At 36.2% G+C, this 228,288-nt stretch overlaps 5 protein-coding genes across 20 annotated transcripts; 1 reads left to right on the forward strand and 4 right to left on the reverse strand.

Annotated features, from left to right (window-relative positions):
• Positions 1-2,993: 2,993 nt before the first annotated feature.
• On the forward strand, positions 2,994-185,758 carry LOC139123449 (colorectal mutant cancer protein-like). 11 transcript variants are annotated; one of them, XM_070689582.1, is made up of 16 exons: positions 2,994-3,331; positions 48,535-48,824; positions 50,107-50,264; positions 166,173-166,286; positions 166,626-166,768; positions 167,631-167,737; positions 169,203-169,372; positions 177,655-177,894; positions 178,460-178,780; positions 179,056-179,449; positions 180,189-180,384; positions 180,811-181,045; positions 182,055-182,243; positions 182,447-182,697; positions 183,712-183,814; positions 184,221-185,758. In XM_070689582.1, exons 1-16 carry the CDS (start codon positions 3,147-3,149, stop codon positions 184,305-184,307), a joined length of 3,183 nt encoding a protein of 1,060 aa, XP_070545683.1. In that variant the 5' UTR covers positions 2,994-3,146; the 3' UTR covers positions 184,308-185,758. The 11 variants fall into 11 exon arrangements, with proteins under 11 accessions (XP_070545683.1, XP_070545682.1, XP_070545685.1 ...); XM_070689581.1 differs by having other exon boundaries at positions 3,002-3,331; positions 48,535-48,848; XM_070689584.1 differs by lacking the exon at positions 2,994-3,331 and adding an exon at positions 41,635-41,789.
• A 2,098-nt stretch (positions 185,759-187,856) lies between these two features.
• On the reverse strand, positions 187,857-195,021 carry LOC139123451 (uncharacterized). Its single transcript, XM_070689593.1, has 3 exons — positions 194,892-195,021; positions 191,041-191,650; positions 187,857-190,664 (listed from the first exon to the last, which is right to left on the reverse strand). Exons 1-3 carry the CDS (start codon positions 194,955-194,957, stop codon positions 190,423-190,425), a joined length of 918 nt encoding a protein of 305 aa, XP_070545694.1. The 5' UTR covers positions 194,958-195,021; the 3' UTR covers positions 187,857-190,422.
• A 2,284-nt stretch (positions 195,022-197,305) lies between these two features.
• On the reverse strand, positions 197,306-204,762 carry LOC139123896 (uncharacterized). The gene is made up of 3 exons (XM_070690046.1): positions 203,585-204,762; positions 201,208-201,818; positions 197,306-199,424 (listed from the first exon to the last, which is right to left on the reverse strand). The coding sequence occupies exons 1-2, from the start codon at positions 203,666-203,668 to the stop codon at positions 201,216-201,218; spliced, it is 687 nt and encodes a 228-aa protein (XP_070546147.1). The 5' UTR covers positions 203,669-204,762; the 3' UTR covers positions 197,306-199,424; positions 201,208-201,215.
• Positions 204,763-210,523: 5,761 nt separating this feature from the next.
• Positions 210,524-217,266, reverse strand: LOC139123897 (zinc finger protein 883-like). 5 transcript variants are annotated; one of them, XM_070690049.1, is made up of 4 exons: positions 217,109-217,261; positions 216,311-216,410; positions 213,613-214,222; positions 210,524-213,232 (listed from the first exon to the last, which is right to left on the reverse strand). In XM_070690049.1, the coding sequence occupies exons 3-4, from the start codon at positions 214,028-214,030 to the stop codon at positions 212,004-212,006; spliced, it is 1,647 nt and encodes a 548-aa protein (XP_070546150.1). In that variant the 5' UTR covers positions 214,031-214,222; positions 216,311-216,410; positions 217,109-217,261; the 3' UTR covers positions 210,524-212,003. The 5 variants fall into 5 exon arrangements, with proteins under 5 accessions (XP_070546150.1, XP_070546148.1, XP_070546152.1 ...); XM_070690047.1 differs by lacking the exon at positions 216,311-216,410 and having other exon boundaries at positions 217,109-217,266; XM_070690051.1 differs by lacking the exons at positions 216,311-216,410; positions 217,109-217,261 and adding an exon at positions 216,777-216,897.
• Positions 217,267-219,783: 2,517 nt separating this feature from the next.
• On the reverse strand, positions 219,784-225,805 carry LOC139123899 (gastrula zinc finger protein XlCGF57.1-like). 2 transcript variants are annotated; one of them, XR_011549783.1, is made up of 3 exons: positions 225,626-225,805; positions 223,417-224,039; positions 219,784-221,631 (listed from the first exon to the last, which is right to left on the reverse strand). XR_011549783.1 is itself a non-coding variant. In XM_070690053.1 (2 exons), exons 1-2 carry the CDS (start codon positions 223,703-223,705, stop codon positions 220,403-220,405), a joined length of 1,518 nt encoding a protein of 505 aa, XP_070546154.1. In that variant the 5' UTR covers positions 223,706-224,039; the 3' UTR covers positions 219,784-220,402. The 2 variants fall into 2 exon arrangements, 1 of the variants encoding a protein (XP_070546154.1); XM_070690053.1 differs by lacking the exon at positions 225,626-225,805.
• Between the last annotated feature and the right edge of the window lie 2,483 nt (positions 225,806-228,288).

Consider the following 228,288-nt stretch of genomic DNA (forward strand, 5'->3'; position numbering starts at 1 on the left):
TACTGCCACCATAAGGTAAAATTGGTTACAATGATGTAGGCCTAATGTGTCCCATGTGTTGCATTTTTAACAAACACTGGAGTATTTGCTGTAATATACCATACCAAGAATGTAAAAACACTAAGATTTTGGCTCAGTATACATTTTACTGACCAACAGGGCATGAGGTAGACCTGACAGTATGTATTACTCATTATTATATTTTAACTCTAAAATGATAAAGTTGTGGAATAAGCTTCCACCAGATTTTTGTTTTTCACTTTTATATGGACAATGAGTCCAAAGTAAAGTCTATAATAATATTATAAGGGTAAAGATGCAGTATTTGTCTTATATTTTCTGTTTTTTTGTTCTCTTTGTAAAACTGACACAAATTTGTTGTCAATGGCAAGGGAGAACCAAGTAGTGTTAACTATTATTAGATCAGCAACTCATATTATTCTGAGTAAATAGTTGTACTTGACAAATCTTTCACTAAGCACTTGATATTAGTTTTGTCGTGCATGTTTGATAAATATTTTGCACAAAACTATTGAATGCTTGTTTCAAACAAATAATTAGGAAAGGTACAATATTCTTTTTTCATAATTCTTTAAGGAATGTAAAACATTTTATTGTTAATCTGTCTTGTTTCACGGCAATTTTATACTTTTGATGAATGTGGTATTTGGGCTGTCAGAAATACATTACAAATAATGGATTCTTGGATTCCATTTTTCACTGCACAGATATTTGAAATAACTTGATAAGTTGCATTGTCAGATTGAACATTGCACATTGGATATATTCAGGGTTTGGTTTAAAACAAGCAATCTGTAGCAGCTCTTATCTGAATTTTGCAAAATAAATTACACATGTAGAGATATCAAAATTGATATGATTTTAATGAGTGTTCATTGAATTGCTTTTTACAGCTGGTACTATAGAGACAACACAATTTATATTTCCATCACTGATACTCATGACAGAATAGTTAAGTCTGGGACTAATAATACAGCACTAGGTATACTAGTCCAAGGTCAAGTATAAAGATTTGTTTATGTGGAAATCCCATGTATTTGAATCTGTTCACAATGTGAATGAGAATATAATGTGAACAAAGGAAAACTTATTTTACAATCATTTCAAGGTGCTACCAATCAAATGTGATGCCCAAGTCACATTTGTTTTTAAAAAATATAAATGTATTTCAACAAAGTCTCAAATAAAACAAATCTACATAACTGTGAATGCGTTAAAATTACAATGCAACTTGTCTGAAAAAAAAAATCAGTCATTCAACTACAAAGATCATCAAGTCACATCACTGTCCATTGAAATACCATCAGCGCCCTCAAGTGTCAGCCATTTCAATAAAAGGAGAGAAAGTTCAGACCATACTTGCAGAGTATATGAAAAGGTTGTAGAAGTGATACAAAAAACTTACTTTATCAAAATAATTTAGTTACTATTGCTGGTATTCGCTTTATGACGACTCACAAAATTATGTGCAGACATCAAACAGATTCTATGATAACATCCAGTGCAGTGCTTGACAACTGTCGTATCTGTGATGATTTGCCAATTTTTGCCACCTTTCATACAATGTACCCATGTCAATTTTTTTTGAGATGTTTGCTAAATTTTGATAAGAAACTGTAGCCAGCAAAATGTGATATTCATTTGATCCAAAATTATCACAAAAATTATGAAAAATTCATAAAAATTGGTAAAATGTTGCACTAAAATTTTCATGGGAAAAATTACAGCACTCAAAGGGCTAAGGCTAGTATGCTTGGTTTTTACTGGTAAGTCAATATCAGTTTGCCTGGAGACTGACTTTCCACTTTTCACAAAATATTGCAAAATTTTCTTAAAAAAGGATTGTGAACCATCACTGTTTTTGAAAATGATTCTGAACTTTTTTCTGATAGTATGTGACTTGAAATTGAGTTTTTGTTTGCTCAAACTTTCCATGAGGAGAGTCTGAAGCATTGCCTTTTGAAATCAAGAATGGAAATCTGGGGAAACAGGTGCAAATTTGGTTGCAAAGAAACTCATTAGCCAATATTTTCTGAATTCAAAATAACCACACCCTTGTGTTAATTTTCGGTAAACAAATTTTCATTTTTTTAATAAAAGTTGATGGAAACTTATTGAGTTACTCTGTCAAACTTCAAAATGAACCCCAAAAGTGACAGACTTAAAATGTAATGCACATGTTTTGGAGTCTGAAAATCTGTTCTGTGAGGCACTTTCTACTCTGAGACATGATTCTCAATTTCCTAAATGAATACATTCATTTACGCCAAACATATTGATTAACATTGTTCATGTATGCAATGCAAATAACCGTGCATTTCAACAATACAGCCGCAGTATTCACAAACCATTACAGTAGATGTGTCAATATTCTTTGCCTTCTTTGCCTGGCAGAACAAGAACTTATATTGAAATACTAGTACAAAAAAAGACTTGTGAAAAAATCTTCAAATATTACTGCTACCCGCCCTTAATACAGTACACAGACAGACAAACATACAGACATACATGGACAGACAGACAGACACAGACAGACATAGGAGACAGACAGACATACAGACAGACAGATATATATATATATATATATATATATATATATATATATATATATATATATATAACCTGGAGGGCACATTGTATACATTTTGTGTATATATATATATATATATATATATATATATATATATATATATATATATATATATATATATATATATATATGCTAAAAGCAAAGTTACAAAATAACACAAAAGTACTTCAAGTACAAAGTTTTTTCTGAAGTTTCATGCATCCTGCAATGATCTTCAGTCAGATATAAAAAATTAGCTATGTAATTGATGGACAGAATATATAAAACCATTATATTGATACAGAAATGCACATGGTGAATGAAATCTCAAATCAGAGCCCTTGGCAAATCGTGATTTATGTTATCCCCCCCCCCTACGCGTGAGGTCAAATGGTATAGTCTGTGACCTCTGACCCTATTTGAGCGTCTGACACAGTAGTAGAACAAAGCAGAGGAGTGTCGGGTTTCTCGCTAAAATCTGTCAATTTTGGAGCAATTAAGTGACTTAATGGCGATTTCGAATTGTGCGGTTTGTAGTCCTTGAATCTGGGAAGCTATGGATGTCGGGAGGGCCGGCTCTCAGCACCGGGAGCGACCCGGTAGCATGGAAAATAATCACCACACGACGACGAGCGAAGACGACGGAAGCTCAAGTAGTGATACTGGGAGTACATGTGAAGAAGAACGACTTAAACGGCTATTTGAGAGTTGTGATAGTGATGGAGACGGATATATTGACAGGTTAGTGTCACGTGGACTGTAAAAATGAATGCTTTATGTGCAAGAATTATGTGAATTATGGCAGACGATGCTTTTCGCCAAGCGAGCAACTTGAGAATGACTCAAGTTAATCGCAAACCTCAAGGCGTGAATTGGTCGACTCCATGCTGGATATTTGTCAAACGAGTGGAGATTTTCTCATCTCCTTTTCGTAGACCAATTCCATAATTTTGCCGCAGTACTGAAGTATAATTGCAGGAAGAGCCAGTCATATTATTAACGTTGGCTTCGAAACGATTTCAACGCCCATGGTTTGAGTGAGTGTGTCTGTGTGCAAGGCGATCCATGGCGAATCATGGACTGTTTTGCAGAATGGGCGAGTCTGTAGAATAACATGTGTGTAGGTTGATCGTTACCTCCATGGTTCAATATTGAGATTGCCTGCCTAGCGCATTCACGTCTTCACACACGAAAGAAATCACACGTTTCTTTTCTTTATCGGCCAACTTATCGAAACAAAGAAATGCGAATCGATCGCTTCTCGTGTCATTTAACGAGGGTAGACCACAGCGTATGTGACAGACGGCGACGGTTTTGTGACGTCACACTGTAGTTTTCTGAGTCCCCATGTCAGTCTGAAGTCCGCCAACAAATTGGATATAAACAATAGTAAATTGCTACCCAGCCTGTCGAAATTCCAGCGTATTTTTCGCTTCATTGAGTGCTAAGCATCACCGGGGGATAAAACCACAATTCTCTCTAAGTCCAGGACAACAAATGACTTGTTTAAAATGCGGGAATGTGTATAGTAATAGTACTATATCCGAACATGGTATACTGTTTGAGTCCTTTCAAAGCTTTTGTAAGGTTTCTCCCCACAATCTGTTTACGTGACGGGGGAGGGGCAAGTTGTTTTGACCAGCACACATGCCTTTTTAATCAGGATTTTCTGTCAAAAATGGTGAAAGGCAGAGTGCTACTTCAACAGTCAAACCAGCCAAATAATTTTGAGAATCTAGGAATATATCCAATGTTATGACAGTTTTTACAATAATTTACAACTTTTACACTGCAGATTCACCACAGTCATTGATGTAGAAAATTTTGGTTCAAGGTGGCAAACATGACAAGTATAGGCACTTACAAGCAGCATGTTTTTCCCTGATTATCATTAATCCTTTGAGTGCTGCAATTTTCCCAACCAAAGTTTTAGTGCAAAATTTTACCAATTTTTATGAATTTTTCTGTAAGATTTTTGATAATTTTGAACCTAATGGACATCACATTTCATCAGCTACAATTTTTTATCAAAATTTTGGCAAAGATCTGAAAAAAATTAACTGGGGTATAGTTTATAAAGGCAACACAAATTGACTTAGGTGTTCAAAGCGTTATAAACTGATAATTTTCACAGCCAATGAATTGGAGGCTGACAGCCGGCTGTTTTTGCTGGTTGGCAGTCATTTTCTTCATCATTGATAGCCATACCAATTTCATCACTAAGAACTGAATAAGAAATTCAAGAATGAAACTAATAATAATAACAGTAATTCTAAATAAGTAGATAATTTAAAGCAATTATTTGTGTAAACGACAGAAAGTTTATAGTTGATAATGATGTATGTAAAGTTACTGTTTCCCACAATGCAATTCTCAGTTTGGTCGTTTACCTCACGGCCATGAGCCAGCAGGAGGCTCCAGTGGTTTCAAAAAACAAGTCAGGAAATTTGTCACTGAGATCAAGTAAGCTAATTGAGATACTCACAAAGGATGTAATGTAGTGAAGAAAGTTTGGAGTACATGTAACCAGTTAAGGAACAAGTTTTTTGGGGTTTTTGCAGTCATTTTAACTAAGTGATAGTTTACACCTGAAAGTCACTGAGTACATTTTATTGTACAAGCCATTTAATGCATATGAACTCCCCTTGTACCTTTTTTTAGAAGCTTAGAACCTTTTCCACATTTCTTTGGGTTAGTTGTGAATCTTAAAACATCAATATTTTTTTTTCTGTACTTTCACTCTTGTGCATGTAAGAAATCTGATTGGATGTCAGATTTGAGAAGAGGCAGAACAGGTGTTGGCAAAGTAGAATTGACATTTTTCGTGGATGAGTTCTGGATGAGTTGTAAGATTTTTGTGAAAATTTTCTTGAAAAATCATTGAGACTATTGTGTTGATAAGCATGTCTGCGAAATCCCCCCCCCCCCATCTTGGTGTTTAGTCAGTCACTCATCCTTAGGACCAAAGAGAGATTTATCAGACCATGACATTGCTTGTAGAGTTGTCTAAGTAACTTCATAGTGTCTTGCTTTTACTTAGCAACAGTTACCATAGTAACACCAGTCGCCAGGATACAAGCTATTAAATGCCGGATTGTCTTTATCCCAAGTACTGCAATTTAACTTAACCAGACCATTTGTCCTCATTTGAACTTCCATGACATACATGTACTTTAAAATTGATCACATGACCTCATATTCACTGGAATTGACCACTTTGTATCAACAAATGGAGGTGTATATAATTCAAAATGGAAGACGAGTTGTTGATTTTATCTTCATTCATCATTATTCAGATATTGAAGTACCCTTTTGGCACTGGGCCATGACTGTACTGCCTTCAGAACAGTTTTGGTAGGGAAGTTGCAGCAGCTGCAAACACAGATTGGTGAATGGGACAGTACTGTAGCTGCCATTCACAATGAACATGCAGCTTTATTTTTATAAACAACCCTTCCACCCAGATTATTTACGCAATACAAGGCATGCATTGAAAAATATACCAGTCATGATATATGATATTGATATATGATTTTGAGTTAATTAATCAACAAAAATAACAGTGCCGGTAATAGATGAAAAGATTTTATGTTCCGTGACGGTAAAATCTCAATATGCAGAATATGTGACCACACAAGTGTTATTAATTTGTTTTACAGATGCTCTGCTTTAATACATTCTTCTGCCATGTTGAAATATTTATTTACATATTTCACCGATACTGTAATGTCAGTCTTTCTCATCGATACTGTAATGTCAGTCTTTCTCACCGATACTGTAATGTCAGTCTTTCTCACTGATACTGTAATGTCAGTCTTTCTCACCGATACTGTAATGTCAGTCTTTCTCACTGATACTGTAATGTCAGTCTTTCTCACTGATACTGTAATGTCAGTCTTTCTCACTGATACGTAATGTCAGTCTTTCTCACTGATACTGTAATGGCAGTCTTTCTCACTGATACTGTAATGTCAGTCTTTCTCACTGATCCTAGCACTAACTGATAAGTGCTGAAGCAGGCTTCAAGTTTGGATTGTGATCCTTTGTGTGGAATGCTTGCCACCATCTAGTGCAAACAAAAACAAAAATTACCTTTGCGTGAGATATCGTTACCTGTCCCAAGGTTCATGTTACAATGTACCGGTATAAACCTACCGGTACACACACTCCCCTCCACATTTAATGCTACCTTACAAAATACCAGTATACACAATATCTGTTGGTCAACACATGAGTATGAAAAACAACCTGATACAAGTATTGAGATGAGGCATTGCACAATTTTATTTTTTTTTTAGCTCCCATAGCCATATGTATATATGGCAATGGAAGCTATTCTTATAGGCTAGGGAAATGTCTGTATGTATGTATGTCTGTATGTCTGTATGTCTGTGTGTCTGTATGTCTGTATGTCTGTATGTCTGTATGTCTGTCCGTCAACATCAAAAACTCCAAAACCGCTGTACATTTCATCTTGATATTTGGTGTGTATATGGATGATGGGCTGTAGATGAGATTTTGTTCAAATGAAGTTGTCATTGCCAAAAATATGCAAATTAAGTGAAAAAATGTAAAAAACAGTCAAAATTGAAAAAACTCAATAACCACTGAGCAGATTACATGAAAAATTAGCATGTAAGTACTTTGGGCTGACATGAAATGATTGTGCACATCTTGGGTCAGTATCTTGGACTTGCTATTTTTCATGAATTTTTTTGTAATTTTCTCCCATTTTTGGTCAAAAAATCTCCTGCTCTGAAACCACAAGTCCGATTGATTTGAAACTTGGTATGGAAGTGCATAGGAGTGACTTTTCCCAAATTTGGGCAAATCGAGGTGAAATTTGCATATTTTTAGTTTACACGTCCATAGACTCCCATGTATAAGGCAGATCTCCATAGACTCCCATGTATAAGGCCACGAAAAATAAAAATTTAGTTTCTCATCGTATTCATATTGCAAAAAGGATGCAGTGACACAATTTTTAGTCCCCACGGATGAAGTCCAGTGAGCTTATAGATTGGGTCATGTCCGTCTGTTCGTCCATCCGTGAGTCCATCCGTTCACGCAGATATCTCGGATATTTTGACAAAATGTCATGTGACCTTGATGACCTTTGATCTCAAATATACATATTTGTCCATAACTCAGTAACCACAAGTGCTACCACCCTTCATATATGGTATGATGGGACAGCTTATGACGCCACATATTGTACTCATTAATTATGCACATATCTAATTTTGAGCGAGCCAATAGAGCTAGAGGTCTGATTTTTGGTATATAGGGATAACTTAGCAAAACAATTTTTGACAAAATGTCACGTGACCTCGGTGACCTTTGACCTCAAATATACATATTTGTCCATAACTCAGTAACCACAAGTGCTACACCCTTCATGTATGGTATGATGGGACAGCTTATGACGCCACATATTGTACCTCATTAATTATGCACATATCTAATTTTGAGCGAGCCAATAGAGCTAGAGGTCTGATTTTTGGTATATGGGGATAACTTAGCAAAACAATTTTTTTGACAAAATGTCACGTGACCTCGGTGACCTTTGACCTCAAATATACATATTTGTCCATAACTCAGTAACCACAAGTGCTACAGCCTTCATGTATGGTATGATGGGACACCTTATGATGCCACATATTGTACCTCATTAATTATGCGCATATCTAATTTTGAGCGAGCCAATAGAGCTAGAGGTCTGATTTTTGGTATATAGGGATAACTTAGCAATGCAATTTTTTTGACAAAATGTCACGTGACCTCGGTGACCTTTGACCTCAAATATACATATTTGTCCATAACTCAGTAACCACAAGTGCTACAGCCTTCATGTATGGTATGATGGGACAGCTTATGACGCCACATATTGTACCTCATTAATTATGCGCATATCTAATTTTGAGCAAGCCAATAGAGCTAGAGGTCTGATTTTTGGTATATAGGGATAACTTAGCAAAACAATTTTTTTGACAAAATGTCACGTAACCTCGGTGACCTTTGACCTCAAATATACATATTTTTCCATAACTCGGTAACCACAAGTGCTACACCCTTCATGTTTGGTATGATTGGACACCTTATGACGCCACATACTGTACCTCAATAATTATGCGCATATATCATTCTGAACGAGCCAATAGAGCTGGATGTCTGATTTTTGGTATATAGGGATAACTATAGGAGAGAAATTTTTTGACCAAATGTCATGTGACCTCGATGACCTTTTACCTAAAATATATGTTTATGTCAATAAATAAGTAACCGCAAGTGCTATGTCCTTTGTATTTAGTAGGATGGGAGACCTTATGACAACACACGCTTTACCTCATTAATTATGTACACATCTAATTCTGGGCAAGCCAATAGAGGTAGAGATCTGATTTTTTGGCATATAGGGATTAATAAGCAATATAATTTTTTTTTCAAAATGTCATGTGACCTCGATGACCTTTGACCTTGATTATACATATATATGCATATTTCAGTAACCACAAGTTCTATACCCTCCAATTTTGATAGGATATTAGACCTTATGATGTCACATCTTGTACCTCATTTATAATGCGCATATGTATTTCTTGGCTGGCCAATACTGCTAGAGGTCTGATCTTTTTTCCCGATTTAGAACCATAACTTAGACATGCCTCATGTGTTTCAAATTGGGAACAACGACATAGACCTATGTGCCCATAGATCTCAACATATACACTCCAGTGATACTTCTTAATGACCAGTGTTCCCGCTAAGGCTTATTTGCGCGCTAATTGCGCAGTGTCTCCGACTGCTCTCGCAGTGAAATTTCATGTTTTGCACAACTTTAGTCTGTCATTTCAATCGGTATTAGTTTTGGAAACAATAACTCAGGGCGAAATGTGCGATCTCAGCGTAGATTTTACTTCCGCGTTTTGAGTTTAGCGCCCGTTGGCGGCGCAGTTGCCACCAACGTTCATTGTACGTTGTGACGTACCTCAATAAATTAGCATATACATGAACGGACCCAGCTGTGAGGCAATCAGGCGTATCTCAAGTTGCGCACCCTCTCGAAACCTTAGAGGGAACACTGTTAATGACCACATTTCCTGCCCCATCAAGACTAATACTCCTATTACAAGTGGGGACTATGTCATTGTAAATGACTTGTTGAGTTAATGGTTGTATCACAGTATTCGATATATCTAATTCTGTATTTTTTCCATTTTATATTCTGAATAATTACATTAAACATATTTCACTGTACATTTCATTTAAGTATTTTCACTTCATGCACTTTATCCCTTTCACACATGTTCAAATATCTGACCAGAGAACAAACACTAAATAGTCCAGGATGGGAGCTACAGTGTCATTGACGCTATTTTTTCTGTTCTTACCCACTTTCTATCCATCGTCGTAATCCACAGGCCTCGTTACAACATCAGCTTAGCTATCTGTTAAAGATTTTTGCAAAGGTCAGTGGAGCAGAAATTTGCTCTGGCTGGCTTGCTAGAATGCTTTCTATCATAAGCCATATAGATACTTTGTTGTCTGCCCAGTTGATCATTAGATCATGGAAGTTTAGGGAGACGGCGTGGCAGGGGATGGGCAAAGATGAAAAAAAATTACAGAAAAAAAATATTGCAATAATATATCTCAACAAGCATGCTGCTTTTTTGGAAAAAAATATATTTGTGTTAAGGTTGTACAATGAAAAAGTGTGGAAAGTTGATGTTGTGCAAAATTTAAAAAATAATATTTGCAAAATACTGCATGTCATCTTTCGGACTGCCCCCCCTCAAGATGTAATGGTATATTCCTTATCTACTATATGACAGGTCATGGTGTAATTGTTATTTCCGGTATTGTCAATAAATGAAAATGATGGCACTGGGTCCAGGATAAATGTACGGACACATCCATGCACTACACTGCAGTAGACACAACAAGTTGAAAACTGAACAACAACAAAAATCAAGCAGTATTTGTTTAGCTCCATTGCTGATTTGACATGGCCTTTCAAATTCAAATTTACGGAAGACCCTGATTTATGTTTTGTTGTGTTTTTGTTTGAAGAGTGTTGAGTCGTAAACACTCATTTCCGACAGCAAGGTCAGGCCAGGAGATACCAACACACTGTGTAATTCAAGTAGGGGTGTCAATGGTGGACAAACAGCTGTAAATTAGACACAAGGCCATTCTAATGACATATGGCTACATCTTAGATTGACTTGGACGTCTCTGTTACTGTCAGGCACTATGCAGTGTCAGGCAATACAGTTATGGCCAGTAGTGTATCTACTGCCCTAGAATGTTGTAATACAAATCTCTTTTAATGCCATTTTATACTTCATAGAGCCATAAAATCCATGTAAAGCCATAACACATTGTCTGCTGCATAGTACTGTTATGTGATATGCAGAATAGGCAGTTGATGTACCGGTATGTACAATGCCTATGTACATTACTGTTCACAGTAAGATTTTTTTTGTCTCATTTCCATTTGCATCAATTGGCAAACTACAGTCAAATGTCCAGCCCTCATTTCAAACTCAAAACTATGTTACCATGGTTTCAGTATGGGTTGAAAATGAGGGTTAAATGCTAGACTAGTCAACACTTAGCATTTTAGTACTGTGGCGGAATATCTCATACAGTACTGCATTGTAGTACTATGGAAAATACCTCATACAACCTGGTACCAGTAGTTCTGAAACAGAATACAAATGTAGTGTATCTCAGACAATGCCCAGTTATGCTGTTCAGAGTATCTCATACAGCCTTGTACCCCTGTATACTACGGTAGTTGTAATAGAATATCTCTCACGGATACAGCCCTGTTGTGTATACTGTAGTCCTGTACAGAATATCTCAGATATATGCCTTCAGTACTGTACTGGTACAGAATATCGCAAAATAAGGCCTATATTACACTGTACACAATATGTCAGATACAGACCTGTAGTATGTAGTACAGTACAGAGTATCTCAGATACAGACCTTCAGTACAGTACAGAATGTCTTAGATATAGGCCTATAAATATTACACTGCATACATGGAATATCCCTGGAGAATATCTCAGATACAGCCCTGTAGTATATAGTACTGTACTGGATATCTCAGGTACAGCCCTGTAGTACATAGCCTAGACCCTCTTCGTCGCTTTTGGACGTAGTCCCTACTCCTAAGTGGAGTGGAGAGGAAGGCCTAAAGCAACATATAGGGTCTAGGCTATGTAGTACGTATAGCAGAGGCAGATAGTAGTATGTGTCCCGTATACAATACTTGCAATCAAAACACAGCAGTCCTGGACTTTAATGATACATGTACAAGTACTATAAAAGTCAAGCATGATAACACACGTATTGGACCTAAATAGTGTTGTACAGTTGTCTGTACATATCACAGAATCCTGACTGCAGTAGAACTAGAAGTCAGGTTTTGATTTGAACACAGTTCTATGTTTGCATTGACTCAGATATTCTACTGCAGGCATGTTTTGTAAAGATTAGTAACTGTTTATCCAGTGAGAGTTGTGACCCGTGATTTGTTTTCATTGCTCTGATACTCTGACCTTTCTGAGTGACCCCAGTGTCAAACCTCTCTGACCTTTCTGAGTGACCCCAGAGTAAACCCTTGCCATTGGTGTAACTCTGGCAGACTCATGTCAATAATATACTGTAACAAAGTTATGCCAGGAAATTAATACTTTAGATTTTCAGTATTCACTACAAGTATAAGTTACATTGTTGTTTTCATAGCGCCATGAAATCACCGTATTCAGTTTGTCATCCTTGACCAGTTACTGGAAGGGAATTTAATTATGTCCAGTATTGCAATACGAGTGCACATATGATGATGAGAATATGCCTTGGGGACAGATATTCAGCCTCTCAAATTTTGTCAGTACATTTCTCATTGACACTTGTGGGGATCCCACCCAGGGAACTCATTTTAAAGCTCTTGCTGTAAGAAAAATATTCACCGTCATAGTTTTTTTGAAAATTGAAAATCTTACTTTTCCCCATAGAGTTGACACAGGGGTGGCAGCCATTTTGAATTTCAAATATTGGTAAAAGTTAGGTAACTTGTTTCTCTCGTACCAAAATTTGCACAGTAACTTCTGACTTTTACTCCTGATTTGGTAAGGGATTGGTTGCAAGTTTCATAAAGGAAAGTTTGATCAGAGGTTTTAGTCTTTCACATTGAGGCGTATATTACCTTAACTTTTCTTGGCCAAGTGCACTGAGTGATTTTGATAAGATATTTTTGTTTTGGCCACAATTTGGCAATTTAACGGTTCCTTTGGATTTAATCATTGATGATAAAAATGCTTCAATTATAATGTTTCCATTTCAATGATATTGAAAATTTAATTTTGAAGTAAATTTTCCTCAAAATTGTATTAGCAGAACTCAATATTGAAGTCACAAACTGCAGTAACACAAGCTGGTTGCTTCCAAACCAGTCGTGGTCTTTCAAGAAACAAACAATTGATGGTAGATTGAAAAACATGCAAGTAACTCTGACTGTTGAAAGATACAAATTACAATTCAAGCGAGTGATGAGTCAGTACTCATGTAGAGAGTCAGATAACCCCCATTTTCCCAATGTACCAGTCCAGATTAGCCAATGAAGATAGCAGGATTGTATCATTATCTCTGTAGTACAGAGGTAAACCCAGTTGAATTTCTTCACCAACTCTATACAACCAAGTCACACGGTGACGACTACCTGTCTTGTGGTATGCATGTAATGACCTTCATTTCAAGTGCACATCTGATTGGTAATAGTGTAGGACAGTAATAAAACTCAACCACCAAATCCTCACTGACAATATTCCATTTACTTTTATGTTCCTTTAATTAAGGAGCCATGAAGTTTATTGAGTGTCATAAACTTAACAACCGTGGTTTTATCTTACTTGTAAAATGGCAAAGGAATTCAAATGGTAGTGTTTGAATGGCTGTGGGAACTCCTTTACAGCATTGCAGGGATTTCAGAGAGATGCTACCGGGCTACACACATTTTTGTGTTTCATGGTATTTGTATGTCTACTTTATTTGTAAGTCTACCACCATGGATCCCATCTACTTGTCAATCTTTGTCTCTTGTTGTATATACTGGTGTCCATTCAGTCTTGGAATCCTGGAACTCTTTGCCTTGAATGGCAAGCTTTGAAACCAGATATTGAAACATCAGCAGTGTTTAGAATGAAGGCACATTGTATTGAATTGGCAGAGATGTAATATTGGACAGAGTTGCTGAAAATTATGGATTTTTTCAGCGTGGTTTGTGACTTGCTTGTCACTTTGTACTGCTTTATACTGAAACTGTGAATCAAACCTCCCGCCGCCCCAATCGTGTATCACAAATAATTCAAGTCAGTTTTAATACCGCAAATTGTGATATTTCGCAGATATGACAGATCCTGTATATTATTAGACAACAAAATTCTAAATTTAGACAATTCTCAAGTTAGACATTGCAGTTCTCAAGTTGGCCACAACAATTCTCACATTGTCTAATAGACTCTGCAGTTCTCGAGACATAACAAATCAAGTTAGACACCACAGTTCTCAAGTTAGGCATCACAGTTCTCAAGTAAAACAGTTCTCAAGTTAGGCATCACAGTTCTCAAGTAAAACAGTTCTCAAGTAGCAACACATTTGGCTGTCAATCCTAATACACATGAGATTTGTATTTCCAGGGAATATGATTTTCAGCATGGTCATCAACAAAGTTGAGAAAAATGTACAATAATAACATTAGCAGCAATGTCTTTCCGACTTTAATAATGTGGTCAGTGGAAAATGAAGTAGATGATACTACAAGTACAATCTAACAAAAAGAGAGAAAAATGCTGTGTCATTGTTTGATCCTGACTTTTCCTGAAAGATTTGATCAAGGAGTTAACCCAACAGAAAATAAATTCTAACAACTCTAACAAAGTAGGGTGTTCTAAACAGTGAGACTGTACATACCGGTATGTACACAGAGTGTTGAAATAGTGGCAGTGCCACTGTTGTACTATTTACCTAACAGTGGTGGTTATCTCTAGGTAAATATTATTGTGTGTACAAGATTTCCTAATTAATGGCTGCAAGTAGGTCCTTCTTGTCATGACTACCACCTATCACCCAAGGACTCAGGTCAATCAAAATACCAGTGTCTACAGTCTCGTCTGGGTACATTGCAGTAATCAGTGTCTGTTGATCAGCATTTGTGATTTATTTGCTCCAGTGTAGTTGATTCCAGTATGCAGACAAACTATCTTCATCATTAATTAAAAAATTCCTTTCCAAAAATAATCAATTAAGTGAGTCATCTGCAGCTGTCAATCTACATTTGAAATAAGTGATGAAATACAGCATATACCTGTATGAGTTCTGTCATAGTCAACAAGAAATGCCATTTAAAAGTGAGGAAATGTATTATTGATATCAATGTAATATTCATATAATGTGGATGTTACAGAACAAAATCATAATCATATGAAACTACCATGTTACTGAATGTACACTCTATTTTCTATGCATGCTACTACAATCTACATGTATGCATTGTACTAATTGTAGTAGCTTTGCCACCAGTCTCTGTGACGATGGAGTTCCTGTACAGTCAAAATAAATCCTTTATTGGACATGTCAATTGCAGTCCTGTCTCAATGCTAGTTATAATTAGCAGGTCCAATTGTAGGGCTTCTGTTTTACAACGTGTGCCTGCATCATTGTGAAAGGTCTCTTTGACATATTCTTGAATTACAGAATGTGCAGGACACTATTTTGGTCACAAATTTATTTCCACCCCACTCTCAGGATACTAAGGCAACTCAAATACACTGGATTTTCAGAAAAGTGATTTGATGATATGTACATGTATGCCATTATCCACAGAACAGAATACAAGTCCAGCATTTCCATTCAGTATGCTGACCCAGATATGGTGGCAAGAAATGGAAACAGCTAGTCTAAATATAGGTAATAGTTATCTCAGTGAATGAACCAGAGATTTTAAAATTCAAAAATAACTTTTCAGCAACTTTAATTACATCTGGTGTCAATGACCCTTGACCCCAGGGTACAGCATTTCCCATGGTCCTCTTTGATTTCAAACCAGTTGTCTGAATTGTTCAGTTTACATGATCCAACTGCTCGCAGAAAACACTGAAATTAAAACAAAGTCTGGTGGGAGACTAGTTTATAGTGAGTAGGCATATGCCATACTCTTTGAAAAGGTAAACATTTTACAGAACAAATTACAATACAACCCTACAGTTTTTCAAGTTATTGTTATTAATATATAAGCTTGATTTTAGGGGCCAGGGTAAGTGTACTGAATTACAATGTTATAATTTCTTGTTTGGATTTGACCTAAGTTCACTGGGTGAAGACATGATACTTAAGTGCAGAATAAAGTTACAGATAGAGGAGATGTGGATGATGTAAATTCTCTCAGGTTTGCATTTCACATTTTCATTGAGAATAATCACAAAGTTTAGGATCTGTGTTATGTAGTAGTTACTGCACAGTGTACACACACAACAACCACAGTCAGGTGACAGTGTACACACAACAAGTCTGGCTACAGACCTGCAAGTATTCAATTAGAAATGTCACGTAATAGTTATAGAGTTACGTGAGAGTTATTCAGCCTGCAGTAAAATACCGCAGACTTTTTGACATTGTGGTTAGCCTTTTCTCAGTGAAATTAAAGTCTTCCACATCAATGGATTGCCGTGGTTTGGTCCAATGCTGTTGTTTTCAATGGTCAAGCTGGACCTGTACAAAGAGAAACAGACGGACAGATTAAGATCCATTGTTTGGGATAACTTGACTTGCTGAGTGTCTGTATTTGTGTTATAGGGTGTACCACACATGTAGAGTACGTGTGTCTGCCTGTGTGTGTGTGTGTGTCTGTCTGTCTGTCTGTATGGTATACCATGTGACTGAGCAAAGAGTTTCTTTATGTACAGTACATATGGTTACTGTAATGTTTACATCTTATCACTTTTTCTCAGCAAAATATCAGTACTTGACCAATGTATGGAAACTAGAAGAAAAGAAATAGGACTTAATGTCCCTTACCAAAATATCCTAATGAGTTCAAATCCATACAGGAATGGGATTCCTGTAGACAATTACTGAGCTTCGGTCATGGTTTAAAAACTAATCACATGCATGAGCCCATATGTCCTGTAGCAATCCAATGCTAATCCTATAGGACACAGATCTCTGTCTCAAGGTTATCCTATAGCATTGGATGCAAGTATGGTACTTTGTACCGATGATGGCAGAATCATTTGCATATCAGTGTAACCCCTATGTATTTCTGATCTCACTTTTGAGTTCATTTTGAAATTCTTGATATTTTGATCCAGGCATCAATGTTATATTATATAAAACATTTTTTCAGTCCAAGAGAATCTCTAGTTAGCTGTGCATCATATTTGAATGAACACAGTGTCAGCGTTCAAATGTCTATAATTCACAACAGCCTTTGTATGTACTGGTTTGTGTCAAGTCCAATGTTATTGTTGACAGTTGAATTTTAGTCTGGAGTTGAATGCATTTGTAAACAATATGATACCCAAGCAAAAATACAGGGATGTTTCACACAGTCCATGGCACGTCTAGTACTTTGTATAATAAAAGTATTTATTCTATGGAATGATATGAAAATATCTAAAATTGTAGCAATTTTCCGGTGTATATTCACTTGCAACCAGACTAGTAGAAAGTCCAATTTATGCTCTGGCTCCATCCTAGATTCCTACTGTATCAAATAGAATGGTAGTTCCTGACGTAAGATATCCAATTGGTACACATGCCTTAGACATGTAACAAATAATATACTGGTATGTCACTATTTTTCTAAACACATAAAATAGTGGTTTTGTAGATGTGCAGTAACCAGTTCACACACCTACTCTCTGAGTGAAGTATTCCAAACATTTCATTATAATGACAGGATCTAACTGTTGTAGTCTGACAGTAAAGATAGTTAAAAACCTGTCACTTGTCAGTTGACAGGCTGGTTACAACAAAGATAAACGACACAGAAGTCATCAAACTTGATCTCTTTAAAAGGTCAATATGGTTGTAAATTACTTTTATCATTGTCTGAATAATTGACATTGCTTTGTGACATTAAGAATGCAACTACATTATAATGTGTGTACAGTGTCTACTGAACCTATTTCAATTTCAGCCTGTTTATTACTTGAATATATTTACATTAGAAGAAATAGCAAATAATTTCTAACAATCTATGCTTTATGATGATCTTTAAACATCAATAGTACCCATACACCTGCCACAGCTTACGGTTTACGGTTTGTTGCAAATATTTGAGAAAAAGGTTTTCCTTTGTTGTGAGTGGATAGAGCTCTCACAGTAACTGTCAAGATATTTGACAAAAGTCAAATTAACAATTTTAATTTCTAATAATTAAGTAGCTGATTTGTGTATGGTTTACTTGATTCATGATCTAAAAATTGAAGAAAATAATTTTGAACTATAATTTGTGGACTAGGGGCAACTCTTCAAATTGTTATTGAATGAAGAATATTTAAACAGAATGGCTTCTTATTATAAAATCTTTGACTGTTGTATAACATGTGACAATTTCTATAGTTTGTCAATTATTTGGAATCAAATTCCGATTATGGTGAAGATTTAGTTTCCCTAAATACTGCTAGTTTAAATGATAGCACCAAAAAGCCCTTGTTGTTAAAATAATATTGTATATCTATTGATGGTGTTTACAAAGTTTGATTTATACTTTTGAACATAAATAGAAAGAAGTTCAATATTTCTCAGATGATTAACTTTTACGGTGTCCATGCACTTATTGAGTTTGAGGTTGAACTGTCAATTGAAAGTTTTGTGGCAATAATCTTGAACAAGGAGAAATAGTGTATTTTGTACCTGTAGTGTTAATTGTATTTGATTTGTCCATATTGATCTACAAAGCATTAATGGTTATCTGTATCCATGGTGATTGTCACCATGTTGATATTTGTTTTCAGTACAATTAGCGGGCCACTTAACACCCATCTGTCTGTTTCCATGGCGACAGGCAGGCTACTCAACAACCATCTGTTACACTTCACATCATGGACACTACTTGACACAGATTTTAACCAGCCATACTTGTCAGTCTGCTTCATGACCAATTACTTCTAGGATTAAAGAACCAGTAACTGCAGCTTTCTTTGGATACAGGCAATGTTCAGCTGATATTGTGATAATGTCTTGTGTTATTGTTGACAATGCAAATTTATTCTGGGCTTGAATTCATCGGTCAATAATAACATTGGCTATACTGTGCACGGTACTTGAATTCATCGGTCAATAATATCAGGTATACTGTGCACTGTATTAGGATGTTACTTGAGAACAAAAGTAGTGAAAATATTATCAAAAGTTAAAATTATGACAAAAGATAGTAAATTTATGTAAAGAACCCTAAAGAAGCCTTTGACTGTGAGTGCCCAGGCCTGAAAACCGACCTGTGTTCAAAAACATATTGATGGCAGCATGGAAGTTGTGTTGACAGACACACACTATTGAACCATTCCATTTTGAAATGGATGTGTACAGAGAGTCAGCAAACTAGAGAGACAGTCAGCCCATCGGAGAGATAGAATATCAAGACAAGAATGCCATATTGTAAACATCAGACATAGTTTGATCTAATCATAGTATCCATGTGTATGTCATTGTTACTGCAACTGTGTACCCTCAGTGTTGAACTGGAGTCAGTGGTCGATCTGACAAATTGAAACATAAAATTTAAATGTCTCAGAAAGGTCATCAATTATAACAACAGAGATTTGACATTATGAAATCATCAAATATTTATTTTATTCCATTTCTGAGTATTAAGTTGATATCAAGAAAAATATTGAACATCAGTTTTGAAAACATCAAGTGAATTTGGTGCAATATTCAGCTACTTCATACTTTCAAAGGAAGATCTACTCCATATTAGAATATGCAAACATGGATTTCATCAATAAAAGTTTTGTTTCCAGTTACCAAAGCTTCAGCAGCAATTTGGGATAATTGAAGAAGTAAAAACAAATTGCAAAAAAAAAGATTTGAACTATTTAATCAATCTACACACAGTTTCGGAATTTCTTTCCCATGACAAATATTAATAGAAATCAGGCCTTTCACAAACATGCAGATAAAACCCTCTGACCATTGCCTTGCATTGTGTTAACCCATTCACTCTATACAACTGAGGCCTTCAAAATCAAATATTGGCAGTGAGCATTGTTGATTAACCTCTTCCACCCCCATATCCCAGTATATAGGACCACCCATCCAATTGAAAATAATTGGGATGAACCAAACTTGAATGCTGAGAGGGTTGAAAGTGCTGTGAATGATCTCACTTTCCTGTTTTATTCATATAATAATGTGAATGGTTATGTATTCATGGTCCTGAAATGTATAAAAATGGAAATTTCGATTTCGCAAAAAAAAATTTCTGCTATATTAACATGCATCTTTTCTTAGCACAATTTCACCATTGGACTTTGTGAATAGCTGATCAAAATTTTTCAGTTTCATCTTGATAGTAGATTAGTAGTTTTCCATTTTGTTAATACCGTTACTCTACTACGGTCAAATTTTTTTTAGAATTACAATAATAAGTTGAATAACAAAATTTGTAATACTGGACTCATATTTCAAAATTAAAATTATGTTATACCAGTACAAGCAGTATATGGTTTATTGTAATTAACCCTTTGAGTGCCAAAGCCTATTTTTGTCCCCTCTATAAAATAAACTCCAGTCAATTTTTCTCAGATTTTTGCCAAAATTTTGAGAAAAAACTGTAGGCAATGAAATGTCATATCCGTTTGGTTCAAAAATATCCAAAAATAACAGAAAAATTCATAAAAATTGGTAAAATTTTGCACTAAAATTTTGGCGAGCGAAAATTACAGCGCTCAAAGGGTTGAGCTGTACAACGATACTGGTTGTCATAGCAGCATAATTCTAAATTTCTCCATCAATACCTCCCTCATTCACAAGAGGAAAAGACCCCCTCCATGAACCCCTCCCCTCCATGAACCCCTCCCCTCCATGAACCCCTCTCCCTTTCCTGGCATAGATTGAAAAAATTCAACATCCTTTAGTGTAGAATAGGTTTTGATGTCTTCATTGTCAATCTATCCCTGTCCATTAGAAAGAAGTTAGTCTTTTGTATTCCATTGGGGATTGTAATATAAACTGTAACGTTGTACTGTCAATGATACCCACCACATTGTGTTGGTAAAGCTATACCTCAGCCAAGTTCAGAATTAGGGCAAGTAGTAGCTACGCCTGGACTGGCAGATACCACTTGTCTGTAGGGGTGGGTAGAAAGAAAAGCCCGGTGTATACACTTGTATACCTTGATTTCAACACCAAGCAATTTTTCATAAACCTGTCAGTGGTTTATTGGTGTTAACCCTTTCACTTCTGAACATTGCTTCAACCTCATTATTCACTTTCAGGATTGTGGATCTTAGTACTAGGAAATAGGGGTGAAAGGGTTAAATCCATAAATCAGAAAAATAATTTTAGGTATGAGGAATAACCTTAACCCTTTGAGCGCCAAAGTCAATTTTTTGTCACCTTTAGAAAATATACTCCAGTTAATTTTTTTCAGATTTTTGTCAAAATTTTGATATCAAACTGTAACCAATGAAATGTGATGTTTGTTTATTCCAAAATCATAAAAAAATCACAGAAAAATTCATAAAAATTGGTAAAAGTGTTAAATTTTGGTGGGAACAATTACAGCACTCTAAGGGTTAATATAACAGGTATTATAGTTGATAATTAGTTGTTAAATTCATTGTATATACAATAAATTCTATTACACAAAGATACGCTACACTATGCTATACAAGGCACAAAGAAAAGTAATTTCACCGGTCCAAAACAGTTTTCTTACAACGCTGAAATAAATATTTGAAATTCTAGGATTAACATAGAAATACACCAGTTTGGCTGTCTCCATTACATCATAAAGGGTGCCGCACCAGACACTTGTCAATAGTAATGGATTCGACAGGAAATATGAGATGACAATTTTCAGGAGTCGATGATAAATTACACCAGTCTGTTATGATTTTACTCAATTTTACAGATATTGCTAGCTGTGTGTATGCTTCAGGCTTGTCTGCTGAGTCATAGGACATTGAGATAGCTTGCTAACTGATGATAATTATTGTGTACCTGGGATTAAGAAACAGATATGTTGGTAAAATGTCAAATTTCTGTGACTTGAGAATAAATGAAGCCAGCAGTTCTTACAATTTCAATGTAAAAACTCAATGCAATTGAAATGAGAACTTTACTTGTAATGGAAACAAAGTTGAGTGTAGCTTTCTGTATTTTATTATATATATTTTAAATGTTTGATCAAAGGATGATCATTTTAGTAAAATTTTAGTTTAGAAATTACAGAGATGAATTTTATTTGCTACTACCGCTATCACATTATTTAAGAAAATTATCTGTATTTCCATTCTTATTTTCAAAGCTGTAATACAAGTTGTATTATGTTTATTACATGAAAATAGTTTGATTACTGTAATTACAGATTCATAGAAATGCCACTGACACAGAAAATTTTCAAGAAAAAAGTTTACAAGTTATATTGACAAAATTGATTGAAAATATTCTGAAAATTGAGATACCAATCATTTTGATGTCAAAATAAAAAATTGTTTTCCAGTGTACCGGTATGTTTGCATTTTATGAGTATTCTGTAAGTAGTGAAATGGTGTACCATATAAAAATGTTTTTACTAATCTGCTACCTTGGTCTAATGCTCTCTTGTGAAGATTTCTACCATCAAGTCATTTTCGTGATGTGCAGCAAACAAAGAGGAAATCTCATATTGTACATGATATACGGTAGAGTGTGCAACTGCGAAATGGAAATGACACATGATGTAGCTGAGTCATTTTTTGATTCTGACTTTTGTGATTGCGATTGCAAATTTGGATCTCAGAGAAAATTTTCGACAGAAAGTGTGGATAATTGTGATTACTGGTTTCAATGTGATCCCAAATCAAAGTTTCTTTTACACTTGTTAGGTTTTGGGGAAATTATAGACCATGTATGTAACAAAGGGTAGTTATTATGTGAATCATTGCCATAAAAATCTTACACAGTCTCTGTTGTAGTCTTATTGTCGTTAAAACCCTCGTTTCACCATGATTGAATAAATCAGGCGTCCTATTTTGTGTTCATCCAGGAGTTTGAATTGTGTGGAATTTTTAAATGAACAGAATGCAGCAGAGCGCTGTGTTCTGGACAATGCTGTAATTCCTCAAATCAAACTTTATTTTTATTCCTTTTCAAGACTGAATGATGTTCATTGTCTGATTGCAATAGAAATGTCAAACTTTTTTTCCCCAGACATGGTTTGGCTTTTACAGGAATCTGTGCAGTCACAGCATGAAGTAATCATGAATGTACAAACAGGAAATTGAACTGTTATACAAAAATTTTATTTAGTCTGCAGAAAACGTCCAAGTTCTTTTAATTGATGGCGGACTGTATGAATATTGTTCTTGGTTTGTATTTTGGTAGTGATCAAATTGAAGCTAAGTAGCTTGACAGGTGAAGAGGAAGCCACATATATCAGGTTACATTGGTGGTTGCGGTGGGACTGTATAAACACTGCACTGTTTTCACAATTGTCGTTTTACTGTGCTGTAATATTTGGTAGTTTCACCGTTAACTGATGTATGCTGTCGTTCAGAGAAATTTTGGTAGCCGTGAGAGGCTTAACTTTAAGGATAAGAAACTACACTTACTGGTAATTTACCGGTATGTGTATCAGTAAATGTAACCGTCTTTCTCTTTCATTTAATTACTGGGTTATTTAGATAAAATGACTGTTGTTTCAACTCCAGAGTCCATGGAAACATCTTTGAAATTTCACAGTGCATTGTTGTGTAAAGGTGTTCTGCAGTTACAATAAGTGTTTCTCAGAGACTCTATTTGTACCAGTGTAATATGATGTGAGTTTGTCTATATTATTGAGTATTCAATAATGACAATGCTGGTACAAGTGTGACTGTCAGTTTGTATAGCATTTCTGATACCGGTAGATGTAGCCAAGTTTTATGATCCTACAAACACCTACTGGTATATTGCAATGTCTTGTACTGTGCACGTTTGAGTAAAATTTGTACCCTTTTGTCGAAATACTCCAGATTCATTCTCTTGTGTCTGGAGCTACATTGTGTACATGCACAGTACACTTACAATCCAATAATAGGATATTTGCAAACAGTAAGTATAGAATAGTGTAATTTATTTCATATCAATGTGAAAAAGTTCTGAAAACTATAATTTATAAATAGCTACCAAGGCGTTCACTATATTATATTTGTAACCATTCTTGAATTTTATGGTTATTTAAAGATCCATTAGCTGTAACTTTGGTCATTTTTTAAATTTTGTTTGTTCTGTGTATCATATGCAGTTTTTGGTTTGAATCCCTAAACCATGGGGAAATTCCTAATATTTAGCTCATAAATATACCCTATATGAGTATAATCTGCATTGTTATTGTTTAAATTTTGTATTCAGGTCCGGACTAGAATACATTTATCAACAATAACAATGGTCATTTCACATATACAAGCCGTGTTGGCAACCAGGACACCGAGCATTGGTCATGATGATCGAATTATAGTAAAATTCTGTAGTTGATACATTGAAACAGAGCAGTGAAAAATTAGTCAAAAGTTACAGCTAATGTCCCTTTAATACTCATGAACACTTTGTAGAATGAATTTACTTCTTTCACATCCCTTTGAATTGTTTTAACAGACCTGAGGGGTCTATTGATGTTACATTTTGATTGGTCAGAAGTATGTATCAATGTTCAAATTTACATAAAGGCCCCTAGAATAGTGTAGAAATATGCCAACAATCCCTGGGGTGTTCATTTGATCTACTCTTTCCACCAAAGAGAAATTTAATTGGTATTACAAAGAAAAAACTTCCTATATTTGAAATGAAGGTTTGAATTTCAGCAAAAAGAGCAGAATTTATTGATCAATTTGAAACGTGATCGCGTGTTCTCTTATGCCATTAGGTGATCAGCGGTTGTCTTGTCTGCTGTTACCAGATCAAGTTTCAGTTGTTAAGGAAGACATGCTTGTCATCAAGCCGGCATAGAAATGTAAAAGGCTTGCTAAATTTCCTTCAGACCTTTATTAACTCTACCATTTTGGTGAAAAAAAATTGTGTTTGTAATTCAGTAAATTTTGCATTTACCAAAGATATGCACCTGCCCCAAAGTTTGTTTGTTTGTTTGGTATGGTTGTCAGTCAATGCTTACCGGTATCTATGAAATTATAGAAGTTCTCTGTAGAATAAACAACTTTATTTCTTTAGATTTCATCATCATATTTCTAAGTTTTTCAATCTCAGAATTGGAATGTATAAAAGTAGGAAATCATTTTCTACCTATCTGACCCAGAACAAGTAAATTTTTGGCAGTAGAGGTGACATTCTCAGTTATCTGCCTGATGGTCAAGAGGAAATAGATCTGAAATCAGAGGTCCCATCTAGGTACTGGTACATGTATATGGAGTGTACAGTATACAAGACATAATTATCATGTCAGATACTAATATCCTTCAGAAGACAACTTTTCAAAGTAACCCTTGCTATTCTCTTGCTGTTATATTTTCCATGAATTTCCTGTACTGCTCACACAGAAACTCCAGACAGGTTCATTTTGTGTCAGACGAATCAAATCATACCATATTCAGGGGTGGATGGGAATCAGATAACTTGCTTTACATGAATGCAGTGTTTTATGCTAAGGGCGGTAAGTAGGTAAATGTTACCGGGGTTCCTCAGTCATTTTACCGGGGTTCCACTTGGTGTGTCAATGCAATCAGGTTAGGGGACAGAAGAAATGTTACCTGGGTTCCCAAACCATTTACCAGTGTTCCCAAACCTCAGCAAAAACACTGCGCAGGCACTGAAATGTATCAAAATATTGCCAAGTGCAAGGAAGATCAACAATTGAAGAATTGAAAATAAAGTCAACAGTGTGGGTTTGCATTGAACAGGCATCATTTTTACAAGTGAAATCAAATGTTTTTGTTTCAAACCATGATTTTTTACACTGGATCATTGTCAAGACGTTTATTCAAACCTGAATAGTAAACCACCACTCCATGAATGTTTTCTGGTCTGGGAAATTTCCGACAAAGTACCAGTAAGCTTGATGAAATGGTAAAATCTCAGCTTGCATTCCCAGTATGTTACAAAGGTCAGGTCAGGTCAGGGCAACAAATTCTCTCTTTTCACAGTCTCTATAGAGGTTCCAATGTTTGTCCTGTCAGTCTGTAAACCGATACATTGTTCAAGGTAGTGTTACTGTAAAGTATGAAAAAGAGGCATCTTTTGTACACAGGTGACCATGTGTGAACTGTTAGTTTTTTTGCTAAAACTTACAAGTGGCCATTCTTTCTGCATATTTCTGTTCTTGGTGTCAGTTATTCAGTAGAAGTGTTGGAAGTGGAATGTGTAATGGATTTCTCTACCGGCTAGTTCTTTGTCTGTGGTGACACCGAGTATGTTCTGAATGACTTAAAAGGACATGTTACACTGTGTGAATTTAGGTCTGTAACTTAACATTGCTTGCATCGGTCATTATACACTGGTACTACCGGTATGTGTGTCCCACCCAGAACCTTGTATCATATTGTGATAATCTGTTGATTTTCATATTCATAGTTCCAGAAAGCAGTATGATTCTTTTCCTTTTGTTAAGAAATGTATACAAAGCATAATTTTGCGGATAATTCGGCAGCTATCAGAGAAACATAACCATCGTCTGCTTAAATTTACCTCACTGTTACTCAACAACTTGAACATGCAATGGTACAGAAAAATCGAGTTGGTCAAGTTCAACACTGGGGGCGCTCATCTGGTTTAATTCAGTGACAATCTGACGTTCAGAGGACCCAGTTAAGAAGTGGTCCACATGTGTTGCGTACGTGCACATGTGTGCAGTATCAGCTGTCATGTAGATTGTAATGATAGGAGTATGGATGAGTGAACAAGACATGAATGTGATCAATCAAATCATGAATTGTGAAATCATGTACCGGTACAGTATCTAGATGAAAGGCAAATTTCACAAAGACCTGATATCTGTAACTGTCAATAATTTTACAGTGTTTCATTTTGTTCGCAGTGTACCGGTAGAGTTTCTTGCAGCTTCCAAAATGATTTCAAAATACCTTTCAAGTTTCATCGAACTTTTCAACACAGCCTGTTCAGTAGTTTTGTAACATCCTATGTTGTAGTTGATGACTGCACTTAAGTCCACATTAGAATTCATTTGTTGACATCAACGTCATTCTCTACTGGGTATGATTCACTGTATTTGCATGACACTAATACCGCTACCGCAAGGTGTTTTACAGAAATGTGGTGTGTTTTGTAGAATGAAGTAATGAAAATATTGTCAAAATTACAGCTTTTATCTGTTAAGTTCAATACATTCTGTTGCCATGCAACAGATAATCAGTAACATGGCAACCATTGCTATGGTTTTCCTTGTTCACTGTATAACTGCATAGACCTTGAAATGTCAAGTAATTCCACTGAAAATGCATCACTCTGATCACTTTTAATACTTTGCCGCTAGAACTACTCTCACAATTGTGTCTCTGTTCTATTGTCATGAAAATGCCAATATATATCACAGTGTGTAGCCATCGTGTCTCCTAAAAATGACAAATTCACTCAATCAAAATGAGCTTGAAGAAATATCGCATCAAGAGTGAAATGTTGGAAAGGGGGCAGTGACATTGTGAATATTGCATGCTTTATTGCCCTCCTACATGCATGCAATAAAAGCCATGAAAAACCTCTGTGGTATGTTATTGGCTTTCAGAGAGACATTGCACAGAACAGGGAGCATGGCATTCAATATTTCTGATGAAATTCTGTGAATTGGAAAAATCTCCCAGTACACTACAGGTATGATGTACTGCTGTGAAGTGTCATCATGGCAACTTTGATTGACACCTGTCAATCAAATACATCAAGCAATCTATGGCTATTGTAAACAAGTCAAGGTTAAATAACCTTTTGCATTGTCAGGGACGTGTTTCCTGCGTGCACAAACTTCAGACTATGAGTAGATGCATTTACATTCTATGCCTGTTGTAATGTGTACTCAATGAGATGGTTTAACCCTTTGAAAGCCGAAGTCAATTTTTTTTGCCTATAAAAAGTACATCCCTGTCAATTTTTTAAAGATTTTTGCCAAAATTTTGATAAGAAACTGTCGCTGATAAAATGTGATGACCATTTGGTTCAAAATTATCAAAATAATTTCAGAAAAATTCTTAAAAATTGGTAAAATATTGCACTAAAATTTTGGTGGGAAAAACTACAGCACTCAAAGGGTTAAAGGCTGATTTTCAAAATCAAGATTTGTTGAAATGTTTTAACCCTTTCTCTACCCTGTATTGGTTCAACCCCATTGTTTGCTGTGGTGAAGTTGGATCTCTGTACTAGGAAATAGGGATGATAAAGCTAATAGCTGTGACATTGACATTGAGATGCATAATACAGACTCCTCCAGGGCACAGTGACTCATTGCCATAGACACTTTATTTCAATAAAATTTCACTTTTATCCAGCTGAGAAATTGAACAAGAAAATCCACTCAGATAATGATTAATTAATGGATCCATAAATTGCATCAGACAGATTCCGCTTAATGGTATCAATTTTACCGATAGTGGGTTAGATCTCAACATGAATTGTCTTTTAATTTCAGTGCCTGATACAAAATGAACAGTCAATGGACTAAAAGCATAAATTATCCAAAGCCCTTTACCATTTTCATCAAACAGATATAAATTGATGAAGATATATGGAGCAACTCTATTGTTTCATTGCTGGGTTTGGAAAATATGGGAAAAATACCATGTGCCAGGTGTATCGTGTATGGCAGAGCTGGCTTGATTATGGAACTTGGTATTTTGTATTCTGACAGCACCCACATATTCTTGTGAGGTATAATCTTTCCTGGCTAAGATAGCAAATTTGCATCCGTGTGGATCTAAAATCCAATTTTTGAAATGGAAGTAGCAGAGTCATGGCCAAAATTTTGGTGTCATGGTCAATGTCTGGGGTCAAAGTCTGGGGTCAAGTCTGGGATGAACTGTACCGGTATAAAATTTTTGAGTATACAAGCAATCTTTTATGTGCTTGGTGAGGTTACTTGGACCGGCTAATATAAAATACACTATTGTGAACATGAATTAAAGTGGCAAATATCTTGTTGTATAGGAAAGTTTGTGTAGTTTTGGTCATTGTTTGGTTCTTTTAGATTTTCCAAAAGTATTGAAATTAACTCAGTGAACAAAAGTGCGTTTCCTTGTATGTAAATATTCAAAGATGGTTTAACATCTTCATCACAATGATGGAGGTGACGATGTTCAATCATCTTAAAGTTTGGTTTGCTGGAACCCATTGTTATCAATGATAATTGTGGAGATTTTTACAGGCAGGGTTTTCTCTCGACTGCGGAATTGCGCAAATTGCGCATTTCGAGTCATTGTGTACCCTAAAAAAGTCACTGACTGCGCGGAAATCGCGCACACAAACACAGCAAGCAAAGACGTCCACGTATACTGACATATGAGGGTGACCAAAGGGCATAGTACAACGAACTGTGTGTATCAATGATGGAAGTTGGGAAAATTCGAGCTTTAGCATTGTGTAGCAGGGTTTTACATCACTTTTAACTTTTGAGAGTCCCTGGGACTCCTGGTGTTAGAAAATGGGAGTCCTACATCAAAATATGGGGGTCCCAATTTATTTCACAAAATGTTTTATAGTTTATCAATGCCATGGTCTTCACTGTGTTCAATTAGTATTAAAACACACAGCAAATAGTTGCATATTTCTTAAAATAATTCCTAGATGAAATTCTAGTTCATACTGAGGGCCCTCATTGATCAATTCAAAGAACATTACCGGTATTCATGATATTATCTCATAACTTTAATGACAAGTTCACAACGTGAAATTTGAACAAATATTCAAATTGTCAAATTGACAAGAAGGTAAGAAATTTCATACTCTGAAATGGCATACACCTAGCAAGTCCAGTAGGTTTGAGTTCACACTCTGCCAGCAGCTCCTTCAGCAAATAACCTAGCAGTGTTCATGAAGTCAAAATCATCTGTGATGGGGCCAACCAGTTTACATTAGTCTATTAAGCCTTTGAGGACTGAGTCTATTTCGTGCCCTCTGTTTGATGGCATTTTGTACTGAAAAGCCCCTTTCACATGGGGCAGAGGACACTGGTATGACAAGAGCAATTTTAGCTAGGATGTCAAAATCAGGATACTCCTCTGTAAAATCAGTTAGCAACAGCTTGATATACATATCAAAATTCAGTGCCTCCCTATGAGATCTTGTGAAGTGTTTGTAAACAAGGAAGTGTGCCCTAGCTCTATCAGCATCAATACCTGGTGTATTGTTATAATGAATCAACAGTTGATCAGCTGGTTGACCCCATAGTCAGGTAGGTTGGCCACATTTTCAGGATATCTGTGTGGGTTGAGAATCACATCAAAACACTCCAGAATATTCATCTCATCATCTGGAAATCTGCTATCTAAATTCTGCAGCAGTTTGTTGATATAATTTTCTCTTGCATCACAGAACCTCTGTCTAAGTGGCTGATTGTCAGTATTTTGAATGTTTTTGTATGTGTTTTTCTGACCATTGCCAGGAACATCACCCAAATCATTAAAGACGTCTCTGACAGTGTGTGAATCATTAGTCATTCTATTCAATGTGTCCCTAGTAGACTGAACACTTTTTTTTATATAAGAGGTGACAATCTTTCTGAAATGTAAGGCTCAAAATTCCAATGACAGTAAGAACATCAATCAATAAGGCAGTGAATAGCAGACACAATGAATTAGAGATAAATTTCAACAGCTCATCAGCTTTCCCCCTTTTTACGCTCCCATATATGCATATGTATATATGCAAATGGGAGGTATTCGTATAAGGTGGAAAAATGGCGTCTGTGTGTATGTATGTAAGTATGTATGTATGTCTGTTAGTCCGTCCGGATCAAAAACTCCTAAACCATAGCACCTACTATCCTAGTATTTGGTGTACAGGTGCACCTAGGGGTGGAGATGTGAATTTGTTCAAATGAACATGTCAGTGCCAAAAATATGCAAATGAGGGGGGAAAAATCCTACAAATGGCTAAAACTCAGTAAGCATTGGTCAGATTTGGTTGAAACTTTGTATGCAGATTTCTTTAGGTATTCTAAATTATGTGTGCAAAAATTGGGATGAAATTTGCATGTTTGTATTTTTAGGGTATTTTTTCCGTTTTTAGTCGAAAAATCTTGTTCTCTGAAATCGCTCGTCTGAATGCTATGAAACTTAATATTCATGTTCCTCAGAATGACCTCAGTCATGCTTGTACAAATTGTATTGATATTGTCATATTTGTAATTTTGGGGCAATTTTCCCAATTTTTGATAAAAATTTTTTTAATCCAAAAACTGCTGATTTGATAGCTTTGATACATGTATTTGGTATACAGGTATTTAAGATTAATCTCAATATAATGTATTGAAGGTATGTTGAAACTGGCAATTTTTTATTTATTTTGGGGGCAATTTTTGCCTTTTTTGGTCAAAAAATTTTTCTCCTAAAACTTCTGATCTGGTAGCTTTGATATCTAGTGTACAGGTTCCTAGGGTTTATGTTAATTAGATATATTTAAAATTAGGATGAAATCTGCAATTTTGTATTTTGGGGGGCAATTTTTCTCATTTTTGGTCAAAAAATTTGTTTCTCAAAATTTACCAGTCTGATTGCTTTGATATTTAGTAAACCGGTCTTTAGGGTTTTTGTTAATAAGATATATTGAAATTAAGTTGAAATCCGGAATTTTGAATTTTTTGGACAACTTTGCGAAACTTACAGTTTTACTGGGATATCTTTCATTTTGTATTTTAAAGATTTTTTTGGTAATTTTATATCTACTGGAACTAAGAGTATATAATGTGGTGATTTAGTAAGCATTTGATATAGTAAACTGTATTTGGTGTTGAAATGCGGTAAAAAAATTCTGGCGGATTTTGAAAAAATTCCAAACAAATGCCAATAAAAAAATTCAGCCAGAGAAGGTTTGACAAAAAGAAAAGGTGAGAGAGTGGGGAAAAAAGAATGTACAATGGATCGGATAAAAAAGATAATGTACCTCATCGATCTTCCAGACACCATCCCTTATCAAATGGTCCACCCGATGTATTTTTGTGCACAATTAACCATGCAGTGTATTTTAGTTTAAGACGTCAAGTTAGGTAAGGATTTGAAAGGAATAGTCAAGTTCACCACAGTTTAACTTTATCTCTTGTGTTATCATCCTTGTGTAATTGGTTTGTAAGTTGTTCCAGATGTGGATGTACCAGCTGTTCTGGAAGAAAACAATGTTTATTTTTTCCTGTAGGGTTTCTGAGTTGATGATTGTATGTTGAAATTTCTCCATGTATCTGGTGTATGGGCAAAGTGTAAACATTGGTTGCATCTCATGTATTTCAGTCTATGTCAAATATTGTAAATGAAAAATCAAGAACAGTTTACTGTGTGCTTGTAAAAGATAACATATTTGTCAATACATAAACTGCCTTGCAGATTGATTGTCTTAAAGATTATCACAGAAGTAGAAAAGGAAAAGAAACTAATCAAATTGCTGTAACATATTCACTCTCAGAGCCTGTATAGGCCTATACTTAACTATTTTATCATTACATTCAGCTGTTTGTTATATCTTTATCACTCTACATGGGCCAAGGCACACTTGGGGTCAATGTCATCACTCTGTGCCAGTCTGTGTATGTCAGTCTGTCTGTATATGTATGTCCATGTTTCATACAATTGTTGACTTGTTTTGATAACTATATGGGAGCGAACAGTGATGTTGTCACTATTTTTTGTCACTTCCAAGTGCCAAGGCAATTGGCTCAAAACTGATGAAAACCATCTTGACAGCTGATTCGACCGACAGCCAGCGAACAGATGTAGCCTCAGTAATTTGTTTTGTTTTCCCATTCAACAGAGTTTGAATTTCCCTAAGTTTGTCATATCTCACACTAGATTCAATGAAGTATTTATACAATGAATGGATTATATTATGATATTCTTTGCAATATTCAATATCTCTGCCTGCTTGGGAAGCAGCAAGATTCAATCAATGTGCAACACAATGCACTTGAACAAGGTTGGGATTTCTGGCTTTTAATTTTGCACCCAACCCGTTCAAACGGCCGGTCATTACGGCCGCCCCGTCTGTTCCTAGTCCATATATTTTGTCCACGGCTGCGTCACAGATTTCTTTCCTAGTCAAAAATTCAATCAAGGCGTTTTCAATCTCTGCAGCAGTGGCATCTGTAATTTGCTGGTTACAGAGGAAAGAAAAATTCGCCTCGCCATTCTGAATATATCAAACATAATATTGCAAGTTTCTTATGAATGAAATGTCACAACACAAGTCTCATCCAACATTATACCGATGACGTCACTTGCATGTATACTATCAATCAGGGACTTCTCGATCGCACGTTGAATACACTCTTCAAACTCCATAACTATCTGAGGACGTTTGTAATATTCAATGTCTAAGCCGTTCAGATTCTGCAGATGAATGATGTCAGTGAATACATCGCATGGAAGGTCACGTTTAGCGATCAGGTAAACAGTACGTTAAATTGTGCAGCGTACGCCTCGAGTTCGTTACTCTTACCGCTACGTATCACTCCACTCGTAACTGTGCAACTGCCGGTCCTCATGCTTAGGATTTTAACACTTGTGAGACGACTTTTCGAGTCCTGAATGATGACGAGTGAGAGTTGAATGTTGAAAATTACAAAAACCTTCCATGAACGGGCATGTAACATTCGCTTTCAAACGTACACCGCATTCCATGACGTTTCGCTCTTCAGAATATCGAAGCCATTTATAGTAAATCTATTGAGTCAACTTCTGTTGAATGTTCGTAATTTTGCTGACTTGGTCGGGGGACCTGATGTATCAGTATCGCATGGCGTAGCTGCCGTTTCGGCCTCGACCAAACCTGCATGGTGCTGGTTGCTGCGGCCGCCGAAAAAACCTTCGCAGATCAGCCTGTTTGACACGACCCGCCATGATGCATAAAGATGTGTTACTCGACACAAACAAGAAATCGACCAATTAAGAATCAGTTTACATTTTGAAAGTAACTTTTTACAGCAATAGAATTTGTTTCCGCGGTTACCATTGGTTATGAAACAGTGGAGGCCAATGCACTATGGAGCATTCCATTAAAGTACGGGGTCGGTAAGGTTTACTGGGATGTGTTTTACGTGTTCAGCAGCTTCGAAAGGTGTACACCAGCAACAGATATTGCTGCGTCCCAAGGGACGCGTGGTTTAGTTTTTTAGGGGTCCTGCGTCCGGTTTTGCGTAAAGGACGCAGAAATGCGCGTCATGTAAAACCTGGTGTAGGCACGTGTATAACAATGCAACACCATCGTTTGATCGGCGCATGGGGATCGGTGCATATTTTCATGGATTTAAGCCCCCAAATTCGGACCGAATCGTGCCCGAGGGAACATATTGTCAAATCCTGAGTCGGGGAAACTGTGACAATTAGACAGAAGATAGAGAGCGACCGAGCACATCAAAAGCTGACAAACGTCATCATGTCGATGTTTGTGCATATGTGCTGCATACGACAAAGACGACCAACTGAACTGGGTGACGATCGTAATGATTATCGAGGAAGCGCTTCATAGGAAGGCAAAATCAGCATCAAGGTGACTGCCCCCCTAAAGTGTCAAGTCTGCCCCTAATTTTATTGAATGGGGCAGAAAGTGCCCTTTCAATGAACATGCAGAGAAAACACTGTACAGGGAATCTGAATCAGGGTGAAAGGAGTTATATTCCTTTATGCCAGTCTATCCTTGAGTTTCTACATGTTTAATCTTGATGTTATGTATAAATGTTTTCAGCAAGGAAATCTGTTTCTCTCTAGAGTGGATGAGTTTGCACAGTTTGTCAGATCATGAGATTGAGTTGTTTCAGTTGAAAAAAATCTTCATATTGCATGTGGTAAATTATCATCAACCCTTCACAGTGAAATAAAATATAAAAAAAATTTATCTGTGTTTCCACTAACCTGGCCTATTTAAAATTTAAAATACCCCCATCTCCACCCATAAGTTGTTTTGCCATATTCAGAAAACATATGATTTTGCCAAATATTTCTGTTTTCCCATTGAAAAAAATGTTCCTACCAACCCTACTTCCTGAAGGCAATTTAACGGAAATGTACATTATTTTTTGCCGTTATTTCATGAAAAATTTCAATCTCTGCCTGGTGGTTACTTCTACTTTTTAAGTTGAATAGAGTGGTTTATCTGAGATCCGTGCTTCACTTGAATTTAGTGGAAGCAATCAGCTAGGCCATTGTACTTCAAAATTGAACATGAATAATTTTGGGAGAGAGTTATATTTATCCCGGCATAATATATTACGTAAAGGAAGCCTTTTTATGCTCTCAAAAGAATTGTTGATGATCAGGTACTATAACTTTCAAAATTTATACGTAAATCGGATTAGGCTGGATGAATTATTGAAGATTCTGTAATGGCACCCACGGCGTGTTTCAAGTCGACTAATGAATTTTGCACCTTTAACATACATGAAATATGACTACCTGTAAATCAATTCAGCAGGCTTTGTGTGTGTGTATGAGTCACACCAAACAGTTATGCCATCACCCTTGCTGTTTCAGTGTTTTCACATTTGCAAGGAATGGACGGAATTCAGCCTCATTCCTCATCTCTCCCTTCACTGCTATTTCCATCTTCTACGGTTTCAACTAATCTGTGACTAACATTATATCCTAATATTCCTAGAATACAAGTTGGTTTAATAGATTTGCAAATATTGTTACTTTTTACTTACTTCACATCAACTCCATGAGTTTCTATACAGTGAATTGGTGAGATTTGCAACATTGTTACCATCTTGACATTTCAACCAGTTCTGATAATACAAGTTGGTTTAATAAATGTACAATTACTGCACTATATTTTACTTTGTTTGTCTCACTTGTTCATAAGTCTCTATATAGTTCCTGGTGAGATTTGCATATTAATTATTTTATACCCACTATATATGAAATCAATATAATTCTATTTTTGGATAAAAGTGGGAAAAAATTTCATGTAGAAATATTGCTGATATTTAAATTTGTAAAACACACAGTTTTATTCATATGCAAATGTTACAAGTACATGTAGAATAATATGCAAACATTGTAACCAATACTTCAGTTGAACTCTTGCTAACTTTGTATTCTATTTGCAAGCTTACCTGTACAAATACTTGTTAAATATGGTTTTCCCTCTGATATTTCTACCAACTTTCATAAAAGTTCCTGAAGCTGCAACTTTTAATGTGTTTTCTGTTTTTTCTGTCTGTGAAAAACAATGTCCTCAGCATCTCAACAAATCAGGCTAAAACTGCCTGGTGTTCAAATGTCAATATACCCACTACAGGTAATGATACCAGTATGTGTAAAATGTACAATTTGTTGTTGACTACTGAACTTTAGTGCAGACTAGAATTTGTTTGTCAACAATATCATTGTGTATGATTTGTTGGCAAAGCTAATACCTCATATTTCAACATTACATCATGAGGAAGATATGAAAATGAAGAAAATATCATCAGAAGTTAGATATTGACCAGTTAAGGTAGAACGCGTCTCAGAGACAGATATTTGGACCCTCAAACTTTGATAATTCGTTTCTGATCTACCACTTGTAGGGGGTGTAAGAACACTTTTCACAGTCTTAGTTTTTTGAAAATCAAAATTTTTATTTTTCTCCATAGAGTTGACACAGGGATGGCGGCCATTTTGAATTTAAATATCAGTAAATCTTGGGTAATTTGTTTCTCTGGTGCCAAAATTTGTACTCTGACACCCAATGTTTATTCTTGATTTTGAAAGAGAATGGTTGAAATATTTCTTAAGGAAAGTTTGAGCAAAAGTTTAAGACTTTCACTTTCGGGGCATGTGGTACTACCTTAATGTTCTTTCTACTATTGCTACCAAATTTAACAAAAATGCACCTTGAGTTGAAGTCTGTAACCAGTGTCAGACATTAGGGTTGGGTGTTATCGCTTTCCACAAAATAAAAATCAGAATTGAGATCAGGGACCGTGACATGTCATAAATTACTGAACTTCCAATCATGAAATTCCAACTCTTGGATAATTTATTGCTCACAATGGTGTAATTCCAAAGAAGTATATTTTTGATAATTTATAGCTCACATACCGGTAGGTATAATTCCAAATAAGTATTATATTTCACATCTGAGACTGAACAGAGCGTTAGTAACATCATCTGGGTGGTATCCAGGACAGGTACTTGAAAATTAAAGAGACAAACTGTAACTTTGATCATCTTTTCACTATCTTTTGCACCACACGCAGGATATTTTCTGTATTTTCTCTGTATCAACCCTTTGAGTGCCTAAGTCAATTTTTGTTGCCTTTCTCAAATATACTGCTACACCAGTCAATTTTTTTAGACTTTTGCTAAAATTTTGGTAAAAATTTGAAGCCAGTGAAATATAATGTACATTTGGTCCAAAACTGTACAAAATTAGAGAAAAATTCACATAATTGGTAAAATATTGCACTAAAATTTTGGTAGGAAAAATTACAGCACTCAAAGGGTTAAAGTAGAGTGAAGTATGAATCCAACAAAACTTACTGTATGCAATATTAGTGTGAGTTGAAAAATCAGTCTGGACTACCGTAGTTTGGACTAAAATTCAGTGATGAACAACAACATACCGGTACATGATCAGACTGTACAAGTTGGATATCAGACATGTCAACAAAATTTAGGATTTAGAACAAGCTGTGCTTAACAAACAGAACACTGGAAAGTACATCAAAAGTTGTCACTTATAGTGGAACTTTAAAGGTATAATGTCCGGTAAGTTTTGTAATAATGCTCTGACATGAAATTTCTTAATAGAGGGTAGAACTTCGACTCTATTGTTTAACACTGTCTATTCTGTCTTGAGATTCTGAACATGTTAAAGGGATACAGTTGTTGGAGCTGTGCTCAAAGGTTGTATGGGACCCATACAACCAATGTAAATACCGGTACTGTATCCAAGGTACGATGGTGATTGATGAATGTCTGTCATAATCTACATCGTATAATTTAAATGTTGCAGCTATGATGATGAGGTGCATCTAGATATCATGCACGAAATACATTGTTTGTAAACAAGAAACTCGCACAAGGGCAGTTGCCGACGCGGTTTCCCTTTAACTTACAAATTTGACAAAAATTAATTTCAAAGTCAGCTACAGTACTTTGTCCCATTCAAAACTTTGTGAATTTCTCACAAAATTTATGAAAAATTCATGAAACTGTAAGAAATAGCTTGACAAGATGTCTGTATAATTTCAAATGTAAAATCTGGTCCATTCATCTTACAGCATTGCAGTACCCAATATTTTATAAGGCTGATTGAGTGGTGAATTAAGCTACGCATGGAATACCTGGTATTCCTCCATGAAACATAATTCATTGAAAAAACAGGTCTTCAGGAGATGGAATCTCTCCAAGTATGACATTTTAATAAATTTATCACATCAAATTTACCCCATGTGATTTGGTGTCAATTGCTAATAAATCCAAAAGTTACTTCTAAATAGACCTTGGAGTGATGCATCTCAGTTCAAGTTAATCCAACGACATTTATCATTCTACAACTTCATTTTCTGTGTGGCTATGATTACTGTCATTTTAATGTTGACTGCACTGAAAGGATTATTGATCAAAATCCTGTATCTAATGGCGTCATAAATGTCTGCTGAAGATTTCAAACTTCTCCCATGCCGCTGTTCAGTCGTCAAATCTTCCCAATTTCATCCGGAATTAGTCTAGAATCTATAGCGCTTATCAAATTCAAAACTACATAGCATGGTGTTCTATAGAATGTAAATTTCATTTTGAAATAAGGGATAGATTTTAAACTAATTCAGAAAGCTTCACAGCCATAATACTTTACAGATATGTTGTGTATTCTTTTCAAATGTAACTTATTGCTTAACTTCCCGGCTTGAAGTTTGCAACTTTTACCTCCACAAATGTTTTTCTTCAGTTATTAATATTTCAGTAACGAATTCGTAATTGTTGTCTGTACCGGTACTTGTAGACTAGCAGTTGTATTATGTTATCAAAACAGATGAATTTTGCAGAAGACATTTGTGAGTTCTTACATTCAAGTGGAATTATTTGAGAAGTATTATGGTAGATATGGAGATGTTGTATCAAAATATGACACATTTGTTTTCTCAAATGATGAGTGACAGCAATCCTGGCTTTGACTCACTGCATTAATTTGGTAACTTTACCCACACTGAAATTTGTCACTTTGTGTCAATCTTGACTGGTGTGTCATGCTAGCAAGGTACACTTACCAATTCCGGACACTTCATACCACCACTAAGCAGGGGTTCAAGATGATCCTATTGTTATTGTCATTTTCTATTTGTTTTGGACCTGGTAAATTATTTATTTGCCTTGAATGATATTGATTATTGGACCTGTTGTGATTTCTGTTTGATATGGAGTATATTTTCCAGCTTACCTTGTAACCTTGCATTCTGTAGATAAATTGTTCAGTTCTTGCCACATTTACATGTACAATGTATCATCTGTAAGTTTGGATTTAATAAGTAAGTCGACAAGCATCACAAAATACGTACTTTAATCTTTGTTGCTGACTTTTTTAATTTTGCAAAATACCCATGCTTTGTGTGATTTCAAATGATACCAGTATAATGATTTATTTTCCACATGTAACTACATGTACCTGAAAATTGTTTGACTCAAAGTTTAATCCTGAAATGAAATTTGTCACTTGAATCTTTACAAAGCTTCTCTGAGGTCAAAACCCAATATCCTCTACCTCTGTGTTAATTTTGTAGCTACCTAGATCTCAATTTCTACCAGTCTGACATATTCATTGTTACAGCGATGGTAACCAAAATTACCTTGTAAATGAGCATTACGTGCCTTGCCTCAGCGTTGGATATAATGTGTGTTCCCAACAAGCAGTGCTTAATAAAAAGTTTAATCCGTCCTTTGAAACAGTAATGAAAAAATTCATCCATTTTGACGAGTTTCACCCCGGGGCTAAGCCAAGAACCGAGACTAATGTATCTGATAATACAGCTGGGCTTCCCGCCAATACATCATCAATTTCATTTCAAATCTAATGTAACCCGGGTCTGATTTTTGCTTTTCAAGATTAAAAACTATTAATGGATCTACAGGGACAGTGCTTTGTGTACGTTGGTGATTAATACCAACTCAACAATGGTTGACACAGACGTTGTCACTGAGACGTCATCTTACTGACAAATCACATCACCTCACTACGACCTTTGAACTCTTAAGGTCAGCTTTCCATATGAGCAATGTTATGGTTTCCCTGGAATTAAATCCCTACTTATTCCCAGTATTTCACTTTCCCTGGAAATGTTTACTGTAAATTCATTCTGAAGTGTCACAAGCAAAAATGTGAACTTTTGAGAGAAAAAAATGTTCAAAAATTTTCGAACAAGATCGCAAGACTGTAGAATACTGGACCCTTGCTATGCAAAAGTACACTTCAACACTATCTTAGGGGGCATCTTTGTATTTATTCACCAGTGAAGGCACCCTCAGGCAAGCACTGATTTTCAACATAAGGAAGATATGGTCCCGGGAAGGCAGAAATTCACATCTAGGGTGAATCTGTCCTCATGCAGGACAGAAACTTTGGAATATATAAAAAACAAACCAGCCAAATCAGTGAATAGCCAGTCAATTTGTCCGTGTCTGTCCAAAAATGGACATTCTTTCCTGTAACATGATTATTAACTTTTTGAGGGCTGTAGTAATTTTTCTCACCAAAATTTTAGTTCAACATTTTACAAATTGTTATGAATTTTTTTATGTAATTTTTTTGATAATTTTGAACAAAATGGACATAATGTTTCATAGGTTACAGAATTTTGTCAAAGGTTTGGAAAAAATTTCAAAAAAATTGACTGGGAGTATTTTTAAAGGTGAAAAATATTGACTGTGGTGCGCAAAGGGTTAAATGTACAAAGTATTTGACGTCATTCGAAATGTATTTTGTAAACTTGAATTTGGTAAATGCAGTTTGTAGGGTATGTTTTGTTGACTCAGTAGCAAGTATGTATATTTAGAAGTATTTGAATAATTGACCATGGCTATATGCAATCAAAGTGTTGACATAAGAGCAATAAATTTCAGAAGACGATATTTACTATATTTTTACAAGATGATTTTACAACAGCTCCTCCACAGACAAACAAGTTGTTGTCACATTGGCGTACATTTCATTAGAGCAATAGTTTTCACAAGATGAAATTCAAGAAGAGCCCATGTGAGATTTCATTGAAGTGTTACCATGGCGATTCCATTCATTGAAAAGAATAGATTAATTGTATCAAGTACCCTGTGATGTACATTTGACCCATTTTATTCAAGTGTGCAAACAATTGAAATTGCTGATATTTTATATGTAGGGTGTGTGTAATTGTTTTCTCAGTATCTGTAAACCTCAGAAAATTAGATTTAAAAAAGCTACGCAAATACATTTCTGTGGGGGGGAAAATGAAATTTCCAATTCTGCGTACATCCAAAGAAAGTGTTTTATTGTTACTGACAGTTCTGATCATGTTGGTTATTGAGTCAGTGGATTATAGCAGGTTGCATCATGGGAAGGTGCCGGGTGTTTCCTTGTGCATTTGGAATCAGAACAAATTTGCATAATTTATAACCTTCTGTTGTGAATCACAAGCGGCATGTGCCGTAGCAATCTCATTCCAAAGCTGGTTTCAGTAACGTACAACGTGCTTCACTTCACTGAGCGGTGTACCACTGTTGGTAGTGTAGATTTGTTGTGGACTGTGGATCTGGTCCATGCTGTGCTGTAAAGGTGTGGATGGTGAGCCGACAATTTCTGACACTGTGTCTTCCAAACACAAACAGAGCGAAATGTAAGTTGTAGCCTCTGTATGTTTTTATCAATTTATTTTGCTGTCTTTCTATTTTAGTATTTTGTCATTAATACCGTATCCAGGTAATGTTTGATGCAGTGATGTTAAGAATTTCTTTGGTCACAGTTGTATCTTTAAGTTTTTAAAAAAAATTGCAGTTTGTATGTCTCTTGTTTGATTATTATCAAAAGATGGGGGTTACGTACCGTGTTCTCACTACATTTCTATGTTTAAAAACCAGTATTGTGTCCAGTGTTAGCACATAATAACATTTGTTGCACCTTACTTTACGTTTGTCAGTGAAAATTTCACCTACACTGTAGTAGTTGAACCAGCACATGTTCAATGTGTTGGCTGCCTCTCATTAGAGATTTGTGATCATCTCACAGTTTACGGTACACTGAGACAATACCTGTCATTACCTCATAAAATGTATGAGTAAAAGTGAATATGTTGATAACAAGTTTTCTAAATATACAAGATATTTTAAAGACAAAAAATGAGAAACATTAAAAAATGTTACTGGGATTCTAACTCACAACAGAAGAAAGCTACTCACCAATCAAAGACACATATCAATTACAGATATACTGGAAATGGTTCATGGAGTGTGATTAAAATAATAACATTTCATTGACAATGCTTGTAGAGTACCAGTATGTACAGTCCCTACCCATCATTTGCAGTGCTTTTATTGTGTGTTGTACAATGTACTGATCTGTAGTGAATTACTTCGTTTGCTTGAAAGACCTGTATGACAATATTTATTTTATACTGCCAAAAGAAAACAATATAAAACAGCGCAGAAGTTACAAAAATTATTGCTTTGTACAGTGAAATACATGTACTGCTATATGTACAGATCAACATCTTTCAATTGATAATATAAATCTACAACTAAAGTGGATCTGGAAAGTGAAACTGCAGAAATTTTTTAATGAATTATCAGTGAAAATAATAATAATATTGTTCAAATGTATTAACAGTCACACTGGGAACTCTATAGAACAAAATTGCTATTTGGTTTCTGTAACATTTCCAGCATTAGCAAGATCATCAGCTAGAACTGAAAGAGTATCAAATGGTTTCATGGAAACTAGTCTGTGATCCAGTAGTTAGAATTATTCTATAACACATGAAACCTTGTAATGTAATATGTAGCCAGTGCTGTGAACTGTTTTAACAATGCACCGTTCAACTCCCGGGATGCAAATTTGTAGAAAACACTACATTTATAACCCAGGGCAATGGAACAATCAGACAAGATTCATTGTATACGTTATACTTGTACAAAGAAAAAATTATTGCTATGTCAACATTGAGTACACTCAGCTGTCCAATGCTTCAAATAACATTTTCTTTTGCATTTACTGCGTTGAAATTATGGCCTGCAGGCACAATCCTTGACGCCACGTTTTTGCATATCTTTCATTGTCATTGATGTGTTCTGTTGTGGTACATTTGAAAAATACTGCTTTTAATGAAGATAGATGAAGCAACATAGAAATTAATTGCTTCAAATTATCACTGGAGTTCATTCTCATACATGTACATTTGTCACTAGCAAAAGTGTTTTAAATTTCTCAAAAACACTTTAAAGTAAGTATAGCAAAGTCACAAACCAAACATAATTTAGAGTAATATCCGTGAAATTTGTACTGTTACACACTTTATTTTGTAGTCTGACAACCTTTTAAAAAAAAATTTGATCACAGTGTTCGATGTACCGGTACACCTACCGTACTGTAGGTGTCACAACCTAAGTACTTTGATCTGCTCATAATCAAAACTGCTTTCAATTTTCAAGAAATTAGCATGTACCTTGGTCTGTATATACATCGAGTAACCACACTGTATTTTATAATATCTACTTTCACACATCACCGCAACGTCACCAAAAGTTCAGACAGAAATATCAACATATGATGTGAATGAGTACAAAGTTTTACAAAATATTCCTTTTCTGCAAAAATCAGTTACATTGTAACTAATAGTAATATTATTTAGGAGAGTCATTATTATTTGATCATAATTTTACCGTAATGCCAGTGTAAAGGTTTAGTGTGAATCAACCAAACTTTAAATCAGTTCTTTTTCCAAAAAAACTTAGAAAACGTGTTAAATATGTGTACACGCAAAACAAAAAAATGGGTTTCATTGTAACACAAATTTTATGTATGCAGTAGCATTTTCTAAATGAATCATTATTAAAATTATGATTTTGAATACATTCTCAGTATTTTGGAAAAGAATGAACTCAAATTTTAAAAAAATTGTCAAAATAGCGGTAATGTACTGGTAGAGCATTCTGTACAAAGGAAGAGTTGACAAGAACTCTGAATGACAATGCTATTATTCTGCACCATTGCATCATGGGATGCCATCCTTGTATCGTCACCAGTGTGTTACTAGTATTAGGGTTACTTTGTGCGCATGCAAGTATTTTCTATCACACTAATTCGCCAGGAAATTTTTTCACAACACTACAGAGTCACAGAAAAACTGACAAAAAACATAATTCCTATGATCGACAGATAAACCATATTTTAAGAGAGAAAATTGGTATACCCTATCGTCTTTCTGTAGCTAGCAGATGACAATAGGAAACACACCATGTGCAAACATGTAATTTCCTCTCATTTTCCTGTCTCCTTGAAAATCTACAGACAAACATAACACTTTTAACCCTGTCATCCGTACTTTGAAGGTTCTGCTACACTGCAGAGTAATGTTTGATCAATGAGCTCAAACTATTATTTTGATGTACCGGTATAAAGAAAGTATTTTTGTTTGATTTCCGTACTCTTGCACAAATATCTATCTATCCTTACTCTAACTGCCTTTGTCACTGTACAAGACTTCACTAATCTACTTGGATATGTTGTGGTTCTTCTTGGACTTCATCTCAACCAGTTTGTTGGTCAAGTATCACTTTTTAAAAAAGAACGAATTTAACCTAAGAATGCAGTATTTAGTGAGAGTTTTTAGAGGTTTAAAAAATCCATCTTTACTGTTTAGGTTTGATTTGATAGTATTTGAATCATGGTAGGTGATTTTAGATTTGTATACAATAATTTAGACCTGAGAATACTTTTCAACCAAAGAAGCCAAACACAGGACTTGCCTTCTATGCATAACAGGCCATGCTAGTCCCTCAACAAAATGCTGTATTGGTACAGTATTCATTATAGAATAATTTTAAAAGAAACCCTGTCTTGATGCCTGATCTGCAAAAAGAGATTTAACTCACAATTTTTAATTAAAATGTCAGATTTTTATTTGTAACATTCACAATAGTGATATCAGTATTAGCTGATTATAAATGAGTAGAATTTGCAGGTTGTGTTTAGTCAAGCATTGTAATGAGTTATGGCGGCATAATTTTACACTTGATTTGAGTGTTCCATTGATTGCATTGAGATAGGCGGAGTCATTGTCAGTTACGGAGAAGATTTTAAAGAGGGCTGTTGTAATTCAATTTCCATGTGCAATTTGATATGCACAGGACTGTATTCATCAGCTTGAGTTACACATTGCTAAATCTGAACATCTATGGTACTCTTGATTTTTTGCTTTGACTTTGTCACTACCGGTGAGTTGAATTTCATCCGCAGTGTCTTTCATTTGGTGAATTCATGTCTTCACAGCAAGTTAGAAATGTGGTATCATTGGTGTTTGTGTCATTTAGTGTTGTCAAGATTTCATTGATAACTGAAACAAGAATTCATTATGTTGTCAATTCCTTTTCAGTTGTTTTTCCTTAAAGTTTGTCAATTTTGTTGAAGCATTTGTAAACCCTGTCATGAAGTTATTGTTTTGAAACATGCTGCTAACCTGCAAGTCAGACCTGTGTGTCTTTTACAGACAAACTTTCACCGTCTGTTACGCTGACAGCTTTGTTTTTTCTGCTGAGAAAATTTGAACATAATATCTGATATTTATAGTCTACAATATATTACTTCAGGATAAGTAATTTCACCTTTGTACCAGGTATTACCAAAATATTTTGTTTTTCATTACTGATGGAGCTTAATTTTGCTGGAAAGTTAATAGGTTTGACCAATTATCACATACAAATCGATATTAACGATAAATGCAGCAAATATTAGATTAATTTTTGAAATTGAAAATTACTCAAAATCTATAAATACGACAACTAATGCCAGTGAGTTTAAGCTCCGCTTGTGTAGACACACATTGTGTTCATAGAGCTGTGTTTATCTTTCTTTAACTTCATTATGACCGTAGAATAATCAGAGCCGTACATTTTGATGTCATTTTGTGAAAGAACAGAAACTTCTCTAAAGTGTTGATGTAAAACGTCTCATTGTTGCTGTTCAGTTATCAACCACAGTTTAGTTTACTCTCAGTACAACAAATTTACTGAAGACATCACTAAATGCATCAAATTTAGTACCCTGTTACTGTGCTTTGTCAAACTAAACAGATCTGTAAAAGAACATTTTAGAATGCCAGGCTTCTTGTAAAATGCCTTATGGACAGATATTCTGACTCTCAAACTTTGTCAATACATTTGTGGCCTACTGCTTGTTAGGGTTCATTTTAAAGCTCTTTGAGTAAGAAAACTTTTTACTGTCCTTGTTTTTCGAAACTCATTTTTTTTTTCCTGTAGAGGTAACAAGGATACCGACCATTTTGAAATTCAAATGTCAATAAATATTACCAGGTGCTTTATTTCTCTAGTCTAAAACTTTGTTCAGTGACCCAGGCTTTTTATTCCTGAGAGAGGTTGAAAGTTTCACTAAGGAAACTTTGAGAAAAAGATAAAAATATAAATAAAAATTATGGAACAAAGCTGAAGTACCGGTATTAAAATGAAGGGGAGTATGACATGGCCACAGTAAATTACTAGTTGGTGTTTATTAACTCCAATTATTACTGAACATTGTTCTATATATAACTGTGTTGGTGTTTAATATAATTAGTCTAAATTGATTAAAAAGTTGGTCCTTGAAATAATATAATTATCCTGAGATAATGAAATATCACATTCATCCATTGTTTGTGAAATCAAGAGATTATAGAGAGTAGAGGTGTGCTGTGTCAATGAAGTGTGTGCTTATTGAACCGATTGTCATAGTCAATGCCCAGGTGAAAAATGTCAATACACTGTACCGGTACATGTACCAAAACCATTGAGTCAAATTATACATGTACAGCTGTGCATGGACTCACGCTAGATACCAGTAGACAGAATTTTGTTTCTGATCAAAACACACATCACTTCACAACGTGTAGTTCATGGGACGTGTACTGGTATATTGACCCAAAATTTTGCCAAAGAATTCCTTATCAAATGGGTCTGCCAACACTGAGTCCAAATGTATATTTTAAAATTTTAAAATTAATGCTGAGAGCTGCTTCCCTTCACACCTGTAAAAGTTACAATGGGAGAGCTTGACAAATTTTAGTTTTATTGTGGCCAAGAGACAACAAAACTGAAGCATGCTGCAATCAATGAAGGCCATATTGCATTTCATCATAATGCTAGAGGGCATCAGCATTGGGAAAGACAAGCCGCCAATGACCACAAGGCGGATTGTTCTAAATATTCACCAGGTGTTGCTATTAAATGAATAGACATGCATGTACACTAGAATTAAGCATTAATTCACAAATGATCAAAACATGCTGAAAATTATTGAAGGTCTTGCATGCCCCTGTGACATCTCCAATAAAACTAGAACTTCAATTTCAAAGCAAACATCATATTCAGACTGTTGATGGAATTGAATAGATGAATTATCAAAACGAATGGAATTTGAAATAAGGTAGGCGTTAGAGAAATCTATTCCAGTGGTTTAAAATGAAAAGCTAAATTACTCCGACTATATCAGACTTTAACTGCCAAAATATAATGCTGTGCTATTGCTAATTAAATGTACCTGCGTCTTGATCAGTCAAATGTTTTGCAGAACTATATTATAGACACTTTGTAGAGGAGAGTCTCTGCAGTGAAATACAGTGATATTTCACAAAGTAGTACAATAAGTTGTATATTGTACATGATTCACAATGTGAATTTTGATGTCAATTTTGTCAACTTGGTGTTGTGTGAAAAGAATTATCACCGCACTGAGAGTGGAAACATGTTAGAAAACAGCTGGGGGCAAAACATGTGTACTTCAACTAAGAACAGAATGTGAAAAGTATGACATAATTTCTGTCATCCATGAGAAATCAATGCTGACAGATCAATTCATATTTGATAAACTGTAAGCTTCAGGGTCTGAAAGTTATTTCTGATAGGAGTAAAATAATTGCACCAGTCACCATTGATAGAGTAGCCTGGCAATTCTACATGTGGTACATCAATTCTACATGTATGGTACATCAATTCTACATGTATGGTACATCAATTCTACATGTATGGTACATCAATTCTACATGATGTACCGGTATGATACATATATCGCATGGAAGACTCCCATTCTTGTGTGTCCTTGAGTCAAATTGATATGTCACTGATGTAAAAGTATTCTCTGTGACTCAAAAACATACCGGTAACTCCTAAATTGAATAGAGAGGTTCAGGAATATTGTAAGTTAGAGGGCGCTGTGCCATTGTCATGGTTTGTATACACCATATATTTCAGTCCATCACCTGCTTTACCAAAATATATCAACATCTGATGTCAAAAAACAATGCTCCTAGACATGATACAGTATGATTACTGCCTGAGGTACTGACATCTCATTCTTTGTTTTCCATTGTGTTTTTACAGTCATGATTTACTGATGATGTGTAAACAGTTGAACATGGAGGATTCAGTTCAGGAAATTATGCATCAACTCGGAGCCGACGAGTCTGGCAGAATCTCGTACAACGAATTCGCAAAATGCCGCATGCAGTTAATGAATGAGATCAACTCTGCAGCTCAGCAGATTGATAACAATAACGGGAATGACGCTGATCCGGTTGAAACCAAATGTGATTCCACAAACTCTGGAAGTAATCCTAATTTACAAGTGCCTAAGATGACGTCATGGCCGACCAGTAGTGACAATAGCATGGGTGAGTTCTACAGCAAGAATTATGGTGAGATGTGTTTTTCCTTTTGACTCTTTTCTACCTTCAACCCTCTCACCCCCATTTCCCAATGTATAAGTCCAACTTGACCATAGGCAACAATGGGATTGGACCAAACCATGGTGGTGAAAGGGTTATAAAGAGAACTGGTTGCTTGCTTAAAGGTCTTTTGAATCCAAGAAGTGGAACAAGTTAACAATGAAGATGATCAAAAGTTACAAAACTTGTTTTGACTCTCTTCAAACAAATATCTAAGAATATACGGTATCAGTCAGATACAAGATTATTTGTGGTGAATATTACTTGTAGTGCTGGCCCTGCAAGCTGACAATATGTGTGTTCTGTTTATAAAATTACAAGGTGCAAGTACACTCATGTTGTGTTTATTATATGAATTTCTGAGTTGCCCCGATGGATTCTGTTAAAACAACATACTGTACATGTGAAGAAAGATAAGTGCAAGATGGGAATGTTGAATAGTTCTTTTACCGGTTCCATGATGCAGTGCGCGCCAGGGTATACAAAGCATACGTTACGCATAGAACTTTTTAGCCGTAGGGTACACGCAGGGTACGTTACTCATAGAACTCTATGGCAGGGTACATCCTGACCTATATTTTCGTCGCTGATGGTTAGATTATACACGGGGCATTATTTGGTATTGCAAATTTGTGTCATCATTCTATAACAATCCTTTGTACAAAACAAATAGGCATATTTTCACTGTTTTGAGCTTATATACAGTGTTTGATAAAGTCACTGCAATGCATTGTGGGATAACCGGGAAAAGGTCTATTTCATTTAAATATCCTCTTGACTACCGTGAATGCCAGTAATTGTGAGTGCCATAAGAAACAACACCATCTTGTATATCTGAATACTCCACAAATTTTCCTTAAAAAATCACAATATGTTTGTTACAGCAAATTTTACTACATTGTGTTAGTCAAGGGGTTAATAGAATGACAATGAAGAGGAACAAGATACGGTATCACATTAGAATGGTAGGGCACAGCTGCAGTTATGATTTGACAGAGACTTTTGTTTTTCAAAAGATTTTTCACATTGAACCCATGAGGGCGCACATCAGAAAATGCTGCACAATAACACATACAAATTGTATTTCATGATACTCTGTATCTTTATCACTTCTTAGATTTTGTTTCAGACTAGTCATCCAGTGTTAAAACTTTGCCTGAGTTTTGTGACATGCTTTGTACTTCCATTCCAATTTTCTGAAAAGTATTTTTTTTATATTTTACATTAGGTGCATGTTCAGGTGGCGTCCGAGAAAGCTGGGAGTATGATTCAGGAGCCAGAGACCTGAGCCCTGAACCCAATACTCTACAGAAACTCATGGATGGCGCCACCAGTGGTGGAGGAGCATCTGGTCAAAGTTCAAATTTCTTGGAATTAGCGAATACAGTAAGACAATGTTGTTATTTTCCCCTGCACACATAAATAGAAGGAATTGGCCATACATAGTTTGCTTTTTCTGTTCTATCCTGAACAAACAAATTTGTCCATAACTTTGAGCAAACAGATTTGTTTATAACTGAGACTAACAATATTTTAAAATGTGGTCTAACAAGATTCTCTTTCAGGTCATTGTCACAAGTTCTTGAAGTTCTTATGTGTGCCATAGAGGGCGCTGTTGAATTCAGTCTGCGATACCACTGCATTTTAACAGGGATGCTTGATATTGGCCAAGTGTCTGTATCAAGGTTTTGGGTATGGCAAATCATGTAACTGAGTTACTTTGTAAAACAAGTACCTGCTAATCAAAATATACAACTGCCTGTCTTTGTAACAACATTCATTCTGCATTTTCATTTATGATATTTTCTGATGTCGTGTGTTGATTGGTTGTTGGTAAATTTGAATTCAGTCACTGTCCTCTCCATATTCCAGGGCATCTCTCAACAAATATTATAGTTTTTTGCTTTGGCTGTGTTTATAAAACATCACATTGTATTGTTACAATTGTTCATATTTCTGCAATCTGTCTTCATCTCAGTATTTATGATGGTTTCAATTGTTGTGTATATAACCGGTAGATTGGAACTGTTGATCATGCTAACCTAACTAGATTGAAAGTTTCAAATCATACACTACCTGACTTCTAGGCAATGTTATAGAGATCTATTGGAAGTCGTTTCTGTAGAATAAGTTAAAGGCAAGTGTGTTGTGCTATTTTCAACTAGTGTGTGTGTAGAGAGATAGCCCACAATAGGCTGCAATACAAGTATAACAATGTGGAGTAGAATAGACTGAAAGAGATATACCGTATACTGAAGAAAGCTTGAATTTATTCCGAATGAAGTTCTGAAAGTTGACTGAGCTGTATGACTGTTTAGTTTGACTGATAAAGAACAATGTTTGTGAATTAGGTTGAAAGGAATATCACTTTTGACATCAGGGAAACTTGAGATGTCAATTTTTGTTGAATAATTATGAAAATAAGAATCAAATTCTGAATGACAGCTGTGGTCGAGTCAATGCAGAGTATTCTCACGGGTACCACTGAAACCATTAATGACATTACAGTCAAAAACAAAACAACTTTGGCATAGACATTTTTAGTGCATGTTTTGAAAGTAAACACAGCTCATGTAGAATGTCAATTTCCTGGTGAGATCTCATTAATCAAATGAAACGGGTCTAACCTTTTCACCCCCATTAACCAATGTAGAGGTCTGACTTTGCCATCGTAAATAATGGGGTTGTACCAGAGTCCTGTGGTTAAAGGGTGAAAGGTTTTGTTTTGTCAAATTTATCTGTGAGCCATTAGTATGTCTAGTAATTGCCATCAGAGTCTGTATAAATACTGTGTACTTTGTAAAATTTGGTTCACGTCATGGTATTTAGGAGGGGTCAGAGGTCAAAGGTTAGATAGGTCATATGTCAAGCGCCATATCCAGTGTATAAATGTTATCATATGTCTACCTTAATTGAATTGAAGAAATACTGCCTGAAAATGACACAGAACACACAAATTAGGAAGTAACTGACAAATTCTCAGTAAAATGTTTGTGAAAAATAGTCCCGAGGTTAACTTACCAGCCCAGTGATTTTCAACTCACATGTTTCATGTCATATGTAGCTTAATGACCGCCCACACACAACAAATGTTAGGTGGTCTTTCTGACAAAAAATTCTAAAAAAAACTTAGCCTTCATTCATATTCTGTACATGCACTGTTCTTGTTATTCAGATAAACTTTGTAAAGTTTTGTGATTTGTCTGTTATTGAACTCAAATTTTTTTATGTTTGTTCTTGGTTTGATCAAACAAACAATATATACGAAAGAAAATTATGATATGAAATGAATTTTTTTTCAAAGCATCATAAAATTTCTGATTTCATCATTAGTAAATTAGAACAAAATTGATACAGAAAGAGAAGAAATTTGTTTTCAACACTTTACCAATTATCTCCTGTCTTAGAGGCATCTTCTTTGGAATAATTTAATATGTTGCCACAACAACAAAATTTTGTCACTTTTTACACCTCTGAATTTTACAGTATAGAAATGACTTAGCCAGGGTTGTTTATAATTTGTTAATTTTCATGTATTTTAATTGACAGAAAATTCTGGTAGAAAAGTTGTGCAGGTATAACTGAAATTTAAAAGTAACTTATTATAAGTCTTCTGCCTGAAGTGACCTCTTGACCTCTAAGGTTACCCAGAATGCATTGCTATACATGAATGATGGCATGGAGACATTGGTTGTCATGCAGAGAGGACCGCTGTTATCTAATATCTTGTCAAAATATTCATAGTATAGATTGATGTCTTCAAGACATTGATAGAACAGTCTAGACTCCCTTCTACTGCGATGACGTGAACTTTTGATGTGTTCAGCATTTTGCAGACAGACAATGTTTCTGTAATGATTGAAAAGTCTGCATTCATTTGGTTTAATGAAGTCTGACACTAGCTGTGATGTTATGTGGGCTTTCAGTCAACTACTGTGAATTCCTGATTCCAAAACTTGTAGAGATTGTGAGAAAAGTAATGTCATGTAAACTGCTTGTTGGCAGCTTTCACGTTGGTGACAAAGAGTTTCTGCACATTGCAGATTTGTCACAAGTGTATACAACATTCATGAAAAGAGAATTATCTTGCACTAATCTTGATAGAAATTAGAATGTTTCAAACATTTATCATAATTTTCATAATTATAAAATATGAACTGCATTCTTCCATTCTGTGTGGATAAGGTATTTTCAACTGTAAGTGAAATAGCAAATTTAGAAATTGACACATCACTCAGCCTTCCTTCTGAATTCTTTCAAGAATTTGTCTTGATATGAATTCAATCACCTCAATAGAAATTAAGACACCTTGTGAGAAACAAGTCTCCAGGAACTATTGTCCTTACGTTTGACTTAAGAAACAAGTCTTGCTTATTATTATTGATGGTATTAAAGATGGCTAGGTCATCCTAAGTTCAGAGGTCAAATCAGTGGGGTTGTCATGACCACCAGTGACCTTCGAACTTCAGTCATGCGATGATGTAATTGGATTATCCTTGAATCATTTGAATATCTTCAGAATTCTCCGAGAATATCCACTTTCTGATGTGTGAATTTATGTCGGTTGATAGCAAATTCCCAGAATGCACCAGTTTCCACGGCCTGTAAGCATTGTAAATGTGTTATGGAGAATGAACTTCAATGATTTATTTTGAAAATGGTATTATCTATTTTATTATCATCATCTTCACATTATACTATCCAGATCTTGGTCATCAAAATTAATGACAGGGCTCTACTTTAACAGGTTTTATACTGTACTGACATGATTGATTTAAATTGTATCATTTTGAACCTCACAGTTCTGACAAAAATGTGCATAGACGTTCATAAAGATTGATAAATACCAGTATACCATACTAGGACTATGAGTTAGCACAGCCAGTGATAGACTGATTAATACAGTTAACAGCTTAGTCTGAGTGTGTGCAGACAGTTTTCTGTACATACAGTATTAGATCATACATTGCTTCAGCTTCTTGATTGTTTTTAATGTTTTTACCGGGTAAATTGATAAAAATAATTTTAATATCAATGATTTATTTTACTACAGACTTCTAGATTGAGGTAGAATTCTTTTGTTGGAATTTTCACACACATTATTTTGGTAGTGAGAGCAGACACAGTGGTTTGTGAATTCAAAATTGTTTAGAAGTGAGTCATTGTGTTCTCACAATAGTTTCCATAAACTGAGTGTCAACCCGCTTTTCCAGTCAATGTGTGTGTTTTGTGATGTGAAAACTGAAAAGTTGAAACTTTGAGATGTATTTATATCAGTGTGTTGGGTTAGCAAATGATATCTTGCATCAAATTATCCAATAAACTCTTCAGAATTATTTGTCAATGTCATTTAATGTACCTTTCCTTTTTGATTTAAAAAAAAATCCAAAACTCTATTTTCTCATAAGTTTCTAAGAATCTACCGTATTTTTGCATATTAACCCTCTCACCACCATGGCTTTGCCAAAACACAATATTTAGAATATTATCAATGGTGATTAGGACCAGTTTACTGGCAACATGTTTAAAAATGCATGTTCACAAAACAGTAAAAATTCACTGAATAGATAAATTGAAATTTACACAGAGAACACTTTAATTCAGGTGATGAAAAAATTTTAAAATGATAAAAATGTGGTATTTTTCAAATCTTTAGAGTTTCAGAGTTTACAAAGGAAATGAAAGCACCTTTTTAATGAAATAGGTTTTTGACAAAGATTCAAATTTTTGCTGATTATGAGTATAATCAGTAGGTTATATTATTTTGTTAGCACTGTATGTTGATAGGTTAGAATTGTCAACCAAAGTTCAATAAACTCTACTTGCACGACAAGACCTCCATAGCAGATTATTAAAATAATTTCTGTATGACTTGATTGGACAGGGCAAAGTTTGAAATGAAGTCATGCAAAGTTAAAAATGACACACGTCATGTCAGTGTGAAAAGTTCTCCTCAAAATAGCTGAGAGATGTTTGTGGTAATTTAAGTCGTGTGCAGTCACTTGTGATGATGGGTGTGGGGCTGGTTTGGTCTTTGGATGTTGGTCCTCCTGGGTGATTTCTCTGATACAGAACTCAGCTACAATGTCTCTGTTGAAACGGTCCATGTTACAATTTGATGTTGGAGACATTGTCGGGACGTTGCCAAGGGATAAGGAGAATGGGGCAAGTAAACAGACAAACACAGTGACTGGTTCTGTTACTAGCTGGAGACATATGTTCCTGAGATCACTGGGACATGCTAGACGAGGCGGTGGACGCAATGAAACTGTAAGTCTGAAACTCATACAGTCTGTGTTTATTGATTTCTCATAACAATGTCAATATTTTCACATCACAATTTTTATACAAGATTTTCACAATTTATTGCTGTTCTCTTCTTACAAAGAATTTCATCAATTCACAAATAATTGTGTGAATGACAACATCAGAATATTCCCATATCTTGTTTGGAATTTGTATGACTTACTTATTTTATAAAAATCAATATGGAAAGAAATATTTCCTCAGCAAAGAAATATTTCACCTTTGCTTTCATCTCGTCATATCTATCATTCTTTTATCTGATATGTTATGCTTTGTCTACCATAATATCTTAAACTTTATTATCAAAATTTTATAATTTTGTCAGCCTTATGTATATGGACAGACATAACAATAAAACTTACAGTCAGCAAAAGATACTTCACTGTGATCTATGATTTTGATTTAGCTTTAAAAACCATAGTAATCTAGTGGTTTTGTGTATCCCAGTCGGTGAAAATTTATGAACCAGTTCGTAAACACTGAATTAATAATGAAATCATCTATCTTTAACACTCTGTAGGAACTTTGTGAGAGTTATTTACAGAACATGTGGTATTATTTGCAGTTTTGTAATGGATACTGATTTCATTTTTCATCTCAAAGAAACTGACAAGTGTTTGCTAAGATGTCAGACACATGCTGGGCTGTCTGGATATTTCACAACAAGTTGTTGAGTTGGTCATTTGTCAGTTATTGATTCCTATAGAAGTCTGCTGTGAAGCAAGTGCCATTCATATCAAATATCACCCTATCAGTGACACCATCCCCTGGAGTAAACAATTAACAACAAACATCTGACCACGGTCAGTGTGCTGCAATATTTTTGTATCTTTGGACATTTTACAATTATTTCATGAAATTCAGCTGCTATGGCGTGGCATTGGATTCAAATTCCAAGATCACTGTTTTCAGGATCACTTCATTCCGGTACGTTTTCCGATGTTGTTATTCAGAAGTTTTTTACCGCAGGGACATGTGTCTTTGTAAGTATGCCATTGCATTCTCTGGATTCCCTACGCCAATCTTAATACAGACAAAAAATTTTCCACAACTATAACAAATTTTATTACCAGTTGTGTTTGCATGTTGTTCTGGCACCAATCTTCAATTATCTTACATGTATAAAAACATCCCTTGGTGACTTTGTCCAGAAAATCCTCAACTTTTTTATTTTTCTTTTATATTGTTATTTAAATCAACTATAAAAGAAACATTTTGAACAGTGAGTGAATTTAATTTGTCACAGCATTATACAAATATTTAAATTTCAAGAATTTGTTGAACTTACTTGAGCCATAAAAGAAAGAGTTTTCTGTTATACAGAGGCAACTAAAAAACTTCACAGTTTGAAATAATGGACTGTAATATGATTAATTTGATTGGGATTTAAACTTTTTATGTGAAAGCTTGTGTGATATCATTGCATAAATATTTAGCTATTTGAATTAATAGTTCAAATGACTGCCAAAAGAGCTGCCATATTTAGTTGCATAGCTTGTCTGAAGTCAGTTGCTGATCAAAGCCTTCATCACATTTTGTAGATTGTGAAGTTTGCACAGTTTGAAAAGTTTCATTCATTGAAACTGCATCATGCAATGTTTTACATCAGTCAATACAAATCTAGATGAGTTTTAAAGACTATTGCTAATGATTTTGATAGCTTTTTGATTTGAATAGAAGTTTGGTTATAGTTTCAATTAATGTGACAGTTACCCCATTGTTGGCTTTGATATTTTCTTCACCAAGTACTGTATCTGACACAACTCTGTAATTTTCATTGAAGCTTCCAAATAACAAAAATAGTGGTAGCGGCTTTCAAAGTAATCTTTTTTTTCGATTACAAGCCTCCTCTCGAATGAAACAAATATTTTCTTGCCTTTGTATCAACAGATCTAATGAAATTTTGAAAGTTTCCCTTTTGCATGTAATCTTCTGATCGCGTAGAGGTTCTTAGTTGTGAATCAAGACATGTGCTTCAAGTTCTGCATACTCCAAACCAGACTAAGATTCTAAAAGTGCCAAAAATTTTAAACAATGAAGATGATCAATCAGAAATAAGTCATGCCAAGTTTAGGCCAAAGGTTAAGGTCATCTGAGGTCAGACCATCTCTGATATTGTCTGGTGACATGATTTATTACAAAGGGTCAAAGTTCAACTAATCAACAGTCATAGAATTACTGTATGCAAAATCTGTCAACTGTTTGAAAGAGGAGATTTCTCAAATTAAAAGTTCATTTGTGGATTCCATGCGGTGAGAATCACAATCACAAAATTCTCATCAAAATGCGTCTGTATACCGGTATGTCGGTAAGAATGTCTTGTATTGAAGTGCAGACAGCCGCCAGTTCATCTGAACTCTTGGCCATTAGCATCGTTACTTGGTGATGTCACTTGAATCAGCTTCCATCAGAATATCTCAGCTGATAAAACAGCCTTCAGATAATTGTAAGGTACATTTTATGAAACAAGATGAGTAACCACAATATGATTTAGATTTAAAAACAGTTTATTGAAAAATAATAATTCTTGTTATCCATTTGTCAAATTAAATTGAAAGCAATAAATTTTCTTTGTGCCTTTCACTGACCCGTACTTCAACCTATCCGTTCCTAATTTACCATTGTATAGTTCCAACATCAGCACATCAGACAGTGGATGTCGACTACAAAATGCCTGTGGTGAGATCAGTCACAGAAACACAACTCTTGTCAGGTGTACAGTCTGGTCACCTTCCTTCTGTACTTCCTTTGGCTTCAGGAGATAAAGTTCTGTCCCATTCTCTAACACCATGCTTCCACCCCTATGTCAAGTGTAGTGGTCCAACCTGTGTCTAAGACAACAATAGTGGTTTACTTCAGTGTTCAGTGTTCCCTTCCAAGGAGGAGAGATACCTTCTACTTTCCTTGGATGAGGAACATTCTTTCCCAGTGAGGAAATGGCCCTTTCCATTGTAGGGACCCTGGTCTTTCCTAGCACAGGGGATAATCTTTTCAAGAATAAGGAAAACACTTTTCGTGAGGGAAGGAATTATCTATCATTTTCCAAGCAGGAAAAAGATTCTTTGAACATTTTCTAGTGGAATGTTTTGCTGGGAAATGTTGTCTGCTTTGATATCCACTGGCTTGGAGATGGAGAAAAAGATATTGTGACTCTGTTGTAGCCACTGATCATATCCTGGACATCGTATAGAGTTGTGTTTTATGAAGTACTGTACCATTTAGTGGGCTATCCAGTACTGTGACCTGGAACCTAACATCTAAACCTACTGTCCTCACTCCAATCAGATATATCAAGTTTTCAATTGATTGCAATAGCAGTGGTTAATGTTTACCCTAGGTCACGCTAAATAAAGATAGTTTGATCTTTTGCTACCTCTGTTGTAAAATACAGTCTCTCAGTGTGGAGATACAGTCTCTCAGTGTGGAGATACAGTCTCTCAGTGTGGAGATACAGTCTCTCAGTGTAGAGCTCAAACATGTCAGAGTACAGCATCTTCAGTTTTAATCATTCAGTTAGATTTGTTGTAATGTTGATATTCACGGCATTGGTAAAGGTAGTGTCATTCTCATATGATTTATTTACAACACAATAATTGAAAACTTTACCGGTGTAGTTTTTTGCCCCACATACCACCCGCCATACATATGACACAGGTAGTGTAACCATATTGATTTCTATTATGTAGTTAGGGGCGACGTCAAAAGATCGATGTTTGAAAAAAAACTTAATTGCTTAAGTTTGGGGGTGGGGGGCTTTTGGCCAAATTAATTTCTGTGCAGTCAAAAACGATTTAACGTCTTTTTGGCAAATTTACGATTTCAAGGCCGTTTTTTGTACGCTAAAACCGATCCAGTCACCCGTATTTTTGTTACTTTATAATGGTTTCCAATTTTTATTTAATTCAATGGTACATTGGTACCTCGTTTGAAAGAATTAGTACAGGGTATGAGTCCGCAATGTTTTTCAATTTTAGGTCAGTTAAGTTAGAAGGGGGGGGTGGGGGGGTCTGAGGCCAAACTTAAGCAATTAAGTTAGATTATTATGTTGAACTTTTGATGTTGCCCCTTAGAGCTGTGTACTTTAAATAAGGGGTGAGAAGGTCAGAAATTGTATCAGTGTATCAGTGAAGTAAGTCTTCTGCTTGTATAGCATGTTTCAAACCCCCTCTTGACTGCCAACTGGATGGTATCACCCCATTGTTTTGACTGGTGTGATTCAAACCATTTACAGACTGTAGGGATGAAACTGTTCTCAGAGTACCAGGATGCATAAAGCTTCATGTCAGGCAAGCTGTGATTGGTGTGGGTGATGGTACTTGACTACAGGACAGAAATAACATGACCATTTTACAACCAATGACAGAGTTAGTAATGAATGTATTCTTGAAACATGTTTGTATTTATTTATTCGTTTACTTATTTATTTATTTATTCGTTTATTTATTTTATGTTGTTGATCGTTGTATTCCTGACAAGGATGTTGTGGAGTACACTGCAATGATTGTGTGTTGCTTTTACAGTTGTTAAATGTCATTCACCTATTTAGTGCATTAATATTTCGTCGATGGCACGCTGGGACTTTTAAACATCTGATGTGATATTTTGTATTTGCTGCAGTTGTCAACAGCTGTTGTGTTGTGACTCTAGAGAACTGTAACTGACTCTCACTAAGAATTTCAAACATCCTCACACATCATTGTATTTCCACTCACCATTACACAGACCTTTACTGCTGAAGTCTAAACTTTGTTTTCTGGTCATAACACCATGACAACGCCATGGCAACACCAACATTTCTGTGTAAGTATTCTATCAAAGCTGCAATACTTGTGTTTCAATACTTGTGTTTCAATTTTGACATGATTTAAAAATGAAAGGAATTATGGACCCTTCAAAATGTGTGATTTATCTTGGCAAATACACTGAGAATTAGATGAACATATACATTAAAGAATCATAGTTTTCAAAGCATTTCAGTATATTTGTAAAAAGCAGAAAATGACTGAAAAATCTACCGGTAGTCTGACACTGATTTTGTAGAAATGCTTGAGTTTCTTATCATTTCCATAAGCATGGAAACTGTGACAATTTTTCATTAAGATAAAAGGAAAAACAAAAATCAATTTTAATGCATGGTTTTTGAAAGATGAAACTTGATCTCTGTTCTGTACAATATATTTACTGATAAAGTTGTCTTAAAAATGAAGTGCAGCCCAAAGCATATTGATCACCAAATCTACTAATCTTCATGGAACAATCTGACACATGCCCTAGTATTACATCTAATAGCTTCTATCTCCCGATGAAAGAGCCAATTAATTTCAATTTATCCCAAGAAAAGAAAATTAGCACCTACCATTTATTGATGAATTGTAGGTGCATTAGAAAATATTAAAGTTTAATCAACAGCGCTAGTCAAATCAATTGAATATATTTGCCTTCTGTCTCCGATCATCAGTTACAAAAAAAGTTTGTTTGAAGTTCTGAATGAAGTGGTGTCATTCATCAAATTTCACATCATTGTAGTAACAGAGTACATACATTTCAATTGACAGAGAGGTCTGTGTATCAATTAAGGGTTTATTTGAAAAGTTAAATGACATTACCGGTATTGTGAATTGTAACAATTAGAAGATTGAAGGTTTTATGTTTCCTGGTCACCAGGAATTACAAATTATCCCCGTATCCTGTTAATTTTCATGTGTAGACGACACAGGATGTATTGTATCAAATTTGATACAGAGTTGGTTTCACAGAAAATGGTAGCATTGTTAGATTCCTTTGTAACACTGGATATCAGGTTTAGCAGTTCAATCAGTCTGTGTACAAATGTACATATCAGAGTTACTAGTGCGTACTTATCACTGAGTGTTGGATATACGGTATGCCAGTCTGTATCAGCCTGTCTTCTGCATCAATTAAGGTAGACTGCACCTCGGAGACACATAGTCTAACTTTCAAATTTTTACAATAATTTTTGTCGACACTTGTTGGGTGAGGCTTATTTTGAAGCTCAAGGAGTAAATAAAGTTTTCATCGGCTTAGTTCTGTGAAATTTTAGAATTTAATTTTCCCCATAGAGTTAACGCAGGGATGGCGGCCATTTTGAATTTCAAGTGTTGGTAAATATAGGGGCATTTGTCTCCCTAGTACTGTACCAAATTTTGCAATGTAACTCTTCACTTTTATTCTTGATTTCAAAGTTGAATGGTTGAAAGTTTCTTACTTACAGAAAGTTTGAACAAAATTTTGAGGCTTTCAATTTTGAGGCGTGTACCACCTTAAAGGCGGAGCCTCCCTTTAAAAGGACGCCAAGTTATGGTGGCGTTCATCGTGTAAGTGGACACCAAACAGGCAACACGCAGGAACACGCTCCAGAAAATGCAACTTTTAGTTTTCCCCGGCCGCAAATACACAGACAGACTGCCAAGCGGTCAGCACGAAGTAGCTGCCGATCGAACTCTGTGGTTATATTCAAAGTCTAACGCGACTGGAAGACAATTTTTTAGGAAATTCAAGCGTTTGTGGTGGGGAATCAATGACCGTTGGCGATTTGAACCGACCGTCAATCAAAAGCTTGCATAAACTCTGTTTGCAGGATTAGCAAAATGTGACAAAAGGTTGAGATCAGTTTGTGTAATCAATGTTATAGAAATCAAACATCGTACTGGCCAAGCGTTTGACTGGGAGGAGAACTCCACTAATGCGAGAACCTGGGATTGAAAAGTGCGGCTTTAACATAACAGTGTAACTTTCAGGTTTCTTGAAAATATATAGGTCACTTTGTGAATGAAAACTTTAGGGTTAGCTCACATACTGAACTGTAAAGATTCCAATTCCAAGTGCATTTTTGTCTGTCTCTTCACCACATCTCAATAGGATTATAATTAAACTTCTTCTGATGCTCAGGCAATGTGCAAGCACAGCACAAGGTAAAACCAATATTCTGAGAAACTTTGTCACCCGTAACCATATTTTCCTCCTCAATGACATTATAACATGACAACTTTACTCTCATGAGAAACCCCTGTTGCATCCTAGCACTTGATTGGTTGAGATAACCACTCATGTTGAAGAGGCAACCAATCACTGAAAGTTTTACATCTACATATCTACTTGACAGTGATCTTTCACTGAAGTATGGCACATGCACGGTATACTGGTATAAGGCCCTCTGCATCCTAGCATGTGATTGGCTTTGGTTAAGCCCTTGACACTCCAAGGACCAATCAGTGAGAATGTATCATGTAAATGTTGACATGACACTGATGACCTAAAACAAGTGTGATTTGTTTTGCTTGTGAGTTTTGTTTGTAAGTGTGCTGGATGCTCTGCTGTTGATGTCTGTCTCTCCATAACATGTCAAGTTTCTCATCGCGTCAGTTCAACTCATAAATTGGAACTTTGCAGCTGTTTCTCAAGCTTCTCATGCAACACATCAGTGTAACGGAAATCTGAGAAGCACTCCTCTCAAACGGTCACGCTCAACCTTGGATGTTGGTAGTTGCCTGGCAACAAGTGTCAAGTGAATCATTTTAAAAAGTTTGCTTTCTACTCCTGTCTGTATCCTAGCAACAAGTGATGGGTTCTTATCAGTGATGTCATCAAGAGGAAGTGCTGGTTTTTCACTGCAGTAAGTGATTGGAGTTTCCTATTTCCTGTGCTGTTTCTAAACCTTGGTCCGGGCCGCTGCATCTCTGTTATGTAGAATTGCAAGCTGCAGAAATTCCAAGAATTTATTCCATTCACTTCTTCATTGCACTCCTTGAGCTCAGCTCCAGATCCAGCCAGTCCCTTTTTCTCCGGGTGCATCCAGTCCCATTCCAGCTGCATAAACATCAGGAAAGGTCTGATCCTTGTAGTTGACCGGTTCCGATGAGAATACGCTGTTTTTGGAAGAGTGTCACTTGAAATACCAGCAGCAACATTCCTATCAAGGGAGCCACTGCAATAACACTGTGGAGAGGAACTCATCTCTGAAGAATTTCAACGCAGACTGTCCAGGCAATCCTAGATCAGCAACACTTGTCTCCAATTATCTTTCAATTTGGCGATGACCAACTGCTTGTCAGTCGTGTCTCTGATGGACACATGACACTGCCAATAGCCTGAATTCACATGACCTTTGACCTGGCCCATATTTTGATGCAGTGGAGTCTCTCGTAAAATATTGTGTAGCAACATTATTTGTTAAACCCTGAAGGCAGTTGGATTCAATCGGCAATTGCTAGCATTTGAAAGTATATTTAATGACAGCAGCTCACTTCCGTGGACTCCAGCGTTTTCCATGGTTTCCTGGTCACATGTGATATCTATCCACTCCTGCAGTCTTATTCCGTACGACAACTGTGCCAGCTTCCAGCACCTGATCAGTTCTCCGTATGAAATTTATCCGGATGGTATTTTTAGCCGGCCGCTAATTCTTCATGGAATGTTTCCTGGAGATATGTTTATCCTTGTCAGCGAAGCACACCATTGCATTCGGAGCGGCCGGAAAGTTGTGTTTTGATAACGACAACTTTGAAGGCTAGCTTCCATTAGTAAAGAGAGAGAAATCCTTGTTGTGTTTACGCTGAGTCTAGAAGACAACCAAACAACACAGTGAATTGGACACCCAGTCTATCTCTAACGCCATGTTCTCTGGATCAAACACACTACAGCCTAGACAGACACGAACCAACGCTGATGTGGTAAGGCCAAAATATTCCACCAAAACGTTTTGTTAATACTTTATAAAATCAAATTTTAATATCTTTCACCTTTTTAACTGCCTTTGAATTCTATTTTGGAAATTTCTGTTTTTTTTCCTTCCTATAAATCCCGACAGTTTTATCTGCTATTGCAATATGATATCCACTTTGAAATTTCACCATAAGGGTTGTGAAACTTGTATATCTGCGGGCAAATTTTAAATTGAAAACTTCAATTTTTTTACTGGTAATCTCATTTGTCACCTTACAATCCCTAAATCAACACCAGAAACAGTCAAGAATAGAAGCTAGTGTCATTTAATGCGGATAGATGCTACCATAACAGTGTCATTTAATGTGAATAGATGCTACCATAACACGTGAATATCTAATGAGATGAATATTTTTATGTGTTCATGGGGATGTGTGAATTTATTTTCATTTCTTGTTAAGTTTCCAAATTTGAAAGTTTAAATATAGAAAGGTTCGAAGAATTAAATGGTATGAAAAAGAAATGAATGGATTGACCTTGCATGACCTTGCATGACGCAGTCAACAATTGGTTGAAATAGATTTTCTAAAATTAGATAATCAGCGATACTTGTGTGGCCAAGAAAACAAACAGTAAATCTTCAATGTTTCCAGCAATACTGTGTAATTCTGAACTGAATTTTCAAAAAATCTTCAAATTTGAAAAAAAAATATATAATGGCAAACAAAGGATGACTGGATAGATGTTCAATGCCAGGTTTAAATCTTGTTATTAAAATTCACAGTTATCAAACATGACAGTGTTCTTATCCTGGGGTTTGAGGACTCACACTCACCAGTTTCTGTCTGACAAATACCGTACAACATTTGTTTACATGTACGGTAATTGTGAACAAATTATTTGTTTATTATCAAACTTCACATGTGAGTACAAGCAGAGCACCTACATTACAGTTACACTTTATACATAGGTCTTGTATCAGTGAAAACTTCATTCAATCAGTAATGCTGCATTTCATGAAATTGTACACAAATATCAACATTTATTTCAGTTTAAAAGGTCAGTAAACTTTCTTAAAATTGCAGATAAATTTTTAGATACCAGGCTGCATTAAGGAACTGAACTGAGTGATATTAGTTGAGTTTCAGACCATGAAGTAATCTCTCATAAAACGTATGTAGGCTGTTATCAATCTCATAACCTTCTACGGGTGTTTTCTGACAGTTCATATATTTTACTTGTTTATACACATGTGGTTTTCTTAATGGCTCACTATGGAGTCTGCCTGCCTGTGAAAACACTGCCTGCGTTTCAAAACATGATTTGAAACCTTGAATTGACTTTTCTCTGTTGTTCCAGCCTCACTGTAGGATAAATTGAAAGATTCCCTTGTGTGTCATAGTTTTGAAGAGAATTAAAGTGAGAGAGAGAGAGAGAGAGAGAGAGAGAGAGAGAGAGAGAGATGAGTTTTTAAAGATACAATTCACTTGAAAAGTAACTTTACTGAACAAAATTTTAAACTTTACGCTTCCACAAACTCCATCTCTTTCCAAGATTTTAGTGTTTCCAAGATTGGTCAATGATTTGATTTCAAGATCTAGTGGTGGATTGGTCAATCATTTGATTCCAAGACCTATTAATGGATTGGTAAATGATTTGATTTTGTATCTATTTTAATAATGCATCCATGGAGAAAATAGCTGTATGAATTTTACTCTTACTTAGACACCAAGATTTTATGATGCTGATATAAACAAACTATCTGGTGAAGAAATAAACGCCAGAATATCATCAAAGTAAAAATATGTGAGCCTTAAACTACCGTACTCAGAGCAAGATTCCATGTTTTAACGCACAGTAGCAGTGACTGTGTACTAAACCAATGTCAAAATATCCTCAGTTTTCCAAGAGTTTTCTTTGAAGAAGACCCATTGAAGACTGAAAAAGTGTATAACACTGTCATAAGTGTCGAATTTGGCATGTAAATTCAAACATTTTAACCATTTCAGATTTCTCGCCATTTTCAAAAACCAGTCTTGTAGCTGAGAAAATAAATGTTACAGTAACAAAGTGTTGGCCATCCTGTGTTGTGCATTCACATAAATGGCATCTTGCTTGTTTCTTGTATGATCACAATGCACAAAATACTATATTTTTTGTACTTTTCAGTTCGGGCGTCATTTAATGAGTGCGGCACCCGTTTATTATTTAACTTGTTAAAATGCCTAGGCATGGTCCAAATCAGCAAGCAGTGATACTTCTACCGGTACATACATGTCCTTCAGTTAGCACATTTACACGAACCAACTTTGGTTTGAAAAAATCATGAAAATAATGCATGAAATTTGCAGCTATTGGGGCTTTAAGGGAAATTATTGGAATTATCTGAACAGAAAAACAATAGCATTGTGTAAAAGTCAATCACTGTGCAGACTTAACATGCAAATAAAGAATTGTGATTTTCAGGATTTAATGAGAGAATATAAAGTCAAAGAGGAAACACACTTTGAATTGACCAAAACAGATATGAGAGTATGAATCAGTTTTTCACAATTACTCACATTCACAATGAAAAGCAGTCATCTAATCAAAAGTTTGGTTCACAACCTGTTCAATACTTGCTCATTTTCCTCAAATGTACCCAGTGAATATTTCCTTCAACTTTACCCATCGAATACTTCCTTCAATGTATATGCATTAATCATTTTCACAGTGACGGCTTCAACGTGTTAAATGTCACATTTTACTCTTTATCATATCGCAGACATTTCAGCGTTATTAAAATTTTTAGCGAGCATACTCCATATGTGTAGGTTGCTAGGCAACATGACAGATGGGGACAAACAGCGTGTGAAATTAAAACCATGGATTAAAAAAGATTAGTTGGATTGTAATAAAATTATATATCTTGATATACCGTAAAGTGTTTATATGATAGTTTTATGACTGTGATATTTGAAGACTTTAATACTCTAGCAGATACTAAATTTTTGAAATCTTAGATTGAGAATGATGAAATATCTCTCGCTGTCAGTGAGCAATTTTAATAATTTTAATACTGCAATAATACGTGAAGGTTCCGTAAGTACCATGGTGAGAAACAGGAAATTCAAAGTGTACTTTTTTGAGTTCATAGAAAGTACCGGTACATCACCAACAAAAGGACTAGGATGTGCAGGTTTTGTTTATGTTTATGATATTTTAATTTTTTTATGGCACTAGGAATTGTCATTTGCACTGGTTGAAACTGTTGATTGTGAGGAATTTGAAGTAGGTCTTATTTTAGTACACATACAGAAAGTAATATCAATTTCTTGTCTGATCAACCACAGCTGTGTTGTAACTTAGCCATGTACATGCTGTGTGCTGAACACTTGATCATTTCAACATATATGGAAGAACAAAAAACTAAAAACCAAAACATAATAAGATTTTCGCAACTACCCTTGTAAATATTTCATTCCATGTCTCTGGACAAAAAGTTGACTTGCCATAGAACATTTTGTAGTTATCAGGTGTAAATGCAGAGAACAAGCAAATTGAGAATATCATATATAACTTGTGCCGGTATTGATGAGTATTTCATAGTTGTACCAGTATTTCTTACTTGGCATATAGCCATTATGATACAAGTATACTAATATAAAGTTGTAATATCCAGAATTGATGAGATATTCAAAGAATTTTTTGCAACATTCTCATAAATCTGACATACTGATAGGCTTAAAGTAGAATTCACCGTCGGGACAGATATGCTGACTCAAATTTGTTACTGTACTTTTGATGTACTGAGTGTGGCAGGTTAATTTAGAAGCTCTTGGAGTAAATAAAATTTTGACTATCTTATTTTTGTGAAAAAATAAAAAATGTGATTTTTCTCTATAGCAAAAACAAATATTGTAAACATAACCAAAACTTCTACCTCTGATGCTGGGAAGGCAGCCATTTTGAATTTCAAGTGTAGCGAAATCTTGGATAATTTGTTTCTCCAGTTCTAAATTTTGTAGGGTGACCCCTAATTTGAAAGTTTCCTTACAGAAAGTTTGGCAAAAGTTATCTGTCTTTCAATTTCCAGGCATGTACTACATCTTAAGAAATGAACAGATGGTTTCATTTATGCAGCTGTTCAACGAGTCGCCAAGATTTCCAGTAATTCATGCATTATTCAATGATACCCTTGTTGGTAAAGACATAAATTTGGTGAAAAATTTGAGAATTTATCGTGAGAAGCCGACAATGTTTGATTTCCAAAACGGTTGAGTTTTTCATTGCCATGCATTGTTAAGCATGTAATGAGAGCAAATCATGGTGGCCTTGTAATGTACATGGATCAGGTTCCTGATGAATGATTTTGTAAATTCAAACAAAATGTGTACTTTTATCATTTTATCAGATGTGATCTGCAACATTTTTCAGATCAGAGCCAGGCATTGTAATATTTGCTCTGCATAATGTGCAATTTTGATAATTTCCTAAGTGGAAAAACCTTTAATTTGTAAATTTCTGAGATAAAAATAATAGAAATTAGAATTTAAGGTTTTATATGAAACCAAGATCCTGGTGAATTTTAGCAAGTGTCTGCGGATCGTCATGGTAATAAGATATGATCGGTCTCATGGCAAGGTGACAGGTCAAGTTAAAGGTCACCTCAGTTCACCGATGAAATGTTTTAAACTTTGGAAAGACCATTCTGACACTAGTCCAAGAGGTCAAAGGTTAACATGGGATAAATTGTTGCGAGAAATGTTAAGTTGTTCTGATGTAATGGAGGAGAATCAATCCATTGTGTTATGGATGACAGCAGTCAGGGTCAAAGGTCATGAGACAGAATTTCATATCATATGATGTAATGGATGTGAAATTCGTAGGTACTGTAGAGTGAAGGACCGACTATCTCAGCATGGCTTGTGTTGCTATGTTATCAATCAATTGTGGAAATTGACTGTGACATACAGTGGCACTGTAAATCTACATAAATGTGAAAAGACAGCCGCAGATTTTAAAATGTTTTCACGTCTTGGTTTCTGATTACAGAATGAATCATGCAGATGGAATGAACTGTTCTTATTTTGTGAGCTCATGTTTCAGATTTACAAAGAGAAAGAAAAGTTTGAACAAATTTGACTGAGGTTATTGTATTCCATTCTGTGATTGTAAATCACATTGAATGTCATTTGAAGAGCGCCCTCTCACAAGCAGCTAACATTTTCTTTTGTCTCTACTGATTGATAGCTGTGCCAGAATAACACACACTCTTTCTTCAGACGTATTTTAACCTGTTCATGTCTGTGCCCATAATTATAGTTTCAACCGCACCATAGAATGCAAAAATTGTGGACCAAATTGAAGTGGTCAGCAGACATGATACAGAGTTGTTAGATTTTGCTCCCCAGACCGTGTTTAACTTTGAATACCAAAGTTGATTTTATCACCTTTATGAAATATCAGGTAGACAATTTTCGGCAGGTCTAAACAATTTTTTTCAGATATTCCGAAAATTTTGATCAAAAAGTGTAGGCTACTAAAAGTCTCATTCGTTTGATCCAAAATTATATAGAAAAATTCATAAAAATTGATAAAATATTGCACGAAAATTTTGGTGGGAAAAATTACAGTACTAAAAGGGGTAAATACATAATTTTACCATCCTGTACCAAATCCGCAGCCCTTGAAATTTTGAGAGTGTACAGAACAGTGGAATGGCATAATTTTATACATGTTTGACTCACGTAGCTGGATAGCAGACTGTAAGGACATAATGCATTATGCGTGTAAGAACCATTTATGAACACTTGTATTTTCAAGTACTGTACACACTGTTGAAGAAAAAAGGACCTTTGAATAAACAAGATGTCCATGCAGTAGTAGTATTGTAGCATTGCTAGAGATGCTGTGATGAAGCGATGTCCAAAAAGAATGGAATTGATGAATAGATTTTGCATGTGAGAAATGAACAGAGAAGAGTACTTACCATACATGAAGATGGCGTGAAAACAGTCGTTAGGAAAATCGTGAAAAACAGTGCTGATAAAAGGAATAGAAAACGCATTCAGAGTGTCACACGCAAACACATTCACTATTTCCGTGGATTTTAAAATTATGTGTTCATCAGCATTATCACAAGTAGACAGAATTCCTTTACAGTGAAATTTGGTCGTGTTTTAAGTTATCTATGCAAGAGTGGTCAAACAGCCAGAATACACCCTGAAAACAGTAAAGTGTTAGCTGTACACCACTCACTGTAACATACTTGTATTGCTGGATTTCTCTCTGTAGTGTTGTTAAAGTAGCTAGGGTCTACTGAACTATTAAATTATTGATTGTTGTGTATTTTACAAACAAACCTCCAAACTTCCTATTCCCCAGCCATTTAACAATGGATTTTGAGATTCAGTGACCTTGTCAATATGCTGATGGGTCATTAAAGTACCCCCTCTAGAGAGCCTGCCAGGCAACACAGCTAATGATTGACATTTCCAAATTGTAACAATTGCCATGGTTTTCTGATACAATTAGACTGGCTATTAATTTCCACCTTATTGGACTAGCCTAGGTTCTAATTTGCCTGTTAGCCATTTAAAAGGTACTTGTGTGGTCCCACTGTCAAGGGGTGATCAGTCAAGCGGAACCAATTAAGCTCTTAATTAGCGACAGTTATGCAAATTAGCTTGGCATGCCCTGATTGAGGATATTATCCTCAATTGTTTGAATACTGAGACATGATCTTCTGATAGTCTTGCAGCCTCCATCCAAGATTTCAAAAGATCAATTCTTCAGCATCAGTACTTGTAAATCTAGTCTGTCTAATGTCATTTACTTGTATGGAGCAAGTAATTGTTGGCATATGAATTTGATGTATTCAAATATCAGTTAAATTCTCCCATTCTGTGCAACACATACGGTAACAATCTTCATATCCATGAGCACATACGGTATAATTCTATTGTTCATAATTAACAAATTTTACAAACCACCAGGATATATTTTAATAGCAAGTCTGTATTACCTGGTTGTTAGAGTTCTGAATGTGTTCACAGATATCTTTGGTTGTTGATGTGAAATTAAATCGGTTTCCGGTAGTGAAAAGTAGATCACGGAAAACAGCCAATCAAACACTTTGAACCACAAATTAACCTAGGAAAAAGGGTGTATGGGCCCAGTGATAATGTTCAGCATTTGCTAAATCTCAAATCCTTGCCTGTCTATGACTATATGACTGGCACATTTTTACACAGTTATTCAAAACTGTGAATGCTTTCCACCAAATGGATGAGGTTTAATCCTTTCACCCCATGACCAAGTGCATGGTTTCACCCACCCTGTTGTAAACAATATGACTGTATCAAGGTCTGGTAGTTTACAGGTGCAGGAAGGACCATGACATATAACCTGGTACCTTTAATCCTAAATTAATCTTCAAATTTGTACCTGTCACCCAAATCCTAATAGTGATAAACATGATATCCTCAATCTGTTACATTAAACTCTGGATTGAAACTTCACATCTTGTTTCCTGTCATTGGAAAAATTTTATTAAAGCATTAGAAGAAGATTTCTTGACAGATAGAGTGTAGCCCTGAAAATCAAGTACTATGTACAGTACACATCTGAAAGTAAACCCTCAGCCAGTTCTAACAATTCATTCACTTATTGTGTTTGACATGTCTGTACTGTGTGTCAGCGTAACCTTCAACTGTTTGCCAACCGTCTGCAAACAGAGAAAAGCTTTCTAGGGCCTATGTTTTCTTCTCAAATTATGAACACATCAAGTAATTTCTGACTATAAATATTTAGTTACAGTTTTATAGAGGGAGTGAGTGTAAAAGAAAGAATAATCTGTCTGTCGTAGTTACTATATTTACCTTATGATTTCCAAAATTTGTGATGTTTATCGAACATTTTTGACCTGAAAATATTTTCTCACAGTTTTTACTTTTAGCCGTCAGTGCAGAAAAAGGAACTGTCATATCCAATATTCTGATTTAAATTTTTCTGTTTCGTGTTGTAACTTTGGTTTGTCATGTGTTGTGTTCAAAAGTCAATGCGCCCACCTTATTTCATCATCGTCACGTAAAAATATATACTGCATACATGTAGATCAAATCTGGAATGAACAGGTTTCAGTGACTGTGAGTAATGTAATTTGCATAACGTTGACATTTACGACACATTTCTGCTTTAACTTCATCAAAGCAAGTTCTAAACACTGAAATTTTCTTTGATTTTCAAATGTATTTTTGAGTATAAAACTACTTACTTGCAGAATGAGCGTATTTACTCTAAAATTCTTTCATGGTGAGTGATTTTATAAGATTATTGCGTGAATTTGCCACATTGTGAATAAAACTGTATGCAGGAGGGAAGCTTACAATGAAACAATATCTCTCAGAATAAATCCATCATTCAAAAGAGTGAAACCACAGACGGCTTTGTACAAATATCGGAAATGTAGAATGTTTGGCGCCAGGGCACTTATATAAGCATGATAGCGATATTGGGAAAAATCCATTCAAATATGTTTTAACAATTCTCATCCATTGAACTAAACTTTGAGTGTATCTTCCTGATATATCAAGTTCTCTTTTGATAGCTTTCTCATCAATTAGTTTTATTGCTGATGTATTTAAATAACCTATTACAATATACATTGGTTTTTTTGAAAGTCGGTGTTTGTGAAGGCGACAGTAGGTGTTATTTGCCCCCAAGCTGAAATTTCATATGAGTTATCGTTATTTGGTCACTCCAATGCTAATAATATACTCAATAAGAACTGCTATCAAGAGATATTGCACAAATCTTGATTTAATGCTCTCAATTTATTAGAACTCGTATCAAGCGATATCTTCTACCCTACTGACTTTTATTGCTCTTTACAGAGATACAGTGCTGCTATCAGTTACAGTCAAAAAAATGAATAATTTAAATGTTTTCGGTGAATTTCCTTGCCATATCAAACACTGAATAATAAATTTGTGCATATTTGGTTGTTTTGCCAGATTTTGGAATACTTGAGGTTTTCAAAAATTACTAGATAAGGAAAAGGCCTGATATGATAACTGTAATGTGTGTGACAGTGGCATTTTTGACTCCAAACTTCAATACAATCCTTGGAAATTTTTCTCATTCTGCATAAATTTTTCAACAAATTTGATGAATAAAGGAGACAAGAAGCAATATTCTTGCAAGGTGCACATCTGCAGTGCCTACATTTATGATGATTGATTTGCAGAAAAATATGGAAATGATGAAAAATGTATCCCAATGGTGACATCAAAATATGATATTGTTTATTTATTGACCAGTGGAATCGTAAAAAATTCAAAAATCACTCTGCATAACTTGCATATACGTAAGTATGAAAATTTACGGCTACTTAAGTTACAATCACTGAGTGAAACTTATGCTTCCTTGACAACAATAACTGATTATTTTTCACATTTCCTGTGAACTTCTTTGCAAAATTTGTCATCAGAATAGTTTGAAAATTGTACCATGCAGCTGAGTAGATGCTGACATTTCTTGAAATCCCTCTGCCCTCCCCCCCCCATTATCAATGCAGTAATTGTTTTAAAAGACACCAAATATTGGCCAACAAGAATTAGCTAAACTTTCATCCACAGAGACACAATACGGTAAAAACATAAAAGGGAAGGAAACACCCAGTGTGAGAGGTGTACTGGTACTGTGGTTGGTAGATACACTCTGTATCAGATACATGGTTGGATTCATAAAGATTTTCTACATTGCACGTTAAATTGGAATATATGTATGTACCAACAATCAAGACAAATTCAGGTGATATTTAACTGTCATATGATATACAACGTGATGATAAAACTACAATTTATGCATCTATTATGAGACTCACAGGACAGATTATTACAGTCTTTCAGCCACTTTGAAATGCTCATCCAACCTGTCTAATAACAGTCCTGGCTTTGACAGGTGTATTGCTTCACCCTGGTTGATCAGCCACCAACCCCTGCAATATAATGGTTTGTCTTGAAGATGGATGAATGAGATATTTAAATACTGAATACAAAGCTGAAAATAGTGATTCACCATGGCATAGTTAAATCAATCTGATTGTGAAAACAGTTTCTTCCATATGACACTGTCAGCTGACAAATATGTAAAATATGGCTCTCTCTAACACACATCTTCCATACATACCCCGGTATGTAAGTCCAAATTTGTAACACTTTCCAGTCCAATCCTCAAAGGTTTCCCTATCTAGCCATTCTACTATGGCCAATGATACTTCACAAGGTTGGAAAGTTTTTCAATGATAAGTGTAATCACCCAAATGGCTATTGCCGCACATCATTTTGCATATCGCCAAGGCAACAACAATCTGAATTTGACACAAATTGTCGTCTGCCAAGCACATTATATAGTTGTCCACTGGCATCAGAACATTTGCAGTATTGTAACTACATTGGTGACTCTGGTAAGATTCTTAATTTGGCGATAAAACATTTCTCAGCAGATGAAAAGGAGATATTTCCATAAAAGTATCTGTCAGCAGCTTTCTATTGGTGTCCAAAATAACTGGGTCAGAAAAAATTTTGTTTATTTGCAGTGTACATTATTTACTTCATCAGGTTTTGATTGATTTTAAACAGTGAATGAAGAGTTGACTTGTTGAAACATTCTTATTAAAGTACTTTTGTAACTCTCTAACATTTTGAGCTAAGTGCTGGAATTTATAAAATTCAAAGACATGAATAAATTCTGGTATCGCTTTTTTGTCAGATGATGTCATATGAATGCATGAAATTGCAGAAAGATTGCTTTTGATATGGTGGAATTTTGTTTGAAAGGATAATTTAGTCAAAACATTATACGTTAATAGTTTTGATGCATTGCTTGCCGACTTTGGCGCCAGCAAAATCAGTCAAAATATTCAATCAAAACTTAAAACCACAGTAACAATGTAAAACATTTTGAACAATTTGGAAAGCCACAATTGTGTATTTCAAAAGTATGTACGGCAGGAAAAAATGCTGGGCTGCAATTATTGGCTGAAAGAATAAATGGATGTACAGGTAGACATTACACAAATGTAGTAATGTCTGGTAGCTGGGCATGCTTATTGGTGCATTAACATTACAATAAGACAATGTCCAAATTGACCAATCATGATGATTGATGACCTCACAATCAACACTCCCCCTACTACACTCACTGATAGATACTCAAGTCCTCATGCCACTTGTAAGCTTTACACTGATCAAGCCTTGCCCATCTGAGGTGATAGAGGGCAGGCTTCATGATGAAGACAGCTTCCCTGATATTCCTGGGGAAACTGACTGTAAGGTGACTGGTGCCACTTGGAGCTGCTGGAAAATCAGTGTGCACAGTTTAAGTATTCCTTTCCAGAAAATATTGCTTGGCAACGGAAATATCTTTTCAGCTCATTCAAGGAAAGTTCTTTCCGTGTCATTTGTGGATGATTCTTGCGGATAAATGGATTTTCCTGAAAGACTTTACTCCGGACTGCATGAAGTGTAGAACAGGCAATCCAGCTGATGGTTTCCAGTGACGTTACCACAGCGTCTTGATGTGCCGGTATCTCATTGATATCAATTGGGACCAGAGTTTCCATCACAGAGGGTGAACAACTACGGAATTCTGAAGACTTATTTTCCAGTATGATTATTCCCAGTACATCTGTTCAAATTCCGGCAGATCAGTATTTGTGACTTGCCTTGGGGTTGTGTTTTCCACATTCATTCAGTTTTATGGCAATGATATAGTGCAGTAATTTGGAGTCTCAATGTGCATCGATCCAAAACAACCAGAAGTACTCCACTTTCGCCGGGATATTTTTCCACCGGATTTGTTCCTCCAGAACATGTGGAACACAAGTACTGGAACAGAATTTTCCGATGATTCTGACGAATCCAGCATTGATTCAGCTCCTGAGAGGGTAAGAACAGTCATTTTTGAAATATTGTCAAGAGTTAAATTGTGCTTGTTTCTTGAATTGTGTGTGTCATACCAGTACACACAAAGGCAACTTATTCTGTATTAGGGATACTTGCATACAAGACTTTTCAAATATTGCTTGATAGTAGTGGATTTTGTAAGCGTGTCTTTTCACTCCATCATTACTCCCAAAAATTCAAACAATTAAGTGACTTTTTTCTTGCTGTTCTGTGAATGTAAGATGCCAAACAAATTTATCAAAAAGGACCTGGACGAATAGTGTAGTTTTGAGTTGTAAAAGACAAACAACAGTCCAAGACTTTGTAAAGTCGTCATTTTTGGCATTTTGGAAAAAGAGTAAAAGATAAAACTTTGATATGAAGCCAGGTCAATACGCCACTGATAATGTGTAGATTTTCCGTGAATTGAATGGATTGTGAGTGTAACAATATTGAGGATGAAATTATTAATGGTGTTAATGTCTACCTTTTGGTTTGGTCTTCAACTTTAATCTTTCTGCTATTGTGTCCCTCATATTCAATAAATGCATAAAAACAGTTCAAAACCTATATCTTCATTGGATGCTTGTTTACAATACACTTTTTGGTTACAAAGGACAAAGCTACACCAGCATTGTTAGGCAGCTGACATTGAAATGAAAGGAAGAGAATGTATTCTGTGTGAGTAATTTGTCAGATGCTGATGACCGTTCCATGGGGACCACAATCAGCAGTATATGCAAAGATTAAATTAAACCATAAAACATCAGTCAAGTCAAGTCATTCAAGTGTTGTCACATGTATACCCCACTTTGATGGCTTTATACCAATATAGGCAAGTCATGTAAAATACAACCATGGATAAATTCTGCTGGTGGGTAGCATTTTTGTTTTCGCTGTGTGATTATTAAATGTGATAAATCGCTGTAAGTAATGATGAACTTCACTGAAATGTTGTAACGACTACTGGTAAATAACTACTGATTTAAGAAGAATTAATTCAGGCCAGGTCTGATTTTGACATTTTCATGGCATTACTAGGATAGAAGAAAAAAACAAATTTTGTTAATAAAAAGTTTGTTAGAGACAACCAGAATGTCTAATTTTACAAAAATTCCCCTTTTGATATAAAGATTGTTAAACATTCTGAAACTCTGAAGAGATGAACATTAGCAGTGATTGTAGAATATCACTATTTGTGGATTGAAAAAGAATTATCGTAATTTCATGCAGGAAGTTTCGGTTTGAATGCATGGTGTGAATGCGTCGTCTGTAAATCATTACTTTCACTGAGTACGTTTTCATGTACAGCACACAGACCGTTTAAAATGTTTTATTTGCATATATCAACACTATTGATGTATATGCAGATCAATACAGTGCAGGAAATGAATTGAAAGAAAATAAAACATGCTATTGTGCAGCTGTAGCAAGTCAATCTAAGATTTGACATTTGTATTGTCGCGTTGAGAATGATCTTTGGTTTTTCTGAGAAGCCGTGTCGAAATATTTCTTTTGTTGTAATATTCGCTTTGAAAGCAGCAATCTGCTGGAACCCGTGAATAGCAAAAGAGTCATCAATGATAATTTTGCCGTCACAAATACAGGGATAATTGAAACATTGCCATAAAAATCCATAAACATGGAGTTTTTGTGTTGCTTTTGTGCATCTATTTGTAGTCATGGAAACGGCAAAAAATCAAAATGTATCAAAATATCAAATTGTATACATTGTACGAAAGTGTATCAACAGCGTCTGTTTAGATACAGTTTTGTATTATTTCTGTTGTAAGCAATTACCATATGTGTAATTTGCCTTACTTGAGGATAATGAGAATTTATTTTAAAACAGAACTTTCTCTTCCTGTGCTGGTGTTATCTTCACTGAAATTTTTTAAGAAAAAAACACTTAGAGAGATTTGCTGATGTGATATGTTTATCAGAGATACTGTGATGTACCATGTGAGTCACATGCTGTAGTGGTTATAGGTTTAATTGTAGCCATTTCTATTCATTAATTGCTCTGAGCGTAGCAATATGTTTGTACAAGAATCGATAAACCACCGACATGTGGCCCAATCTGTCGTACATTGTTCGGTCGGATTGTACCTGATAAAGGGCGTATTATGAGCGATGCCAATCACGAAAAAGTTTCCTTTGCGTGCTTTTTCACTGGTATCACTCCCATGGGGTCAGCGTGAGATCAGAAATGAAGCTATCAGGGAGTAATCACGTCACATGTACAATCATTGATCAGATAAAGCCTTACATGCCAGCACAGTTGATGTAGTCACTCTAGCATACAATAGTTGAACTCAGTGCACACATCCACGGGGGCGTTGATGCATCCGCCAAAAATGTTCAAATGTCTCTGATAAGGAAATGCACTCTCAATGTAAATATATTGTCACTATCACTGACTTGCCGATGACTAAGCATACTGGTACTTAATCCATTTTTTCCTGTCAATATTTGAAAATTACAGAGCATTGTTTTTCTCTTCTTAAGTATTTATTTTAAAATTTCTTGCTGTTTGCTACTGTCCTTACAATACATTAGAAACTGAATGACTTTCATATTTTTCCAAGTCAAAATTGATATGAATCCAATCTGAGCATCTCATGTAAGAATGCAAGTCACCTTTTCCATTTCCAGAAAAATCATGTGTGAACAAAATACCTGATTCAAATAACTTTCATGGAATCATTTTGGTTAATAAATTCATGTTTTACATCAGTTTATACCAACCTACGGTAAATACAAAAAAAATCTAAATAAATTTATAGTGTGTTGAATATCTCACACTGATTGCAAAATATATTAGTATTAATTTATGCAAAATATGATAATGAGTATTGTAAGTATGCAAATATAGAGATGATGATTTACTGTTCATTAAGAATGTTCATTTATCTTCTGTGGTTCAGTACTTAGTAAGAGTAAAAAGTCGATATGAATGAATGGATGTTTGGTATTGACTTCAGACACTGATTGCAATGCTACCCTAGCATAGTCAGACATACAACACTTAGATCTGGAGTGTTTGTTTTTTCTGTCAACATCAATACAAAATTAAGTTACCTCATGTCATGTTTGTTTGTTTGAAGTCTCTTATTTAGTGCCTAGTATGGTTACCATGACAACTGATATAGCATAACAATCTCAGCTGAAGATTATCAAGGGGTACAGTCAATGGAATACCTGTATTGAATCTTCATTTGTAGGAAATGTTACAGCACCGTGACTTACTCTATAAAGCTTTTCATAAAATATTTTAGTATCGCTGTAAAATAAACCTTGCACATTCAGATTTGCAATCTGTCCACCACTATTGTATGTACCATACACAATGCAACATACTGATGTATACAATGTTGGTACAGTGAAGAAGCCAATCAGTGTCACAGTCATGTGAATACAAATGTTATAAGGTGAAAACATGTCAGAAATTGAAATCGAGACAAACTGGACAAAATTGAGACAAAGAAACCATAATGACTAGTGTCTGTGTGAAGTCATAAACGAAAACATCGCCAGACGTGTCTGTGCGTAACTTTCTTAGCAGAGCTCTTTTTAACTTCATTAAACTTTTGAATCTAATCTCCCAGGTTAGCTATCATTGGGGTGAAAGGTCACCAAATATCATGGTTGCCTAGATACAACAGTTTCTGGCACTCCACACTGACCTCAGCTGACCCCCACTATGTACAATGTATGTTACTGGAGTAACCCCATCAGTTGCACAGTACAGGACAAGCTATTTACTATACCATTCTAAGTGCCAACAAGTGTAGTGTCTGGATCGGCTTAATATTCAGTGAAGTGCAGCTATTATATGAATAGCTGACTGATTGGGCTTGGCTTAGTTTTTGCAACAGCTTTCAGTAATAGACAGGCCATGCTGAAGAATTGGTTTGTTTCTCTGAACAACATGTCACAATTTCTGGCTCAGTACTTTTTTTCTCCATTGCTCAATCATGTTTGGTATGAGTTGACAGCTGTGGCAATTTTGCATTCTGTTTATCAGTAAATGATCTCTACAAGTTTGGTATTATCTGATAAGTAGTGTACATGTATCGGTATATTGTCACTAGTTTGTACTGCATCCTTTACACTTTTTCCATTACTTTCATTTTGTTTACCAAAGTTTTTTTGTTTTCCCCACAAAATCATGTGAACTGTCTCATCTCCAACTCATGAACACAGCCACTCTGTGTGTAATGTCCCAAGTAAATGTTGACAACTGAAATTTAGTCCGAACTGGAATTATTTGTCAACAATAAAACTGCATAGTCTAATGTGTTTGCAAGGGTAACACATTGAGTAGGAGAAAAATATGTATTTCATTTCAAGAACAAAATAGATGAAACAACATTAATCATCAAATGTTAACACTGATGCAGCCAGAGTACCTGTATAACATACGTACTGGTATATTGTCAGTGTGACAGTATATATTACCATCAACTATATAATAATAATAATTATGGAAGCATAGTAGGAAAGAAAAAAGAACATTCATTTTTTCCATGCAAAATCTCAGTATCAGAATTTCCTATAAAACATATGCCGTATTTTATGGTTCTCCCCTCTCTTCAGTGTCTAGTGATAATAATAGGATGTGTTATCAGAGAATATGGTATGTGTGTTATTAAAATTATGGTGAATTATTTGTAAATGCCATCTGAATAGATTTTATTCATTTCAGCTGTGTGTAATTATGCCTTATCTCCACTGCAATGCATGATTGGATGTGTTCAGGATGATGTCTTTGTTTTGTGAAGGAGGCAGTTGCTAGGAGACCAGTGGTAAACTTTCCTCACAATGGCATCACATTATGAAATGCGACAAAAGAGCGTCAGGGGTTTGAATACTGCAAAGTGTTTTCAATAGAAAGATAAATCAGGTGAAATTTATGCCCAGATATTTTGCAATTCAAATTGCCATCTTTTCCTCCCGTACACTAGCCTTAAAAAAACTTTGAGAACTTTTATCTCTTTTCCTTATTAGTCCCCACGGACACCGTCCGGGGGACTAATAGGTTTGGTCATGTCCGTCCGTCCGTGCGTCCGTCTGTGCGTGCGTCCGTCCGTCCGTTCACGCAGATATCTCAGATACGCCTGGAGTGATTTCATTCAAACTTGGTACATAGATTACTTCATATGTCATACATATGCACGTCGATTTGTTTTTTGATACGATCCCATATGGCTGCCAGGGGGCCATTTTATTACGATTTTTCATGTACAGAGCCATAACTCAGGCATATCTCAACTGATTTTATTCAAAGTTGGTACAAGGACATTGACCTATGTAATACATATGCACGTTGATCTGTTTTGTGATACGATCCAATATGGCCGCCAGGCGGCCATTTTGTTATGATTTTTTCATGTACAGAGCCATAACTCAGACATGTTTCAACTGATTTTATTCAAAGTTGGTACAAGGACATTGACCAATGTCATAGACATGCACGTCAATTTGGTTTGTGATACGATCCAATATGGCTGCCAGGCGGCCATTTTGTTACGATTTTTTCATGTACAGAGCCATAACTCAGGCATATCTCAACCGATTTTATTCAAAGTTGGTACAAGGACATCGACCTATGTAATATATATGCACATTGATTTGTTTTGTGAAACGATCCAATATGGTCGCTGTGTGGCCATTTTGTTACGTTTTTTTCATGTACAGAACCATAACTCAGACATGTATCAAGCAAATTTATTCAAAGTTGGTACAAGGAGATTGACTAATGTCATACATATGCACGTCAATTTGTTTTGTGATACGATCCAATATGGCTGCCGTGTGGCCATTTTGTTATGATTTTTTCATGTACAGAGCCATAACTCAGGCATATCTCAACCGATTTTTAATCAAAGTTGGTACAAGGACATTAACCTATGTCATACATATGTAAGTCAATTTGTTTCATGATATGATCCAATATGGCTGCATGGCAGCCATTTTGTTACAATTTTTTCATGTCCTTAGCCAAAACTAGGGCACGTCTCAACCGATTTTATTCACCGATTTTATTCAAACTTAGTAAAAGGACATAACAGACCAACTTCATGAAGAGGACTCTATCCTTTCTGAGGACTTGTAATCAAAGTACCCATTAACAAGTGGGGACTGTGTCATCTACGGTGACTTGTTATCCATGTGTGATTATTATCACTGTTCATGATGTAGCTGCAGCATGCCATGACCTGGGTTGTTCAAACTGGGGCAATAGAAAACATTTTTCTTTCTTGTCTCATGTCACTCTGAAATAATTAATAAGGGAGGCTAAAGAGGAATTTCTTTCCTATGTTTGATGCAGCATTATTCAAGAAACCATTTTGACTTTGTAAATAGTCTTAGTATACTGTGAAATAAGCAATAGTGTCAAATTCAAAGTAGGATGTCAGATAACTGTCTAAAGTAGTCAACGATATATACGGTATACTGTACGAATTTATATGATATTGAAACCTATGTTGAAAATAATGTTGTTCAAAAGCTGTAAAAGATTCATGTGTCTAAAATATACATCAATAAGAATAAGATATCCAAAATGAACTGAAAATTGAAAACACTCCCTGACTGTATTGAGCAAAGGATGTCTGAAATAGTGCAATGCTTGATGAGGTTGGCTGTCATTTGAAAAGGATTGTAAAACTGCAATAAAGATGCCTAGAACAGACACATCTATTTTGACACTATAATGAATGTTACATCTGCCAGCTACAACTCAGTGTATCCATACATTCTGTACAGCCTAATGGTACATGAACAGCATACACCATTGTATTTCTGCTTGCAACATTAGTTCTGAGCTGTCTCAAGATTTATTGACATCTTACAAAGGCAGCGAGCAGTCAGGCTTGCACATCTGTTTTCAAAAAGAGCAGAGTGTGTCGCTAGCAATTGTCATCTTGACTCATAAAATTGATAAAGATCTCAATGATTTATATCAAATTTGATTACAGTTTTATCATGACTTTTATCAAAGACAGCACAGCCACTGATGGTTTTCTCTTTATACCAGATAAAAAAACGAAAAAAATGGAAATTTACTCGTCTCTCAGTGCAATTCTCAGAGTAAACAATGAATGTGTTCACTCTAAATGGGATGAGATACAAAGTACACTCTCATGGTTTACAGTGCATCATAATGTTTGCAGCATATTTTTGCCATTCAGATGAAAATTCCCAATTCTACATTCCTGGAATTCCCGTATATCTCTGAAGAGCAGGGATTATTTGCAATCTCAGCCGTAGACAGAGTGAAACATTGACAGTGTGCATTCTAGTTCAATCCCATGGTTGTATTGTGTGGTTTGACCTTTTACTGATGCACAAAAAACAGGTGGATGTGAATAATAAAATTATAGCCAGCAATAATTTCATGGTGATTTCAAAGTAATTAATGTCAGACAGATCGACCTTTGACCTTGCCCATGGTATTTGCCAATTGGAGAAGTAAATTATCTGTAAAGAGAACGCTTCTTTAAATATTTTAAGGTGTCAGAGAAATAATAATAAAACTTGCAATACTGTCATGGCTATATTTTTTCTGTTAAAGCTTTATATAGTAAAGTTCGTAGTAAGAAAATTGAAAAAACAAATTCATCCAAAAAAATCAACTGTCAAGGAAAGTCTATAGGATTGAAAACCACAGCACTGAACACTGTGCTGTCAATTCTGTGCCTCAGACACCAATTCTACACCTCAAATGTATTGTGTCTACTTTTGTGGAAATCTCAGTGACTGTGTTTGTCTAGGTGGAAATCTAAATGTGGCAAATTTGTGTGCACTTTAGCAGTATTGTTATATCAAGGACATCAACGTTTGTTGAAATGTTTTGATTCTGATATGCCTGCAGCTACTGGGTAACACAACACTTGGGAAACTGGACTAAGAAAACCCAAAACAATTTTGATGTTTGTTTATTTGGTGGTGACGGAAACATCTTAACTCAGTGGGGCCTCCAATTATTTGACAACGCTCCCGGCGGATGCTGAATGGAACAGTTTAAGAAAACACAATTGTACAAAGCTGTACACACACATACATGTTGGTCCTATTATATAGGAAAGTTGTCTCTCCCCATTCTTACTTTATAAATCATAATCTAGATATCAGACAATGTGAGTGGACATTGACCCAGGGGAGTTGCAAAGAGGTAAACTCATGAATTTCCCATTTACATACCGGTATACATGTGACTTGTACCAGAATGTCCAGCATCACCATTGAAAAGTATTTTAATCAACACAAACACCATGGCAGTGGTTAACATCATCAAGGATTACCCAATGCTGTGTACCGGTACTTAATTGTACCCAGGTCGAAAATCACAGCTTATGAACACTAAACAGTAGTGAGCACTGTTTGCAAATACAGTCAGGAGATCCACAAAGAGAACAATCTTGAAATTTAAAGCAGGAGACAAAAGTGAAAAGTATGAAAAATGATACCAATGTGCAAGTACCGGTTGTATTGTATTGTTGCAATGCTTACAGATTATACAAGATGTGCTCACTCTTTTCAAAATACCAGACACAACTTCTTACTTGATAATGTTGATGTCTGTATCCACAATTTTCTTTCACATTTTTGATTATGTCTTGTAAATGTCTTTTATACACTCCTTTCTGTTGGATTTCAACCGTGGTAGAAAAACACTTGGATAAGACTTTCATCAGGTAGATGTCACTTCACACTCATCCTGTCCAGCTGAACATCTATCGTGTCAATACAGGTTTTATCAGAGAACTTGTTAGTGTGTTAGGCAAGCCTGACACAGCCCTGTGGGCCTGCTCAGTTCCTGGCACAGATTACATCCCCAGAAAACATTCACAGTATGATTACGGACACTGTACCGGTAGCTGCAGGTAGACTATGGAAGTATAGCCTTTGAGACATGGTTATTTTGCCAGCTGCATGGAGTTTGATGCTCTATAAATATCCATGCACTAATTGCACACCTTACAGCAACAACTCACAACCTGACTCCCTAATCTTGTCACTTTGTGTTTTGATTTTATCAGGAGTCTGAAAAGTGTAGTCTTGCAAATATTTCATATTTTCACGACATTACCAGTAAGTTAAAACCATCTATTACAGCTCAGCAAAGAACAGTCTTGTATTTTTTACTTTATCAGACATGATCTCATGCAATGAAAATTTTAATGACTGCTTTTCAAAGTCTTGGTGGGTTAGTACAGCTGCCAGTGGATTGTCAGTACTTAGTGTTAACTATTAACTCACAACACTTTTCTGGCACTTAGTCACCCACCTGTATTGTAGTATTATCAAAAAAAATTATTGTTAGTCTAATAACTTTGAATGCATCAGCTGCTTTGAAAAGGCTGTTTTTTCCACCCACCATAATTTTATGATTCAATTTTATGATGTTAAGAGAATATTTACCAAAGACTACAAGAAGGAAAGTAAGAAATTAATGCAAATATATGTACGTATTGTTCATATTCTAAATTTCTATCAGGTTGTGTTTCACAGTAAAATAATTACCCTGGAATGGTTTTTGTACAGGAAAGAATCTGATATGTTTGGGGAATTCCAACTCTGATAAGGTAGTAATATCACTTTCAATGGAATGCCCTCCATCCCTTCAGGAGACCACTGCCTAAGGGAGCGTTCAGTTTTTACGGCCTGGGGCCGGCAAAATCTTGTCGCCGATGTTCAAAAAAATATAGACCCCCCTTGCATTTTTTGTGAAAAAAAGATGACCCCCCCTTTGTCAGATGAAAAAAATTGATGACTCCCCCCCCCCCCCCTGAAAAAAAACCAAAACCCATGTCAAATTTACCCGCATGGTTTGGATTTGAACTCCGGTACATGGCGCACTTTATTCGTGTAGCAGAGATGCCAGTGCACAAACTTCTCAGCCACATCCATTGAAACGTCTGTTAATTAGGACGTTTGTAAGGCAATTTTTAACTTCATTTCCATAGACAACTCATGTCGATGGACATTGTATAAAGTAAACTTTATTGGAGTTGTTCGCCAAAGGCAGCCCTTCGGTTAAGAGGGTCATGGGCCATTACGTAAAGTCAACTTTATTCTAGTGGGCCACCAAAGGTGGCCCGCCGGTAAAGAGGGTCGATCATGGCTATTGCATAAAGTAGACTTTACTGGACAGGGCCGCTGAAGGCGCGCAGCCATTACCATTATTCTGTGCGTGATCCCAGGGGTCCCTCAGAAATTTTTCTAATATAAGCCGCGGCTTCAATTGGGAATTTTACAGTAAGATTGCCGTGGGGTATTACATAAAGCCTATTTATTGTAGTGGGCCGCCGCAGGCGGCCCGCCGGTAAGAGGGTCGGATCATGGCCATTGCATGAAGTAAACCTGAGTGGGCCGCCAAAGGCGTCTGCCCGTTAAGAGGGTCATGGGTAATACATAATGTATATTTATTGTAGTGGGCCGCCAAAGGCGGCCCGCCGGTAAAGAGGGTCGATCATGGCCATGGCATAAAGTGAACTTTATTGTTGGTATTATGTTTTTGAAAATGTGGTGACCCCCCTTTCCTACCAGTGAAAAAGCGATGACCCCCCCCCCCCTTTGCGGATTCCAAAATTATGATAACCCCCCCCCCCCCCCCCCCCCCGGCCGTAAAAAACTGAACGGTCCCTAAACCAAACATCTTATTTATTTGTATCACCGCTTCTGTTTATTTCTGTATATATGTTTAGGATTGCCATGCTTTGTCCAAGCGTTTGAGTCAGCTAAATGAAGTGTCTTCTCACAGAACTACTTATTCTTTACTCTTTTTAAATCTTTTGACGTTTTTTTTTTTACTTTTTTTGATTATCAAAAGTTCCTCAGCATAGTTTTTTGGAATCATATCACCAGTGTGTATCTGAGAAGTCAATGGACATCATCAAAGCCAATCAAATTTGTGCTGAAATGTTTTATCAATTCTATAGAGATAGCATGTCTGCACTTTTGAAAACAATTGGAATCTTTATTAGAGATACTGTGACCAAAGCAAATAATGGTGTTGATATAACGGTAAAAGATCACAGGGGAATAAGGTATTTCTACAGGTATTACTCACATACTGGCTGTACAGATCTACTACACCTGCCACTGAGAATGAATTCAACATAGTAGCCATTTATAAACCTTCATTTGACATATCAAGTGTTAACAATGAGGCAACTTTCATGCATCAGATTAAATATTTCATTAAACCACAACAAACTTTGCTAATCCATCACACTGTAGGTGTTAAAAATTAATTGCTTAATGGCCCATGAACATAAAAGTTAATTGAGTTGGTTGTTATGACGACATTCATTATGTATGACAGAGATTATTGCAAAGTAAAGAGATTTGATGTCAAAAATTACAAGATTTTTTATCAGATGTCTGGGGATACACTTTGTACAGACTCAACTTGTCTGTTACACAGGATGAATTCAGAGATAGACAGAGAGACAGACAGATGCAAGTTATACATTGAACTACCCATCTATGTATCATAGGATCATTTGTATATTATAAAGACTTGTGTATAGTAAAGATTTGCTGATATCATCTGTGGTAATTCGACATATACAGATATTTCAGTAATTTTAGGTTCCAACATGCTAAACTCTCCACTCATTTTAAGGAGTACTGGTACATACCGGTACTATAGCTATCTCTATCAACTAATACAACAGCACAATGTTATTATACCGGTACTACCCATCCTTTGTATCGTAGACTTTCCATACTGTACTCTGAAGTGTTTCTCAAATTGAACTTAAAAAAACAATATTTGTGCTGAAATGTCATTATTGTGATATTTCATTTTCACTCCTAGAATTTTCATCTACCCAGTACAATGACTGGACTTTACTCTGTGACAGTTGTTGCATAATTAAAAGCTCTCTATGCACTTTAAGTAATGCCATCCGATTGATTATGGCTTCTATAATCCTATTGGCTGTTTATCAGTTCATGTGACGTTACCCAAGGCAATGAGTGGATAGTAACCAGATGGAGTGAATTTTAAAACACAAAATAAATATTTGGTGCTTTCACAATCAAAGGATACATTTTCACCTCAGTCAACATAGTATTAACTCTAATAAAAGCCAGCAAAGTTTAAAACTTTCAAACATAATCCTTCTCATGGCATGGTTTCAGTCATAAGTTTCATCAGATTGCTGGCGTATAAATGCAGTTACTAACACATGGTGTTGTTGGTTTTGTGTGTCATATTTGTACAAATACAAGTGGGCATTTTCTATTTCATCATCTGTCCAAATGGTGTTTTATGATTTGAAGTGATTTTCTGCAGGACACAGCATACATGTAAATGGTCTACTATTCCTTTATATATGTTACTCCAAATGATATTGTTGAGTTTTCTGCATAGCAATAAATACTTGCTACTTCATGCACAGCTATGAACAGTTTTACAAATCATTGAGAACTTCAAAAGACCCTTGAATATTTTCATGCATCAGGAAATATCCTAAGTGATCTCTTGAATAAAAACTGTCATTTTTTACAGGAACTTTCACAAACTTGATGTGAATGTTGCTTAAAATATTTCATGCCTGACCAGTCATTTTAATTAACTCATCAAAAGGGTTTCCTGTCTGGAAATTAAGCTTCCTCTAACCCATCACATTGCATTCACTCACCTCACTGTAAATACAAGCACACTTTCTACATGGCAAACAACCTGCATGTGCTTCAGTTTCCGAAGAGTAAACCGCTTTAGACAGCTCACACACGTAGACATCACCTTTCCGTGCAGTGTCGGTAAACATTTGTCACAAGGAACGACAACACCAACGTCATCCATTCAGCAAACACAGAAATCATGTTTTTCTTCAAGATGACCTTTTCATGTTCTTTGTAATCTAATTCACTTGTCTTTTGAAAGTGTCGAGGAGGAAACTTGTTTTGGAAATTGGATTTTCTTTCTTTGTGTCAACGTATGTATGCCTTGAATTCAGCTGGGATTAGTTCTTTATTCTGTCGTAGAACAGCAGGGAATCATGGTTTTTGTGTTTCCTTAAAAAGAATTAAGTTACACACCATTCAGTGTGACTCAATTTCCAAGCAAAAACAAGATTCTCTTCTCTTCCTGTTCCAGTGGTTCATACTCTCACTGTATCCACAATGTGGCTGACAAATGAAATGTTACCGAGTAAATTAAAAGTCTTATCTGAAGATTTTACCCATTTTACAGTCGTCCATCTGGTTTGTGATTGCAATCATCCCAAAAAATTTGATTCATTCTGAGCCACAAACTATTGACAAGTTATCTAGTTATTGATGCAGTTCTCCGCTTGATTCGCAGAACTTTGAAATTTTGTCAGGAAGAGTGATGTGTTTGTAGGCGTGTTTGCAATTTGCAAGTTTCCTTGAGATAAGTATCAGGAATTAGAAGACACGTAAGGACAGTTTTCAAGAACATTCAATGTGAGATCAAACAGGTTAGAAAGTCATCACAAGGGTATGAGTAGATTGAGTGCTGACTGCATTTAGATAAGAGCAGATATGAACCATGGTGAAAGCCATGGCTAGATGAACTTGCATGGTCTGCTGCTGTAGATAAGAGATGAAGAGGTGTTTGTGAAGATACTGTAACCATAGTAACAAGATGACACACAGATGGTAGGAGAGATTTCATGATGTTGTTAAGCTTTGTAAAGATGGTGGAACAGATAAAGGGGGGTGTGCAGATTACATTTATGTTTTTGCTGAGATCATGATGATGAATGGCATAGCGATGAGTGAAGGTTGATGCAGTTGCCATGGGGATCACGGTTTCCAGTGTTATTCTTTGTGTATGATGGAAGACCCTTGTACTCAGAGACAACTAACTCTGTTATGTGTACACTGTGGTGAGATAATACACCTATACCAGTGTGTATTTTGTTATGGGACCTGTCACTACCCTGATATCTGTTCAAAATGATGGAATATGCCAGATTTTGTTCCAAACCATACTCATGAAAAAGAGTATGATTTGGGATACGTCCACATGAGACCTGAACGCAACAAACCTAATCCACTTGTAGCCATCCCTATCCAGAACTGTTGAATTATTTTCATTATGATGCAAGTTTACAAAGTGGAAAAACACACAAATAAGATACCAGGTGAGATACAGCTGCAACAGAAACTTACTATCAAGTCTACCATATATCAGACAGTTGTACTACTGTTGTACTGCTGTTAAGGAGTTTAGCAATCCATGTAAAGTAAAAAGCTGATATCTGATATGTCAAAGAAGTGTCTTAATCCAAGCAATATGCAAATTAAATCACACAAGGGCTACATGAAAAAATGTGAATTTATTTCTTCTGAGATAATTTAAGTTAATTACAATATCTGTAAATAGTCAGCAAGAATAATAAGTTTGCACAGTGTTAATAGAAAGGAATGCTTAGATGAAATGAAAGGTGGATATTCAGTTTGGGGTACTTGATGGACAGGATGGATGGATTCTGAAAAATGAGCAGATGTGGACAGGATGAGTGGATTGTGAATTTGACATGTAAACTGATGTACAGAGAGGAAATGGATAGTGACAGTGATTGAAAAATTGATGACCAGCAATGTGAGAGAAGATCCAGCAGAGATTTGAATGCTCTCCGCTCAATGACGGGTGCTAAAAGGTATTATTAGTAGACAGCCATGAATGGATTGGATGTAGAAGTTTGTGTGCGTTGTTAGAGGAGAGGTTCAAGATGGTGACAGAGTTCAAGTAGATGGTATATTGGGAGTGGAGTGGACGCAAAGCAGAAAGATGAGAATGCAATATTTATTATCAAAGGATCAGATGGAACAGAGAGAGATAGAGTAGCTACACTACCATAGACCACTTGAAATGCTTTTTAAAACTGAATCATCGTGAAATCAGATCATATCAAAGGATTCCTTGCTTGGGGCTTTTACTTTTAACAACTACAGATGTGACTGTGAATATACAGCAGTGTACTTCCTGGACATGCAGCGTGAGTGTGCAGTGATGAGAGATGATCAGGGTTTCCTCCCAAAATTCAAATTTTTAATGATTCATTTCAACTCCAACTTCAGAATGTTTGTTACCAGTACAGTTCAGATTTGTATTCTAGAACTGAGCATCATTTCAGTCTATTGAGATTTAATTAAAACAAGATCAAGAAAAACATAGGATTTACATTTGCATAATGTTCAGTAATTAGAATTCAACATACATTTTTCGTAGTCATCCTCATTTGCTATGGTAATGGTTTATGCTTTCATGTGTGTTTAATTCAAGGATAGTGAATGGCAATCTTAGGCAGAGCCACAGCTGTTGGTGAAAGGCCATCATGTATTTAAGGTAGTATGTGACAGATATCCAGACTCTCGTTGGCAAACTTTTACAGTAGTTCTTTGGTCTACCACTTGAGGGGGACACTTTTGAAGCTCAAGGAGTAAATATAGTTTTCATGGGCTTATTATTGTGAAAACCAAAATCTAAACATTTCCCCATAGAGTTAACTCACAGTTGAAGGTCATTTGAATTTCAAGTGTTCGTAAATACAACTTGAAGTTAATTTGTTTCTCTAGTACGTCATTTTAATGGTTTTCAATCTTGATTTTGAAAAGGAATGGTTTTATCTTTTCTTGTTTAAAGTTGAAGCACAAGTGTAAGACACTGTAAGACTCAAGTTAGAGGCACGTACTACCTCAGAACATTTTGTAAAACTACTGGCATTGTTCTGCCAGTGGTTCAAAGTTTTTCTTTGTGTTTTGCATCAACATTGCACCTATCTGGCACATCTTTATCTATATTTTCTTCCAACTAATACTTCTTCAACTTCATAGACAGCGCTGCTGGTACAATTATACAGAAATGCCAGGTTTTCACTGAAAACATTTTCTTTACATTCACATTTCTTTAAAATGCAACCCCCTTAATTCAGCAATGACATTGAGACAGGTGACCTTTGACCTCCAGTGTCTCATCCACTTAACCTTACTTTGAAAGGACGTTTTCAGGTTGTTTTCTGGAACATAGTACTTTAAAACATCTTAGTTTGCAGACATCTGCAATTGTCCTTTCAACTAGGTACCAGTGTTAATGGATTTGGTCAAAGGGACTGGCCAATCATGGTCTTTTGCTTTAATTGACAATGTCCAAATAGCTCAACCTATGAGAGCTGAATTTGAAATCAACCAACCATGATTGTACATGCTACATTTTGTATGAACTTCACTATGCTGCCAATCTCAGATCCTGATCTTCTCATGAAATCATACATACTTTTAGCCAGGCCATTCAAAATATTAAGCTTGACTTTAAAGATTAACAGTGAAAATCTTGTTTATCTTACTGTTTACCACATGTCTGACCTGCATGAAAGACACAAATTATTGCATGTATGAAGAGTTCTGTTGGCTTTGTTTCTTGTAAGGTTTTAAGCCAGTAAACACACTATCCCAGTACATACCAGTGTAGGGAAGATGTACCACAGTAGGTACTTAGAGTATGGTAATGAATGCAAAAAATATATTTAAAGATATGATTTTGCTCATAAGAAAATATGCAAAAAACAATAAATTGATCATTTGGGCCATAAACAATGTTTTGAATAGTCAGCTGTTCTGAATAATTCTGATGGAACAATTATTGGGGGCAGACAGATACAATTATTGTGCTGACTGTAAATGCTACACTTCTCCCTGAGAAATTGCTGCCAGTAATTTCAATTACACATTGATACATGTATTTGGATACATAACCCGGTCCTATGCAGCTTGGATAAATTACTGTATAAGAATTCATGTATCTTACTGTCAAATTTACACCAATATTTGCCAGGAATGTTTCACACTATCGGTATACCGATGAAAGCATTACTTTATGTCCAAGTATACCTCAGATGGTAAACAAAATTGAGTGAAATAATCAAACACATGTACCATGATATGTCATTTCGAAATGTTTTAGAGTTATTGTACGCTGACAAAAACCTGGACTCCAGAGGCTGAGCTCTGTGTCGTGTGTACCGGTAGCTGTCTTTTATCACAGATGTGTCAGTTCAGAGAAAACCAACATTCATTGAATCACTCCAAATTATCATTTTGTACTTCCATCTGATATCAGATGTGGGTAAAGACATTTCCACAGATTGCAAGTACTCGTTGAGGTGAATGAAATGCTGAATTCATCATCAGTCTTACGTTTTCAGGTGTATCGTCAGTGAAATCAGTTGATGAATACTGAAACTACTGGTTCAGTTTTTGTCGAGGAACAAGAAGTTTCATGTTTTTTACCCAACCGTCAAATTCTTGAAATAGATAGTTGATCTCTGAATGAAAAATAACTCTTCATCTGGAAGTGAAATTTCCACTCTCCATGCAGGTTTGGTTTCTCTGTTAAAGTCTGCTTTCAGGAAATTCAAGAGATACATGTACAGCTGGTTAGGAAAATTACTTAAAGAGAGCGTCACTTGCTTTGATTGACAGTCTCAAGTACCTGGAACATACCATTGGAAGAATAGGGGTGCAATGTCAAAATGGAAAACAAGTTCTTAAACCGGAGATGTTTTCGCCACATTGTCAACAAAGTTGTCATAAACCTTGTCTCCAAATAAATGAATTGTGTTTGTGGCATAAAGGTTCATAAATTTTATCATGATTAAATACCTCTTGTGATACACAGGCTATTAGTATCAATAATACCTGACACTCTGATTCAAATTTAAGCAGAAATTCATAAAAAATTAACTGTAAAAAACAACATATTCTCTTGATAAATGTCAGTGGTAATGTGAATGCAATGTATAATTTATGTGTTTGAAAATTAATTACAATTTTTTTTGTGAAACATTTCTCCTTAATGATAGCCTAAAGATTTCCATCATACGTCATAAAAGATTTATAATTCTGTAGTGTTTTGGAAGTTCAAAAGGCATTCAATTTTAATAATTACAGTAATGTTCATAAACGGAGAGTGTGGGCTGCAAAATTGTCGTATAGATGTACTCAGCATATATGAATCACAAGAGTCAAGTTGTCTGATGCTGAGATCAACAAGGGAAGGACAATGACGTCAAGCTTACACAAAAACTGCCTGCATTTCTCATCAAAAATGTAGGAAAAAGGAATATCCATATTGTGAGTGATATTTTGAAACTTAATGCATCATAATTTGGACATTGATATCAATACAACCGAGTTTGCTTCACTTTTGTTGCAAATTTTCCCAGAAGAGAGTGTGTTCAGTGTCTTGACAATTGTGAAGAAGGATTATGATAAGGCAGGATGAATGATTTGTACAAGCTTGCTCCGTATTCGTGTGCTACACTCAATTCTGTCATGTATCGATATATCACAGTTATAGAAGTTTGTCCTCATACATGTAGGTCTTCTCCATGCCCAACAATGATTCAGATTTGAAATTTGTATTTCACGAAATTCCTTGGTCTTTTCTTTCATCTGTTCTCACCTTAAGTGGTTCAGAAGGCAGGTTATATTAACCTGCATCTTTGTAAGTTGTGACTACCGTATATGAGTGACTTGCAAATAATGTAATAGTGACAAAAATAATAACAGTGATGTCAACATTACCTTTACGTTATGAAGAAATATTCATTGTCAACTCTGACAGGTAAATTACACGTCCATGCAATATCTCATATCTACTCTTATGAAAATAAGAAATTAAATGTCATTTTTAGTCAAGAATTATATTGCCAGGTTTGTAATAGCAAGTATGTTTGTCAATGAAGAGACATGTTTTCATGTTGCAGTTGAACAGAAACAAAAAGTAGCCATTTTGCTGAATTTTGACTCTTCTATTAATTCATCCAAATCTGTTTGCATTACTGATATTCTTATAAAATCTTGTAAGAAAAGGCAACATTTTTTGGACCAATGCTTGTGTGTTGCTCTTTTTCTGGAGTAATTAAAAAAGGGTCCTCGACAAAAGGTTTTGAGATTTCTTTGCTCCATTCGACAGCATCTCTAAATTTCGTGACCTGGAAAGTATATTTGCATACCGCCCGTACATTCAAAACATCTCATTGCTACATTGTAGCCACTTCATGTTCACACATGTGCTTTGCTACATTTTAACTACTTAGTATCAAAAGCCTCAAAGAGTGAATAAGATGCTTTCTATGGAAAACCTGACTTGGAATTCATCCTAAACCTCTCAGCCTTGAGTATTGAACAAGATGAACAAGCAGTTGAAAAGTGCTTTCAGGTGATCCTACAACCAATATCAGATGATTAAATCTTTATATAGAAAATGATTGACAAGTGTGATGACAAGCCAGGCTTTTTGGAGTTTCATTTGTGCGTGTATAATGCATGAGTTGTAAAATACCTATCTCAGACAGGCAATGAATTATAAATGGATTGGCAAGACGACAACTCGGTCCATGATTTCTGATTTATAATAAGTAACAGAATGATGACTATTTGCAGTTGACTGGCTGTCATTTACGCTCTGAAAAAGATAATCTTTAGCAATTTCATTGCATGGCATTTTGCCCATCTCTGTCACCGCCAGACAGTTGTTCACCATCATATGAAAGTCTAATGTGTGTCTGTGAATCCCTATTGATGGTGTGAAGAAAATTATTGAAACGCATTCAGAGAGATTTTCCAATAATGTTTTAGTTACTGCATGTCTCATATCGCTAACACTAGTAACAGTAAATGAGTATTCTTTTGATATGGGGGGTACCACACACTATTCCTCAAAGCCAAATTGATGTGACACTGACTCAAAAAGGTTCTTTTCCTGAACTCAAAACAAATATTTTAGACATTACATATACTGGAAGATTTACCCATACGTACTCTTTGAATTCTGAGATCTTGTATTAACATAAAATGGCACAAGATAAATGTAGATACATATGTGTGTCTACATTGTTTTTGACAAATGTGATAATCCATCAATTTGGTAGTCGTCTCAGTGGTACCGGTAAATTCAACTGATCATAATACAGAATAACAGAGATGTTGCCGTGGTTCCCAAACCATTTAGCTATTTTCCAAAACAAAATAACACACTTACTGTGGGTGTGTTTTGAAAACAAAATGGTCTTGATCATATCAGTGTCACTTTAAATGTGTGAAGTTTACTTGGCTGCTGCATGAGAAACTTATTTGATGATTGTTTGTGATCACCTGTTCCTCTTCAATGTACACTTTTTAATTAGTGTACCGTGTATATTGTGAATTGCTCCAGATTCTCATATTGAGAGCTTATAACCCTCTCACCTCAATATCTTGGTACAACCATACAGCTTTCTATATCAAAGGTGGAACACCGTATTTTGATATAGGGATGAAAGGGTTGGTAATGTATATTTCACCACAATTATAATACACACTTTCAGTTTGTTGGTGTCATTCTATCAATAAGGAAACTCAAAAAATTTCAAGAAAATTTGTTGCATTGCTTTTGTATGTGTTGCAAGTATCAAAGTTGAATGTGAAATGATCATTTACAGTTTACCACAGCAGAGTTTAGATTGCTGAAATGGTCAAAGAAAATAAATGGACAACAAATGTGAACTGTTGGAAAGTAATACAAGTTTTGTAAGCGGTTAAGGAGCCTTGGCAGCTACCGGTATATCCATTTGTAGCTTTGTGATAAATATGCAAGGGACTGGCTCTAAGAAAGTGATGACATCTGTGGAGAATATCTATCTAAAGTAGCAACAGAATACAAAATGAAGGTATGTTAATAATGAATTCACCAGAATTTTGTCATTGAAAAGCTGGTTAATTATTCAGTTACCATGACTATTATGAAAAGAGGGATCTGTAAAGTGTCTTGAAGATTAATACATAAAGGTTGATTCTTGGATGAATGTCTGAGATTCTACTTGAAATGTTGCTCCTAGTTAAGAGTTAAACATAAATTTTCTGTCTTATGGCCAACAGCAAGCAGGCAAATTTTAGATCAAGGTTTATTACCGTAAGAATAACCAAAATCCATTTCTTAAATGAGGTAATTGCTTGCAGCCAGGAGCAAAGATTGAATTGTACCTGCGGTGTGATGCTGGCAAGTGAGAAATCTCTGATTTATTCTCTGCCAAAGTGGGGCTTGCTGAGACAATTAAACTAAATTAGACCAATTACTTGCCCTAATTGCCTTGAAGTTAGGTGTAAACATAAAGTTGTCAGCATACAGATGCTGATTAGAAATAAAATTCTGTATGTAAAAACTTTTAAAGTGTGATGTAAGTCGTATTCTCGAAATGTGATATGTGTTGGCAAATTGAAGATTTAATTTCATTGCTAGATCCAGCTCATAAATTTTATACACTTGTGAGCAGTTGAATGACAAATACTGTGTCTACACCAGATGCTGAACAGTCTATGACTATTGAGTTGTGCTCTGCTTTGCTGCATCCCGCTCTGAACTTTTCCCTTCCAGAACAGACGCTTTGCTAGTTTCAATAAGAGTCTGTGCATCTGATTTTGATAAATTGGGAGATAAAAACGCAAGTGAATTGTGTCAAGTGCCAAAAATTTTGTTTCATAGGATTGTTGTCGGAACACAAATGGCTAATGATTTGCCAGGAGCAATGGAGTGATCTGCCAGGTAGGAATTAAAGTGACAGTTATCAAAATCAGGAATAAATACTAGTTGCAGTTTTAGTGAAAGTTAATCCCCAAGGCAGGCAGTGAGTGTTTGATGACAGCACTGGCATGGTTATTGTGTGAAATCAAGCAGACAATACACAAATGCTTTGTGCCTGCAGAAAGTGAAGAAAGAATAGACTACGATGATTCATTCTGCCCTGAAAAAAAAAAGATATTCCACCGTGAATGTGAACACAATGAGGTCATCTTTTGTTGGTCTGATCACAAAGTGTGAAATGATGTCCAAAGACGTATGGTCTTTCATTGAATAAACGTGCCTTTCTTCTTTAGCCTGTATGAAAAGGTGGGTTATTAACTTGGCACATGCAAGAGTAGCATATTATATTTGATGATACTGTGATATGCTGCCACCATCTCATCTCTGCATTTGTGAGTTAAGTCAGACTGTTTTTTTTTCTCAAAGACTTACTTTAATCATTGTTGACCTGGATTCTGATTTTCTTGGAACGATTGTCTCAAGACGATTATCCTGTCAGCTTCATCATTTGCCAAGTAAAAGAACTTTACAGAAGAAAGAATGATGCCATCACTTTTTAAACTTTGCAGTTTACTGACTTGACGTAAAGTCTGTCTTTAGTTCGTGATGGTGCTAGCTTCTACATTTCATATTTTAAAAATACATCACTCTAGACATCAAAACTACATATGCCTGTATTACTTATTTTTTCCCCCACAGGTAAATTGCGGAATGTCAAATTGATGGACTGCTTTTTAATGCAAATGAATATATAAGTTCTTCTGGAAAATTTCAGTCACTTTCATTTCTATTCAAAGATGATGTCAGACCAAGAAGAACACATTTGTGATTTGACAGACCGACAAAAAAAAAGATTATGAACTCTTGTGCAACATAAATATTACTCTGTATGGCTTGGCAACATTATTGAAAATGGCCCTTAAGACTATAATGTGTCTGTGTTGAGTAATCAAATTACAAACAATCGCTAGTTTTGATGATTGATATCGGTTGGTCGTGGCTGGAGTGGCAAATAGTTGTCACATTGTATTCGTAATCACAAGCAGGCAGCGAGCTGGAAGCCCCATGCTGACTCAAAATTAGAACCAAGAAAGTCAACAATAGGAAAAGGTTTTTAAAACAGGAAAACTAGGTGATAGCCTGTCAGCATTTATTTTGAAAAACGTCGACTAATTCACTCTTGTGTGAAATATTTTCTCTCATGATCAATGTTTGAGTCACGCAGTTAATACCAGTAATACAACTCAGTAATTTTCCACCCATTTGTATCGTCCAGAAAACTGAGTTACAACATCACATTCATCAACCAGCAATACCTGCATCTTCTACCAAATCTCCACTCAATTTGTCTAAATCCGCTGTTTTCATCCCGCATTTTCCAGAAATTTATTGCAGCTCAAGATGAGATTCCTTGATAAATGAAAGCTCTTCATCAAATTTTATCACAATTTCTCAGCAGCGTACTTCTTGTGTCAGAATATCATAAATAGAGATGAAATATTTCCAAGAATATTTTTAGGACTGTGTATGCATTCACTGCTTTATCCCTTGCTGTTAGAATGTAATTTGTTAACGTCGATTAAAAATGCAGTTTCTTGTTTGGCTTTCAGCAAAACAACATAAATGAATACTTGTAGACTATTATTCTTGCTAACAATTTCATGTCAAGATTTTGTCAATTGATAGTGTAAAAACTAATTGTCATCTGGATAAAAACATTTATGATATTTATATCAATTTGTTGGTTTCTGTAAGATATATGAATATTTCTATCCAGTTACTGCAAAGAAGTATCTCTATCAAAATGTTACCTCTGAAAGTCTTCTGTTGAAAATTCAAGCAGTAATAAAGTGTTGCATATTTCAGGTATGGTAGTAATGGTGCCGTGTATGAAACAGTTCTTAAATATTGATCTCAATTGGTATTGTCAAAGTCAATGCACTGGTACAAGAAAAGAGTTTTCTGCTGTTGAGATAAAATCTGCCAAGAGCCAAAGTTGTGATATTTCAAATTTCTACAGTTTTCTGCTGTTTGTTTAAAAGATCAAAATAGCATTATTGCCCACACAAGCATACCGGTATAATATATTTATTGGCAGCCATTTTGAATGTTTAAATAGAACATTAATTGCATCTTGACACAGATTCTTGTTCTAGATTTTAAAAGGGAACACAGGACAGCAAAGTATGAGAATAATTTCAATTTCAATTTTTTTGATGTGCGTGCTACATTAAAGGGAGAGTAGCTGTAACTTTTGATTTTTTAACTATTTTTATTTTGTATGTTAATTTCAAGTTCTTGTTCTACTCCCTGCAGCTTCTTGTAACACCAACTATTTAGCTTTAGTATCTGTATGTGTCGATTAATGCACTTTAGTGTTTTGTTCACATTTGAATTCTAGTCTGGAGCAGAATTCACAAGTCAACATGACCAATGCAGTATACCGTACACATGTACAGACTTCAAGTTGACAAGCTATGCTAATGTTATGCTAATGTTAGGATGCAGTTAGAAATCATGTAACTTATTCTGCTCAGTGACCTGCCTCAGTGTTTGATAAATTGCATCAAAACTTAACTTATAAGATGAACGATTCATTCTCAGAAAGAGTGACACCGTATCATGGATTAAATCACTTTGGCTTGATGTTCAGTACCCTGGTGATGGTGTTTCGTCTCTGGGCAGGAGCTCAGATACACTTTAAGACTTACGCATGAAATTGGAAACAAAACTTAATTTCCGTCTTATTTGTAGGTTAACCGTCACGTCTTGACATTCAAAATAAATGAGATGGAATCTTGAGATAGAAAATGCTGACGGACCCGATCCCTTGCCGATCCCTTGTCGGTTAGGTTGAGTTTTATAGCCCTCATGGGACTTACCGTCGCAGGAATCTTAATAGCGGTGTAATTCAGTTGGCGGAGCATATGACAAAATTCCATCAATAAAAGTGCCAGCCTTCAGTCAAAATTTCCTCTAAAATTCTGTTTTATGAACACTAAAAGTGATGCTTGTCTAAAATTAAATATAATGCAAGCCATTAATGATGAAAAATATAGGAAGCATTTCTTTGTGAGAAAATAAAGTGCTTGTTCAAAATATCTATGTTCTTCTCAGAATATACAAGTGAGAAAAGTATATTCTTCAAGGGTCATTGTTTGTTATCCAGGCGCTCTTAAATTCCGTAAAATAAAGCAAGATGGAGTAAAATTATTTGATTCATGCAGTGTGATAGAAATATCCAGTATTTGCCTTTCAGAAAACATCAGCATTCAAATCATTCTGAGAAACATGATATTCCATCAGTCACTTTTTCAAAGAAGTTTAGAAGACAGTGAATTGAAGAAATTGTTGCAGTTTGTTTTTTTCAAAGAACAAAATTGTCTCCAATGAAAAATGTAAGAATGAAATTAATATGTAAAGGACAAAGAAATGCAACAAAAGACAGTGATGATCTTAAAAGTAATCGGTAAATGTGAAATTCTGACAAATTTGTGAATTCCCTAAAGTGCTGTTCACACTGATTGAAAACACAGGAGTTAATCCAGACGATGTTGTCATCGTTGCTGATATGCTTTCTGATAGACAGGTGACAGCTCTATTCACCACTCACATCAATGTCTTGATACAAATCTGCAGCAGAATCTTTTCAGGTCAAAGACACTCTGCTGCCTTCACAGATATTATCCTTATTTTAATTGAAAAATTTTTAATCACCAGCAAACTTCATGAAATTGGTCCCCTGTGTCTCTATGATGAGGATGACTACAAATTTGTCTCAATTTATATCCTTTTTACTAATGGTTGACACATAATTATCTATTCTAGGTCCACTGTATTGTGACTAAATACAAATAATATTTAACAAAGTATATCAAACTTCTGTATTGAAATGGATTAAAGGGACTCTGAGTTTTTCCGTTTAAAAATGTCCTGTTAAATGGCTAAATTTCTCAAATCGTGTAAAACTTATATTCATTTCTGGAGGCAACGTCACCGTAATTGGAAGTCAAATGCTTAATCCTGGTTGGTGTCAATTTGCATGATTTGACTACAGATTGCCTCGTTCAGTAAGTACATGTTCTCCAATTGGAGCCCCGGGCACCGATTTCCAGACAAATTAGTTAATTTTTAACTTGTATTCGGTGCTTCCCTTGGGCAGGATAACAACGAGGGGGAGCCTAGGAAAAAAACAGTATCTCCTTCGGGGAGGGCAGATCGCACGGTGCATGTGAATTCGTCATGTGTTAATAGTGGCCAGCAATCAGTCTAAGGAGTTGAATCGTATTGCTGTAAATTTCAAGGATAAGGACTTGCAGCACACAGCGCATGAATCCTACTGATAACAAAAAGTTGAATAAGTCAAATTGTACTAAAGCATCCGGGACCTTACATTGAAAAACACTGAATTGAAACAGCACTTCAATGACTTTGAAAGATGAAACGTGTAAAAAATGTTACTCCATTCACATATTGATCAGAAATCAAGTTTCACAGGTTTTATGAACACCTATTTATGTTCCAACATGATACAGTGTGACTGTACATTCATTATCAGGCAGGATAAGTTTGTTGGTGGACAGGATTAGATGTTGCACAGCCTGTTTAGAGTGGAAAGGAATGGACGTATCAATGTAAGAAGACATGCATGGTAAAAGTGAAGTCAGAAATACAGCATCTTTATGAAAGGGGAGGCAATGAGAGAGCACTAGTATGCCACACATTATAAAGAAAATGAATGTATGGATATTTTCAATGGACATTTGAATTATACCGGTAAGAATAGAACCTTTGAAGTAACTCAGTGTTTCATCCAAGATACTACAATGCACAGTTACAATGTTTATATGTAAGAAAGAACGTCTAACAGGGTATGTGTGGTTTGTTTCCATGGAGACCACAAAAACCTTCATGTGATAATGACACCAAACTTTGAAAACAAAACAAAAGTACTTGTATAAGGGCCAGATTTTAACAAAAATTCCATCTTCCGACATTTTATCGGGTACAGTGTATTGTGGAACAAATGTAGTTCTTTGATTTAAGTATGTATCAGCATGGCTCTGAATGTGTCATATATTGGTATTGGTATGTCTATTTATGGCTAAAGGGGAGGGAGAGAGAGGGAGAGAGATAGGGAGGAAGGTGAGGGAGAGAGATAGGGAGGAAGGTGAGGGAGAGAGAGGGAGAGGGGTGAAGAGAGTAGTACACAGAAAGCAACATTTAGTGTCCAATAAATAACTCACACCTATTATACAGGCTGATTTCTGACCGTGCAAATAAACCGGGCCACATTTCGCAAAGCAATTTCTTTGACTGCTGCTAATCCCCGGCTTTGAGAACTTATTTCCTTTCTTCAATTTGGAACCTGAAGGCGATATGTAAGGAATTAAGAGACAATTTGTCAGGATTTTCATTTTGAAGAGGCCTTGTAGACGATGTATGTTAATTAAAGGTACGTAAATCAAATTCACGATTAATTCCATTAGAGTTCTTGTCGGCTTTTTACTTTGCAGGATGTGTGCAATTCCCACGTTGCTTTGGAATTTTACAGTGTAGATTAAAAGTGGCTGAAAATTTATGAGTCCATCTCCAGTATTGCTGAATATATGAATTCATATTTCAATTGTACCGGTAATGTGCAGCGACAATGAGGCTGTTGCAGAGGATACACTATAAATACGTATCAGTAGTGTCTCAGTATTCAAAGGTTGCGCTTCACTATCTTCTCAAATTAAACCTAGTTTAATTATTTAAGTGGATTGCTTGTATACCTATATACACACAAACTACCAGTACGTACTGTCACTAGGAAAATAAGATCTCTTTTTGCAGAGCATTAGCTGAGTTCATCGTTAATTAAGGTTCAACTTTGAAATGAAAAATAGTAAAGACAATATGCAGAGTATTTCATGAATAAATAATGGTGGTTTGTTTGATAGGCTGACAAAATAGGCAAACTGCCATAGTTAATCTAAAGATTCATTTTTTGATTCAAAGCAGGGTTTCAAACAGGAAGTAAGGTTATTGACGGAGAGAGAGAGACTGGTTTACTCTGTGGAATGCTAAATGAATTTGGTTTCCGTATCCCTGGAGAGATGAGATGATAAGGATGTAGATCCTAGTATCATCTTTGATTTGGTGTGATTGATTTTACTCTCTGATTGTGTTTCCTAATGCCATTAGATGACACAAGTTTACTGTTTCTGAATCAAATGTTGGTTGTGAAAGTTTGAGGAAATAGCACAAAAATCTTCCAAAAACTGATTACGCTACTGGACATCCACTTTATTTTTCACAAGTTATTGAAATATCATGAGTTTTCATACCTGTAGTCAGTTGTAAAATAAAGTTACTCTAAAAAAGTTGCAACTCAAACACAGATATTTGGACATACTTTTACTGGAATATAGTCATAACTACAATGTAATCATCGTTGTACACATAAGCAATTCCTGATCAAATCTCACGATCTTGCATCCACCAAAGGGTCTGGGCTAACATCTACTTTCACAAGTAGCAAATCTCTCTGCACAGCAGAGCAAATTTTTATTTGACATTCATGTCATGCCTGATCATTATTATTTACGTTGATGGCTGAATTGGAAGTATTTCATTTCATACCGATAGCAAAATGTCAAATGAAGCTTTGGCGCTGTAATCTCTGTGTCACTATTGCTGTTTCCCCCTTTGCTGTCTAGTATAAACTACATAGGTACAGAGTTTATTTGGATAGAGCAAGTAAGGTATAACCCATTTACACCTACCGGTATTCCCAACTGCATAGGTCCACCCATTCCATTAAAAACAAATGGGTTTTCCATAATTTGACTGGGAAAGGATTAAACTACTGTTCATGCAACTATGAGAATTGACCTGTTTAACCAATTTGCTGTAAACAGGTTCTTAATCATCATTGATGATGATGGGTTTGCGATAAACCATAGAGATAGAAAGGTCAAATAATTTCCAGGAGTCTTCACGAAAAAATCACAAAAATATAGCAGTATTTAGTGTGTTACAGTGGATCTATGGATCTCTCTGATATGCATCCTTGCACCTTAGTGTGGCCCATATATACATCCACATTCTTAGTTTTAGAGTGCAGTGCAACGCCAAGTAGCATTTCTTGATCAAAACCTCAGGCAGTACGGTAGGGTAAAAGTTAAAGTCCATTGGCACTTTCAATCCCTGGACTTGAAAATTATAGCTCTGGAGAGAAGTCAAAGCAACAGAAAGGTCGTACTGATCGTCAGGTTAAAAAGTTAGAGTCCAGGCAGTGCGCACATAAATAAATCAGTTTCAATTACGGTGGCATGTATTCTCAATTGAGTCTGACCCAGCGACTTTCACTTGCTCAAAGACATTGTAGCTTTTGAAACGTCTCCCTTCGACAAATTAGTAACCTTATCATTTGAAAGCCACCGTGAAAAACTTTGAAAAGAATATTAAAGTTTGATGATTCCATTGGCTATGACTCACTCTTGATTGACTGTAGTTGCCAAGACGATTCAAGATGGCGGCCAATTACCGTGGCGACAACTATTAATTATTTCCTGATAGTTGGCTACATTGTGGGCAATTTTGGAGTGAATGTAATGGCATTGGCTTTGTCTCCACAAAGGCCTTTTATGATTGGCTGATAGGATGGTTGAAGTGAAATGCCAATCACATTCCACTAACAGTGTTATTATCAGATCACCGAGACGGGATAACTTGTCACCGTAGAAATGTTCGCGGTGTAAACTGATTCGTGATTAGCGAATTGAGTCCCCTCGCATTGTAGCCATCTCAAATGACTCAAACTGTTGCAGTGTGACTTTCATTCTGGCCTGTCAGTCATCCACATGTGTAAATCGTACACTGACAAGACAGACCAAATGGCCTACAATGGATGACTTTGAGTTTTTAATAGTCACTTTCTTCTCAGTGTTGAATGACAGCAGCAAATTGTTGATTACCTCATGTCAAACTTTCCATGACTTCACAAGAAAGTAAAAGAGTATACAGCTATCAATTGCTATATGCTGTGTGGAACACTTTCCAGAACACCTTATTGTTGTAGCCGAGAAGTCTCATCAACCCTTACTCCTCTATTTTCCAGGTGTTGAGATGATAAGTACAAGAAAATTATAGACTTATCCAAATTAAACATGTTGGGGTCAAAGTTTACAACATAATATTTCCAGATATGCTGTCACACATTAGGTTCATACCAAATGATAAATCATAAAGCACAGTCAACAGTATGAAATGGTCAAGAGCCAGAACGCAGTGATTGTTTCTTGTTTCAGAAGTGAGAATACAGCTATTTCTCTTGACACCGATGCTGAGCATATCGAACCCTGATTAGTATGAAGGAGCTTGCCTTGTCTAATTTCCCTCGGCATTCAACGCTTCAATTGGATTCATCTGACTCACAAACAAAAAACTTGCACTGAATTGATAACGGAATCTGCAGGCCAACCTGTAGGCAGACCTCACCTGGCGTAGCAAATCACACAGGTCAAGTGCTTCGCTTCATCGGCAAGTTTGTGTCTGATTACAAGGGCAAGAGTCCAGATATCAATGTAACAAAGTTACAGTTAGGGCAGTAACCCAGATAACAATGTGAAAATGTTACAGTTAAGGCAGTATACCAAGATAAAAATGTTGCAGTCAGGGCAGTATAAACTGTGATAACAATGTTACAATGTTGTAGTCAGGGTAGTAACCCTGATAAAAAATGTTTGAATGTTGCAATTGGGGCTTTAACCCAGATAACAATGATACAATGTTGCAATTGGGCAGTAACCCAGATAACAATGTTACACTGTTGCAATCAGGGCTTTAACCCAGATAACAATGTTACATTACAATTTTAGAGAATATCTCTTCAATGTACACATCCACTGAACTCAGTGTCAAAATGATTTTCCACAATCACATAGCTGTTTATGATCTCATTCCATCTACCGGTAACCTGTGCTGATGCTCACTTTTTGCCAGAGGACTCTGTTAATATTTGTGTCTATGTGGTAGGCTGTGTGACATGAGCCAAAAATCAAACCATTCTACAATTGCTGAAACGATATCAAAAATGAAAATCCAAGCTGCCAAAATCAGTTTTCATAGGTAGCTGAGTCATTTTGATTTGCACAGACAGTTGTGACTGCTGAATGCATCCTGGGAAGGGACAATTTTAAGACAATACCATTCGATTTGAAAGTCAGGGCACTTTGCTATGTTAGTGTCTTCTTGTCATGACTTCACACTGGAAATTGTCAGGATGTTGTTACATTTGATCAAAGGCATACCTTTAGCAGAATTCTTTGGTACAGAAAATATGTGACTGTATACTGTACTGGCATATTGGGCAATGAAACTTTCTAGAATTTAAAATGTTAATTTGACTCTAGACTACAACAGTAAATAGAGGTAAAGAATGCTCTATTGACAGCATTTGAAATACCGGGTATTTAAGACCAGAGCATGCACTGTGGTTGTTAGTACTATTCAAATTATTTAGCATTTATCATCCAAACACAGTGAAAAAATGGAATAGAAGTTGTGAATGCAAAATATAGGGTCATACTGTACATATAATAAGAATGATAAACAACTTCAAATTTTCTTCAAAAAGGAAAAGAACTTGTACTGTGAATAGAAATACCGGTACTTTTGAAGACGGCTTCAAAGAAGAAAATACTATGGTCTACTTATCACCAATACAACCATGTGTTTTCTGTAAACCTATTGATGAATTGATGATACTACGGAAGATGGATCACAGTTATCTGGGATTTTATCATTTGACAATAATCCATCATTCTCCCTGTCATTTGTTTTATTTTCATGAAATAGTTGCCATGGTGTTGTTGAATTATCACCTACACTCTGACATTGTAATTGCTTTTTCTGTAATTCCTTGAGAAAACTGTCCACCAGTTGACAAATTGTCGATTTGTCTCTCCAACAGCTGTATTTGAACTATATGTCACTGCAAATATTGCTGTATACCGGTATGTGGTTGTGATAAATTTCATTACTTTGTACTTTTGGCCAATATTTCATCATTCTTTTCAGATGATAAACAAAAAAGGAAATGAGTTAGTGCCGTTTTTACAGGCGCTTGTTGCCTTCATTCTCCTCGGTGTAAATATCTTATCAAATAAAGGATCTTTCCGTAAATTGTTTCTTTGCAGTCTGGTTAAGTACCTATCACTCAGCGCTTCAGATTAAATTGCAATTTACGGAATTTACTTCTACACCCAGGTACAATAGAATGAAGGTAAAAAATAAGGTAGAATTTTATGGTCTGCCACTTGTGGGGGTATATTTAGAAACTTGTGTTGTGAATAAGGTTTTCACACTGACACAGGCTCAGTTTTGTGAATTAAATAGCTTTACTTTTCCCCATAGAGTTAACACAGAGATGGCGGCCATTTTAAGTGTTGGTAAATATGAGGTAATTTGTTTCCCTAATATCACATTTTCCACAGTGATCCAACACTTTTATTCTTGATTTCAAACTGGTATGGTATCACGTTTCATTACTGAAAGTTTGAGCAATAGTTTGAGACTTTCAATTTTGAGGCGCAAAGCAAACCACCTTCATACGAAAATCACAAAAAGTCTTCATTGGAGAAAATACCTCATTAGGGGATTAAACAGCTGATTAACCTGTACCAGTATACCTCTACTTAGTAGTTCTCTGTGAACAGGTCAACAATCACCATTAATATTTGCTCTAGGCCAAACCATGCAGGTGAAAGGGTTATAACAACACAAAGATTGAAAAGTGTACGGTAGTGCACTAGAGGGTTAAAACAGGAAGGGTATTTGCATGTCCACAAAAATCCCACCCTCCTCCCATTGCGTTGGTTGATCCCTGAATCCTATCCTTGTATCCTGTAGCGATGGAGTAGAAGCAATCCATTGGATGATCAATTAATGTCAGTCCAGTACAATCTAATCAAGTGTGGCACAGAAACATGAACAAATGAAGGCCATGTTTAATGGCATTATGTACATAAATCATTTTCTCTTCCATTCAAATATTCCATCATCATTTATTGTAATAATTTCATTCCCATATGGTTATGTATCACCATGACAACAGCTCCTTGAAAGTAATCCAGAATGACTGCAAACTTGACAGGCAGTTGATCTTGTAATTTCTGTTCACCTTTGTCATCATTACCCATTAATTTACCAAACATTCATCCAATATTTTTTGCCCTTTTCATTTCTGCATATTTTAATATGCAAGCAGCGTAGTATTATTACCCAGTGGCTGGCTTGTGTACATCCAAGGTCAAATCACCTAAGTCAAGCACTTGATAATCCAAATATATTTGAGAGATTTATAAAATAATGAAATACCGGTAATCAATAACAGTATGATTTTATGTAAATTACACCAAATTTGCATACATCTATGATGTCATCAGTAATTCATGTAACTTTTACAAAGATTGTCAAATCAATGGTCCGACTGTCTTTGCCATTGACACTGGTCTTTCAGATCAACACTGAGTCTTAAGGAGGCAGTTTGGGGCAATGGTAAGGGTATTGGACTCGCTATTAGAGGGTGGCGAGTTTGAGACCCGGTAAGTCCAGTGTAACAGACTCACTGTCAGAGGATGGTGAGTTGGAGACTCTAGCACGGTGTTCTACCTTTTTAGTGAGGCACTTTACTCCTCATTGCACCATTGCATTGGGCAGTGGGTTGTCGGTACCTTTCATTTGGCGTTTGCCCATTGGATGATGGATTGAATTTTTAAAAAAATGTTAATTAATTGAAAGACTTTTTGCACATTAATGAGGTCATTAGCATAAACTAATCATATTAATAAAAAAAGGAGAACAGTTATCAGCGATGCAAATTTCAAATACCAGGCTGATAGTACCACAGCACTAGAAAATGTTCTCCATACTGATGTTGTGCAGTGCTTTGGATAATTTAAGACTTGTTGTAAATTGTCAGGGAAACTTGAAACCTGTTTTTACATCCCAAACAGCATTAAAAATTTACAACCAGCTCCAAAATTGTCAGACTTCATGAGGTTTAAGATCACCTGAAGATTAGAAAAAGAATTGGCTTGTTTGTTGGGCATTCATCACAATGTCAATCTCATGAAACAGACAGAGTCGGCCATCAGTTCAAGTAAATCAGTGTTTTTGTGGATTATGCATGTAAATTTATGGATAACAATGTGATCCCAGATAGCTGTGTGTCTAGACTCTACTGCTTCACATACTCCTGAACAGAATATCAACCTGCAGGTTTTGTATCAGATATGCAAATAGACAGCTATACCGTAGCTGTGCAGACTTATTTTCAAATTGTATGAAGAAAATATTGCTTTTCTCATTCATTTCGTTGATAGTTCTCAATTTTATACCAAGTGGGAAATGGTTAAAAGGAAGCTAAGAGTGAACTTTGGACATTTATCAGACCTAGAAATGTCACCATCCCCTCCCCTCCCCCATTAAACTCAAAACTGTGCACAGTAAGTTCAAATTAACCGTTTGAGAGCTAAAGTCAATTTTTGTCACCTTTATTAGCTCCGCTGTCAGCGACGCGGAGCTTATCAAATAGGTTGATTTTCCGTCGTCGTCCGTCGTCGTCCGTCGTCCGTCGTCCGTCGTCCGTCGTCGTCGTCGTCGTCCGTCAACAATTGCCTTCTCCTCTGAAACCGCAAGTCCAATTGCTTTGAAATTTTATATGCGGTTCACTTTGGGTGACCTCACTTAAGTTTGTTCAAATCGTGGTGAAATTTGCATATTTGTATTTTTGGGGCATTTTTTGGTGTTTTTGGTAAAAAAATCTTCTTTTCTCAAACCGCTTGTCCGATTGCTTTGAAATTTAATATGCAGTTTACTTATGGTGACTTCAGTCAGATTTCTTCAAATCGTGGTGAAATTTGCATATTTGTATTTTTAAGGCAATTTTTGTCATTTTTGGTAAAAAATCTTTAAAAATCTTCTTCTTCAAAACTACCGGTCAGATAGCTTTGAAATTTGGTACATATGTCCCTAGGGATGATCTATTTAAGATTTGTTCAAATTGTGAAGAAATATGCAAATTTGCATTTTTAAGGCAATTTTTGCCATTTTTGGTCAAAAAATGTATTTCTCAAAAAGTACTGGTCTGATAGTTTTGAAATTTGGTATACAGGTTTCTATAGATGCACTTAGTAATATATATTGAATTTCTGATGAAATCTGTAATTTGTATTTTTGGGCAATTTTTGCCATTTTTGGTCAAAAAATGTGTATTGCCAAAACTACTCATCTGATAGCTTTGAAATTTGGTATAGAGGTTCCTACACATGAACTAAATGATATGTATTGAAATTATGATGAAATCTGCAATTTTGTATTTTTGGGGCAATTTTTGCCATTTTTGGTCAAAAAATGTGTATTTCCATCTGATAGCTTTGCAATTTAGTATACAGGTTCCTACAGATCACCTTAATGATATTTGTAGAAATTATGATGAAATCTGCGATTTTGTAATTTTGGGGCAATTTTTGCTATTTTTGGTCAAAAACGTGTTTCTCAAAAGTACTGGTCTGATAGCTTTGAAATTTGGTATACAGGTTCCTACAGATGAGCTAAGTAATATATATTTAATTTCTCCTGAAATCTGTAATTTTGTATTTTTGGGGCAATTTTTGCAATTTTAGGTCAAAAAATGTGTATTTCAACAACTGCTCATCTGATAGCTTTGAAATTTGGTATACAGGTTTCCATAGATGAACTACATGATATTTATTGAAATAATGATGAAATCTGCAATTTTGAATTTTGTGGCAATTTTTCCCATTTTTGGTCAAAATATGTGTTTCTCAAAAAGTACTGGTCTAACAGCTTTGAAATTTGGTATACAGGTTTCTATAGATGAACTCAATTGATCTTTTGAAATTATGATGAAATCTGCAATTTTTATTTTGGGGGGCAATTGTTGCCATTTTTGGTCAGAAAATTTTATTCTCAAAACACTACTCATCAGATAGCTTTGGTTGACATGTTCCTAGGGATGATCCGATGTGATATATTCAAAGTATGATGAAATCTTCAATTGTGTATTTTTGCAGCTTATTTTAGCCACTTTTTTCTGGCCACTGCATTGAGCTATCAAAGATTTCCTCCTTCTTCATCAACATGTGTCAAAATAGTTATTCTCTACATAAACACAGCGGAGCTATATCGGCCGCTAGGTCGCTTGTAACATTTTTTTCAGATTTATTGCCAAACTTTGATAAAAACCTGTAGCAAATGAAATGTGATGTCCTTTTGGTCCAAAATTATCAAAAAACGTACAGAAAAATTCATAAAAATTGGTAATTTGTCGCGCTAAAATTTTGGCGGGCAAAATTACAGCACTCAAAGGATTAATCTGTTCAATCAAATTAAGTGCTATGACATGCTGCAAGTTTCAAGTGACAATGTTTATAGACACAACTACACCATGCATGTATTTTATGTATTAAATTTATATTTATTTATATTTTTCATGTAAGTACCATTTTATCATAATCTAATATTATCTTTCAGTCTACTTGATTTAACTCTGTATGTTACAAGGTTTTGTACCGTATTGGCAGTTCAACAATTATTGATCGTATCAGATAAGAGAATATCCAGTTGATTAATTGAAACAGATGAAAGTAATTAGGACAAGAACAATGTGTGTTCATTAGCGGAGAAAAAAAGACAAAAGTCTAATTGCATAGGATGCAGTCTTTAATTGTCACTTTCTGTAATAATTATCAAAACTGAATTGACAAATACAGAGTTGATTGACAACCAAGGTGGTTGAAATTCTGAAAATAAAAGTTAATGTTTGTGATTATACCCGTAGCTTGCAAATATACCATATGTGAATTTATTTGAATACTAATTTGGAGGCATTCTTTGCTCAAAATCAATGAATCATGTCAATAAAAGACCGGAGTCACGCACACACATCAAGTGCAGGTGATAGACTTGGTCATTGATGGCAAAGCATGGCGTCCTATGGATTGAAAGTAAGGTTTTGAAAGCAAGGTTTTGAAAGCAAGGTTCAACAGCGGCAGGAAATGTCTCAGTGACCCTGACAAATAAACTTTAATTGCTTGTTCACCTTAGTCATCTACTGCTACTCCTAATGGAAGCAAAGTGTGGTAACCATGGCGATATTCATGAGTTGACTGGTTGTCATGACAACTGCAAGCAGAAATCCACCACTACCAGCTACTGCGTTGAGGTCAAATCCTGAGTTTTTGTGGAGAGATTTCATTAAAAGAGTGAAGGACTGTCAGTTTTGGTATTAAAAATCTACCTTTTCTTACCCCGGTAATGTATCAAAAGTTTGAAAGGAACAATATTGAATACTGCTGGTAAATTTTTCATTTTAAATATTAAGATATTTTCACTAATTGTACATTACAGCGCATATCATAAATTCAATGAGATTCTTCTCAGCCAATCATCTCTCATCAAAAGCAGCAACAACCAATCGTAAATCAGCTTGAATTTAAAGTGTGCAATTATATCCATCCTATCAAATTCAATACCCAATCAGCAGCCATCAGCATTTCAAACTATCCAATCAATTGCAAAATAGGATATTAGAAATTAAAAACACATATCACTTGCTTTCCAAACTTCAAAATTCCTAATGAAAATTTTGAATTAAATTTAAAATGAAAATGTTTCAAAAGGTGGAGTCAACATAGCCCTGCATACGATGCTGCTTGTTCCCGGTGTTGTATGACCTTCCATCACAGTCGTATAACGCCATGAACACACAATATCATCCGGTACACAGGGCTAGATTCAAAAAAAAGTTACATTAAGCCAACATGTAGTGATTAGAAATGAATAGTTTCCAAAAATATGGCAAATAAAGGTGGTTTTTGGATTTGATCTTCATTTTACTGTTGCCCTAAACTTGTGTCGTTAGTGAATCCGTGCATGAACCATGGAATCGTAAAAGACAGCAGATGTTGAAAATATACTGTTTATGGTTGTGTGATAACAAAAGAGGCGTTGAGTGTCTGTCAGTGACAGATGGATGTTTGTGGAAACAGTAACTCATACCAGCCCACTATAGATAACAGGAGATAAAGTCTATGCCCTCAAGACAAGAACAGGAAAGATCGCTTAACAATAAAATAAAATTGCTTTTTCTGTGTGGACTTTTACGACCCTATAGCAATTACCAAAATTGTACATGGTATGGGTTGTATCAACTTTTAAAGAGAAGATATTTGTTTGCAAATCAGTCATTAATAGGATAGTGTAAATGGTATTTCCTTCAGAATTATGGTATTTTTCTCTTCATCTTCATACAACTGTAGAGTGCAAATTGTGTGTAAAAGTTACTAAATAGTGTAAAAGACCGTATCAAACTTGGAATTATGTAATGTATAAATTTATGAACTGTGATTTTCAAGCAATGTTTGCATGTGAATATTCATTTTATAAATGATAAACGATAAATATTCTTGTATCAGGTGTGTAAGAACCCAGATTAGTCATAAATCACATTTGTAATAACTGTTAAGTTGGTAAAGACACTACCATCATAGCATAGTCCATTATCACAGTGTAGCATTCACAAACACTGGGTTGTATAATCTGAAAGTGTTAAATATTTGTAAAGTACTTTGTCTGATGGCTCTGTAGCAGGTTGTGAAATTCACACTCCATAAACCGACGTCCCATTGTCAGGCTGACTGGCTGCTAAATCTATCTCATTAATATTCATGAAACATCAAAGCAATTATTGTACTCTGGAAATGGATAGACAGTTGGAATTATCTTTGTTTTCACCCATTTCATTCCCATTTCCCTGTAATGGTTTCATCCACCTCATTGTGAACAATGGGATCATTCCATAGTCTGATGATAAGAAGGTAGGGACAGCAGTTCTGAGTGTACAACAGAATAGTAAGGCAGTCATAGAGTAGTTATTTATACAGAAGCATTAACACTACACAGACCAATCATGAAACTAATATAAGTGTTATGAAAAAGTAAAATTATTTAAATTATTTGTCTGACAGATTGTGCCAAAAAGAGAAATGAAAAATTATTTTTGGGTTTTTTGTTCAAAAGATTACAAAAGAAAGGAAGAGTCTACAAGAGATTTATGGTGGATGTTTGGAAATGATAAAGTTGATCTTTGTTTGAACAAGTTTTAAAATGTAAAAGCTTGTTATACTGCAGACCATAGTGAAGTCAATTAAGAATTGCAACCAGCATAGTTTATTGTGACCTGAATTGACCTTTTAAAGATTGTAATCCATTGCACTTCACTGCAACTGACAGTTGTGTAGTTTCAGACATCCAATGTAACATTCACCTGAAGTAGTTGGCTACATTCTGACCTTGGTAGCCAGGTACACTGTATCCACTTCACAACAATGCTAATACCATCATTGTCTATGCCCTTAACCTTGACCTTGGTGTGCTCCAAAATCAAAGCTACTGAATGCCCAGGCCACAGGAAGAAGGGATTACATGATGGAATTTAGGATAGGAATGTAGCCTTTGACATCCATGGCACAGAAATTTCACCTCCTCGGAAAACGGTGTTTTAGATATTTTAGTGGCTCACTCACCGTACATTGAGGTGCACAGAAATGATGGCAAAACAACAGAACTCTGACCAATGTGTACTCTCCAGCGAAATCAAAACAAAAACCAAATGGTTCGCTTACACCATCACAGCTCTTTCATGTCAGGTCCATCCCTCCCCATCTGTAGGTTGCTAAAAGTTGATTCAAAACAAATTTTTCATGAAGTGTCTCTGGAAGCACGGACATTTGCAGCAGCTGTTACACTGTAAGGGAAATTGAGAGTTTCTCTGTGATGTACAACATTAAGCCAAACTATTAAGCCATTTCTGACAAACGGATGAATTGGTTTGTATGAATCTCAAAGGTGTAGCTTTAAGAGCATCTGTCATTCTCAAACGTTGATTGAACCTTGGTATGTCCAACAGTAAAATTTCATCTCATGGAGGAAATGAATTGAAAGAGAGAAAGAAAATATGCCACTGTATTAAAGATTGATTTATCAAAAATATCTGGAAAATGATGTAGCCAGGAAGCAAGTACAGAAAAATTGATCAAAATTGTCCAATTATCAGGAAATATCCATCAGTATGTGGTAGAGTGTTGACAAATGGATGCCAAATACTGCCTCTGCAATTTAACAGAAAAATGTAAAATGCATTTTATAGTTTGATAACAAAGTGGTTATGCTGATGCTGTTTCGGATTGTGGCAATTTACCCCATGCTGATTATGATATGTCAGATGTACATGCAGCTAAAATGTTCCATTTTACGCACAAAATTTGTATTTAACAGTCATTTGTGTGCCGTGGTATTGTGCTAGAGTGCATGCTTTTAGGTGTTTTTGGTCACATTGGAGAAATTTAGCAGTTATACGGTATATATTTCATCACATTTGCAGATTGTATTTAAAATTGCAGACATTGTTTGTATGTCTGTCAGTGTCAACCCTGTGATAAAACTTGTTACAATCTTGCATAGAAAAACCATGAAATGAAGACTAGTTAGTCAAATTCTGCAAATTTTTGTGAATGATAACCATTTGAAAATTTCCTTAGCTTTGCTATAAATTTTTCCTTTGTAAACCTGGTCAATTTTTAAAGAGACATTTTGAAAAGTTTCAATTTAACCCTTTCACCACAATGGTTTAGCCCAAACCAACTGTTATCAATGGTGAATGTACATGACCAGTTTTGCCAAGTTTCAATGCAGAAAACATCTGGTCAATAGGAACATCTCATTAACTTCCTGCACTAATTTGTAAATTTATGGGATGTCAGGTATCTTAATTGGATTATATCCAATTGATAATTTACAATCACCATGTGGCACGGTTTCCATGGCAAATATCAGAGTCTATCAGACAATGCCCCAACCTGACGATTAAAAACTATTAACTTGGTGTAAATTTTCAAATGGGTTGAGTTGACTGACGACTGGCACAAATGAATTACACTTTATGATCACTGGAACAATTGGTTTGTTTCTGTGATAAAGAGGTAACTTGCAGGTTTTTATTGTGGTTTCACAGTAGTCTGGCAGAGACCCTACGATTCGCGTTCTTCCCTGTTAGAACACGCGCGCGCCCCAGGGTCTGGACGTTCTTGCAAGCGACCGGTTGGATTTCTGCCTGATCCGGATACTTTATAGAACTCCGCACATCCGTTAATCAAAATAAAAAGACAAGTACCATAGCCAAATAAAAATGAAAATGAAAAATAAAAACATACCGCGTATATAAGTGTACCAGCTACTAGTATATATTCTCTCCGCCCAGTTAGATAGATGTTTCTTTTGACGTCACTGCCCTTATGAATATTCATATACTTGCAAAAACGGACAGTCGCTGTGTCTGGCAGCGCGTGCTCCTAGCTGCACAGCGTAGCCTTCGAATGCAGGCCCACCTTGGGCACGCACAAAACAAGGCACAGTGACTGTGGAGAGTCTAGTTTCACAGTAGAAAGCAACAAGAATTGCCAATATGCCGTCTGTATTGGCCACACTTCATCACATATCAGCATCAGTTTAGCAAACCATCAGCTACCATGCTGTAAAATATTTTTACGAGCCCTAGGAGATATGCACTGACCGTGACATACAGATAGATATGTTTGATGAAAGTAAACTGTATCTGGTAGTTTTCAAGTGTATTGACTGTAGTTTTTCAAGGACTTTACCTTCAGGGTCACAATGATTCAATAGCCTTGTAGCCAAGAGTTGAAAGTCAGATCATGTTATTAACAGCCAAACAGTATCGATTATGCCATTGTATCAACAGCCAAAAAGCAAGGTTCATATTCCGTTGTATCAACAACCAAACATTGTGATGTTAAATCAAGTGATGTTAAAACATGTATCTCATTGTTTAACGTTTTGGTTCATATGTTCTATTCTATTTTACTACACTGTATCAAGAGCTAAACACTGCAGTTCACATTATTACATTGTATCAACAACTAAAAAATGTAGATCATATTGCTACATTGTATCAACAGCTTAACATTTTGGTTCATATATTCTATCGTATTTTATTATACTGTTATACCGGTATCTACCATTGAGAACAATAGAATTCGAATTTTGCATGCACATTGCATCTGCAAGCTGACCGCTTCACAGTTTCAAGGAACCCACAGAATGATTGCCAGAATACTAGCTGTGATATGTACCATGCTCTGTCCAGGCGATACACTGCGAGATTGTCTTTGTGCATCCTTTGCGGTGCTTTGCACAATTAAACCTCATGGTATCAACAGCCAAACAGTGTGGGCCATGTTACAATTTGGTAAAAATATTGCCGTGATGCTGTCAACGTTTCATTGGAGTGATAGCTTGCCGAGTTTAATAAATGGCTTGCATGATATCAAAATATTTTTAAAACACCAATTTAAATAAGTGATATTAAAACATGTCTCATTGTTTAAGAAAATAACAAGTCAGACCTAAAACATTGAAATAATTAATGTCAAAAAGTGGCTATCATTGAAATTAAATGAGATGCTCCCTGAGTCATCATCGACATCATATTCTGAAATTTGCATACTAATTAGTGACTGTAATCAAAAGTTTGTAATTAACAATTTGTGGTAATGAGTCAGTGGGGAGGCCATTGTCTTGCAGTGGTAATGAAGCAATCAAATCAGGAAAATCTTTAGGCTGTTGTAACGGAGTTAGCGCAGGAATACGTCAAATCAGCAAGATGATGAGTCTTTTGTTCAATCAAATTGATAGTTGTATTTACAGATATCAGTCACTCAGCAAATATGAAGAGATTGATATGGCCATATCGATTAAAGCTTCTGTTGTATGGTAAAAGGTCAGTTATTTTGTGAGAAAAAAATGGCACACAGAGTTGCATTAACCTGTTCACCCCCAATTCCCAGTAAACAGGTCCACAATGATCATTGTTAACAATGGGTTTGGGCCAAACCATGGTGGTGAAAGGGTTAAATGACTTTATCTATCACCACGCTGCAAAAGTGACTACAATAATGCAAGGATGCTTTTACCGTGTTTTCTCTGTTTTGTATTGACTTTATCTAAAACAAGAAACACTCTTGAGCAGGAGATATTTGACACATCTCTCATCTCACATCCACCGTCTCCCAAGGTATTAAAATTCATAATTACGGTGAGACTCCAAGTAGCAAAACCCTAGAGCTCCTGCTCCCATAGTACCGGTACATTTTTGTTCCACTTTTTAATTTTAATAGACGACAAGTAGAAGTTGATATTTAGTGCATGATTATTGCCCAATCGATACCCTCTTCCGGTTATGAGTCATCATTTAATTTGCATATTAAAACAATGCATTATACTCTTTGCATAAATTAAGACGTGTGTAGGAAATGGAGAGTAAAGAAATTAAGGAAGTGTTTGGCAGCAACATTGTAGGTAAAGTTGTTTAGATTGCAGCATCTAAGCCCCATTCTGGCCTATCAATTATCATTGCCAACATTTTGTAAAAACTTGCGATCAAGACAAAGTGCGATCACCATTTATAGGGGCTGTGAAATAAGTGAAAATCAAAACAACTTGAGATCTATTTAAGTAGCAGTGTTAAAGAGTCCCCTATTGTGATTGGAACAACTGATGTCTGAATGGTTACCCTGGGACCTCATGTTGAGAGGTCGTTGACCCCGGCACACCAAACAAAACACTCTATCAGCCATAGCTTGTAATGCAGCTAGCATATCTATTGTCATAGACTACATTGAGTATCAATGGAATGGCAGTCCCTCCATGCTTCCCTTGAAAACCGTATGTACCTCAAAGGAGATTGTAGAAAACATTGAAAATTTTTGAAATTTTAAAGTTTTTCAAGAAGTCAATGAAGGTGTATGATTATAGTTCCCATTCTCTTTGGTACACACATCAAACTTTCGTAAAACTTCAAATTTAAATTCAAACCAAAATTATAAGACATGTTACAACTACAAATAGACATTTTAAATAATGTTATTTGTGCAGTGGCTTACTGTAATATTACACATTCCCAGTACAGGAAATTCATTGAAATAACAACCAAACATCAGGACATGTAACTTTAAAAAGATGCTTTCAGAAAAACTATTGTAGAGTTTCTGTGTGACAATATATCTCACATACTGCGTACCCAGCATATACTTTGTTTCTGGTCAGAAAGTATTTCTATACCTTCCACAGGGCAGGTAATTAAATTCTATCAACCTGGCAAAAAATTTGCCTTTACCAGACACTCAACAGGCATTTCCCATTCTGAATATTACTGAACTTTACCACCGAGCAGAAAATGACAGATACGTTAAGTTGTAAACAAGGAATTTACTAGGTATGGCCATGCCATCAATAGCGGTTCCATACAGACACTAGGATGAGAGGCAGTTTGGATTCAATACAATGGGATATGATTTGTTTTATGAGCTATTGTGTCAATAAATTCACTGACAGATTCTGATAATATTGGTCATTTTAATCCGGCAATGTTTGTGAAACAAGTGAACGGAATAGATAACAGAATGGACAACTGTTTTTAGAAATGAGTTGTTATTGAATTAAGTATTGATGACATCCTCTTTCATTTGGCATCCTTGTCAAAATTTAACCAAGTTAGACAGTAGTGTAATAAATTGGCTAAATGATGTAGATTCTGTGTAAACAGTTTAGGAAAAAACATTGAACGTAGGCCTTTGCAAAATATTAAAGCAAAAACATCAACATAAACCATTATTAGCTGATTTGAGCCAAAATTTACCAATTATCTGATAACATCAGAACAATTGATAAATGTGATAAACTTGTAACCATGGTTACTGTCTCCATATGTGAATACAAAATACATCACTGACCCACATTCATCAATTATTGCTTTCCTCCAATTAAACCCTTATCTTCAGTCACATTGAAGGCCATTGCCTCATAAATGAAATACAAAGACATAGTAAACAAACAAATAAAAATAAGTAAACAAAGATGAAAACAATTTGATCTGCATCAAAGTAAGCCATATACTTTGACCTGTTCTCCATATTTCAGGTGTATAGTTTGTATATGCCATGAAACAGTGGAATAAACAATCCCTGTGGTAGAACAGTCCCTTATGTGCGGATGGACTGTGGTGGTAGTGATGACATATGTATGTATGTATGCTAGTAATATTTCCCACCCCAACAAACTCCATTGTGTCTCATTATTGTATGCTTTCAGTAGGGCAAAATCATAACCTGGTTTATCAATAAGCTGCTCACACTAAGTTTAAATTGATGCAAATTTCAGCATCAAGGCAGATATCGAAATACTACAAATTGCAATTGTATTAAAATTGATATGTCCATCAACGACATACCGGGGGTAGAGAGATGTGTGCACTGTAGATATATAGGTTGTATGAATGTCAGAAGAATTGTAATATTGCACTTCATGGCCACGTACAGCCACAAGTACTGCAAGTGGGCAATTACAAACAGAATTGGGGAAAAAATGACTGCCGTAGAGGATGTAAGTAGTGTACAAAGGAAAAGCAAAGATTGATGTGGGCATAGTATTTGCAATTCAAGGTTATGAATAATTTCATTTGCCTAGCCAGAGGTGGTATGGTTGGGTTTTATACTTGATACGCTGAAGAAATGTGGGGAGAGAGATAGATATTTCCTGTTTTGGAATCCACCATTAGATCATAGGGGTTGTAGGATGAGAATGAGGGATTGGTATTTTCTCTGCCAGTACAGTAATTAATTTACTTCTTGTGTAGATTTTCAAAAATGGGTAAATTTTTCATGAAATTCTAATGCCTCCATTTTCTGGCTGTGAAAATATATTTTCTGTCATAAAAAATAACTTCAAGTTATAAATGCAAAATGTACCGTCCTGCTCGAGTTAAATTCAGGAACCATGTCGTTTTCTTGTTGAGGGAAGACATACACCACAGTGTTCTCCCCAGGATATTTTGACAAGAGGGCGAAGTTGTGGTGCGAAGCACCACAAGCGACCGCGTAAGCGGTCGCGGGGGGAGGTCAGGAGGGGGGTGTCCCCCCTCCTGCCGGTGGAGCTTTTAAAAAACAGAGATTAAAATGGTGTTATTTGGTGGCACTTGGGGAGTATTTTTTCCGATTTTTTTTCGTATAAAAAACTCAAAGGAAAAGAAATCTGAGACAGTGTTCGATAACTTTAATTCCAGTTCACTGATTTCAATGAAGATTACATTTTTTGAAAACGAAAACATAGCGACAGACATACATTTATTCATCGATGTCAAAATTATCACCATAACACTCACGTAATGTGACGTATTCTCATCCTGATACACGTCCGGCCGAGCCTAAAATTTATAGGTCGTTTTGCTTGGGAAGGAATACAGAAGCGAAATTCTAACCTCCTAAAAAACTAGTGTACTCTGCTGTCCTTGGTTACCCTCAAGCTCCTTGGCATGTTTACTCAGCTAATAAGTCAGTTACCTAATGCACGGTCCCTATGGAGGGACCGTGGATAACGTACGGCCTGAGCCATGCAAATATGGCTGCCATCGATGAGTTGCACATGGGCCTATGATCTCGGATGACATCACAAACTCGCGAGATTTGCAAGATCGATGAGAATTACGTTTGCAGCCTGCAGGATCGACGCTCACGCTTGCATTTTGCGTGTAAATCACCGTCAACTTTTTTATTTCGTACATTTTATTGTTTTATTTTTCAAAAAAATAAATCTTTTTCATTTCTGGCAAGGGGGCGCTCGGAATTTACAAGAGGGCGCCACGCCCCTGTTACCTTATTCAGGGAGAACACTGAACCAGATATGCATAAATGGGTGAGGATACCTTAAAAAGATCGCATTCTCTGCCTTGCAAAGAATCTTACCATCAAATATTTGTACAACAATTACTTGCATTACATTTCAGAATATCAGTCAATATCAGCTGATACCAATTCATGCACTTCTATGCAGAGAATTTTATTAAATCAGTAATTTCTATATCGTATCCTTAGGTGACATTTTACAAAATGTGTTTTATTAGTCCCCGCGGACGAAGTCCGGCGGGGACTTATAGATTGGGTCCCGTCTGTGCGTCCGTCCGTCCGTCCGTCCGTCCGTCCGTCATCAACAGTTTCTCAGACACTGCTGAACCAATTTCGTTCAAACTTGGCACAAAGGCATAGCACTATGACCTACAGATGCACGTCGATTTATTTTGTGATACGATCGAATTTGGCCGCTAGGCGGCCATTTTGTTGCGATTTTTCATGTCTTTGGACCATAACTCAGACATCCTTGAGCAGATTCTGTTCAAACTTGGCACAAAGGCATAACACTATGGCTTTCATATCCATGTCAAATAATTTTGCGATATGATCCAATATGGGCGCGAGGCGGCCATTTTGTTGCGATTTTACATGTCTTTTGACCATAACTCAGACATCCTTGAACAGATTCTGTTCGAACTTGACACAAAGGCATAACACTATGGCCTACATCTGCATGTCAAACTAATTTGCGATACGATCCAATATGGCCGCGAGGCGGCCATTTTGTTTGCGATTTTTCGTGTCTTTGAACCATAACTCAAACATCCTCCAACCGATTCTGTTCAACTTGGCACAAAGGCATAACACTATGGCCTACATATGCATGTCAAATTATATTGCGATACGATCCAATATGGGCGTGAGGCGGCCATTTTGTTGCGATGTACATGTCTTTGGACCATAACTCAGACATCCTTGAACCGATTCTGTTCAAATTTGGCACAAAAGTAAAGCAGTATGCCCTTCATATGAACACCAATTTATTTCGTGAAATGATCCAATATGGCTGACAAGCGGCCATTTTTTTGCAATTTTTTCATGTCTTTGAACCGGAACTCAAACATCCTTATCCTTGAACCGATTTTGTTCAAACTTGGCACAAAGGCAAAGCACGTACTATGGCATGCATATGCATGTATCAATTAACCTTGCGATAGGATCCAATATGGCTGCAGAACTGCCATTTTGTTCGAATTTTGCATGTCTTTGAAGCGTAATTCAAAGGTCATTACACCCATTTTGTCCAAACTTGGCACAAAGATCAAGCACTATGGCATACATGTCAATTTACTTCGTGACATGTTCCAATATGGCTGCCAGATTGTCATTTTTTTCCAATATCGCTGCCCGATGGTCATTTTTGGATTTTTTCATGTCTTTGAGGCTTAATCATATGCAAATATTCCTTAACCAATGTTGTTGAGACTTGGTACAAAGATAAAGTACTATGACATACATATGCATGTCTACTAATTTTGTGCTATGATCCATATGGTCAATAGACAGCCATTTGATTTCAATTTTGGTGTGATTTTTTTATGTCTTTGAAACATAAACATAGGTCACTGTCCCTCGATGGACTGATTTTGTTCAAACGTAATACATTCTTGTGCACATTAATTTGTTTCATTATATGATTTGAAATGGCTGATGGCTGATTACGACAACATACCCGATCCCATACCATTTCGAAAATTCCACCAAACCATGTGTATAGTATGTGCCGTCATGACACTAGAGGCAGTGAGGGCATCGTTATGTGTGATGTAATCAAAAGTTCCTTCAATGGTCATTACTGGTAGAGATGAGTCATTTATTGAACGTTCCTCAGATTACTTTATTATGCAAGTCACAGGCCTCAGGATGCACCCGTTGCATCAATGTCATTCCACAGCGACCTAGACCACAGCTACCTAGACACCAAAGATTATAACAAAATGGACAAGCGGGGACTGTGTCATCAACGATGACTTATGTTCTATTGTACATAGGCTGTGAGTGACATTAGTTAGAAAAGACGTTCATTTGAATAAATTAATATGTAAACAAATGAGAATCAATAAAACAAAATGTTAGTACACCCTGTTGAGTGGAAACACCCATTAGTTATGTCCTCATGAAACTGTTGTACATGGTTTTACATCAACTTTCTTTGCATAGCTGTGAAATGAAATGGGTTGTTTTGATGTGAAACCTGTTGATAATGTCCCTGGATAAACACAGAAACCCTAGAATGCAAGGATAAAGCTGGTGAGAAGCCCATCGGTAATATTCATTGCGATGCCAGTGCTGTGTATTGCTGTACAGAATCTAGTTGTAATACGACTATTGTCTGTTGTGATGTGTGATTGATGGATTCAATAGAACTTTGCGATGTGTTCGTTGTATGACAGGCCCACATGTGTCCATAAATCAAAAGTGCCACGTGCTGTGTCCTCATAGAGCCATTAAAGGTATCACTCTAAATCTATTGCTTTGCAGTGTCCAATTTAAACCATAATTTGTAGAATAGTAGCTGTGTTGTCTGATCAGTGTATGGTGTATTGTGTCTGATACATGCCATGCAATGGCTAAGCTATACAAGTATGTACTCAGGGCAAATTTCGTATTTAGAAGATGTGTTCAGCATGAATCGCTTCGAACAAGAGAGCCATCACAAAGACCAAATACAGCTAATTGCAGTAATCTATTGTTTAAAACTAATCCATCCAAACAAAGCTGAAAACCCCCTTGAGTGAATGGAATGGACCGATTACTCCTTCTGAATACATAATGAGTTGTATCCTTTACTCCATGAATGTGTGTGGTTTCAATGAATACAATAGGGTTTCACTGAATCAAGTTTACCCAGTGTGTCTACACTGTGTGTTTAACCAATGGCGGTGCCACGACCGTTCCCTTAGACTGTCTATGATTTGAGAGCTTACGTATGGGTGTGTGACCAGGGGTTTGGTAACACCCCAGGGGGATGGTCCAAGTGATGAGCGTAGACAGCAGTGACCAGCACCAGGTTTGTAGTCAGTGTGTGCACATTGCGTTCTAAGTGACTTGTAAGATTATCATCACCCTGCATACAACTTGCTTCACATATTTCTCATGTGTAAAATCACCATTTACAATGGCTGTCTTAAATCTATAGCATTGCGTGATCACTGGCTGTGTGTGATAGATGTCTGCATCAGTGATGAGGATAGGCAAAAAACACAGGAGCAGTGATCATAAAACACACATATCACACAGAAGTCAACTTAATATTCAGATTACGGACATGTCTGGTTCATTGCCACTGAAGTATCCGCAAGTACGTCTTTAAGATGAATCCATGCCTGGCTATCGTGTGTCTGTGGAGCATGTAATGAATTGGTTTGTCCATTGACAAATTACTCTCAGTGAAGTGCGTACACGGTCAAATGCATGCATGCAAATGTTGTGATGTGAAATTTGAACCCCTTCCCCCCTAGATGTTGACTTCTTAGATGCTAGTACATCCCAGTGCTGGCCCCTCTTTTCAGAGAAACGTCACCGAGTGGAAACAAGACTGCCAGAGACAACCGCATAAATTGTCTGATACCCAAACATCAGAATCAATTAGATTTTGTCACATACGTCAGTCTCTGCCTTGAGCTATGTAAACTACCTCAGTGTGACATCAAGCTTTTACACAGATCTATCAACTCGGTTCAAACTCCAATTTCTCTGCATTGACGTATCTGATGGAGGTGTTCAATAGAGATGCAGTTAATCTGACGGACAAAACTGTTAATTAGATTATCTTGCATTGAGTCAATTTCCAACGCCTCTATCCCTGTCATCTATACCATTGTGTTGTAATCTACAAGCAAGTTGAGCTCTCAATGCAAACAAAGAACATGTCAACAGCTTTTCAAAGCCATTCTTTTAAAGCCTTCGATTTTTTCCCCGTCTCAAATCCCTGAAAAGACAACCAGACGTAAGACAGTGAAGATGGGTCGATTCCTTTCTTGTGCAGTACTGAGACAAGGCAATGAGTGTGGTAGTGACAGAACCGCATTGGTTTCCGCTTCATCTGTGTTATACAGTTCAAAGTTTAACTCCATAAAAAGTGCTTTTATCACATTCAGCAGCCTGGGTAATGGCCTTACACTATGATGTGCACCGTAATGTTATGACCAAATTCATTCATATGTAATTTGTGAGTAATTCTGTTATGGGTTTTTGGTTTCAACGCCTCTGTCTCCGGTGTGTGTATGAAGTTATGGATGACTTACAAAGCTTGGTTTGTCACGTTTATACCCTCAAGCTTTGATAATGCTGTACTTTTCTTTAATTGGTCAATTAAGCTTAATTGTAAGACATTTCAGGTGAAAGTACCTGACCTTGGTTTCTGGTGCACATATTGTTGACAAATTTACAATGTGTCATCTGTTTTGAAAATTTATATCAATTTGTCTTTAGCTCGATCTATGGAGACAGAACTTTTGGTCAAAATTTTTGTAAATTAGCGTTATAATGGAAGACGATTTCACAGGAGAGTGTGTACATCTTTACGTAATGTGTATTTGCCATAGTGCCTTACCTATGCCACTTACCGGTAGCTTTTATTTTCTCACACATGAAAGATTTCTCAATGTTTAATCAAATACACAACTTTAATTTGACTAATTCATGGGACAGTGTACTAAATTGGAATGGAGTTAATTGAATCATCCTCTATTGTTTCAGTATTAATAATATTGATAGTTTAATAAATCGATTTTCACTGTTTGTTAAGTTATGCAATTCATTGCTTGTTCATTGACACGCAATACTCAATGATTCATCCTACCATTAGATTTCCATTCCACTTCAATTTCTACATCTCAGAAATAAAATCCCAATATGAGTCACTTAAAATATAAATTAATTAAAAATATAAATGTACCTGGTATGCATTTTTCCCATAAGCAAACATCTTTTCTGAAGTTTCTGACAAATTAATTTTTTCAACTGAAATGGTGCTACAATGCAGAACACAAACATTTTAACTTTTCTATTAACTGTTACATGATGTAAGTGTTAGATGAAATTTAACACTATTTTGCAGTCAATGTAGCAAAAATGAGAGCAATAAACTTTTCCATATGTCACCAAGGTTTTGATAACTACCTTGATGATGGCCATATCTCTGCTTTCCATGTTTCTATAACCATGGCAACATGGTAACCATGGTAATTCTGGGCCACAGTGATAAGTCTCCAAAGATTTTACAATGCATAGAGGACAGGAATTGCCTGACAGTGTTCAACTGTACAGATACTTTGCCCATAGCTACGGCATGCTAGACGATAAAAGCTATTGAAATTGGTCTTCCAACAGTGTCACAAAGTTTTATCGCCGACCCCTGGAGCAAGGTTGTGTGGTTTTATGAGACTCCAGTACTTGTGTTCAGGGTATTTTCCCCTTATACCGGTACATGGCATGTAATGGTAGCTTTACTGCCTGTAGAGTTACATGTATGTCCATGGCTTCAGGAGATACTGTACACCATGTATACTTGTCCTATACTCTAGATCAAGTATATTCAAAGTATACCGTACTCTCCTTGATCTAGAACATTCCATGGTTTCAAGGTCTTCCATGGATGTACATGGATGAAGTGCATCCAGTATTATAAATTTCCATGGATTGCATTGTGATCACTGCATACTGTATGTGTTCCGGTTCCATCATTAGCTTGAAATAAACTAGATTTGAAAGTCAATTGACAGAATCTGTTAATTTGAAGTAAAAATCAACGAAAGATTTGGAAAACAAAACTCTGATTTGGAAGTCTCAATTCCAGGGTCTTGGTATCAAATTATAAAATATGTATTATTTTCTTGAATCAAAGAAAACGCTCTCTTGTCAACACATCAGATTGGCTGAGGTGACAAACTGATAAGAAAACGAGTATTCTTCAAGAAATTAGTGGTGAAAAAACATACGTATCAGAAAAACTTTCAACATTATGAGCAAAGTACTGATTTTGAGAGCAACCTTGAATTGGACAGAGTTTGTTTATTGCCTCATATCAGGGCATACAAATCAAAGTAGCGGTAGTTTTCTTTGCTAAGGGGAGCAATAGAATTGCCTCCATGGAAACATATTTTTGCTTTCTCAAGATTTGATGGAGATCTTTATCTTGATGTTCTTAGATTTTTATCATTCTCAACAGAACTCGGGATTCAATAATTCAGCAAAACTTTCTGACAAGCCTACATTTTCCCTTAGGACAGTTTGTTTTTCATGTTCCCCCAGCTCTACCATTAATATTCAAGACTCTTCTTGTAACTTCTCAATGGTATGTCAAGTTGTCAGTGAGCAGCCATTTCGATTTATCAAATACTATTAATAATGATATGATATCTGAAGTGCTTTTTGCAGTAGTACTGTGTGAATTATTTATTTATTTATTTATTTATTTATTTATTTATTTATTTAATATTTATCAATCCATTTGCTCATTTATTTATTTGTTATTTATTCATTAATTATTTATTTATTTTGGCTCTTTTTCATTTGTGCCTCCATATATTTTGAAATGCAAAGCTTGGTTAGAAAACAAAATCCTGAAACACACCATTCAAAATAATTACTTTAATAAGTATTGCTGTTAGGACAGACATCCATACTTCAGTGAAACAGAACCGTGTTTGTTAAAAGTTGCAGTCTGATTGGTGGCAATGCAATTTTCGGTTTTGTTGTATCATATATACTACCTGTAGTCTGTTTCTAGGGTCTGTGGGTGTGTGTAGTGTTTGATATAGAATTACAAACGAACACAATAAACACAAAAATTCCAAATCCTATATATGCAGTGGCTTGTTGTAAGAGACAGTCATGAGGTTCATGTGACTGGTGTTTCAAATTGGTCAGGCCGCAACTCACAAAGAGACAGTAACTCACAAAGAGACAGCAACTCACAAAGAGACAGCGTGAAAATCACTGTTGCTCCAAACATACTTCTCTCTGCTTTCAAGACAAGTACTCAGGACAATTCAAAAGTTGAATTGCACTATTTAGACTGGCAGTTGTGTTGTTCAGTACCTCACAGTCATTAATAATACTGTATTCAATACAAGTACAAGAGAAAAATGTACATAATGAAATACACTGAATGAGGTCTGGGAATAATTAGGCCACTTTTACAGCTTCCATGTAGTTAAACCGACCAATTTTGTCATTAAAACTAAATTTTTCTGAATGATATATTGATTAACTCAGTTTTAGTGTGATTACCCTATTGTAACTTTATTTCTGTGAATATTTATTGCCCTGAGTTATGTACTCCGGGGATAAATTTGGCCAGGATAAGAGACAGCCTGATTTATTGTAGTGGTCAGAATCAGATCGTAAAATCTCGGCTTGTAATTCGGTGATTTTCTGCGTGTCCCGCGGTGTCCATTGGCTTTTACAGTGTGGTCAGCATATCTACTCTTTCTTCTCACGAGACTCGTTTCTTGACTTCGGCGAAAAGAAAGATATCCGTGCTTTTCTGACAGACTCCAGTCATAAAACAGCGCAGGGATAAAATGCATGCAAGCGTGATTGCTCGTACGAAGATTACCGAGGACGATAGACGTCTCCAGTCTTGCGATCCCCGTGAGGGGCATTGGGCATGATTCAGTCGTAGACATGTAGGTGATGAAATTGACAACAGCTCATTGAAGTAGGCCTTGGAGAGTTGCATTAGACTTTGAAAAGCAGACTAACATGCCAGTAATTAACTGCCCTGTAAAAATGGAATTGTAGTCGAGAGTTTGCCAGGGCAATTTTTCCGGGGCATCCAATAGCTTCTCTAGGTGAAGGGTCATGCGTAACTCAACATAATCAAAGTCGCAAATTTTAAAGGTCAGTTTGCATCATTCATCCATCGCTCTAACAGGGTCAGAGATAAAAATAATGTCTTCCTCTGGGTCAAATTAAAGGTGAAAGGTTATCACTCAGGGTGAAAGGTCAGTGAGCAGAATCAAAGCTATGTAAATTTTGAAGGTTAATTTGCATCATCCAATCAGTATTGCTTTTGCAACATTAAATGCAAATCACTTTTTGTCACATTCTGTATTGATGAAATCTTATAATTGTAGGCACAAACATACTCGGTAGATGTTGGAAATTAAATATTGCAAACTTCAATTTATCTTTTTACTCTTTTTCATTTTTGTTCAACAATAGTGAATTTAATAATTGCATGGTCCAAACCATTAGCAGTGATGGAGGTGGCAGGGTGAGGATATCAAGTCAGAATGTTGTTTGCAGATGAAAAATCAATCTTAACCTACGTATCTTAGCATGGATCCATCAGCTATTCAACATTCTTTATCACTTTCAATAATAAACTTTTGTGCAACTCTGTTGTATAATGTTCAAACCCCTTGATGTGCAATGAAATCAACAGTGTATGATTCAATAGAAACATTAATAAACAGGATTTCCGTAAGGAATCTTATGAAATTATATACGGTAGTCCTAGAAAATTGATACCAGGTCAATGGTAAAAGACATCTGTTGGACTCTACCGGTATATCACTCGCACGGTAAAGCTGACATATTTGAGGTGCAACATCCCAGATGTATCCATAGATGCTGGCAGGCAATATGAAACGTGAAACTTAGCCAGGAGATTACCATGGCATTCAAGTTTCAAGTTTCAAGACACCTGACTAAGCTTATTGTAATGGTAGAACAATCGTAACACATGCACGGTCCACACATCTACGGTATATACTGAACACTGACCCTATCACCTCCGTGTCACAGTGCTGAGGTCCAACTGTGCCATAGAAAACAGGTCGTTTTTCAATTTGGTGCTCAAAAGGTAAAGATGACAGGTTGTTTCATAAACTGTTTACCCTCTACCTATCAGTTTGCTTTACTTTAATCTATTTTAAGTGTTCAAAACCAAAATAGATTCCCTTATCACAAATTACATGTCGTCAATATGATACTTTGCACCTCTATTTTATTGAAATCTCTCTCCCTGTGATTTTGGTACAATCCAATATTTTCAATTAGGTGGTCAGACCATTACACACAGAAAGTAGGGTTAGAGGTTGATTGCCTGTTCCATGATACATTGCATATCATATATATGTCAGTAAAAACCTGAATTGCCACACTTTGTCACCAATTTAATGAATCTTTAATTCTGTAATGATATTTTGTAATAAATGGTGAGAAAACTGCCATATGTGCATCACATCAGGGCTGTTAAAAGAAATTCTCTCTTGAATCATATTTGTTCTCTTTTGAAACATACCAAGGTATTCTCACACATACTACCATATCCTTTGAAGTTTTAGAGATAATCATTCCAGTGTCATTTCAAGAAAAATAAACTTTATTGACAAATTTTTTAATCTTCCACATATACAGGAGGGCTTTAACACTCAACTGTGTACTGGTATGATGTGAATTATTACTGTTCAGATTTGACAGGTATATCTGAGAAAAGCATTTTTCAGACCACATTCCCAACCCCCAACCCCTTCAAATCGCTGTTGTAAGTTATATGGGATAAAACAAATTCTTGCTATGAAAGGGTGAAAGGAAGAATGCGCCTTAGCATGGACTCTCAAACTTTTATAATTCTTTCCTGATCTACCACTTGAGGTGGTTCATTTTAAAGCCCTTGGACTAAGAAAAATTTTAAACGTATTAGTTTTTCAAAAATTAAATATTCTCTCTTTCTCCGTACAGTAACACAGAAATGGCGGCCATTTTGAATTTCAGTTATTGGTAAATCTTGGGTAATTTGATTTTCTTGTTCCAAAATATGCAAGGCGACCCCTAATTTTTATTGACTTTGAAAGAGTATGGTTGAAAGATTCCTTGAAGAAAGTGAGAGCAAAATTTTAAGTCTTTCACTTTCGGGTGCATACTACCTTAATTGTGACAAGATACACATTTTATAGATCTATCTCTCTGCAGTAAGCTAGACTGCCTACCGGTACAGTTGAGTTTATGAGAATTCACATCATCAAACATGGATAATTTGAATAGAGAATGTATTGGCAAATTCTGCTGAAGAAATAGTGACATTTAATAAATTGCCAGTGTTTGTGATGACTCTACCGGGGTAAGATGTTGATAGATATTACTTTCAGCAAAATAGAAATATTTCATTGTAAAAGGAATTGAAAATTGAGAATGCATAATCTGATATTTTTAATCAAACCAGCAATTCTGGAGAAAACCTTGGAATGAAATGAAATGGAATGTAGAGGTAACAGAATAAATGTTTACAACTCAAACATAAATTTTTATGATACAGGGCTTCATTTCAAAATACATTATATAAGAATTACAGTGAATGTTTATGAGAACACTTCATGTCTTCACCAGGAATAAACTTGTAACAAGGTTTGGCTGTATATCATTTTATCTACAGCTGGGAGTAAACTCTTCAACCACTTCAGATCTTCAAAGATTCATGTTTACTCTGCAATAAAAACTGGCTCGTGTTTCATTCTGCTGGTAATCTTCAGAAGAAAGTTAGTGAGTGTTTATTTTGCAGGCAGGTGTAGTTCTTGAAGACTTGTGAAGTGTCTTGAACATTGCTTACTGAAGGACAAACCCTGTCAAAGTGACATTCTTGGAATTTTAAATAACACATTAAAAAGAGTAAATTTCACAAATTGTTGTCTGCTAATAGTTTTATCAGTAACCGTCCAAGAGGAGTTAATTAATAGTCGGCATATTTTTAGCGTATTTGGATCAAAATTGACAGAAAATTCTCTGAATTGACAGATTTTAAGGTTTTGAAAGTATCATTGTATCACTATCAGGGTTGGTTGTTCAAACTGTTGACTCAGGATTGCTATCGATTTATCTTCAAATCTCATGCCAACATGTTAGAGAAACATGTTACATTTTATGTCATGTTGAGAGAGAACTGCAGCTGGCTGTACATTGAAACACTGTTCAATAACAGATCAATAGTGATCGTATTCCGGTAATGGTCAGTAAATATTGTTATTCCGTACAAAATGCCCTAGGGAAGTCTCACTTTCCTGGAAGTGATAGGCAATGGAGTTCTGGAAGTTTTCCATGTCACTAGTTTCTGAAGGTAAATTGTATCACAGCATGCTTGACCTGACAGTAAAATCTGGTAACTTTGAAATGGAACACACCTAAGGAACAGATACCGGTAGTTAGACTCACAAATCTTTATAATACAGTGCTTGTTGTCAGTCTACTTTCACTTTGACATTCTTACAACATATTAAATTCTTTCTTTTAGTTACAAATATGGGGTAAATTTCAAGTTATTTGTTTGTCTACTAGCAATATGTATTCTTGATCTTGAGCGACGATGATTGAAAGTTTCTGTGCGGACGGTTTTCGCAAATACTGGCAGTTTTCTGGCATGTAGCACTACCTTAGTCTTCACTCTAGGCCACTATCTGTACATCTTTTTTGATGTTTTCAGGGCCCAAAATTGATGTACTGTATACACACCCTTTGTAGAGTACAGACCTAACACCACAGCAGCAACTATAAAAAAACAAAAACCATGTAGAAATAAAAACAGTTGCATAACATTTGTCCAAAGTTCTATCAGCTGCAGCATGCAACATTGTAATTAGTAACAAACTTACCATCACAAAAAATAATTATCAGTTATACGGGTAGTTCTATAGCCAGTACCCTTCAAGTTCTATCTTTTTCAAATCTTCAAAAATACTCTTCTTCTGACCATTGCACTGTGATCAAGCACAACCACATATTCTCTCTGACAAGCTGCGCAATGACAAGGGTCTTTAGACTGATTACCTTTCTGCATATATTTGCATAAATTTTGAAATCATTTGCATAAATGTTCAAAGCAATCAGAGTTGATACAAGTGAAGCTTATCAGGTGAATTTGTTCCGGTCCAGTGCAAGCAATCAGAGAATCTGGGTCATCTTCATGAATTATACCAGATTTCATGAAAATTTGTAATGCAAATCTTTACAGAAAATGCACACGACATTGGCCATAGTTAAAGTAGAAAGTGCCTAAGGGACAGATATTGGGACTCAAACTTTTACAATTTTTTCTGATCTATCACTTGTAGAGGCTCATTTTAATGCTCTTGGTACAAAGAAAACTTTCACCATCTTAGTTTTTCAAAAAATTGAAAATTCAATTTTTCCTCCACAGAGTTAACACAGGGATAGTGGCAATTTTGAATTTTGAATGTCGGTAAATCTTGGATAATTTATTTCTCTAGTTCTCGATCTTTATTCTTGATTTTGAAAGAGGATTGTTAGGAAAGCTTGAGCAAAAGTTTAAGTCTTTCACTTTCAGGGTGCATTCTATCTTAAACTTTAACCCTTTCACCCCCAGTTCTTTGTGTACAGGTCCAACTTTACCATAGAAAACAATGGATTTGGGACAAACCATGGTGGTGAAAGGGTTAAACTGGACTTATGTTTGCTGCAGGTATTGGTACCGGTACAATGTTGATAGTGATAAATACACCCATAGACTTTTCATTTAATCCTGTCAACATCACATGATGGTATAGTCCTGTTGTTTTATGTCTTTAGGGGAAATGTGGGTGGAAGAGTGGGTTTCTCTGTCCATCTTCCTGTCATTTATCTTTTACCATACAAACCTTGAGCTTTGCCATAGCCTGCATGTCTTTTCAGCATTGTCAGATATACATGTATGTTGCAGTCAGCAAGTTTTCAATTTAGCAAAAAAGACATTCCACAGTAAATATAGGGAAAAGTTTTTAAGTGAGCAGCATCATAAATTAACAAACTGACAGACTTAGACCTAATTTGCTAAAAAAGGATGCTCGCTACAAAGACATGGTTTACAGTACAATGCATTAGTTCCAGCATGCTTGATCCATCTGCAATGTGCAATGTTGTTGTTGACAGAAAAACTTTGTTCCAAGAATTTATTTGTCAACAGTAATAACATTGTATACCATGCATAATATGTTGTGTTGGCATGGTTACATACTTCAACATATTTACAGGAGAAGAATATGACAATATTTGCTTTTTTGAACTAAAATCACAAACCATGGCTATTGCGCCTATAAGTAACTGATTTGCCGTATCAGCATTTGGGCTGTTGCTTCATTACGGTTAGTTTTATACCATATGGTAATTGACATCTAACTCAATCAAAAGACCCTACCTTTCTACATCATAATTTCCATGTCAGCGGCAGGTCTCTTTGACCTTTGACCTCTCCAATCAACGATATTCTCCATGACGACCTGCACAGTGAACCAATGAGAATAAATTTGTATCAAGTGCAAAACCTTTTTGACCTATGTCCTTCATTAATTTCTTATATTTGCTTTCAGAATCATATGGCTGATTTTCCATAATCTGTATACCGGTATGGAATTCTCAATCACAGGTTTTAAAAAGGTGTGCTTTGATAAATTTTACCGTATATTTGAAAACAAGTCTGTATTTTTGTTTTCAAAGTTGGAAATTGCGTGAAAAGATACCTTCAAAATTTATACATTTATGCGATAACTGCAAAGCCTGTCGTGAGCAAATTAGCAAGCTTGAAGTATTGTATAACGCCATCACAATGATTCAAGTCTAAATAATCTGATATTATTGAAAGGTGTATTTGAAGAGAAATGTCACACAGAAGATGTCAGTGTGCCGTTCTATCACATTGATATTTTCATTGCGTGTGTGAACATATTACGGCTTCATTCATGCAATTAGAAAGAGCCATCATCCCGTAATGCCCAACATGCTCCATTGATTCATTATTTTACAGTACCTTTGGAGCCCTGGAATGCTTTCATAAAATGAATATTTTGCCACAATATTCCTTTCAAAACACACACTCTCTGAAACTGAGACCAGAGCAATAATTTAATCAAAATACAGTAATGTCACTCGGGGCGAGGGCGTGTTTGATTTGTAAATTTGATCATATTATTTGCTTGGTGTATATATACAGCCAGTCTGTAAATTATATGAATATAATTTATCAAATTGTTATTGAATAATTACATGTAAGTCTCAAGAGTCAGGGAAGGCACATTCTCTGAATTAAATTATTGTCACCCTATACATCAGTTACAAAGTGTAGATTAGAAGGCAGGCAACATATAACAGTGGTATAAACTATAAAGTGTATTTTAATCCCTCAAATATTTCTTTGCAAATAATTCTTCTCCAGAAATCTCTGACCTTCTTAATCTGCCTTTTGATCTGCTCAAGCAACCCTCTCTCCCTCACACTGCCCCCTGACCTCTTGCTGCCCTTTGATCCTCTCCTGCGGCCTTCTGTCCTTCACACACTGCCCTCTGAACTCGTGTTGTCTTTGGATCCTCTCAAACTTGTGTTTAAAAAAAATCTGCAGCATTATTGGCACTCTGTAACAATATGTGTCATGTTATTCAGGCTGTGGTACAAAATGAGGGCTGCATCACTTTGTGACAATGTATATTTATGCTGAGATTGTTACACAAAACATCATATTAATTATTATAAAGACTGTTTGACAGAATTTGTGACATTATTTAGGATCTGTTACAAATTTGTCACAGAATAAACACTGTGTAACAAATAAATTGTATTTTCTGCACATCAATGGAAATGAAAGACCAATTGTAAGAACAACTACCATACTGTATGAACTCAGCCAGTGTCAATGTACAAAACAATGAGGTCAAGTAATCTGGCAGTACTTACAGTACTACTGTACCGGTACACTAGAGCTTTCAGTTTGCTAAAGCATCTTATGCCTCATAAGTTGTATTTTCCACTTGATACTACAAATAATATCATTGCCTGCTGTATCCATCCCTCTACATATACCAGTCAAGGTACCCATACCGTCAACCACCGTCCCTCCACCCACGGACGGTGTGTCAACATACAAAATAATGAGGTCAAGTACCATAATACAATATTTTGAACCTTGAAGCTTTCACTTTGCCATATCAACTTATGCACATTATATTGTAATAGCTTCATCAGATGCATTTCTGTATGACACCGGAAATTGTTATCACTTTCTGTAACCATCCATTCCCTCTGCAAGTTGCCCATCCCTGTACAATATTTGACCATCGGGGATATTACATCAATCCTGTAAATTCTCAGTCAGATTTGAACTCGCAATGTTTGGCAACTAGTCCCCTAGCAAAGATATCAGTGGTCAAAATCACTCAGCTAAATCCCCACCCATTCCTTCACTACGTCGGTAGATGCTGACCAATTAGAGAACAGAATGACTAATCAACAGATACAATGCCCCAAGATGCTGACTTTATCTCTTGAAAATAATTACTGCTGCTTCTAATTTTATCAATAAATCTTGTAAAATAATTATTTTGCTGTCGCAGAAAATTAATGACATAACATTTAATGAAAGTCAAGCTTTAGTATTTTATCATGTTTGCAAAATATCTGTCCTTTTATTTTTAAGAAAATTTATCCACAATATGTGTGCTTTATTTGCACTGATTATAATCACTGGTAATCAGGAATTTCTCAGATTTAATTAGATTTAATTTTGCATCATCCGTGCTGCAGCAAGGAAAATATAAATCAGCAAAAGTTGTGAAGAGTGGAAACGTTTAGCCGTTTAATCGCCGCCATCACCCTGACAAGTATAGTTCATGGATACGTGTAATCAGGAAATGTTTGTTTGGTTTATCTTTCCTCTTGAAAAGGCAAATGAACACTTGGACAAGCTGGACTTATCTGGCCATACTCAGGTAGCTTATTGTTGTACGTTCTCTTGTCCCTAAAAAAGTTCCATCGAACGTACCTTTGTCATTTTCTTGACTCTTTGAAGATATACAGATATCTGTCAATATTTTTATCCAATACAGACTCTGTATGAATTTTGTTTTTAGCTACTATAGACTATAGTCTATAGAAGCTATTGGGATGGGTATCAGTCCGGCGTCCGTCGTCAGTCTGTATGTATGTATGTATGTATGTATGTATGTATGTATGTATGTATGTATGTCCGTTTGTGAGGCGTCCGTCCACTCAAATATCTTGAGAACCGCAGTACTTACTGATTTGATATTTGTTGTGTAGATGAAAAATACGATTTTGAGAAACTATTTTTTTTAATTTTTTGATATTGTTGAAAATAGGCAAATTAATGCCAAAAAAGGTGTTTTTGGTAAAAAATCTTCTTCTTCATAACCGCTGGTCAGACAGCTTTGTTATTTGGTATACAGGTCCCTAGGGGTAACCCAACTTAGACTTGTTCAAATTGTGATGAAATATGCAAATCTGTATTTTTCAGGAATTTTTTTGTCATTTTTGGTCAAAATTTGACTTACATTGTATGTAATTCTTGTACTGTATAAACCCTATCAATTCACCCAGAAAAAAATAATTAATATGATTTTAAATAATTGAATTAATTAGGAAATCATCAAAGCCAAAATAATTAGTTCCAGAGACCAGCTCTGGAACTGTTAGTTTTTGCTCACTTTCCTTCTTTCTTTCTTTCTTTCTTTCTTTCTTTCTTTCTCTATTTCCGGTTTTACTACCATAGAACATGCTAGACACAAATTTTACCTTAATTACCCAGAATGCATTGCGACACGCTTATGACGTCATCGCTCAGCTCGGACGGGTTTTACGGGCATTTCTTGTGTGTTTATTTATTTATTTTTTATTTGGCATTGCTCAACTATCATATTGCGTTCAGTTATTAATAATTCTAGCTTTATTTCGCTTTGTTTTTTGTTGCTTTTGATTTTATTTTTCTCTAAATACTCGCCGTACGTGGCGCTATACTGTTTCGCCCGAATGTAACAATGGCGGCACATAAGATGGCTTCGGTCGCATAGAGAGAGAAAATTATAGCTTTCCTAAATTTACAAGCGCGGCTGGGTACATCGTGTACCTAGGCGAGGTGGGTGTGCTCGAAAACGAAGGTCAATGCAAAATTTGGATTCAAAATCGGCTGTTTTGGCGGAGAAACTGCCCGCCGTATTTCTGAGGAGCCACCAGCGGTTTTTTCCCCGGTTTTTCCTATATCAGTCTGCGAGGCCGTTAACACACAGGCCGGTAACACACAGCCGTCACCGCACCGGCGCCGGCATGCGTTGGCTGCACGTTAAAGCAGCTGAATACAAGAGAAGTCGGCCAGTTGCGAGCTCGGCCAGTTGGAGAACTCGGCCAGTTGCGAACTCGGCCAGTACAATATGCACCCAATTAGAATATATGCTCCATAATAGTGTTTCTTTTTTTGAAGTCTCACTCAAGTTATATGCGAAAGCGATCTAAATGTCATTCATAAGATGAGCGTAATGTTTGCAAACTTCACAGATCACAGTTCAACGCACGTATGATATACACACATTGGGTACAATAAAAGATGGCGGTGTATCGCGATCGTGGTAGCGAGTTTTGCAGCCTTCATCATAGTTACACTTGAAGTTCGTTAAAAAGTCATATGAGATGGTGAAGCAATTAGTTAAGAGTCATCAAGCCATGAATTTACTGAAGAAATGGCATAATTTTTGCCTTAACTTTAATACGGTATACGCGCGCGATCTGCAAAAACACTGAGGCAGACCGTACATGTTTTGCAGGGTGGACGTGGGAACTCTTCGACTTCGAGTTGTTTTCTGAATGTTCCTAGTAGTATTAAACCGACAAAATAACAAAACTATTGTAGTAAAAAGTTAAAATTGTTTGGCAAATTCAACTGTGAAGATAATGCGTATGCTTTGTTGCGAGTGGCCGACTTCTCCTGGCCGACTTCTCCAACTGGCCGAGTTGGTCGGCACCGGCGCTGGCCGAGTTCGCAACTGGCCGACTTCTCCGGTTACCAAGCAGCTCAACTTTCCAAGATCAAACGGTCAGTATCTCTTGAAAACAGCGACATTGCAATGAAAATTGTTTTAGTCTGTGCTTTTAATCAAATGAAAATGCATGTGGCCTCGGTTTTCAATTTCAACGGCCTAGGTCCGATGTTTCCTCTCGTCTGATCATCGTCGTAAACGACGCACCTCTTTACGTCAACAACTCAGCGCTACCCGTCAAGCGATTGACTTTTGCGTAGATCAGCGGAGCGAAAATTATTGCTCTGGCTCGCGAGAATGTCGTCTGATATACATTTCCGTGCGTTGTCGCCCCCGTATGTATCTGTTTCGTTTTTACCGTACATGTAGGCATTTGTAATCTGTGGACTGCCTTGCTTTTAAACTTTTAGTGGTATATCATTGTGTTTACTGCTAGCAGCCCTATAGTATAGGTACGTGCTTGAATATTAAAAGCACTCTTTCATTCTGCGCCTATCTTTGTCACACATTCTCTTGTTTCTTCCGCTGCTCTGGTCTCTGGAACTTCGCTTTTGCTTGCAAATGCTTTCTAGTTTTAGTGTAGAATTATCAGAAAGTTCAACTTTTTTTGACAGTTCATAGTGAAATGCTTACCATCTTGGAGGATTAAAACATGTAAAGGCAACTTTCCTGAATCCCAACTTTGACATATTCTGAACCGTCATTTATTGTGCCCTGTATGTTATCTAAAAGAAATTGCTCAAAATAGTCAATAGAGATAGAGATAGAGATAGAGAAAGTTCTAATTTCCATTTATGGTGACTTGGTAAGGATAAAATAAAATTACTTTTTGAGGAAAAAAATAGAGTGGTCAATTAAAAGAGTGGTCAAAGTGATAGGGTTTTTATGGTAAAGCTGGGCTGTATAAAGATTCCTCATGTGCTATTTATAGCAATTATGCAATCTGTGTAAACAGTGCAATGAAAGTGTAACATGATTCCTTATAATGCTTTTGATGACCTTGAACTTCTTAAGTTTCAAACCTTTTTCTCTTCAGTGTGCTTTCTCTGAGTATGTACAGTCTCAACTTATTAAACAGAACTCAAGTTACAATGTTAATCAAAGATATCCACCTTCTTCATCAATACATGTGTCACAAAAGGTTATTCTCTACATAACTCAACAGAGCTCTGTCAACTGTTGAGTTGCTTGTTCTTTCAAACCGCTGGTCAGACAGCTTTAATATTTAGTTTACTTGTCCGTAGGATGACCTTAGTGAGATAATTTCATACAGTAAGGAAATACTTAATTTTGTATCCATGTCTATAGTAGCTTCAGGGACTTTGGCCCTATGTTTAAAAAATCTGTTTGATTTGATATATTTTGATACGCTATTGACACCGACTCACAGTATATTTTGTGGAGGCCAATATCTTGATAAATTTTACTGCAGTTCCTCATGGTACAGGTATATCAATACAATCCTATCAGGGGACAGCAGAAATATTATCGGCCTGGTTTCCCAAACCGTATGTGTCCCAACCTTAGCTAAAACAGTATTGCAATATTTGAAAAATTTAAGACAGGAGAAGTAACATATAGTTCTACCTACATGCTGTTGTAATGCAGTCCAGGATTTCACTATGCATTTCAAGCTCTGTAAATTTAGGTTTACAGAACTTGTATGGCAAACCTAGGTTCATCAGTAGACCTACATTTAAGTATTACCAATCTCTCAAAGCTGTCAGATGTGGAGTTGTGATGTTTATTGATGATTATAATGTCACTTATACGTAATTAACCCATCAAATATTGATCGCATATTTAGGGAATAACATTGATGTATTTGCTGATTAAATTTTTTCCATCATGAATTCACATACTGACTGCTCAGTCAGTCATGCTAATGTCAAGTTGTCAAGTGATACAATAATCACAGTATATTGAGTTTTTATACCTCAATGCATCAAAGTATTACAGAGGGACCTTTGGATGATGTGATTACACCCACACAATCCTAGAATAACAGCTACACGTATATGAACATGTTTATATTAATACTGGTGTAATGTTTTGACTAGATCACAAATATTTTCCTAGGAATGGATCTGAAAACAAAGTATAAATGGATGGTCTTATTTATGATTTATCCTTGTACGTTATTGGATATCTTTAGATAAATTAATAAAGTTGAGTTGAGGGCTCAATTAATATGCCAGTAACTATGTGGAGTTAGTGTGTTACCTCAAAGAGTGATGATTTTTGAAACAAGATATATATTTCAGGCAGTGTCTGATACCTTTTAGCATATGACACTCACAAGAACTCCCGTAAAGACGCACATACCGGTACAAAATGATGACTTGATGTGGCAGATTTAAAGATTACTAAGCTTCTTACAGAGAATGAAAGAAGGAAATTTGTGATGTGAACGTCACAAATTAAAAGACTTACAGCAGCTGTAAAATTCAGTTGTTGATTATGTCTAACTCTAGGATTTGCTAAATCATCTCCGATATTGATACATAGTTTCAGATACTGCTACATTGTCTCACATGTGGCTACATGTTTACAAATAGTGTTACATTGTTTCAGATACTTGTCTGTGCATACCAACTTTCTCAGATTTTCAAAAACAGTGTTGTGCAGATGTTACTGTTCATTGTTTGAGGTATTGTTCAAATGTCTCAAATACAGCTACAATGTCTCAAATATAGCTAAATGTCTTAAATACAGCTACAATGTCTTAAATACAGCCAATATTTGAAACACTGTATCAGTCTCTTGCAGCCAATTATATGTGTCCCTAAAAAGCTACCGTATAAGAGGGCTCTCACTGCAATAACAGACAGTATAAGTGATTTGGTTTTAACTTCTTGTCTGGTTCATAATACATTGAAATCCAATTCTCTTCATGGGTTTGTTAAGAAAAATGGACAAAGCTATGTAATTGGCTTGTACATACTTGGAATGCAGCACTCTGAAAATCTGACCAGCTCAAGTCTAGTCATTTATTTTATTCCTTTTTTTTCTATAAGCATTACCTATTGCAGTGAATGTACGTAGCATTTTTTCATTGAAGAAGCCCACAGTCAGTACGCCAAAACGTTTCCAATAATGATGCTTGTTTTGTTCTTTTGCCCTTTAATACAGAATTGTTCCAGTCTGGCAGTCATTTTGCCAAGTGTCAATCTCTTTCTTTGTGGTGTTTTCCCCTGCAATGAAACTTCCATTGCAATTTTTACACTGATTACTTTAGCGACAATTATTTTAAATGAAGTGTTCCTGTGTTGTTCTATGATGGTAAATTTTCCTCACTCAAATTGTTCTCTTGGTTTCATATCTGCCATGAATGTGGTCGGTATTGAAGGAATGAAATATGCTGTTAAATATTACTGTTCCTGTTTCATTTCTCTGAGATGGACAAACTCCTTTTAACCTATTCACCCCCAATTCCCAATAAACAGGTCCAAAATCATCATTGATAACAATGGGTTTAGGCCAAACCATTGTGGTGAAAGGGTTAAAGGGCCAGCAGCTGTAAGTTTTGATGAATGTTGTCACAATTTTGTCTGTTAATGCCAGCTATAGTTTCTTGTTCTACTCCCCAAAGGATGTTAAGATACACAGTATTCGGCTTGTCAACTCAGCCTGTACGGTACTTGTGTAAACTGCATTGTTATTCCGTATTGTTGTGCATTTAGAAGCTATGTTGACAAGCTCAAGAGCTGGTGTTTTGACGTCGTTTGGGAAGAACAACAATAATTTGTGGTTAACACACAAAAAACAAAAATTACAGCTATACTGGTCTTGGTATGTATGAAGGGGTAGAAATCTTTGGACTTTAAAATGTGGCTTTGAGATAGGCAACTTAGTAGAATCATACTCCATCAATACAAGCCATCCAACCATGTCAGATAGACAGTATCTAAGAGACAGAGTGTAGTCGCTAGGAGACAGCCTGTCTGCATCATCAGTCTGAAGTGTTGGATGGATAACAGACGGGCGTTCGTTTTGCTGTCGGCCATGTTGACTGCTGCTCAAGGTCAAATTTTGGTCATTAGTTCCTAATGAATAACATTTTCAGTGACATACATCTGAGTGCAGTGAACCAACCTATAGTCAACTCACTCAGGGATTTTTTTTTCACATTTTGAAATAATTTTTAAAAAATCGTTTAAAATCTTTTCCATCAATGATATGTAGATTGAATGTGTGTAAAAGAGATTACTGCTGTACTTTATTGTATGTATCTGTCTAATACAGCTCAGATTTTTAGGTCGTTCCTGTTTGTCATCTTGTTTTTGTTCTTTCCCTTGTGTTGAACATCGCAATGGCAATAAACTAACTTTGAACTTCACCAAAACTGATATCGTATCTTCAGCATGTAGCTTTTTTATGTACAATCATATGCAGTAGTTTGCCTGTTCTTAAAAGACAGTTAGAAAGACTCTTCTGAGCATTGACCAAAACTTGAGTTTTCTCTAATCAAAGTTTGAGTGTGTTTTTACCTGGATTAATCTAAGCAGTGAAAGACAAATGACAATATGCACCAGCAAACTGCTCACAGTGAGAGAACTTTTAGCCATGATAAACAAATGAGCAAACTAGATCTACCGATGAGGGCGCTATGTATATCTGCCACCAAAGTTTCCACTGGGCTCAGCCACTGCACTGCACAGGAAGATATGAACCATTTCAGTACACATTGATTGCCCATCTTCGGTATCCTTTATGACATAGCTAACTTTAGTTTATAGTGAAGCGAAAAGTATCAAAACTTTTCAATTGGCCATTTTCCTGTTGTAAAGAAATCTTAAGACAGGAATTGAACCGTAGTTTGAAAATGTAAGTCTTTATCCCAAAATTTGTGACAGCTCACGTCTTCAAACTGTGGAAGACTTTATTTAGGACACTTCCTAAGGTTATTCTTTCATCAGCTTTCAATTTGTACCTGGTGATGGACGTGATGTTTTCAGGCCAACACTAATTATGGCCTTGTTTCTCATGAATGCTTCATTTCCACAATCTGCTTAAACTATTCCCAAGAGACTTCAGATTTATTCCTGGGCTATCTACTTACCTTCATGGTGTGCTGGGTGGAAATTTTCAATTTCCTATAAAATTTATTTACACCTCAAACAGGAAGGGCAGAATTTTAATTCTCAAGTTTTACAGTTCTCTGTGAAATACAGATCAGGTTGTCGCAGGATTGATCTAGAAAGTAAAAATCAAAAGAATTGCATGAGATCAGTTTAGTTTTGTTTGGTAGTTTGTCTTTAATTGGTGAAAAGATCAGTCACTATTTTGTTTGCAAATTGCAGTTGCTGTAATAGATTTGACATCTTGTCAAAAATTTTCATTACAAATAAATGGCAATACAGTTTTACAAAGAAAGATAAAGTTATTCTACAACTGGTGTAAGAAATAATTTTGAGTTTGAAACTTAATATCTTGTTTGTTTGTTGTTTGTTGACTAATTTTATTGTGAGTTACAAGGATTTCCATACAGTACATACTACTTCACCAGACAGCCAGTATCACCTTTCCCACTGTCCATGGATTCTTTCCTGTATTGCCAATCTTTCTTGACATCAAGTGTGAAGAAACAGTCAACCAAAGTGAAGTCTTTGTACCTTCCATGAGACATGTTTGTCATGAAGTCAACAACTGATTCAGACTCGTGATAAATAGCGTCTAGACAATTGTGTTGTTGTACAGGTAGGATGGCAAAACAATAGCTTTGCCCACTCTGATACCAATGAGAGCTCTTCCAGGGAGAGGCAGTTAGAAATCAAAACTGTTTGTCCAAGAATCTGTGTTAAGTGGAAAATGGAAGTGGAGACTGAATTTAGTGTCTATTCTTTCAAGTAGTCAGAGTCTAGACTGGGAAATAACTGACTGTGGCATGCAGAGTAGCAGAGTAGAGTGCTGAAAAACAAAGATTTCTGGAGTGTGGTGTTTCTTAACTTGTCAAGTTCCAACAAAGATTTAAAGTATCTGATGTGTGTTTGAAAGCAGTGATAGACATTGTGAACCAGGACAGTGTGTCTGAAACCTAGGGTCAGGGTGTCCTGAAGCAAAGGACAGCGTGTCCTGAGTAAAGTACTGTCCAATATGTCCCTACATGGCCAGTGTGGCCTTGGTAGGCTTAAAGGTTGTCATGTGTCCACAAACTGCATATATACTGACGATGAAAATTGACATGTTTGTGTACTGCTATGCAATGCACCCCATCACACACAAAATCTACTTTCACATTTGAAAGTCTTTCTCAGCTGTGAAAAATGAGTTTGCCAAACAATAAATGATAAGTTTTAGTCTTCCAAACAAAATGTTGATTGTTTCTCTGCATCTAAATATTAGAATGAAATTGTCTGGTGTAGTGTAAAGCTAATAGACTTTATTAAAATTTGTAGTGATTTCAGGGTAGTAATCGATATTGTTTGATGTTCTGGTAGAGTAAAACCAAGCTGTGTAAGTTTATCATGATTAGTGTAGGAGTATCCTAACTGATGTTTTACTGATTTGGCAGTCAGTACCCAGTCAGTACCTGTGTGTTAGTTAATGTTCAACAAAGTTGAATTCCATTAAGAGATCCTTTCTTGAGAGCCAATTAAGCGTGAAAATTGTATAATTGTATCCCCAGGCGAATGTTGACAGAATTCCAGCCGACATTGATTTGAAACCAAAGAAAACACCGTGGCATTTTCAATTTCCATGTGAGTGTACTTCAAGAATTGATCTTGGAATGACTAATAAGTTAGAACAGTACAGAAGTCTGCCGACTGGTATTGCGGTGGATGTTAATCATTAGGAATTGTGGGGATGTACAGACCACAGCACAACAACTATTATTCCAATTTAAACCACTTTCTGAGGGCAGTCTTTCATTGATTGGTGAAAACTAAATGGAGATAAATACTCTTTTGGACCAAATTGCTGAAAATTATGCCCCAAAGGGTGGTACATGAATTTAACAGGGAGCTGCCAATTATTGAAGGTAGATTTGACTTTCTGCTGGCGTTTCTGTTCTGAACAAGTCAGGGCTTTTTTGTCTCAAATAAAATCCTTTCCATACTTTTGTACAGAAAACAATAAGTTTGGCGTGAATTTTCAGAGAAAGTGAATACTTAGTAATGAAAAGGTGTGACAATTGGTAACCAGCCAATCAAATTCCATCAACTTACTATCAACCTGTGTCACTGAGTGGAGTTTCCAAAGAAACATTTTAGTAACTGCACATAAAAAAATAAAATAATACAGACACAGATAATGAAAGTGTCTGTCACCTTTTATCAAGGAGATATTACAGGTCTTTGGTTCTTCACAAGTGGCAATGGTGTTAATTTTGGAAACGTTATCCAGTTTATTTATGTATTTTCACACAGCATTCACTGTCAGGGTTTTAATCCTAACTGTCAGAATTAATTTACACAGTACTGAAAGTTGCACTACATTGATTCTAAACCATATTAAAAGGAGGAGGTCGTCGGAACTGTGTGTGTGCAACTGTCTTGTTTATAAACAATGTATTTCATTCATGATATCTGGAGTCATCAACACAGCTCAAAGATTTAAATTTTATGATGTACATTATGCAAAACATGGTTTAACTTTCATCAAAACGTACCTTGGATACAGTGTCTACATCAGTCGTACAGGTCCCATGTGACCTTTGAGTGTAGTTCTGACGACCCATTCCCTTTAAATATCAACTCTCTGTAATTTTGAAAAATGAAAGTATGCGGTAACAGAACAAATCTGATTAGTCTAAACTGAGCACAGATAACAGAGGAAAGACGTTATGTTTGACGTTTTGGTGTCAACATGTCACAGCATGTTGTGAGAAAGAAAATATTGTTTCAGTGTCTGTTCTTTGCCACAAAAGTCATCGTCTGATATCAACCTTTTTGACAAATTCTGAGTTAGCAACTAAAATGAAAAAGAATCCCTGGATGGGAAAGAGTTTTTGGCAAGGAAAAAAATTGGGCACCAAAGACAGCGGTAAAAAGTACATTTGAAGCACTTTACCTTTAACTTTGAAGTATTGGAAGAGTCCTGTTGTTCTTTTGGTGAAGTTGGACTCATGAATGTTGTTAAAAAAGGGGGGTTGGAGGGTTTTAACCGTTGCATTTGTTATGACAGGCCAGATTGTTGAATATTCATGGACTGGAACAATATTGAACTAATTGTTTTTGAGAGTCTGTTTTGTTTTGTTATCTCTCTATTGAAATTTAAAAACAAAAGTAAAAGGGCGGGTCATTAATGGGAGTGCATGGAAATGGAGAGATTGTCCTCTGTATTGAATAGGCTTTAGAAAGACGTGGCTAGTAGATAGACTTTGACTGGAAGTGATTTGAAAAGACTTCATCAGAGTCAGGTACGGCAACATCAAAAGGCTGTGCCATTAGCCGACCCCGACACTACAATGCCAATGGACCGTTTAAGTTGGTCATTGTAGTCACTGCACACCGTGGTCCTGGGCCGTCACTGTCTCTCTTTACTGCCCTTGCCTCAGCTCTCACAATACGCACTCAAGTGTCACTGTAACCGGTATCAGCATACCGTACACCTCTCTCCATGCATCTTCAGGATCGGGACGAACCTCGCGACCGGGACGAACCTCGCGACCGAGTCCATCACACGATCTCCAGACGAGGAATCTCGTCCCATTTGAAAGTGAGTCTCTAACTTTCTAATCCAACTAGATAATCCATGTTTCGGAAACAGCTCAAACTGTTCTGTAAAAACATTTGGTGTTTTATCAGGATCAGAGTCTATCAGATACTAACATACATATTTTAATTCCTCTTGACAGCTCAAGTAGCAAAAAGTCTCATTTTTGACCAACCAAACTACAATGACCCTTCAATGTAAAGCGTAGTAGAAATGTTTAGCCACTTGCAAAAAATTCTGGCTTAAGTATCTAGTTTGCCAATGTTGGGCCTTGTACAATAGCCTCAATTAGCGAATATTGTGTGTTGCCATTGTTTCTTTATTAAGATGTGAAAACTTTCTATTGAACAAAATGCCTTTGAACTTACCTACTGCCTTTGTGTTGTGGAGTTGGTGGCCGACAATCAAAGCTCCCAGTCTGTAGCCGTGGTTTTTTTTATGTCAGCCTAGGCCACTGCGGTATCGTGTGGAGTGTGTGAGTGGTGACGTCTGCATTTCAAATCAGTTAGTCTGTGAGCTGTCAGGAGAGGCTGGGTCTCCTGTTGAACGGACTCAACCGATTAACAGCCTCAGATGGTTGAAGTGCATTTCAAGTTCAGACGCTGCGGCCTCCTTTGTCGGAACCGTGTGTTTATCTCCAGAGAATGGTCAAGTTTGTTTATCTGAGTTTGTTTTCAAAGCACACTTCTGTTTTACCTCCACTTTTCTCAACTCCTGTGTAAAGCTGTCCCTCAAGGCAGATAATTTGTTCGCTACTTTTTTAAACGTTTTTACATCGATTCCTCTGTGGGCCTGTTGAGACTTATAATCTGTTGGAGTTTTAGTGAATACATCGCTGACATGACAAATGCCTACTGCCGCAATAGAACAATTGGAACAAGTCCTCTACAGGTAGGAAATTTCATCTACTTTTATGTTTTATCTGATTTTATCTTTATTTTTTGTTCTGTGCAAGTTTTTGCATACTGCGGAGTGAATGGTGAAATGGATGTAGCAATTTGGATTCCGTCACGGTACTATGGTCTTTATTGTGTTGGTTTAATTGTTTAGCCTACAGGTGGGAGTCGTTGTCGGCACTTTGCAGGACAGCCCTCCACATCCTTCTCGTCAATTTCAATCACTTTGCAGATCCCTCAAATACTTTGCATTCCCAAAGTCATTCTTTCCACAAGGTGCTTGTGTGTCTTTACCACCGGTCATTACAGACTGTGGCCGATGTCACACATTGGTTGTATCGGAATTGTAAATCTTGGATTGCTCTTTTGATCCTGTGCTGGCAGATTTATAGTTTGCATGGAAAAGCAGTGTGGCAAAGATATTGTACAAGACGTGATGGTCTTTTCAATGACGAAAGCATGTCAAACTTTAAAGAATTCTTCATTGAAAAAAATGAAGATTGGTGTTTGTAGGACAATCAGCTCCACAAGTTTGTATCTGAAACTTTTCACTACAAGTGAAGTCTCCGTCATCTCATATTATTTCACTCAAACATTGGACGCAATTAAAACCAAATTGTTCTTTGAAGAAGCCTTTGTGTGATGACATGAATTATTAGACATATAAACATTGAAGATATCCTCGGGACTTTTTTTATTGTCATTGAGTTGAAAGTACAGTACGTCTGTGACGTACAATTGCTTTCTTTTCAAAAGATTTTGTACGCATTTCCTGTCTCCTTCAGTGTAGTATTATTCAGTGTCTCAGTTGGAGAAAAAATGATGAGCCATGAATTTAAGTGTTTTTAGTACAATAATGATGATAAAGTAGTCAAAAACCCACACAATGAAATACGTGATTTATTTTCATTGTATATTGTATTATATTTCCCGTAGCCTCAAGTGAAATGTTCATTTTCTGTAAAGACCAGACAAAGCTGAGTGCGTTGTCTATTGTCTGTAGTTTTTACAAAACTAGTCTATCCTTGTGTATTCCATTGTCAGAATTTCAGTAGTTTGTACAGACTTTAACCCCTTCACCATAATGGTTTGACCCAAATCTATTGTCATATAGTGATTGTGGACCTGTTTATTGGGAATTAAGGGTGAACTGGCTAACTTATATTAGACTTTGACATCAGTAGGAAGTACCTGTTTTAATGACATATTTTTAGCATTTGACTTTTCCGTTAGAAATTCAAGTTAATTAAATAGAAATCTCAAAATAGACCAGAAATTCAGACACGTTTTGGAATATTTTCTTGAATTGCATTGGTGAAAAAGGTGTGATTGCAATATTTTGACATGTAAAATTTACCTGTGATATGCAAAATGTACTTGTGAAATCAGTGAAAAACTTGGCTGTAAAACCATAAACACACTATATTGCACAGCCATCAGAAAATCTGTGACAGAAATTAGTTTGTCTAATTAACTAGTGTACAAACATGTTATGATATGCAAATTAGTGTTAAGGAAGTTTATAATTGACTTTGGATAGGTCAGTAATTGCCTTTATTAACCCCTATTGTTTGGTATTGGCCTGCCAGTTGAAATCCAGGAAAATTTAATTACTTAATTTTAACCATTATTTAAAACCAGTAGCCGCATCAAAAACGTGTATGCTACCAGAATCCCTCATTTCAACTTTGTCATAAAATCTTTCTTGTTTTTAGCCACTTTAAAGACCAAACTATTCTGAAATAGGTATACACAAATTTCACAACTGGATTTGCGAGATAAGCGTGAAAAACATTTACAATAGATATCATACAGCAATCACTAATGTTTACTGAAAGTGTTACGTTTCTCAACCAAAACACAGATGTTCATTTTCAAAATCTTTAGTAGACATTCTCAACAGCAGCTTTGTCAACACAGTGTTGATTTGCACACAATGTAAAATCTAGAATTGTGTGCCTTGAAGTGTTCTACTCTCTACCAGCTGAGCATACACACTGTCTGAACGCCGTTTTGTACAAAGTAGTAACACACTCAGACAAAACGAATAAATGATTGCGGTTTTTGTTTACATGTAGAAATCTATAAAACTCAACCAACATGCAGCGTAGCTGTCTGTCTGATGTAAGAAACACAGGTACTTATGTACTTGTTGAAAATGAGTGAAGTATTTTGAAATGACAGACACAGGTGTTAAATCCTTCCACAGACATGAAATCATCCATGGTGTACTCAACAATAGAAAGAGGATTAGCATAGGCATTCTGTAAGGCATATCTTTCACCCCTGTATTGTGGTTTAGAAGTCCAAGTTAGCCATAGGAAACTGTAGGAATGGACCAAAATTGACTTGATAATGGGGGAAACAGAATGTGAAAAGAAGAATTGAATCATAGATCTCCCAAGATGTTACTATTCACAATTCCAATGTTGAATTTTTGCACAATTTTTAATGAACTTTATTACTACCTCCAATAAATTCCACAAATTCCGTACTTGTTTCAATATCTATCAGTACCAGGAATATAGATATTTGTTTTTTTGAACTTTTAGAATTACATTTGTTGGTTATTTTGAACATTTGTACCTTTGAAGATGTGATGGGTAGAAATTGACATTTGACAAAACTCAACACATTTGAAAACCAGGGAAAACGAACATTGACATGAAAGAATAATAGAAGACAAAATCTTTGAAAAGTTATAGGGATCAATAAAATGCATGTCAGATAAGTAGGACAGGTCTCATGGGAGAGGGCAGGGCTGGTAGGAAAGAGATTTGCTAAACCAGAATTCAATTCTTTTAATAATGTGTGACAATAGCGTTCCTGGCCTGACTCACAATCATTGTACGTGTGTATTGAGTTGACTGCAACTTAATTGCAAAAAAAGCACGGTCATTTCACAAATGGAGTGACCGTTAAACATCCCATGATTTGATTCTGGTCCTTTCTTGACTGACCTGGCCAGGACAAGGGTCAAAGGTCAAGTGTGTAGGACCAAGTCCTCATAACAGTCAATTGATAGAGAGATAAACTACTTGTTTGTTTTTGATTCAATAATTATATATTGTGAGAAAATATTTTGTAAGAAAATGATAATGACATGCCTGGTTATTACAGGTATCCAGTGAGCTCAAGGCTTTTCTTTACTTTATAGAAAAAAAGGATTATTCATTTCAGTTATCCTTTCATATCCATGGAAGAGAAAAACCAGGAAGAGGATGGGTCTTTTGAATCAGAAAATATTTGTTGTCAATTGCTTGATAACAACTCAATGTGTTTACAACACTGCCTGTTAGGTATACAACAACAAGTACTGCGTTGGAGGTCCATCTTCAGGTACAATACCATAGTGTCTGTAAAAGAGTATTTTGTACTAAGCTCTCTCTGAGACAGTTGACTCAGCTTTTCAAATGTGAAAATCACCCACTGTGTTACAAGGGATTCCCTGCTGAGTTATTTGGATTGGATAAAAACAGATCTGTGAGAATAGAGTCGGCTGTTTTGAAAACCCCTGTGGTCCCGATACAACTGTATTGTCCTAGGATGTTTTGAACAGTGGATAAGGTGTGGATTACTATTGCCAAGCTAAGATGAGTTGAACCAGTGAGTTATTAGATCATAAGATTAAACCATAGACAGTATGATTAAACTTACAACAAACTTCATACATCAATTATCTGTACACTTCAACAATTTTCTTGTTGGTAGAATTTCTTTTCGCAGTGAAGTCAACAGGTATATTTTGCTAAAAACTATAAAATGTACCAACGATTACAAATGTTGACCGGAATAAGGCTGAAAAAACATTTTTGCAAAATACAAGAAGCTTACAAACTAACCTGTTCACCCTCAATTACCTGTAAACAGGTCCATACCCACCATTGATTACAGTGGGTTCGGGCCAAACCATTGTGGTGAAAGGGATGATAATTTCACGAAGCAATTCAATTGGAAAGAATAAAACAATGGTGAGCATTTATGTCCCTTAAAAATCAACTGACAGACTTGCATTTATGCCTCATCATACATTGTTTTTGCAAAGTTTCTGGAATGTTGGTAAATGATTTGGGAACCCTGGTAACATTTCTGCTGCCCCCTTAATCTACCGGTACTTGCATTGATATACCAAGGGTATTAAACCCTGGTAAAATGAATGGGAAACCCCGGTAACATTTACCTTGGTACCCGACCTTAATAAAAACACTGTCATAGTGTTAGCCAATGGTTCACAACCCCAACTCATGAAAAATGTACGTAGTAAGTCTTACCATACCCAGAAAACAATGAAATTAAACCGTTGTGTATCTTGATATAAAGTATAGTCCAACACAACTGACCAAATTTTCAGTCAAAGTTTGGCTATTGCTTTTGTTTTGTTTGAGAATTTGAGACAAAAATGCCACCCTACGGTAGTGATGTGACATTGTGAGAACAAAACCACAGAACTGCAAAAACAGGAATGTTTCTATTTCATTCACCAGGAATGTAAGCTGATATGTATCACCTATCTGACAGTTCTTTTGTGTGTCTGATTTTTGCCATAGTTGCTCTAAATAGCTTTCTAATCGCTCGTAAAATCATATACTCTGTCTTTGTTTCTGGTTTTCTTCCCGTAACCGTCTTACATTCCTCTCTCAAGGAGTTATCTGCAAAGATGACATCTTGAGACCGTTCAGCCGTGAAACTTAAATTCCTTACAGTGTCATCCTGATGTCTTGATCGCCATGACGCACCATCACTGACGCCCCATCACTGACGCCCCATCACTGACGCCCCATCACTGACGCCCCATCACCGACGCCCCATCACTGACGCCCCATCACTGACGCCCCATCACTGACGCCCCATCACTGACGCCCCATCACCGATCACTGACCAACATCAAAGCAAAGGCACTACCTTTAATCCGTGTAATTACATAATGACTAAATTACTGTCGGCAATTGAAGTTAATTCACCGCGGTACATAACCTCATTTGCATCTGTTTGGGTTCATGTTATCGATTGAGACCAAGGGTTGGTGGTCCTGTGTGAGTATCTGTTCAGCTGTTTATGTCAGGTCAGATAAGCCGGTAATTACACGGCATCAAACCAGTGATTAAAACCGATAATGAAGTGAAGATTAATGCAGAGAATCTACAATACTAATGAAACTTTAGGTTGTTTGTACCAGTCTTGAAATTCTTCACAGAGTCTCCAAGCCACTACTTTATTTTTGACTTTCAAATCTCAAGAAAGACTGCTACTGTCCTGCATGTTGTTTATTGCTTGGCGTCCACAAAAACATGTCTAGATTAAGTATTAGACAATTTATTGTGTTTTCTGCACAACAATTCAAGGATAAAGGCCGCAATTAATGGATGGACATGCCAGGTATTTGGTAAATGTCGAAATCACATTATGATACCCTGGCATCGCGGAATGCAGACAATGCGTGCAGTTCGTGGCAAAAATTAGCACTGCTACAGGGGGTCAACATTCCAGCCGACATCACCTAGCTATTTCCCCCACACCTTCTGTCAACTATGTAGCTTTATCTCAAGACAGCGGTCAAACCATTTCACATCTGTTTTGGTCTGGGGTTTTTTTTGCAACCTTGCTAAATGCCATCTGTGTGTGGTCAGTCTGTCCCTGGAAACCGGCTGTCAACTCTTTTCTTTACCTGTTCGTCATTTACAGAAAACAGTTAGTTTTCTTAATGTTATTTGTTAAAGTTCTGAAAGGCATGTTCCACCTCCACTGTGCTAGGATATAAACACGGATTCCTTAAACCACGGGGTACAGCTAGTGGTGGCACCATCGCTGTGTTTCAATACTATGACTGTATGTGGTTTTTGAAATATCCTTTTTGTACAACCTCAGCATTCATCATGCATACTTCATCCCCTCTTTATTATGTTCCAAACTTTTGTAGGTTTATTCCCCCTGACGTTTTCTCCAACACAACACATAATAATTCCTATTATATTCCCCCAAAATCCTACTCTGTTATTCTTTGTTATAATGTTCACTACTAGAAAAAAACACGTATCAGTATTCCAAGAGTGATTTAGTTTGCAATACGGTAAGGCGCCTATTTTCTACTAGTGAAAAATTTTGCAACTCAGTGCTTCATTAAATTATTACTTAATCTCCAAGGCAAATACAGAAATAAATGTCTTCACGTTAACGTTTATAACATTAACATCAGTTGCTGTTTAATCATTTCCATGAAGCCATACACTAGACAATGGTTTTGAAACAAAGTACAAATAATCTTGTCAATGAATATACCGGTAATTACCTCAGCACAGTGTGCTAAGATTTGAAAAATAGAAAAATGGATTTGAAAACTACTAGTATGATAAAAAGTTTCATTCTTCATGTGTAATGGCTGTTGTAAAAGTTTAGAGGAACCATGATGAAATGACTACCGGTAACTTACCAGCCACATTGAGGTAGTTGGCAAGACACTGGCTCTCAGTGTCTCCATGTCAGTCATAATAAATTCTCAGTAAATGATACATTAAATCACAAATTTAAACACATCACAGTGACCAACTCCAGTGAGTTTCTACATTCCATGGATATTTCCTGTTTCCTTGGAAAGAACAATCCTTCATAATATCCTCCGGTAGTTTCCTGCTTTGCCTTGCTGACATCCAGCCACAATATATCAATGACTCAGCTCTGTTGTATTTGTGCGGCATTGAACTTGGCGCCTGAAGAGTTTATTTCAAAGCCATACAAATTTACCAAGGGCATATCTCAGCTATCATTGTGTTTGCTTTTAGCATTATAACAGCTGACAAGGAATACAAAAAACCAGAGGAGGGCTTCCAAATTCCTTAGTGAAATTTTATAGTTATATTGGTGAGACAATGGTTTCACAAGAAACAGGTTATGTCTGTGAAATTATGGTATTTTGAAAACAACTGAGATTTTATTTTTGAGTTTCTTCCTGAATTTTGAAATCAGTGCTGACACGTACTGATAATGTGAAAGATTTGACATTGAGTAGTGACAGGTTTGAAAATAAACATTTAATCTTTTTTGCAAACAAATCAGGTTTCTTCTGTCTGCAGGTGTCAGAAGACAGCCCCACTCACACCTTGGCATTTTTCTTTCAAATAAATAACGTAAAGAAGTTGCTTTTCTAGAATTAAATCCAAAATCCCTACTCTGACGCTGTCAGTGTGATGAAATGGGTCAGAAAGTGTGGGTTTCACTTTGTTTCCTGCTCAAAACTGTTTGAAAAAAAAACTATTACATGTATATTCATAAGGCCAATTCACAGAGCCTGATTGGTTACATGTTCATGAATATTCATTACCTCATTTGAATATGTCGGTGGCTTTCAGCTGGTCAGTATGAGTTCATTGTTGTAACTCAGTTCAGCATACCAACACGTTGTACTACATTGTAGAAAGGAGAGCATGGTTTGACTGAAAATATTTGTAGCAGGATTAGTGAAATGAAAATGCCCACAGCGGTGTCCTCGCTACAAGTGAGTATGATTTTTACTTGGCTTTTACTCTCTTGTTTGTCAGAAATTTTGCCGCTGATAACATATTTTTATGCCGTGTAGTCTGCTCAGTTATGTCTGTAACTATGAGGCATGTTGAATGTAATCAAGAAATACATTAGATTGTAAACAATGCACAGTACAGGTAGTTATGTCCGACATACGGTAGTGACTCAACTTCAACATTTTTGGAATCCTTCCTGATTTTTTCAAAAAAAATGTATTCCTATTTTGTACCTGGATAGAGTACATCAACTAATAATGACAGAATTTTGAAAATTCTGTCTGTAAATATACAGCTTTGTGACAGGTGTGGTGTTGTTAGTTGAAGTGTCGGTGAAGTGTTTTGATGGAACAGATTCCACCAGGGCTACTTTTAGTAAGAAGCCACAAGATTTCACAGAATGCTTGGAATTTTAATTGAAGGTGAAAAAGGTCGCAAATGAAAGTTTTCCTGTGAGTTACGGTTTAATCAGTATTGTTGACCCTTATCACCCCTATTTTCAAGTGAATAGGTCCAAGCACATAAACAAAAACAGAGAGATAGAGGGAGCGTGAGTAAACCATTCCGTCTTGTAAAAAGTTATTATAATTGTAAACAACTTCACTGACCTGAAATACATACACTTTGTGTTTGGGTTGTGAGCTTGTACCGCATTCGCATTATGTTATGGTACATATGAAGGCATATAGTCCACAGTAAATCAAAAGTGTACCAGGATCCTTCAATTCAAAGTTTTGGTACAATCCTAGTGTATTGTACGGTATGTTTGACCACTGTAAATGAAAGTGGGGATGCAAGGATTTTGATCATGGAGGGACTGTGACTGGTGAGATGCATTTCCTCCAGGCACAGTGTGGAGGGACCTTGACAGGTGACAGACAGTCCCCAAATTCAAAGCTTTTAGGTAGGGACAATAGTTTAGTCGATGGATGAACTGGGAACAGTTACTATAAATAATTAATATTATGAACAATAACTGCTAATTACTACAATGGCTTGCAGCTGAACTTTCCCAAACTTTGTAGAAAAACTTTGAACAATGAATGGACCTGACCCTGACAGTGTATTTTTCTCAATGCCGTTAAATCTCTGATGTTGGTATTTGTGAAGTCAGTGTTACTGTTTATTGTTCTACTTAGTGACACAGAAAGTAATGCTTAATGTCATTGGTTGGAGTCAACTACAATTTGACAACTATATGTTACCTCTGAGAAACTGTGTTAAAATTTAGGTTTTGTCTTGATATGTCCAAGTTTTCTAGAGTGGATGGGAGGATGGTTTCAGGACGTAGGGGTGTTGACTTCTGTGCCGTTGTTTACAGTTTGGTTTCAGTGCTGAAGTTGTAAGTGCATTCAGGCAAATGTGGGTGTTCACCACTGTGCTGTGGTTAAAACTCATCATTTTCAACACTGAGGTTGGACCAACAAAGTGAAGGCGTTGACCAGAGTTGTAATTGATAGTTTGTAAATTGATGGACCACCTTAATGGCTGAGATGTGTAGAAAGTGTCCCAGGCATCTGTTCCGTTCTCACAATCAGAATCCATGTCTGTGACAATGATTGTCAGCTGAATTGTGTGGACTGCAGTCGGTACGCTTACAGAGAAAAAAAGCCACTTTCACGGTCAAAGGTATTTGAAGATTGTGTTTGTAAATGTATCTTGCTTCTCAATGTCAAGGTGCATGCCACTTAGAGCAATTTCAAGTTGTGTTTGCTGATAATGGGATGTTGAGACGACACACACACACGGCTGGCGTACTCAAAGAAGCGGGCAAGGTCTTTGATGTATGGCGGTGTGTTTTTAGTCGGCTGGTGAGTTTAATTTGGTTTTGGAGGAAACATTGATTGATGATAGAGACATTCAGAGAGAGAGACTGACTGTAACCTTGACTTTTACAACTCGGTATACAAAATGAGAAAATTGTTATTTCAATATTCTGCCAAGAAAATGTTAATTGTACTGAAAACACTTAGATTCCTTTTGATGTACTCTCCTATTCATCTCTCTGTTTAAATTTAATGAACACTGATAGATATTGAAATTTGGAGCCTCCATGTCTGTCTGTATTTTAATGGTAGTTTCAGAACTTGGCAAGTTTTACTGAAAGCTAAAACATCTAAAAGTTTACAATAGTGAAGACTTAACTATTTCTAGTCTTGAATTATACAATTAACAGCAACTTTCTAGTTCTACCTTTTCAATTCAAATCTATATTTAAGTAGATCAACATAAATGCATAGCAATTTTATTGGTCTACTTTTGTTTCAGTGCTGATATTGAAACATTCCATAACATAAAGCCTAGAATGCTCCAGACATAATGTATTTCACTGTTTGTACATCATACGTACGTGATCCCATTACAAACCATAGTTTTGACCCAAACTCATTGTAATCAATGGTCATTGTGGCATGTGGACCTGTTTACAGACACTTTAGGTGAACAGTTTCTTAAATCATAATGTTAATCAAGGTCTCTTAAAAAATTACGCCTTTCAAGACATTTCTTGAATATTAACTGCAAACACTGATCAATGTACCGGTATCTTTGGGTCACTTCCTGTTTGACAGGAAGTAGAAATCCTAAATTTGTACACCTGCATTCAGAAAATGTTCTCACCTTCTCATTGTACTTCTCTGTCAACAACACACCTACTGATATCATTGTGTCAACTCCTCTACACTGGGAATTCTTTTTTTCCCAATTTTGCATTCCTGTACAACCAATATCCTCTGATAAATTTCCTGTCAATTTTGCTCAGCACAATCATCTTCTGTTGTGATTCAAACTTTTGTCTGTTTTGACAATGCTTCAAAAAAAACCATAGACAACCGGAAAATATTGTAGTCTGGTGAAATTCAAATTTCCAAAAGTTATGTGATCCCAGTTTTGATATATTTTTTTTAAATTTTTATTGGCACAATCTTAACTCTAAAACAACATTTACAACTGTATGGGTGAAATTCATAATTTGAAATGAAGTTTACTTCTTCAATTCTAAGCCTTTCCATTCCTAATTCCGTGTAAGTAGATCCACTATCACCTTTGATAACAATAGGTTTGGACCAAACCATTGTGATGAGAGGGGTACACCGTGGATGGATGTATCAGCAGATTTCTTCTACATCCATAGAATGTAAAATGAACTCTTTATAAGAATGCAGCAATTCTGTTTCAGTCAGAATTTACAAAAATATATAGGTGTTTATTGCTGTATCAACTTATCTAAATCTGTCAGTGTATTAAGATAAGACAGGAAATGATTATGTCAACTTAAAAAAGATGACAGTGTGTGTAAACATGACCCTAACATAGTGACCATGGATTGAGTTCAAGTTTGGCTACTTCCTCCATGCAGTGACAGAGACCCAGAGGGATTGTACTGGTGTTGTTGTATTACCTTTGGAGTGAACTTGACCTCCAAGGATAGGTTGTAGAGGCACAAGAGGGATCCTGTACTTTAGGACAAAGTATGTGAAGTGGTATACCAGTAGTGTCAATTTCACTGCTTTGGTGTTTTTGTATGAACAATTTGACTGTGAATCTAGAATTAAGACATGTTCATCAGAAAATATGAGCGTCTCAAGTCATAGAGAGATTTTAGACTTGATTGATGCATTCAAGACATTGTGTTCAGGGATTTCTCAATAAAGGTGATTGAAATTAAGTTATTATAAGCAGTAGTAATTGCAGTGGCAATTGTTTTAGTAATGTTGATCAGTAAAAGTGGTATTGGTTACACTACTTTAAAATAGAATGTTTATTCTAAATATAAACCAGGTTACCAATCATGCTACAAATATGTACAAACAACATATTCATTGGACATTCAGCCAAAAAAATGTAAGATACACACTGTCACAGGAAAGTAAAACACCGGTGGTCTGGATTGTGGTGGTGTCTATATAAATCTGCTTGTAATGAGTTGGTGCACTAAATGTCTACTGTACAGTGAACTTCGAAATCAGTGGAAGTCCATCAATTCTCAAAATGTGACTGTCGATGCAAAAATTGACATGACATCCAGAACTCATATATGACAGAACTGTGTAGCAGGATCATTTACTAGACAGTTCGCAGAAATGTCTGTTCTCTATTAAAGTCCAAAACTGTGAACTTCCTGGTCTGTGTAATTGAGAACCTAAAACCCTGTCAGTGATATCCATATTTAGGCTTTAGTCACTGTCATTTTCCATGGTCAGTGTGTGGATCTAACCACAGCCCTATGCTAATCCTTGACCAGACATGACAGTCAATCTTACCCTGCAGGAAGTTTGGGGGTTGTGAAAAGAGAGATTAGAGGTGAACAAGTTTCTAAAAACGCAAAACGACAAAGACAAGATCATTGAGAAACGGCCCTGAAGTCAACAACTGTATAAATATGACAGGAAATACCCTACCCAGTGTGTCTTTGCAAGTTTTTGTTTTTTCAGCGACTATTGTATTTAACTCTGAGAAGCCATACAATGCCTAAGCCTTGCTTATCCACACTTAGCAAATATACCAAACAAAAGTTAAAGGTTTTTTTTTCCTCAGAACTTTCAAAGAAGTTGAGAGATGAAGACTATCACTGCTTTGTCTAATTGTTGTAATGCAATGGCCCATCAAATTGTGAATGTTTTTTGAAAAGTTTGTGGTCAATAGGTTGTTGACCTTTGCAAGAAGACATTATCACACAAAGACTGGCCTTTATACTCATTACATTAAATCCACTTTGTCATATTTTGGCATGTTTTCATAGTATTTGTTAATTTTGTTGTGTAATTCTTGAATGAAATATTTTATGTTATGCCTTATATGGTAGTACAATAATTATATGATACACTGTGTCATTGAAATGATAATGAAGTTATATTAAAAACAGAAAAATACAATACAGATGTCCCTGTGTTGTAACAGATCTCACTTCACCTTCAATAGAAGAAAGGCTTGCCTTTGTAAGTCAGATTAACATGCCTGTCAGGAAATTTTGGTATGATGGTGTTTAGCTGACTCAGGGAAATTTAAAGAATTTTCAAATGAACTCAAAAGAGATCAGAAATCTGAAAGGTTTGAGAGTGCTTGCACTCTGTAAGGCAACAACATTTGGTCAATGATTTGGAAATTTTCACTGTTGTGAAGAATGATTTCTGAAAAATAGAGAACTATTGTGAGATTTGAGATTAGATGTGTTACATATGAAGTTTTTAAAGAGTTTGATGAAAAGTGATTGGAAAGGATTCATTATGAAGGCTTGAAGATCTCTCTAAGTTGACATTTTGAAATTTCAGGTGTCAAGGATAGCTGGTCCCAAAAAACATGTTTTGGCATTGTGTTGTGTATTCTCAGTGTCTACTGCTGGTGTAGTCTCAAGGAAGAGGAAAGTTTGCATTGGCATTCGGTTTGTTGGGAATAACTTCTTAAGATGTTGTGTCAACTTTGGGGAGGTACTATGTGTCTGTAATCTACTAAGACCTTCCTTCCACACATGCTACTTGAACTCTGTTCTCAGTTCAAATAAAAAATAATGTCCTTTCATACAGGGTGAGGCAGCTACACATGTATGACATCACAGTTCCTGATGAAGAGACCGTGATGACACAGTGTAGTGAAATGCAAATACTTAGAGTTAATACTTTGAGAAGAATTGACGTTTCTGTGCAGTGCAGTTAAAGGAGTGAACTCTAAAGACAATATTTCATGTGATATATTTGATCTGTCCTGTGAAATACACAAACTATACACATTGAAGTTAATTCATCCCCATATCCACACCTGTACTGTCACATTTTTAACCCTTTGAGTGCTGTAATTTTTTCCCATCAAAATTTTAGTGCAACATTTTACCATTTTTTATGAATTTTCCTGTATTTGTTTTGATAATTTTGGAGCAAACGGACATCACATTTACTTAGCCACAATTTTTTATCAAAATTTTGACAAAAATCTGAAAAAATTGGACTGGAGTATATTTTCCAAAGGCGATAAAAATTGACTTTGGTGCTCAAAGGGTTAACAACTTTAACATACTACCAGTACTACAGGTACTGTAACACTTGTAAAGTTGGTCAAAGCAGCAACACAGCATGAAAAGCAAGTTGTCCAATAGATCAACCCATAGACAGTAAAGGGGTGTTTCCCTGTTAACCAAATTCACACCTTTACTTTCACAGCAACAATGCTGAAAAGTAACGTGTCTGATAGGTTTAATGTAAGTGTTAGCATTGCCAACTCTAATCCAACTTTAATGTTGTCAAAAATTGATAAATAACATAACTACAGCCTACAAAAGGTGTTCTGCAAAAGCCAAATGTTAAGGTGGTTGGAAAGGCTATTTTTGCACCAATTCTTTTCTCAGAGTTAATGTCAAGTTTCAAGTGTTAGAATCAAGATATTTAGTTCAAATTTTCAGGATAACTCCCTTAGTTCATATTTTCTCCAAAGAATATAAAAATTGTATATTTGCAGCCATGATTTTGAAATATGACACCAGTAAATATTAAAATTGAATTTTTCATATTTTTTTACATATTTGAATTTAATAATAATTGGATAGTATTAATATTACCAAATTAGTTATAAATATGTTGACACTATTTATTGTAAGATTTGTACGGCAGGATTTGTAAATAAAATTTGTTTTTATGATTTTACATGGGTTTATATATCAAAAAATTATTAAAAATTCTTTCAAATTTCAAAATGTGATTTTTCAAAAAGTACTTCAAATACAGGAAAATTGTGCCGTACAAATCTTATCTGTAACCTTGTTAATAGGCTGTAAAAATTCCATGTCCATATCTCATTTCAAAGTTGGATTAAATTGGTATACAATTATGTAGGAAAACTGTCATTCTGTCAAAAATGTTGAAAACAAGCCATATTTCACCCCTCGTTTGAAGTCATAGAGCAGTTTTTTTTTGTTAATCTCACTTTTGACACCTCTTTGACACTCAAAGAATCTAAAAATGCATTTACAATAGCAGTCACTCACTCTTAATGCCAGCACTGCCTTGTCAAACTTTCCTGAAAAACAGCAAATAATGACTTTCCCTTTTCAAACATTTTATTAAAAGCTAGGGGACCTCTACCATAGTTAATACACTAAGGACTCCCCAACTTCTTCATATTTGGTCAGTTTTTCAGAAGTTTTAACAGGCTATAACTCTGCAATGCCTTTGTGCCCAAATGTCTAGTTTTTTTTATTCCACAGAGAATGTTGACTACTTTTATATTTTAATAGTTTTGTTGAAATTTATAACTGACGCTCTAGCCTTTCCAACCACCTTAACGCAGTAAGTAGTTTCATTGAGTTACGGTAGGTGTCACCAATACCTGGAATATCACTAAACAAACCTCTGATATTTCCAACATTTGCCATTTCATCAAAGATGACTGTATCGGCCAACAACATCTTCAACAAAACAAGACTAGAACTCAGCCATTGATTTGACAATACCAGTCACTACTCAGTACTGATAATGTCATTAAGAATACAAGATTTATCTTAGCAAAGTTTCAAAAGCTTTCATTCGCCACCGAGGCAGACTAACATCTTCAATCGTACATCCTTTGTGCGCAAAACAAGAAATTATTCACGCGTCTTAATTTCAACAAAGGTTTCTGATTGGCTGAGCATATCCTAGATGTTTATTTGTACAGTCTTTGAGGTTTCCATGGATACCCCAAAATCACAATTTCACAGTTATTTTCCCAACAAGAATACTTCTTTCAAAAGTAATTCAGAGGTCACAGTCCCTCTTGTAATGGTTTCTGATTCAGTTAAGTCAAACCACTGACTTCTAAAACTCTTTCTGATTGCAGAATTAACTTTTCTTTCATCTCAGCCACCGTTTGACCCAGCGACCCCCATGTATTTACAATTGAGCCAACCCCCTAAAGTGAAATGTGTAGAGTTACACCAAAATTTCAAAAAAGACAGGGGAGTACAAAGGAAAAAGCAAACAGTGCTGCATTGACTTTTGAACAAACTCAGCAATATTATTTTAGTTCTGCCTTGGCAAAAACGTTAACTGTTTTGTCCATATGTATCAGCCGTGGTATCTGAACTTTGACCTTTCTGACAGAGACACATTTCCCTGCATTTGGTACTAGCCCATTGTATTCTGTTGCAATGTTGGTACACTTGAAAATGGGGTATAGGATAAATCAGTTGTTTGGCAGACTTTTGTTCAACATCCACTAAGTAGTTGACACTGCATTCCATCTTAAATGACAGAAGTGACGGGATATGTTACAGGTACAAGTATCTCCAATGCCATCCAGGGATAATCCATTTTCCCACGAAAGTGATGAGACAAAAAACCAGATTAATCCCTGAGTGGGTGTTGTGTCTCTCTAACCGTTGTTCCGCCAAAGCTTAATAGTGTTTTGATATTGTTTCTAACTGATCAGAGAGGATACTAGAGATAATGAAGATCTGTTCCGCTGGGACTTTACTTTTGAATTCGACATCTCAAGCCGATACCTGTGACTTCCTCTGTGCACTGATCCATCAACACTCATCTTCCACCCACATGTAGCATTATGTATGGCACAGCTTTGAGGTTTCAACTTCCGTACACGGATCTTTTGTCAAGTCACTTCTCACTCCACCAGTAAATCACTTTATCAAAGAATAGGATTAATTTGAAGTGTCTCTCAATCATAAATTGTCACTGGTTTTGCAAGGCCATCACAAAAACGATGTCATCGACACATAGCACCATGCTCCAACAGGCTTTGCAAAACCAGTGCCTTCATCACCTGTGTTCTAGTCTGATCTCTTGGTTTGAAATTCTCGAAGTAGAGATGTAAGGGTTAAACACTGGAAATACCTATACCGGTACATGTAAAGACAGAAGGATATCTTTCTGATTGGCTATCAAAGAATCAGATCTGTGACGATTACATCTTTTTAGCCAATCACAATCATGTTTGCAGTGTCCAATCCTCAGTGCAGATATTATCATCATCCTGTTTCAGCACTAATGATATTGTTTTCAAGTTAAAATTTTAGCTCCTTGTCACGTCTGTGAAGGAAAACCAGTCACTTCTCATTCACCAATCAAATGTCAGTATTGTGACAGTTATATGCTAATTTTGCTGTGCACCTTTTCTGTTTCATCTACAGTTACATCTGGCTGCACTGGCCTCTCTGAAAGGAGAAATCATCGAACTCACCAACAGATTACAACATGTGACAGCAGAGAGAGATTCCTTGGAGAGGAAGCTTGCCAAAACACAGGTATGTAAACCAAGAATGCAACTAGCATGTCCATTGGTGTATAAAACATTAATATTCTCAATTACTATAGTAACCACCAATCAGATGTACTCTTTAGAATTCTACGCGTGGCACTTTATTAAATAAATCGTACAGAGTGATTGAAAAATTTACTTTAAATTTACCAAATTTTTTCCTTTTTATTAAGTTACAAACTATTTAAGATATCAAGTTACACCTGTATTTTACATGCTCTGAGTTATAGTTTCCTATGTCAGAATGTAACAATCTTTATGATTGGTTGGAATGGCACTTATGTATGGCCAATATCCATAGAAATGGGGTGTTTCATTTTGACAGGGTGAGAGGGCACGTTTGATACGTGACAGTGAGGAGAGGCAGGACCAGCAAGCACAGAGATACGAAGAGAGGATTATAGAGCTTCACAGTGTGATTGCAGAGTTGAATAAAAAACTAGACAGATCACAGGGAAATGTATTCAGGTGAGATAAACCAACTCTGTTCTGTATTGTATTGTTGCATATACTGGTATTTGCCTTGAATGACAGCGTATCACAGAAAGAGATGGAAAGTTTCACAGATTTCATCCACTCTTTCCATGAAAGCAAAAAATGCATGAACTGTTTGGAAAGTCTGATGAAAAAATTGCTGCTTTTCCAGAGTGCGACTGTATTGTATTGTCACAGCAAGTGTTATCATTGTAAACTAGGTGGTAACCATGGTAACTTTTAGAAGTTACCAATTTTAATAGAAATATTGTCATAATTTTGCCAACTGTCACATGTATCTAGAACTCTACAAATCGTGCATGTATAATTTATTGCCTGAACATCTTTGCAATAGAAGTATAGCTGTCAAGTAATTTTGTTGTCAATCAATAGCTACAGCTGACAAAATTTCAGACGCTGTATCCCTGTGATTCCAAATAGAGTCACTGAACTGTCATAGCTATTGGAAGAAAAATGGGAATATTAAAAATGTAAGAGACTGTGTGAAACAAGACCAGACAAATCTGCATGTGACTGAGACACAATGACAGCAGTACTAGATGCAGAATACAATGATGTACAAATGCTGCATTTCTGTTACAGACAGGAAACATATGAATCTGTCTCCATAGTCCCACCCAAGTTGTGTTACAGTATTTAGCTGGTATATCAGATTCAGAGCAGTTTCATAAATGGAAAGATAAACGATACTTTGGTTCTTAAAACATTGACCATCTCTTTGCTTGGTATTAAAATATACTTGAATGAGACTTGTTTGATAAAGAGAACAAGATTTGACAATGAGTTACCAAGGAGATGTGTTTGATAATTTTTTTCATGTTGTCTATATTGACAGGGAAGAGGATGAGTATTCACAGAGTGAGTGTACACCACCCAGCAATATCAGTCAGAGTGGAGGCAGTGGAAGTGCTAGCTGTCAGAATGGTAGTGAAACCCCCATAGGTAAGTTACCGTGGAAATGACACCCTACGTCAGGAGCTCTTAGAACAGTAACTGTGGGAATGACACCCTAGGTCAGCAACTCTGAGAAGAGTAATGATAGAAATGACACCCTAGGTCAGCAACTCTTACAAAAATAACCATAAATATGACACCCTTGGCAAAAAAAGTAAGGACAGTTACATGGAAAATACCCCTTTCATTGTAAAGGTTACCGTAGAAATGACATCAAAGAAGATGACCCTTCAAAAGATACCTATGGCAACCCCTACCTAGCTGGGTAACTATGGTGATGAGCACCCTCAGCAACTATGAAATTAAAACACTTTTAGCCTGCTATTTAAATTGGAATGAAATCCTCAGCTGTGACTGAAATCAAACCACACAAGTTAAAATTCAGAGTAGCCATTGCATATAACAATTTCATATTAGCCAGAAGAAGGTGAAGAAACATGAGGTTTTATTGTCACTCAGGAAATATTACATTTATCATTTGAATCTCTGTTCTCTGAAACGAAAAAATTGACAGTAATTTCATTCCCTAATGTAATTTACATGTTAGTACAACTTAATTAATGTTTTCAGGAAAGCAGATTTGAAATGAGGCACATCTAAAGTCTTCCTACATTTGTGTCAAGTGAGCCTTTCTGAGAGTGCATCGACCTTTTTGACTGTTCCAGAGCTACATGTATAAAGAGTTTGTTCTCGGTGCTAACAGACATATACCCATAGACATATACATGTACCTATAGACATATACCCACTCAAATGATAACTACAGCTTCAGAATCCATCAACTAGATACTTCAATTTTGAACCAAATGTTCTTGAATAGAAAGGTTTACTTAGACCTGGCCTTTCTTCTCAAGGAGTTCGTGTTTGGAGCCGGTAAATCATTGTTCAAAGATGAAAAGAAATCGCTTCCAAAGAATTTATGTTTAACACTTGTTCTTATCAGCTTTGTGGATATGTCGGCTTGTTATCAGAGAAACACATTTGTACAATTTATAGCGAACACTTCAAAGTCCCTGAAAGGATTTCGGTATTTGTGTTTTTTTAAAACTGAAGATATAAAAGTTGTTGTAAAACATTTATGAGTGCTGTATTTTCAATGGAAAAGTGTTTTTGGAATTTCAATTCAACTTTAATGTCACCACCTGGCACCTGCCATATGCTGCATTTGAAAGAAAACATCACAGTATTTGGAATATCTGGACTTCTTAACCAAAGATTTCTGTATACTATTTCAAGTAGAGTTTCAAAGTTTCACAGCCACTATAATATTAAAGGACCAGTAGTTTTAACTTTTGATGACTTTTGCTCAATTTCTGCTCTTTATGTCAACCATAATTTCTTGTTCGATTCCCTAAGCATGTTAAGATACACAGTATTCAGCTTGTCAACTCAGCCTGCTTATGTGTACACTATTATATTAACTTGATAAAATTATGTTTGTTTTTATTTTCAGAGCATGTCAATGACCTGAATGCTGAACTGTCTAGGGTGGTTGGTGAGTTGGAACACGCCATGGACTATCGTAAAGTGGCTGGTGACTACCGACAAAACATTATGTCAGTTGAACAGCAAGTGGAACACATGACCTCACAGAGTGAACATGTGGAACAAAGGGCACTTCAGGTGAGAGGTCAAAGTTCAATCCCTCCCCAAGTCAAAGCTCATTATTCAAGTTTAGCTCAACGCACATACAAAACCTTTTCATTCTTTGTCATTTCAGCATAATTTTATCATCACTATGTTCATACCTCATACCATATCCCCCCCACCTTGTACAGCATTTTATTCAATAGAAAAACCATGTAAGACTTTCTCCCAATATCCTTTGTTTACACACACCCCCACACCCCCCACAATACCTCAACTAATTTGCATATCCTAATTTACACTTGGTATAGATGGAGGGTGCAAAAGATCAGTTTCCATGGTTATGACATGTGGTGTTGTCATGACAATAGAAAAATCACTATGATGTTGAAATGAAGAAGCGTACAGTACTAGTTGACGATGTGGCCATACATCTGTGTTTGTTTACTGTACAGAAATCAGTAACAGCTTACTTACAAAAAAACAATTTAAAGTTAATTTATGAAAGAAACTATAATCTTGTGAATCTTATGATGTATTTGTATTTTCAAGACATTTTATCTTTGAAATCAGTCATGCTGTCCGCTATTGGCATCAAAAATCTCTACTTCATGAGAATTGTTTCCGAAAAATTATTACATCATGTTTACAGTTTGGTGTTGATACAGCCACCTGTGTGAAAAGAGTAAAGTTGATTCTTAATAGTGACAAAAAAAATTCATGATGATGTTTCTATATGCACACCAGCATTGCATCAAAGGGCATTGTATCACACAATCAAAACTACAGTCAGACTTTCCATGGCAAGAACCTTAGCCCTGCAATCCCAGCATGCATTGCTGTATAAACACAAGATAGAAGGACATACAGTAAATTACATTGGTTTCCATGGCGTCAAACCATGACATTTAATTTCAGTCAATAACCCTGTAAAGGTCAACCAGCCTGATTATATGATGAATGTAAGGAGGTACATCCAGTAGGTGTCACCAAATCAAAATATTATGTCTAGTGACTTGTCTGCGGAACTTAAAAATTTATGTAGTGTGGAAAGATAGAAAAAACAAATCTCTCTAAATATCACTGGTGACATTTCAAGATGTCTGGTTGAATAATTCATATAAAGACGTGCTGATTGTGATCAATTGTAAAATATATCAACTCAGACTGGATGGCAAGTTGTGTCCCAGACAGTTGAAATGCCATCAGTCAATTATTTGTTGTTGTTTAACTCTCACCCTTTCACTACAATGGTTTGTCCCGAAACCTCTGTTATCGATGGTGAGTGCGGACCTGTTTACAGGGCATTAGGGGTAAACTAAGGCAGCATTGCCATACACTATCGTGATGGTACACATTGTAAACAATCGTCAACTACTTTCCTCAAACCATGGTTCGTGAAAAAGGTCCAAAATACACTTAGTCTACTTTTGGTAAAGCTGTTTTGTATTCTGAGATTTGTAGTCACTGTGGAAATGAAATGCACCTTGCACCATTTTAAGTCACTGAATATACTACAAGGCAAGATTTCTACCTTTCCAACATTTTGTAAGCTCTGGGCAAACTGAGAAAACTTTGGTAAAAGTCTTACAGATACAGCTGCCAAAGTCAAAACATTCTCAAAACTTTAAATTTCACAGATGATTTGAGGAGGATGGTGGAGGAAATTCAAATCTTTAATAAAAACACTGACCACAAATGAGTGTTTTGCCATGCAAATATCCTATTCGCCATAGTCCTTTCACCACCATGAAAAGTTGATAGCTGTGCTGGTGGACAGAATTTAAGCAATGTATTCTTTGCTTCGCTTTAATAAACTTATAGTGAGCATACGAGTGTGATTGCTTCACAATCTCTACAGCTGGTGTAGGGGTCACAGTCAGAAAAATTGTGTAAAAACTTACATGTAGCTTGGTTATTGAACTAATCTTTTTGAGTGGTTTTGTCTGTGGCTTCTGCACTAGGTGACTGGGTACCGTACGTTGTGAGTTTGAATCCAATTGTGAAACCACTGTATTTGGTACCGTACTGTTTTCTGTGGCAAGCTTGGGCCTCTATATTCAGAAAAGGGGTGGAAGGGTTTAAACTGCAGTGTTTCAATGTGCTTTAGGATTTCAGTAAGTTACCAAATTCTTCCAACATAGCGAAAATTTCCTTGTTTTTAACAAATGGCCAAAGTGCCAATCCAAAATATTTCAGACATAGCCTTCAGATACAATTCTGATTCACTGAAAATATACTCTGAACTGCATAAATATTGCTTTTTTGTGTTGGAATATGAATTATAGAATGATATCATCGAAATGATTTCAAATTTTTAGTTTTCTGAAATCAAAGGCAAGGCAGCAGATACCAGGCAACATCTTGAATTTACCTACTCTGGTCATCTTCTTGTTTATTTTGAACTTTTTTCTACACTGCACTGTTATGTACCAATCAAAGGATTCTATGAGAACGAATTCAGAAAGATTATTAACACTGCAAAGCTGAAAGTAACAGGACAGCTTTTGATATATTAAAACTTCCAGGCATTTAACGACATCAAATTATATTGTAAGGTTAACAGAACAACATTCTGGTGGTGTGCAATACAATTCTCAGAATAATGAAAAGAGAGAAAAAGTGGCCAATGGACTGCCAAATAAAAACCCTGTCTGACATAGTTTTGTTCACTTCATGCCGATTTGGAAAACAAAGATTGGTCTGTATGCCGATGGCAGAGTAATTGTTGTGTACAATAGAATTCAATGAGTTGTGTTACAGGGACAAACTTTCAACTTTCAAATAAAAAGACTGTCCCTCTGATCTGAAACCTTCCAATTTGCCTTTCTTTGCACAAGGATTGGAAAAACACTCTGAATAGCTTTGTGATGTTTTTCTTACAAAACAAGAATTGGTAATTGAGTGAGTCTTGCTTCATTAGGACAAAAAGACACATTGTGAACATTGAGCATTGTTTTAAACCATTGTCTGAATTTCAGAAACATGTATACCTTCCAGGTCTCCTGGTTTTTAAACACTGTAGATAACAATACCCAGGGGTCCCATCCTGCTTCTGGAAAAAAAAAGTTCCAAGTTTTCACCTAGCTGAGAAAAAATGGATAAAAGATGTAGCTGGAAGAAGTTCACAAGTGTGTCATCTTGTTGTGAATTTTAAAGGTTAGACAACATCAAATTGGTCCAGAAGTGAGTAACGCAAGTGAGTTTCCAGTTCTTTGAAACTGCAAATTTTAGGTCTGCAGAACAGGAAACCCAGAGATTAGTCTAAGGGTAACCCCAACCCATTTCATCCTCCTAGATAAGGCTTCTATCCCATTTCAAGTACCAAGGCGGGTGCAATTCTACCATTGAAAACAATTCAGAATGTGGCCATAAAATGTGAAAAATACAGCCTGGTATTAAACCAGACTCTTCCTTCAATGATGGAATATCAACGTTCCGCATTGCACAAGTTGGAATGCATCCAACTTAAATAAGTTACTTCACTGGCGAAAAAAGTTCAATAATTTACAGAACACAAGTAAATCAATGGTACCGAGGACATTCCTGTCTTTGGGAAATAAAGGATGGTATTTATCAAAATTCAAAAGTCTACATAGCAGAGGGTAAACATCCGGCATCAACTCTGACCTCTACAAAATACAATGACATTTCAAAGGTGAGATCTGCTCACCTGGAAAGATATCAACTAACAACAAGCTGGTTTTCAAGCCGTGAAATTCTGACTATTTACAGTGATGCTTCTCACGTGGTTGGTAATGAACTTCACCCTTGCACAACCTGTAAACAGACCCCTTGTCCAGAGTGGATCTCATGTTGACAGAAAGGCAAACAGACAAATTTACCTGCAATGGATTGCAATGAAAACAATTACCTGTGCCTTGTGTCTGCACAGTGTACACAGTGTTTTATATTTGCAAAAGGAAATACTCACTTTGGCCACTCCATTTAAATTACATGTTTCACTGATATTTTCACATCACATTTAACTCTGGTGGATTTTTCTGTTGTCAAAATATGCTATGTTCCAAAACAATGTATCAGTGGTAGTCATATGTACACAATAAACCAATGACAACCACCTGTAGATTTGCAGTCTTGTTTTGATTTTGTTGTATATTTTCCTATCTGAGTGCATTTGCCTCATACAGTTTTCTGTACAGGTACATTTAACATGCAAAAAATTACACATGCTTTAGGCGAGTGCCCACTTTGCTGGAAATGAGAAACATAATACTGGGTGAGTGTGTCTTGGATTTACCATTTGTTGGTGTTTCTTTGATCCTGTTCTGTCTTTCATTGCCTCCGTCATACCGCCTTCCGTCTTGATTGGACAATTATAGACTCCCCTTTGTTGACTGCTTTATACTGTCTTGTTCCGACTTGTCTGTATGAATAGAAACCCTCGGACACTGTATCGTATGGTCAGTGTGCTGCCGATGATCTAACCAATGCACTGCTCATTGCTTGGAGGGAGATACCAAGAAACTTGCAGGATTATCTTCCAGGATTTTCTTATGGTCTCCATCGCAAAAATCGTCATTCTTTTCTCACGCCAGAAATATTGCACCGTGTTGAAAGATTTTAGATGTGCATCTGTTTTATCAAACTTTTGCCAGGAACAGCTGTGTACCAGTACATGTGATCTGGGAAACTATCCTGGAAATCTCACCTCTGGCTAATCAGTGCACTGGTCAAAAATTTGATATCTCTTTGCAAGCTATCAAGTGTATTTGCAGTTGCTAGGGAAAGATTTAAGTAGTTGATGGATATTGATAACGTCACTGTGTTGCTAGACATCGATACAGTCAAAGTTGGTGTACACTACCAGACAGACATTTCTTTCTGGGGCTGTCAGTCTGCAGAATTTTCTCTCAAGCCAAGTGTTGTCATAGGAACAGCTTCCATTGTTCTCAAGACAGAAGCAAGTTCATGTCTTTGTTGAAGGCTGGGATTATACTACATGCTGAAAACGATGACCGGCTGGCTTCAATAGACCATGGCTCAGTAAGGAGTCAAGTCTTAGTGAATTATCAGTGATCTTATTGGTGGTAAGAAGGCAGAAGTTCACAATGAACAGACTTGTGTTCCAGTTGTGTGGATACACGTTTTGATATCTGTCTATGGTGTTGAAACCGGTCAAACCTCTTCATCCAAAAGTTTATTGGAGCATGTGGGAAAACGTGCATGCAATCAAAACCAGACGTTTCCCTCTGGACAGAAGTTATATCAAGATGGAATGAAAATGTCATCGCAGTTCGATTTTCAACTGGTCAAGATTTTTTGAGCAGAGCTGGAGATGGGCCTAGCTACAGTTGAGTGATTTTGTTGGAGATTGGATTCTCTGTAAAGCTGCAGTGGTTTTGGAAATTGCAGAGACACAGGAATGTTGCAGGAATATTTGGCTATGTCACAGCAATGCTATGCTGATACTGGTCATGTCAACACAATGGAGTATCATATCAACCAAACATTGTATCCAATATGTATCTAATGTGTGCCCAATATGTATCTAAGATGTATCCACATTGTATCTAACATTTACCTACATTGTATCTAAAATGTATCAACATTGTGGCAAAGGTGCAACCAGCTGTTTCTGGTGTGCTTGTCAACTTCAGGCAAATGACTCTACCACGGTGCGTATCAATCAAATCTTTGGATTTCAAATTTGAAAAGAATTCATTATTGCTGTATGAATATTTATTGGCAAAGACCTAAACAATAATCTTGTTGCAAATTTGCATGGCGCGCTCTCGGCAAGTATTCAAGAGCAACTCATCAGTATCAACTGATTGTAATACCTTTTCGTATTATTTGTAAATGTTTCTCAGTGATGAGACAAAGTAACATAGCACTGTCAGCAGTATTGAAAAAAATGGTGAAATTAAAATTCAGCCGTGTGTTCAAGATGGTGATGATTTATTTCCTGTGAATTGTAGGCACTCCATTTGATGAAATTCTAGATAGCGCTGGTTACTAAGCAACAGGATCTCCATGGTAAAGGAGTGAAAAAGGATGATTTCAGGGCAGTAAATTCTCTGAAGTATCCTGGACAGCGTACGGAGTATCACTTTCAATGACTTGCTAAGAATTCTGTGATGGTTTGTACCAACTACAAAATTTAGCAGCTATGTTGTCTCAGGATGTGAATTGTTGACTCAACAAATCAAATGTTTGGTCACCAAAGGAGGTTGAACTTTGACCCGCCAAGCATCACACTTGTTTCAATCGATCTCCTAAAAATTCTGATTTCATTTCATTTTTCACAGCATGTCAATTTCACTTACAGTTGTTGCAGGCTAGAGCTAGATCTCAAACTCTGCTGGATGTATTTCGCTCTCAGTGATCAGACAGATTTGCATATCTGACAAAACTACAAAATCGTAGTTTGTTTTCAGCTGGCAATTGTTTTGCTTGCCAGGGTTGCAGTCTGAGAGGTTCCTGCTAATGCTGTTAGCTGTTTGTTTTTAAGCTTAAAAATTTCTATTGACCAGGTTCTGATCCAGGCTAAGATTTTGCCTGCTTTGCATATAACAGTTACACAGACAACTGTGATGTAGGCCGGCTGTTTCCACACCAGTGCTGGGTGGCTTCTCTTTCAGTCTGTTCTGCCCAGGTAACAATTGAACCATTGATTTGAAAATTTCAGAAATACTTGAAAAATTCAAACTATCGGTGAAAAAGAGCCCGCTTTCTTTATCCTTTCATGTCTGTTTGTGTTGGTGTTTTCAAATAATCTAGTTGGACTAATCCACTGGGAACGGGGGTTACAGGGTTAAAGTACACCCCACCCTGACAAACAAGGTAGAATGAAAACACTGGTTCAGTTTTAAGTCCCTCGACATACAGCGCCAACCCCCTGGAGAATTTCAAGGTGCGGTAATTCACAACAGTTCTTGGTCACTCTATCCAGTGGCCTTGTCTGCAAAGCTACTTACAAAGTTTGCAGACCAGACCGAGTCCCATATGTTACAATGATTTCACACCTTCAACTCTACTACTGTTCAATACTGCTATATTTAATGGCAGAAGCAGAATCTATCTTCCAGGTTTAAACAGACTGAAAATTCAACGTGACACTATTCACTCACAGTATCTTTTCTCTGAATAGAGAGACTGGTGAGGGTTCTTCATCCTGGCGCATGTATTACCTGTAATACTTGAAATTCTTATCAAGAAACATTTTCCATATTATTGGCCACCAGTTCCCAAAGTCTAACATTTTCATATAGTTTTGTTGCTGTCCAACAAGGATTTAATCTATGGGTACACGATGTTTATCAGTTTAATGCCTGTAATGTTTGTATCGTACAATGAGATAAGCATCTCCCAAGCAATTTGACCTCAATAGTTGTAAATGTACATTATCATGCTCTCTAAGATTAAAAAAGGAAAGGTTTTCTTTTGTCATCCTCATACACATGAATTTAGACTGGCTGAGATTATCTTTTTTTCCACATTAAAATGAGTGGCAGTACACTGTAGAGTGAATGATGAAATTGTAGAAATCACCATACTACATGTCGGAATTACCACATGTAAACATTCTTATCATATACCTTGAACCATTGCTTTTCCAAAAATTGAACAAAAATAGCAATAAATGTTTAACATTGCATGAATTTTTCTATATCCAAATCTTTGCACAATATTTGTATTACATATTTATCATTCCATAGGGTATAAGATGAAACCTTTACACCCCTGATACAGTTTTTCCAACCCTCAGTCGTACGGCGTACAGGCTCTTGCATACTCAGGCCCTTCCGCCGTACAACCTTGGTCTGCCAAAAAAAACATATCAGGGCCGTAACGATTAATAGTAGGTAGTTGCATATTGCTTGAGATCTATGATGAGAAATAATATTTTCAGCCAAAAGCAACATCCAGTGTTTGTAATGACACTGCCACCATCGGGGTTCAACAGATCCAATCTTGGGTGTATAGTGAAGAAATACTTCTTGCATGTGCAAAATCTGAAATTGTTCATTTCCATTTAACTAACAGGGGTGTAGCATCATGATGTAAAGATGCACCGTCAATTTGTTCATGTGATTTGATCCAATACAGCCACCTGGTAGCCATTTTGTTTTAATTTTTTGTCAGGCTTGAGCCATAACTTAAACATACTATTCAGTTTCAATTAAACTCAGCACAAAGACAAGTTGTCATGACTACATATACCTATGATAACCAGTCATACATTCTGATTGGTGCATTATTTAGATTTGAATTCAGTTACATGTAATCTAATAACCTAAATAACAGGTGGGGACTTTGTCATTAACAGTGACTTATTTCTGTTTAACCGACAGGCTGTTCAAGAGGTGGAATCATTACAGTTTGACTTGCCGGAATCACCGCCCAATGAAATGCAAGACAAGCCATGCTGTGGTTGCCATTGCCAACAGGAAGCTGTCCAACAGGAAGTCATGGTCTTAAGGGAAGAAAATGAGACTCTGAATTCAACACTGTGCCAACAGGAAGATGATATCAGTAAATTGAAGAATGGCATGATGGGAGTTAGGGAAGAAAGGGACAGACTTCGGAGAAAGGTTAATTTTAATTTTGAGGCTGTTATGTTTGGTGTAGTGGTGTATTTATACTGGCGTACTGGAGTGAACTTGCTTGATTCGTTATAAGTTGTAGTTTGTTTGTATGTTTGTGAAATTGTTGAATCTCCTATCGGAAAAAAAACAACTGTTTGTACGTCAAAGGAAATTTGTTCAATTGCATCTTGTTCCTTATTATAGGTTGAATCAGAATTACAGTGAAATCATCAAAATTTTGTGTGCTGACAATTTTTGTTGAAATTTAATACTGTGGACTGAAATTGATGATGAGCCCTTATTAAGGGCAATTTTCAGATGAAATTTTTACTTTTGTTTGTTTGGAAAATAACATTAAATGTTAGAGTTGTTTTCAAAATGAATTATCCCAAGGCTTCAACGGTCTAGAATACCGGTATAACCTGTCATTTTATGGCACTAATTGTTCACAGAATCACACAAAACACTTTGTAAGCTTCTGTTGACTAAGAAATGTCACTTCAAAGAAGTCTACAAGTTGTATTAAACATTTCTCAATATAGAATTATTGATTTGTTTTTCTCTCCTGTAGGTTCGTGAACTTCAAAGCAAAGTGCAAAATTTGGAGACAGTCAACTGCAGCACAAAGACGAGTACCAACAGTAGCAAACAGACCCAAGCATCACAAGTCGCAGTCACGCAGGGCGTTAGATCCCCGGCAGCGACGCCGACATCACGTCCCAATCAAATCAATCCAAGTACAGGAGAAATCAGTGCTTCCAGTAGCGATGCTCGCGGTGATTTACCCGTTGCCAAAGTCGCAGAGAGGCGGAAACTTAAACCCACAGGGTCTGAAAGTGCCAAGCCTGGAGGTGAACGGCCAGTACTAGGGCAGGAACTTCTGAATGTAGGGGTGAGTGTCTTTATGTGAGAGATATTCTCATTGGTTCATGTGGTCTGATATTTGAGATAAAATGATTAAGCAGCCAATATATGATTACAATGTATATGTATATATTTTCAAAGGTAACATTGAACAAAAATTCTATATGTAAAACAGAGTTATGGAAAAATTTTGAGAGAATTTATCTTTTTATATTAAATTTTTATCATATTTATCCTGCGTAAGAAATAAGTCAACATTTGATACAGTAATGTTTACTTGTGTTTGTAATCCTTTCTGTGCAGGTGTCAAACACAAAGATAGCTGAACACTTGGTACACACACTGCAGGATTGCTCCAATGTCCAGGAAATATTCCAGACCCTGTATTCCCATGGATCTGCCGTATCGGAAGGCAGGATCCGGGAATTTGAAGTGGAGATGGAGAGACTGAACAGTAAAATTGAACATTTGAAATCACAGAATGATTTGTTGCAATTGACTCTTGAGGAGAGCAAAGCTAACGCTGACAGACTCACAATGTTAGTTGGAAAGTACGAGAGTAATAACACAGCTTTACAGATGGCAGTGAATTACAGTGACCAGTGTCTGGATACCTATGATGTCTTGTTAACGTTACTGGAAAGCGAACAACAAGTTATTCTGGCCAACTGCCGGGCAGCTGGACTTGGAAACATAGGTATGGCAGTTATTAGTTGCACTAAAATACCAACACAACTCCCCTAGCAACTCAGTGCCTTATTTTGGATTTGCTTGCAGCCCTTGACCTTTGACCTCCAGTGTCATAGCAACAGAATAACTCTGACACTTCAAGTGCTTTATATCTGTGTGGATAGTTTATCTTGAAGGTATTTAGACCTTGATAAAGGTGACATTGTAAGTGGACTAATGATAGCAATCATATTAATTGAACAAACACAGAGATTTCAATCCCAGCAGTGTGAGGTGTGAATAGCTTTTAGTTCAGAGATCCCTAACCCTATACTTTACATAAACCTAAAATTATTCCTTACATGAAGCTAAGGAAAATCTTTGGAAAAATTTCTAAACTATACGGGGTGGTTAAAGAAACTATGAAAATAATGGATGGAATATACACAGTCTGTGTATCTTACATAAAATTTAAATTTTTTGTACAGAAATAATGATGACTGTTTTGTAATGGTCAAAGTACGGCTAATGTTCTCTACACATCAACGAGATGAGGTTTGATGAAAATGATTTCATTTTTAGAGAGCAGAATTATTGGTAATTGTACACAGTACAGAGAGTTTTAGGTTATCCCTTGAAACACCATACCATCTTTGTTAAACAAAACAAAAGGGTCAGGTTTATTTCCTAATACAAAGACAAACAAAACTACTGTGTTGTGTCACTACATGCTATTTCAAAGCTGTCACTGCATTTCTCACAAACAGGTGACCAGTCAATAGTGGACGAACAAGAAGAAGCAACGGCCATGTTGAAACGTGTCCATGACAACAGGAAAGCGGCAGAGAACATGGCCAAGTCATTGCTTCAACGGATGGACAGAAGTTGTGGTGCTGTGGTATGTCATGTCCCAGGATGCACCATTCAACCATGGGAAGATCTCTCTTCTCATAGTCATACAAGGTAAGGGACAGGCCAGTGAATGATTGGGGGTAAGGGACAGGCCAGTGACTGACCAGGGGTAAGGGACAGGGCAGCGAATGACTAGGGGTAAGGGACAGGCCAGGGAATGATCAGGGGTAAGGGACAGGCCAGTGAATGGCCAGGGGTAAGGGACAGGACAGTGAATGTTTGGAATATTGAAAGGCAATGTTCATTAAGACATAACATATAAAAAGATATCATCTACTTTTATCTAAATCATACATACTGAATTGTAAAGTCGTTTTGCAACACTGCAATCTATCAGCGACATCTTTCCCAGACAGCTACAAATCAGCTCATGTTCTAAAGTCTGTTAGCTGAGTATACAAACCCATTATCAATGTCATGGTCATCACAGTGACAGTGAATGTAAATTGTCTAATTGTTTGCCTTTCATTCCTCCAGTACAACAAGTTCAACGGCAAGTAGCTGTGACACGGAATTTACACGAGAAGACGAACAGAGACTGAAAGATTACATTCAGCAGTTGAAGAATGACCGTGCTGCAGTGCGGCTGACGATGTTGGAATTGGAAAGTGTACACATAGATCCATTGAGTCATGATATTGCAACACGTATCGATAGCCAAAGATTAGATTTGGAAAATGCTGTACTTATGCAGGAACTGAACGCAGTCAAGGTTAGTAAACAGACTTGTTGTTCCCCTCTAGAGGGCGCTCTCTCACAATTTTTTGCACTGAGAGGGCTTGAGCGGTTAAAGTGAAAGACTTAAACTTTTGCTCAAACTTTCTTCAATGAAACTTGAACCTTTCTCTCACCAAATCAAGACCAAAAATCTAGAGTCACTATGCATATTTTTACACTAGAGAAACAAATAATCTAGCATTAACTGATGTGTCAAATTGAAAATGGCCTCCGCCCCCATATTAACTCTATGGAGAAAAATAAAGTTTATCGTTATTATTATTATCAAATCTTTAATTTTTGATAAACTTAGACTGTGGAAAGTTTTCTTCCTCCAAGAGCTTTAAAATGAACCCAAACTATTGGTAGATCAGAGCAAAAAAGTTTTAGAGTCAGAATATCTGTTCCCAAGGTGCGTTCTACCTTAAAGGTATACAGTCACCAGTAATCTAAATATGCCCATATATGGTCAACGGGGTGTTCCTTGGTATTCAAAATGCCCATGTGAGGGCGCTGTTTTTAAAAAGCGGTCACCCACTTAAAATCTGTGATTGGTTAGATTTTCTCTTTCCGTGGAAACCCTGGCAAAGTTGGAACAGGTGACAGTATACCTTTAATGGGTTATCCATACAGTGCTTTGGATAAATGTGTGAGTTGAAGTCTTAAACATTCGTACATTAGTAATAGTAGTAGCAAAGATTATGGAAAGTTGACCTGGGTGTCGCAAAATGACTCGATAAAAACCACACATAGAAATATCAACACTCGCGCGTACTTTTAGGTTGCAATTCTGTTGCGAGTGTAATAGTATTGCCCCCCTGGAAGATATTCATCCACAAGAACGGGACCATTTCACATGACCTTTAAAGAGTTATCCATACAGTGCTTTGGATGAATGTGTTGAGTTGAAGTTCTCAACAGTCATACATTAGTAATAGCAAATATTATATGATATGAAAAGATGATATTAAAACATGGTTGTGAATTACTTGATATCTTGCCAGGAAGAGAAAGCTGAGCTGAAAGCACAAAACTACCTCTTAGAAAAAGAAAAAAAAGCGATAGAATTGAAGCTGAGTACCAGGGAAGCCCAGGAACAGGCGTATCTCTTGCACATTGAACATCTGAAATCTGAGGTCAAGGTCAAAGAGCAGAGCCAAGCGAGAATGAAGGGTGATACCACTATTGAAAAGGTAAGATAGCTTGTCATTGGACTCAAAAGTAAATCTTTGTGACTGTAAAATCTTGATCAGGTTGTTGGAAATTAGGGATGTTTAATTGTATCAGGTTTTCACACAGACAGTTACAATGTCTGGAGACAATAATATTCTAATCCAGTGTACAGTCTAAACTATCAGGCATTCAGGAAATCTCATATATGTTATTTCTATCACAGGATGGTTCAAGCCCTGGTGCTATGAAGGCAACTCCCTCCATGACCTTAGCTGAACTCAGCAACTATGAACTCGGCGATATCGAGTCTGATCCCAACATGCCGCGGGATTTGGCCGAGGCACACAAACGTGAAAAACGACTAAAGCTAAGGGTACAAGAACTGGTGGCAACACTGGAAAAATTACAGAAGAACTCAGAACTGAGACACCAACAATCAGCAGAATTTGTATCAGATTTGAAACGGGCAAATAGGTATGCTGTTATCACTGACTCCAAGTCATGTTTGACCCTTAATTTAAAAATTAAGGGTCAAACAAATATTTTTGGTAGTAATGTTTTAATAAAAATAAAATCATTTGTTGAGCAACCCCAACATAATCTGCAGGGAAACATTGGTATAAAACACAAAATGTTTGAAAATTCTTTGTAGAGTGGTTCTGTCTGTTGCTACTCGCCTAGGTGACTGGATGCCGTATGTTGTGAGTTCTAACCCCGATTGAAGACACCATATTATATATATGGTTTATAAATTTATATTCTAACAAACCTGCAACCATTATTTTAGCAACTGGCTGATGTAACAGCATCAAACTCCACTTCAGTAAAAAGCTGAAAGATAGGAATATTAGGTTTTGGGTTTTGTCATTGTCTAAGAAAGCTTCATTTATCTGAAACATCAACTTTGCACATCCAGGATGACAATGATATCAATTTTACACTTACTGAATTTGAACTGAGCAGTAATCATAATTCCTTTTGAAATTTCTCACTACCAATTATGAGATTATTACCAAAATATCGGCCTCTATGCTTGATGACATCATTGCACCTAATATGCAGCAGAGGGCCATGTACATCAGTGATGTCATCTAATAACTTATCATTCTATGCTGTACATATGCCACTAAAACACATATCTTTGCAAGTGTCTAAAACCGTCAAAGGATAAAAACACAGGTACCTAAGGATATAAAAGACACTGTGCTTCTTGTACTTTAAATGCCTGTGCCGGCGTCAGATTGTCTAACAGGGAAATCTATTTATTAGATTACAATTTCAAAGACAAACAAAATGCTATGACACTCCTCTTATTGACTTAAACAAACTTGATCCTGGAGATGAAGTCCCTGGCCTTTAAAGCTACCAATGTTACAGTGAAAGCATTCTGCACAATGTTTTGAATTGACACAGAATTCTGTTGTTCTTGGTGACAGACATGTAATAATGGTAAATATTTATTTATTTATGGTTCTGTGTTTTTTGTAGTGCATTAGTGACAGCTTATGAAAAAGCCAAGAAAAAACACCAAAGTCGACTGAAGAAGTTGGAAGCTCAGATGATGGCGATGGTTGAGAGACATGAAACACAGGTATAATAAGAAATGAGTTTAACGTAAATCTGATAGGCTCCTTGAAAAGATATGGTTATCATTGGAATACAGTTACGTCATTTCCTATTGTAATTCAAAATTGGAGAGAAGAAACGGATAAAAGAACACATAATTGTACTTAGGAAATCAATGAGCTATGTCAAGTCCAAGATGCAGTTCAGTTTGTACAACTTATGTATAGAATTCGCTGTTAGGTATGCTTTACACATAGGAAAAAAATACTTGATATGCGTTCAGTATATTTATGAAAATTAAGAATGCAAATCTAGAAATATTTACTCCTTATCAATGTTGAATATTCATGATGCGTACTCAGATCATTTATTTTGTAAATGATGCGCAACCAAAGTCATAAGAAAAATTTTCCGTTTTTTTTCCTTCACAGTTGAGAATGTTAAAACAGAGGATTGCATTACTGGAAGAAGAGAATGCCACATGTGCCAGGCCGCCTCACAATGAGACATCGTTATGACAACCAATGAGGACACTATCACCATGACAACTCTATTTACGTCATCACCAAAGCATTATCTGTTTACAAGACTCATTTTCAAAACTTTATTGGAAAAGGTGCATCGTTATGGCAACCACTTCTTCCATAATTTGATGTACATAAATATGACTCTGAACTTTCAACTTTGACCTAACAATCTGACCCATGAGGTCTGTTCTGCTACGTTGATTGTCTTTGACCAATGACCTGGTCAAGATCATCAAGGGAGAGAAGCTGCCACAATTTTCACCAAGGACGATTGAAAAAATTTATACGCTTTGCTTTCGGAAAATATTACGTACAACAACTGTGAGAACATGATGGCCAAGTCGTCTAAGATGTAAAAAGCTGGTTCATTGACTTCAGTTAACAGAGACTGAACAATGAAGACTTCAGGTTTGATAACTTTTATATAGAACTGCCATTTCTCTGGAAGAATGTTAACCACACAGAAAAATTGCTGTGACTTTATCGTTGTTACGTTCCAAAGCATTTGCTCACTTTAAAAAAATTATATTTCAAGGCAAATCTCTACAGAGAGAAAGTCATTCACACCAGAGTGATCTGAATCCAAGAATAATTTGCCGAGAAAGCTGATTTGTCAGTCAGAGTGGTGTCAAATCTGATTGGTCGATTTGTCAAAATTAAGCAATTTGCCAATTGGTTAACACAATCAGTGATGTCACCAACTGAATAGTGAGGAAATAGACTTCATTATCAATCAGCTGATATCAAGAAAATGTGTTTTTCTGTTTGCGCAATTCAGCTAAAAGGCCAGCAGCTGATTGGCTGTGGGAAAGTCAGAAGCTGATTGGCTGTGGCAAGGCAAGACAGCTGCTGATTGGTTGTTCAACCAGTGTCATTTCAGTAGAATGTAAATACATTTCAGTGTGGTGCAATCTTTCCTAGTATCACAGTTCTGTGATTGGCTTCCCCTTCCACTATTTATTTACCAGTTTAGATTCTAAATGTCTCAAACTTTATGTTCATCAGAAATTATACATTTGCATAGAAGTTCTACTTAAAACAAACAGGCATATGGAGTAAGAGTTAATTTAGTTCTGACAATTTTGGTGCTTCCAAGCAGGGCTAAATTTGCTGAACATGTGTCTTTCCCTGCTGACATGAACAGCGCCACCTATTGATGTCATGTAGAGCGCCATCTAGAGTTGGAACGGAACTGCCAACAAACTTTTGTAGATAAAACAATCTCAGTATACGGTATGTAAAGCATGAAAAACTGAGTTTTGGAATTTTCAAAATATGCAATCATTATAAAAACTTTTTAAGTATGCAATTTAAATCATGCATCCTCTTTTGTGTATGTATTTCCTTTCATTTCTTCTACAGTGTAAATTATTTGTTATAAAGATTAAAATGAAAAAGAGTATCCATACAAAAAATCAAATGTGTATGGTTGTCTTCTTTCCAAATACTGGTGTTGTGTTGTGTTCACTCTCTCTCTCTCTCTCTCTCTCTCTCTCTCATTCTTTCTGAGATAAGAATGCACCTTAAAACCAAATAGTTGTAAACTTTCACTCAAATGGAGAAAAAATGTCATTATCAATTTCCAGATACAGATGAATTCAAAAGTTTCATTTTCTCCGACAGTTTCAAAACACATCCTTGTGAACAGCAGACCAGCAATGAGAAAATTTCTGAGTTCTAAAATGTCTCTGCAAGACACAACCTATGTATCTGTGTATTTTCTGTCTAATACAATCTATCTTTATCAACAATCAACTGAGAACTCTCTTCACTGTCACCCAAAAAGGAAGGAAGAAGTGTGATTTTTTCAATCTTTGCAAATGTAAAAAAGCCACGCTACTGATCGGACGTGCCGTGTTTGGTCCCAGAATCCCATAATTTTGCCATGTTTCAGGCGTTCATTGTCTGTGAATCTTCCATATAATGTCTGTGAATATATAGTGACTAAACTTGAGTCGAAAATAAACTAAAAAATGTTCTGGTTTTTGTCAGAGATAACGCATGTGTTTCAAAATGTGTTCACTGTACGACCATTTGACCCCTCTTTGCTTATGTCATGAAAATGCCCATACGGTCAAAGCCAAGGACAAGGACAGTATGCTCATATTTGGTTTGAATTGGTCCATCAAGAAATATTGAAACCAGAAAAACAAGAATGACAACATCTATGATATACTGTCCTGAAATATGCAAAGAAAAGTTAGCATATCGGTTGGTGTAGAATTCGTTGATTATAAGAGAAAGAAGTGTAAAGTTGCAGAGGGTGCTTTGGTGAAGTAACTCGACAAACTATTCTGACAATAATATATAATGTTAACACAAAGCATGACATTGCAGATTGCAGCGATGTCATTGTATTTGAGGCGATCTCTGACTATGGTAGTGACCAAGAATGTGGTTGAATGGTGGATAAACATGGCATTATCGAAGAAGATACTGTAACACAGCTTTGACCATATTTTCAGCCGCGTATTTCGTTCTGGGATTTTTGTATGTTTTCGAACAAAATGAAAATTTTTGAACGAGCTAGATGGAGTACAAATTTAATTAATAAGCTTATGACACGTGTTTGTGCTTTGTACACTAATGTTTTATACAAAATCGTAAAATTCAAATATGTAGCCTTTCATGAAAGGAAAACAAAGTTGAGATTGTATGTTGTTGGTGTTATTGTATCGATTGTCTATTTAAAACAGTATCCATTATTTAAGAAGTGTATCTAAAGCCTGGGATCTAAAATCTTTATATCATTGACAAAACAATTTAAATAGCAATGCAAATACATATTGTAGGAACTCATAATCTGCGACCCCTCCTCGGCTACGCAGTACACTGTATTTCCTCTGAAGTGTAGTGTACACCGTAATAAAGTAGAGGTCAACAGTATCTAATCTTACACAAACTTGAATAAACAAACAAACAAACTGAACATATGGATAGCAGAAATCATGTGTACTTATGGTACATACTAAATACAAATTGAGGAACCCTGGTGTTTCCCAAGAGAGAGTGGAACATGTCAAGACATTTTAATTCAGAAACAGACAAAGTTTGGTAGGACTGGTTTGAGGTTTGATGTACATAACATAATAAAATAAAAATACCGTCAAGGACAGTATGCTCATATTTGGTTTGAATTGGTCCATCAAGAAATATTGAAACCAGAAAAACAAGAATGACAAAGTAAATAAGGTCTGAAACTTTAGGTAATGGAGGTCAACATTTGCAGGATTTTCTTACCTCATTTGCATATTTTTGACGCTGACATGTTCAGTTGAACGTCACATCTAAACCACTGGGTCTACCTGTACACCAAATACTGTGATGGTAGGTGCGGCGCTATGGGAGCTTTTGCCTGTGACGGATATACATCTGCAAATACATACATACATACATACATGCGTACATACATACATACATACATAGACAGACAGACAGACATAAAGACAGACAACCACCACTGACTCACCACCATATAAGCTCTTTTTGGTATTTATATACCAGTACATACCAAATAGAGCTAAAACGGAAATTAAGAGATTACTTTCTATAACTATTGAATGTTTTATTTTCAAAATATATTTCATATCAGATACATTGAAATCTTACGCTACAATAAAAAACACTAAATAACTAAAGAATAGTGTCACCAAGTAATTACAGGTTACACAAGGAAAATTGAACGCCATGCAAATTGGCATTTAGAAGACGAGTGGGTGCAGCTTTACCTTTAGACTTGGGACACACTAAATGATGTATATAATGTCAATGAGATAAGACCAAGGCATTGTGAAATTAAACACTAAATGATGTATATAATGTCAATGAGATAAGACCAAGGCATTGTGAAATTAAACACTAAATGATGTATATAATGTCAATGAGACAAGACCAAGGCATTGTGAATTTAAAATATAATCTTTTTCTGAAACAATATACATTTAGAAGTCAATGTCAGTCAAAACAAACCTAACATTTTGTCAAAATAGTGTTCCTTGTCATTGAATGACAATTGTTGATCACTGTGCTTACTTCTGCAAAATTTGAGTACAGTGGGTTGGAAAAGGCACACAAAGCCTGTAAGAAAGACCACAACAAAAATCATGGCTACAAAATATATGAAAGACACTGAAACAACAACATATATGGTTCTGCAATATACACACCAGTTTCTGTGAGAAATATTTTAGTATTCATCGTATTGAAATACCTACATTCAGTGTTGAGTAATACTTTTCAAATTTAATATCCAATTACCAATTACACTGTTTTCTGTCTTTCTGCACTCTTTTCTGTATGCATACCCTAGTTTTATAGAATTTAATAGGTATTATCTGTTGAGACATCTGACTACTGGATTACTGATTATCTAATAGAAGTTGGTGTGTGTAAAAATTACAATGACATTGCTTATACAGAAAACTGTAAACTCTGCAGTATGGTTAAAGTGGCATTTATTGTTTGCTTACTTTCCTGTACACAGACCTATACTCACACTGCAACAGAAGAACAAATTAAACAAAAGAAAAATATTTGATACACAGACTTTGCTAACATAACAAATATGGCGCTGTCATGTTCATAAACATTGGAATGACAAAGGGAGTTGAAACCTGCAACCAGGAGATACAAAATATAACTTACATTGTTTAAAGTTGTAATTTATCCAGTCGTTCTCCAAACTGATTTTTCCAGGGATTCAAAAGCAATACAGTGACACAGTTTTTACTACACAGCAGTCTTGATTAGATATCATCAACACCAAACAATGGACGATTGTAGCAGTTCACGCTTTAAGGCATCAATAATGATGAGATTATTAGAAATTGTCAACAGTGAAATGTCACGTGACAGAATTAACATAGAATGCGCCTCGGGGATAGACATTTAATTCAAGCTCTCATTTCTTTACAATCCTTTCCCAGTCTACCACTCGTTGCAGATCATTATAAAGATCTCGGAGCAAGAAAAAAAAACAGCTTTTCTTTCTCAAAAATGGAAAAATTTATTTTTCCCTTTAGAGTTAAAATAAATTCAGGATTTCAAATCAATTGTTTCAATGACAACTGTGAACATTTTACGTTTGATTGAGTGTGAGCAGATTACAAACAATCCTGGATCTACCTGTTGTGTATTCTGGTGTGTTTTAAAAGATTTTCCCTCAGTTTACATCGATATCCACATACATTACACTTCCAAGGTCTTTCATCACTGTGTACAGACTTAATGTGTGCAGTTAGTGTAGTTTGTAGCTTAAAAACACGTGGGCAAAGATCGCATTTGATTGTTGGTTCACTATGAGTCGAGGCATGCAATCGTAAATTGGCACCCTTCTTAAACTGGCGTCCACAAATATCACATAGATATTCAGGCTTAGTGCAGTCCCTATAACGGTGCTTGCGATATTCAGATTTGATGTAGAAAACTTTCTTGCATATCTTACAAGAGTATTTACTTGAAAGCAGACCATGGGTTTCTAAATGGGCTTTCCAACCAACCATACTGTGAAATTTCTTGTTACAAAAAGAGCATTTAAATCCTGGCTTAATGTGGGCGGTCCGTAGATGGTTTGCCATCTTCTTCCGCGTGTCAAATTTTTCCTCACACACAGTACAGACAGCGGACACTTCACTGTGTAATTCCTTTTCATGAGTTGATCTGATTCCCTCAGTTGTAAACTTCATGTCACAATATCTACAGTCGAACTTTCTTTCACTGTGGATTCGTTTATGTTTGGTTAGAGCACTACGATAGGAAAAGACACGCTTACACACATCACATTCAAATACATCATTAGAATGTTTTGACAGTATATGGTTTGATCTTGTTGCGCAATTAATAAATGTTCGATCACAATAGTTGCATGGAAACACTGGTATCTCTTCTGCATGAGAATCAACCATATGCTTTTGCCAGTCCTTAAGAAGAAATTCCAATCCACAATACTTACATTTCTGTCTGACACAAACGCCCAATGACATATGTAAACTCAACCCTTGCTGTTGTTTATAACCCTTACCACATTTCTCACAAGTGTATGGTTTATCATCAATCATAGCTTTCCGTATTCTCTCTTTGTGAATTTCCAGCCCTTCATCTGTCATCATTAGCTTTCCCTCACGTTCATGTTTCTTTCTCTTAAACTTTGGTTTTCATTTCCATTTTTTGACGATCCATTGCAGCTCTCGACCAAAGTATTTATTTGATTTGTATCAGCATCGCTGGAGTTGTCTTCATTATTTGTTTCATCTATTGTTATGTCACCGTTTTCGTCGTAACTTCTTTCAAAGGCTGATGGTGAAGCATCAATGGAAGCGCTTACCATCTCTCGAATATTTTGACGGAGAGCTGAAAGAAATCACATGCAATACAAGGTTAATGTAGAACTAAAGGTCAAATTTTTCTGTCAGTTCAAAACTACCAAATTTTGATAAATATCAGTATTATTTTTGTGATTTATTAATTGATTAAATGTTTGACATATTGCAACGAGCTAACACAAAACGGTGGTTGAATGGTGAGCTTTGCTATAATTCAACACCATTAATGTATAGCGGTATGTTTGTATAATCAACTTTATCTGAGTGAGTATGTATGTATTCATTCCCCATTAACAGCAAGCTAATATTTAGAAGACACTAAATGCTAAGATAAGTGACATAAAACATATCAGTAGCAAGTATACAACAACACACTGGAGGATGTCAATGACGAACAAACTAACCTATTGGATAAATTTGATTACTGTTCTCCTGATTTTTCAAAGTTCCTATACACTTTGTTTCTTCAATCTCCATCTCTCTTTGCTGATTGTCTTCACTTGATCCACTTTCTCTCACAGTTTCAGTACATTCCTCATCAAATTTCAGTACATCATCGTCTGGTTCACCAGTATTTCTCATGTCATCCATAACTTCAGCTTCAGTTAGTTTGTTGCCTATTTCAGCACTTTCCTCCGCAATGGCCAGCTCTCCTGATCTGCTCTTATCGACAGCTATATTGATGACATCATTATGCAAATGAGTAGGTGCATTTGCAAGGTCGAACGACGAAGTATATTCCTCCAAGAATACATCTTCCTTCTTTACAAGATTGTTAAGATTTTTACTGTCCTCATAAGTTTCCTCTGATGGTACACCCATGATATGTCCATCAGTACTTTGGACAGTAGCAGTAGGACACAGCCCAACATTAACATCACCTGGTTTTACTTTCAGTCCGGTTGTTAAAAATTCTCTGACAAAGTCTTGACTTCCAATATACTGAGATGACAGCCCATCTTCAGAGACAATGACAAACACTTTGCAAGCAAACTTCTCCAGGAAATCTTTACACTAAAATGATGTAATGAAAATAGAAATATCACATGCTAAACCTGAAAGGAGTAGTAGTGGTACAAATGTACACATCTGTGTTCAATGCAAATATGAAGCTACACTAAAACAATTCTCATCTCTTTCAAGCTAGAAACTTTGTATATTATATGAATTGTTATTGGAGAGATTTTAAGAAAGTTTCAAGAAATTGAAAGATTAACTGAAATGCTTCAGAAACATAGTTGACATTCCACTGAGATGTGTGGGGGCTCAAGAAATGTATAGCTGACAATTATTCCGCTGAGATGTACGGGGCCCGGAACAAACTACTGCATAGTGTGCTACTTACATGTTTCTACGATGAATTCTGTAGAATTATTGTAAAATAATGACAACAGTTAGATTGTGGCACTACTAAAAGTGTATGAAAGGATGATTTTGTTGTTTTAAAAATTAAAAGCGGAGGAGGGCGGAGTTATGGAGGAAAACAAAAAAACTCAAGAAAATCACTAGGAGACAAGGATGACACATTTGGCCCCAGTGTTTGAGTTGAACAATGGCGCGACTTCATATTGCCCACTTTTCATGGAATTTGCATGAAAATGTACATCATGGTGGGAAAATACAATACAATATAAAGATATGTGCACGTGATGGGATACTTGAATTTTTCATCGGTGACACTGGCTATCATGTTTCCATCACACACGACACAACAAACTTTTCATACAACGAAACTGCTGTTGTACAGGAGCTCGAGGTTTTGCCATCCAACCCACACCCTCCCGGCAAACCTTGAGTTTATTGCAGTCCTACCAAATACTATACCATGACTTCCCGTAGCTGCCTGAGGACTGCCCAAGGACTGTCCGAGGAAAAAGTAGGCCAAATTTCGACCATTTTAACACAAAGCCAATAGATTCAACCTACATATTATGCCGGGCAAACCAAAACTATCATTGATTTGATGTTCACTTGATGTTTCCTATAGCGGTTTTGGATCCCAGAACGCTGGATTATCGACTACAAAGACATCTCAAGCTTGCTTGTGAGATCATACCATTCAATGCAAGGGGTGTTCGGCTTTTAAGCTGCATGTGTGCAGCTATGATATCGTACCAACTCTTGCACTGAATGTTACAATCTCACTATTTAAGGTTCCAAGACAAGAAATTAAACTTTTTAATCTCACAATTCTCTGGTGATTAATAAGCTCAGAACCCTCCATACATTTTCTGAAAGCCTAGATATAGGGGAACATTTTTGGTATTCACAGTGTCACCATTGTTTACATAACTTTCATGCGACAGGTAATTTACATAACCTTTCAAAAAATCTGTTTTCCCTAAGTTTTGACTCAATACTTGATAATACCTGACTCAAACTTGCTGGAGAGCAAGCTGTCATAATGGTCTTTCAAAGAGTGTCTCAGATTTTTTATATCTTGCTTAGTGTTTTTGGAGCACAATTTTAAAGACATCAACTAGCGTTAAATTCACCGCTCTGGAAGTTTTTCTGGCATAAAAATTGTTTAAGGTTTAAAACGATTCTCAGACATTGCTTTGGAAGATCCTAAGGACAGCTTGCATGCACACAAATTTACTTGATTGTTATCTAAACAATGGTGACACTGTGGTTACGAAAATGTTGGCAGATCGTCCATGTAGCCGACACAAACACAAACTGTCTGATACCGGCTACCAAATACTATGAAAAATAGTAAAGAATGAGCAGCTACAAAATCACTATCAGTTTTAAGTTGCAGGTAGAATAAGTCTGTGCCTTTGTATAAAATACTAGAAAAATAGTAGAAAGAGAGCAAGCAGCTGAAGGTTAGTCGAGGAGACCTTAAACGCATATCATTAGCTTAGTATATATAATTTACTGGGGTCCTGGGCTTAAAACTCTACTAGGGAATTGTTAGCTTCAAAAGGTCAAGTTCTTGTCTTGGAACCTTAAGCTTGCGACGCGACGTCCTTCAAGTTCGGCGTCTTTTGAGTTCCAAAACAGCCGGAGAAGACATCAGGTTAAACGTTAAAACAATGATAGTTTTGGTTGGCCGGGAATGATTGATATAATTAAACCTCTTGGCTTTGTGTTCAAATGAGAAAAATTTAGCCCACCTTTTACTCGTGTAGTTCTCGGGCAGGCCGCAGTCTTCAGGCAGCTAAGGGACAGTCACACGGGCAGTAATTATTAGGACCCAATGCAGTAGCAAACAACCTAAATTTAACAAATATCACTACCATAAGTAACAACTCTTGGATCGCGATGAAAATGCAAGCTCACAACATCGTATATAATCTATCCGGTGGTCATTTTTATGTGTCTACATTAGTTGAAAATGTATTATAAGTTTAGGGAAGTGCATCAATCGATGTAATTTACTTGAAACATAGAACTGCTATAGCTGCCGATTTCGGTTCTGCAGTTGCCGATTTCGACCCTCGACTCAAAATCCAAGTTCACGCTAAAATTCTTTCGTACAATCAATCCGGTGGTCAATTTTATGTGTTTAAATTAGTTAAAAATGTATTATAAGTTTGGGGAAGTGCATCAATCGATGTTATTTACTTGAAACATAGAACTGCTATAGCTGCCGATTTCGGTTCTGCAGTTGCCGACTTCGACCCTCGACTCAAAATCCAAGTTCACGCCAAAAATTTGGGGGGATGCGTACGCGATCTTGCCAGTTTGCGCCCCATTGTCGACCAATACTGTTTCATCTGCAGGAATTTCGGTACAAGTATACGATTTGACAGGCTATGATAAGAATGCTTCTCAACAAAAAGTCGAAAGGGCTGACATATGATAGAAGAAAGTGGCTTCAGATTCGGGGCTACATGTCTGGGGCCGTTTTATGAATAGAAACCATGTCTGCGCATGTGCGGGGACGAAATCGGCAAGGGATAAAATCGGCACGGCACCGGTAACGCACAGCCCTGCCATGCAGAGCTATATCAACCACCAGCGCAGGGCGGTGCCTGTGCCCCGGGTACGGTCACGGCCATACTCAAACGATTATGACATTACATCAGAAGGCCCACATGAATAAAATGGTGTTTTATTGTGGGCTCCACAGGTGCTCAAATCAACCAGTGATCGCGAAGCTCCCTGTAAACGTACATACGTTTACAGGGGTCTTCGCGATCACTGGTTGATTTGAGCACCTGTGGTGGGCTCCAACACAAACGGTCGCCCAAATACAACACTGAGCCGAACATCGCTTAGCACAAGTTGCATGAATAAACTGACTTACTTCTGTGAGCAGTCGATTTTTCAGCGTGCTTGTAAAACAAGCTGGTTGTGAAGATATTGGATCCATCGCTGTTTTCTGGAATGATCGCGCACTTGTACACCTGAATACTAAACCCTGTGTCCTTTGCTCCAGCGTGGGTCACGTGAGCGTGGGTCATGGGTCAATTACTTTTTATCTGAAGTCAGACTTGGTTTCAGATTCAGCTTCACGTCGTTTAAAGTATCGGATTCACCAAAGTTAACGTAACTATGCATTTGAGTCGGCTCTTTTGAATGTTTTGAAAGTGATATCAGGAAAAAATTATCACTTAAAAACATCACTTTTACATTGATATTATTGATTGATTGATTTCTTAGTTGATCGATTGGTTTATCGTTTAAACGAACATAGGTAAAATGGTCAGAGCAACATTTTGACTTTCGAAAGTAAACAGCGCACTTTACGCTCGAAATTTTATATGAGGCTTATGAATAGTGAAAATTCTCTTATTAGTGCTACTAAGAATACATATATTACGTGTGGTAGCCTGTTCTGGAAAATACTGTTTTCTGACTGCTTTAAACTTTAAAGTTTTCTCTGTCTGACAGTTTTAATTTCCATCATGATTTAGTTTTTTTTATAGCTTTTATAGTTTATCAGTCCCCCTTTTTTTTCTGTACATTTTTTGGTGTATGAGCTGGCTCTCGAAATAAATAAATAATTAAAATAATCAAAATGGTACAAAGAGTTCAAGAAATAAGCAAACTTACCGTGAAACAATCGTGATTTGTGATTTCGTAAAAAATGAAAGTAGAGTGAATTTAATTGTCAATGGTAAAAGATGATGAACATTACAATTTTTTTTTGTTTTAGAATGTAAAGAACAAAGAAAGTTCGAGTTGCAATGAAAGGAAATTTTTGAATGAGACTCGATGTAGAAAATAATCAAATTGATAGACAAATCACACCTGACGTAAGTAATGGTTCTCTTGTTCAATTGTCTAACATTATTTTTAGTTCCAAGATATTCACCATACAGGTATCTATGTGGAAAATTGTCAGAATTTCTATTTATAAAATGTTTATACACAACATCAGAAAAGAATAATGATAGATTTTACAGCATATTCAATATATTTTCATATATGTTATGAATTTTAATTAACACATCATTGATATTTCAATTGAAAATTTTACACAAATTAAGCTGATATTAAATATCTGTAGTCTAGTCGGATGCGAATTCGGTTGCGAAACCGTGTGTAATTTTAGCCAAGCCGATTTGAAGACACATTGGCCACTGGTGGCGCTATTAGATATCGCTGATCTGCTCACTTTGATTCCAATGCTCAGTTGGAAAACAACTCTGTGACATTTATGATATAGTGTTGTGAAATGTGCATCCGGAAATTAGCGTAATGGTGATATAGATTTCTTTGATTGTAAAAGAAAGAAGTATAAAGTTGCACAGAGTGCTCTGGGCGAAGCAAATCAACAGACTATTTTGACAATGATAATTATGTTGACACAATAGCAAGACAAGCAGATTGCAGCGATGTCATTGTGTTTGAGGCGATCTCTGACTATGGTAGTGACCAAGAATTTGTTTGAAGGGTGGATAAACATGTCATTATCGAAGAAGATACTGTTACAGAGGTTTGATCAAATTTTCAGCCGTTTGTTTCGTTCTGAAAATTTTTATGTTCATGCACACGATGAAAATTGTTGAACTAGCTTGATGGCGCAAAAATTTAGTATACCTATATTACACGTGTTTGTGCATTGTACACTAACGTTTTATACAAAATTGTAAAATTCAAATTTGTAGCTTTTCAGGAAAGGAAAACAAAGTTGAGATTGTATGATGTCGGTGTTATTGTATTGATTGTCTATAAAACAGTATCCATTATTTAAGAAGTGTATCTAAAGCCTTGGATCTAAAATCGTTATATCATTAAAACTATTCAAATAGTAATGCAGATACATATTATGTGTAGGAACTCATAATCTGTGACCCCTCCTCGGTTACGGTGTATGCTGTGTTTCCTCTGAAGTGTAGTGTACACCGTAATAAAGGTCAACAGTACCTAATCTTACACAAACTTGAATAAACAAACAAACAAACAAACTGAACATATGGATAGCAGAAATCAAGTGTACTTACGGTACATACTAAATACAAATTGAGGAACCAAGGTGTTTCCCAAGAGAGACTGAAAGATGTAAAGAGATTTTACTTCAGTAACAGACAAAGTTGGTTGGACTAGTTTCAGGTTTGATGTACATGACATAATTAAATACAAAGGAAACAACGTAATCACATTCTATATCTATTCAATACTTTATTTTTAACATGTATCTCATATCAGATACATTGAAATCTTACATTACAAAAAAAAACACTAAATAACTAAAGAATAGAGTCACCCAGTAATTACAGGTTACACAAGGAAAATTGAACGCCATGCAAATTGGCATTAGAAGACGAGTGGGTACAGCTTTACCTTTAGACTGGGGACAGACTAAATGATGTATATAATGTCAATGAGATAAGACCAAGGCATTGTGAAATTAAAATATAATCTTTTTCTGAAACAATATACATTTAGAAGTCTATGTAGTCAGTCAAAACAAACCTAATGTTTTGTCAAAATAATGTTCCCTGCCATTGAATGAAAATTGTTGAACACTATACATAAATACTTCTGCAAAATTTGATTATAATGGGTTGGAATAGTATGTAAGGTTCAAGAAGCCTGTAAGAAAGACCTCAACAAAAATCATGGCTACAAAATATATAAAGGACACTAAAACAACAACATATATGGTTCTACAATATACGCACATAGTTTCTGTGAGAAATATTTTAGTATTCATCGTATTGAAATACCTACATTCAGTGTTGAGTAATACTTTTCAAATTTAATATCCAATTACCAATTACTACCAATTGCACCGTTGGACAATTGTAGCATTACATGCTTGAAGGCATCAATAATGATAAGATTATTAGAAATTGTCAACAGTGAAATGTCACGTGACAGAATTAATATAGAATGCTCCTCGGGGATAGACATTTAATTCAAGCTCTCATTTCTTTACAATCCTTTCCCAGTCTACCACTGGTTGCAGATCATTATAAAGATCTCGGAATAAGAAAAAATTTCACAGCTTTTCTTTCTCGAAAATGGAAAAATGTATTTTTCCCTTCAGAGTTAAAATAAAAGTGGGGCAATTCAGAATTTCGAATCAACTGTTGTCAATGACAACTGTGAACATTTTACGTCTAATTGAGTGTGAGCAGGTTACGAACAATCCTGGGTCTACCTGCTGTGTATTCTGGTGTGTTTAAATAGATTTTCCCTCAGTTTACATCGATATCCACAGACATCACATTGCCAGGGTTTTTCATCACTGTGTACAGACTTAACATGTGAAGTTAGTGTACTTTTTAGCCTAAAGACACGTGGGCAAAGATCGCATTTGAGTGTTGGTTCACTATGAGTTAAGGCATGCAATCGTAAATTATTAGTACTCCTCTTAAACTTGCGTCCACAAATATCACACAGATATTCAGGCTTAGTACAGTCCCTCATACAATGATTGCGATATTCAGCTCTGACATGGAAAACTTCCTTGCATACCTTGCAAGTGTATTCCCTGGAAAGTTCGCCATGACTTTCTAAATGGGTTTTCAAATATGCCTTACTACAAAATTTCTTGTCGCAATAGGAACAACTAAATTTGTGCTCTGAGTGAACAATCTTCAAATGGTTTAACATATGTGTTCGTGTATCAAACGTTTCACCACACTCTGTACAGACAGCTGAAACTTTACTGTGTGAATGCTTTTCATGACCTCTTCTGATCCCTTGTTTTGTAAACCTGAGGTCACAATATCTACACTTGAACTTTCTTTCAATGTGGGTTTTTTATGATTATTTAACGCAATGCGATTGGAAAAGACATGCTTGCACACATCACATTCAAATGCACCATTTGAGTGTTTAAGGAATTTGTGACCTGATCTTGATGAGCGACTCATGAATATTCGATCACAATACCTGCATGGAAACACTGGTATCTGTTCTGCATGTGAATCAACCATGTGATTTTGCCAATCCTTCAGTAGAAAGTCTATTCTGCAATACTTACATTTCTGTCTGGCACAAATGCCCAATGACAGATGTAAACTCAATCCTTCCCCTGTTTTATAACCCTTACCACATTTCTCACAATAATAAGATTTATCACCAATCATGGCTTTTCGTATTCTCTCTTTGTGAGTTTCTAACTCTTTGTCTGTCATGGGCGGCTTTTTGGCCCGCTCATATTTCTTTCTCACATGCATAGGTTTTTCAATTCCACTCACTGAGGACACATTGCAACTTGTGGCCAAAGTATTCGTTTGATTAGTGTCATCACTTATGGAGTTGTCGTCATCACTCGTTTCATCATTTCCTGTGTCTCTGTTTCCATGGTAACTAGATTCTAAGTTTGACGTTGATGCATCGGGAGAGCAGCTTTCATTCTCGCCACCATTCTGAAAAGCAGCTGAGAGAAAATCACAGAGAATGAATGGTTAATGCACAACTGGTCTGAAAATATGCCGTCTACTCATAGCAAAATGACAGTTTTGTATTTGTCAATTCCAGTAAAGTAGTTCATCCCAATGTATTAATCTTTACGGCCCTGATACCGGTTTTGCAGACCGAGGTTGTACGGCGGAAGGGCCCGAGCGTGCAAGGGCCTGTACGCTGTACGACCGAGGTCCGCAAAACCCGTATCTGGGATGTAAAGGTTTTATCATATACCTTATTGAACGGTTGTGATATGTTTCAGTATTTATCAATAAAATTTTAATAAAGTTATGGGCGTAAATTAAAAAAAACATGAGCCATGCAATTTTGCGGATTAATATGTACGATGTTTTCATTTGTTCTGTTGTGGAACGCGTCACGAGCTTGTTCTATGCGAACGCCAATGTCATTACAGAATGAGCACAGATGAGTAGTTGATCCTGCTCGTTAAAATACACTTTCTCAGCAAAACATTGAAAGGAGACTATCAAGCACTTGTTTTAAACCAATTTTGATCGGAATAAGATTCGAATTGTCTACAATTTGCTTCAAAACTATGAGCAAAGCTCCGAGAAACGGGTTCGAATCTCGCACTGACGTGCTTTCGAATGGAATGTACGTGGATAGCAACACGCATAGCAATGACAACGTAATAGTTCGAAAATGCGTGCACACTACCTCATTTGGGCAAAGTGTGCCTGGGCGTGATACGGCAACTTATTACACACCTGTAAGAGCGCCTTTTCCATAGGTTTACATGGGTACGTGAATCTAGGTATATGATAAGACATATTATAGCATATGGACATAACAGATGTTGGTAGAAGATCTTTTTGGCCTTGTTTACAGACAGAACCAATGAAGAAAAAACAAAAGGATTCAAGGCATTAGTAATTTGTTTATGCCTTGCAATATCAATGTGCAGCATCTCAAAGGCTTTCAGCTTATTGATTGGCAGAATAATCTTGACATTAATAAATCTCTTGAAAATAGACAACTATCTACACCATAACCTTAGCCTAAGACATTTTAAGTAGCAGTGAATAATTACAATCTGCCAATCAGCTATATCCAGAATTATATTGACATTAATAAATATCTACTAAATAACCAATGGCATTATAACAATAGCTTTACCCTAAGACTTTTTAAGTAGCAGTGAATAATTACAATCTGCCAATCAGCTATATCCAAAATTATATTGACATTAATAAATATTTACTAAATAACCAATGGCCTTATAACAATAGCTTTACACTAAGACTTTCAAAGTAGCAATGAATAATTACAATCTGCCAATCAGCTATATCAAGTATTATATTGACATTAATAAATATCTACTGAATAACCAATGGCCTTAATAATAGCTTTACACTAAGACTCTTTAAGTAGCAATGAATAATTACAATCTACCGATAGTTATAATTACGATCTACTGATAGCTACCGGTATATCCTTCCAAGCTGCTGCACATTGTTCCATATAAGATGATGAGCTCAAGATTGTTATAGTGTTGTGCAAACCTCTGCATATCTCATTGTGAGTTGATATAACATTTGTCCAATAAAAATGAACACTGCTGTTTTAAGTGGTTTGATTGAAAAAAGTATTGTAATTTCCATCATTTCACATGAGACCTGAAAAGATGCCAATTAACTCAATAAAACACTTTGCTTGGCCGCAAGCTGTGGTTTTCAGCTTTGCAATTGCGATGTGCACGAAATTCCATGATGGATGGAAATGATAAATAAACTAACCTATAGGACTATTTTGTTGACAGCTCTCCTGACTTTTCAACTTTCCCAAAAACTCTGCCCATCTGGTTTTGCAGAGTTTCTTCACATGATCCAATTTCTGTATAGGTTTGGTTAGTATCTGGATCACAAGTTTTCCTGTCATTGTCTGATCCATTTATATCTCCTATGCCATCATTCCATTTAGCTACTTGTGTATCTATGTTTGATTGTTGTCGATTGACATTGATATCTTCTTCCACCATGACACTGTCTCCTGATTGGCTATAATTGTCAGCCATATTGACATCATTCTGCAAATCAATAGTTTCCCTTGTGATATTGGTGAAGGAATTCTGCTTCAACAGTACACCTTCATTCTTTGTAAAAATGTCACGATTTCTATTGTCCCTGTTATAAGTATCCGTCGATGGTTCAACTATCGTATGTGTACCGTTACTTTTAAAAGGAGCTGTAGGACACAGTCCGACATTCACATCACATGGTTTTACTTTCAGTCCAGTTGTGACAAATTCTCTGACAAAGTCTTGACTTCCAATATACTGAGATGACAGCCCATCTTCAGAGACAATGACAAAGACTTTGCAAGCAAACTTCTCCAGTAAATCTTTACACTAAAGAAAAACGACAGTAGATAAGATTGGATGGTTGATTTAAAGAGAATAGTTGTGGTATAAATGTACACATCATTGTCAAATGCAAGTTTGAAGTTCTATCAAAACAATTCTCTACTCCTTGATTTCAGAAAGCTTTATATATTATCTGCATTGTCATTGGGATGACGTCTAGAAAGTTTCAAGAAATTCACATATTGACTGTGATGGTTGAACAACCAAAGATTAGACAGTCGGTAGACATTGATACTGAGATGTACAGGGCCTCAAACTTACTGCTACCCTACGTACAATGTCACGCATGGCTTAATGATTAATTCTGTTGAAATGTTTTAAAATAATGGCCATGGTCAGATTGAAGCATTCAAAGAGGAGTTTTCAAGTATCATGCCCCAAGCTGCCCTGTTTACTGCATCATTACATTTTGGGGGCTACTGAGGGGTGTGTTGGGCAGTGCCACGTGACCACTACTGACCGGTAGCTAACTTCCGTAGTCATGGTAATGAGTTTCATTTTAATAGTCATTTGAAATTCCTATCGTTCATTCATATGATGCAGACGTATTATGCTTCTCTCAGTTTCTCAAAAGTGTTTGTACTGAGACAAGTTCAATGAAGCCTAAGTTCAACAATGTATGGGTAATGAATCTTACCTTATATCTGGAGGTGGATTTTTTCCGTATATATATTTTCAACTTTTCTCAAAATCACCCAACAATTAATTTAACCACCCAAATATTCGGCGTTATTCGAAATCAGAAATCATGATCAAATGAGTCTGTTTCAACATGGCTTTTCTAAGTCACCGCAGGGGTATGGATGGCAGTCCCTCAGACCATGCACTCTGCCGCCCAAAATATAATGGTACAGTGCGTGGGATAGCTCTGTGTCACCAAGCTATATGTCAGTGGTTGTGGAGTTTTAGACGGAATTGCCCCTTCACAGTGCTGGAGTTGAAAAATCTGCTCGACCTAATTTGCATTGGAATGCGCATCATGGTGGCGAAACAAATAGGCACATTATACAGATATGCGATAGCGTACTCGACCCCAGAGTCCTTTTCGTCGGGGAGCCAGGAACCATCCTTATCATGTCATGTACAACAAACTTCAATATTTAATAAAACCAAAAGGTTTGCAAATGTCCTTAATTAAAAGAACACTTAATAACACAAGGGCAGTGATCGAACTGTGCACTTTATAATAGCTGCACTGTTGTATAGCCCTGAGTACCGTGCTGTGTGTTCCGGGCGTTACACGGCCCCCACCACATGTGGTGGGGGCCGTGTTCGAGGTTTTGTTTGGGTAGGTTTGTCAGACCATGGAGCTACCCAAATGCTACCAGATGTAGCTACCAAATGTAGCTCCATGGTCAGACCAGGTTTGCCGACCATCCCGTATACCCAGGCAAAAATCGAACAGCAGCATTGCAGCCGACTTATAACCCCATTGTTTCACTTTAACGGCATTCGTTGGCACCAGATTGTCTCATCAGAAAATTTACCCACCAGATTACAATTTCAATGGAAAACAAAAGGCTATCACACCTCCAAAATCCTCTTACAGACTAGAACAAAGGCGATCCCTGGGATCGCGAGCAATGGCTTTAACAGGCTCTGATTATCAAGCAGGGCATAAATTTGTATCGCATGGCAAATTTAGCTCACTGTACGAACGGCCGAGGTCAAGTTATATCAGTAGTAAAGATGACAACAGAGCTGTAAATTTACAGACAGTGCCGCCGAACGCTTGCATTGAATGGACTTACTTCCGTAAACACTCGATTTTTCAACGTGCTTGTTAAACTTCTTGGAGGATATACAACGGCTGGTTTTGAAGAAGTCGTATCCATTGCTATATTTTCTTGACTGGCTATGATGTACAGGACTGTCAATGTTTTTCAGAATAGAAGGGTACAAGTGAAAGAACAGGAGGGTACAGCCTTGTGCGGAGCGAAGCGGAGCAAGGCGTGCGCGCAAGCGCACGCTGGGGGAGGCCAGGAGGGGGGTGTCCCCCCTCCTGAAGCTGAAGCTTTTCTAATTATTCATCTTCAATTGGTGGCCTGTGGTTGCACTTTTGAGGGCAATTTACTGTCAAGTTTATTATAACTGAAGTATAAAAAGTAACATGAAATTGAATCTTGTGAAATAAATTATGGAAGACAAACAGAAGTATTACAGAGTTTATATGTTTATTGATACACCAGGTTATTATTATTATTTGCCTACAAATTGTGTTGAATTACAACCTGCTTAATAAAGATCATAATCTGAACCATAATCAGAATCACTGGAGTACTCATCTAAGCCCATGGCTTGTATCGGTATAGCAGTACCAGCTGACAATACCTCAATATTGTGTGATTCTCAGGCTGATGAAACAGTAGCTTCAGCAGAAACCACATCTGCAAAAACTATTTCTTCAGATCACGGTCTCTCCACAAAAGACCGTGTTCAGATGTAGCTTTAGAAACTACACCTGCAGAAACTATTTCTTAAGAAACAACATCTGCAGAAAGTAATTCAATAATTGTAATACGTTCCCATTCAAAAACAGCTAATCGTATTAGAATCTAAAAAAATCTTGTCCCCACTGTAAAACTGATGTCATAACGTCACGACAAAATTTTTCCGATCTGCGTCTGGTTGATACTGCTGTAATTTTATTTTGTCTTTTTCAAGACCTCTCCTCAGAGTTACCGGCTATGAATTTCCAGTGTGAAAATTTACAAATGTAATGGGGTAAATACGAGACCATTACCAGAGACAATTTGAGTAGACGCTACGTCATACAAACAATTACAATACTCAAGTTTACATCCACTAATGAAATTGCGTGCCTTCGTTGTCCGTCGGCCTCTCAGCTGACAAGATTGAGAGTATGTTGATTTATTTACGTAGTAAATCCTTGCGCGTGAAAGTTAACGATCAAATATTTTCTCCTGATGACTATCATACATGTAGTATCTATTCTGATATCCCTCACAATAGTCAGAGTTTTGTCGAAACCCACGCCTGCCAAGTGGGTAGGCTCACTACATGCATGTTATATCCATATCCAAAACATGGTTTACCGCCGCGCCGCACGTACGTGCAAGATACCGCGAAAGTATATAGTCAAGCCTAGCTAAATTTTGTGATTGCCCTAAACATTAAAAAATGTTGGTCTTGGTAAATGATTTTGAAGGATCGGAATACCGACATTTGCTTTTGAGGAAAGATTTCGGATGTCGGAAAATATTTATCAAACTTCAATACTCGGGCCTTCGAAACAATCACAGTACACAGCATTTACTACCGCATGAATACATTTCATAGAACGGCGGCTTGGTGCAAACAAATTCAGTGGTAGTCAAAACTCACTAAAAATTATGTCAATCCCCACAAAGTTTGTTTTGCGTTGAGTAAACGATTCTTACTCATTGTAAAGAGCGTTCACGATCTGCAAACGGGAAAACAAATCCAAAATTCCAGTCGTTAAATACACGTAATGCTATGGCATTTTGCTCAGACGCGGCGTGAAATCTACATTGCATGCTATACCATTGATGGATTGAACCCCCGATCACTGAAATTCCTCAGGAAAATAAAATGATTTACAAATATTGACATTAGTTTTATATCCAGAGCTAGTGTGAGCCTCTCGGGGGTCTTTTTTGGACCCATAAATCCAACGAGGCTGTCGACTTTCGTAGCCATATCGATCGTGTACGTCCGAAAACCAATCAGAACACGTAAAGCTTTTTGACAGTACCGATTAAAACCAATCAGAAATCGGCTACCAACGAGCCTTAGGGGCTGCGCCTCTGTAGCACAGCGCAGCCAACGGTAGAATTTGGACAGGAAAGAATTCATAACGTGTGTAAAGATCATTATTGCAGGCCTTGAATAGGAAAAACAGGCGGCGGCAAGACCTGTGTCAGACGGCGATTTGCCGCCGGTGACCGGCTATAATTGACAGCCCTGGATGTAGGAAGGTTGTGTACAAACCTAATTTCATGAAGAAAGTCACTGAGCGGCCTTTGGGTCAAGTTGCTTGACCTCTTAAGTTCTCATCGGCTTCAGATTCAGGTTCAAAATCTCTTCAGGTTTCGGATTTAACAGGATTAGCCTTACCATTGATACGTCCATGGCATAACTATGCATTTTGGCTGAGTTTTTAAACTTTCTGAGAGTGACATCAACAAAGATAGTCTCACAAGAGAACTTGAATAAGATTCATAAGATTTATTTAATTATTTATTAAAATGAATAATTCAGACATAGGTATAAATAGTTTAAAATTGCAAATTTGCTAAATTAAGAATATAGAATCAAGAATAACTATGACTTATTCTAATATACAAGTGAAGGGTCTTTAATTAACAAACCATTGTGTTGTATCAAAGAATTAATGAATTCAGCTACAAATGAACATCAACCTTGGCCACTGATGGGGCTATTAGAGATATTGCCGACCTACTTACAATGGTCAATGCTCTTAATAAAACACAACGTAGTACACAATATTCATGATTTAATGTAATGAAATATACATTCAGATATAAGGAAGTTTGTGTATGTGAGGGAGCATTCGTTTTTTACGGGGAGGGGGGGGGGTCGGTGGAATTTGAGCGACAAATGAAATTCTATCTCAAAGCACCAAGCAATGAGAATAGAATCAATCAAAAAACTCCTCCGTTTTATTCACATGTCAAACATGACTTCCATAAGGACAACAGTGTATGGTGTAATTGTGACTATGACTTACTCTGCAATATTTATAATATTCAACATTTACATTTTCGTAGTGGTATTTTTGATTATGTATTCCTGAGTTGATGTTTGTTTGTTACATTTTAATCCTATGGGTAGTGTATCTTTTTTCGTCTCAATTTACCTTTGTTAAGTGCCAGAAGAAGGGACCTCCCAAAAAAATCGATGTTAGAAAGAGAGGTTTCATTGATCGCATTTCTCACTTCTTGAATTCATTTAACATTACTAGTAATATTGATATCTTTAACGAATCACTGCAACTTTACAAAACAAACATCTTGGCAGTTTTGTCTGAATTTGATGATTCTTTTGTATGTTTCTTGTATTTATCATACATGCTATGCCTGCATTGCCATTCTTCTATTGTTCAGACGGTTCTGATATGAACCCATTTTTTAACTAGTGAAAATACGAATTAATCTAAAGCCCTTGCTAAATCAGTGCGCACGAAACACAAGTTATTTACCAAAATGAAAAAGAACTCCAACAATGCTCGTTACAAAACAACTTATAAATCGTACAGAAATATCCTTAGCAGGCTTCTGAAGTAAGCAAAAAGAAGTTACTATTCAAACAAATTACAGTCGGCCCAGGGAAATACAAATAAGACATGGCAAGTGATTAACGAAATTTTAAATAATTCGACAAATAACTATAACCCCCCCCCCCCGCAAAATATTTTCACAGGAAAAAAAATAGTAACAGACAGCCTCGATATTGCAAACGAATTTAATAATTTTTTCTCTACTGTCGGTATTAACCTTGCCTCACAAATCACTCCTGCAGGTGACTTTACTAGCTACCTGCATGGCAACTATCAGAATTCTTTTTTCTTTCACCCTGTCACGGATCAAGATGTTTTTAATGTAATTAGGACCCTAGATCCACGTAAAGCTGTCGGTCCGGACAATATTCATCCACTGTTAATTATTCATGCTTCGCCTATTATATCCCACCCATATGCTCACGTAATTAATTGTTCTTTGCAGCAAGGTATCCTTCCCAATGATTTAAAGTTAGCAAAAGTTGTTCCAATTTACAAGAAGGGCTCTCCTGAAAATGTAAGCAATTACAGACCCATCTCAATTCTCCCAACTTTCAGCAAAATTATCGAGTCAATTGTGAACAAACAAATTATCCGCTATCTTGAAGAAAAACACATACTTATTGAGAAACAGTTTGGGTTCCGCAAACGTTATAACACGAAATTGGCCCTCAAAGACTTAGTCACTGATATTAGCGACTGTCTAGATAAAGGTTCTCTCACCTTTTGAATATTCATCGATTTTAAAAAAGCCTTCGACACCATCAATCATGACATCTTGATTCATAAACTGCACCACTATGGCATCAGAGGTGTTCCAGTTACACTGGTTTAAGAATTACTTGACATCCCGTCAGCAATTTGTCAACATCAACAATGTTACATCTCCTTACCGGTTATACTCTCAGATCCAATGTGGCGTCCCACAAGGTTCAATACTCGGTCCAGTTTTATGTTTTATTTATATCAATGATATCACTAATTTTTACTAATAGGTTCCAGTTTCGTCTCTTTGCAGACGACACCAATTTGTTCAAGTTTATTGATAGCAACCAAATTGACTTTATGCAAATAAATTCTGACTTCCATGAGGTTTGTAATTGGTGTCGGGCAAATAAACTTACATTTAATATTGATAAAACAAACTATATGATTATTAAAACATCACGTAAACATGTTATTGCTAATGGGATCCTAGATATTGATGGCCATAAAATAGAAAGTGTTCCTTCTGCAACCTATCTTGGAGTCACCCTTGATGAAAATTACGTGGAAGGCGCACATCAAGAACGTTATCAAAATCATTGCCCCGAAGGTTCGTCACTTTGTACCTAGAAATGTCCTCCTTACAACTCGCTTATTCTGCCACACATCTCCTATTGTATTGAAATCTGGGGCAATACTTTTACGACTTACCTTGAGCCATTGCATTTACTCCAAAAGAAAATTACTCGCCTGATCACCTTCTCTGATTACCGTGCCCACTCTGCCCCTTTATTCAAACAGCTTTGTATTTTAGACATTTTTAAACTTTGTAAAATTCACACCTGCGTTTTTGTATTTGACTTGTTACATGACAAATATGCCCAAGACAAAGGTCTTTACGTCGACACAATTCCCCATGACTATCCTACCCGTTTTTCTATTCAAGACAAAATTTATGTCTAATTGAACTTGTACATAGTTATAATTGGCTAAAGTGTTGTCTTACGGCTAAATTCAGGCCCTGACACCTTTTGGACACCCCTAACAATAATAGTAAAGTCCGCTAGGTACTTCAGTGGCAGCATACTTGACAAGGTCCGTAATTTTACAAAATAAGTTGATAGTAAATACCTGTAGTCTAGTTGGATCCGAACTTAATTGCGAAACCGTGTGTAGCTGTAGCCAAGCCTATTTGAAGACACATTTCGTCACTGGTGGCGCTATTAGATATCGCTGATCTCCTCACTTTGGATCAATACTCCGTCGGAAAACAACTCTGTGACATTTATGATATAGTGTGGTGAAATATGCATCCGGAAATTAGCATAATGGTTGATAAAGATTTATTTGATCAAAAAAGAAAGAAGTGTAAAGTTGCATAGAGTGCTCTGGGCGAAGCAAATCGACAAATTATTTTGACAATGATAATTATATTGACACAAAGCACGACAAAGCAAATTGCAGGGATGCCATCATCTTGTGTTTGTGGCAAACTCTGACTGTGGCAGGGACCAAGAATTTGGTTGAAGGGTGGAGGGTGGATAAACATGTCATTATCGAAGAAGATACTGTTACAGAGGTTTGACTAAATTTTCAGTCGTATGTTTCGTTCTAAGATTTTTCATGAGAGGATTCGCCGGCACAAACCATGTATCTAGGCTAATCCCCTGAACGCGGAAAATTTCCGCGTTACCGAATTAATGGTTTATGAAAATGATTTTAAACCTACAGCACTTGTGCTGGGGAATCTTGACATGTTTATGTTTATGCACAAAATGAAATTTGTTGAACGAGCTCGGTGGAGTATAAATATGACATGTGTTTGTGGATTGTACACTTACTTTTCATACAAAATCGTAAACTACAAATATGTAGCCTTTGGTCATTTTTTATTTTGTTTGTTTCTGTGTATCATCTGCAGTTTCTGGTTTGAATCCCTGAACCATGGAGAAATTCCTAATATTTAGCTCATAAATATACCCTATATGAGTATAATCTGCATTGTTATTGTTTAAATTTTGTATTCAGGTCCGGACTAGAATACATTTATCAACAATAACAATGGTCATTTCACATGTACAGACTGTGTTGGCAAGCTGGACACCGGGCGTTGGTCATGATGATCGGATTATGGTAAAATTCTGTAGTTGATACATTGAACCAGTGCAGTGAAAAATTAGTCAACATTACAGCTAATGTCCCTTTCAATGAAAACAAAGTTTACAATGTATGATGTCGGTATTATTGTATTGATTGTCTATTTAAAACAGTAATCATCTTTTAAGAAGTGTATCTAAAGCCTGGGATCTAAAATCTTTATATCATTGACAAAACAATTTAAATAGTAATGCAGATACATATTATGTGTAGGAACTCATAATCTGCGACCCCTCCTTGGTTACGAAGTATGTTGTGTTTCCTCTGAAGTGTAGTGCACACCATAATAAAGTAGAGGTCAACAGTACCTAATCTTACACAAACTTGAATAAATAAACAAACAAACAAACAAACAAACTGAACATACGGATAGCAGAAATCAAGTGTACTTATGGTACATACTAAATACAAATTGAGGAACCCTGATGTTTCCCAAGAGAGACCAGAACATGTAAAGAGATTTTACTTCAGAAACAGATAAAGTTTGGTAGGACTAGTTTGAGGTTTGATGTACATGACATAATTAAATACAAAGGAAACAACGTAATCACATTCTATAACTATTGAATACTTTATTTTAAACATTTATTTCATATCAGATACATTGAAATCTTACGCTACAATAAAAAACACTAAATAACTAAAGAATAGTGTCATCAAGTAATTACAGGTTACACAAGGAAAATTGAACGCCATGCAAATTGGCATTTAGAAGACGAGTGGGTGCAGCTTTACCTTTAGACTTGGGACACGCTAAATGATGTATATAATGTCAATGAGATAAGACCAAGACATTGTGAAATTAAAATATAATCTTTTTCTGAAACAATATACATTTAGAAGTCTATGGAGTCAGTCAAAACAAATCTAACATTTTGTCAAAATAGTGTTCCTGCCATTGAATGAGAATTGTTGATCAATGTACATAAATACTTCTGCAAAATTTGATTATAATGGGTTGGAATAGTATGTAAGGCGCAAGAAGCCTGTAAGAAAGACCTCAACAAAAATTATGGCTACAAAATATATAAAGGACAATAACGTAGATGGTTCTACAATGTACGCACTTCAGTTTCTGTGAGAAATATTTTAGTATTCATCGTATTGAAATACCTACATTCAGTGTTGAGTAATACTTTTCAAATTTAATATCCAATTACCAATTACACTGTTTTCTGTCTTTCTGCACTCTTTCCTGTGTGCATACCCTAGGTTTATAGAATTTAATAGGTATTATCTGTTGAGAAATCTGACTACTGGATTACTGATTATCTAATAGAAGTTGGTGTGTGTGTAAAAATTACGATGACATTGCTTATACAGAAAACTGTAAACTCTGCAGTATGGTTAAAGTGGCATTTATTGTGTGCTTAATTTCCTGTACACAGACCTATACTCACACTGCAACAGAAGAACAAATTAAACAAAAGAAAAATATTTGATACACACACTTTGCTAACATAACAAATATGGCGCTGTCATGTTCATAAACATTGGAATGACAAAGGAAGTTAGACCTGCAATCAGGGGATATAAAATATAACTTGCACGGTTTAAAGTTCTAATTTATTTAGTCGTTTTCAAAACAGATTGTTTCAGGGACTTAAAAGCAATACAGTGAGACAGTTTTTACCACACAGTAGTGTTGATTAGATATCATCAACACCAAACAATGGACAATTGTAGCATTACAGGCTTGAAGGCATCAATAATGAGGAGATTATTAGAAATTGTCAACAGTGAAATGTCACGCGACAGAATTAACATAGAATGCTCCTCGGGGATAGATATTTAATTCAAGCTCTCATTTCTTTACAATCCTTTCCCAGTCTACCACTCGTTGCAGCTCATTATAAAGATCTCGGAATAAGAAAAAATTTCACAGCTTTTCTTTCTGAAAAATGGAAAAAATTTTTTTCCCCTTTAGAGTTAAAATAAAATTCACAATTTCAAATCAATTGTTTCAATGACAACTGTGAACATTTTACGTTTGATTGAGTGTGAGCAGATTACAAACAATCCTGGGTCTACTTGTTGTGTATTCTGGTGTGTTTTAAAAGATTTTCCCTCAGTTTACATCGATATCCACATACATTACACTTCCAAGGTCTTTCATCACTGTGTACAGACTTAATGTGTGCAGTTAGTGTAGTTTGTAGCTTAAAAACACGTGGGCAAAGATCGCATTTGATTGTTGGTTCACTATGAGTCGAGGCATGCAATCGTAAATTGGCACCCTTCTTAAACTGGCGTCCACAAATATCACACAGATATTCAGGCTTAGTACAGTCCCTATAACGGTGCTTGCGATATTCAGATTTGATGTAGAAAACTTTCTTGCATATCTTACAAGAATATTTACTTGAAAGCAGACCATGGGTTTCTAAATGGGCTTTCCAACCAACCATACTGTGAAATTTCTTGTTACAAAAAGAGCATTTAAATCCTGGCTTAATGTGGGCGGTCCGTAGATGGTTTGCCATCTTCGCCCGCGTGTCAAATTTTTCCTCACAGACAGTACAGACAGCGGACACTTCACTGTGTAATTCCTTTTCATGAGTTGATCTGATTCCCTCAGTTGTAAACTTCATGTCACAATATCTACAGTCAAACTTTCTTTCACTGTGGATTCGTTTATGTTTGGTTAGAGCACTACGATAGGAAAAGACACGCTTACACACATCACATTCAAATACATCATTAGAGTGTTTTGACAGTATATGGTTTGATCTTGTTGCGCAATTAATAAATGTTCGATCACAATAGTTGCATGGAAACACTGGTATCTCTTCTGCATGAGAATCAACCATATGCTTTTGCCAGTCCTTAAGAAGAAATTCCAATCCACAATACTTACATTTCTGTCTGACACAAACGCCCAATGACATATGTAAACTCAACCCTTGCTGTTGTTTATAACCCTTACCACATTTCTCACAAGTGTATGGTTTATCATCAATCATAGCTTTCCGTATTCTCTCTTTGTGAATTTCCAGCCCTTCATCTGTCATCATTAGCTTTCCCTCACGTTCATGTTTCTTTCTCTTAAACTTTGGTTTTTCATTTCCATTTTTTGACGATCCATTGCAGCTCTCGACCAAAGTATTTATTTGATTTGTATCAGCATCGCTGGAGTTGTCTTCATTATTTGTTTCATCTATTGTTATGTCACCGTTTTCGTCGTAACTTCTTTCAAAGGCTGATGGTGAAGCATCAATGGAAGCGCTTACCATCTCTCGAATATTTTGACGGAGAGCTGAAAGAAATCACATGCAATACAAGGTTAATGTAGAACTAAAGGTCAAATTTTTCTGTCAGTTCAAAACTACCAAATTTTGATAAATGTCATTATTATTTTTGTGATTTATTAATTGATTAAATGTTTGACATATTGCAACGAGCTAACACAAAACGGTGGTTGAATGGTGAGCTTTGCTATAATTCAACACCATTAATGTATAGCGGTATGTTTGTATAATCAACTTTATCTGAGTGAGTATGTATGTATGTATTCATTCCCCATTAACAGCAAGCTAATATTTAGAAGACACTAAATGCTAAGATAAGTGACATAAAACATATCAGTAGCAAGTATACAACAACACACTGGAGGATGTCAATGACGAACAAACTAACCTATTGGATAAATTTGATTACTCTTCTCCTGATTTTTCAAAGTTCCTATACACTTTGTTTCTTCAACCTCCATCTCTCTTTGCTGATTGTCTTCACTTGATCCACTTTCTCTCACAGTTTCAGTACATTCCTCATCAAATTTCAGTACATCATTGTCTGGTTCACCAGTATTTCTCATGTCATCCATAACTTCAGCTTCAGTTAGTTTGTTGCCTATTTCAGCACTTTCCTCCTCAATGGCCAGCTCTCCTGATCTGCTCTTATCAACAGCTATATTGATGACATCATTATGCAAATGAGTAGGTGCATTTGCAAGGTCGAACGACGAAGTATATTCCTCCAAGAATACATCTTCCTTCTTTACAAGATTGTTAAGATTTTTACTGTCCTCATAAGTTTCCTCTGATGGTACACCCATGATATGTCCATCAGTACTTTGGACAGTAGCAGTAGGACACAGCCCAACATTAACATCACCTGGTTTTACTTTCAGTCCGGTTGTTAAAAATTCTCTGACAAAGTCTTGACTTCCAATATACTGAGATGACAGCCCATCTTCAGAGACAATGACAAACACTTTGCAAGCAAACTTCTCCAGGAAATCTTTACACTAAAATGATGTAATGAAAATAGAAATATCACATGCTAAACCTGAAAGGAGTAGTAGTGGTACAAATGTACACATCTGTGTTCAATGCAAATATGAAGCTACACTAAAACAATTCTCATCTCTTTCAAGCTAGAAACTTTGTATATTATATGAATTGTTATTGGAGAGATTTTAAGAAAGTTTCAAGAAATTGAAATGCTTCAGAAACATAGTTGACATTCCACTGAGATGTGTGGGGGCTCAAGAAACATATAGCTGACAATTATTCCACTGAGATGTACGGGGCCCGGAACAAACTACTGCATAGTGTGCTACTTACATGTTTCTCGATGAATTCTGTAGAATTATTGTAAAATAATGACAACAGTTAGATTGTGGCACTACTAAAAGTGTATGAAAGGATGATTTTGTTGTTTTAAAAATTAAAAGCGGAGGAGGGCGGAGTTATGGAGGAAAACAAAAAAACTCAAGAAAATCACTGGGAGACAAGGATGACACATTTGGCCCCAGTGTTTGAGTTGAACAATGGCGCGACTTCATATTGCCCACTTTTCATGGAATTTGCATGAAAATGTACATCATGGTGGGAAAATACAATACAATATAAAGATATGTGCACGTGATGGGATACTTGAATTTTTCATCGGTGACACTGGCTATCATGTTTCCATCACACACGACACAACAAACTTTTCATACAACAAAACTGCTGTTGTACAGGAGCTCGAGGTTTTGCCATCCAACCCACACCCTCCCGGCAAACCTTGAGTTTATTGCAGTCCTACCAAATACTATACCATGACTTCTCGTAGCTGCCTGAGGACTGCCCAAGGACTGTCCGAGGAAAAAGTAGGCCAAATTTCGACCATTTTAACACAAAGCCAATAGATTCAACCTACATATTATGCCGGGCAAACCAAAACTATCATTGATTTGATGTTCACTTGATGTTTCCTATAGCGGTTTTGGATCCCAGAACGCTGGATTATCGACTACAAAGACATCTCAAGCTTGCTTGTGAGATCATACCATTCAATGCAAGGGGTGTTCGGCTTTTAAGCTGCATGTGTGCAGCTATGATATCGTACCAACTCTTGCACTGAATGTTACAATCTCACTATTTAAGGTTCCAAGACAAGAAATTAAACTTTTTAATCTCACAATTCTCTGGTGATTAATAAGCTCAGAACCCTCCATACATTTTCTGAAAGCCTAGATATAGGGGAACATTTTTGGTATTCACAGTGTCACCATTGTTTACATAACTTTCATGCGACAGGTAATTTACATAACCTTTCAAAAATCTGTTTTCCCTAAGTTTTGACTCAATACTTGATAATACCTGACTCAAACTTGCTGGAGAGCAAGCTGTCATAAAGGTCTTTCAAAGAGTGTCTCAGATTTTTTATATCTTGCTTAGTTTTTTTGGAGCACAATTTTAAAGACATCAACTAGCGTTGAATTCACCGCTCTGGAAGTTTTTCTGGCATAAAAATGTTTAAGGTTTAAAACGATTCTCAGACATTGCTTGGAAGATCCTAAGGACAGCTTGCATGCACACAAATTTACTTGATTGTTATCTAAACAATGGTGACACTGTGGTTACGAAAATGTTGGCAGATCGTCCATGTAGCCGACACGAACACAAACTGTCTGATACCGGCTACCAAATACTATGAAAAATAGTAAAGAATGAGCAGCTACAAAATCACTATCAGTTTTAAGTTGCAGGTAGAATAAGTCTGTGCCTTTGTATAAAATACTAGAAAAATAGTAGAAAGAGAGCAAGCAGCTGAAGGTTAGTCGAGGAGACCTTAAACGCATATCATTAGCTTAGTATATATAATTTACTGGGGTCCTGGGCTTAAAACTCACTAGGGAATTGTTAGCTTCAAAAGGTCAAGTTCTTGTCTTGGAACCTTAAGCTTGCGACGCGACGTCCTTCAAGTTCGGCGTCTTTTGAGTTCCAAAACAGCCGGAGAAGACATCAGGTTAAACGTTAAAACAATGATAGTTTTGGTTGGCCGGGAATGATTAATATAATTAAACCTCTTGGCTTTGTGTTAAAATGAGAAAAATTTAGCCCACCTTTTACTCGTGTAGTTCTCGGGCAGGCCGCAGTCTTCAGGCAGCTAAGGGACAGTCACACGGGCAGTAATTATTAGGACCCAATGCAGTAGCAAACAACCTAAATTTTACAAATATCACTACCATAAGTAACAACACTTGGATCGCGATGAAAATGCAAGCTCACAACATCTGTGTTTACAAACTACAGCCCCAGGCCACAGGCACCACCGTTGTTGATAGCTCCATGGATAGCTCTTTTAGTGTAGTAGAAAGAGCCACAACAAAAAGCGCTATCAACCACTAGCTCTGCATGGCAGGGCTGTGTGTTACCGGCGTTATACAGCATCCCACCACATGTGGTGGGATGCCGTATAATGCCGGTAACGCACAGCCCTGCCATGCAGAGCTATATCAACCACCAGCGCAGGGCGGTGCCTGTGCCCCGGGTACGGTCACGGCCATACTCAAACGATTATGACATTACATCAGAAGGCCCACATGAATAAAATAGTGTTTTATTGTGGGCTCCACAGGTGCTCAAATCAACCAGTGATCGCGAAGCCCCCTGTAAACGTACATACGTTTACAGGGGTCTTCGCGATCACTGGTAGTCTCGGTTTACCCAGACTGCAGTGGGGCTCTGGGGCTCTACTTCCGCCCGCCCACACAGAAGCGGGCGGAAGTAGAGCCCCACTGCAGTCTGGGTAAACCGAGACTAGATCACTGGTTGATTTGAGCACCTGTGGTGGGCTCCAACACAAACGGTCGCCCAGCCGAACATCGCTTAGCACAAGTTGCAAGAATAAACTGACTTACTTCTGTGAGCAGTCGATTTTTCAGCGTGCTTGTAAAACAAGCTGGTTGTGAAGATATTGGATCCATCGCTGTTTTCTGGAATGATCGCGCACTTGTACACCTGAACACTAAACCCTGTGTCCTTTGCTCCAGCGTGGGTCACGTGAGCGTGGGTCATGGGTCAATTACTTTTTATCTGAAGTCAGACTTGGTTTCAGATTCAGCTTCACGTCGTTTAAAGTATCAGATTCACCAAAGTTAACGTAACTATGCATTTCAGTCGGCTCTTTTGAATGTTTTGAAAGTGATATCAGGAAAAAATTATCACTTAAAAACATCACTTTTACATTGATATGATTGATTGATTGATTTCTTAGTTGATCGATTGGTTTATCGTTTAAACGAACATAGGTAAAATGGTCAGAGCAACATTTTGACTTTCGAAAGTAAACAGCGCACTTTACGCTCGAAATTTTATATGAGGCTTATGAATAGTGAAAATTCTCTTATTAGTGCTACTAAGAATACATATATTACGTGTGGTAGCCTGTTCTGGAAAATACTGTTTTCTGACTGCTTTAAACTTTAAAGTTTTCTCTGTCTGACAGTTTTAATTTCCATCATGATTTAGTTTTTTTTATAGCTTTTATAGTTTATCAGTCCCCCTTTTTTTGTACATTTTTTGGTGTATGAGCTGGCTCTCGAAATAAATAAATAATTAAAATAATCAAAATGGTACAAAGAGATCAAGAAATAAGCAAACTTACCGTGAAACAATCGTGATTTGTGATTTCGTAAAAAATGAAAGTAGAGTGAATTTAATTGTCAATGGTAAAAGATGATGAACATTACAATTTTTTTTTGTTTTAGAATGTAAGGAACAAAGAAAGTTCGAGTTGCAATGAAAGGAAATTTTTGAATGAGACTCGATGTAGAAAATAATCAAATTGATAGACAAATCACACCTGACGTAAGTAATGGTTCTCTTGTTCAATTGTCTAACATTATTTTTAGTTCCAAGATATTCACCATACAGGTATCTATGTGGAAAATTGTCAGAATTTCTATTTATAAAATGTTTATACACAACATCAGAAAGAATAATGATAGATTTTACAGCATATTCAATATATTTTCATATATGTTATGAATTTTAATTAACACATCATTGATATTTCAATTGAAAATTTTACACAAATTAAGCTGATATTAAATATCTGTAGTCTAGTCGGATGCGAATTCGGTTGCGAACCGTGTGTAATTTTAGCCAAGCCGATTTGAAGACACATTGGCCACTGGTGGCGCTATTAGATATCGCTGATCTGCTCACTTTGATTCCAATGCTCAGTTGGAAAACAACTCTGTGACATTTATGATATAGTGTTGTGAAATGTGCATCCGGAAATTAGCGTAATGGTGATATAGATTTCTTTGATTGTAAAAGAAAGAAGTATAAAGTTGCACAGAGTGCTCTGGGCGAAGCAAATCAACAGACTATTTTGACAATGATAATTATGTTGACACAATAGCAAGACAAAGCAGATTGCAGCGATGTCATTGTGTTTGAGGCGATCTCTGACTATGGTAGTGACCAAGAATTTGTTTGAAGGGTGGATAAACATGTCATTATCGAAGAAGATACTGTTACAGAGGTTTGATCAAATTTTCAGCCGTTTGTTTCGTTCTGAAAATTTTTATGTTCATGCACACGATGAAAATTGTTGAACTAGCTTGATGGCGCAAAAATTAGTATACCTATATTACACGTGTTTGTGCATTGTACACTAATGTTTTATACAAAATTGTAAAATTCAAATTTGTAGCTTTTCAGGAAAGGAAAACAAAGTTGAGATTGTATGATGTCGGTGTATTGTATTGATTGTCTATAAAACAGTATCCATTATTTAAGAAGTGTATCTAAAGCCTGGGATCTAAAATCGTTATATCATTAAAACTATTCAAATAGTAATGCAGATACATATTATGTGTAGGAACTCATAATCTGTGACCCCTCCTCGGTTACGGTGTATGCTGTGTTTCCTCTGAAGTGTAGTGTACACCGTAATAAAGGTCAACAGTACCTAATCTTACACAAACTTGAATAAACAAACAAACAAACAAACTGAACATATGGATAGCAGAAATCAAGTGTACTTACGGTACATACTAAATACAAATTGAGGAACCAAGGTGTTTCCCAAGAGAGACTGAAAGATGTAAAGAGATTTTACTTCAGTAACAGACATAGTTGGTTGGACTAGTTTCAGGTTTGATGTACATGACATAATTAAATACAAAGGAAACAACGTAATCACATTCTATATCTATTCAATACTTTATTTTTAACAGTATCTCATATCAGATACATTGAAATCTTACATTACAAAAAAAACACTCAATAACTAAAGAATAGAGTCACCCAGTAATTACAGGTTACACAAGGAAAATTGAACGCCATGCAAATTGGCATTTAGAAGACGAGTGGGTACAGCTTTACCTTTAGACTGGGGACAGACTAAATGATGTATATAATGTCAATGAGATAAGACCAAGGCATTGTGAAATTAAAATATAATCTTTTTCTGAAACAATATACATTTAGAAGTCTATGTAGTCAGTCAAAACAAACCTAATGTTTTGTCAAAATAATGTTCCCTGCCATTGAATGAAAATTGTTGAACACTATACATAAATACTTCTGCAAAATTTGATTATAATGGGTTGGAATAGTATGTAAGGTTCAAGAAGCCTGTAAGAAAGACACAACAAAAATCATGGCTACAAAATATATAAAGGACACTAAAACAACAACATATATGGTTCTACAATATACGCACATAGTTTCTGTGAGAAATATTTTAGTATTCATCGTATTGAAATACCTACATTCAGTGTTGAGTAATACTTTTCAAATTTAATATCCAATTACCAATTACTACCAATTGCACCGTTGGACAATTGTAGCATTACATGCTTGAAGGCATCAATAATGATAAGATTATTAGAAATTGTCAACAGTGAAATGTCACGTGACAGAATTAACATAGAATGCTCCTCGGGGATAGACATTTAATTCAAGCTCTCATTTCTTTACAATCCTTTCCCAGTCTACCACTCGTTGCAGATCATTATAAAGATCTCGGAATAAGAAAAAATTTCACAGCTTTTCTTTCTCGAAAATGGAAAAATTTATTTTTCCCTTCAGAGTTAAAATAAAAGTGGGGCAATTCAGAATTTCGAATCAACTGTTGTCAATGACAACTGTGAACATTTTACGTCTAATTGAGTGTGAGCAGGTTACGAACAATCCTTGGTCTACCTGCTGTGTATTCTGGTGTGTTTAAATAGATTTTCCCTCAGTTTACATCGATATCCACAGACATCACATTGCCAGGGTTTTTCATCACTGTGTACAGACTTAACATGTGAAGTTAGTGTACTTTTTAGCCTAAAGACACGTGGGCAAAGATCGCATTTGAGTGTTGGTTCACTATGAGTTAAGGCATGCAATCGTAAATTAGTACTCCTCTTAAACTTGCGTCCACAAATATCACACAGATATTCAGACTTAGTACAGTCCCTCATACAATGATTGCGATATTCAGATCTCACATGGAAAACTTTCTTGCATACCTTGCAAGTGTATTCCCTGGAAAGTTCGCCATGACTTTCTAAATGGGTTTTCAAATATGCCTTACTACAAAATTTCTTGTCGCAATAGGAACAACTAAATTTGTGCTCTGAGTGAACAATCTTCAAATGGTTTAACATATGTGTTCGTGTATCAAACGTTTCACCACACTCTGTACAGACAGCTGAAACTTTACTGTGTGAATGCTTTTCATGACCTCTTCTGATCCCTTGTTTTGTAAACCTGAGGTCACAATATCTACACTTGAACTTTTTTTCAATGTGGGTTTTTTTATGATTATTTAACGCAATGCGATTGGAAAAGACATGCTTGCACACATCACATTCAAATGCACCATTTGAGTGTTTAAGGAATTTGTGACCTGATCTTGATGAGCGACTCATGAATATTCGATCACAATACCTGCATGGAAACACTGGTATCTGTTCTGCATGAGAATCAACCATGTGATTTTGCCAATCCTTCAGTAGAAAGTCTATTCTGCAATACTTACATTTCTGTCTGGCACAAATGCCCAATGACAGATGTAAACTCAATCCTTCCCCTGTTTTATAACCCTTACCACATTTCTCACAATAATAAGATTTATCACCAATCATGGCTTTTCGTATTCTCTCTTTGTGAGTTTCTAACTCTTTGTCTGTCATGGGCGGCTTTTTGGCTCGCTCATATTTCTTTCTCACATGCATAGGTTTTTCAATTCCACTCACTGAGGACACATTGCAACTTGTGGCCAAAGTATTCGTTTGATTAGTGTCATCACTTATGGAGTTGTCGTCATCACTCGTTTCATCATTTCCTGTGTCTCTGTTTCCATGGTAACTAGATTCTAAGTTTGACGTTGATGCATCGGGAGAGCAGCTTTCATTCTCGCCACCATTCTGAAAAGCAGCTGAGAGAAAATCACAGAGAATGAATGGTTAATGCACAACTGGTCTGAAAATATGCCGTCTACTCATAGCAAAATGACAGTTTTGTATTTGTCAATTCCAGTATTATTAAAGTAGTTCATCCCAATGTATTAATCTTTACGGCCCTGATACCGGTTTTGCAGACCGAGGTTGTACGGTGGAAGGGCCCAAGCGTGCGAGGGCCCGTACGCCGTACGACCGAGGTCCGCGAAACCTGTATCTGGGACGTAAAGGTTTTATCATATACCTTATTGAACGGTTGTGATATGTTCAGTATTTATCAATAAAATTTTAATAAAGTTATGGGCGTAAATTAAAAAAAACATGAGCCACGCAATTTTGCGGATTAATATGTACGATGTTTTCATTTGTTCTGTTGTGGAACGCGTCATGAGCTTGTTCTATGCGAACGCCAATGTCACTACAAAATGAGCACAGATGAGTAGTTGATCCTGCTCGTTAAAATACACTTTCTCAGCAAAACATTGAAAGGAGACTATCAAGCACTTGTTTTAAACCAATTTTGATCGGAATAAGATTCGAATTGTCTACAATTTGCTTCAAAACTATGAGCGAAGCGCCGAGAAACGGGTTCGAATCTCGCACTGACGTGCTTTCGAATGGAATGTACGTGGATAGCAACACGCATAGCAATGACAACGAAATAGTTCGAAAATGCGTGCACACTACCTCATTTGGGCAAAGTGTGCCTGGGCGTGATACGGCAACTTATTACACACCTGTAAGAGCGCCTTTTCCCATAGGTTTACATGGGTACGTGAATCTAGGTATATGATAAGACATATTATAGCATATGGACATAACAGATGTTGGCAGAAGATCTTTCTGGCCTTGTTTACAGACAGAACCAATGAAGAAAAAACAAAAGGATTCAAGGCATTAATAATTTGTTTATGCCTTGCAATATCAATGTGCAGCATCTCAAAGGCTTTCAGCTTATTGATTGGCAGAATAATCTTGACATTAATAAATCTCTTGAAAATAGACAACTATCTACACCATAACCTTAGCCTAAGACATTTTAAGTAGCAGTGAATAATTACAATCTGCCAATCAGCTATATCCAGAATTATATTGACATTAATAAATATCTACTAAATAACCAATGGCATTATAACAATAGCTTTACCCTAAGACTTTTTAAGTAGCAGTGAATAATTACAATCTGCCAATCAGCTATATCCAAAATTATATTGACATTAAAAAATATTTACTAAATAACCAATGGCCTTATAACAATAGCTTTACACTAAGACTTTCAAAGTAGCAATGAATAATTACAATCTGCCAATCAGCTATATCAAGTATTATATTGACATTAATAAATATCTACTGAACAATGGCCTTAATAATAGCTTTACACTAAGACTCTTTAAGTAGCAATGAATAATTACAATCTACCGATAGTTATAATTACGATCTACTGATAGCTACCGGTATATCCTTCCAAGCTGCTGCACATTGTTCCATATAAGATGGTGAGCTCAAGATTGTTATAGTGTTGTGCAAACCTCTGCATATCTCACTGTGAGTTGATATAACATTTGTCCAATAAAAATGAACACTGCTGTTTTAAGTGGTTTGATTGAAAAAAGTATTGTAATTTCCATCATTTCACATGAGACCTGAAAAGATGCCAATTAACTCAATAAAACACTTTGCTTGGCCGCAAGCTGTGGTTTTCAGCTGTGCAATTGCGATGTGCACGAAATTCCATGATGGATGGAAATGATAAATAAACTAACCTATAGGACTAGTATGTTGACAGCTCTCCTGACTTTTCAACTTTCCCAAAAACTCTGCCCCTTCCAACTCCATCTGGTTTTGCAGAGTTTCTTCACATGATCCAATTTCTGTATAGGTTTGGTTAGTATCTGGATCACAAGTTTTCCTGTCATTGTCTGATCCATTTATATTTCCTATGCCATCATTCCATTTAGCTACTTGTGTATCTATGTTTGATTGTTGTCGATTGATATTGATATCTTCTTCCACCATGACACTGTCTCCTGATTGGCTATAATTGTCAGCCATATTGACATCATTCTGCAAATCAATAGTTTCCCTTGTGATATTGGTGAAGGAATTCTGCTTCAACAGTACACCTTCATTCTTTGTAAAAATGTCACGATTTCTATTGTCCCTGTTATAAGTATCCGTCGATGGTTTCAACTATCGTATGTGTACCGACTTTTAAAAGGAGCTGTAGGACACAGTCCGACATTCACATCACATGGTTTTACTTTCAGTCCAGTTGTGACAAATTCTCTGACAAAGTCTTGACTTCCAATATACTGAGAGATGACAGCCCATCTTCAGAGACAATGACAAAGACTTTGCAAGCAAACTTCTCCAGTAAATCTTTACACTAAAGAAAAACGACAGTAGATAAGATTGGATGGTTGATTTAAAGAGAATAGTTGTGGTATAAATGTACACATCATTGTCAAATGCAAGTTTGAAGTTCTATCAAAACAATTCTCTACTCCTTGATTTCAGAAAGCTTTATATATTATCTGCATTGTCATTGGGATGACGTCTAGAAAGTTTCAAGAAATTCACATATTGACTGTGATGGTTGAACAACCAAAGATTAGACAGTCGGTAGACATTGATACTGAGATGTACAGGGCCTCAAACTTACTGCTACCCTACGTACAATGTCACGCATGGCTTAATGATTAATTCTGTTGAAATGTTTTAAAATAATGGCCATGGTCAGATTGAAGCATTCAAAGAGGAGTTTTCAAGTATCATGCCCCGAGCTGCGCTGTTTACTGCATCATTACATTTTGTGGCTATTGAGTGGTGTGTAGGGCTGCCACGTGACCACTACTGACCGGAAGCTAACTTCCGTAGTCATGGTAAGGAGTTTCATTTTAATAGCCATTTGAAATTCCTATTGTTCATTCATATGATGCAGATGTGTTATGCTTCTCTCAGTTTCTCAAAAGTGTTTGTACTGAGACAAGTTCAATGAAGCCTAAGTTCAACAACGTATGGGTAATGAATCTAACCTTATATCTGGAGGTGGATTTTTTCCGTATATATATTTTAAACTTTTCTCAAAATCACCCAACCAATTAATTTAACCACCCAAATATTCGGCGTTATTCGAAATCAGAAATCATGAACAAATGATTCTGTTTCAACATGGCTTTTCTAAGTCACCGCAGGGGTATGGATGGCAGTCCCTCAGACCACTCTGCCGCCCAAAATATAATGGTACCGGTACAGTGCGCGGGATAGCTTTGTGTCACCTAGCTATGTGTCAGTGGTTGTGGAGTTTTTAGACAGAATTGCCCCTTCACAGTGCTGGAGTTGAAAAATCTGCTCGACCTAATTTGCATTGGAATGCGCATCATGGTGGCGAAACAAATAGGCACATTATACAGATATGCGATAGCGTACTCGACCCCGGAGTCCTTTTCGTCGGGGAGCCAGGAACCATCCTCATAATGTTATGTACAACAAACTTCAATATTTAATAAAACCAACAGGTTTGCAAATGTCCTTAAAAGAACACTTAATAACACAAGGGCAGTGATCGAACTGTGCACTTTATAATAGCTGCACATGTTGTATAGCCCTGAGTACCGTGCTGTGTGTTCCGGGCGTTACACGGCCCCCACCACATGTGGTGGGGGCCGTGTTCGAGGTTTTGTTTGGGTAGGTTTGTCAGACCATGGAGCTACCCAAATGTAGCTCCATGGTCATACCAGGTTTGCCGACCAACCCGTATACCCAGGCAAAAATCGAACAGCAGCATTGCAGCCGACTTATAACCCCATTGTTTCACTTTAACAGGCTCTGATTATCAAGTGGGGCATAAATTTGTATCGCATGTCAAATTTAGCTCACTGTACGAACGGCCGAGGTCAAGTTATATCAGTTGACAACAGAGCTGTAAATTTACAGACAGTGCCGCCGAACGCTTGCACTGAATGGACTTACTTCCGTAAACACTCGATTTTTCAACGTGCTTGTTAAACTTCTTGGAGGATATACAACGGCTGGTTTTGAAGAAGTCATATCCATTGCTATGTTTTCTTGACTGGCTATGATGCAGGAAGGTTGTGTATAAAAATACGTACGTGAAGAAAGTCACTGAGCGGCGTTTGGGTCAAGTTGCTTGACCTCTAAAGTTCTCATCGGCTTCAGATTCAGGTTCGAAATCTCTTAAGGTTTCGGATTTAACAGGATTAGCCTTACCATTGATACGTCCATGGCATAACTATGCATTTTGGCTGAGTTTTTACACTTTCTAAGAGTGACATCAAGAAATATAGTCTCACCAGAGAACTTGAATACACATTCATCAGATTGATCTAATTATTTATTAAAATGAATAATTCAGACATAGGTATAATTAGGAAAAATTGTAAATTTACTAATAAAGAATATAGAATAGAGAATTTAAGGATTAAAGAATAACTATGACTTATTCTAATATACAAGTGAAGGGTCTTTAATTAACAAACCATTGTGTTGTATCAAAGAATTAATGAATTCATCTACAAATGAACATCCAGCTTGGCCACTGATGGCGCTATTAGAGATATTGCCGATATTTACAATGGTCAATGCTCTTAATAAAACACAACGTAATACACAATATTCATGATTTAATGTAATGAAATATACATTCAGATATAAGGAAGTTTGTGTATGTGAATTTTATAGGGGATTATTTACGACACAATAGGGATAAAGAAAATAACATTTCAGTTGACGAGATCACTGTGGGAGAATCTACAAATTTGTTAATACATACAAATTCGTTAATACATGTTTCAACAGCACAACCTAAAAGCACAGTATAATAGTACGCATTAACAATATCAATGACAGTGCAGAGCTTAGGAAAATTGAGTTCTGCCCATCTGTGTAAGAATGTTTTAAGTGTGCTGTTAAGTCTTTTATTGTTATTCTGTGATATTATGTATAATAATAATAATAATATTTTTATTGCTTGCTTGTAAATATAGGATTTACATCACATTTGTGGCAATAAAAGTGTGATACAAAAATAAGTAAAATTTTCTTCAATAAAGATAAAGTATTACAGTATAATAATAGTAGCTAATAATAAATATAACTAGGTATTTCTTTGTTTGTATAAAGTAAAAATATAATCAGCAAGTTGTTCATTAAAAGATAACTCTTGTTTTGTTAGTAGAGAAATAAGCTGATTTTCAGTATCGTCGTTTGGGAAATTGATTTTACTGAAAAAGTACTTTCTTTGGACTTTGTATTTCTGACAGACTAATAAAAAGTGTGTTTCATCTTCAATACTGTTGGTGTTACACTGATTGCAGTATCTTTCAGTAATTGGGGTTTTTGGAACAGTGTGTCTCCCTTTTTCAATTGCTAGATCATGATTGCTAATGCGAAGTTTGGTGAGCAATTTTCTTTTCTCACCTTGCAACTGTGTTAAGTAGGGTTCTAATCTAAAATTACGTTTTATTTTGGCATACATTCTTAGTTTACTATTTCATCAGTGATCAACTTTTTCCAAAAGACTTCATAATTGTTTGTTAAATTTGTTTTCATTAAACCAGTTATAACTTTGTGGTGTTTAAGTGATGGAGCTTTATCAAGGAGAAAGTCCATTCCATTGTCTTTAATTAAAGCACTTAAACAGTTAAACCATGATCTATTGTTAGTGTTGTTTACCATTTGCTCCAGAAAAGCTTCTTTAGCAAGATTACAATGTGGCAGTTGTACGATATGAAGCCAGTGTTTAACAATATTAAGTTTGATCTCAAGTAGAAGTGGAAACTGTCCTAGTTCACCCTCACAGCGGCATTACAAGCTTGTCTATTACACTGTAAAATGTTCTTACAAAATTTGAGGTGAGTTTTTTCAATTGCTGATTTATCCCACTTCTTGTAATCCATGAAATCTTGTCCCCAAATCTCTGATCCATACAGTAAAATAGGTTTAATGAAAACATTGAATAGATGTAGGGAAAATTTTATCTTTTTGTTGTGCAATAAAATCCTTTTTAAACTATACAAAGATTTTGCTGCTTTATCAGCCAAATTTGTAATTGTGTCACTAAAACTACCGTTTGATTTAATTGTCAGTCCTAAGTATGTATAGCTCTTAACAGATTTGATGCATGTACTACCATGTACTATGTATAAATATTTTATAACTAGAAATTCTGACAATTTCCATATTGTACAAGGCGAATGTATGGCGAATGTCTTTTAACTGTACATAATGCTAGACAATTGAATAGGAGAACCATAATTTACTTCAGATGTGATTGGTCTTTCAATTTTACATTGAGTTTTATATACAAATTCTCTTTCATTGCAAACTTGAAGTTTCTCTGTTCATTAAATACTCCAAGGAAAAAGTAATAATATGTTACCTAATTTTATGCATCCTGCAGTCTTCAGACAAATATAGATACAAATTTAATAAATTATCATCAGCTCTTCATTCTCAGTTATGTTTTGGGACGTACCATTATTCTGTGTGTTTTAGTGGTGGTGTTGAAGTATATATTTTTATGTATGTGTATATTATCCCAGCAGAGCAATCTCTTCAACTGAATATTTCTTATTTTGTTCATCCCTGTTCTGCCAGAAATAATACTCAATAAA

This window comes from Ptychodera flava (assembly GCF_041260155.1).
Source record: "Ptychodera flava strain L36383 chromosome 23 unlocalized genomic scaffold, AS_Pfla_20210202 Scaffold_23__1_contigs__length_28996876_pilon, whole genome shotgun sequence".
Lineage (NCBI taxonomy): Eukaryota > Metazoa > Hemichordata > Enteropneusta > Ptychoderidae > Ptychodera > Ptychodera flava.

Excerpts from the sequence above, each read along its gene's own strand:
- LOC139123896 (XM_070690046.1), bottom strand. The coding sequence starts at position 203,668 with ATGGATACGACTTCTTCAAAACCAGCCGTTGTATATCCTCCAAGAAGT. Across the intron at positions 201,819-203,584 it reads AAAATCGAGTGTTTACGGAA|TGTAAAGATTTACTGGAGAA; the intron begins GTAAGTCCATTC and ends GTTTTTCTTTAG.
- LOC139123451 (XM_070689593.1), bottom strand. The coding sequence starts at position 194,957 with ATGGATCCAATATCTTCACAACCAGCTTGTTTTACAAGCACGCTGAAA. Across the intron at positions 191,651-194,891 it reads AAAATCGACTGCTCACAGAA|TGTAAAGATTTCCTGGAGAA; the intron begins GTAAGTCAGTTT and ends ACATCATTTTAG. Across the intron at positions 190,665-191,040 it reads TAATCAAATTTATCCAATAG|CTCTCCGTCAAAATATTCGA; the intron begins GTTAGTTTGTTC and ends GATTTCTTTCAG.
- LOC139123449 (XM_070689581.1), top strand. The coding sequence starts at position 3,147 with ATGGATGTCGGGAGGGCCGGCTCTCAGCACCGGGAGCGACCCGGTAGC. Across the intron at positions 3,332-48,534 it reads GGAGACGGATATATTGACAG|TCATGATTTACTGATGATGT; the intron begins GTTAGTGTCACG and ends GTGTTTTTACAG. Across the intron at positions 167,738-169,202 it reads TGGTAGTGAAACCCCCATAG|AGCATGTCAATGACCTGAAT; the intron begins GTAAGTTACCGT and ends TTTTATTTTCAG.
- LOC139123899 (XM_070690053.1), bottom strand. The coding sequence starts at position 223,705 with ATGGCTGACAATTATAGCCAATCAGGAGACAGTGTCATGGTGGAAGAA. Across the intron at positions 221,632-223,416 it reads TCAACATACTAGTCCTATAG|CTGCTTTTCAGAATGGTGGC; the intron begins GTTAGTTTATTT and ends ATTTTCTCTCAG.
- LOC139123897 (XM_070690047.1), bottom strand. The coding sequence starts at position 217,174 with ATGGATCCAATATCTTCACAACCAGCTTGTTTTACAAGCACGCTGAAA. Across the intron at positions 214,223-217,108 it reads AAAATCGACTGCTCACAGAA|TGTAAAGATTTCCTGGAGAA; the intron begins GTAAGTCAGTTT and ends ACATCATTTTAG. Across the intron at positions 213,233-213,612 it reads TAATCAAATTTATCCAATAG|CTCTCCGTCAAAATATTCGA; the intron begins GTTAGTTTGTTC and ends GATTTCTTTCAG.